Source organism: Pezoporus wallicus, unplaced genomic scaffold, assembly GCF_028554395.1.
Source record: "Pezoporus wallicus isolate ANWC-B61680 ecotype Strahan unplaced genomic scaffold, APGP_CSIRO_Pwel_v1 contig_3017, whole genome shotgun sequence".
NCBI lineage: Eukaryota > Metazoa > Chordata > Aves > Psittaciformes > Psittacidae > Pezoporus > Pezoporus wallicus.
This window is the reverse complement of record NW_026638957.1, coordinates 3,292,919-3,552,232: the sequence shown is the minus strand read 5'-3', so window position 1 is coordinate 3,552,232 and position 259,314 is coordinate 3,292,919. Positions and strand designations below refer to the sequence as shown.

The 259,314-nt window shown below is 41.0% G+C and overlaps 2 protein-coding genes and 1 long non-coding RNA gene across 5 annotated transcripts; 2 read left to right on the top strand and 1 right to left on the bottom strand.

Moving 5' to 3' along the window:
* The first annotated feature begins 3,822 nt into the window (after window positions 1–3,822).
* Window positions 3,823–24,600, top strand: LGMN (legumain). The gene is made up of 13 exons (XM_057413453.1): window positions 3,823–4,023; window positions 11,736–11,833; window positions 12,667–12,748; window positions 13,267–13,352; window positions 15,840–15,915; window positions 16,388–16,450; window positions 17,362–17,428; window positions 19,252–19,370; window positions 20,038–20,127; window positions 20,857–21,054; window positions 21,698–21,868; window positions 22,967–23,034; window positions 23,789–24,600. Exons 1-13 carry the CDS (start codon window positions 3,883–3,885, stop codon window positions 23,826–23,828), a joined length of 1,299 nt encoding a protein of 432 aa, XP_057269436.1. The 5' UTR covers window positions 3,823–3,882; the 3' UTR covers window positions 23,829–24,600.
* A 7,453-nt stretch (window positions 24,601–32,053) lies between these two features.
* LOC130601367 (ras and Rab interactor 3-like) lies at window positions 32,054–191,271 on the bottom strand. Its single transcript, XM_057413387.1, has 26 exons — window positions 190,907–191,271; window positions 188,382–188,492; window positions 136,059–136,135; window positions 135,047–135,121; window positions 132,955–133,039; window positions 131,806–131,909; window positions 130,717–130,791; window positions 129,692–129,717; window positions 128,957–129,010; window positions 128,611–128,753; window positions 125,381–125,550; window positions 123,090–123,234; window positions 112,735–112,901; window positions 110,613–110,727; window positions 108,550–108,662; window positions 107,878–107,943; window positions 105,971–106,119; window positions 79,727–79,913; window positions 76,031–76,145; window positions 58,960–59,032; window positions 55,907–55,998; window positions 49,946–51,421; window positions 46,668–46,976; window positions 37,782–37,913; window positions 34,407–34,570; window positions 32,054–32,463 (listed from the first exon to the last, which is right to left on the bottom strand). Exons 1-26 carry the CDS (start codon window positions 191,061–191,063, stop codon window positions 32,155–32,157), a joined length of 4,689 nt encoding a protein of 1,562 aa, XP_057269370.1. The 5' UTR covers window positions 191,064–191,271; the 3' UTR covers window positions 32,054–32,154.
* Window positions 191,272–191,642: 371 nt separating this feature from the next.
* On the top strand, window positions 191,643–235,263 carry LOC130601396 (uncharacterized). 3 transcript variants are annotated; one of them, XR_008972660.1, is made up of 5 exons: window positions 191,643–191,834; window positions 202,601–202,777; window positions 218,060–218,217; window positions 222,939–223,043; window positions 234,657–235,263. It is a non-coding gene; the product is annotated as an uncharacterized LOC130601396 (long non-coding RNA). The 3 variants fall into 3 exon arrangements; XR_008972659.1 differs by lacking the exon at window positions 218,060–218,217; XR_008972658.1 differs by lacking the exons at window positions 218,060–218,217; window positions 222,939–223,043.
* Window positions 235,264–259,314: the final 24,051 nt, after the last annotated feature.

Here is a 259,314-nt window from a genome sequence, read left to right as displayed (position 1 = left end):
AAAGACTAGGCAGAGTTGATCAGATCCTCTCGTATTTTTTTGGAAGTAGCCAAAACTCTAAGACGACCTTGTGGTGGATTTTCAGTTCTTCCATTACTCTTGCATTTAGGATTGCAAGTGTCAGATCTTTGATTCCTTGATTTCAGAAAAAGGCTTTTTATGTACCTGTGGTTTCTGGTCAGCTGAGCTGGTTTCTTTTCTAATATGAGCTGAAGGCATAGCATGTGACAGGAACTTTATTTTCACCGTTGTAGGTAAAGAACTCATTTAGTACAACCCAGAACAGTCTTTTAAATTACCTGCCTGAGTACTTGCGCACTCAAAGACTTTCTTTAAAACAAGCAGAAGTATAGGTTAGTGTTTTTTGGGGGTGGTTTTTTTTTTTTTTTTTCAGTAGTTGGAAACAAGGAGTAAAAGGGCTGTTTCTGCCGTACGTGTTTAATGGTTAAACCTATTTTAAATGCTTCTCAGAGAACCTTGGGGAGCTGAGCATTTATTAATCATGGTTTATTACTTATTAGTGCACTGTGGTATGTCTAGGGTTTTTTCCCCTTTTTTTCTGGCGTTAATTTGATTTAATTGTAGTATAGGAAAAGACATATAAGTAGTATTGTATGTCATTACTTAGTATAAAAGAGGAGGGTTTTTCTTTCTATTCTAAATAATGCATGACAGAAGATATGTGGTTTTCTAATACAATACAGAGAATAAGTGTTTCTTGGTCCTTGTTTTGTGTTTTGTGTTTTTTTTACTTGGTTTGTTGTTGTTTTTCTTTTGGTTGGTTGGTTGTTTTTTTTCTCCCCTGAGCCTTCTGCATCATTCACAACTATGGCTTAGCAGAGGTGAGAAACCTGAGGATCTGGATATCCACATGCCACATGGGAGACTGTTGAATCCCTCATGGAGGGACTGCCTGAGGAGCTTCGTAGCTTTAGTCTTTGTTCCTTGATCCGGCGCTGGGTTTTTCTGTCATGGGCCTGTTTGCTGGAAGAGCACAGGTCTGGTATCTGGTACACCTGCATCCTGCACAGCATGGCCCCTTGCAGGCTGGTGTCCCGAGAGCTATAAATCTGTGCTAGTATAGTCTAGAGTGTGAACTCATCAGGAAAGACAGTCCTTTCAAACTGTTTCCATATTGAGACTTGGCACTCCATGGCGTGTTTTTTCCTGAAGCTACTTCAGTCTCTGTTGTGTGGGGTACCAGTAACTGACAGCTGGTGGCGGTGACAGATCCCATGTGATGGATGCCTGTCTGCTGGGAACTGCCTTGAAATTAGTCATCATGTTATATAGCCCACTGAACAGCTGGCAGAAGTCCAGCTTCTGTTGATATGTCCTGGATTTGATTTAATGATCGACATCTTTAAGAGCTAAGCATCATGTGAAAGGCTTTCCTGCACTTCAGCAATCATCTGAACCATTTATTTTGTCTTTGTACTTGTCTTGTAAATATGCATGATGATTTTAGTTAGAGAAATGAAAAGTTAGGATTTTGTGACTGTGGAAAAGGTTTCTTCTCATGAAACAGATACTGAGCTCTGAGGGATCTGTTTGCATGAAATTCAGTTCCACGTTCCAGTAAGTCAAACTCAGTTAAGGATTCTAAGCAGATCATCTAAAATACTTTTTTTTTTTTTAGGTGTTTTTTTGTTGTTTTTTTTTTTCTTCTTGTCTAATATTTCAGGAGTTAAGCTATACCTGAAACTGACCATTGGGAATGAATAGGTTTGTTGGCTCATGGTATTTTGGCACTTTACAAACATTTTAATAACTTGATCTAAATCTTAGCAGTGTTATAGGCAACAGGGTAAGCAGCTTTTGCGGATGTTGTAAACTCAGTATATCTTCAGCATAGCTGTTAGCATATTATTTGTCTAAATCATCTGAAGAAGTGACAAGATAGACAAAGCAGAGTTCCCATACAAAGCCACTTGCCACTGTTTGGCAACAATGACAAGAATTTGCAATTCCAGCTCAACATGGGAGGTTATAACTGTCTATCAAACTGCAGAAAAAAATCACTTATTCCTCCATATCTGCTTAACTGCTGAAGTAGCTAATAATTCAACAAACCCTAAATTGTTAAATTGTGTACTGTTCTTGGTCCCAAATCTCATGCTTGCAGGCAGTGACCGGAGTGGCTCATTCTTGAAAGATAAGTTTATAGATTCACATGAATTTTTAGAAGAAGCGGTGTCAATAGCACTAAACATTTGGTTCTGTCTTTTCCATTCAGTTCTGGAGCTTTTCTCTATGGTAACAGCTGTTCCTATAGAAGCTGATATGCTAACATGAATTCCTTTATGATAGCTCCATTAAAAATAAAATAAAAAAGAACCCCAAACCACCTTCCAAATCTATATATAAAACATACTTTTCATACTGCTGCTTTGCAAGACTTAACATTGGTGACCAACAGATCCAGTCTTGGAAGGACTCATACTAGATGTTACATTAGCAGTATTCATTGCACGCATCAGTTTTGGAGGTGAGCTGCCTACTGCTGTTTCAGCCTCATTTGAGTGGCTGCAGATGGATGCTTTTGACTGTGGGGAAGTGAGGCTGGTTTAGATACTGTTTAGTTATTTGGTTTAGTGGTAGCTTTGACATTGTGTCTTGTGACTATGTTGTATGGGTTGGGAGTTTCCAGGTTTTACCCCAGAGAAAACCATGCTAAAGTAGGCTATTCTGCCTCACGGTACAACACCTCTTCCATATCAACCTCCAGAATCTCTTTTTTTGTGAGTAAGCCAGAGTAAAATTCCATCTCTTAGAGCATGAGGAAATACGTAATCTTTGTGCCTGTGCTAAGAGCAGATGCAGACCTGAGACTGTGACCAATATACATAACCTTACTCCCCCCTCAAAAAGAACAAAAAGTCTTGGATTAGATGTGGCCAGATTGTTTGCTTTTAGAGCAAACATTTTAACAGACAGTGAAGGTGCTCAGGAAGTTCACTAGTGGGGACACCACTTCTAATCCTCTCAAGATAGCAGAAAGAGCCGTTTCTGCCTGTGCTCAGACCTATTTTAGCTCTTCTAGACCTCTTCTCTAGCTCTGCTTCTCTGAATTTGACGTCCACAGGCTCAGAGCTGATTCTCTTACTGTGCACCTTGTGCAAACACTTAACCATTGTGCAAATGAGATGAAAATGCTACTCTTTCATGTGGTACCAGTTCACATTTGCTCTCCACTAGTGTAACAGATTGCATAAATAGCATGAGGCTCTTGGAGTCTGTGCTCCCCCACCCCAGGCCACAGCAGTGAGGGCTGTATCTTGTGCAGAACAGCAGCACTCTTCACCCTCTCCGACTTTGTAGGCACAGAGAGCTTTTGTAACACTCTGACCTTCCAAGTCCCAAGCAACTCTCCATGTCTAAGGATCCTTGTGCCTCCATCACCCAGGATTTGACTCAATAATAACGGGCAAATTGCCAGTGACTGGAAAACAACAAACTGCATAAGCAGACACCAAGACAATTATATGAATCTGAAAAGAAGTTTGTGTGAAATACTTGATAGGCTTACTCTGTATTTGAGGCTAATTCATTGCCAGCTATTATAGAACAAAACAACCAGAGGGAGCTGAAAGACTTGGTTGTCTTATTCAGAATCACTTTCAGTCAGATTTGATAGCTGACAGAAAACTTCTGTAACTAGTAGCAGCTTGGTACTAAAGGAAGACATGACCAGAAATTGTACTGTGGGTTGAATGGTCTGTAACACTCAAAGAAAACCCACAAGCAACAAAAGCTTGCAGCTATGTTACTGTGAATGTTTGTTTTGCATTTATTTTTGACAGGTGTCCTCTGATCTACTTCTCTCAATCTTCTTCATTAGGGATTTTTTTTTTTCCTCTTCCATCTGTGGAGTAAATAAAGATGCTGATATTGAAAGCACTTGTGCTGCTGGGCTGTGCACTGGGCATCAGCACGTTCCCCATGGAAGAACCTGAAGATGGAGGCAAGCACTGGGTGGTGATTGTTGCAGGTTCGAATGGCTGGTACAACTATCGACACCAGGTAAGGACTGCCAGTCCCACATGCTGATGCTGGCCACACTCCAGGAAATGCCTGCTCTGAGACTTGCAGGGAGATAACAGCTGCCTAAACTAACTCAGGCCTTCTGTCATATGGGCAAGTGCTTCTACTTGTAGGGTTCCAGAAATGTGTGAACTTTTCAAAACACACAGCAATGAGATTTGCTCAGAGCCTGGTTATAATCCTTGTTATTTTTGCCCAAGATTTCTCTTCCACTGCTTCTTTTTGTGTTGGACTTTTTTTTTTTTTTTTTTTTTGCTTACAACTTTGACCAGTCTTGCATCTTTTTAAAAGCTGTCATCAGCAGGAGGAGCAATATTCTCCATCTATGTTTCTGCATCCTAGGGATCCTGTGTCATTTAGGTTAAATATTCTAGTAGTAGTCTAGAGGATCCGATGCCAACTTGCAGGTGAACAAATGATGTCTAGATTTAAACCTTATTTTTGAAACACATGCATGTTTCCTTCCATTTGTTTTTCTCTTATGTTCCTTATATTCCTCCTGTCCAGTTAAAAAAAATCTGCGAAGGCTGCAAGTGCACAGTATGTTTTTGTGGGGTGGAGGACATGCAGGAGGGTGCTCTTTTTAATTTGAATCAGTTTGCTTACTGTATTTGACAGCATGGCTTCAGCGTTGTGTTGGCACAAGAAAGATACGATGCACCAAGGTGCAGGGATCAGAGTGAATGACAGAAAGAGAAGAAAAGTGAACAGGAACTCTTGAGCTTGACACTGCTGTCAAAGCCAGTGTGTTGTAAAATAGTGGTCTGAGTGTGAGTGTCAGCATGCACAGGATTAAACCCAAGTGACTTAACTCTGATTAAGTTCAATCAGCAGCCAGGAAACTACAGCAGTTTTTTTTCCCTTTGGGGAATTCTTGGACCATCCCTTAAACAGATTAATTACACTTAAATGCAGTCTTTGCTCTAAACTTGGAACTACCTCTTGCTTTCCTGGAGAACAGGGTCCATTTACTTCTGGTTTATGTATACATTTGCATATTTCTAAATGTTAGGAAATAGTTACTCAGCTCTTGTTGGTTAAGGTGAACTTGAACAGAGATTGAAACACCAGTGTACACAACCAGCATTTTAAAAGTTAAACTCTATTAAATGCATTGGGTACAGCTGATTTGCTGAACACTGAAACTTTAAAAATATTTATTATTTTTGATGTAACTGCCTCTAAAATCTAGAGAGGCTTCATCCTCTCTATTTGTGTTGGTTGTGGAAGAAATGAGCCTTCATGTGTTGGGCACACTGCATTTTATGTTTACATTTTTCTCCCTCTCAGCCCACATTTGTAACTTCTGGTGCGGTGATGAGCTTAGAACTAAATGAACCAGGCTGACAGCCTTGCTGCATCTGGAGAAGAACCTGTTATTGGCAAATGCTAGCTCAGCACCTTGACAAACTTGTTTTAGAGATTTTGCCAGCTCCTTGCATTATAGGTATATAACCTGATGTAGTTGGAATATCATAGCTCTAGTATAAACTATTCCTATTTCAAATTAAATCTTAAAAAAACAAAACAAACAGATATTTTTTAAGTTTAAATTGGAAAACAATTATAGAAATACTAGTTGTTTTGAGTTGTACTCAATCACTGCCTGCTCTGTGGTGTCTAAATACATAATTAATGAGTTGTGCTCTGGCTGTTGCTGTATAACCAGTCTTGCTGGCTCCCTTCCACTTTAGGAGGAGTTAATTCCATAACATTAAGTCTTTAAATAAAACTACATTTTTGAAGCTGTGGCTCATGAAAATGCCTCTTCTGCAGTTACCCAAGAATAAAGCTTTTTTAACCTTTCTGTCAGTAAACCTTCAATGGCAAGTATATCTGTCAGGTATAAAGTTATGAAGAACACAGAACGCACACTTGCATATTTGTGTTCAACAGTAAGTGTTTTAAACATGCCAGTTTCACAGAAGCAAATTAACTTCTGAATGTGATCATGCTTTGCAGAGTTATTAAGTAAATACTTTTCAAGGTTAGAAAATCGAGAATGGATTATTATTTTTTTTTTAAACACTTTTATTTTGGAGATAACATCTCCAAACAGTGCAAAATATCTGCAATGTCAGATTGTTCAGAATTTCAATCCTAGAAATTTCTCTGTTTTAACCTCTGCCGCTTGCTTTAGGTACAGTATTAGCATTTGGGGAAGAAGGAGAATTGGAACACCACTAATAGTCTCACCAAAGTTATGAAACCAGTGTCATAATTCAAGGGAGTCTGTGTGACAGATCCTTCAGAATGGGGCTTAGCTCTTGCTTACCTCTCTTGGGCAAGATACTGTGCCTCTAACTTGTTATGAAAAGAATCAAGTCACAGAAGACACCAGTGTATCAGCAGCCTGTGTTGTCTTGCCTAGTGGCCTTTCGTGGCCAACCTTAAGGGCCTGGCAGGAGTGAGCACCTGTAGTGCGAGGGCAGACCCAGCAAATAGTTGTGGAAAGTCCATGGGGTGTGTGCCATGAAGTGTAACCCAGAGATGGGTGCCTTGGGTATCAAAAAATTGGGGAAATTTGTTCCCAGCAAAACCAGCTGAACCATAGATTTTTAGGAGAGTTATACAGAAGAGGAAAGGTACTACAGAAATCTTGGGAGTTATAACAGGTTTCTTGGAAACATTATGCAGACTGATCCCCATGTCTTTGTGTGTGTTAGTGCTCCCCACCTTCCACCGGTGGGAGCAAAAGAACTGTAAAAATTACCTGCTCAAGTCACTTGCAGTGGAACCAGGAACAGGACTTGGACTTCCAGTTCTGTGCTTCGTCCATTAAGGAAGTAATTCCATAGTGAACACATGCAGAAATGCTTGTTAGTTTTCAGTAGAATAATACCTGTACTCTCAGAAAGCAGAGCAGGGCTCCAGGATTGCAGATTTGTTAATTCTTTGCCTTCCAAGGGAGAAACGGCAGAAAAAAATGTTTTGACTCCAATTCACTTTCCTTCTGCCATCATCTTTTGTCCTCAGAATTCCTCTGACCTAGCCTGTGTACAAGTGGATTTGTAGATGTGAATGTTCCTGTAAGTAGTTACTCAATGCGACTTTTTTTTATTACTGGAGTGGTTGCTATTCTCTACATGCAACTAAGCACTCATCCCATTGCAACTTGAGACCTCAGGAGACTCAGTTCAGCTATTAAGGGTATAGTTAATAAATGATGTATGTTTGTATTACAGTTATATTTTGTGAACTCCAGTTGTTTTGCATGCTGTCTGCACATGACGCAATCAAAAAAACCCCTTTTGCCTTCTGCAGTAGTTACCTGGTGGGAATACATGTCCATTGGACTAAACAGCCATGAAAGGAGAAGTTTATACCTTCAAAAATTTCTCCAATTTCATATATGAAAAATTGTGGGAAAAGCAGCCCATCATTGTATGTACTGTATGAACAGTAAATTTGTAAAGAATATGCAGACCCTGGAAACTCCAAGTTTGCACCTGTAACCTCAAGGAATCTGAAATTGCTTCTAAGGCTCGTAATTCAGCTGTCAGTGGTCAGGATCCAGTATGAGTGATGCAAACCTCAAATGTAGACAAGATCAGGAAAAAACCACCATTTGCGCTTATCTGCGAATGAGACTCGCAACTTGCAGGCACTTGTTTCCTCTGTAATGGTGGAACTGTGACGGTTTCCTAATCAGGATGATCTAAACTTGTCTTACACGTTTATCTCATCAAGTCCCGGAAATAAATTTGAAGTGTTCTGAATAGTATACAGCCCAATGTGGTAGGCTTACTGTCATTGCAAAGCTAGCTTGTGTAGTGCCTTATGCACTACACGATCTCAGTTCTTTGTTGTTTTTATACGTATCTTAGTTGGTTTGATTAGAGTTGCTTGGGCATCAATAGTGGAAGGACTATTGATGTGCATTTCTCTGCTCTTCGGTAGTTACGCTGAGTTCTCTGTAGCAGCCTTTTTATTATCAGACTGGCTGCTATGCCCTAAATGCAGCTAAGCACTCATAATGCATATGAGAAAGAGTACTCCCACCATTCCCTGGAAAAGTGACTTGGCTCTCTAGTATGAAGAGATAGATGATAGATCTCTGGAAAGCTTAGCAGCATACATGAGCAAATATAGCACTAAATGCTTACTGGTAGATTTAAAGACTGAGTCAACAAACTAGTTCTCCTTAAGCGAAGTAGAATTTCATGTATACTTCTGCCTGTCCTTGGAGGTAATTGTGTCAGCTAACTCAAACCTAAAGCTGTCTTCACAAACAGATCAGGGAGAGACAGACCAATACTTCCTGGATACTGCAAAACACACAGTGGGAGAGCTGGATGTGAAACGCAGCCTTACTAAAGGTGGAGAACACACTTGAGGAGAAAAATAGCTGAAAAAGTCTGGCAAAATTAAAATGCTGAAAATAAAAACATTTGAATTTGCATATGTGGGTGTGTTTTCAGTTGTTGCTTTTAGTCTTACTGAGCATTATGAGTCAGGGACTCTGTTTATTCAGGGTTTTGGACACTACCAGCCAAAGTAGTATCTTATTCCAGGATAGTCCTAAATTCTCCAATCTTGCAGGTAACAGACATTAAGGGTCCCTTGGGTACTTGACTTCACTAACATTTCCTCATTGTGTTTACAAAATTGTGACTGAAGCTATGGGAAAACCTTCCTTAAGTTCTAAATTATAGTTACTGCTTTGGCTGATGTATGTCTAAGCAGAGGAATGAAACATGGCTGGCACTTCAGACATTCTACTATATATATATTACAGTTCATTCTTTTTAGGGCCATGGAATTTCAGTGTACCTGTAATGGGAACAGTGCCACTTTTCAATTAAGCTGACACTTCATTACACATACCTTTTGGCCATGAATCTAGCAGTCATAAGACCAGAAGTAACCAATTTCACAGAAGTCCAAGCTTTTCCCTTCAGGAACTATTTATGCTTGAATGTGTCATGAAACAAATGCATTTTTCCAGCTTCCCACCTCCCCCCCCCCTCCAAGCAGTCTACTTTTTTTTTTTCTTCTTCCCCTTTTCAGACTTTGTCCCAAATGTACATTTTGGGAAACAAAATGCCCACTCCAGGAGACAAGGTAAATTCCCCCTTTGATCCTCATGCTTTCAAAATATAGGCGTTTATGTATTTATGCAGATTTAACTATAAACCTTCCATAGAAATTTGCTGATGTAGCAACAGGTTGAGGCTAACCTGGGGATGAAAGCTCTGAACCATGCCATTAACAGAGTGCATTTTGGAGCTGGCACGTGAGGTCAGTTGTGCAGTAGCAGGTGTACAGGTACATCTTCTCCTCTATTCTATGCAGGGCAGCTGCTACCCACACCAAATCATGGCCGCAAAGCGTGATTTGCATTTAGTGACAATTTATCCAGTAAATATTCATAGCATCCATTTCACTTACTAAACCACCAGCAGTAATACCAATAAGAGATCTAGAACAGTATTAGCTGTCTCTTTTAGTGTGGTTTCAGCAGTGTTTGAGAGGCAGTTCCAAATCAACAGCAAGTACTCTAGGTTCACATACGCCTCCCTGCTCTAGCCGCAGACTGTATTCTGGCTTTATAGAGGTGGGTTGTTTATTTTAACGTGTATGAAAGGAACAGGAGGAGCATATGATTGACATCAAAGGTGGCTAGTCAGGTCAGCTAATTCTATGCAAAACCCCCCAGTTGTTTACTCAGAACTGTCCTACTTTAGCAACAAAACATGGTTTTGCTGTTCTAGCTTATGTGGTGGTATCAGTATGCTACCAGCAGGTACAGGTCCCTTAGCAAAAGGTTGAGGCAATCCTTGAAGCGTAAGTTAAAGTTGAGGGAAGTTGTTATGTTGATGCCACACTAGGGAATTTAACCCATTTAAATTTATCACCAGTGTTGACTTTACAAAGACAGGACATAGTGAGCAAACAGTCAGTGAATCACAAGGAAAGAGAGACAAAAAAAACCATTTACAAAGTGTGACTGATTTTGGGTACTGTGGTATTGATTAAAAACACCTCTGAAGTTCCTACTGGCTGTGGGAGCACAGACACTTGCTGCTTGAATATGTTAATATAATATCATGATAGTATGTCTAAGCATTTCTGTGTGTTGCCAGCCTATAACTGGTTCTGTCAGCATAACAGAAGTGTATTATATCTTGAGAGTGAGAGGGGATCTGTGATTTACTCACTAACCAGTGCAGAGAAGCCCTGATTATTGTTCTGCTTGGGTTGCTCGTGAAAATGAAATACATGTTTAGTCAAACCTGCACACTGCTGTTTCACATTATAGGTCGTGCCTTTATATATCTGTTTAACCTCTACCTTTTGACTTGTTGAGGCAGCAGACAGTATAATGTTATACAAGGAAATGCAGAACTATAAATGGTGGAGATTGTCTGAGGTGGGTGAAAGAGAACATAGGCTGACCTGCATAGTAGGAGGTGGAACTGCTTTAGTAAGGACAGTTTAGCATTCAGGGTTAGTCATGTGGAGAGATTTTGCTATGGGAGAATTCATTAGTATTGAATGTGCCTCACCCTTCCCAGAATCTTGCACTACTACTCTCTTTTCTCAGCTTCAACTGTACTTCGAAAACCAAGGATTATAAAGTGACAGGATTTTACAGTGTCCTTTCCAGTCAAAATCACTAATACTTCTAAGTCATCTGAACTTAACGTAGGTCCACTTAAACCACTTCAGTTTGGTTTATGAAAAAGGAAATTCGATTAGTTCAACAGAAGTAAGCTTTAAAGCTTGGTTTCTTGCTTGCATTTGGAGTGCCTTTGTTAGATGAGATTTCCTCTATTAAATCTGCACAGCTTTTTCTAGCATGTGGTAGGTTGTTGTTCTCCAGGTTAGGAATAATTGTTAATATCCTATTAGGTCGTTCACAGACTGCAATTCTAAAGTTAATTATTTGGGCTGGGGTTACTAAGAATTTAGCATTCTGAGAGAGACTTGCATTTACTATAATATCATTTTGATGACTATTGTTATTTCCGCGTTATAGGAAGATGGTTTTGTAAAGAAAATCTGCTTATTCGTATCCTGTATGAGTCAGGAAAAAAGCCTGAATTCTGCAATTCTGTTTTCCACTGAATTCTGTTTTCTTGCCACAAAGCTGCTTCAGTTGTTACTGTACAAGAAATACATAAGTAAAAAGGAAATCTTCCTTAATCAAAATTCTCATCTAGTAAAACAAAATTTAATAAAATCTTTGCAGAGATAGATTGGTAAACCACACTTGATTGAGCCAGTGATAGTCTTTGCTGCTTAGTCATGCAGGCTTGGTGCAGAGCTAATTGAAATTGGTGGAACTCCAACTCTTTACTTCTGCTTCTTGGCATATTTTGGATTTGTCTGGCAATGCAGAAGGGTTTCATTTAGATTTTCTCACAGAACACTGCTGAGAACCTTTTGTTAAATGTTGTCATCTGTACCAAGTCTGAAGTAACTTCTGGTTTTGATTTAAATGAGAAACCAAAATATGTAAATAAAGGAGAGATTTTAATCAATTAATGCGTCTACTCCTAGTTAGGGAAAGACATCGAGTTTTGGTTTAAGTTGTGCATTTCACCCCTCTAGCAACACTGAATATCTTGTGTTTGAATGCGATTGGTTACTTTTGGACAAGTGCCTGCTCTTAGACCTGCAAAATTATTTTTCTTTTGGTCTTTAATCTCTGTTAAAGCTAATAATGAAAATTTGCTTAATTCCAGGCAGACGTGTGCCATGCATACCAGATTGTACACCGAAATGGAATTCCAGATGAGCAGATCATTGTCATGATGTATGATGATATTGCTGATAATGATGAGTAAGTGATGAATGTGCACTGGTCACAAGCTATATGGTTACTAGAAGCACACCATAGTCACCAATGTGTTTTCAGTTTTTAGTAGTTTTTTAAGAAAAGCCTTTAAAACCGCTTGTGATGCACAAGGAGATACTTTATCCTTGAGCACAATAATTCTCTTTTGAAATGTGCTCCTGAGCTTCCTAAGCCTTACTTCCACAACTCAGCATCAATTGTGGCACTGAGGACTGCAGAGCTTCATTGTTATGACACCAAGTGACCTTAACTCCCAGGTGTAACAGTGTACAGGAGCTCTGTGTATGACTTGCAAGACTTTTTGAAAGGATGTTATATCAGTTTAATCCCCAGAATGTACATTCAGCAGTGTACATGTCTCATTCTTGATGACTGCCTAGAGCGTATCACTGCTGTCAATATGAAATAGTTCAGTGATACAGCTTGTAATTCTGAAACGGCTTCAGCAGAAAAATCAGTGGACTTCATATGCACAGCCGTACTGGGAGCAAAGAGTAAAGGGGACTTAAGGGAACACTGAAAGAGAGATGATAGTATAAGAGACCACCTGCCTACGTTTTAAAGTAGTCAGCATGATCTAAGGTGGGAAACATGAAGGTACTCTGAGGGTAAGGACACATGAAGCAAGCATATGTAACTGGCCGAAGTGAAAAGGTGTTTATATTCTGGGATCACTTAACGATACATGGTGCAGGTATCCATACTCTCTCCCAGGCACGCTGGCCAGTCAAAACAGTTTAAATGGTTTCCTAGTTGTTATGTGGTTGTTGTATGGCACATGGCTAGTCATTCATATTTATGTTCTGTTCAACTTTCAGAAACCCTACAAAAGGCATTGTCATCAATAGGCCTAATGGCACAGATGTGTATGCTGGAGTGCCCAAGGACTACACAAAGGAGGTAAGAATAAAACACAGGGAAAGTGTAGCATTAGCCAGTGTTCTGAATAAATCCTTCCAGCCTGTAGCTTACACTCCAAAATGCACATAGTATAAAGCCTCCAGCTTATTTGCCTGCATGGTATGGATGACATTTGGTGTTCATAAGACGAATATAAACAATAAATGCTTTGAAGTGAAGCAGTGGTCATATAAGTAAACCTTTACAGTGTTTTTGTGCTGGAACATGAAATAAAAGGAGGAAAGGTCTTGCATTCAAAAATGTTGTAACTCATTCTGAAGAACAGCTGTGTAAGACTAATTGTTTCATTAAATCAGAACAGTAATCCAGTAACTTGGTGATTTAAGGATTCAGTGAGTCATCATGGCTCATACATTATGTAATGAGTGATTGAAAGGGATGGCCAGCTAAACTTGCCATCCACGCATGCACTCTTATTTTCAGAAACCATCTTTCTAGATGAAGATTTTGTTGTTGTTTTATGATCAGATTTAACTTTAATCCTCTTAAATCCTTAGGATGTTACTCCAAAGAACTTCCTTGCTGTTCTCAGAGGAGATGCAGAAGCAATGAAGGGGGTGGGATCAGGAAAAGTATTGAAAAGGTAGGAGAAGTTCAGTTTGGAAAATAATTGCATGTGTAGTTGTACATTGGCACTGATTTCAACAAAAGAATAGGGTAAATTAGAGCAACTTGAGAATCCAGCAATACTATTAAAGGCAATTCCAGATCATTCACGTTAAAAATTCAGTGGTTCTTGTTTCTTAAACTATCTTAAACTGTTCTTAAACACCAAAAAGCAGCTGCTGATATTCAACTTGTATGGAGTCCAGTATAAAATCTCTGGATTACAGTATCAACTGTATTAAGGTATTTGTTATTTAGACAGCTGTCTTTTGCAAAAGTGGTTATTCAAAGAGAGTTTTGTTAAGGTTTTTGTTTTAGGGGTTTGCTAAGACTTCGTTTAATGTACATAAACAGTTGTACTGGGCACCTGAAGTGGTGAGACTTAGCAGTCTGTGGCAGAGGGACAAAGATAACTTAAATAGCTCATCAGCTGAAAGAGTTGCATGTCTAATCCCAGCCTTGGTCTTTGTGGCAGAGGTAAGGTTATTGAGGCTCTGAATGTAATGAAATGGAATTATAGTTTATATTTAATACAAAAAAGTCTTTGTGATTAAAAAGGTAGTATAAGCAATTAACCTTGGATGTATTAATGCCTAAGGTATTTGTAAATCAAGTTAAAGAAATGATTGTAAGTTTGGCAGTATTCTAATATATGAACAATAATAAATTGTCAACTGGCTAAGTAGAACGTAAGATCTGTTATTCAAGAATAAAAGCAATATATTTGAGGGCCTAATTAGAAGACCTCTTGGAAAGATACCTGATGTCAGTTACTTATCATGCTTCTGCAGAGTTTGAGATATGAAATTATGATGCCTATTTTGTAAAGTGTGTTCTATTTCTGACTCAGTACTGTTTATATTATGGTATACTTTTTATGTATGGTATTTGCTGTAAAAGAATTTAAATCTGACCATTTGGAAGGACTAACATAGTTTAAGAAAAATTGTCTAAGTGCCTATCTTCATCTGACGGATTAATTTTAGAGTCAAAGCAATGAAACAGAAGAATCCTGCCCTGGCACTGGGAAGAAGGAGCAGGACAGCAGTCAAATAAACTATTGCTCTCAGTTCTTTAAACTTCATCTTGAAAAGCTGAAATAGAAAATGATATATGCAAGGCATCTAGACAAAAAGTTAATGAATGCCTGCATGTTTACGAGATTGTCCTTTCGTAGTAGCTGGAATGAGCCCGGAAGTGACTATAAAGCATTTTTTCTTCAGAAACACACCTCCCATGGGAAAGCTTCATGTTGCAAGTCAAATAAGGGAGTGGCTACACAGGGGGCCAAGGTCTCTTCAGCTGCACAGGAGGACATCTTAAACCCACATATAAAAGTCCTTGTTATTTACATTTCAGCTTTCTTGTATTTGACTTAGGGTCAAGAGTGGGAGCCAGAAAAATAGCACCCAGCCTTTCTTTGTTAGGCTCTCTTATGTGAATTTCCAAGTGGCTTGACTTCTTCTATTTGGTGGGACAAGAACTCAGTTATCCTCTGCCGAGAAAGCCCCTCGATTGTCTTCCAGTTTGTTCCGTAACCAGCAGGTTATCAGCCAGGCAGATGCTTGAGCTGCTGCAGTTGTACCTTTTTGCAGTCAGGAAAGAGCAAAAGCAAATACAGATTTCTGGACCACTGATGCAGAGGAAAAGAGGAGGTCTTGGGGGCTCCTTCCAGTCTTTTCACATATTTTGTACTTAATTGTCCCTGAATACAGTTTAAAAGCAAAATCCGTTTGCAGATCTGGCTGTTAGGGCAAGACCTTAACATCACCCAAATGTGATCTGTTTGATTTAGAGTGCAATAAAAATCTATGGCAAACTGTGTACTACACAGATGTTGGGAAATCAAAGCTGGTGAACGTGCAGTGCTCAGCTGACGTAGTGCAAATGCCAATCTAGCCTAATGTGTGAGATTGTATACACATCAGTTCTTCATGGAGATACGGGCTGACACTGATTTGGCTAAGTATGGCTATGCAGATAACAAGGAAGTACATAAACATACCTAAGGATCTTACAAAGAAGTTTTTGTGGTTTATCTCTTTATAATTGGAGCCTCGGTATAATTTAGTGATAGAAACATTCCTTTTTAAGCAGACTGCTACGGTATAACAGATTTTTCAGATAGACGTGAAAAACCAATTGTGCTCCCACCATACTTGATGTGCCAGCCCTTGCCTTACCAGCAATCAGTTTACAGTTTGAAACATAAAGTGTTATTGCTGTATTCCCCATGCTTGAAGGACTAGCTTATACCCCTGTTTTCATTCCTTTTGCAGACACTCACCTCTTCTCATAAGCACCCAAAGTAGTATGCTTTGAGAGGAAAAAGGTAGTACCAGCTTCAGCTGTATTGTTTTCAAATATTGACGTGTCTTAGCATTGAGAAGCAGATGATAGTTGTTGTGATGAAGATCAGGTTGGAGTGGTTAGGAGAAACTTGTTTGCAATTTTTTCATTACAGTGGTCCCAAGGATCATGTGTTTGTTTATTTCACTGACCATGGAGCTCCAGGACTTCTGGCTTTTCCTGATGATGATGTAAGTATTTTGGGAGATTTCTTTGTCATAAGAACCATCCTTTTAGTGACATACTAAAATAGTAACTAATAAATGTAAAACACAAGAATGTTTGATGCTTTGCCATATTGAGGGGGGAGGCAGAAAAAGAGCAATATGCTTCTCATCAGCACAGTTTGGTTTTTTTCCAGTTTGAATTTAAGCCCTTGGGTGAAATTATGTCATTTAGTATTTCACTGGACTTTGATGGTCCAAGCAGACTATTTCACACAGGTACGACTCGACTTTCTGATGCCCTATACTTATCATGTGAGACCATTACTTACCTTTTTCGGAGGGGTAAATACGAGAATGTTGTATTTTGGGCAAAGCACCAGATATATTTGATGGGAAACAGTATACATATCCACAACAGTTAGTATTTATCCCTATTAAGTGAATTGTGTATCTCTTGAACATAAGTGGTTTTAATACAAGGCTTCTTATTTTACAGCTTCACGTGAAGGACTTGAATAAGACTATTTGGTACATGTATCATCACAAAAAATACCAGAAGGTAAACAAGCATTATCAGAAATTGTGAGATTAAAAGAGCAGCTGGCACAGAAGAGAGACATTTGTCTTCATCTTGAGAGTTATTTAAAACAGGAGGAAGCTGTTGCTGTGCAGTGGAATTTGGATTAGGATTTTGTATTTGAAAGTATTGATCCTATCCAAATTTTCTCTTTCCATTTTTAGTTTACTCGATATCTGCAATAGATGTTGAGATGTAGTGTACTGCCTTCTGATAAAGGTATATATTCTGACCAACGGTGGAGAAACACCATCTGTAACTACTACACTCTCATATGTACCTGTACTTTGCTTCAGGCTGCACTGTTACTACAGGTAGCCTGTATATACCATGTTTCTCATACAGTTACTAATATAGCTTAAGAGACTGTACCTCTTGTTAGAAAATTATGTGCATTTATTTCATCACATGTAGTCTTAAGCAAAAAAATTAATATTTAAAACATTTTAGCAGCTTGCCTTTTTTTAAAGCAACTTTCTGCAGTAATCTGTCTACTATGGCTGGCTGTATTTAGGAACACAGAAATAGCCATTGGTTCCAGCAATACCACATTCAGGAGTGGTGCATTACTGTGCACACTGTGTCTGTGTATGTTGTGTCACTCTTTAGTGACTGTCTATTTGATTTGTTCTTTGTACATTAGTCAGTAGTTCCGTGTGGATTCTGTAGAGATTAATGACATCTTTTCAATGTGATTGTTTCCCCTTTCCACATACTTTAGTTCCCCAAAAATGAAAAATTGAACTACTTACTTTTGTTTTATTTTAGAGCATTATGGATATCTCTTGTTTCAGGTACGGCAGTACAGGCCATCTAGCTACCACTGAAAAGCATTGCAGGACTTTTGTCCATGTCCTCATGGAATTTCTTAAGGACTCTGGTTTATCTTACAGATGGTGTTTTACATTGAAGCGTGTGAGTCTGGATCTATGATGAATCATTTGGCTGATAATATCAATGGTGAGCAATCAGTTAACTTACTGGAGTTAAATGTCACAACTTGTAACAGACCTAAACAGATACCATGTCAAGGGTAGGTTCAAGGCAGTAGAAGTCTTAATAGAGTACAAGAATTAGAGAAAGTAATATTTTCCATTTATGGGAAATTCCTTTTAAGGAATTAATGGAGTCTTACAAACGCTCCTGGGGCTTGCTTTTTCTTGCAACTGAGAAGTTGAAAAACCATTTGTTTTCAGGAGCTATGGGGTTGCCCTTAACTGGTAGTAAGTTATACTGACCTTTCTCAGCCTCCCTCAGCACTGCTAACAGTGGGTGTGAAGTTCCTGCTGTCAGTTTCATTGAGTAGCAAAGGTACTCAGGAGACACCAGGCCAGTCAATTTTGCTATACTTATTTGCATAATAACCCAGGAAACGGAACTCAGATTTTTCAGGGTTTCTAAGCTCTCTGCTGCAGAGCTGGGAGCTCAGCCTTGGTTAGACAAGAAGTCCTTTTCAGACTCCTGCTCCATGGCAGGGAGACTTGAATGATCTGGCTATCTTGTAGGTTTGAAGCTGTGACTGCAGGGAAGACCAGCCATGTGCCTATCCATGGCTTCCTGTCTCTTTGGCCCTAGAGTGTGCTGCCTGGCACCCACCTAGATTTTTTAGAGCCCTGTCAAAGGCTTACAGAAAGTTCACACAATGTTTCATATTGATGATTGTTCAACATAAATCTTCAGAGAATCTGCATTCTTCAAAGTTTGTTCTGTTCGGAATTTCCAGTCCAAGGACTCTCTGGTTTCACCACCATCTCTGCCATGGACTTACAAAGGCAGAAAATTGATAATTTATAGTAGGAAGCTGTCTTTGGCAGCTTTCAGTAGCAAAGTACAAAGCTTAACAGGTTACTTGGTAAATATTTTAAAGGGTGCTAAGAGGAGCACTTGCTACATGGACAAGATTTAAGACGTTTTTTGGCTTTTGAACTTTAGGTACATTCTGAGTAGAAACAACACTATAGCTCTATAAAAGCATACCTAACACTTTCTCAGTTTGAAACTTGGAACTTTCATGAAGTTACACAAGTATGCTATGAGTTGACTTTGGTAAAAAGCCAAAATAGGTTTTGTCTTAATGCCTGTAAGATGTGTTTACAGGCATTGTGTATATGTATATATAAGAGATGACTTACTGGAACACTGTGCTTGGGGCAGATGTTCTAGAGGCCTGTTTTGCTTTTCTCTCAGTGTAGGGTGTTATAGAAGATGGCATTTCAGGGGTGATGAGGCACTGGCACAGGTTACCCAGAGAAGTTGTGGCTGCCTCATCCCTGGGGTTCAAGGCCAGGTTGGATGGGACTTTGAGCAACTGGGGGATGTCCCTGCCCATGGCAGTGGTGTTAGAACTGGATGAGCTTTAAGGTCCCTTCCAACCCAAACCTTTCTATGGTTTTCTAGAAGAAAAGATGATTTAGAGGGTTTACTTCAAGTTTGGGGAAAAGGCATCATTGCTAAAGAAAATGAACGTATAGATGTTGTCAGTGCACAGGTATTCTCAGGCAGTTCTTCAACAGTAGATTTTCTCCATAGAAGTGTATATTCTTCTTTAAACATCCCAGACCACACATTTGGCAGCAAGGAAAGGAGCTCTCTTAACAGTATTCTGAAAGTATTCTAACAGCACTGAGGTCGACTGAACAGAATGATTAGCAGGTTTCTTTCCTTCCTGCTATTTAGAAGGAAGTGATTGAAAACCAAAATACTTAGACAAATATATCATGTGCAGCTCAGTACTAAATCATATGGAGGGGGTTAAAAAAAATTACTTTCTATTTGTCTTACAGTTTATGCCACAACAGCTGCCAATCCCAGAGAGTCATCGTATGCATGTTACTATGATGATGAAAGGCAGACTTATCTTGGGGACTGGTACAGTGTGAATTGGATGGAAGATTCAGATATGGTAAGTTACTTAGATGGGGTTTCTGCATTTCCATGCATGAAAAATTACTTGGCTTTTTAAAAATAGCTCCTTTACAGGATTTGTGAAAATGCTTGTTTTTATGTGAGACTGAAATCAACAGATTGATTTGGTAAAAGTATTTATCTACTATTCAGAACCATCTATAATCTTTATTTGTTTGGGTCACTAAATTTCTTTCTGAAACTAACTTTTGGAAACATTGTCTTCTTTTGTTATTTCTAAGATTAGAAACTGTCTAGCTTCTAATAATTCAATAATCTGGATTTGCTTTTCTGAGCAAATTTGTTAAACAAGTTGGGTACTTCAGTAGGTTCTTCCTCTGCTTCAGGGATCCTTAGTGAACTGTGGCTAACTCATTTGTTAGCATAATAGGAAACAGTATTAGTGAAACAAATCTGGGATTTGTATGCTAGCCCATTCCCTTCTTGCCCATTTGCTGGGAGATGAGGAGATCATTAAAAGCAATTTGAGAATATGCTGTCAAATCTTTGTTTCAATATTTACTTTTATGTCTTTCAAAGGTTGTGTAGCTCTTGCACTATACCTCCTTTACGTACTGACAGCTAAGACCCTTTCCAGGTTTCCTTGCATTTTTAGAATAGCTGAATTTAAGTATCTGTGACCACATGGAATTTTCTTCATACAGGAGGATCTAAGAAAAGAAACACTCCACAAGCAGTTTCAGCTGGTGAAGAAACGAACCAACACCAGCCATGTGATGCAGTATGGAAACAGAGTATGTATAGGAGTGGGCTTCTTGGTCAGATATATCTTAAAATCTTTCGTGCTCTATACTTTTACACCTTAACAAAAACCCCCCAAAACCCCAAACAAAACAAATAAAACCCCAAAACAACACACACACCCACCGCTCCCCAAAGCTCTGCTGTAAATTGGCAGGTTTGATTTGGAAAATGAAACTGTTCATCTCAGAAGACCACTGAGCATTTAAGAGATGATGCTAAAAGAAGTACAGCCTGGTATTGTGTTTTAATCTAGGGAGTCAGGATGTGAGTTGTCTTCCAAGCTCCTCCAGAGATGTAACACTTCAGACAAGTATAAGAAGGGTATTTGTCACTTCCAGCCATATTATGAATATTAATGAAATGTTAATAAGTACACTGATCCTTCACATGGGAAGAGCTAAGAGGTGATACATCATTTATAGTAGTCCCATTATTCAACAGATTAAATATTTGTTAATTAAAAAAAAAAGTCACGTTACTGAACCTGATGGATCTTTTTTCCCACAGTGAGTTTTGGAAATAAAAGTTCCCAAATTCTTGGCAGCCTTGCCCTTTTATAAAAAAAAACCAAGACATGCAGACCTGCACACAACTCTATCATCTCCTTTATTTTCTCTAATATAGCAAGTTTAGAGAGTTAGGTTTGCATGGCAAAGCAGGGACAGGCTACCCACTGAAGGGGATTGACATTTTCCATTTGTTTACTTTCTAACCCTCAGACCATCTCCTCCATGAAAGTGATGCAGTTTCAGGGCATGGGGAAGAAAGCTGTTCCCATCTCTCTGCCATCTGTGGAACACTATGACCTAACGCCTAGTCCTGATGTGCCTCTTGCAATCATGAAGCGAAAGCTGATGGTTACCAATGACATTTATGAGGCTAAGAAGATTGCTGCAGAAATGAAAGCACACCTGGAGGTAAGCACCAAAAAAAAAAAATAATTGAACTACACCAGGTCAGATTTGTTTCCATCATAAGCAATAGTGGAAGGAACACCCCTGCAGCCAATGGGATTATTTGGAGTTTTTGCAAGTTGCAGCAGAATCCCTTTTCAAACTGGTAACCTCTGGCTGATGGTTTACTCTTCGTTTAAAATTCAGGGATGTGTTCACAAGGCACGTTCAGTAGTGATTATCTAGGAAAATGTTAGCAAATGCAAAATTCAGTTTCAGCTTTTATTGCCATGAAATTCCTCATCTGCATCCATAGGGAGTCTTGCTGGGAGGACTTACTCGGTGGTAATAGAGAAATTCGTGTTTCAGTAGAACTGAAGTCTCCCAAATCAAACAGCTCTTGCAGAATGGTAGTCAGTATTGTTCTTGGTGGTGTTTTCTGTCTTCTGCTGGAACGATAGACAGTGTATGATTTTGGGAGCCAGGAGTCTGGGTTTCTCTCTCCCTAGTTTTCATTTGTGTCTTAAGGTTCAAAAAGCTGTGCTAAAAAGAAATGGCAAAATCAGGTTCCTCAGGAGTTGACGGAGGTTTAAAGAAAAGAAACATTTCAGTCTTCAGATTAGGTTTAGAAAAAACATGGTTTAGGTTCTTATTGTTTTATGTGCAGGTGAGAGAATTTATCCAAGAATCCATGCGAAAGATAATCACCTTAGTAACAGGATCAGAAGAAGAGACCAAGCAAATTCTGTCAGACAGACTGACCATCAGCAATTATGACTGCTACCAGTCAGCAGTGAACCACTTCAAAACTCGTTGCTTCAACTGGCACTTAGCCATGGTAAGTCAAGTATTAGATGTAACCCAATAAACCTTCTGGTAAAAACAAGCACAGAAGTTATTAGCATGTCTGCAAAATCAGCTTTTATTTAAAAAGGTAGCTTGGGGGCAGTCATACAGCTTAGTTGTGCAGAAAGGGTAAGTAATATTTTTGAAAACAGGAAACGACTTCCAGTACACCTGTAGATAAGCAAGAAGATTACTAATAACAAACCCCAAAATAATCCCTAAGTTTTACTAATGAGTGCTGTCCTCTCATCAACTCCCTCTGCAGAAATCCCAGTATTAGATAAGTCTGCTTGAGGCATCTTTACTGGAAAACAGAAACATGAGCACCACCACTGTGAATTCCTAATTCCAGTATATTAGATTTCTGTATATGATTGTGGCTTGCATAGTTCATTGCAATAGCCTAGCTGCTACTTCCATGGTCTTGTTGAATTCCTGAGAGCCACCTTTTAGTTTAGGGGTTTTATTACTGTCTGCTCTTCCCGGGATCCCAATTGAAGGTCAAATCCTGTTGTGCTGAGCGCTGTTTAGACAAGAATGAGAAGTCAGTTCCTATTCCAGAAAACCCAGTCCTGATGTCAGGCAAGATAACCCAAGTGGGCAGTGGCATGTGATAAAATGAGTCAACAGCAAATTAATTGATTTTAGCAGAAAGCTGTGGGATCACCTGGCAGTTGGCCAAGATCCAAGTACTGTGTACAGATGAAAAGCAGTCCTTCAGTTGGACCTTCTAATTAACCAGGCTGTTAGGCAGCTTCATTGCTCTAAAATTTTAGTTCCCCCTTAGCTTTGTTTGTTTTGTTTTGTTTTTTTTTTATTTGGGGTTGGGTTTTTTATTATTGTTGTTGTTTATGTGAGGGGTTTTTGAATGAAATTGGTTAGATGGGTGAGCCTTGCCTGAGGGACCAGTGTGTAGCCTTTACCTAATGAAGTTCAAAGAGCAAAGTGAACAGAAGAAAGATCCATTTAGCCTAGTGCTATATAGGCAATTAAACATCTTGAATATTAATAATCACTTCCACGATTTCTTTTGGAGAAACAATACCTGCTGTTTGTCACTGAAATGATTACCGGTATTTGTTTATTTCAGTATGAGTATGCACTGAGACAGCTGTATGCCTTGGTCAACCTTTGTGAAGGAGGATACCCCATTGACAGGTAAGGAGGCTTCCAGATACACTGTGTGGTTTTATCTATGGCTAAAAAAGCAGAAGCTAATAGGCAGAGGAAGGTTAATGCTAAAAGTGTTCTGCTCTGTTGACCATTTAGTCAGTTAAAGTTCTCCCTCTAAAGTTATGAGTACTTATTTTGGACAACATATTATTTGTAGTTCTCTCCCACTCATAATGATCCGTTTCCCCAGTAACCCTTTAATTTCCTTGTTGAAGACCCTCGGGGAAGTGACAGCCAGTCAGAGGATCCCAGTGTACCGCATAACAAAATAGCACAACTGGTGCAAGGGTGTTGCCCTGTAACTCTTGTATGATCTTACCCAGAGGCAAGGTTGAGTCCTGCTTATTTTCTCTACTGCCCCCTCAGCTGCTGGCTAAACAGATACAGCATTGCTCCGTTCTGTTGAGGAAAGGGCCCGCATTTATGAACCTGTGTTAGGAAAGCAGGGAAAATAATGGTCTGGAGGTGAGAGCCGAGGGGTGGTGGAATTCTGTCTTGGGAGTTTGTAGCAGAGAATGAGATCCTAGCTTGTGAGTCACGTGAGAGGAAGAAACTTGACAGGAAAGCAGAGGAGTAGGGAAGGGGAGGGCAGACTTGTAATTTAGTCAGCGTTCAGATGCAACCCAGAAGGTGGAGAACTGCTGCCCCCACTCCTGGTGGCATCCTGCTCCAGTCAGTTTGGGAGGTTTGAGAGCACAGGACCTAAAAAGTTTCTTATCATTATTGTTCTCTATTGCAGAATATGCCTGGCCATGGATAAAGTGTGCCTTGGGTATTAATGGAAACAGCAGTCCCTAATATAACCCTTAGTACAAGTGATAACGTCTCGTAACTGTAACAATCCAGACTTTACATGCATGCAACATGAAAGAGTCAACCACTGTACTGGAACTGTGCTGGGAGCTGAAGTACCTGACCGTGAGCAATACATGTGCCCTCCACTGCGTCCCCAGCTGCTGCCAGCCTGCTGGCTTGACAGACCACCTGAAACTTTCAAATGGACGATTTGCTTCAAATACAATGCTCTTCAGAATCTCTGGATGAACACTACAGGCCACCTATCAGAGACTGTTAAATCTGTGCTAAATTTAAACATTGCTGTTAATTCAGGATTTTATTTTTGTTTTATACTATTGCTAACTATAAGCTTTTTAAGAAATGTTAATGAATTCTATTGCGGTGACTAATTTGCAGACTGGTAAAGAATGAAGAAACCAAAGCTTATTCTTTAAGCTTTAACTTCTTAAGAGTTTAAAGAAATTAGTTGCTTTTGGGAACTACTGGATGTGAACAGCACAGTTAAACTGTGAACAGTGAAAGGCTTTGTGGGTAGAAAGCACTGTTTCCCAAAGAAAAACACAAATACCTAATGCTGTAAATTTAGCAACTGTATATTATAATTAAATGTATATACATGCAAACCTGTGGGAAGTCACAGAGTATGGGAACTGCCTGTGAATAAAAATGAAGTTGACAATGTCATCAACTTACAGGGCAATACAGTGTTAGACATCTTGTGTCTTGAAAATAAATGAGACCTAATTAATTTTATGATATTGCATTAAAATTCTGTCCCTTGTAAGCCTTTTATAAGGCAGGTCATCTCAAAAAAAGAAAATCAACCCCAAAATCCCCCAACAAATCAAACCTCAACCCAAAATCAACAACAACAAAAGTATCAAAAGCCTAAAGTCACATTTGAAGGTACCATTCCTTAGAGGTGACTGAGAAAATGAGAAATGGAGAAGATTGTAGGCTATGAGGTGACTCAAAGGAGTTTCAGGTTGTCCATGCCTTTTTACATGTGGAGATAGGATATAAAAAATACTTAAGGGCTCTTTCCAGAATATGTTATGTGCAAAATTACCTCTCCATGGGAAAAGTACAAAGTATAATTAAAAACTAAACCAGCATCCTCAAGAGAGAGAGAGTTCTGGCTAGCTCTGCTCAGAGAACAGGGGTTATAGGGGATGTAAGTGAAGCTACTTCTATATAAAGAAGAGCCAGATAAAGCCAGGGTCATTAGCACTTTCAGCTGTGTGGTGAGTGAAAGGAGAGAAAGCCTAGAACACAGCTGTATCAAGATGGATGGCAAAAGGTGAAAGTAGGTGGATGGCAAAAGGTGAAAGTAGGTGGACCTAGGCTTTACTGAATTAAGAAATGAAAGTTTGCACCTTGGGGTTTGTTGAAGATTCAGGTATGTGCTGGTTTGGGGTTGCTTCTTGTTTCTTTTCAGCTGTAAAGCTGGTTGTTTTTTTTTAAGCAGAAGTCTAAAGCGAGTATGAAACTCCTGACTGCCTGAATGTGTTGCATGTGTTTCCCTGATGGCAGGAGGGAGGGTTGGCCACACGGAACAGCTTTTAGGCAGTCTGGCTTCAGTCATAAAATAGTGCAACCAAGAGCCCCCAGTCATGTGGAAAGAACAGGAATGTCTTCTTCACTGCCCTGTTTGAATGTATACATTAAATCTGCTAAGTTCTACACTTCTCTGCTTTTAGAGTTGTTCTGTGCCCTAGAAATCCAGGCTGCCTCTGAAGCACTTGGCATCATTGCCTCACAGCTTTTAACAATTTTCTCCACCCTCCAGAAATGCCCATTTTCTTTCAAGTATTTAGAAGAGGCTTTTGGTCTTTTGGATTTTCATATCTAGAATGCAGAGGGGAGGAAAAAAAAAACCCAAAACCATAAAGTCCTCCAGGTTCTTCACACATAACCTCACTTCAAGAGTCTCCAGCCATCGTAAGTAGGCTTCAAAAAAGTAATTATCAGATGAACAGGAAGCTGCTAGCACACATCCAAGGCCAGGCTGGCCAGGGCTTTGAGCAACCTGGTTTAGTGGAAGGTGTCCCTGCCCATGGCAGGAGGGTTGGAACTGGATCTGTAAGATCACTTCAGACCCAAACCATTTTGATTTTTATTTTCACACATTAGTGACACCGAGGTGGCACTTGTACCTTGCGGCCCTTCTGCAGGCCTGTGTAGCTTTGAGGATGCAAAGCTGAAACATGACTGTCTGTCTTCCTCCTGCAAGAGTGATTTCCAGAGCTTCTCCATCTGAAATGATAGCCATGGAGTCGTTACCCCTTCCCTCAGGGATGTGCTGAAATGAAACAGGGAGGCAGTCCGCTGAAGATGTCACTGCACCCACAATACCATCTGAGATGCAGCAGGTTCTTATTCCTGCCCCACAAAAATTAGTGTGCTATTGAATTTCCAGTTTGTATCCAGACCCATTACCTTGGCAGTCACTGAGGACACAGAAGGAAAAAAAAACACCTCTGATCAATACATTTGTTTTAAGGCCTCCAAATAGCACTGCACAGGCTTTGTGCATGGTAGGCTGTTTATTTTGGGATGGTAATAGAACCGTATGAGAAGGAAAATAGTTTTAGGATTGTGCAAGGTTGGTCTTACGCCAGAGTATCTTGTGGTGGTGTATTGGGTAAGTGCAGGCACCCTCACTCTCCCTTTGGGCACGCAGCTGCTTCAGGCTGTCATTCCTAGAGTGCTGTGATGCAGAAATGACTTCTGCAAAACATGGAAAACTATCAGGTTCTCCAGAAAACCATCATCACCAGGCAGGGCAGGGCACAGCTGGGGCTGTGCTATTTACAAAAGCCCTTCCTAAGCAGAGTAGTAACCCACAGAAGAGTGTCATTGACACCAGCCAGGGCTTCCTGTCCTCCTTATTGATAGAGTTCAAGGCCCTTTCCCCAGCCCTTCTGTGCCAAATATGCTGAACACAGCAGTTCACTGCTTTCCTTTGAGAGGACCTGGAGGGCAGGAGGCATGATCAGCCTCCATAGCACACTGTGTGCTGTTTCTACACAATGCAAGCTTACATGGACACAGCTTTGTTCAGAGTGCATGTAACTGCTGTCCCTTCTCTACTGGCAATAAAGCAGAAAGTAGTTCACCTAGAGGTGGAGATAATGCACTTTAATTTTATAGATTCCTGTATTATTTTAGCTCTGCCCAAACCAAATTGCATCTTCTCCTACCATAACAGCTTAAGGTTAGAGCTGAGCAGCCATGCCCATTGCAGGATAGGAGGCTTAAGGCTTCTTCTGAGCTCAGCCTCTGCCCCGTGAGAATAGGGATGGAGGAGCAGCAGAGGGAAAGGGCACTTAAGCTGAAGTCCTGACTGAGCAGCATTTCATGCCAAGAACTTGGGCAATTCTGAATCAGAGGCTGCTTCCGTCCTAGAGACATGAGCCCCTGAAAGAGGCAGGAGACAACAGAACTCTCACAAGTCTGTAACCCCATGCCCTGCAGGCAGAGCTGGCCAATGTCTCACAGCAGCAGCACGCATCCAAGGAGCGACTCCAGTGGGACTCGGGCTTGGCACCAGCTGGGTAGGAGGAAATTTTCAAATCCAGCCTCCAACATACTGGACCAGGGCCCAGTGAGGCTGTATGATCTCCAGCCTGGGAGACCTGCAGCACCAAGAGGATGAGGCCCTGGGGCAGCTTTGAGAGGCAGGGCCACTTGAGCAGGGATTGGACTGGTGGCCTCCAGTGGTCCCTGCCTGCCTGCATCCCTGTGCAGGCCTGCGGAAAAAAGCCAGTCTTGTGCTGGGTTTCAAAGTACAGTTCATGACTGATGCATAATGAGCCCCAAAAGCAGAATTCATCAGGAAAAGTGCCTTTGATTTCAATGGTTTTTATTTTAGGTTATACATGACCTGTTGGTGTAATTATTTCAGTGAATAATTGAGAGATGTTATCACTGGGTGCAAAGTGGCCTTAAGTAAGATCTGTGCTTGAAGCAGCCGCGAGGACTTTTCTCTTTGCAGAAGCTGTTGGGTTCAGCAGGTCTCCCTCTTCCTCCCTCTCACACTGGGATCCTTTCCTTGTGAGTAAATGAGTGATTGTTGCACAACGTTTCCCTGCAAATGAGTGTTTGAGGAGGCCTTGACTGGATTGCACAACCTTACTTGGTCACAGTCTCCCAAAACACTCCTGTCTGCTGATGGCTCATGTGAGGGCCAAAGCACGAGTCACGGCGTGACCATCTTGACTAACCAGGGGTGGCCACAGATCACCGGACTGGACTGCTTCCTCCTTGCCTGGGCTGCAGCATGAGGAAGCCCCATGGCAAAGCAAATGAATAAAACCGTATGGAGCATTTAAAAATGCCCATTTCATTCCCACATTTGACCTTTTGTTTTTTTTTTTGTCACTGCCCAAAATGTCAGGTATCAGTGCAGTACCCTGGGCACCCGGGTCCAGAGGGAGGCATGTGATGAACCACTCTGGTAGCCTCCACGCTGGGGACTCAGACCTTTCCCAGAGCCACCAGAACAACAGCACATTTGCTCCAGACAGGCTATTTCTGCATGGCCCTAGTGCATGCTGAGCTTGGAAGAGGCATCAGCCATCTCTGTCCTGGGATGCTCCAGGATCCCATCATACAGGTCACCTCCCAGTTTCTGTTCCCTGACAAGGCAGGGCTGTGGTCGGGCTCTGGAGGAGCCGTGTCACCCCTGTATCCCAAAGATGTATGTTTCATGAAGCTGTTGCTGGTGGTTTATAAAATGTGACCAAACAGGCCAGGTGCCCCATGGGCTCCCCACTCTGCACCGAGCCCTAGCACAGGGATTTTCTTCCAGGCAGCTCGCAGGCAGGCTCAGTTCCTTGCATTACTGTCAATAATCTCTGAGCTGGGGACAGCCCTGGCAACCTTAGCAAATCAAATCAGAGCTTTGCAGTTGTTATGCCAGAGGAAAACATGGCATGTGCAACATGCGAGCCTTTGTGAAAGCCCACAGAAATTCAGCTGGCACTCTTGCATTTTGAAAACTGGGATCTGCAGGTCTGATTTAGGGACTAGGCTTTGATTTGAGCCAATTTGGACTGCAATGCTTTAGCACTGTTGTGGTTTCCATGGGCTCCACTTATCAGTTGTATAATTCAGTTCCCTCTTGCCCTGAGGTCCAGCTGCTGACTCAGACATCCCAGGACACTGCAAGGTGCTAGAACACTTTGCTTCATCAATCTTTTGTTCAACCCTGGCCAGTGCAAAGTCCGGTTGCTCTCCGGAAATACCCAGAAGATCAGTCCTAACTTCTTTCCTTGCATGTTTCTACTTTAGCCTCATCCCCATCAGATTACTTCAAGCTCATTAACTGTATAAAGATAACCGGATGAGCCCAGGGACTTCAGTAACATATACACCTTTGCTTCTGGGGCTGACAATAACTTGCAGCAGCCACGACAGAACTAAGCTGCTGGTCAGACCCCGCATCTCTGGGTCTGGCACTGGGGACCCACAGTCCTGCTGTACATGAACCCCATGTAGTGTGATACCTGTGCACAGGCGACAGGAGGTGAGGTGGGTGTTTTGCTTGGAGTCCTACCGATGGGAGTGAGGAGGCCAGTGGGAGGTGGGCCAGAGACCTAGTCTGGGCCCATGGTTTGTGTGGGGAATGGGCGTGAGAGGTGTGTGGGGTCTCCTTTGAGAGAGTCAGTGCAAACCAGACAATTTGGGGAGTGTTTCTGGGGGGGGGGAGGGTTGAGAAAAAAGGAAAGTTGGTAAGTGATGCTGCATAGAGGTTGGACCCTCCTGCTGCCACAGCCCTAGGGTGACAGTAAAGATTGTCCTCAGTGTGGCCAACATGGAGCAGGTCAGACTTTGGGACATAGGCACATTAGTGACAATACCTATGTTGGAAGTAGGACAACAGGCCTCTCGGTGTGCAGGGACTTACTGGCAGTGCTTTCACCACTGGGGAAACTGCCATGAGTTCACCCAACATGCAGGGATGGTGGTGGGCTGAGGAGCTGGGCAGGGTGAGGACACATTACCTCACAGCCAGAGTGCTCAGGGGACCCTGTACCACCTCCCCAGTGAGGGCCTGACACTGATCCATCAACACACAGCATCCGGGGAAGCAGAAGGATGAGAGCTGACACCCTTGCCACAGCCTTCAGGATGGATGTGGGGAAGCTGCTGTTGGGGCTGAGAGGTCCCAGAGCCATGAAGGTTCCCTGGGAGCCTGCGCCACTGCTAAAGCCGGGAGTGGGACAGTGGGTAGCATCAGGGGCAGCCCCAGTCTGGGGCCTGAGCAGCTCCCTGGGGATGGGGACTAGCAGAGGTCAGGCTGGGAAAGAGCTGTGGGGAGCTGGAGACCAGCACTGCTACCGTATCAGCAGTATTGGGGTGGCACTGGAAGCAGCAATGCCTGTGTGTGCCCTCAGAGCCCTGAGAGCAGCATCTCCTTCGTCAGACAGTACTGAGAGGCTGTGTGTCAGGTTTAGCCATGCCATCCAGAGTGCCACCCAGAATGCAGCCCAGGCTCCCAGCAGGAGCACGCTGCCCTGCAGAAGACTAACGGCAGTACAAGGGAGGGGTTCAGCTCCAGCATTCTTACCAGAGGCAAGGTGGAGGTGCCGACAGCTGCACGTGAGCAGAAATAACCATGACTTTGGAGTCAGCTCAGTACGGGTGTCACACACTGCAGAGTCTGCACATGATGTCCTCGAAACCAAGATTACTGTTATTCACCGTTCCTTATTCTTTGTTGTTCTCCCTTCCCCACCAAGATGTGCAGCAGCCCAAGCTGGCAGATGCACAGCACTGGTTTGCTATCTGTATGCAGATTTGGCCAGCGTACGCTACGGCTGAGGCATGCAGACACAGACATTTCAAGGCCCAGAGACTTAGTAACCAGCTACGTGTGACACCACTTTACCTTTGGAGCTCCAGGAGTCAGGCAGGCAGCTCTAGAAACTTGGCCCAGTGTGTCCCAATTTTTTTTTTTTTAATGGAGGAAACAATAGCAGTTTTGTGCAAAACCCACAGTAACACACTTTCATTCCAGTCAGAGCTTTGCTAGGCTTGATCCAAAGGTTGCGTAGCTGCAGTGGAGGTTACGTGCCTCTTGCATCCAGACTATCCAGTATCTAATGCTCACAGTGGGAATCTTGTCTGAATGAAGGCACTCGGAAGACATGGATCTGTCTTGCAATTAAGGCTCCTGCTTCCATTATCCAAGCCTGAAATACTGTTTTCAAATTTCAGAAAATGCATTTCTACATTGGTTCAATTTATTGTGAATTCAGGTTTGCAGGGAAACTTAAGTCTGCAATGACTGAAAGCACAGGTAGAAAGGAGAATTAGCAAGTTCTGTCTGCAACAGCCTGAATTTATTAATGTAAGAAACTGGTGGGACTTAGAGTCACAAAAACACTAGAGAAAATGACATCTAGGTAAAAAGGGACAGGTATTTAATTCTAGCTCATTTTGATTTCCAAATTTTCATCTGGTTTGCTATACTGGGAAAAATATTAAGTTTCTTTACAAGCACTTATTTAAAAATAATTGCACCATACCACACATGGAAATAAATACACAATTACCCAATGACACTATTATACAATCAATGTGACTAAACTGCTGTACACTTAAAACTGATGGTGAAGACTTTCAATCTTTTAAAAAAAAAATAAATGCATTGATGAAAATGCCTATGCTACCTGATTTCAGTGAGAAATAGACGGCAGAAAATGTACTCTTAGGATCATCTTGCATGGTCTGTAATTCTGTGGATTGCAAAGGCAATGACATTTTGTAGACAACAAGCCAGAGATAGAGTTCTGCTACAGATGGTAACCCTATGCCTCTGAATACATCAGACAAGACTCAGTTTATTCAAACTGTGTGAACAGATACTGTAAGGTGTTAAAGACAGCATTGTGGTGTGTGTGCACACCTTTCACAGGCCTTGTGCACGGAAGTGATTCACACCTGCCATAGTTTACTATGAAGTAAATGTCAAGTTTTCTGGAAGATCTCTGGGTTTTCTCCACTGTGCATTCATGTTCTGCGATGTCGGCTGGCTGCCAGCAAGATGTTCTGAGGTTTGATACTTCAAGTTTTCCAGAAGATGAATGTTCTCCTGAATGATCTTTTTATTTCTGCAAATGAACTCTGCTGAGAAATGCTCTGTATTTGGACAGCATCTACAATTAGCATATCTGCCCTGTGTCAAAAGCCATGCTCCAGAGACCTTCTGAGGTCTGCAGATATCAGAGGATCTCACGAGATAAACTATCCAGCCCTTCCAGGATGACAACAAACACTACAAGAAAAGCAGCACAGCCCTTAGGGAAAGTCTAACTCTTTGACAATTGGAACTGGTGGGGTTTTATGGTCTATTGGTTTATAAATAAAATGGAAATCTTTCTTGGTTTCGCACTTCAGGAGGGATGCTTTTATATGGTGAGGAAGGGCATCTTTGTCCAGCTGCAGCCACTGGTCATCAACGTAAACAAAGAGTCTATAGTCCTTGGGATGGGAGACTTCAAACTTCTCGGCACACTGCTGGCTCAGCTGCTCAACTGTGGTGTCTTTTCGGGAAGCAAGTGTCCTTGACTGAGCACCAATTTCCAGAAAGGAGATAGAGATGAAATCCTGAAGAGAAACATGAGGATAGATCTTAAAGTTGAGACTGACTTAGGACAGAAGGGGGTAGCATTCAGCCCCAAAGCACTACCTGCCTAGAGCTCCTAAATGCCCTCAAATATCCTCCAATCATTCTCCAATGCCCCGGTTATTCTCTCCTTTCTCACTTCTGAAGGACAAGCTCTGAATCAGCAAATGCTTAAACTAACAAACACTTAACCGAAGACTTAGCCCTTTAAAGACACGTAAGTGAAAGCTTTTTTCTGATTTTGGTGAATATCCTTAGTGAGCAGTCTGAAACAGTTCCTTCTCCTACTTTTCTACAACTCCTGAAGAAATAGGATGCAAAGAAGTAACAGAACAGAATAACAATCCCAAAACCTCAGAGATCTGGCCTGAAAATCCCCTGTCTCATAGAAACAGGAAAGGGTTGGCAGTGTGGTGACCCTTGCAACTTCCCTGCCACACAAACAGCACCTTGAGAGTGTGTCCTGCAAACTTCCTTCCATCAGTAATGAAAGAGCAGAAGGAGTTATGCTGAGAAAGCTGTTTTCTTTCTATCCTGTTTCAGGCTTTAATTGCTGCTGAGATGTTTTTGCCAGACTCATGAGGAACAGAATCTAGAGGGCTTTCAGTCACAGTGGAACCTGAATGTTTAATTTGTATCTGTGAAGTTTAAAAAAATTCCCAACCATTTTAGTCAAAAAATACTCAGGTTCATCAGAAGTGAGTTTTGTCAAATACGTGGACTATGGGTTTTCAAACTGTACTTATGGAGTGTCACTGCAGATGACTAAGGCAGCCAGAGGGACGTGCAGGAGCCTGCTGAACACATCAGTAAGCTGTTTACATATGCCAGGATGTGCTTGTATGTCTCTGATTCATTCTAAAGAATGTAAAATGGTGCTTATGCTTCGGGGGGAGGGGGTGGGGGTGGGGAATCTTCTGAGGAAATGCAGCATTTGCTCATTCAGCTATTATGCTCCATGTTAGGTACTTGCCATGAGCTACTGCCAGAGCAACACTTGGGGCTGGATGGCTGTTTGGTGTATCCCATCCATCATTCTCGCGTTCTGAGATCATCAGGGACTGCTTTGACCACACTATGGGAAACATAATCAACTCAGCGCTTTCACAGGGCTATATGGTCTGCGTCTCCCGCTCGGGAGACTTTCCCCTGGCTTTCCCCTTGGCTTCACAATTTTGTTTCGCACTGTGAAGGCTTTACAGAACCGAGACGTGGCCTTTGCTGCCTCCCTGTGGCTGACAATTTGATCACAGCACATCGGGCTGGCGCGGCACCACCATTGCTTGGTCCTGCACCCACCCTCACCATGGCTGGAGGCCCAAAGCACCCATCCCTCCTGGGACCGTCTCCCGCTGTGCATGGGGAGGTCTTCATTGGGCTATATACAGCATGGGATTCAAAGCTAACCAGATACTGTTAGGTCTTTCCTGCTGCCAGGTGAGAGAGGCTAGGCTCTGGAAGATGCTCCTCTGACTAGTCCTTGGGATGTCTCAGGTCCTCCTACAGCTTTATGCCATCTAGGAACTGTTCCTGCATAGCCTGCTCACATCTCCTCAGCTTAGCCCATGATTCCCCAGGCCCTAAGAGTGATGAAGGGGCTCCCTGCTTCCCCAGCACAGCTCTCCACATGTGACTACTCTTAGCATGCCTCCTTTGAGAAGGAACGAAATCACTCTGCAGCTGTATTTAAAATTATATTGTTATGAGGGTACTTCAAGACTTCAAAATTAATTTTTTAAGTGATACATATTTCAAATGAGGTTTTTTTTAAAGATTTTGAAATCTTGCACATATGCACTCTTGTTTTTCACTAGTGACTTGGGTTAACTTTGTTTTAAAATAATTATCAAATTAAAAATCAGTAAGAATGTAAGAGAGCATGGTCATCTTTCAGGCTCTGTCCACAGCAAACAATGCCAGCTACCTGCACTGATGAGCGGGAAGCCCGGGCCTTGTTCAGTGTCCTCCGTCGCTCCCAGCGGTGAATGGAGTCCTGCACCTCCATGCTCAGCTGCCGTGTGACAGTGATTTTGTCATAGTTCTTGATGTGCTCCAGGGCCCCATAGGTGGTAGTTAAATAGTAGGAGCCTGCAAAAGGATAAGGTCTTGTATGAATATCGCACCAGCGCAGTCCATCCATTTCCACTTCCATCCTGCCTGCTGGCAGATGCCTAACACTTGCACTGTCTGTGCCTCTCTGCAGGGAATGCAGGCATGTCTGATATTAACCCAAGAGAAAGGAGACCTAATGGACAGTGTCCTCCACCCCCTTCTGCTTCACAGCAGCATCACTGTCCAGACTCAAGGTAAACTACTACAAAAGCTGCTTTCACAAACAAACCCAAGCAATGTCTTTGACCACAGATGGTTTATTCTTTGGGGCATGGCCATCTCTTTGCTGTGTTTAATAGGGCCAGTTCAACAGGTCTGCAATCTGGACTCCTGAGCAGTCCGCATAATACAAGGAAATTAGTAACAACTGTAGTTACTCTGTAAGAAAATGACAAGGCTGGATGCAGCCCCCTCCAACTCTAGCTACGTTGCTAAAGTGTTTAGAGCTCGGGTCCGCTTGTGGGCTCAGCACTGTTAAGGATGTCTCAGACCTGCAAGGACAAGTTACCCTCTACTGCCTCCATCTCTGTCATCTAGACTTGGAGCCCAGGTGTCGGCTGAGAGTAACTCCTGGATTGTTCAGAGATGAGGGATAAATCTTGGTAAAGCAGAGAGATGGGATAAAGCAGTAAAAGCCTGCAGCCACCCTTTCCCCCTCAGAAACTCCAAGACTACTATGGTGTTGGCTGTAGCAGGTAATAAATAATGAACTGCAGCAGCCAAGAAAGCAGTTGGACCATGATAAGAAGAGGGTTTATCAACATAGGTGAAAATAAGCCCTGATAAGACGGCAGAGTTGGATATTGGGAAGCTGCTGCTTTGGTTGTGAGGCAGACCCATGCCAAGGAATGGCTCCAGTGCCGAGTTGAGAGCGCTCATTTTCCCAGCTGCACCAGGGTCTCCTCTGAACAGAAGGAAGGAGTCAGCCTGCAGAGCTGCCCGAGCAGGAGCACACCTGGCCTGAGGCAGGGTGAGAGGCCAGTCCTCGGTGGGGCCGAGGCCCGGCTTCTGGGAGATTCCCCTCTTCTGCTCCGCTCACCGCGGTGCCAGGGAAACGGAGAAATAAAAACAGCCTGTCAGCTGGGAGGGGCTCCCTGCTTTTAGTAAGTTTCGTAATAACTGCAGTTGCCTCTAGATGGCACTTCCACATCACCCAAACCTCGCACCAGCCCGCCTGGGGTTTCGTAACCCTTCCTCAGGCTCTGATCAGCTCCACAGTCATTGCGGCTGGTTGCTTAAGTGGTAGGTAAGACAACATTTTATATAAGAGAAGTATTTTTGGAGCAACTCTAAAGTCTGGTGTAAGAGAGGAGAGACCAGCATTGCCATTTGACTTTCTGTACTTGGTGGGTCTGATGAGGAATGTCCCATAGCTACCTAAGTCTGCTTACACCAAACCCCCTCTTTTTTTTACCATCTCTCACACAGTGCTGCTGAGAGCAGGCTAACAAGCCTACAAGTGCCACTTTTCCTCTCTTAAATAGAGTTACTAACTTCCCTTGTCTGTCATTCAGCATTTCTCTCTCACTGGCATAGTCAGGGGTGCCTGTGGTGGGACTCACAACCTGGTGTATCCTTTCCCTCAGAATCCAAGGAGAAAGATCTCCCAGTCCTCCATGACAGGAATTCATTATATCTTTAAGAATTGTTTTTTCTTACACTCAGTTTCCAGTATCTTCCTTTCCACACAGTCATTTCCCATTGTCTGTCCCTGCCTTTGGCCCAGTAGTCAACATCACTGTTACTATAAAATTCATTCAAAGTAAATTTTTAATTTGAAGGCCAGATTTAAATGAGTTTATGTATTACCTGATGTAATTTCACAGTTTTCTCCCTTTTGCTTTTAGTGTGTTCTTTTTCATTTCTGTGCCTGAATCACTTTTTGCCATTTAACTTTGAAAGGCCTAACTCAACTGAATTTTTTGCCATTTTAGCCCTGTTCTTCATGGTCTCAGAGCTGTCATCACTGAGACCTTTTCATTCCATTCCCTGTATCAGCAGTTGTTCCCAGTGTCCTTTCTGATGTGATTCTTCAGCCAGTTTGGTCTGGAACTCCCTCACAAAATTTTCCCCCTTTGACTGGCATGCACATTTCACAGTCTTTGCATCTTTGACTGAAGAGAGCCTCCAGCCTGCTTTGCCTTTAATACCCTGAGCCCAACCCAGATGTCCTCAGTAACCAGCCTGGTAGTATGCCCTTTTGAAACGAAGAACCTGTGGGCAACACAGTTACCAAAACCAGCTTAATTATGTCAGCAGAATGCTGTGCTTAGACTAATGTTTTTTTCTGCTAACAGTTCTTTCCAGTGGGATAATTAGCCTATACAGAAACCCCTCACTAGTACGATCACACTATCACTGCTCATTCTTTTAGTACTTCCTTTTCCCCGCCTCTGCACTGTGCTGGGATGACATGCTCTTAGTTACAGACTTGGTTTTAACATGAATAGAAGTAGCCTGCTGTTATTCACTCAGGACCTCTTTATAGAACCTCAGTACTTTTCAAAACAAAATCTGAAGTAAAACCCATTTTACTTCTTTAGTGACTACGTGGTCACAAATTATCTGTGTTCGTAACTCAGAATGCATAACCCTGTCACTGTTAGTAGCATTTGCTTCCCAATCTACATTTAAGAAATGAAAGGCCCACAGTTCCCTAGGGTATTTACCCCTCTAGTAGCAGAAGTCTTTATTCACATCCAAACATAATATTCCACTCTAACCTAACTTTCTTTTCTCTGCCTCACTTTGATGAGAACATTGTTTAAAGGGGTCACTCAAATGTAAGAGTAGAGTCACCATAAGAATGATATATGGCCCCCGGCATACAATACAGTTTATGAAATGTGCTCTTTTCTCATTGGAATAAAAGTCTTTGCACAGACCTTTCAATTTTTCAGCCTTAGGGCCAAGGAACACTAGATAACTCTGTTTAGGTTACTAATGCAGCAACTCAGATCTCATTTATGCTAGGTCCCTGCCTTTCTAGCTGATGTCTAGGGCACCACATTGCCAAAATCAGCTAAAGTGTTTGACAATAATTTTAGAGACTCATATTTGAAAAGTCTGGCCAAAGCTTATCCACAAAGCCTAGCCACAGCCTTGATGCCCCGCTTTCACAAACACTAAAGCGAGGTAAAGAATGATTTCCAGAGTGAATATCCCAGGAGCAAACACTGTACTCTACCTTCCCCTAGCTGCAAAGCAGGGTCCATGAGCTCCATCATATACTCCACATTCAGAAGGACTTCAGTCAAGTTGCTGCGAGCCAACACATACATGAGCACAGGGAGGAAGTCATCTGCACCATACGGCTTCCCTGAGCAAAGAGAAACACAGAGTGGTCACAATAAACTCACCACAAAGATACATTCCCCCACAGCAGTGACAGCTTCTCACCCAGCTTGTCCTTTGCAGACTTCTGCTCGCATTATGTGAAGAGTTAAAGCTCAAAAGAAAAAAAACTGCTGAAAAAGGGAAAGTTAGTACACTCAAAAAGTAAGTAGACTTGCTTCAAGCCCAAAATATGAGAATGAAAATTTTTATTGTGCTCCATTTCTGATATTCTTTATTAACTGGAGAAAGAGAAGCTTAAGCTTCGTGGATCTCAGGCAAATGACAATCCTTGAAGAGTGCAAAGTCTGCCAGTTCAGCCCTCTGATTTGACAGTGCCATCAAGACTGAAATTCATGTTTGCAATACTAGCAGTGAAGTTGTCTATATGCATTAGGGGTGTTTATGCTCTTAGATTCGTATATGTGTGAGACCAAAGAGGAGAAAATAGATTTTGAGATGGGTTTTAGGACTGAGGACTTCATTGTTGTGTTTCTTCAGAAGGCAAAACATAGATCTACATGTTCCTAATTATAACAGTCTCCCAAAGAGCTCAAATCTAAGGGGAAGCATCTTCCCAGCCAGTGGTCCCTAGCTAAGAAAATAAAAAGTCTTTCACATTGGACTTAGATTAGTATATGGAATTGATGGAATTGGCGGAATTGGTGTGCAGCAGGTGCTACAGGAACATATCCTCACAGGCTCAAGATTTCCTATGCTTAAAAATATTGATATAAACAAAGTCAACAAAGTGATCTTACATGTAATCCATAGCAGCTCTTTGGGATCTCTGAGGACAAAAAAGCATACATGTTAACAGTCACCATTATAAAGAATTACTGCTTAAAATAGAATCCAAAATGAAGCTTTGACACATAAACGGTGAAGAACACAAAGACAATTTTTCTTATTTGAAAGAAGCTTTCACTTTTCACCAACATGTCATAAATTCATCATGGACAACCCAAATGACAAGCTGCTTAGCAGGCCTATCTTCCCGACATTTAAAGTTGACCATTACAGTTAACCTAAGCCCAGACTGCTTTCACTCTGAATGTCCTTCCTCAGGCAATGGCAGGTTTTCTCAGCTGAGCACTTGGATGTGTTGTTTTCATGGGCCATGTGTGTCTTACTTGAGAACCTTTAGCCTCACCTCAAAGAATCAAAGCTACCCTTGATGTACCTTCAGTGAAATTATGCCCTAGCCATTTTTGGTTCATAGTCCACATGCTCTTCCATGGTGGGGCATAAATTCCTGTTTCTCAAATGTTCCCACTGACTTATTTCAAATTTTTGCCATGAGTCAGCCTTCTTTTTTTTTTTTTTAATTCATAAGTGATGCAGGCTCTCTACTGCAAACAAAGATGTTCTTCTGAAGCCTCAAATAGCTACAAGCTTAGCCCCTGGTGAAAAAAAAACAAAAAATAAAAAAAATATAGTGTGGCTTAAAAATAAACCCAGGAATGAAACTAGTGATCAGAGAGCTGATCCAGTTAAAGTGTTGGAGGATGGGAGATTGTCAGGGCTGTAATTCAGCCTGTTTCTAAGACTGAGTCCACACATGTCATATACATATACAATTTGTTCAATGAAAGCTGGATTAGCCCTTTCAGTTCTATTTGCTTTATTACGGCTGCCTTTAGTTAAATGACACAGCCTTAGGTCTTCAACCAAACTATAAAAGATCATTAATGTTTCATTAACATCTGGATGAATGTGAATTGTTTAAGACCAGGTTGGTTGGGGCTTTGAGCAACCTGGTCTAGTGGAATGTGTCCCTGCCCATGGCCTGGGGTTGGAACTAGATGGTTTTTAAAGAAGTTCCTTCCAATCCAAACCATTCTAATGATTCTGTGATTCTATGATATTTTATTTGTCTGTTGTTACTTTGGCTTCTGTCTCTGTAAAAGCTTCAGCTCTGGAAAGGGTCCAGTTCATTGCTGTCATATATATTACTTTAACACAAGCAGCTTAGTACTAGAACTATTTAATATTGTCTAGCAAAAAAAAAAAAAAGATACAACTGAGACATGAAAATGTATTAGAAAGACTGCACAGAAAAAACTGCTCCTTTTGACTTGAGTAAATCAGATGCCAACAGAATTTGTTCTGTACAAAACTAGTGTAAAGGGAGATGAAGTACCAAAGAGTTTTCTAGGCTCACTTTTTTTCCCCCCTTCCTTAAAAACTTACTTACACTTTATGATGTAGTAGTTACTGACCAGTGGCATGGATTGAGTGCTTATGGTTTCCTGAAGGCCAAGGGACCTTTGGCAGAATTTTCTCTTCCCTATCACTTCTTTTCATGACTAATCCATGTTTTGCCTGTTTTTTGTTTTAATAAAATGTCACAGAAATGGATCACCAGCCAGACAATGGACAACCAATCAATGCAGATTGGAAACAGCAACTTGGAACTAAACAATTCCATATCCCCAGCCATCAACTTCTAGTGTCAATTGAAATGAAAGTTAGAGGACACTTTTCAAAAACACCTACAGAATCTTTCCATTTCTTTTTTATTGGCTGAGAAGTACTTGTATGCACAAGCAGGCACTGAGTCAATTATTTTACATTGCTGTCTGTCTCATTTCTATAAACTGATTTAGCTGCTTTCCCCAGCAGACCTTGTTATAAACCTTTCACAACTTTAAGAGTTTATAGAAATATTATTGGACCCCCAGCTGTTTCTATGGCTTAAATATGAAAATCTAATAAACAGTTTCTTTTTCATTAATAAACTCAGAGAAGGGATGTCTGACTGCGGTAATGGAAGGAGCAGTCGCTCTCCATATGCTCTATGCTCATAACCTGCATAAATTACTACACATAATTTTAGTCCACTTGTGGGACTATGAAGCCTGATTCTTAAATACCCACATCTGTAGCTAAAGCTGAGGTCAGCAAGAGCTGTAGGTGTCAACAAGAGAAAAGAAAAGCTAATTGTCAAATATCTAGCTCTGAATCCATGTGTTGCCACAAACTGTCAGTGTTGCCTAGGACAGGTCAGGCATGGTATATTGTGCCTGCTCCTTGTAGGCATTGTAATAGCTTCTCTAAACTGACTGCACATGAAGCCAAGGATAAGTGCCTGAGAGGGTAGGGTTCTGAACCTTTCCTTGTTCCCATGGCCTTGGATGTCACAGTAGGCAGAGGTACTAGCTTAGACATGTACAGTCATCAGACTAAGTATGGTTCTGAGGTGCCCTGTATCTCAGTCCATCAATGGGGATAATAGGTGCCTGTCAGCAACACAAATATGACCAGAAGTAGGAGACACAAAGATACACAAAACAATACCTGTGAACCAAGACACCTAAGAAGTTTGGTGCTGCTCAGCATTGTGCAACCTACCTGCTCCCTGTGCCACGAAAGGCACCAGGGCACAACCCAGCATCCATCCAGGAGCTGCAGCAGGGGTGTTCTCTGCAGGCTGCTGCCTCCTCAGCTCCACTTTCAATCTGGGCCAGAGCCAAGTTCCCAGACCTACATGTCTGACTCCATCTGTGGTCTCTCACAGAGAGGTATGCTTGCAGCTGACAGTCAAATCTAGCTCTGACCCTGACAGGGGTCTCGGTGACACTGGGACTGAGCTTGCTTGTTCAAGGTGGTGTTGTCCTACTCCAGATATAACTTATTTGCTTTATTTTCCCTTCTTCCCTGCATGATCAGGAAATATTTATTTCATAAATATCTATAAGAAGCTTAAAATAAGCCTTCTTTTCTGCCACAAACTCATCCTATTCTGTTTATAGCAAAGCAGTTCCTGGCTGGGATGCAGCACTTGAATAGACGAGTATTAATTAAATACATGATTTAAAGCAACTGGAATTCTGCCCAAGCCTCCATAAAGAAATTACAGTCTGTTTTAACACACTCATGCATTTCTTTTCCCTCCATGTATATTCTGACAACCAGCAGACACTGATGATGCTCTGCACTTTGCTCTAATATTTTACAAATACTGGCATGATGTCTTGCAGCAGCTCTCCAGGAAATATATTAATTTTAGCCTCAGTTTATAGCTGAGAAACCTGAGTACAAAAAGGTTAACTGAGATTTGTTCAAGACTGTCATGGAAACCGGGACAAAGATCATAAGAAAAGATTGTGAACATCTTTTCACTCACTAGCATTTTGTTATCTCCTGTCTATCCCATACTACTTCAGCAAGGTTTGATTTATGATAGTTAAATTAACAGAGCTAATACATGCAGGCAGCATGAATCCACTTCAAAAACATGTTTTACAGATCAGAGGAATTCATCGCCCTTGAAAAAATTTAACTTGCTCTTTAATTCAAATATAGAAATTGTGATAGCCAGAAGAAAGATACAATCTCTAGTCTACCAGCCTTCATTAACAGTAACTTAAATATAAACCTCTTCCAAAAGATACAAAGTAAACCTGTTATGTATAGCTTTATTTTCCTTCTCAGAAGTGAGAACTGATATTGAGCAGTGTAATGGCATTGCTCTGATGTAGTTTTCAGAGCTCCTAGCATTGGTTCTACACTGGTTGCTTAAGTATTTGAAGCCAATTTCCTTTCCACAAACTTAAGACACACTGCTTCAGGTTCATGCCTTTATCAGCTACAGAGCTAAGTAGGAGTGCATCAGCACAACTAGTATCTGGCTGCTCAATTCTACAGTGGGTGACAAACTTAATTGTAAAAGCTAAGGAAGAGAAATGTTTCAATGGAATGTTTGTCCTATCTACCCTCTTTTTTTTCTGAAAGCAGACTTTGTATTAGCCATGCAAAATGATGCAATAGAAATTACTAAATCACATGTTTTAGGGCCAGTTACCTTGCAAACTCCATCATTAGTACAGATCTGGTTTTGAGCTATATACTCCAACTCCTTGTGTAGTTCAAAGAAACTCCAAAAACAGAGCTTCATAATGTTAGGTAGTCTACAAGTTAAAAATGTTGCTGTAAGAAAATTGTTCCTCTGTTAACTCTTCTTAAATCTCCTTAGAAAACAGTCTTCAGATCTTTCAAACTTCCAGCTTAAGCTTAGAGCCTTTCCATGCTTGATCTTCCTCTCTCTTAGACTGACCAAGTTTGGCCTGATTGTCTCACACAGTATTTCTTCATAAACCAGTGCCTACTGTGCCTCTGTTTTTGCTTTTCCATTGGTTCTTTTCTACAGATTGGCAGCTGTCAGGTAGCTCAGGGCTGGGTGCTCCAGGCTCATCCCATAAATCACATATATTGCAGATTTGCATCTTGTTTATCACTCCACAAGGGTCACTTGTGGTGTTGATGGAGTGAAAAGCAGAGATCCTACCACAAAATATGTCTTTGACATTTTGTCTGAGTAAAGGTCTTTCTGAAAGGTAAATAATTAACTGATTTTCTACATGAGATTACAATTCATCTATATAAATCAGCTATGCACACAACTTTCCCTGAGGGTAGTGGGGCATGCCTTTCAAATGCAGAACAGTCAGAGATCTGGGAGCTTACAGTTCCCCATGAGTCCTACCTCTTACTTTTTCTAGTGTACAGGTTAAAAGAAGCCACCAAAAATGCCAGCCAGTTTGTGGGGATGAGGTGAGTTTCCAAACTCTTTTGGGTTTTTTATTCTTTTAATGCATATTATGCTTACTAACTGCTCCTAGAATTTTTAGCAGGCAGGTTACATATTTTTAGATTGTAGGCTATTCTTGGAGGCATGTTGCTGTCATTTAAGTTTGCACAGAACTTGGAAAAGCTCAGTGAGGCACCACAATGCTGTCTGTATTGTCCCACTGGGGAGGATTCAATTACTAATGCCACTGCCTACTCTGTACGTGTGAATATCTGAACTTGTACCCGTAAGCTCTTTTTATAGCCAGGGATGAATTCATCAATATCGTCAGTGAAGTTTGTCGTGAGTCATCTCAACCTAAAACAGACACCCACATCTAGCCAGATTAATGAGCTGTGTCAACTAAGTCCCCGTTGTGTATAATGAAAGCTAGACATGAGGCCCATCTGTGGCTACGGCTAGATGTAGCTGTAGATGCATCCTACTTAAACATAGATCTGTTCTCAGATATCTGTGGGAGACAGGTGCATTGACAAAGACTGTGAATTTGCCTTCTTGATTCTTTCTGATAAATTAGGAATTCTGATGCCTTCCTCAGCAATCAGATCCACAAGTTGATTGCTTTCAACTTGAAGGAGAAATGTTAGTTTAAAACACCTGTAGATCTAACCCATTCAGTTCATAGTCTGAGTATCAAGGATTTCAACCACAGCCAATTTTTCAGGCAGAATTTGTCATGTACTACAAATTGCAACCAAACTACAGAACTCCATCCTTAAAATGGCTTGATATACATGGAGTCAATCAAGGCTGACTTCAGTGCACCATGACTCTTTCAGCAGTGCCAAGATGGGCACTACCGCAGACACAGGTGCTCCTGAGCAATCCTATCCCTAGTTTTAAAGAAAACTTGGGACCTATTGGGAAACATGGCCAAACTTGGACTGGTATACATGGGTCTTAGAATGTTAAAAAAATTGTTTTTTCATATGGGTCTGAAAAAAAATTTAGTGCTATTTGCACTTTGCTTTGAGATATGAAACCATGTTCTCAGATCACCTCATCCTACCATCAACCTAAAGTGAATAAAAACCTGCCATGAGCTGCCAATTTGCAAATTAAACCAGGCAACATAAGTTATAGTACTGAACTGATTTTTTTTTCTGACAGAAGTAGACTGATTTGTCCTGCATCAGAGGGAATGATTAATTTTGCATTCCATCCGCTCTGATCTTGGAAGAGAAGAAAACTTTCTAATTCAGCAGTGAGTAAAAGGAGCTAAAAGAAGAACAGACTATTGCACAGGAAGTTGAACATGGCCCCTGTTCTTCCTGTGCAAAGAGAACTGAGCTGCCTTAGGGCTGGCTGAAAGCAAAAGGGCCTCTGTGCCACTGCTTTCAAGTTGGGCAGAGAGCAGATTTCCTACCCACTGAAATCCGGTCTGAGCAGCCCACAGCACTCTCTTCAGCACACCACCAGCTGGGAATTTCCTGTCAGAAAAATATTTCAGTTTGCTGGATGTTTGTCTTTGACTGGTGGAAAATCAAAGTGATCTTGGGTCAGTTAATTCTGTTGAAGAGTTTTCACACGTTTCACTTCTAAGTGAGTCTACAGGACATTTCATTCAATTTCTCTTCGAGTCCACTATTGTCCAGGAGTTAGACTATAGTATTCTCCATCCCTTAACCTCTTTTTCTGGTTGGAATTAATTGAGTACACTTCCTTAATGTCAGGCCAGTTTTCTTGTGACCACACCCTGGTATGCATGGCTGATCATATATACTGGAGAGGGAACCGAATGCATAGGGCTGAAGTTGGCTTCTGACATACACCGTGCTTGCAGGAGTACTAAACATGAGAAAGCAGCTGAGCTGCCTGAAATGAAGCACCTTGGTTAGCACAGAAAACCACAATGAAATCCTCTGATTTCACGAATGCCAGTTTTTTAAAAAATGTAAGGTTTTTTAATCGCTTCCCTGACCCCTACTTTCTGACATGGAATGACACAAAGGCATTTCCTACAGCAGGGAAATTCCAGTCCTGAACTAACTGAGGTGTAACAAATATGTAACATACAGCACCGGAAGGAGACCATGTCTCCTATGTGGGTTTTAATGAGGTGTATCAGTCTTCGATTTATAACAAATTTACTCCAAAACATAACACAACTGATTTAACAAAGTTACAGCAAATTCCCCAAATGTTTCCAAATCTTCTCATAATATCTAAAGGCAGTGAGAGGTCCTATTCACCCTGCAGCTTTGGCTCAGCCCTGGGGTGGCTTCTTGCCCTGCTGTTAGTATGTCTAGATCTGTCACTAAATCTTACTGTGTACTGTCTAAGGGATGACCCTCAGGTGAGGCCCAAAAGGGACACAACTCCTGCATGAGTGTTCCAAGGCTGTTGTAAGTGCAAAATAAAGCAGAACAGCTAAAAGCACCTTTGGAGATTGTGAATTCTTGAACGATTGCCCGTTGTAGCAAAGTAATATCTTTCTTCTCTCCAAATCTATGCATGGCTGGTAATCAGCTCACCAGTAGAAAAAGAAAGCTCTTAAACTGGCAAAGCAGATTCCTGGAGGAAGGAGCTTCCTGGTCTATCTGCAAAAGTGCATCCTGTCTGCAGGCCAAAGGCTTAACGTGTGCATTTAGTGGCTGGCCTGAGGCCCAAGTTATATTTATACTCAGAGCACATACTTCCTCACACCGAAGAAGCATAGTAGTGCCTTTTGGAATTTATGGGAGCGTCAGGAGTTTGTAACACAGTACCAGCATTCTGCATTTCCTCCTCAGTTTAGGCAAAACTTTATATAGAAGAAACTAAAACACTTTTCCCAAAGACCCATTCCTAGGAATTACCATTAAGCTGCTACAAGCTGGGGTAGACCTCTGAGGATTTATGGAGAGCTGTGATAAGATCTCTGCAAAAAGGACATTACACATAAAACACATACTTACATCTGTTTTTGGGGGGTTATGCAGCTTAAAGTTAACCAGGTAACATCTTATACCTGTTATTAGTGCAGAGAGCTTCCCAGTCACTAAGCAGCCCATTCTGAACATGACCTGTGGACAGCTGATACCAAACACACCATCCATCGCTGTTACCTCCAATGTGAATATTACCACATCAACTGTATCATAAACCCTGTTCCTGATACATGGGGAAGGACCAGTGAGGGAGAGCATTTCAGTAGGAGTGCTGTACCTGGGTTTCCCTGAGCCATGGAGTCATAGATGAGTTTGCAGGACTTCAGCAATATGGCAATCTTCTTTTCTGGGGAGTAGGCCTTGTGCATGGTTGTGAACTTTTGAAGGATCTTTTCAAGCACAATGGTTTCAGGCACGCTGGTCGTGATGCCTAGGTCAGTGGTAGTTGTGTTTTGTATCACAACTTGGTTCTCTTTTAGCTGCTGTAAGGATCCGTCTTTGTTGTGGATTTCTTTTAAGTAAGAATCAATGGCTTCTTTTAAAGGTTTCAGAACACATTTGTATAATGCCGTTTCAGCAATCACTTCTGCAGAGAAGGGAGAACACAAAGTCAGTGATAAGTAATCAATACAACAGTGCAGGTGCAGGTAAAACTCCTAAGAAAACATGTGCTTGATTATTCGTGCACTATTGCCTAGCTGTGAGCAGGGAGCAGAAATTACATCCCAGAAAGTAAATGTTTCATTACCAGTGCCCTCCAGAAGTTCTGGTAAGGGTTGAGGTGAACACCAGGGCACAGTTTCTGTGTGAGAGCTCCTGCTACAAGCAGCTGTCTTTGCCTTACACCCTGGCTGACCAGCACAGCACTGTCAGGCAGCAGAAAAAGCAACTCTGGGAGATGAGGAACCTCATCTTACTGTGCTGCTTTTCACAGCCCTGCCCTTACAAATGCCCAGGTGGGATACATTTTGTGTCCCCCTGACATCTCCCTCTGATCTGTTTGAGATAATCATTTTGGGGTGAAAACAACTTCATCCTCAAAGTGCCCCTTTCTCTGCAGTGAATGAAAAGCAGCTGTAGCCACCCACTCAGAGGCAGACACCAACAGCTAGTAAGAAGTTTATCGTCCTTACTGTTCAAGTGTCTTTTACTGATATTTATGTCACCTCTTAAGCCTCCTGTGGATGAGGAAATAGTCTGTGTGGGTCGAGTGTTTGCTTCATATTCAGCAGGAGACAAAAGCAAGCATGAGAGACAGTGAGAAAGTCTGTTGTCTGACTCCTAGAAACCAGAGCTAGGAGGATTGCAGGGAACCCTCTTTTAACCCCAGACTCAGGTGAAAAGGTCACTGGGAAGAGAGTTCATCCACTCAGTCAGTGAGGAATGAAACAGAGGGCGGTAACATTTATGTATATAAAATGCAACTATTTTAAAGGATCCGGAGAAACAGTTGGCTTGAAGCACCACAAATTTGAATTGTAGGAATGGCTGTCCTCCACAGGGAAAGGTAGTCCCCCTAGGCTGACTGGGCCATATCATCCTTTTAAGGAACCACTAGTAAACAGAGCTAGAGGTAACCAGGCATGTCTGTGTGAAGGTGGGAGGGATCCTTGCACACACGTAGCTCTACCAAGCAGAACAAGGACACTTCTTTCTGCCTCCTCTCCACATTCCCTAATCAAGATTGAAGACTGACTTCTCTGTGCTGACAGCCCCTTTGCTTTGAAGAGAAGGTTACTAGGACAAAAAGTGCAGGTATTACACGAGGTGCATGAGAACTGAAACTGTACCTCCCTTCTCCTAGGTATGGCAATGGGCTGGCAGCAGGTCTCTTCTGCTGGGGAGACTGCAGGATCATGTGAAGCCTTAGTTGTATGAGAAAGAAGTCAGCAGGTCCTGCTGAGACTGGGAGCCTCTGGGTCCTGGCTCACCCAGGGTAGCTGGGTCCCACCTAATACTGGAACTGCAGGATCCCCTGGAATCCCTGGTCACTTCTGTGGTTGGCCATGTTCTGTGTTGGGGGTCTTCCAGCTCCCAGCTTGTCTTAAGCCTGCTTAGGGATCTCATAAATAGCTCTGTTTCTCAGGTCCTCAGGAAACAATTTTAAATCAAAAGAGCATATAAGTGCATGCATGCATGCTTTTTCTGGCTGTACGGCTTTGACTGTCTCATTTTTTGCTCTCGTGAGACCACACTTGGAGTATTGTGTGCTGTTCTGGTGTCCTCAACATAAAAAGGACATGGAACTGTTGGAACAAGTCCAGAGGAGGGCCACGAGGATGATCAGGGGACTGGAGCACCTCCCATATGAAGATAGGCTGAGAAAGTTGGGGCTGTTAGGCTGGAGAACACAAGGCTGCGTGGAGACCTCATAGCAGCCTTCCAATATCTGAAAGGGGCTATGGGGGTGCTGAGGATGGATTCTTCATTAGGGACTATAGTGATAGGACAAGGGGTAATGGGTTAAAACTTGAACAGGGGAAGTTTAGATTGGATATAAGGAAGAAGTTCTTTACTGTAAGGGTGGTGAGGCACTGGAATGGGTTGCCCAGGGAAGTTGTGAATGCTCCATCCCTGGTGGTGTTCAAGGCCAGGTTGAACAGAGCCTTGGGTGACATGGTTTAGTGTGAGGTGTCCCTGCCCATGGCAGGGGGCTTGGAACTTGATAATCTTAAGGTCCTTTCCAACCCTAATTATTCTATGATTCTATGATTCGATGACTGGGATAAAGAATCTGTATATTCCTTCATGAATGTACATTAAACTGGACAGTCCACTTCTTAGAAAGGAGGGCAGTAGCACATTACTCCCTCACAGAATATTGAATGAAAAGCATCAAAACACTCCCAAACAGCCAAAAATATTAATTTTCCTCCCCAAAGGCAAATTATGTCTGTGGCAAAGAGAGGCAAATGCTGTATTTTGGAGCCAGCAGTGGTCTTGCAGCAGGCAGGTTTTTGTGCCTTTGAGCTCTGAGGAGCACAAAGTGGGATCAAGTGATTCCTTCAATCTGCCACTCAAAACCATTGTAGACTTGTCCCTTCTTGTGAGACAGTGATTGACCCCAGATCTGGCTGCCACACACAAGGAGTTCTCCATCCTCACTGCAGAGCGTGAGGCAGTGGACATGGAAGGACATGTGGAACACAGCTGTGCAGGGGGACATTGACCTTTTGTGTTTCCAGTGAACACAGTTCTCAGTGTGTGTGCCTGTGCGTACAGGTATATACACAAACACAGAGACTCATATTTATATGTGTGTATATATGCATATATACATACATCTATGTCTCACACACAAACATAAACCTCTTCTTAAACTCTTCCCTTGAAAATATTAATTTTTTATGAGGGATTTTCCCCCCTTACTGGTCTCCCAGTTTTTAGAGCTGCTCCTCCAAGTGCTAGCAACCACAGAGTAGACTTCTTTTCACACCCCTCAGCTTTAAGAGATGGTTTATAATTCTGTAAAGCAGAACCCGTGTTTGCGTAATTCTGTCTTCTTCCTCACCTTCCCAAATTCTGCTCAAGGATGGGTAAAGCGCAGTCACCTACCTAACTGTTCCTCAGTGTGGGAGCCTGGGTCTATCAGAGATTTCAACTCAGTGCTCTGCACTAAGTAACTCTTCAGCTGTGTCATCATCATCCGGATTTCTTGTAGCATCTCTGTGCTGGAGCTCTGCTTTGCCATCATCTCTAAACTGTACACTCTGTAGTCCTGCACCAGGTTGCCAAAGTACGAGTCCTTGTCCTGTGCTAGCTCCACAATCTTCTTCTGCAGCTTCCTGTCACTAGACAAAAAGACTGTGAAGACATTAGACAGGCTGACAAAGGACAGCCTGTTCTTGGCCTTGTCCAAGATCATGGAGCGTGTCTTTTTACCAGATGAACTACTCGGCATCTCCAGGTCATCCTCTGTGCTGCTGGTGGAGTAGGAGTCTGGTTCAGATGCTGACATCTGAGCCACAGTGCTGTCTCCTGGGCCTTCCAGGGAGGAGTGAGCATCTTTCAGTTCAGCTGAGTTGACGGATTTGCGGCTATGTCCCAGCTCAGTCTTGATGTGTGTGCAAGTGGCACCACCTGACACTGTAGCAGAGCTGCTCTTGCACAAATCCTGCACAATGGCCATGGTTGTGGCTATCTCTGCCACTGTTCTTTGCTTTAACTGGCAGGAGCTGGGGACCCTCGGTACCTGGGAAAGCCTCTTCCTTCTTGGTGGTGGGATAGGCGGTGACTTTCCTATGGCATTGCTTTGAATCCCAGGCATGTCCTTCATCTCTGCAGGTTCAGGCTTTGCCTCCTGAAATTGTGATACAGCCGCCTCAGGAACTTCCCCAGGCATTTCTACAGCCTTTTTGCACAGTGACCTTTTATCTCTGCTCTCTGTACTCGCATGTGGTTTTTCTTCTGTCCATTCCCCTTTCAGTGTTTCACAACTTCCAGGGATTCCCACACAGCTCTCCTCTGAGGTCCTCTCAGACAGCTGCTTCCATGGGGGGACAGAGAGCTGGGAGCCCTTCTTGGGGCTCGCTGCCAAAGGTTCACTGACTGAGCAGCTCTGCTTCTCTTCTTCTTTATTGTCACCGCCTTCAATTCTCATTTCCTTCGTGGTCTTTTCTAGTGGCTGAAGGAGCAGCTCGTTTTCTTCACAGGCAGTGGTGGGATCCTGCAGGGGCTTCAGAGATTTCTGAATGAGAGCATGAGAAGGTGGAGGCGGAGGGGGGCGGCGGGGAGACCTCCTTTCAGTGAGCATGGTGGCAGGGGGGAGATCAGCACTCACAGCACGGCTTTTAGGAGAAGGTACATCTGGTGAAAAAGGATTACTGTACTCTTCTATAAAAATAGGATTCACGAACCACAGCCTGTCATTTCCTATTGACAGCTCAATTTCACATGAGCAGTGGTTTGTGCTGCTTGCAAAACACTGGGTAGATTTTAAACTGTCTGTCTGAGCAGTGCTGAAAGCAGAGTGTTTTGCAGGGTGGGATAACTCCTCTCTTCTTCTGTGGTTTAAGGAGGAATCCCAGAAATCTGTCAAAAAAAAAAAAATGCTCTGAGAGAATTTTAGCTGCTAAAAGCATGTGTAAGTCCTACTTTTTGTTAAAAGAAATGGTACAAAAGCTTTCACACCTCTGCACAGAACAATGTGAAGAAAGGGTTGCCTGTTTTATGTGTGTGAGATCCTTCAAATGAGGGGACAAGCTCAGAAGCTTCACCAGAAACCTCTTTTTTGCCAGTTTTAGGATATTCACCTAGTGAGAACTGTTAATGCTATGCAGCCTATGCAGTGTGAGCAGGAAGGTGCAAGTAACAAATGCAAATGACTGTAAAAGAGGGTCTATGGCTTGTTCAGTGATCACTGTCCTCTAAATGCAAATAGCTCTGGATACCTGAGATGAGGGTGTGAAGCCCCCAGGTGACCTCCTGTCCCCCTATTTCTGACTGTGGGAAGGTGCAGGGCTGAGATATATAGCCTGGATCCAATGTACACCAGGGGCACGAGAGACATCAGATGAAGATGACACAGCAAGCTCATGTGTCAGTTTGTCTATAAAGAGGTCTGCTACTGTTTTGCAGTACAACCAGTCCAGAAACATATGATTTTAAATATTTTCCACAGGTTAAAATTATCATTAAAGTCTGTAGCTCTGGATGGCAATTATCCATAGCCATGACACTGCCTGCCTGCAGGTGTAAGAGAGGAAAGATGGTGCAAAAGACTGTGTACACAGGAATGTTGTGTACACAGGAATGTTGTATGCTGAAGGATTAAAGAATAGTTAAGCACTCCAGTGCCATCAGCTGTGACTGGAAAAAGAAGATGCAAGTAGTCATTTCTGTATGTCACAAACCTCTCACTAGAATATCTTTGAATACCTCATTTAAAAATTTACAAAGCACTTGTTTATATTTTGAATAGATTCAGCATCAAATATGAACTTCTTCCCTTTCCCTGAGATGAGTTTTTAAACCTGCTTGCCTTACCAGCGTGATTGCTTTCTATCACTTTTAGATCTGCTAATCCAGGGTCCACTACTCGAAGTGTCAGGAAACAGGATCCTGCAAACTCCGTATGTTCTGACCAAGGAAAAGGGTATAAACCTCTAAGGGTATTCCCTGGGTGAGGACTGATGCCCACAGATTTAGGGACAAGGGGAAGATGGGAAATCCTGGAAATACAAGGATGCAGGTAACTAAATAACTCTTTCAGCATGCTTGGTCCCTGGACACAAAGATGACACTGATGGCACATTCTTCTGGGTGGACACAGGATGCAAATAGGGCTGCCACACACCACATGAACCATGCTCTGTGCTTGGTTCCAAACCTGTCTCACTGCAAAAATACTACTTGCTGGGTCAAGAGGGGATGGATCGGGCTGCACATGTGTGGGATGATCCTCAGTGATGAGCCCATGGTGCAGATCTCAGGAGAGTGCCTTTAGCTGCCAGGACTCCATTCTCCTGTTGCTGCACAGTGTAGCCCCAGACCATCACAGGGAAGGCGGACAGGGCTGAGCTGGCCAGAGCTCTAGGTAGTGCCTGCCTGTGCTTTTTCCTAAAAACTAGCATCCCAGAAAAGCTCAAAGGGTCTTCCAGTTAAGGAGGTCATAGCCGAACTCAGAGAAAAAGAACTCTCGGTTAAAGCCAATGCAGAACTCAGGGGTGAAATACATCAGATAAAATCTCTCCCTTGCCTACTGCATCTCCAAAGGCAGGCCACTTCTTCCTGTTTTGCTCCCCGGTGCAGTTGTGATTTTTGGTGACTTCCTGCCTGCAGCCAGCTCCCCACCATTGCTGGAAAAGCCATCTTTTTTCAGCTGCTGCCATGACTTGCTCTCTGCAGGACTCTGCCTTGCCCCCTTGGTGCCCTGAGTCCATTGCTGGCCTTGCCTCCCTCTGCCAGCAATGTGGTCCCCAGGGTCACAGCCAGCTGTCCCAGGGAGAGGGACTATTCCCTTCCCTGCAGTGGGTGCACATACTGCAGGCAGGGCAGGACAGGCAGGGTAACTCCTCACTGCCCTCCTGCTCCCTCTAACCAAGCATTTCCATAACACAGACACAGAGTAAGCCATGCACAGGTGAACTAAAAGAATGTTCATTCCCATTAGGTTAAAATTGCCAATTTAGCTTTCTGTAGCCTAGGCTAGTGTCCATGGCTAATTCAGCTTTATAAGCATGTCAGCAGGTGTTCGTTTTTTTTTCAGGGAGGCTAAGGTTAGAACAGGTTTATTCCCTAATTTCCTACTATGAGAGGGAAGAGAACAAAGAAGCTTAAAATAAAACTGTTGCCAGGAACAACAGCACTCTTGACAACAGAATTCTGGTGTAGACATGCAGTTGCAACTGCACATAATAGCATCACACTGCTAACCCCCTCATGTCTGAGACTGTGTGGGGTAAAATTTCCTTTAAAAAGGAAACTGTAGTCCAACTCTACTGGGTATCAGAACTCCAATTCTACTGTCCTGTATGCAGGACTGTAGAAGTTGCTTGTTTAAGTCTGAAAATAGTCTGTGGAGCTTCGTGGGCTGAGGAAATTGTGAGTAAACCAATCTACAAAAGGGAAGTTGGTTATTTTTCTCAGTAGTGATCAGGATAAGACACTGTGGTGAAAATGTAATGCTCCACTCAGACTGTGGAGGTCATACGACATGAGGTGGTCATACCAAGGGTTACATAGCTGCTTCAGAAAGGGTGTTTCTCAATGCAGCCACACTGTTTCATACAGCAGGAAAGGCAGTTTGGTCATCTCCCATTGCTATCCTGGCTCTTCCCTTAGCTTATACTCTGGGAGGGATAATTAAGCAGTTCTTTGAGACTTGGTATGTGTTCTTTGTGCAATAGTAATTCTTCTGCTAAAATGCCTTCTATACCAGCAAGGTCAGGACCAGAGGGCTTGCAGTACATCCTCTTTGACAATACACATAACAGCCAGATAATTTGTGGGACAAGCCAGCTTGTTGGTAGACATCTTACTTCTATCCCCTCAAAAAAACATATCACTTTGAAATAAATAAAAGCAACCTACCAATTTCAAACAATGCTAGCTTTCCTTTGGGAGTGCCACTTCAGGCAGCACTTACTGTTTGTCTACTCATTCGTACCCATGAAATTTTGTTCCAGGAAGCAGTAAACAGTATCACACATTACTTCAGCCTGTTTGACTTTACTGAGACAGGGTGGGACTCCAAGAAACTAGCATCAGTTCCCAGGAAACCTTTACAGAACAGCATGTTTTCTTCTGTTGTCAGAAATTTTCCTGGCATGCAATGTACTGTGATAAGCAAACCTCCAAGCATCACCAGTGTACAGGAGGAAAGAAAGAAGACTACAACCAACATTACTTTGGTTCTTGTGCTTTAGTTAATCCTTCCATTCAAAAGCTGTTGGAGACTGTTACCTGAGTTAGGATCAATTCTGATGGCTTAAATTAGGGTGACGGATGGAGAATTATGACACACTTCTTACATTTTAATCCAAATTTTTACACTTTTAACTGAAATTAATAGTAAGTTTGTATCTTGCTATCTCAACTTGCAAAATACTTTTCTTTAAGCAGTAAGTTCTGGCTAGACACCCGTACTCAAGGACGCTTTGACAAACAGGAACATATTCAAAATAGAGGATGCTGAAAGTGTTAGAGGTAAATTGTTAGTCAAATTTAACAAAGCTTCTTGAACTGAAACCAGCAGGGTTTTCCCATGGCTTCTGGGAGGTATAATGCAAAAGATCCAAAAATAGATCCTTAAATCCTCATGGTGCTTTAGTGAGTATCTCTAAGTGAGCTAAATTCAGCTTTCACCATTGTTTGGCTGTTTTCAACAGCTGAGAAAAGACTGAAAAGCAAACTAGTGTGAGAGTGGCTAACCGTAATACCTGTCTCAAGCAGAGTGTGTTAAATAGGAAGGAACAGGAAGGTGACCTCCTTTAGTTAAAAGAGCTGCATTTCCAACTCTGTAACTTTACACAACTGAGCTAAAATTTGCTCGTTTGGTGTTGTCACTAAAAATAACATTCCTTTTTTATCTAATTAGTGTGAGGCGAGAGAACATGCTGGGACACTACAGAGTCCTCTACCAATTAGAAATCCTGCAAGAGAAAATAGAAATATCAAAATTCAAAAATGTCACTTCCATCAGCATTGCCCCCACACATCAGAAGGGGAAATTGCAAAGCTGTTTTTCTTTTTTCTTATACTTAGGTGCCAACTACTTCCAGTTTATGTAAGTTATCATGGGAGGCTGTGCTGTGCTTCAGTTGCTGAAAGCCCCAGCTTACACAGTGAAACTATAGGTCCCACCCATGCACAAAAGTCCCAGTGGAAGTTTTTGTCCAAAGGGGCAAGCGGCAGTTTTCAGTGTGCTTCTATAAACATAAAGATCGTGAACATCTTCTCTCTTGCATTCAGGCCTCCTCATCTATTCTGAAGACAGCAGTTCATCTATCCTCCAGTTATGAAGCACCATGGTTCTCACAAGTCTGAGTGAAACTCTGGTTGCTTTGAGGGACTTACCTATCCCCAGACTAGAGATAATTTCAAGGTCTTGAAAGCTACTGGCTTCTAATATTGCTTGTGGTAGCTTCAGGGTGAAGGGCAGCAAATCTCTGTAAAAAGAAACACAGTGAAAAAAACAATGAAAGAATAAACCACACAATTGCTAGGAACCCCAGATTTTACTGTTGGTTCTAGTGATTGAACCACAATTTCAGCCTTCCCTGCAAAGTCCTGGATATTGTCATGGGAAGATCTCATGGCCTGTAAGGCATCATGGACGTTGTGCCAGCCTGGGTTGCTCTGATTTCACTAGATATCACCAGCTCCTGTGGTGATGCTTCATGCCATGCCACTGGCTTAATGATGGGGTCTTGGCTTCCTCCTCTGAAAACAGCAGGAACACCTCTCACCTCAGAGGAAGCCACAAGGGTTGAAATACCTTCCCATGAAAACTGAGGTGTGAAAATGGTAATTACTGTAATAAGAAAAGCCATTCTTTCTGGTGTGGAGGGGCTCTGCAGTCCTTTTTTTTTCTGTTTACCCCTCTCTCCCTGCCCTGCTTCCTCTTTTAAAAATGAGTGTAAGTATAAAGCATGAGGACATGGCAAGACACAGTGAGGTTATGAAAGGGAGATCCCTCCTGGGGAAAGGTAGCCCCTGTGTGAAGTGACAGACAATGATGAAATCCTGCATGACACTGAGAAAATACATACACTCTTCTACTCTTCACTCTCAGATTTTTGACTGCTTGGTTTATGGAAAGATTCTGTATTTTTACTGGAAAAAAAAAAAGAAAAAAGATGCAGTTTCTCAGAGGTCATTAGCTGGGTTTCACACACCCTAAGTTTCAAATAATTAATCGGAGCTCTTGGGCTGACATTGAATTGTTCATGTTTGCCTCTTGCCTAATGACAGTCTGCTAAAGCTGTTCCTATGTCAATTCCCATTCTAACGATGACTAGAAAAAACAAACCAATAGTCCCTAAAAGGCAGCAAGTAATAGTGCAGGATCATTTTACACATTAAGAAGTTTAACAAAATGCTCTGCAAGATGCAGGAAATTGTTTTAGAAATATCTGGCCTTGTGAGTAGGTGTTATCTGCTACACAAACAAGCATCCCAAACATGCGCATGACTGCAGACCTGAGGAGGACCAATTTATGACAGATAAATGCACGGCTGCTACTTTTGCTCTTATTAACAGATCCATGTCTTACTGATGTACTGTGTAGTCCATGAGTTCTCTGTGCACCACTGAGCACCCTGTTGTCACATTGTTTGACATAAACTGATGTGATCAGTTATCACATCAGTAGTATTACTTTGTCATGGCAAATATGGGGTTTAAAAGAGGAAGAGAGTCCAGGGACATTCTGCTTTCTTTGTTTGTTACTGTTCTTACTGTTATATTTGCTATATGCACCAGTAGTTCCTTTTTTTTCTTTCTTTTTTTTTTTTTCAGTAGAAAAATACATCTAAAAATCAGGAAACACTGAGACATTAGCTTAATAGAAAAAAATCTGGTTTTATTCATAGGGCAGCAGCCTACAGGCAAGCCACAAAGTCACCTGTTATCTACAGGTGTTATTTTGGTGATCTAAGGTAATCAAGCCAGGCCAGACTTTCTTTTGAGAAGAGCCTGTCAGCCCTGATAAGCTGTTTCCAGCTCTCTATAAATGACTGTTTATTACAGCCCTGAGAACAGGCCTTTCCACACAACATCACGGAGACCTCCTACAAGCTGCCAGTAAATGATAGGTGAGTGCTTAAACAGCTTTTTTATTTCCTGCTTCTCTCAGAAAATGATTCCCTATTTTCCTTGTTTTTGACAGAGACCTGAAAAATCATATGAACCACCTGCGGGAAAGCAGAAGTGAGCATATTTTCCCTCCCACTGGCCATTGACTTGAAATGCTCTATTCTTGTTTGCATTTGGGCTCTTCTTCGCTTTGGTAACACAGAAACCTTTATATGGGTCCAAGGGTTCATTTAAGCCCATTCTGTAGGGTCTATACACATCTAGATGGCTGTCTTGTCATTGAAGAGGGTGAAACAGAGTCCCTTGTGTTTGTGTAGGAGTCCTGGCCCAGCAGCACTGAACTCAGTTGGCTGCAGCAGCAGCCCTCAATATAGTGCAAATAGTACTGTCTGGGTAAGCTGTGGCACACTGGATCATACCATAGATAGACTGTTCCTGCTATGTGACCTAACTGAGTCACTAACAAGGCTGCCTGGTAAACATATCCCGAATCTGCTTTTACCTCTTAAATGGAAGCAACTACTTTAAGTCATCTAAGTTTATACAGGGGAGGCCAAAAGTTTACATCCAACTCAAAACCAGGCCTACTGCGGCAGAAGTAGGATAAGGAGGTTGCGGAAGTATTGCTGCAATGTGCTTGGCACAAACACAGATGAGAGGAGACTGCAGACAGAGGAGACACAAGGGTTTAATTACACAGAGGGACTCATCAGCTGCTGATCAGACTTTGCTCTAATGAAAATGAAGGTCTGTCCTGCATCTGTGGCCGTTAGGTTCGGTATTTCTGCACTGAACAAACAAGCAAGGTCTCTTCCTTACTGCTTTGTTGTATTTTAAAATTTTGGCTAAAGAAATAAATCGTTTCAGGAGTACCCTCCTTGACATATTCCTCACAGGTGACTAAGTGCTCTGAGCCTCCCACAGCCAACAGTCCATTAGTAGATACACTAATGAGCTGCCAAGTATGCGTGGATGCTAAAGCTGCTTTAAGTAAGAGTTAATCCAGGCCCTGTTTTCCTCCCTGCCCTCCTAGCCCCAGTCCTGTGCCTCAGTCCTTTGTGGGTGCAGCACTATAGACCTTCCTCAGACAAAGACTGCAGCTTCAGGGACATCATGATTATGATGTGCCTGGCTAGAAACTGAGTGATCTGTCCCTGTTGTAGATAGCAGCACCTGAAATACCTCCTCATCTGGCAGGTTAGAGGAGATAGGAAGAAACAAAGGGGGCTCTGCTGTGGCTGGATACTGGGGAAAGGCACTCCAGAGGGCAGAATGAAGCTACCTTTCCATGGAAGCAATGAATCCAACTCACCTACTGACACAGTAGAAGGCAACCAGTTTGAAGAGGTCCTCAAATACAAGGACAGATCCTTCCAGGTACAGGACTGATAAAAAATAAAAGAAGATAGTCAGCAACTCTTTTCTTTGAGCTATACAGTAAAAAAGGTGGTGGGTTTGGCTCGCATACCTTGTATTCTGTGATTGTCCAGTATTTGCATGGACTAATATGAAGAAGCATAAAGAATTGGCTTCTGAAGGCCACAGTGAGAATCTCTGGGGAAACACTGGAGGAGAAATGTCTTAGCCTAGCTCTCTGAATGGTTAGCTCAAGATATCAGACTGTTGTGACAGTAACGGATACAATAGGAAGAAAAAAAAACAGGTCACAGCTAAAGAGTTCTTCATAACAAGCCCATCTGTCTCTAAGGGTGTGCATATCTGTAATACATATGGGGCTGACCTTGTGACTCTCCATGCTGGAATCTGGTTTGGTCTGGGTGGACAAAGTGCTTTGAAGAAAAAGAAAAAAATAGAAATCGCTGTCTTATTACTATGTGTGTGGGCTCTGACCTGGGTCCCACAGGCAGCATGAACACAGCCTATTTGTATCTCCCCTGTCTTCTCCCTTCATTGTGTTATATAGCAACAGCACTTTCCTTTAAGTGGCAAAATACAATCTACACCACATTGCAGAGTTCTTCAAGATGACCTCCTTTATAACAGCATGTTATGGTATTATGTAGCCCAAACCTCACATGTTATTATAAAGGTTTTGGTTGGTAAGCTAGAAAAAAATTCACTAGCTGGTGGAGAAAATTTCACATTGATCAGTAACCCAAGGCAGAGAGAAAGAGATGGTTCTGCAGGAGAAAAGTGTCCATCTTTGCTTTAGCTTTATAGTCTCACAAATTGTCTGTGCCTTTATGTACAGAACACACCATCACAGAGATGACAAGTTTAAGGAAATCTGCAGTGGGTTCTGGTGGTGGAAAACTGGATTCCCCAGAGCTGCCTGTTCCTGCCAGAGGAGCCCACTGGAAGTTCTCAAGGAGCAGCACTGGCTCACACCACATAGCTGTGCCTGCAGCTGCTCTGTATCTTCCTTCACTCTGTTTTCTAGGCCACACACAGTTCAGAGCTGTGGACATGAAGCTCAGCTACTGTGATTCAGCTTCGTGGTCTGCCATGATTCACCCACAGCTCTGTGAAATGTGTCCAGCTCCTTGCCTTGCCTGCCTGGTTGTTAGCTCCCCTACAAAGAAGGGCCTCCAGCACCTGTGGGATGAAGACATCCTCCTGGCTCTCCTCTCTCTTGGCTACATGTACTGGCTCTTGCTCTCAAGCCAGCAGAGAATCCCACTGGAAGGAAATGTTCAAGCTTGTCTATGGTTCATCTTCACAGTTCAGTCCCCAAACAAGGCATTTCCTCCTTTTACTTCTTGCTTTGTCCTAGCCCAGGCAGTCAGGTTGCTGTTTTGGCCTGAGCACACCAATATAAGCATTTTTTAAAGAGGCAAAGGACATGTAATTCTCAGAAGTCATTCCTAACATTAGTTTGTGTTGGATAAGCACAAACAGATCAACCATAGTGTGCGTGCTGATACCAGACTGCAACATGGAATTTAAAACATATTTGAAGCAAAACAATTCCTTTCTCTTACTTTTCTTCCACAGCTGGAAAAATACATGCTTGGCAAGTTTTTTCTTTTGCCATAATATGAATCATGCTTCAGTCAGGGATTTTCATTAAACATCTACAATGACCAATTTCTATAGTTTGAAATCAATCTGCTTTGCAGCTCTGACACAGGAAACCAAAATAAAGACAAAACCCAGTGCTGTTCCACAGAATGAATCAAATGCCAAGAGTCTGAACTTGCTTGAATCTCCAATAATTAACTAAAGCCCTTTGCGCAGACAACAGTTTTAAGGACTTCTTTTCTGTTAGGAGCCACATGTGGCATTCCGGGTTGCAGGTGTGCATAAGAGCAGGCTGCACCTGCACATGTTTGCATACATGAGCAGATCACTTGGATTGGGAGTAATGATTGTTTCTGTGCCAGGAAGCTCTGTCATTTGGGAGGCTGAATTTTAGAAAAAAGGACATGAGTTCAAGCCCATTAGTGTCAGGAGTGTCCACATAGAAGTGCCTTTTCACCCTATAGCTACTTCTCCCGTATAAATAGTTAACTAGCATAAACTACCACAAATCAACAGCAAGGATATAGCTAAAGCAGTCTAGGTACAAAACCTGCTGGAGCTTAAGGACAGGAGTTTCCAGCAGGTGGTGTATGGAAACTGGACTGCCCCTGGTCTGCTCTGAGAGGTCACAGTAGGTAACAAAATCAAGCATATTTGTCAGCAAGCTGGGATTCATCCTTGGCAGTGTTCAAGGCGAGGTAGAATGGTGCTTTGAGCAACCTGGTCTAGTTTGAGGTGTCCCTGCCCATGGCAGGGGGTTGGAACTGGATGATCTTAAGGTCTTTTCCAACCCTAACTATTCTGTGATTCTTTAAAGAGACCCACAGCTGTGCTGGGACATTTTTAGGTGGCCTGAAAGCAAGAATAGAAAAACACTGGCTTAGATGGATCATTACTGAAGGTACTAGCAGCACTGGGACCAATACTCTGCCCAAAATTTATTTTGAACAGTGACAGTGTCAAGCAGCCCGTGTAGGGCTACAACAGCCACTTGGATCTGCTCCCAGCACAGCACCCATGGGGAAAGCCTTGCAATATCCTGTGGGTAATGTCTTCCTTGGGAGAAACTGCAACACTTTTTCCTTAACCTGTTTTTAGCTAGTCACCTGCTGACTGCCAGTAAGCATCACTGACAAGCAGTGCTTCCTGGCTGCCTTGTTCTTGGGTGGGATATTTCTGATTCTTGGGAGGATGCAGCAAAGAGCAAGTTTGTACAGCTAAAAGAGTTCTGCTGAGTGCTGGGGACAATATATCCCTTCCCCAGTGCCAATATTGCTCCCAAAGCACCCTGCTCTAAGGAGAGAGCCAGGAAGAGTTGCTTTTCTCTGGCTGTGGAGGCACTGTGGGTAGCTGGGGACATTTCACTGACATGAGCACTGCTGCTCAGGGAGGGATCATGATGTTGCCATTTATAAGAACTTATGACTTGTGCAAAAGCTACAAGCAGGCACTTTTCTGCCAGACTACTGTAATCCTGCTGAAAACTGCAGAGACAAAATTCACCTTTTCCGGGCTCATAAAACTACACCCAGGGCACCTGAAGAGCAAGGAGTGTCTATAAATATATAAAGGGGGAGTGTCACGAGGATGGAGCCAGGCTCTACTCAGTGGCAAACAATGATAGGACAAGGGGTAATGGGTACAAACTGGAACACAAGAGGTTCCACTTAAACTTGAGAAGAAACTTCTTCTCAGTGAGGGTGACGGGACACTGGAACAGGCTGCCCAGGGAGGTTGTGGAGTCTCCTTCCCTGGAGACATTCAAAACCTGCCTGGATGCATTCCTGTGTAACATTATCTAGGTGTTCCTGCTCCGGCAGGGGGATTGGACTAGATGATCTTTCGAGGTCCCTTCCAATCTCTAGCATACTGTGATACTGTGATACTGTGAAATCTCTACATCTCACCAGAACAGTGGCAGGATGTTAAGAATATTATCAAAAGCAATATCAAAATCTATCAAAATGTATCAGGCTGGGCTCTGAGAGCCAAACATATTGCCACAGCATACTGAGTTTTACTTGGTATTTATAAGCCCACAAAAAAAAATCACCTTCAGGAAAAAAAAGAAGAAATGTGTAGAGCAATGGGCAGTTTTGAACAGTCTGAAACAAAGATATCAGAAGTAATTGAAAAGATGTTCTGGGTGATGGGAGTGTTAGTAACACAAATCAGTGGTTCATTGTGGACCATACTCTGTATTGTGTCCTTCGTGCAACTCCATAAAGGAAGAAGACACAGACAAGTTATAAAATACATATAATTTTCCTTTTACTATGCCAATGTGCTCTGAAGAGTATCATCTTTAGGCACTGACTACAATCTGTCTTCATATTTACTTTACTCTTTAGATCTCCCCATCATTTCTCCACCCAGATGCTGATGTTGTTGAGTTACACTGTCCCTGAGTATTCTGATTCTTCCCACAGAATTGTGTTTTCTAGTCCCATTGTTCTGGTCACATGGACAAACCACCCCAGTTTCCATCTTCTTACTGCTTACATAGGCTCATGGGACCAATTACTTCAGCTTCTTCTTCTCTGATGGTGCTGTTGGTCTTATTCACTGTTTTTGATATCTGTGTAATCCTTCAGAGACATCTGAATTCAAAGATATGAACCCCTTATTCTGCAGCAGTTGTGTTGACAGAGGACTACTGAGAGCACAACTGTCCTCTGAAGTTCTGCTTGGATGTGCCTGAGATGCTCTTAATCTTTCCAGATTCTGGCAAACTGTGAGATTTGTCACCATGGGTGCATTAATTCCACTTTTCTATTTCTATTTTAAGATTTAAGATTATAACTCCACATTCTCCTAAGCAGATCTCTTATTGGCATTTCCATCCTTTGATGTAAGTCCTTGCACTGACCTTTGCAGTAAGCACCACTAGCCAGCTTTGTTGCTGTTCTGCTAACCTCAGTCCTTTACTTGCTATGAAAGTGGGATCACTCCAAAGCAGAGATTATTGACTTTCCTGGTTCTGGATGCTGACATTCCTAGCTGTTGCACAGCAGGTTAGCAGTCTTCTGCCCCTGCAGAATGAGGCCCAGGTATTGTAATAGAGGACTGCATTGACTACTGTACCCCTGGTGTGGAGGCTGTTGAGTTTATCATGACACACTTGACAAACCCGCCATACTTTGCAGAGATGTGTGAAAGCGTGATGTAATTCCTTCAGGTTATTGCTTCAGTTCCCTGAGCACATGCAAATCTCCTTTGGGCCCTTATTCATGCCCTAGGCTGGTGGCGGTATTAAAAGAAAGAGCTGGCTAGAAGGAAATTTAGATTACATTGCCAGAAGTCCTTAGGGTGTTTTACAGTGTCTTTCAGCAACAGAAAGAGCAACAGCTCTGTTTATTTGGAAGTTCCTATTACCTGTCCTAATGTTTCATATATTACTTTTTTTATGACCTTCTGGATGGTAACGTAGGATTTTCAAGTGCCTTGTTTTTGTCAAATACTGTCACTGTTTATCTGTTTTCTCAAGGCCTTTTTATTTCTCCTGTAATCTGATGCCTCTGCTTCTTCCATCTGATGTCCAAGCTGCAGTTGCCTTTCAGTTGCACAATTTTAGACCATCTTGGGTAACGCAGGTCTGTTTTGTCTTTTCTTTCCTAGCGATTCTTTAATGAAACTGTCAGTTGTTTCTGTTTTTTATCCTTCAGCAAGGGCAAAAACTTCCCTAGTTTAGACTTCTGCCAAAGACTTCTGTTGAGCATCCAGCTCATGCTTTCTCACAGGATTTCAATTTTATGGCTTCCTATGGAGTTTAATCTTTCTGGCAATGATGAAAAAATCACTGCTGGTGGCAGTTCCTGGGAAATTGAAACTAATGAATTACAAAAGTGACAAGGTGTTAATGAGCTTGGTTCTAGAGTGTAAGAGAAATCTATTTTTAAATGGTGTTTTCCACAATATTTAATTATATTGTGCAGAACAAAATTAATGTCATTAAAGAACATGCAAAACATGGGCTTTTGCACTCTTCTCAGCCTAGGTTTGATTGGAGGGGACACTCAGTAGACTTAACTGTTCCCCTGGGCATCCTGCATATCTCCTGGTACCAAGAAAAAGGCCATCCTCACATCTAACAGTCTCAGGAGTCTTGGCTGTTCCACTGTACTTTGGCTTATCCATATTCACCCAAGCAGATGGGCAGCACCTTGCTGTTCACTTAGATTTTATGCCTTTAGTTCAGTGTGAAATCCTGCTGCCACCTGGTCTCACTGCCTCTGCTGCAGGATGCTTGAGCAGAAGTGTGTTAGTCATTTTGCTTCTGTTTCCTCTTTACTGAAATTAGTGTTTCAGCAGGGACTGAGAGGGTGGCTCTCAAGGGTACTTGATGCCCAGCTAACTCAGCTGAAAGAGAAGTGTCACAGCTCCTCAGTGCTTTCCTTACAGGTATCCATGTGAACAGTCATGGGAGGCCTGTCGCCACTCAGTCATTTCAGGGAATAAGAGCAGACGACAGTCTGGAGAATGGCTGCTCAGTTTCAAAGCGCTTGCCTTCCTTGTTGGATCCTCACTCTGCAATCTCCTTTTCACTGCTCGAATAAACACCTTAAAGCCTGTAGAAATTCCATACCTGGTTTGCACAGAAGCTGGAAGATCCAGGACTTCTTCCCAGGACTAGATGGCAACATGAGGTTTAGCTGGAGTTTTAGATGTTTCCACACAGGGTCTGTTTTTTTTTTTCTCTCACACAGTAGGAATGAGGGAGAAAACATGGCTTTTCTGAAATACTGAGGACAAAGAGGTCTCACAAAGGACACCAAGAGAGTAGGGTGACATGTTCAATTGGTGTGGTCGCTGATGTAAGCAGTTGAGCACTGTGGGATCCTCACTGGAGAACTCACTTTCACAGGTAATTTGGCATCTACCCATACATTACAATGGCAGTACAAGATTGATTCTGCCCAGCAGAGTGATTCAAACTGTCAGGTCTGACAAGACAAACTAAATATCTTTGCAAGTTGCTCTCAGAAGGCAAATTTCTCTGTCAAAAGTTTATGAAGTATTCAATGCTTTCAGATATATAAAGGGTCTCCCCTGTGCCTCACGTAACACAAAATTATACTATGATTTGAAATTCTGGGGGTTTAGCTCTTAGCAACAATTTCCAGATCATATAGATAACTCGAAGAATCAATCCTTATGTGAAAAATAATATGTGCTAGTACATATGTGCTATATATAAATATATAATATATGCCAATATATGATTGATGGCCTGGCTTCGTGAGTGAAGATTTGGGAAGGGCTTTAACCACACTTACTACAAGCACGATGACCAAGGCATGTGGGATAGGCAAATCTGGTTGGAAAAAAGGCTGCTTAGGCAATCAGGAAGTTTCCGACCAGGACTGTCAAACTCCTGGGGCAATCTCAAGGGACCCATGCCCTGATCCACCCGCATGCAAGGTTGGATCTGCAGCTTCCAATGCACCTTGTCACCTGCCATTTCAACCCTCACCTGTCCATACAGACAAGTGAGAGTAAGCCCTTCCAGCCTGTGCAGTGGATTTTTTAGGTGAGGCACAGCTTTTGCAGAACTGGCCCCACCCTTTACACCTGAGATTTAACTACCACAGCCTAACGAGCTAGGACGGTGACAGCAAAGTCCTCATGATCTTTCTGGATTTTGGGGTTTTAAGCAGGAGGTGTCAGAAAAGTTACCACAGGGATAACTGGCTTGTGGCAGCCAAGCATTCATAGCAACATCATTTTTTGATCCTTTGATGTCGGCTCTTCCTACCATTGTGAAGCAGAATTCACCAAGCATTGGATTGTTCACCCACTAATAGGGAACGATGCCAATATATAAATATATGCTATCATCCTGATGTTTTTTATCAAGAGCATTTTTTTTCCATTTACTTTGAAAAGTTTATGTCTCTGGCTATGAGATACATCATGAAATACCAGAGAATCAAGGTTAATCATATAGAAAAAGGAAGCTTTCTGAGCATTTTAAGGGAAGACCTTTGGTACCCAGAACCACATTCTGTGTGGGAGACTTCCAGGAAGAAAGATGACACTTTCCAAAGGTGAGTGATGAAAAGGACTAACCCACTTGGAAATGGCAGATGTCAATAGGGTGGGCAATAGAAACTAAAAATGATATTTCTTCTTCCAAGAGACTGTAATCCCACCTAGTTGCCAACCTGGTGGAAGGTGTTCTGATTCCCACTCTTCAGCATGGGGTAGATTGCACTCTCACTGCCTTTGAGGGTCCTACTCAAGGGTCAAAGTGTGAGGTTCTTGCTGCCCTCATTTTACTTTGAGCAGTAGCTTATTTATCTCATTTACAAATCTAAACTCTTGTTTATTAAGCTCTTTAAAATCTTCAGATATCAAACACTGTCCAAAGGCAATAATAATAATTTGTCCTAGTTTAGCCACTGAGACAAAGGCACTGGTATTATGGGTACTGATTTAGAATAGCCATTTTAAAACCGGTAAGCTTTTTGGGTTATGTTGAAGGTACTAAGCAGAGTAGGGTAAGACAATATTATCCCAGAACAGCATGCATAGTCTCTAGCTCTGATTACATACAGATTTTGCATTATGCCTCTTGAGACTGAAAAATAAGGCCAAAAAAAAAAAAAAAAAAGCCAAAGTGAGGATTAACAAAGCTGACAAGACCTTGAGGGCTTCCTTTCAAAAAGCTTTCTCTACAATCCCATCAGTTTAGAGCCTAAAGTAAAAATTAAAACATTTGCATGGAGAGAGGGCAGTAATTCTTCAGGATGAGTGTTTAAAAAAAGAAAAAGAAGAAAACCTCACCCGCTATAAGCAACCAGAATGTTTCCAAAACAACTTGTAAACCACACACAAACGCAGCACCGTTACCTCTTGAAAAAGCAGCCGTACAGCTGCCTCACGTTTTGGAAGTGGTTTATGTTTTAAAATAAGCAGTGTGCCAAAGTGATGTGGAACTCACTCAAATGAGCAGGACTTGGTGAGGCTTTCTGCTTTCCTTGGGTTTGTCTACATGTAGAAGAGAAATTATGAACTTGCACAACAGGTTACAAAATATCCCCTAAGCCCTCTTGCCAAACAGAGACCTTGGGCTCCTATTTCAGAGTAGTCACCTGAATGGGAACTCCTTGATACTAACTCAATTTTCAGGGTTAATGACAATGGGGATAATGGAGAACTCATCCTTGGCAGGCAGACTGAGCTTAGGAAGATGTCCCCATCCTCTGGGGGCTAAAAATCATTTAGTCTCTATCTCCAATCAAACCAGACACTAGACCAGACAATGATAACATCTCCTGTGCCCTTATAACAGCCTACACAGAGCTGGCCTTTGGTCTTGCGCTGCCTGTGAAGGCAGATGAGATCCAGCAGAAAACTGCAGCAAAACAGCACTCCTTGGGCTGGAGGCCAGGAATGGGGCAGAGATGCCTGATTATCCTATGCCATGGGGCAGACTTGCTCAGTGGTAGGTTTTTCATGCCAAGAAGGCGTGTAGGTGATGGTAGACATGTCTCACTAATGAGAAACATACATAAACAGGGAAAATTAGCCCATGCTGAGCAGGGAAATTGTTATCTGTGTCTGAGCGAGGCTTATCTGATGATAACCAGGGTAGCTCTACATCTTCAGAGCAGTCGCAGAGACACACCATCAGTGGCAACAGGAACCGCATGAAAAGTTAACATTCATCAGTCTACTCTCCTTAATAGTACGGTGTCTGTTGCACTGAACAGGAGTAATTTACTACATGAAAACAGGATACTAGCCTGCATGCCCAGAGGCCTCCTTATAAGCAATTAAACAGCTTAAAATTTGAACCTCAAGGTTAACTATATATTCACTTTTTCCAGCCTCTTCTGCTAAAAATACACAAAGTTTTATTCATTGGCTGGTTAATCCTTACAAGAAGTAGTCTTGGACAAGTTCTGCTCCTGAAATGTCTGATTTGCTTGATTGAGATGGAATCAACCGGTTTTGGTGAAAGAGGGATCTTCTCTCCCAGGGGTTTTGATAACTCTGTTACTTTTTTTCCAGCACATTTATGCTTTTTTTTTTTCAGGCTAGTCAGACCCAGAGCTGACAACAGTTTCTTACTTTGCCTCAATCACACACTCCATCACACAAGGAGAAAGGAAAATATTCCTCTGAAGTAAATGGGGAAAACTGGCTTCCCTCACAGTATGACAGCAGAGTTGCCTGTCAGGCTATATAGAAAGCATACAAAAAAGTCTGAATAGCAGTGTTGGTACCTCAGTACTGAACAAAGTCAAATGCTTGGCAGGCAAAGGGTCTCTCTGCAGCCCAGTGAATACAGTGCTGGTTGGAAGCTGGGCTTGTTGAGAGCTGGTATGCAACTGACTGAGCCCCTCCAGCAACCTGTGCCTCAGCTCTCAGTCTACAAAATGGGTGCAACAACACCGACTTCTTTGGGAAAATTCATTTGAATTCAGCTTAGCAGGGAGGGGAAGGGGCAGCTCACAATGCTCTGCCTTGAGGAGGTTGATTGCAGCTTCCTCTCATCACACACAAGGCAGCTCTGCTGGGCTCTGGGCAGCCTCCTTTCGGCTTGGCCCAGAGCATCTTGGAGTCTCATGCAGTCATCCAGCACTACATGATGTGACCCCATCCTTGGCTGCCTACTGACCATCTCCACCCAATTTCCAGACCTCTGTCTCCAGTTTGCCACCCACCCTTCCCAAAGTCACCAGCTGCCCCTCCACCCCCACGTCAATTTCTTTTCTTTTCCAGACTTAATTTCACACAACCCGGCACAGGGTAGCACCTCTAAAGAAGCATTCCCACACCACACTGTCCTGCTTTCACATCCCCATGACCGCACTAATCACTTCTTCCCAACCACAACCTGCATGAGGAAGAGGAAGACAAGGACCAGAGGGCATAAGGTCATGGACACATGTGGACAGCAGATGACGGATGGCGAGAGCACTTCTCATGACATCAGTGTCAGCATGAAGTTACAACCTGAGCTCACCTAAAATCTGGCTCCAGCCTCTCCTGGGGACACTGCCCACACCCTTTTCCATCTACTTGTGCTCATGAGGCAGCAGTACCTAACTACTAGTTACTGATAGTTTTGCCTTATATATATATATATATGTGTGTGTGTGTGTGTGTGTGTATATATATATATATATATATATATATATATATATATATTCAGCAAAACCATATTCTATAGTGAACCTGAAGCTGAAGATGCCTAGTGACCTTCCTGTCTGGTAGACTTTCAGGGCAGTTCATTAGGTGGTTGCCAAGGCAGTCCCATCTTTGTTTGCTTTACTGCTGAATAGTAGCATAGGGTATAAAAAAACAAACCAACAAACAAAACTTGATCTTTTCACTCTGTAATGTCAGGTTTAGCCTCACATCTATTCAGAGGAAATCAGAACTATAGCACTACCCTGCTTTTCATGCTGGGTTTCCACTCAAGGAAGCCAACCATTTCAGTTAAAGTGACCATTTTAAAAAGAACTATGCTACCATTACAGTGATAATAGAAGTAAACAAATGTACTTTCTGATGGGCCCTCTGATGAGCCAGATGTTTTCTCGAGAGGTTTGACTTGGGAAGGATGGGATGTACATTTACTCCAGGAAGTCCTTTTAGCACCTGTGCAAAACCAGGCCAGGAGCCTTGCAGTGCTATTAACTCTACATGATGAAGTCTACCTTAGCCTGCAGCAAGCTCAGCTCTGCAATATGCCAAGGGGGCATATAATTGCATCTATAGGGCATCTATCAGGATGTCTTCTCTAGCCCAAACCCCTGCTCAAAGCAGGGTCACCCATCAGGTCAAACCAACTTGCTCAAGGCTTCACCCAGCCTTGTCTTGAAAACCTCCTGTGAAAATCAGCAAGTGATACACAAAAATAAATGGCTTCATCTTAGAAGTCAGCATCATGAATACCAGCACGTGCTTCAGTTCATTCACTTTAGCTATGAAATGAAAGATTCCATGTTTCTGACATCAGTCAGGATCACAGATTTCCACCGTTTCTATCTCCATTCCAGTTTAGAAGTAATCCAAAATAAATGCAATTAATATTAATTTTAGGAATGGGAGATTGTCTTCCTATAGGTTGTTTTCTGAGTCTTTAAAAAATGTTAAAGATTTTCAGATTTTTCTCTGCAATTGTGAGGGTTATTTCTTTTTCTAGGGAAAAAAAAAAAAAAAAAATTCAAAAATTCTATCCTCACTCTGCTTCCTGGTTCCAGCAGGCAGGGTGTTAGCGAAAACACTCGCAAAACCCAGGAAGTTTTGCAAGAGCTGCCAACACTCCCACAAAAATATTCATACCCAAAGATCATCTGCTCAACTGGTCATTCTCCTTAAAGGAGCTAAATTGTGAGTAGGCTGAAGTAACTGAACTATTCTTCCATTTTTTCCCATGACCTCATCCGTGAAATACTTCAGTGCAGTTCATGTGGGAATATACCACTTGACCATCCATGTTAGCGCTGAGGACTCTGTTCTCCAATTTGTTAATCCAGCCTCAGCAACACATATCAAAAGAAATGTTAACAAAGTAAACCAGAGAAATGTGCCATAATGGACCATATCTGGCCATAATGCCCAAGGTGCCAGCAGATCACAATAGACAAGTCCATTACCAGGGCAGGGGGGTTGGAACTAGATGATCTTAAGGTCCTTTCCAACCCTAACCATTCTATGATTCTATGATTATCAGCATCTAAAGGTTCAGGAAGTCCATTATCAGCATCTACTGAGATGTTTCTAGTCAATCTGCTTCCTTTTCCCTACCTTGTGCTCACCTGGGGGGTGCTCTCACATAGAGCTCGGACCTACTGACCAATGCAGGGAAACAGGCAGGAATTTGTATCCCTTGCATCTCAGCTCTGCCATCCTGCCAGTAGTGTTCACAGCCCTCATCACAGACTGGCTGGGCTGTAAAGACCAGGGCTTTCAGCAGCTTTGCTTAGAGTTAAGCCTGCAAGCATGAACAAAGTCCATCCCCATGTTACTCTAATGCCCTCTGTAAATATGCTGCAGCCTGATTACTGTTGTTTAATTACCATCTGTTACTGCTACAGGACAGTCAGAATGACTGCACATGCCCTTTTCATCCTGTGCAAATGGCATTAGTCTAGAATAAAAAACTCTTTTTTTTTTTTTGTTTCTTTTTTTCCCCATATGTGATTGGGAAAGAGGAATGGAAGTGTATAAGTGGCTGAAGTAACTTGGTAATGATGGACAGAGCTAGGTTAAGCTTTCTTTTACATCATTAGACTGCACCTATTTAGGATTATTAAGGCAAGAAAGCAGACTGTGAAATCTTAGCCCTTAAGTAATCTCTTCCTTTATCTGACTGATTTCATCCTTCCTAAATTCCAGAGCAGGCAAAGTTTTAGTTTAGATCTCAGAATTTTCCTATAATAAAAAACCATAACCAAGCCACAGACAAGGCTTCACTACAAACCCCTCTTTCAGCGATGCTCTCATTGATTTTGGGGGTTTAACTCAGGCTATGCCCGGCACATTGGAAGAGATTTTTCTGAACATCTATGCCTGGTGGCAGGTTATCCCATGTGGGTACAGTTTAAATAAGGAACAGGGACAGCAACTCCACAACGTGGGCTCGTGTGGACTGCCTCAGGAAAATAAACCTCCAAGTGAGCAAAGGCAGCCACAGCAACAGGGGTGACAGGAGGCAGAAGCATGATTACTAGAGTGGGTATCTGTGGCAGGATCAGGCCAGCCTCAAAACCCTTAGGACATGAGCGTGAGGATTTCCTGATTTGACAATCAATTCCATAGTTATTTCTGTGAAGATTTCTAGTAATATGAGTATGTTCTTTATTCTGCACAATTGCAGATGCTTCTCCTGTTCAGCATCATTCTAAATATTCTGAAAGGAATCACATCCTCTTTTTTTGGTACAGAAGAGTTTGGAAAACAACTACTACACATTCTGCATGAAAGCATATGTGCAAGACTTCTGAGAAGTATATGGTCAACTCATGTCTCATAAAATCATAGCATGGTTTCATAAAATCAAATTATTTCCAGCTACAATTCAAAAGACTTCTAATGTGTAAGAGGAAGCATAACACTCAGTATATGGCGCTAAATCATTCTTCTATTAAAGGACTTCATACTGTGACATGCATCTTCATAACCCTTTCTAAAAGTACAAGCATAAGTGATGCACCAAGTGGTCTATCATACTCAGATGCTTCTTTCAAGCTCTCAGTATGTGTTACTTCAAACATGCACATTTATTTTAAACATCTGATCCTTTTCTTTTTAATACTGCTGCAATGTCCCTAATGCTACTGGAATGCTTTCTGACTGTATACAAACAAAGGGGAAGGAGAATCGGGTCCTGAGGTTACAACTGGTTTGCTGAGAAGAGCCAAGGGTAGGAGTCAGCTGAGGAAATGGTGCTCAGTTCTTGAGATATGTGAGGCTAGGGCTCCATTTCTGGATGAAACAGAAGCAAAGGACAACTCTTTAAACTGAAAGCGCACAAAGTAGTTGAGATTTCAGCAGAGCTTGAGAGGTATCTCCCGACACTACATCTCTAAATAGACAAAATCCTGTAACAAGCCTTCACTCTACATTTCCACTGTTCTGAGAAAGAAGGGACCCTTCAGGCTGAGAAGCAAACCCACAACGATCCAGGGCTTTGACAGTTGCCAGGTTTCTCAACTTCCTAATCAGCTGTGTGGTATCTGACTGTCAGGTCTCAACCATACCTGCTGCTGCAGCCGGGGTTTAGCCTTCCTGTCTCTGGAGGAATTACAACCAAAGATACAGAAGTAGAAGAAAATGTTTGAAATCCAGTCTCTTCATTCTCCTGTTTTATGATTCTAAGGGCTACTTCACAGAACAAGTGGAAATTCCCCTGAAAACATGGAAAGAGGTTTCATTTCTTGACCCACTTACTTAGTGGGTCCTTGGGGGATTTCCACTTAAAAAAAAAATCATAATTAAATCTGGTATTCCCTTCAGAAAACTGTACTTCCCTAAATGTTTCATCACACGTCAGCAAGCAGATCTGATACAGGAAAAGAAAAAGAGAAACAATGATCCACCATTATTTGGTAATGCTAGGAAGCTTCTGCTTTTTTGTACTTCATTGAATGGCCATCTATATATGGATCTCAGAGGCGGGGCAGCAACTTCCATACTGTCATTATGATACTGGGGAGAAGCTCCTCAGATACTATCTGAAAAGTAGGATGGGATGAGAATGGCTTTTACAAAGAGCTGAGCAGTAAAACTTGCTATTTAAAGCTGCAGATGGTAGAAATAAGAGATGGACATCACTGTAGAGATCGAACAGAGCCATTATGTCACTTCCACGGATAGCACATCCTACTTTGTATCACTTGTGAAGCTGAGATTTCACCGAGTCCTCATGAGAAGGACGAGAAAAAGCTGTGAAGGTGCTCCAAAATAGTAAGCTAGGATGGATTGCAACCTAAATTTTAACTGGAAGAAAGGATCTCTGTAAAATCTGAACTCTATGTGTCACAGCAAATTCAGCTTTCAGTTTGCATTTGAATGCATCAAGTCTGTGGAGACTAATGAGCTGAACCAAGGTAAAAGGGAAAAGAACTTGTTTCCGCTTCCTCAAACTCCTTACAAGGAGTCAGCTCTCAGAAAGGGACAGACAGTTCTCCATGGGGCACATTAGACAGATCATTTCTTATGTGTCAGCTCAGAAAGGAAATACTAAGAGCAGGCCAGCAAAACCAAAGCTGCTTGTCCCCGATAGAGCTGGAAAAGGGGATTCTTAAATGGCAGGTGACTTATAGCTGCTCCTTTTGAGGGACACTGGGTCTACTCCACTTCATGCAGATGACATAGCTATCAGGAGGGTTTCTGTTCCTACCAGAAAGCTGTGTCTCTCAACACATCCTTTGCACTGAGTTAGCGGTAAGTTAGAAATAGCAAGCAAGTAGGTTTGAAAAACACAGCAGAAAAGTCTTTCTAGCTAGGCTAGCTCACAGTGAAATTTTTGTACTACATTTTACTTTGCCTGCCCTCAAAGAAATAGGACGGGACACAAATCGAGAAGTAACTCTTCTATAAATGACATTTTTAGGTAGGATTCATTTTTTAAACTTTTATCCAAGGGAAAATTTTAATCATCAAAACCCAATTCCCCACCATGCAAAACCTAAGCCTTAGGTCAACTTCAAATAAGTAAAGAAAAAAGCTTCCCTACCCTGCAGCTAACCTTTACCCTTTTATTCTTAATCTGGACACCAGAAGTTGTGGCAAAAGGTTTGCTATTCCTGCCCTCATGCAGGAATACTGAACACGTGTGCCACCTCTGCAATTGTGTGCTTCAAGGTGTGCGCAGATGAGAGAGAAAAGCTTTCCTGGGGGTATGCAGCAGCCAGGCAGGGAGCTGCGCTCTGTGCAGGAGCAACACTGTGGCAGCCTGTGGTCTGTGCTTGAGATCAGAGCAGAATAAGAGAGTCACTTTTCCCTCTGGCTTTAAAGTCTGTTTATGATGCAAAGAAACATATGAAAAGGTAAAAAATTCATTTGAGCAACTATCAAGGGGGAGAAATAAGTCACAGTATTGTCAGTGGAAACACAAGTGTTTTAGCAGAGAGTAAAATGTATACCCCAGGGAGCTGGTTTTGGGGCAGAGCTCAGTGTCAGAGGGTTTGAATGTGTTTTTATGAATAAATAGTATGTAATTATTTTGATGAACTCTTTCAAATGCATGTTTGTATGAATATCCTAAAGATCTCATGTTTGCATATATGTTTTGGAAAGTGGAAATCATACACTTTACATACCCACTTACACTGAGGGCTGCATCAGAAATGGCTGACTATGAGCTTGGTTGATTTTTGCTTGCTTGTGACAGATGGCTGTCTGATCAGGAACAGCATTGATACCACCAACAGGAAGACCCAGGTGCTTCCCAGGAACAGTGGTACACTGAAAACAGTCAGACGGTTTAGGAGTAACCGTTTGTTCCATATGACTGTATGAGGTGCATGAAAAGGGAATGCAGCAGATGTCAGATGCCTGGTGGGTCTCAAATTCAGTGGCAGAAATAGACAGTTTTGAGTTAACAGGGCTTAGTCTGTCAGGGCCCTGGGCTTTCCTCAGGACTTCCACCTGGTGAAAGGCAGTCCCATGCCCTTGATCAAAGCCCCAGCCTGCTCATCTGGGGGTAATTTATTTTCCTGTTGCAAGTCTGTAAATGATACCACAAGGTGCAGAACCACAGGGGAGCTGAGGTAAAGGAGCTGCAGGAAATACTAACTGAACTACACTGTAAAAACAAGATCTGCTGTCAGTCACAAGAGGAACCTGCTCATTGCAAGTAAGATTACATAAATACTGGTGATCACAAGAGGATTCAGTACAATATCCAGAACGAGACCAAAAGAAGGTAAAGAACTTACTTGATTTTTCTTCTTTAATGTTGTACTCCAGCACACCGGGAACCTCATTCTGCACTGGTAGGCGGACTGCAAGGACCATGTTGTTCACATTACCCTCTTTCCTAACCAAAAATATCTGAAAAAGGAGAAAAGAATTAAGAGCTTAGCTACACTATGTGAACTTCTGAACTTTATTTTCGATTATTGGCAGTGAAGGTTTTTATCAGTACAATCCACCTTTAAATGATGTTACTTCAGCTTCATTCCACTTGGTTGAACTTTACATGACAAAAATAATGAATAAAGGGGCATTTCATCTGTGAAATTCAGATCCGCAAAGGAGCCAGCAAAATTTCTATGCATTACCGATGTCCCACTTAAGCCTAAGGCAAACTATTTCACTAACTGAAGAGTATAAAGCTACACCCACAATTTGTCAAGTGATGCTCCTTACATATATGCTCTAAATCACAAACAATTCACCTTAGAATGTCCCAGTCCAGGTCTAAAGCAAGAAATTCCTTGTACTATGAGACAGAATGGATTCAAATGTCCATGAGTGGAACATAAGGCCAAAGGCCCTGTTGGCCATGTGTCTCATGGCAAAGTTCTGTCATGGGACCAGATCATTCAGGCTGGCAGGGACCCCAAGATGGCTCTTGTCCAACACCTGGCTGAAGACAGGAGGCCAGAGTGGGTTGCTCAGGGCTTTGTCCAGACAGGTCTGGAGAACCTGCAGGAGGGGAGACCACACAGCCTCTCCAGACATATCCCACCTCTTACTGTCTTCAGAGGGAGAAAGTGTTTCCCTGTACTCAATCTGAACCCCTCTGGTTTCAATGTCACCTCTTGTCCACCCACCATGCAGTGCTGAGCAGAGCTTGGCTCCATCTTCTCCATGACCTCCCTGCAGGTACCAGGGTGCTGCTGTGCAAACCCTGGTCCCACAGCCTCTCCTCAGTCGGTCTGTGCCCAGCTCACTGCCCACCACCCCTGCAGGGCCTTTCCCACAGCGCTGCACAGGCAGGCAGTGCCAGCCCAGGTCACTGCCAGGGGTCTGTCTCCCTGGGGCAGAGCTGTGCCTTTGCCCTGTTGAATTTTGGAAGGTTTCTGCCAGCCTTGTCTCCCCAGCTTGTCGAAGATCCCTCTGGGTGGCAGCACTGACTTCAGTGTATTGGCTGGTCCCAAAATCACAGAGCAGATGTGGCTGGAAGAAACTCTGGATATCATCCAGGCCAACCACCATGCTCAAAGATGAATCAACTACAGCAAGTCACTCAGGGCTGTGTCTTGACAGACTTTTAATATCTCCAAGGATGGAGACTCTACAGCCTCTTGGACAACCTGTTCCAGTGTTCGATCACCCTGACAGTAAAAAAAGCTTTTCTTAGTATTTAAAAAGATTTTTGTGTGTTTCAAGTTGGGCCCACTGCACCTCATCCTTTCACTGCATACCACCGAGAACGGTCTGGCTCAGTCTTCTGTGTGCCCTCCCTTCATGTGTTCATACACATCGTTAAGAAGAAGCCCCTGAGACTTTAATTGGAACCAGTAGAAGCACTGTACCTATTGGTTCCCACCAAAAAGGAAAAGGAGAAAGAGAAAAAGGAAAAAAGAAGGAGGAGGAAAGAATAAAGAAATTAGAACAAAATGAGAAATGAGGAAGAAAGAAGAAAAGACAGAAGGCAAAAGAAAACGAAAGAAAGGAAAAAAAGAAGACAAAAATATAAAGGAAGAAATAAAAAAAAAAAATCTCATTCTTTATATTGTATGAGCTCCTGAGTGGGTTCCTAATTAAAGCTCATTGTCAAGGATATTTTTAGCTTGTACCTTGAAACCACAGATATAAAGACAAAGTAATCTTCACTTTTATCTGGTCTTTGATAGCAGATTTTGGCAGGAGAAAGTCAAGGCACTCTTATAAAAAACTGAATTTAAAATTTGGGCTAATTCTGGACTCTGGATATTAAAACTAGACAGAAAAACTGTGAGTTGGTAAAATCATTTATCAATTACAATGCAGTGGAAATCTATCAAGGAAACATTAATTTCTTGGACAGAGGAATTAAAAGTGTTGTCTAGAAGCCAGAACCGTTCTTTGCACGAGCCCCACTCATAAGGGCATCTCCTGTCACTCTGAAGCACCCATGCTAACCATGTGGTTTTAAAGCAGCTTCACAATCTCTCACAGTGCCATCATCTTGGCCTCTGCCATTTATGAGAAATGGATGCCCATGGGCTCAGGTCCACCAGCACTGCAGAGAAAATGCAAATACATACATGGCAAACAAGCACATGCCTGAAGCTGGCCTACATCTAAAGCAGGGCACCCCCCACCTGCATCATGGAAAATACTGCAGGTAGGAAAAAGCTGTAGAGGCTCCCTCTTCACCAGGTCCTACCACCCATGTGTTAGCATTGTCCCTCTAACACCCCTCAAGAGGCTACCATGACCCTGGGTCTCAGTCCGCGCTATCTCACATAGCACTGGTCAAGTGCTTCATCTGAAATTAAAGGTAAGCAATGAAAGAAGTGAAACCTGGAAATGAATCACTTCTATTTTCCTGATGGTCACGACTGGTTGCCATGGCTCCAAAGGGCTAGAATTGGACCATGGCTGTTCAGATGGGAGGGAGGTGGGTTTTCTGAGCTGTACCTAACCCTACCGCCTGGGCCAGGGCTGGTACACAAACCAGTCTCTTCCATTTTCGTCAGTGGCGGGAAAGCTGCAGTGCTGATTCAGCTTCAGGATTGCTCAGAGTGGGCAGGAGAGCCTGCGTTTGCCATGGCACACCTCTGATACATCAGCTCTTCTGCCTGTTTCAAGCCACAGCTGGAGACCATGCCTGAGGAAGGCGCGAGCAGGGGGAAGAGAGGCAAGGTTTATCCCCAGAGCTATTCCAGAAGTGTGGAATAGCCCTGCCTGCAGGACTGAGAAGGCCCTGACCGAGGAGGCTTGGGGCCATACACTGCTACATCAGAGACAGTCACCCAGGTCTCCCTTTACAGTCAGTGCAGGAAAACAAAGAGGACAATTCGCTCAACTTGTCTGAGAATTTCAGGGTAAGGTGCACTGTACAGTCTAGGTTGATCAGGCAAGTCCCATGGAGGTTAGCACTTGGCTGTGCCAGCTTTTAGCCCTTGGATAGACTGACTCAGCTGAGCTACAGGTCCAAACCTCCTCAAGGAGCAGGAATGAGTGAATTCCCCTTGTGCTTCGGCATCAGCTCAGGTCATTTGCACCTGCCATCCACAGACCTGACCAGGATACCCACTCCCTGCCATGGCTTACCTCCAAGACCCCAGGAATGGGAAGCTCCCTTTCCTACGGAGCTGTTTTCCTTAAGCAAGCTCTGAGCTTTGCATGAGTCTGCCATTTTCTAGCACTCAGCTTATGAGGGCCAGATTGCAGTAAGAATGACTCCCAGCAGTTCCCAGAATTTAGGGGCCTTTTCTTCAGGGAATCTAATTTTTATTACTCTAAATTAGTGTAGCCAAGAGCATGATGGGGAATGGGAAGGCATCTCCATGAATGGCAAGACATGCCATTGTATGTCTTGCGCTATTGTGAGTGGCTAAAGCATCAAAAGCTAATGGAATCAGAGAACAGTCTGCTGAGTATTTTTGCTTCCACATGAAAAAAAGTGCTGCTCTCCTAACCAGCTCCACCAAAGACAGGAAACGTGATTGTCTGAACTGAAACCGCTTTGGACTTACCCCGGCTGTTTCTTTGCCAAGTATCACCCCAGCCCTTTCCTGGTTCATATTCAGCTGAAGCCAGACAGAACAGGTCTTGATGAGTTTGTCAAGGATGCTGATCCCTGTAAGTGGGAGGCAGTTTTGCAGGGCAGCGGCCTGACAGAGATGTGTCTCTTTTCCATCCTTGCTGGAATCTGTGATACAGCTGAAACACAGCAAGGGAGTCCTTTGTAAGCAGAACTGCAAATGGAAAACCTGGGGGGAGTAAGGACTGTAAATGCAAACACACAGGCACACACAGAGGCACTTACACACCAGGAGAATTCCTCGAGGGGCATCAGACCACAGACACCTTGCAACAACAGAGGCAAACTACGTGCGCAGGCCTTGATGCAGATACACCCCATCCTAAGGACTATAGCCTCATGGTGATGATGCACACTTGGGTTTCAGGCCACAGGCTTGCAGGGTGCTCTGTGCTGAGGTCTGCTTGTTTCAGCTCATCTATCTACATTGCCAAAGCACAGGTACCCAGAGACAGAGGTAAGGGATGTACAGGGACAGCCAGCACTGTAGAAGACAGAGCATGCTTGTCCCCTGGACCCTATCCTCCAGCTAGAGGGTCAAAGCAGTGTTTCATGGCTTCAAAGGGAGTGATGCAGCAGAGGAAAAAGGCCAAAGACCTTGCCATCCGCTGGGAATACACACATCCCCCCCTGCCACAGCATCTGTCTGAGGTGTGCAGGGGCCAGGCAGCCTGCAGCTCACCTTGTGCCCCTGCCACTATCAGTGCTTTTCTGATCACACAGGAGCTGTGATGGGCTCCCTGCATGATGGTCACCAGTGTGGTATCTTTCCCCACTTCCTCTCAGAGCCTCTCAGAGGAAGCCTGCAGAGTAGCTAGAGGCACCATCAGCTGCTTTTGCATTTTGGCAGCCACCCCTGTGTCCAGCTTATGTAGTCTACAAAAAGGCAGACCTAGACATCTCATTGTTTAAAAATAACACTGAGAACTCCCCATCTCCACTGGTGATTCTGTGCTGATGCTGATGATTGCAGAGGGGGATGCTCCTCCAGCCCTCCACAGGGAGCCAGCTGTGCCCTCTCATGGTGGTGGGCAAAATCCTCCATCTCCATTGTGAATCACAGAGTACAGAAGGAAGAGGGAGAATGTGTTACGATGCATTCAGCAGCAAGTTATCCACTGCAGAATAGCTATCCTTGCCGATTCCCAAAGGCTGATCTGCAGCAGAAGAATAATTCAGGGTGCATCACTGCAAACAGCCGTAGGTTGCTTACAATGACACAGCGTGTCTTGCCAGGCAAGACTCAAAGGACGCAGACATAGAAAACCCTTTCCCTGAACCAAGGGTGGGGAATGGAAGGGAGCAGAGTAAATGCAGAGAAACACCAGAGGGACCTTCAGGAGGCAGGAAATGAAGACTTGATTTTGCTTTTTCCTGCCACATTTGTAATTTTGGCCAGTTCTAAAGCAACAATTGTAAGCTCCAAAAAGATGCATGGGAGGTGTTGAGTGACAAGAGAAGGGCTATCCTGCAGCACCGCATGTTAGCAATGCCCAGTCACACCTTATGTCTCAGAGCTTATTCTCAGCTTTACAAGACATAAGAATACAGAAACTATGCTGTTGAGAACATTAAAGATCTGGGACACTCCTTTAGATTCCTGCTCTGATCAGAGACACAAAGAACTGATTCTATTTATTTTTAGTTCCTGCAGTCTGTTGGCAGACTGGTATTAAAAGCTGGTTTATAGCTACGCCACTGATTCAACAAAGTATTTATGTACATGCTTACCACTGTCAGTGGAAATATTTGTGCTGAAAGGTCTGGTCAAAAGAATGCTACTGGATAAGGCTACATCTCATGGATGTGGGCTTCTCATTTGATTAGTTGATCTTAAAAGTCAAGAAAATGAAGAACTTACACAAAACATGTTTTTTTCTGCACCAGTTTTACTGCTTAGGTATCAGAGCTGAAAAGGGGAGGACTCACTTTTTATGGGGTCTTACTTCAAGACTTTGCCTTTTCCCTTGTAAAGATACAGATCTTAAAGCTGTACATTTCAAATAAGATCAGACTTAAACTACTAAAACAGAGTGCTTTCAAAGGCCTTGCCTAACGCAATATGCTTATCCCAAAAGTTATTTTTGATAAAAACAGACTTTCAAATCCCCAAACCAACAGTGAAATTTTATTTTTAGTAGTTTTTTTTTTTTTTTGCAACCCTACAGAGACAGCTTCCTTAGAAAATACATGTTCCTTTTCCTTTGCAATCCCAGTTGCTGACTCAGTGTATCAGTCCAGAGAAGCTTGATTTTAATCAACTCATTTTCAAGATTATAGCCAAGACAGTGAGAATGAGAGAGCTATGCTTAAAAAAGCAAACAGAAATAAGTGACACACTCTCTTTGCTTGTGATAAAAGCCCAGCTTGTCACACAGGTGAGGAAATTTCTTTCTGATGCAACAGCATATGATTTTAATTGGTATCATCTGGCCATATAGAGTAAAGCAGCAAAGGAAGTTAACCTGATTCATCTCTCCGCTTCTTTCTTTACAGAAGAAACCAAAAGAAATGCTTAGTAACCATGTGAAAGGAAAACCTGTGTTGGATGACAACGTTCATACTTGGGAAAGAAGTAACAAGCTGAAGAAAAAGAAAGGTGAGTTATAATGAAATGTTTCATAACACTAAAAGCAAAGTAGCAAAAGCTACTCCCGAAATTACACAAGCATGAATCTGATCTTGCCAATGATGTGTGAAGCCCAGATCAAAATCAAATTAATGCTGATAACGTCTTACTGCAGAACCAGAAGGTGATATGCACTGCAAGAGCTCCAGTGATGCTGAATTGAATTGATACCCATCAGTTATGTAAGGTGAAAAGGGCCAGCAAAGCACTGATGCTCAGGAATCCCATTTTCTGGAGGGAAATGAGGGATATCAACAAAGATAAGGAAATAATACAAAGCAGCTTGGACCTGGTGAGCACCGGGCATGTAGTGACACTGGTATGGTATTCCTCATGGGGGAGCCCAGGTTTGATGCAGGCAGAGAGGTGCTCAGCCCAGTCACCTTGTCTGGAGTCCTGTTCACAGCAGCAATGCAGGTTTGGCAACAACAGACTGGTGAAGAAAAATAACAGAGCTGCCCTTCCAACACATATGACTGCACACAGGGCCCATTGTCTAAGTTTTGGAGAACAGATAAAACATAGAAAATAATTCCAAATATAGACGTACAAGATAAAAAAAATAAGAACCTGAGAATATTTGTCTTAATGGAAACATCTCATGATTTGAGTGTGTGGGGTCTTTCAGTGCAGATAATTAAGGGCAGTGGATGAGGCTTTTTGGCAGAACAGGAACCCAGCCTTTTGGGGACCCTCAGAAATGAGAGTCCTGGTGCAGGGTATCCTCCTCTCAAAAGCCAGCCCAGAAGAAAGCCTGCAGGCTATTGTTCCAGTCCAAAGGAAGGAAAGGACTGCTCAGTGAAGGGGAAGGCCTTGGTAGACAGGAAAGGCATGAAGAGTCATTAACGGGATCATGTTAAAACAGGGGAATGGTAGACTAGCCGCTTCCTGGCAGCAATTTAGATGATGTAGTTCCCAAGAGAAGGGGAGAAGGATTGCATTGCCCAGATCTCTTAAAATACTGTGTTAAGAGCAGTAGCAAACACTTTGAGTCAAATCCTGCACTGGCTAAGAATGGGAGTGAATGACTTAACAGATCTTTTCTAGCTGTAACGCTGTGACCCATGACATGCCAGTTGACGCAGTTATAGCACCAATACTTGACTTCTTTCCTAGGCACAGCTGTCACAAAGGTCCAGATGCTGGGCTGTGGGACTGCTTAATCCAGCAATTTAATCTGGCTCTGCTGTAGCTCTGTATCTGCACAGAGAGGAGGGAGCCCAGGCAGCTCCCAGGTTCTTGCTGTGCTGCCAGTGGAAGGGATTTGTGGGGCACTGAGGTGAGCAGCTGGCCTTTGCTGTTTCACTCACTCAGAATTCATGCATCAGATGATTTCTAAACTCATGGTTTTCAGAAATAACATGCAACTCTATCCTCCTTCTCCCACAGTCCTGGAAAACCCTTGGACTGATACAGGCAGGTGCTCGTTTTTGTCAGGCGTGATGTGAAGCTGAAAAGCTGGCCCTAGAGCTGCCTGGCTTTCATTTCTTATTTGATTGCGTTCTTACTGCAAAGTACTTTTAAATTCTGCATCCGCTCTGCTAAACTTAACTCGTCTGGGATGCAGGGAGCTGTGTGTTGCATACTGACTGGAATGCAGGTTAATTAATTGCACAGTGATTACATTCACACACCTGCTCCAGTTTGGCAGAAAGTATTAGGTTGATGGTTGGAAGTAGTAATAATGACAATGGCGATTTGAATTATTGCACAGTGACTGTACACTGAAGTAATGGCACCACCATAACTGATTGCTTTAGAAATTAAGAGCCACACTTGGCAGCTGCATATTCCCAGAAATCATCAGAACTGCAAGGGGATATAAACCACTGAATTTCATGCAGGTTCAGATCTGGGCATACCTTTGCAAGGGACTTCAGAAGTACTGCCACAAACTTGCTGACACTTCCTGGCTCTGCTGATCACCCCGAGGCAGCTGAGACACACAGAAACCGTGTGCAACAGCAACAGGCACTGTCAGATGAATTCTTCACTTCTGCCTATTTGCAGCTTCTGCCTCTCACCAGATCAGAGAAGATGCATCGGGGTTATTAAATCAAATCAGAAACCAAATGCTCTGTAGTACAATGGTAAGTGAAGGCTGAGGGCCTTAGCGTTGTTTAAATAAACCAGGTGTAAGAACTAGAAGCTAGTTTTCTATTTTTATGTTTTATTGCTTTTTTGTTTCCCCTCCCCCTGAATATTAGACGACATCAAGTCAGAGCAAGAGCAAGGACTTGGTGTGCTATCCTCAATACTCTGGTATCTGGTATAGTTATAGCAGAGCAGGCACAACAGATCTTCAAATGTGTGCCACCTAGCTTGCTGCTGAGGGAGAAAGATGGACAAATGGCCATAAATTCCATGTTCTAAGTGAAAAGCAACTTTTTGCTCCAAAGCCACCTGGTATCTGAAATTATATCGTTCAGGGCAAGCCACTTGTGTCTGAAGTACTTTATGCACAGCAAAATAGTTTACGAGGAGCATGTGAAGCAGGAGGAAAAGATAGAAGCTCCTGAAGCTGACACACCAGTCCTGGTGGAAGTAGACGGACAATGCTGGTATTTTTTGTGGATAAAGGAGGGAGTTGGCAGTACAGGGCTTCATGGAGATGGGTCAGATGATGGTGCTGAGATTAAAAAACTGACAGAAAACTCACAGCCCTGTTTTACATCCCATGTCACAACCAACCCAGTTGGACTTGGCTGCAGGGCTCTGTGTCACTGGTGACAGAGGCAGACCCCTGTATCCCTTTTGTTTCATAGCCACCTTCCTGCTGAAAAGAGCATGAAGTTCTGATGCCAGCACACTGGAGAAGGAAGAGAGTCACATGCAGAAAAAGAAATGCAATAAGGTTCTATCAGTTAGACCCTGGCTACATACATAGCTACCCATGCTTTCCTTGGTTTGAAATAACTTCTGATTAGACTCATTAAAAATCTTTGTTCAGACACATGTGAATTCATATGCTGTTACTTTCAGTTCACTGGGCGGGAAGTTATGCAATGCCCCAGCTAGAGCACATTAAGCTTCATTTTGCTTCCATCTCAGATGTGGTCACTTCTTGATGCCTTCTCATTATTCTCATAAGCCAGCCCGTCTTTGCTCACTTGATCAGTTCAGTTTAAATTAATCCAAGATGGAGGAGAAGGATTCATTTACCTCTAGCACCTGTCTTGGGTCACCTTCCTGGATTCTCATTTCTTTCTTCCAGCAGGTGGTGGAATTGAGACACTGCACACAACCTAGCTATAGGGAGAGGGCCATCATCTTCAAACTTCTGGTGTCATTCCATCATAAAACAGGAAGATGGGACAGCAGCAAGGTGGGACATGGAAAAGCTCACAGCATAACAGGTAATTTAGTGTACCAAATATTTGTTCGTATACCACTTCTTCGTATTATTCTTTGTATAATACTTCTACGTGTACCACTGCTTCACAGAACATTCAGGCTTCAATACTTTTTCATAATAGAGCCAAGAGAGCTGACAAAAGTCAAACCAACAAACAGGAAAAAAAAACACAACGAAAACCCCAAAAAGCAGAAAGAGAAGAAAGTTCTTGAGGTCTCCATAGATGACCCCCAACTGATTGCCACCCTTTAGTCGGAAACAACACACAAGTTTCTTGTTGCCTGATAAGCAAACGGAAAGGGAAAAGATGTAGGGTGTTAAGCAAGCCACAGGAAAATTTGATAATGGAAGTGACATGACAGGCTCAGTATGTCCCATGAGGCAGGCTTGCCTGTTTCAGTAGCCCTTCCTACCATGCAGAACGCTTGTGTTAGTGGTCCATACTGGTGACAAATACTTAGCTCAGGAAGCTGTGCATCTCAAACTGTGGTCTGTGGACAACCTGTGGTTGGCAGAGCACTTCCTCTTGCTCACTGCTCTCCTTGTTTCCACTCTACTTTTATGTCCACCCTTTGTCTGTTTGATCTTCAACCTGTAGTTGATGCTCTGCATGTCCAGATTTCCTGCTCAGCCTGGAAAGCATCAAGCCTAACAGCCAAGGAAGCAGCTGTTCCAGCTGCCAAAAGGTAAGGTAAACCTGCCTGTTTTCCACTTTGTTACAGGCATCCTCAATTTCAGCAGCAAAGTTCTGCATCACTTCTGTGAGCTTTTCTGTACCTGCCAGGCATTTTCAAGCTGTTTGCTTCTGTGAAGGCACACACAGACTGCAGGCATCCACCTCTCCCCAGCTGGACCCTGCCTGCCCATGTTCACATCAAAGTGGGGCAAGCACCCTGTCTGGCAGGTCCACTAATGGGCATAGGGGGATCAGGTGTGGACAGCTCATGTACCCTTAAATCACTCACCAGCTTACTAAGATCTCACCTCCCTGGTCACAGAAACTAACAAGGGAAATCACATAAATGAACAAGTGCTATTACAGTCCTTGGGGAAAAGGGTGCAATGGCCACAATTTTCTGCTCACACGACACCAGATTGCTGTCTTATGCAGTACAGGACTCTGTTTGAAGGTCTGATAGACCAGCATCACACTGAAGTAACTGTGTGGACTTGCACTGCTGCCCGCAGAGCACAGCAAGGATAGCTGAGCTAGCTTTAAGAATGTTAGCTGATCCACAGGAGTAGGCTCTACACAAAAATGCGGAGCTTGCTGCCCGAATAACTTAGCTTGTGCTAAGCTCTGGTGCCCTGGCTGCTGCTGTTACCAGGTTTAAAAGTTAACAAACATATTTTCTTTCACCACTGCCATCATGCAGTCACAGGACACAATCTCAGCTTACCTGGATTTTGAACTGAGCAGGATCTTGCCTCCTTTCAAAGGTCAGGAGTCAAGTCAGCTCTGAAGAAGCCTTGCGGGATGGGAACACCTGATGCTCTTCATAGTGCCCCATAGGTGATCCCTACCACAATTTCCTGCCTCAGAGGACCTGTCCCTGTGGGGAGGGTAACATAGTCATCACTTTCCCTTTTGGCTGAAAAGGTTACCAATGAAATAACGAGACCCAGTATAAAAACAACTAACTCCCAATCCTTAGAAAGGATTACAATGGGAGTTCAGAATGGATTTACAGCAAAACGTCCTATTTTACATCTTTGTCCTCTGGGCAGAACGGAAAGACATCCAAAGCCAGGCTCTTTCCTGTTGCTGATTCAGCAGGAGAAGTTCTGAGCTTTGCCTGGTTTCTGTATTTGTGTTGGGTATCAGGAGTGACAAATTCCCTGGGGAAAACTCAAGAGAGGGGAAAAAAAAAAAAGGAGAGGAGAGAGGGGAGAGAGAAAAATTCTTGGCAGCAAGATGAAAGCTTGGACCAGGTCCCAGGCTGTCATTTAGCCAAATATGTGGGACAACCTTCTTCAGCCTAGAAGCCTGCTAGCAATTTGCAGAGCAGTGTTGCAGGTAGCCATCAGTGCTGACAGTCTCCAAACTCTGCTATTTTTGGTCTGTTTCCTTGGTGAATTTTCCCAAGCAGCTCAAAATTGAATACAGTTCACAAGGGGCTGCAGCTGCTTCTAGCTCTGCTCAACAACTGCTTTTACAAGACAGAGGCTTCAAAAGACTAGCTTTCTTCAGAGAGTCACAAGAGGGGTGAACCTGAGCTTGGTGTTTTCCCTACATCTGGCAAGGTTTTCCCAGCATGCAAAAGGTTGTGTGTATTCATATTCAGTTAGTTTCCACAAAGCACTTGAAATCCCTCAACAAGCCTTGCAAAAACAAATAGAAAGTACTAATTAACATGGTCAGGAGATAATTTGAAGCAGCAAGACAGGTCTTTCAACCCTCCCAGGAACAGCGTTGAGCCACAGATCCCAACGAGTCACCTACAGCGCAGCCACAGCCCTTGCAGGACCATTATGTGAGCCAGAATTGCAGCCCTGCCTCAGAGAACAACTCTCAGCATGTGGATTCAACGCTCTTCCTAACCCAGGGCAATGGCAGGATACTGCAAGAAGGGAGTCCTCTGACCCCACTTGCATATACTCTGAAGACTTCATTTTTGCTGCTTTTCTTGCTTCAGCTGTAGAGTCTGTGTAAACACTGAGGAAGCTAGTTCAGCTCTGTAATCCAGCAGGAATTCATCCACCAGAAAGGAAAGCCTTTCTGAGAACTGGATTCTGTTCCTGGCATCACCCCAAACCTAAAGGATGCTCTGGGGTAAGACCAGGATTTAAATGCTTAACAAAGACTCAGGGGGTTGGGCTACAAAAGTGACTATAATCAAATCAGCTTCATGAGCTTGTGCCTCAGTTTCCCATCCTACAGTGACAGTAGTAGATGTCTGTCTTCAGCTCATTGTTGGGAGGCCTAGTATTCATGAAACACCCAGAGATCCTCTCATATATACAGGGGGTTTATTTTAATCATACAATGCCATTACGATTAGTGAAAACACCTTGTCCCTTTTAAAGGTACCAGCAATGCACAAAGTAGAAATCCTTTACTCAGACATAAATATATTCCCTGTTTAGCAAAAAGGGGACAGAAAGTCTGGGAAAGGCACACAGATAGGCATGTATATATTCATGTATTTGAAAAGAGCTGCCTTCCGTAGCACTCCCTGGCTTGCGTGCATCTAGTATCTATTTAGGAAAATGTGACTAGCATAACCAGCTATGCAATGCTCACATCTGCTAATCCTTTGCTGCTCAAGTAATCATCTTCACTTTATACTATTTTGGGTACAGGCAGAGGAGCTAAGTGCTCCAAACCTCTTGCAGCTGGTATTTTGAGGGAAGCATTGCCTTAATATTCATTCCCGCTCCAGCAGGGTATACTGATGCAGGGGTCTCATTTCCGAAGGTGGTCAGAATTACTTTAGATAGCTCAGAGAGGTACAAAATGGGCAGAGGAAAGGCTTGCAGCTACAATATTTACCATATTGAGTGATGTTTGTAGCTTTTAGCACAGCTTAAATAGTGCTGCTTGCTTGACAGTACTGTTTTATCAGGTACTTTCACACATACACACACACTAAACTTCACGTTTAAAAAACACCAGCTGAAAGGTTGCCTTTCCTCTCTGGGAAGCAAGCACTGGCCAGCCTGGAATGGATTCCAAACTCAGCCCCTCTCCAGCTCCAGAGAGTTACTCCAGACTGCCATCCACACCTGGCTCCAACTCAGCCATGTGCATATTTGTGTCTTAAGGATTCCCTCCATCGGCAGAGGATGGGGCTGGCACGTGTTCCTACATTGTAAGGGCAGATCATGGATGCCAAAAAGAGTGCTGGAGGGAGAGTGGGGTGCTGAGGGTCTTTGCAGGAAATACAGCAAACACACAACTTTGTGGAACAGCCCCCCTCTGCTCCACCACAGCAGATGCCGTTCAACCATCACACAAGGACAGCACCTCTCTACCCTGCATACCACAGGCAGGGAAGCATAGGAATAGCTCAACAGCTAGGTTTTAACCCCTGCTGATGCTGTCCATCCTTTCTGGCAGGTAGCTCCTATGGATGCCTGCCCGCCTGTTCAGCTGTCTTCTCACTCCTGCTTCTTCTCTTTCTGCAGCTAGACCAATACCAGAGCTTGGGTGTGCCCAGCACCTTTACATCTCCCATCTCCCAGTATAGATGCGCCCTGCCTCTGTAATCATAAATTTCAGAGTACTCCATTGCTGGCTGGCTCTCCTAGAAGAGCTGCACATCTTCATTTAAATGGTGTGCACGCAGGACAGGATTCTCAAGTACTTTGCTTTTCAAATTTGTGGGCAGCCCCTACTGATTTCACCCCACAATTGCAGTACTATGTCCCCTGCTGCCCACAGCTAGTAATTCTAGTAAACTGACCTAAGAAGTCCTATAGCTCTGATAACATAGTCAGTAACACAAGCTATGTCCACCAGAGCTGTAAGGGAATTGCCTCTTCTCAGCAAATTACAGAGAAGAAAGCACCTTCGTTAAGTCTCTGATGTATCAGCTATGCCTAAACCTTAACAATGAAATTTTCTCATACAGGCAGACAGGCTGGAATGACATTAGAATATTGATGTTTGAAGGTTTTTAGCATTATGAAATACCTCACAAGCACTCCAGACAGAGATAATACTCAACAAATACTCAAAGTGGCAAAAAAAAATCACTCACCTGCCCACAAACACACCCCTAAAAGTTTGCAGAGATGTAACTGGAGAAACAAGAGACAGGCAGAATTTGATCTCTTCATCTTAAAACTAAACATTCCACAGGAGCAAATTATTTCTCTTAAAACAGACAAAACTGACCCTTAGAATTTCTGCTATAGATCCTGCAACTCTGAGCAGCTGATGTACGTACTTCCCCTGAACAGAACAGTGGGTTTTGAGCCCTTCTCTTCTAAACATCAGTATCATCTTTCCTTTTCCACCTCAAAAACTCTTAACAGATTTCAGTTAATCAATTCTTATGTTGCTCTGGTGATTGTAGTTCTGCTACTCAGTAATTATTCATACCTGTGACAGCTGTGGTGCAGGCAGGATAAGATCAACAAGCCCAAGGTCTTGACTCTTCAGATGGTTTTTGAAAATAAGTACCTTTTATTTAGGGATCTACTTATTTCCATATCTGTATTGCAGTAGCATACCCAATCCTCTCCCTAAGGACAAGGGCATGCTTATTCCTGGAGAGGGCACTTAACTCAAACTAGTTCAGTACTCTGGTGTGTAGCTGTTGGCAAATGGATGTGGCTGCAGCATCTTTGAGGAAATTCATTCACAATCCCACTGCCTTGAGGCCAGCTCCAGTATGAATTGCCAGTCAGAACACCACGGATGAAGAAATTGGAGGAGAAGGTGTGTGGATTATGTGCTTGGTTATCAGAAAAGTATCTTGTACATGTGTGGGGGTAGGTGGACTTGCACAATATTACGCTGCTTTTTTTTTTTTTTTCAAATGACCAAACATCTCAGGTTTGTAACTATTCCTGCTTTAATTCCTCAGAAGTCCCTTCCATGTAAGGCCCTAGATCAGCACAGTGATCTATGATCTAGTTGCTGCTCAGGACTGCCAAGATCATGTCCATCCTAGCACATCTCACTCCCTTTGACTGTAGAGCACACTGTACTGACGATAATATGGCAAGAGCTATTACAACCTTTCCCTGGTCATCTAGAGAACATGTGCTAAACCTACTTTCCCCTGGTTCTCTCTAATTCTAAATCTAATCTAATAATGACATCTTAAATGTCTACATTAATTGTCATTTATTTGTAATTCCTCACAAAGGGCAAACCTAAACACTCACAAGCATACATACACCCTTCCCTACACAGGAACACAGCTGGAAAAGTGCGGTAGTCTTCCAGAGCATGACAGGGCTTTTAATGACCACACCTACCCCCTACTCACAGATCCATCTGCACTAGAATTTGATCAGTCATTCCAAACAGCTGCCTTTTCTTTCTAATTACCTTTCCAAAGAGCCATTTCTTACTATTCCCAAATGGAAAACCCCTCCTCCCTTCCAAAATTATGTCTGTGATGGACAATATTTTTTCTTAGTTTTGCTAAGACACTTTGGTTTCTGTGCTCTTCAGCAATCAAAGCAGGCAAGGATTTAAAAATTTGGGAAAGAATCTTCCTGCAGTTTCATTCTCTAATGGATTGGGGTTTGGTATTGGCTTTTATGCTTGTTTTTCAGGTTGTCTTAGAGATCTCTGTGAGACTCACAAACCTATATTGTTGATCTCAGAGAAGCAACCTATATTTACTAGTGGATGAGTTAAAATGTAGTCCTACTGTCATTTGGAAAAATGCTATAAAATAGATAATATCTGAGATATCTGGACTATGTACACATGGTTTAATAAAGCATGGAGTCAGCTCAAATCTGCAGCAAGCAACCCTCATAGCTCTCTCCAGGACACACTATTCCACATGTATACCTGCACACGCAGAGCAAGAAAGATCCATGTACACATACGTGTACATTTTTTTCAGCCTATGCTGCCTCTAGGTTGGTAAGTCAACAATAAAAACCAGCATGTCACCATTTAGGACAGGAAGTGAAAACTATATTTAGCTGAAACTGTAGTAGAAAGGAGGTGAGCAGAATATTGCTTACATTTGTGCCCCCATTCCTGTGAACACCGGAATGAGACTATCTACAATAATGATGAGTTCACTACTCAGCAATACTCCTGGTGTGGTCTTCTCTCTAGCAAACAAATGGGTAGTTCTGTCTGGCCTACCACCATTATCACGGCACAATACGCTCTGCTAAGCTTGGCAAGTACTCACTGAAAAGCACTGGAAAGATCACATGACAAGTCACTGTGGTTGCAAACACGTTCTTGTTAAACAAATTCCAGGACATTTGACGCCTTCTCTCTGGATGCACCAAACTCAGGTACCTTTGGAGAACACCTCATTTGTATCTTTACAGTAATATCCCAATCTTAGTGCAAAGCATCTTGATCACAGACATTTCCTTCCTGAGAAGCACCATCCCCCAGACCTGGAAAGTGTAACCCTTCTCTGAGCTTGACAGACAGCAGAGATTTAATGACACTGATTTGTTTCCAGTTGCCTGAAATGTCCCCTCCCTACTTAAACAATGCAACTCACATATCCTTGGTTGAAGTTTTTTTCTTTGAGCAATACTTTGCATTGGGTCCAGGACCTCCTGAGGCCAATAGGACTTGTTCCACTGGTTCAAATAAGCATAGATTCAGTCCTTTACAAAGAATGGTTCTTGAGGAGCTTTTAAAATCAGTTCTTTTGTTTAAAACCTGTAAATGTTTGTTATTCACCCCACTGCAGAGACAGATGCGTAGCCTGGGTAGAAGAGCCATTTAATAAGAAAGCTTTTGTGGCCAACAAGTATGTAAAAGCTCCCATTCTAGCAGAAGTCATGGGTTTGATAGGGTGCTTACCAAAGTGGTTTTCTGATCTGCTTTACATGGAAGGTCAGACTAGACAATCAAAACAGCACCCTTTGAAGCTGAAATCTGTGAACTTACGAGAGTCGTTCCGTTTCCAGATTCCTCCAGCGCTTGACCTCTTTTCATCTTTTCATTTATCACATGAAATCTGTCAACTGTGATGGTGGTTTTTGTGCCAAAAAGAAGCGTCATCAAGAAGATGCACAATCATTAGTTCATGAGGCAGTCTGGTGCCCCAGCAGTGAGAATCACCGTAACCCTCCCAGCTACCTGAACCAGCCATTATCTCCAAGGACTATTTAATATTTGCATATTATGTCTCTGTCTCAGATCCTGTCTGCTCTCCTCATCATCTCTTCTATACATTTGCCAGATGTGGGAATGAAGGCATACATCTTTTCATGAAACTGTGGTCACCAGGCTCAATCAGCTCACACATCTCCAGATGTTTTGTGATCTCACCACTTACTAACGTTCCTAGGAGTTAGCCTGGCTCTAGGTCAGAATTACTGGTGAAATTTCCCTGTTTCTCTCCCAACCCATTTTGCAAGAATTCTATTAGGTTTATTTCTACGTGGCCTCTAGCTACACTTCTCTCCACACTCCTTCTCTGAGGAGCTACTATTTCTGGAGGCAGATTTCTCCCCAGTGTCTGTCTGTCATTACAGAAGTGTAAGTCAGCAAAATCTCTGTATAGATTTCCTACATGCAGAGTAAACTTTTCAATCATTACTAGGAATGGATACACGGATACTTTCCAAGCCGATAGGGCACTTTTATGCTAATTTGCATTGTTACAGTTTCTGTGCATGTGAGTAAGCTTTCCTATTTAATTAATAACCTGAAGACTCTGATGAATGGAAATGAAATCTTGGCAATTTCTCATGCAATTTTTTTGTGCACGTTTTTAAAAATCAGGTCCAAATTCTCCACTGGCAGCTTGCCTTGTGTTACCATCCCTTTTGGAAGCTACCAATTTTATGTAAACATACTCTGTGAAAGTGGCACCTAATTGAATGTGAACATAACAGGACATTAACTAAACATTATTTAGACACATTTCTATTTCTGTAATGTGCTGGAGGCCACAAGGTATGCATGCTGAAGAGTAATTTTGAGGATCTTCAGCAATACCGTGGCATGTAAACAGAAAGAGTTAAAAGGGATTTTTTAATACCTAAGTTCCTTGCTGTGAGTGGGAGACAGATTGAAAATAAAGACAACCAGTTAATTAAATAAAAAGCCATTCTGTTAAATTGCTCAGATACTCATATTAAGAATGCATGCATCATGCGCATTCATGCTTCAGCATTCCTGCAACCACTTGACCTACAGCCCAAATCTAGGGTCTGAGGCTTGTTTACTTTCTCCTGCAACCCTAAACTGAAAGCATACCTTTGCAAGCACGTGGCTCCTTTCAGACAAGCTGAGAAAGAGGTAAACTGTATAAATCTTACAGTTGCTCAGTACTTGGCAGTTTAACTATCACACATGTAGGTAATAGTTGCAAAGTGCAAATTCTTTGGATTACCATCTAAGTTCCTCTTGCCAGTCTACAGGGATTGGATTTTTTCATTTTTTCCGTCTGTGTGATCTTTGTCCTTCAGTGTTTAACATTAAGTGGAACTGAGGAATTGTACCTCAGAACAGGAGTGTCATTGTTCCACTTATGTAAACAACTGAACAAGGAAAATGTAGTGACAGTTTTAACACAGGGTTCTCCCTCCATCCCACACACTCCATGTGTCTACCTGGGAACAGTGCATGGTGAAATTACAGCACACTAGCCTGTCAGCAGCAATTTTATCCCCTTTTTGACTGTGTGTGTTCTAAGCCAAAGGGGAGTGACTTGCAGCACACTTAGGGACTGAAAATGCAAGGATCCCGTATCTAGCCAAGTTCTATACAGCTTCTTCCACTGCACCCATCACAAACACATCTGGCAGCTTTTATTTGTGGGAAACAGGCTAAGTGTGTCAGAGAGATAAGAAACACTCTTAATAGCTAGTATTATGTTTTTCCAGGGGGGTGACAGAGCCGCTATGTAACTTTCCCAATTGTTTCCAACAGGAAAAAGAAACGCCCAACTTCAGTATGGGCTTTATGGTACAACTGAGCCTTAGGGAGATTCCAGCCTGATCCTGGAATCCCAGCAGCTGATTGTCTCCCCAGTAAAAAACCCATTTTCTCTCCCACTATGTTTTCTTGGGGCTCAGTCCTGCAAGGTGCAGTGTCTGCTGGCCAGGAGCAAGGAAAACCTGGAATATCTTCCTAACAGAAAGCCTACCTGAAGTCTCTGGGGATTCTGCGGACAGGGTTTGTGTATACTTTAGCAGCTGGAGATGGAGTGACTATCAGCTCATAGGGATGCACCCTTACCCACTTCTCAGCATTTCAGTAGAAACAAAGCAAGTCTCCCAGACAAGATTTGCCACGCTTCCAAAAGCAAAGAACTCCCTTATTCTGTCCTGTGCCCTAAACTGCAATTGGAATTGATCCTCTTCCCTAAATAGCTAATATTCAAGCTAAATAAAGGAACTGCAGTTTGTTTTCAGCTGGAATATGTTAGCTAAAGGAAATACTGTAAATCACAGTACAGTCATGCCACACCATTGTGATTGTGTAGCTGGTAACTCGGCAGCCAGCTCATAAATGCAGCTGAGAACTCTTTATGAAATAGGAAAAGGAAAGCGACAGTTATTAAAAATGAGCAGTCACTAAAAATTCAGGACTTACCCTGAGTCATCCCTGGCTCCCTTGTCTCTTGCTGATGTTTTCATCATTACAGCAAACTTTAAGACACTTTCTCTTTCACAGTGGCTTTAGAGTTCCTTGGTAAAGAAAGCAATTCCTTTCCATCGCTGAGCAGAACCTCCACATCCTTAGTTTTTGTACTGAAGATGATATTTCAAGGAGCGACAGGGGGAGGATGTTTAAAACCAGCTTCAGGCTCAGTAGTATCAGAGGGCAGGGGACTAACAAACACACAAATGAAAGCAAACTACCAAGAAGATCTCATTTTAGCCTCTCTTATTTCTACTTCCTGTATTTATATGAACGGGGGATTTCAGGAAGAGGCAGTCTTTGGTGGTCAGGGGGGTGTGTGTGTGTGTGTGTGCGTGTGTGTATTTTATAAAGCCATATTTAGTAGTGAAGGCAGGTTAACCTTATTAGACAGAGGGGCCTGAGATTGCTTATTTGTTTCTCTAACTAAGGAAGTTTCGAGGAAATTGTTTTACAGACTACAGGTACATAAGGAGGCAACAGAGCATGGTGAACTTTGTAAAGGATTTTATAAGGCAGCAAAGCAGTAAGTCTCCGTCTGCAAATTCCTAAAGCATGTGTATTTCTATTGCTTGAGTAACTGGAACCAGATGGAGCTTGGAAACCTTTATATTTACATAGGACCTGAGAAAATGAGATGTCTAACACTGGCAGAGGAGTGCTTTGCAAAATATTCCCAGTTAAAGCAAAAGCAAATGATAAGGCTGTAAGACTGCTAGTAAATCAGCAGCTATCCATGCTGTGATGCTCCAGTCAGTCTCAGAGCACATTTGACATGCAGTTACTTAAGTGGTCAAGTAGTGCTTGCTGTACTGGAAACCCAACTGAATACAGACCAGCTGTGGAGGCTGAGGACTGACAGATCCACTCAGGGCTGGTGGCACTCCTATTTGGCAGCCCTATCATTCCAGAAATACTTGATGCTAGCAGAATACATAATGGAAAAAATGAGGCAGAAGTATGAAGCAGAGGCAGAGAAAAGCAATTGCATGGAACAGCGAGGGAGACAAAGGTAACTTTTTGCCCCTTTTATCTTTAGAAGGAATTTCCCAGCTTTCTAAAAGTACATAGTCTGTGCCATACAGCCCACAGCAGAAATGCAAATACCAGGCAGCTGCCAGTGTACTGACACGAGGGAAACAAGATCTTCTATTATAGAACATGGAACCAGTTCTGCTGGCGCTAACCTACAGAGATTCAGGGGAACCTTTATGATCGCCAGTTCACACCTTCTGTGCAATACAAGACAAGCTTTTCTCTGGGATTTTTGATCAAGCCTGTAACTTCTTTGACATTAGAAAAGTTATTTTCTAGATTTTGGAAGGATTTCTCTTAGAAAGTCAAAAAGCCTCACTGAAAAGCTGCATGATGGGAAACTTACCACCCTTCTACATAAGGTGTCTTAGTAGTTAACTGTTGATATTTAAATTCACATCTGGTACTTTGCCTTGACTTGTCTAGTTTTAAATTTCCACCTACTGTATCTCAAAATGTTCTTTTCTACTAAATTAAGGAGCTCCTTGCTCCAACTCATGTAGTTATTTTCAGCCAATGACGAACTCATTCAGTAAGCCTTCTTAAACAAACTGGTTGTCTAAGAGTTACTCACCCCTCACTGCAAGCTTGTCAGATCTTAGTTCTGAATCCTTCTATTGGTTCTGGGCACAGAGGTCCAAGAAAAAAATATGCTCGAGATTTGTTCACCAGCCCGGCACCTTTGAAATGTACCGTGGGTACTGGCATAAGAGCCATCTCCTAGATGCATCACACAAATTCAACTCCACCCCAGGCTTCCGTTTCCCTCCACTGCAATTCAGCAGGGACCAGGCCCACTCAGAATTTACCACTGCTTTGCTGGCAAATAAGTTTGCTGAGCCGAAAAACTGTAAAGTGTGCTGCTCTGCATGGACCTGCCCATATGGGGGAATCTGTGTGCAGTGAGCATTAGGCATTTCCAAAGATGTTGTTAGGGAAGAAGACACAAAAGGACTTAGAAATAAAAATACCCAGCAAAAAAAATGAGGAATACAAAAATTCAGTATTGTGCTGCTATGTCAGTTTCACCTGATTAGAGAAGCTGTGTATTTTATTTTCTTTGTGAAATCTTTCACACTATTTGTAATCTAAAGAATGTAGTTTCAGAAATCTGAAGTTTTGAAATTAGTTTCTTTAAAGATACTGACCAAACTTAATGAAAATACCCTCATTTATATTTAGTTTTTCTGTAGCACAGTTTTTTGTAAACTACTTAAAATGAAGTCAACATAATAAATTTTGCCCAAGCTTTGCTGGGTATTTTTTTTAAGCCAGAGATTTGGCAGGTTTGGAATGCGACACTGTGTTCTAGTAACAGGCTTTGTAAGTAAACAATTACAAAAAACCTAAATGGCAAAATAATATCCAGTCACTGTAAAATGCCACTTCTTGATAAATCTTGTCTTTCTTAGGACTTACCTTTTCCGTATTAAGCTACACCATGCTGCAGCCCCTATTTGTGTTTTTATGCAGCTGAGTTGGAAAGATTTAAAATGACTTATGGAGGCAGCGCGTAAGTACAATGAGCACTTTGGCTATAATAGTGCTTTCAGCATATGCACAGATTATATGACAGTTCTGCTTTCCATACAGTAGGAAGCAGCTGCATCAATAATACGGCATATGATAAGGGCCCGTAGGAATTGTCATGCCTATTGTGTCACTAATCTGTAGATTATGTGCCTTTTATAGAGCCTATTACATAATAGATCGTGATGGGTCATCATGTCAAACCTATGGGGATTAAAAGAAGGGGAACTTCCCAAATTTTAAAAGTTACTTCTGTGTGTAAAAAGGAATATTCTCCCTTTCCCAGCTTATAAACATTTAGCCTAGCATACACCAAAGAATGAGCCCTTATGCAAAAGTCAAAGAATGCAGGATATCCCTTTTCTCCACTTCACTAGGACACTTTGTAGATGCACAAAAGCCACAGTGGCTAATGACAAGTTTATACAGCAACAGCGATTTCAAAAGCATGAATTGTGGTTAATAAGGTCAATGTTTGTTTTAACTTGCATGTCCTAGTCACTATTCTTGACAATGAAACCGTTAATACACCAGCACATTAGATGAAGTTAACTCTTACCTTCTCTTTTTCCCCAGAACTGCATTTAAAAGCTTCTTGTCAGCCCTGAACAGATTGTGCCAGAGACAATGAACATATACCAGAAATCATCACAGACCCTGAGATGGATTGCAGGGATGTTGAAAGCCGGCAATCAAGGGCAAGAGGGATTATTCCTTTATTTCACAGTATCTCCAGAGCCTAGGTAAGCCTTCCAAGGAAAGGAAGGTAGTGCTGTGCAGCTTTTGGACCTTGCTTCTATCTCGTCTAGTCAGTATCCAGTACTCAGTGTGAACCTGCTGAATGCCACTATACCATGGGACAAAGCAGCCAAAATGCTCTTGATCGAGGTGTTTCTGAGACTCCCACCATTGCTTCTGGATCAGTGTCTCAGTACAGCAAACTGTCTCCTCAGCAAATCACGTATTTCTAGTCCCAAAAGAGCAAATTGTGTGTTTTGGCACTGGTACAAATCAGATAACGTACATTTAACTCACCTCAAATAATGGCTTGATCCAGGTGATACTCCCTGGAATAGATGACAATGCGCGCTTTCTGTTATTCTGTTCAGCAGGGTCCAGATTTTATGAAGAATTTCATGAATTTCATTTCTTCATATCCTAACTGGGTCCTGAAATTTTAGATTTTCAACAATAAATATGAGAATATTTTACATGCTATCATCTGAGGAAAAAAAAAACAAACATCCAGCCAACACTCTAGTTGTTTAAATAATTTATTGATAGTGTACATGTTTTTATATAGTGCATTATAATACTGACTGCTATAATCTTTTATAAATGCTGAATTAACTATTTTTTTAAATTTTCACAACAAAAATAATCAAATATCATGCCAACATTTTGTAACAAATTATCACATTAAATTCATTTGGATTTCATGACACATTTATCTGTACAAAGGACCCCATATCACAGAGCATTCACAGTGCATAAGGTCACAGTCATTGAAAAAATAAATAACATGATAGATTTCTGTTACTTACAGTTTACAAACCCATCCCTTTCTGTTTTCAAAGTAAGCAGTTCTAGAAACTTTTAATAATATTTAAAGAGGTATTGCACCTCCTAAGGGTGCACTGCAAATTCCTGCAAGTATGAAACACAGGGAATTTTAAAAGGTTCAGAAGTTATTTCAGCGATCATAAATGATTTTGAATACTTTCTTGCAATGGAGGAGACAGTGGGAGCCAAATTCTACTCTCAGTTCAACTGATATGAATTTGTGCCAACTACAAGGACATTAATGAGCACTGGCACCACTCCCAAGAACATGAAGGCAAGAATTTGGTCACAACTTTGCTGCAGTTTCAGCCATTTGAAATATAAATGCTGCTGGGGAAGCAGATTTACAAGTGTTCTTTGAACACAACTAGTATATGAATGAAGACCATGATCTTGCTGTAAAAAACCTCTGAAATGAAGCATCTCAGTTGGTGTTAGTCCTTCTAGAGATTATATCTCTGATATTGATATATTCTGATACCTTTAGACTTTTTTCACAATTCCATATTGCTGTAAATCAACCTCTGTATTTGTTTTTCAAGTTTACTAAGATCATTTTGGTCATAAGATGGCAATGATCACTTAAATTCTTTGTGCAAGTAAAAAGGAAAAATAAATGGAATTAAATTCAAACTGGTAATTCTTGTAAGAAAATATCCAAAGGGCACTGGTTTCCCTTAGTCATTGATTTCTTCCAGACAGTGCACTGTATGTCAGAAGTATGGTAGCAAGCAGAACAACATGATGTATAAATCACCACAATCACTACACATCTCAGCCTGTGGAGAAGGACCTCACATTTCAGGGCAAAGATATATAGGATTTCACAGCATTCTTTGGGGAGAAAATATCAGGATCCCACACAGAGGGAAATGTGAGAAAAGTGTACGTTCAAGTTACTCAAAAGGAGGCTCTTAACATGTACAAGGTAGGTCAGAAACTGGAATGCACATGTCAGTTGAACATTTTTCTCTTCAGCAGAACATTTATCACTTGCATACAGACTTTTCAAAAGAGGTCAAGGGAATAATAAAGGGTTTGGTACAGAACTGCTGGAACTAAATGCTGTCATCATATAAATCTCACCACCCAGCAAAATAAAAACTCTGGAGTTCATACTCAAAGAAATAGAAAGCAAATTGTGCAGTAAATGCACGACCTGTAGAGATTTTCTTCTGAGTGCTTAAACACAAATAACTGAGAGATATGAGGCTTTAAATGACAGAACATTATGCTCAAAGGTGATTTGTTTTAATTAGGAAGATTCTTTGGTTTCACCTGGCTATCAGTGTTATTCTAGTGTCTGTTTCATATTATGTTAGGGCTGATCCTTCCTTGGCATGAATAATCAGGCAGTATTTACACAGCTTAAAGCATTCTACCAAAATTATCTAACTGTAGGATGCAAATGAATGGTGTTATAATTGCAAGAAATCCAAGAAAGGAACACAGCAAAACTCATGAGGGATTTGTGCAACTAGAGCAAACACGTAATAGAAACAAGTGTGTGTAATTAAAGCACAGTCACAAAGGAAATAAAAGACTAAGCTCTTCTTTATAATTGCTAAGGTGAAGACCTTTTCCATTTGTTTACACGTTGACAGAAATATAATCTTAAACTATAAATTAATTCTATGTTTGTTACAGCTGCAGCAAGCATATAAAAATAAAATAAACTTGGCACACCAAGGACTGAGCCAGAGAAAGATGGCTGACTATGCTATACCTGCTGGGAAGACTAAACGTGTTCTTCCAGGCTAGACATCAGCCCAGACAGCAGCCCTCAGGTAATGAAATAGTCATTAAGATAGTCATAACTGTAGCTTTTTAGATTTAGACATGTAGATCCTGAGACTGAAATCTTTACTCAGGCTATACTTTATAAAGCAGTACCTTTGTTATGGGAAATGCGTGCAATCAAACACTGCTGAACTGAAAAGAAACACTCCCATTTGCTCACTACAAACAGGATTGCACCCTTGTGGGTCTACGTGGGACTGGACTACTCCAGTGGAACTGTAGCAGAAGAGCTGCTAAAAGCTCTCCTTGGTTAGCTGTAATTCAGTTTTGATCCTGCTCCTACACCTGGGCAGGTGGACAGTTTTGAAGTCTGAAATGAGGAACCAGCTCTCATTGACATGAGTGGAAATCCAAAGTGGTATTGGCAGAGCAGAAGTCCACAGATTCTTCCAATTTCAAAAACAAATAAAATCTTTAGACTACAAAACTAAGAAATATTTAAAGATTTAGATATGACAGAAAACCCAGAAACCCATGCTCCGCTGTCATCTTAGGGCACAATCCAGCAAGGCACTTTGATGTATATGCTTAGCTTTAAGCATGGAATCAATCCTACTGAAGTTAAGCTTTGCTGGATATGGGATATCTTTTTCTGAGTTGTATTACTTTTCAGTGTTAGTATGCTGGCAATTTCCAGATCACAGTGACAGTTTTCCCTCTCACATCCTCCACCAGCTTTCTTTTCACTCCTGAGCTGAACATTAACTTACACAACATTGTGGCATACATTAAAGACTCAACCAGCTAACTTTTGCAATGGTTAGCACAACAAAATGACTACCAAATTTTGCAGACACTATCTGAACAGCTGCATCACAGAACTGTACTAATTGCAGAGAGCCAAGTACAAATCGCTCCTTTTCTTGACTGGAAAATGGCAAAATTTGTAGTGTTTTTTCTTGAGCAAATTTTTTCTTGTATAGATGTGAAAGGCACTAGTCCGCTATTACTCAGCAACAGCCTCCTGAACTACTGGGTTTATCTGACATACAACTTGTCAATCAGGTCTTTCTTGGGCCATGCAGCTTATCTGCATAGGTTGGTCTATAACTGCCATCTTTATTTATTTTAGCATATGGATAATGACTACATAGGGACTCTTTAAACTACTTCATATGATTATGTATCATCAAGGCCTTTATACAGCATCTAATAATTCTTTGGCAAACAATACATCCCTGGTCATGCAGTGGTGTCAGGGGAAAATCCAACTAATGTTATAACATGGCATGATCCCTGTCTCATAGCAGAAGATGCATATGAGACCACCTCACAAAATGCAGCATTTGAACTTGAAGTGGGTCTATGTTTTAGGGAGGGCTATAGATGACAGGAACAGCCATGTGATTTAAGGTCAGTATTACCTTCTGAGGCTGTTTCTTGTTACAACAGAATACACTGTTTTTCTAAAGCAGGTGATACTCAGCTTAGGCAGAATAATTCTAAACGTTGTCTAAAGGATTAATGGTATTAGCAAACACAATTTCATGGATATTTGACCTGGGGATCAGCTCCTCCTGAACAAATTGGCGCCCACAGTCTTCTAAAGTTGTCTGGCTCAGAAATAGGAAGGTACAGTACAGTTTTCTAGGCTGGCACTGTAAACATCAATGCCAACATTACTGTAAATTCAGCTGATCATTAGGCATTCAAAACTAAATTTTGGGACTACCCTTCTGTTGTGACATCTGAGCTGCCAGTACTATGCAGAGAGGAGCAAATGTTTGCTTGGAGATAGCTAGCTCTCCAAGCCCGCTCAACAACAGAACATGGGAAAAAAGCATTTACTCAGCCTCTCTGCTCCTTTCAGCTTCGTATCTAAACCACCATCAGATTTTTCAGCAGGCAACTGTCCTCCTGAAAGACAGCGGGGAAAAGAACAAGAATGGAGAGGGGTGCAGTGGCACAGCAGTATGCTGCACCTTCACAGCCTTTCTGCAAAGGAAGACTCAAACGTGAACATGAATTCCATCTCCTAGGCTTTACACTGCAGCAAAAATATGTCTTGAATGCCTGGAAATGGGGTCACTGTCATACTTGAGATCAAATGTGTTTACTGTCATGCTTGACTATTCAAGAAAGCATTTTAGTAATGCTGTATTTGTTGTCATCCTTAAGACTGACTAGTTTAACTACGTAACTACTTAACTAAGGTGAAAACCCCTAAATGGATACTAATACTGATCTTTGTGACAAGGTGTAAAGCAAATAAATATGTTGCTCTTTTTCCTTTAGGATTACACTGAAAGGATCCCATTCATTTAAAAAAAAATAAAAAAATCAACAGCAGAATACACTCTTTAATTTGTACCAAAATAATTTTAAAATGGCCTTAATTGTAAACACATTACCTGGTTTAAACAGTATTCTGCATGTTAAACATAATTATTTCTTATACATGTCAAAATAAGGAACTTTGAGAAAGTGCTTATTTGCTAAGATTTTATAGTATGCTCTCATTGACCCAATAATGGGATTTTATACATAATCTTAAGTGGAAAATATTAATGTTTTTAAAAATGCATCAACGGTTAGTTGATAGATTTGTTTTGGTTTATAAACATCAAAAAATTAAAAATCTATGTATAAAGTTAACTTGTGCTTCTTTAGAAACTTTATGTGATAATTCACATACAGCTTTAAAATATTTTTAAAGTTTAGTAGCAATTTAAAATATGCTGTCTCAGTGCAATCATATGACTGCTACAATGTGGAATGTCACCCATCATTTTCAATACTCTGGGACATATCTTGCTGTCAATTATATCCAGAGTCATTCTTTAGATCAGATTTATGCTGGTGGCAAGGATATCTAAACCTGGCTTTTACTGGGGGTTAAAAAGTATATCATGCTTTAAAACTTGCATACAATCAAAACAAAGACCATATTCTCTTGACAGACTTGCTTTTGTGTAGGAGTTTCTCATCTGCACTGCACGGTGTCAGACACTCATCTTCATTAAGCTTCTGGGAATAAGTGTAAAATGGAGAAGAATACACCAGCTTCTTGACTGACGAAATAAGCTTCTTCCACCAATCAAATTAAATCATAATCAGGGTGGGTTTTTTCTGACAGAAAGTCCGTATTATGTTTAGATATTACACTCAGCTGATAACAATCACTGATAGTTACTGAGCACCCAGTTATATTTTACTTGTTTAGTTTCTTCTAAATTTACACAATGGGCTTACAAGGGCCAATGCAAAGTTCTTCTTGTGGTGTAATATTCCACAAATGTTCATTTACATTTATATATACAGCATTCCTCATTAATAGTGAAACATATATTTCAAGTATGAATTTCTGCATGTAATTTTCTTCTTCAGTATGCAGATATTCTTTTAGTGTGCATCATCACAAATGATACAACATAGAACCATTTCCTCTTCTTTCTCTGCCACATTTTCGTGTTCATTGAAAAGAGTCATAAATACTCAACACTGCCATCCAAAGCTGCCAGTGCAGATTCTCTACAAGCAGAGCACCTGAAGGGGGAAATGATGTCCTCAACAGTGCATGCCATGATATGTGCCTCGAACTTTCTAGTCCTGTAGTTGAGATATTTTAACTGAGCTAAGAAAAGTTCTAAATTTGCCTCTTATCCTTCCATGGAAAGTAAATGTCAAAACCAAAAAAACTATAAAGTTTTTTTTCTCCTGTCCTCCTGTGAACCATGGTGGTTGATTGTCTGCAAAAGGAGAATGAAAACCACAACAGAATGTCCCAGGAATGGATCATTTTAGAGTTCTGCATAAGATCCACCCAGCTTTATGACTGAGCAGCAATATCCAAAGAGAAGGAAAATGCTTTGGTTGCCATGAGCTAGCATGTTAAAAGAAAGGTATGCTTTCCTTCCACACAGGTAGAAGTGCTTGATAGCTGATGAAGCAGGAACGACACTCAAATTACTGATGGAAAGAAGGTAGAAAGGTGAAATGCCTCCTGTCATTTACAGCACATGTAATCAGAAGAACTTCAATCTGTCTCCTTGTTGTAGTTTAAAGTTCTTCTCGGCACATAGGTAAGTTGACAAAGGTGAAGACATTAAACTCTATCAATATAGAAAAACAAAGGAAAACAGCATAAAGAAACAACACGTAGATGCCCAATTTCCTGTCAAGTTTCCACTTATTTACATGGATTCCAAGCACCTGCAAGCAAACAAAGTATTAGTTAATAAAGCCTCAAAGGAGACTTTGGAAACAACCATTACAAGGTAAAAAATAGATTGTTTTGATTTGGATAAAAATATATTCTCGGTATTTTATAGAACAAAAGGCAACATATGTTTTTCTGATCAAGAAAAGGAATGTAAAAGCCCAAACTGAGAACTTGAACTCTGGTCTGACTCTCAGTTGCTCTAAATACTTTTACAAAATATTAAATGAACACACTTTAAGGCCCCTTCACAAGTTCTTTGTGTAACTGAGAAATAGTCCCCTAGGTGCTCAGTTTCAGTCTGTGGTGCATTTTCAGCACACAGGGCACATTCTAGTCAGGCAGCCCTTTCATTGATTCAGTATGAACAAATGCACCGAGCTACATGAATGCCTCTCCCCGCAGTGTTCCCCTGAAGATCCTTTATGTCCCAATAGTACACCAGCACCTAACGTTCACTCTCTCAAGAGCTTCGGAAGAGGTGCTTTCTTTGATGTCTTGCTGAGGTCTAGAACTAAGGGGAGTTACAAGTTACAGGTAGTAAAGCAATGAAGTTCTCACGAAGGCATCTATTTTCAAGGGTGTTAAGTGCCTCTGAATTATCATTTGTTTTGCTCAAAACTCTCCACTGAGTTTTGCTGGGAGAGTCTGTGTGAATCAGGGCATCCAGCAGAACAAATGAGGCAATAATAGATGCTTCAAACTCAGGTGATACGGCTTCCACTATGAAAAGACTCTTTACAGAAAAGCATGAACAGCTAGCATAGCAACACATCTGCATAATCATTCCATTTTTTCCCAAGGTGCTGATTACCAATATGCATGCTGCATCAGCAGATACAAATGTCTACGGAACACCTTTGTTGTTTCACAGGCACTGTACAGTATAGCAGAACTGGGGATGTGAAAAGAAACAGGCCCCCACAGCTTATGTATCAGATGCATTGGGAAGTTAGTGGCAGAGTGAACAGACCTCATCATTCTATCACTTAAGTTGTGCACAGATGACGTGGAGTTTTGTAAGACCTAGTCATGCAACAGCGTGAAATCTCCAGTGATGATCCCCATCTCTACAGAGCCTCTACAGAACCTCCACAGGCAATCAGTGAAAGACATTAGTATAAGTGGATATTTTTATACCTTTGGGATTTGATTCTTCCCACAGAAGATTCCCTGGGAGTCAGCAGCATCAGACCTTAAGTACCAGCAAAATTGACTTTTGAAACAGAATTATTACTTGTTTCACCTTAACAAGTCATGTGTTACAAATTAAGTGCCTTATGCTGAGTGACATTTAGCAGGCCTATTCTAAAGTCCTATTCTGTGAAGCCCTAAGGTTCACAGTCCTCACAGCCTAGTCTTCATTAAGGGTTTTGGCTACAGCACATGATTAGTCCAGTCTGGTTTTGGAAATCAAGAGACAAGGGCAAAGAGTGATGAAGCACACCTGGGTCTTGTCCCAGTATAAAGCAGAGACAGGCCTGAGGTATGCAGCTGGACACAGGAGCACAGAAGTATTATTGGATCCTACAATTTCAACACTGCCACTGAAATCAGTGGGACCAACACTAAATGTCAGATTTCACCGAGGACAATGGTACTTCTTCCACTCATGGTATTGCTAGAAGAATGATACTTGACAAGAATCAATGCTTCAGGGATAATAACTATTTCCAATTTATCCTTCTATAACATGTAAATACCTAAGAAGTATTTTGCAATTGAAATATTAGAGACAGTCAAATACTTACAGTAAGTGCCACTGATCCTAGCAAAAGTGCAACTGAATAGACCAGTCCTTTGCTGTTTATCTTAACCTGTGGGAAACAGGACAGATGTTTGAAATGCTCAGCATATAACTGTGCTATGGAGATCAGAAATCAATGTATAGATTTATGATCCACCTTCTGTTTTGAATAGTGACTTACACATTTTAAACTATGCAAATCCATAAGAGATTTATCATAATGAAGAATGGGAAGATTAAGGAATCTAAACCAATGTATAAGTAAGCCCACCTCCGTTAAAAAGAAAAAAAAAATTAGCACTTATAAAAGATTTTATGTTAAAAGATCACCAGGAGAGAGATATATGCTGTTATTCTCATTTTACAGACAAAAATACTAAGGTACAGGGAGACAGGAGTGCTTGAAGCTGTGTAGTGAAAAAATGACAGAGCATGAACAGATATCCATGGTACTATGTTTCTGCTATACAGTATATGTGCTCCAATTGACAAACTGGGAATTAACTGCAGCTTGTTGAAGGAGAATTGCTTCCTTAACTCCTGGTTCCTCCTGCTCAGCAGGTGGTTGTTTGGCTGTAAGGGTTTTTTTTTAAATTTCATTTGCATGCTTTCTTAAAAAAGACTTTTTTTTTAAGACATAAAAGGAACATATTAAAGATTTGCCAAGTATACATACAGTTGATCCCCAATCAATAGCCATGGTCTGCAAACCCCATGGAACGCCAAGTCCCACCAGAATGTCAAAGACATTGCTCCCTACTGTGTTGGATACTGCCATGTCACCAAGGCCTGCAGAGAAAAAAACAACTCTTTGGTAAAAACAAAGTATAGGACCATTGCTCTGTGTACTAGAGGAAACAAAAGGGGAATTATCTGCATTGATCCAAGCCCCCTTGGACTGGCCAGAGTATCTGGGATAGGGAGACAATTTCCATAATCTCTGTACAACTTCTGAAAGAAGAATGCAAAAACTGCTCACTCTAACTACAACCTCCTTGTGTTTTGGATACCACACACCCAGTGAACCCGAGTTTAAAGCCAGTTAAAAAACCAAGCCTTGTTCTAGGTAGCCTGCAATCACAGGGAACCTGGAGATTATGTACTGGATTTAGTATGTGGATACGTGGCCTTTATCTCATATGAATGATGCAAGGTGATCCTGAAAAGAAAATCAGATGGTAGTCAAAGATACTAAGCACTTCTGTGGGGCTTAACCATCAATGATTTCACTTCAGGAACAATAAAAAGCTACAGAAAAGGGGAAAAAAAAAAATTAGTGAATAGTGGTCAAGTCCAGAGGCATTACTCAAAATTTACTCCCAATGTTCATCACTGGCTGCCATCTCATTCTGAACCAGCGTCAATGGATGTGAGGAGGGCAGAATTCTTCTCTGCCCTTGTTAATTTCCCTTAGGCACAGAGTGGAGACAGACACTATCACAGCAAGTACCGTAATCCTCCTACAGGAAGCTGCTGACAGGAAGGTTATACTTTGGATCCATATTATGGTGTGTTCATCTCTAGTTTTGAGATATTTGTCTGCAATCTGTCAGCAAACATCTCTCTTGAACACAAGTAGTGCAAAGTCCCTATACTGTCTTAAAGAGAACATGGCTGCTTTTTGCCAAGGTAGTGTTTACCTTCATTTTCTGAGGAAAGAATCCCTACACCAGTTTTGCCTAATACTATAGAACAACTAATCTAAAGAAGCAGTTTGTTCATTTAAAACTGTAACATTTTTCCTTCTGTTCCTGCAAAAATATGTTCACTTTAATACTACATATGGAAAACTAATTTAGTAGGACGGCAGTTCCACAAGAATACTTCTTTGTACTATTTTTTTGTGAGATTTTAACCTGGAAAATGAAGTATTTAAAACATAGAATTCTTTTCAAATCGGGCAACATTTAACAGCACTACTCCTATCTCAAACTACAAAGGGTACTCAATTTGTCACTTCAGAACCTTTCTTGTCTGCCCAATGCTGTGTGCTGGAAATCTCATTACCTGGGGGAAAAAAAAAGCAAAAAAATGACTATGGAAACTGAAATAGTGGAAAAGAATACAGTTAGGGCCTTTCCTTATTCTGCTGCAGTGCAAGAGATCACACTGTCAGGCTTAATGTTTTTCTCAAGTAAAAAAGGATCTGCAAATAACCTTAATCAAAAGGATGCATGAGGAAGCCTTCAACAATTTCAATTGCAAAGCTGATGAGGACGAAGCTGACATTTAGCTAAAACCCTTTTCAACTACTCATATGTTCCAATGGCAAAGAGGCCTGCAAATGGATGAGAAGCATGTCTGAAGCAACATCGCTTCTGCCAGACCCTCTTAAACAATTCACTTCTCTGGGTTTGAGAAGTCTTCTAGAAAGTTTTACACAGACAAGTGCATGTCAGCATGTACTCTTCAATGTTGTTTTTAATAGCTGATATGCCTGTTTTGTCTACTATTTTTATTTTTTTACCCTGACTGATATATACCATGCATGGGATATCTGAGTTTTGAATGATCTTCTAGAATGCTAGGGTGTGCCTAGACCCAGTAAGCAAAAGATAACAGGACAGGGATTATTTTTTTAGTTCACGTTAAAGGCCAAAACCCTTTGCTAATTATCAAGGCCCTGAAACAGTAAAAATAAAAAAAAAAAATAAAATAGCATTGAGAAATTGTGTGTACAGAGGAAGCAAATCACAGAGCATGCACGTAAGATTACAGTTAGGCTACAACAGACAGTACCTTGTCTTGCTACTATTAAGCTGGCCATACAGTCTGGGACACTTGTTCCTGCAGCTAGGAAAGTAATGCCCATGATCACATCTGGTATCCCAAGGGTGTATCCAATCACAGTCACCTGAACAGTAAGGAAAAGAGATTAACCTATTGTATTTGGACAGTATCCTCATTCCAATACAGCTGTGGCACACTTTTTAACTTTGACTTCTGGTGTGGACCTTAACAGGATTAGACTCAGGATACTTATCCACTTCTGCAAATTAAATAATTATGGGATAACCAGGAAAAGTACACTGAAAAGGATAAGTATGTTGGGTCATATTATTCAACATTTTATGAGCAAACAAAAAAGCTCCATTTTGTGTACTTATAATGGGACATACTGATCTTTTAAGGAGGTTCTATTTTCTCAAAAGGACTTCAACCAATTTATTTTGTGATACAGGGGCAAGGATATAAAGAACTTATTTTATCCCAAAGCACAAAGAAGGAACCAGTTTCTTGCATGACTTCCGATACAATCCCAAAGCGAGCAAGTCTGGTTATATTGTTCCCTGAGAGTCCAGATGCAGCTTTAAAAGAGCTTAAGGAATAGCTGAAGCATGTAGCAGAGTTCTTGGAAAGGACAGGGAATTGTATTTAGCTGGAACATCTCAAGAAGGCTGAAAAAACATTAAGAAAAAAGGCAGAACAGGCAGCTGAAAAGGAAAGAGCCTTGTGAGAATGAGAAGACTGAATAAGGGACAGTCAGCTGCTTCCCTGCTGAGACTGCTAAGAGTGGAACTCTTTAAGGCTCTGTTAGTTTGCCATTCTCTTACATGAGGAAAACTGAACCCTTCACCAAAGAAAAGGAGTATTTTAGGAATGTTCTCACAAATCTTGTTCTCAGGAGCAAGTTGTAACTCAAAAACAGGAGTCAGCATGATTCCCCTGCTGCAAGTGGCAATGGGTATTGAGGCCTGGTTGCTACTTAAAATAAGCTGTGCTGCGGCTGAGCATCTCTCTCATCTGTGAAGGGGACCTCTAAACTGGAGCCAAGGTAAAGAGCATGGCCCTGCAAATGATATATGGTATGAAAAAAATGTGTGGCTTTGGCACAATTACGCCAGGCAGAATGAGGGCTGGCATACAACTTTCTCTAACAGTCTATGTTAAGAGAAAAGAGGATTAATTTACAATGCAAAACTTACATGGAAAGTTGCAAAAAGCATACTGAAAACACAGTCTTCCATGAGAGGAAACATAAATATAAAGCAGTCTGCAAATGCCTGATGAAGGTAGAGATGTTCTCTATCCAAAATGATTGTGCAGGTAAGAAGCTCAGGAACAAAAACTCTTCCATATTCACGACTAGAAGAGTATGCGTGCGTGTGTGTGTGTGTGTATATATATATATATATATATATATATATATATATATGACCATGGGTGTATGTATAGGAGACCGCATTTTCTGATATGAAACCAGAGGAAGGTTTCTTTACTATATTTTCATTTAAAAGGAAAATGGGCATATAAATTCTTCAGCAGCACATCTGACCAATCTTCTCATTACAGGTATATAGAACTTTTTGGTTTTCGATCTTTTAGCATAGAAAATGGTAACTTCCTATACTTCAAAAGTATCTATTTTCTTTTCAACACAAAAACTATTTGAGGAGCTTTCCTATTCATGCCTCTTCTCTGAATGAAAATGGAAACCTGAGAAACTGAAAGAGGGTAAGGTAAACAAAAACTCCAAAACCAAACTTACTCATATCTTCAAGTAAGTGTGCTCCTGAACTGACAACAATTTACAGATCTACCCTGATACACCACCAAATTTCTAAAGACGTCTCAAGCTACTGAGATTTAAACATTTTCATTTAAACTCCCTTTTACTAGTAGGATGTGGATATCCACATTCTCTTGAAAATCATACTGGCACCTTTCTGTGCTGTAATGGGCCAATTACTTGTGCGGAAAAGAGCAGCAGAAAACTAGAATTATAATAAGTACAGTATGAGCTGAAGACACTGCATTACAATTACATGCCTTTCTTTCAAAATAAATACACAAAAAATCTATAACCTATTTCAAGATGCACATTTCACTCAGTATGGGAAGTCCTGCTGTATGCACTTACCATCCACACCATGAAGTATGAGAACACGGCGATCCACAGAGTAGATAAGATGAATGTCACCATAAAACACCTCTCCCAGCGTGGTTTGCTGCAGTTTGGAATGGTGCAAAAGAGCACGAATATCAACGGCCATGTCACAATCCATTTAACTTTGTTCATCTTTCCATCTGCAGGACAAAGAAAGAACCAGTTTAGCTTTCCCATCATTATCCCACACCCAGTTACATATCTCTGAACACAGCAGATGATCCCGGAAGGATGTTTACAACTGTACATGTCAGCTCATTTTCCAGTATATCTTTCATCTGTACTTGGTCTTGTCACTCTTAGACAAGCTCTGCATGCACATTCAGAATCTTACTGTTAAGCCCGCCAAGGTCTATGTAAATCCATGAAAGAATTACAATGATTTAAAAGCATTAAAAAAATATTTAAAAGCACTGGATGATTTGAAACCCAAAAGTAACAGTCAGGTTTGTTGCTCTTTTAAATACCCATATTAATATTAGTTCAACAACAACAATAACCCAACAAAACCCTCACAACAACAATAAACCAAAACTTAACTCCCTCCCCCCACAAAGGCAACAAAACCCCCCACCTCCCTCACCTTTTAAAAAGGAAGATAGAAATCTTATCATGAAAATAACCTGTATCTTTTGTGCAGCAACAGAAAACACTTTCACAGAAAACAGAAGTATAGACCCAGCCTATGAATACAACAAACTTGTTTTACATGCCTCACTGTGATCACTTGTGCAGAACTTTAAACTGGTACTTAGGAGATCTATACTTGCTAAGTCTCTCCAATTGCATATAGCCCCACTTTGAGATGGTCTCTTATCCTCTATGAAAGGAAATGAAAGATATGACTTCCTTCATAAATCAACCGGTGAGAAATATCAGAGAACTGTCATTACTGAAGACAAGTACACTCCTCACTTTAAAAAAAAAAAAAGTAATGTATTGTAAATGTGCAGATAAATCTCAATACATAAAAGAGAACTATTTTATAATTGGGCCATAAATAAACAGTGCACTTACATTTATATGCTTCATCAGGTATCCTGCAAGTAGGATAACAAATTTGTCAGGCTAAACCAGAGTATCACAGCCAACAGCATGGTGGTTTTTGTTTGGAGTTTTTTTATGTTGTTTAAGAATTATGCTAGTAAGGATTTCCACTGATAATGATGTGCATGCGATTAATAAAATATGCCATTTTGAATAAAATGTTGATCGCATTGAAGAAAACTATCAGGTACATCTTCCAGTGAAGTTATTTAGCTAAAGGGCAGGTAATAATCAGTGACAGCTCCTACCAGTTTCAACAGGAATTTTCTTTCAGCAGAGATACTGGGATTTAGGATTTGGTTAACAAAAGGTTTTGTCAGTGAATTTGACTGAAATCTGTCCTCTGGACCAGTGTGCACCAGATGCAATGAAATAAAATATTAAACATTTAAAAATTAGTAATATTTTTGTGATTTATGAAGCTCCTTACTAGTCTAATATAAGTTGGTGAGTCTAAATGCAAGTCTTTATCATTCACTTCGGTACGCTAGTACTAAATTGTCTTGCTTAAGCTATGTATCAGCTTCGTAACTTGAGATTTCCTTATGAATTATAAGATGCCATCAACTCACCAGGAAATCTTAGCCTAAATTTGGCTCTTTATTCCCATTTACATTGTGGCTGTGGAACTTCTAACACAGAAAACTGCTGAAGTCTCTTTGGGTCAATTCTAATTCTAGGATTTGACATGTCACTGGGGATCTCTTACAGATTTTACAGGGAAGTCCTTTTATCCCTCTGGTTACATATACTGCTATACATACTCTTAAAACAGTTATCTTTCATACTTTCTGTCCAGAAAATGACATTTCTTAGCTCACATCTCACTTTAGTTCTGTTAACAAGGCTATAAATATCCTATGGTAACTTATACACCCTCCTGTTTAATTTGTTACAGTTTGGATCATTAAGAGACTCCTAGCTAGTTTATTTGTACTCTTTGTCTACCCAAGTTGTTAAACTTGATTCATAGTCAAACAAGTCAGCATGACCTAGGCTAGTAATTTCCTCAGTGTGCAATTCCAAATACAGGGAGGATGTGCGACTGTTTGACAGGAAGAAATTATGGATCTGATTCTGATCTGATGAGGGTGTAATCTGACTTCAGTGCTGCTACAGATGGGAGATTCGATTCCATTTCTCTTTTCCATAACATGAATAAACATGCTGGGGAATATGTCTCTTGTCAAGCATCCTGTCTAGTGCCCTGAATTACTTAAACAAACGTTTAACTGTGAGAATTCGCAGTGCCTCACCACTAGCATTGCTTGCTCATTTCCAGGAAAATCAAAGTATTAGTGGAGGAGGGCTTGCCTTTCCCTTATCTCTGCTCAGTTTGAATGGATGCTGTCAGATTATAATTCCTGGCTCTATTAGTGGTGATACTAACAGACACACTACGTCATGAATTAGAATCAGTTTTTACAGCTAGATTTGTGGAGTGACATTTTCATTTGCTACATGGCAGCCAGGCTTGAGACTTCAGGTAACAACTGTAATTCTGGGGTTTGCTGGATTAAGAGAGAAGCTGCCTGACCAATGAAACCACCATGAAATTAGCCAATGAACCACCATGGCCAAAACAGCCTGCTTGGCACACTTTACATTGGCTTCTATTTTGTGTCAGGGTTTGCTAGCTTTTACAAACTAACTTTTAATAAAGTCTTAAGTACATCTGGCCTTAGCTCTGCCTCAGGCCATTTTCTTCAGCTCCCACTTGTGCAGCATTCAGTGCTGAAGAAGCCTACCCTTCTGCTGTACCTTGCTAGTTCTGTAACAATTTAGTAAGTTTAGCAGCAGCCTCAACAAAGGGAGGAAACAGATGACTTCATTCATTTCACCTGCCTTAGATGAATGTACAAACAATAGAAACCTTGAGAGTTTTATTATTTTTCCTTTTTTTGGTCTTTTGAAACTACTTGTGTTGCTGTCGTTTTGGTTTTGACCACCCACTCTAAAATAACCATTAAAATGATTTAGTGACAAATTCATTAAATTGGAATATGCTTTTAGTTCATGACAAATTATTTTATGATTGTTGCTCAGCTCCCTAGTACATCTGCAAGGAAGAAAATTATCATCCTCATTAAGGCTATTATCCAATAAATAGCTGTTCTGCAAAAACAAACAGTCCCATTACAAGACTTTAGCTTAGTTGTTTTAATAGCAGTGTCAGCCACTCCTGTGAGCCCTGGGTCTGAAAGCTCCTGCAGCAAACCCACATAGCTGAGGAAAGGTATATTTTATTTGTTGTACCCCCCATAACAATAATGAAAGAACACTGCTTTATTACAGAAAGCAATGTGGGTCTATATTCTGTTCACCCTGCTATAAAACAGAAAGATAAGGGGTCTTGCATGAAATTGTTCCACTTTAGCAATCTATTTTTCTGTTTTGCCAGGTATTTGTTAGCCAAGCATGCCAAGCATTTCAAAGAGGTTTCATTACAGGAAAGCCCAATTACAGTATTTCTGTATGCAGAAATGAAGCAGCAGCCCTACAACAAGGAACCCTTTGCTAATCTCCAATACATTTCTGGGCTTGTCATCTTTCCAGATGTTATGCTCACAATAATTACTTTCACATACAAATAGTGTCCTGGTGAACAAAGTCAACAACAGACACCAGGCCATGGAAAGGAAACAAGTATTTCTTTAAGGCACCAAAGAAAGTAACTTTGACAGGAAAAACAATCACTGTCCTTTCTGCAACATTCACACAGAGTTGAGAGGAGCTCAGTATGAAAGTATGAAACTAAGAAACTAAATTTATGTTCTCGTTCAGATCAGGAGCATACCCTTGAAGTAAAACTGACTGTCCCCATTAACTGTATTTTCATTTGCAATTTACTGTATTTCAGTATGCAAAACGGAGCAGCCTTGCTTGTATCACACCAATAAGATTCCCTTGGTATAAAGCTGAACCAGAAGCACAAACTTAGAAGTGCTCCAAATAATGATCATTTAGGCCATGGGGCCAAGCTAGTGCTAGTCTAAAACAGACCTTCCAAATGCATGGACTGCATATACAGCCTACATGTCCTAGTCAGTAAGTGTCGTGGTTTAAGTGCAATCAATAACCCACGCAGCCCACTCACTCACTCCCCCACTTTCTCTCTGCCCCGCTCCCGGAGGAACAGGGAGGAGAATCGGAAGCATGTAAATCCCACGGGTTGAGATAAGAACAGTCCAGTAACTAAGGTATAACAAAACCCACTACTGCTACCACCAATAATAATAAAGGAAATAACAAGGGAAGAGAATACAATACCACCTGTCAATACCCAGCCCAACCAAGCAGTGATATAGCCCTTCCAGGTAACTCTCAGTTACATCCTGGGCATGACATGCTGTGGTATGGAATACCTCTTTGGCTAGTTTGGGTCAGGTGTCCTGTCTCTGCTTCCTCCTGGCTTCTCCTCCTCCCTGGCAGAGCATGAGGCTCACAAAGTCCTTGGTCAGATTAAAATATTTGAGCGGTAACTAAAAACACCGGTGTTATCAGCGCTGTTCCCAGGCTGAAAGTCAAAAACACAGCACTGCACCAGCTACTAAAAAGGAGAAAAAAAATGACTGCTACTGCTGAACCCAGGACAGTAAGCTGCATAGAAAACACTTTATGTGAGTTCAAACAGACTGCAACTACGCTGGTCAGGAGTCAGACCCAAGTTACTGTAGTTAAATTTGACAGCTTTTCCATTTAGCTTTCCTTTCCCTTCCTGACACTCCCTTAAAGACAACCTCTCCACACATTAGCTACTTCAGAACATGCCTAAATCTTCTCACATGAAAAAAAGCATCTCCTTACATGAAACAATTAGTAGCTGACTGATCTAAAAACTATACGATCCTGAAAAGCATGAATCTAATTAGCACACAGGGTTTTCATTACTGTACTGTTATGAATTCATACAAATCTCTAAGGTAACTTGAAAAATAGGAAAGTTTTTCTCTAATTTAAGTCTATCTGCAAAATGAGAAGGACTTCCTGGAGTTCACTGTTGATTTCTATTTTTCTTGGGTTTTTTTACTTTTGACAATGGTAAACTTTGAAGAAAAATTAGGCATACCCAGGCTGGCCTAGGAAGATCACTGCTGCTGCAGATTTTTTTTGTGCTCCACCTTATAATTTTTAATTTCCTTTCTTGTATTTTTAAATCTCTCACCATTTTGCATTTAAAAACAGAACAAACCACACTAAACCCAAAAGAGAACAAATCCACAAAAAAAAAACCACAAACAAGAAAACAAAACAGAAAAAAAACAAACAAAAAACCCAAGCCTCCTGTTTTTCTCCCAGTGAAAAATTATTTTTTAAATCACCTGTCCCCTTGGTCCTAATGAGGCTCTGTATTTACAAACATGTATTTACACCCACATATGATTACCAATATTAATTCAAATTTCAACCTGAAAATGTGTAACAGTAACATAAAAGCCTCCACACTGGGAGCTCTGTAATAACCCAGACAGCAAGTAAATTTCTGATAGAAAGTGCTGCTGTTTGTCAGAGTGGAGACTGACTAGAAAACTTAACGTATGTATATTAGCCAATCTGAAAGCCTAATTTCTGAGCATGTGCAGTATCCAAAACACAACAGAGGAATATAGGTTTTTGTTCCAAGTATGGGACGCAACATAGAAACAACCAAAATAAGTAGAACAAATAAGGTTAACTGTGCATTTTCCATTAGAATTATTTTTCATTTCCAGTGCCTTCGTTGCAAAATGTAAAAATTATGCAAAAATGGTATCAATTTGCTGTTAGGAAAATTAACATAGCAGCTGCCCCTCTACTTCCTGAAAAATACTTACTGACTTAAGCTCTGCAGCTTTCCTTAGGAACTGTGGAGGCAAGAGATTCTCTTGTGTTACCACACTAGAGACAGGCTACACAGGGTGTAAAGGGTTATCCAAGATGGGCCAACCTTTGTCAGCCTTCCAATTGGCAGCTGACATTAAAACATTTTTATTGCAATTCTCCTGCAACAGAGCTTTGAAAACAATTCTTGTTTTCTGTGGAAAACACCGATATTTTGCTTCTCATTCTCATCCAAACCAGACTATTTTCCAACCTACTGACACTTTTCTTGGAAGTTCAATTTTCCAGAATGCAAGATCCAAATTCTAGACCCTGAGATCCATCCAAAACAACTTAGACGTCTATTTTCAGCCTGAACCTTTACCACACTTTGCATATTTGGATTCATGCCAATAATTTTCTTTTAAAGACACATTTTTGGTACAGCAGGAACTGGTCCAGAAAAAATAATTTGCTCCACTATGCAGATAAACCTTTTCTCTCAGAGTTATTATAGGTTTAGGACACAACAATATTCAACAAAAATAAAATGTAACTGAGCAGAGGTACTCCCCATATATTATTTGACTTGGTTGGATTTTGGCATGGTTCTGAAACTTTGGCAAAAGTACCATAAAGCAGGCCAAAAAGAGTCTGAAGAACAACTATGAGGAACAAAACCTCACAATAAATCTTACGTCAAATACATTAGAGGCAGGAAGTCTGCTGGGTCCACTAGTGATCAGAATATAAAGGAGCTCTGGCAGAAAACAGGGCCATTGCAGAGAAACTAGAACTCTCTGCATTAGTGTTTGCAGAGACAGAAACTGTAGAGGATTCAACATGGAACATTCTTCTGTCTCTAGCTCAGCCTTGAAGACAAACAACTGCATAGGGGATATAACAAGAAGCTATAGCATCCTGAGTGGTCAAATGAGGTGCATGGGGTTTGCTTTGTTCACTGTGTTTTCCAATAAAAGACATCAAATGAAGGTAGTAGGAGCCAGGTTCAAAGCAAGTAAAAGGAGACAGCTCTTCACACAAACATGAAACAAATTCCCAAAGGATGCTGTGGGTGTTAGATTTTCCAAATATTCAACAAGAATTAGGTTAAGGAAGAAGAACTATTTTAAGGATTTTTAAATACTGACATTATGTCCAGTCCAGCAAATTTCTTGAGCTGAAAATAGCTGAAGACTAGCTTGTCCTGTCTCATTTTCCCCTGGCTTCTTCATCAGTCATAGCTGGAGTCAGAATATTGGGCAAGACATTTGATTTGACCAAGCACAAACATTTTTATGTTTTTAGTAAATACTGTCAATTCCTTTTTGTTTCCATCCTACATGTTGTCTTTGTATTTTTTATCCATTAAAAAATGGGCATTACTGCTAATCTCCTTTATTGCCATCTCATTTTAGCTCTGGGAATTCTTATTTGTATTTTAGCTACCACCATCATGACTTATATAAAGCATCTATGGCCTGATACTGTAAGAGAGGGAGTTCTTCATTTCCATGAAACCCGCAGGAGTTGAGAACAATGACTATTTTAAAGGCTCTTGAACACGTGACAGTAAATGGAATTTAAGCATCCAGTAAGAAGAGCTGCACAGAAGTGCTTTCCTGAGTTTGGGCTCTAAAAGACTACTGAGCTATGGAAGGGCTTTTACACATCATGGTGTTTGCCAGCATATGCCTGCTCACTTTCATGCTGTTTTATTCTGATCTCTGTTTTTTTTTTAAGTTTAAGCTCTGTTTCCAAAAAAACTGTAGAGTAATTGAATTGTAAAGCATCAAATAAGCCTTTCTCTTGGAAGATAATAATCATAGCCTAAAGGTTAGGTCAAGAAAGAAATTCCTCTTTTAAAGGGTATGTTTCTTACCACACAGAAACCAAAGGCAAAGGCTGGTTTGTATGATTCTGTATGCAGTTTCCATAAAAACCATGTGTTGTCTCTCGTTTCAAGACGGGCCAGAACCACACCCTGGAGGTGAATCTCTCTGGATGGCTGACATATGGGATCTAGGTTGGATGGTGTAGTTTAAGACTGTTTTCATGCAACAATTTTATCTTCTATTTCTGTGTGCTAAAGCCCTACATTTACTGCTGAGCACTGCTGCTGATAGATGATAAAAGAAAACAATAAGCAAAACATACAGATGGCAAATGATTGCTGGGAATCATTCAGAGATGATGCAGTGCTTAAAACTTCACTTACATTTATTTCTGTTTCAGAAAAAATTCATTCCTGCAAAAGGGTCTAGAATATGCAATTTGGAGGCAAGTCGAACCCCAAAGTAGGCTAAAAAAAAAAAATAAAAATAAAGGTTACTACAGGACAGCACAAAAAAAAGGTCTGGACCAATTCATAGCCATTTCTGTTGCAGCTCTTAAAATACTGTAGTGAGTTTTCTACCTCACCCACTGCAAGCAGTTGACTTGGAAAGTCATATCGGAAAGTGAAAGCCTATTCTCTGTAGAACTCTGTATAGTACTGAAAGAATAAACGAACTTCTGATCTTTAGAAAATGTATGTGCCTTATTCCTGGCCTGAAAATATACCAAAAGAAAACAGAGGGGATTCTGGGAAAATGTCTGCAACACTTTTCCCCTAAAGCCAGTTTTAAATGTCAGGGTTTTTTTAGGCTACTGATTGTGCCACAGTACTTAAACAACAAGACATGATGCTGGTTCTTTGCATTTTCTCCAAAGTTATTGAAGTGGTACTTCCGAAAGCAAAAAATAAAAGAATTCTCCCTCAGAATACATGAGTTGAGCAACGAGAATCCAACCAGTAGATAATCATCTCCAGACAACAGAGGTAACAAAACCTGAATATAATTATGAGGATTTTAAACAACCACATTACCACTTTTACGCAACTTGTTGAGTTCATGTTGAACTTTTGTTCCATTCCAGTATGAACTGTATCATCACTGGTTCCAATTTGGACAGTTACACCTCAATTATCCTTCAGGACTTTCTCAAAAATGCAGAAAAAAACACATTTAAAAAAGGCCAATGGACTAACTAATAACTCCTTCATTTGTCCAAAGCATTTTGCCCATTGTGAATATCACACACTTCGGAAGCTCTACTCTGAAATCTATTTCTCATTCACCAAGAAGTTGTCTGAGTCTTGAAAAAATCCAAGTATGGTCTCCAGATAATGTTTGACACATGTTAAGATTTCTGTACTGTCCTGGAATGTAAGAAAAAAATATATGATTGCACTGCCCTAATTAAAACTTGAATCCAAAAACTTGTTAAAAACAACTCAGTTAAAAAAAAAAAATCTTTGCCAACATGTGCACAGCATTTTTAAGATGGCTTGAGCAGAAGTTTTTGGCTTTTAGAAGATGTTTGTTACTGTTACTGTTATTATCATCAACATGTTCATGTGCACAGGCATACTGCTGTCTTGCATTCATCTATGTCACCATAAAATAAAAACATTTTTTTCATTATTACATATATTATCAGGAGCCCATCTAATGTAATGGGTCTATCTTCAGTGAATCAGTTCATTTCCGTTCTTCACCCCCCATGAAAGTCCATAACTGCTGACTGCAAGAAGCTCCTGTAAAAGCACAGTAACACATGAAAGCATGACTTTATCTAGTCTTTGAATAGTATGCTTTTATGTTTGTTCAGTCACCAACATCTCTTCTAAAAGGACAGCAACTGAAGTAATGAGATTTCAAAGAAATTTGAACTATATACAACATGGAAAACTATTCCTTCTTTTTCACTGTATGCGATATTCATTTATGCCAAACAACATCTCTGTTAGTAGTAACTGTGTGACAGACAACCACTAACTACATGTCTGTAGGGGGGATCTAATCTCTGCTGTCTAATCTCCAAAGCATTTGGAGGAGAGTCAACCTGCAATGTGTTAAGGTTGGTTATATATAGCCCTTCACACCACAGAGTTTCCCAAAAAATTTCAGAAGGTGAATATTATTACCTACCTTGCTAGTCTAAGAATTCTGAACACTGTCAAAGATATTAAACACTCTTTCTCTCCCTAAACCTTTCTTCTTTTTCATCCAAGAAGCCTCCCCTACAGTCACTAAATCAAATTATTATATATTTGTACACCTAGCCTCCGGCCTAGCAATCTCCAGAAGGTCATTATTAACTGTTGACTTCAAAATTACTAACAGTGCAGTGCTCAATGGGTTGGTCCAACATGTTTTTTAATATAAATCTGCCTCACCTGCTCTCCCTTTGCCTCTGGCAAGCCACCACTTCTACTGTTACTGTGCACAATAGCTGGAAAACACTTTCCTAATAATGGCTTTTAGCCATGTAGCCTCCAGTTCAGTTTTACTGCCATCAAATCCAGCGTTCGGAGAGTTAAATCAATCCCCCTCCTCCTCTCCGCCCGTATACGTCATCTTTTCTTACAACCCAGTGTTTGGCATTTTAATTATCTTCTGCTTCCTTACTATAAACAGCTGTAAAGTAAGCCTTACCTGGCAATGAAAAGGGAGATAGATTGTCCTGTTCATTTTCCTCCTCTTGGTTCACCACAGGGATGTTCCCATTTTCAATATTCTCATGTCTCCTATTCTGAAGTGGTTTGCTTGAGCCATTGGCAGACTGGATTAACCGCTGACGCTGCACAGTGTCAAACACAAAACTGCCATAGTTTGGAAAATAGTGACTTTGTTAAATCTGGGTTTTGCTGTCTGTCCAGCTCCAGTCACGTGAGCTGTGATGCTTCTCCTTCCAAGCAGCAACAAACAAATCTGTCTGTGGCCTACCTGTCTTCATCAGGCCAGTGTTGACCACCCACCTCAAAATTACTGGCAGAAGTTTTTTAGGCCGTGATGGAGAAAGTTGTGATATCCATCCTTCCAACACCATGTTTTAATGAGCATGGTTATTCTGAAATGCTTCTCACTCAACAGTTCTCACTCAAATTAGCAAACAGCACTATGGCTTGGCTTGGCTTCACGAGCGAAGATTTGGGAAGGGCTTTAACCACGCTTACTACAAGCATGATGACCAAGGGCATGTGGGATAGGCAAATCTGGTTGGAAAAGGGTGCTTAGGCAATCAGGGAGTGTCCAACCAGGACTGTCATCTCCTGAGTAATCTCAAGCTACTAGTGGTAACACTCAAGACATTCCCGCACTATTAGAGTTGGTTTAGGAATGACTCATTACCCAGGATCTCTCCTGCTCAGATCCAACTGTCCTCCCTCCTTCTCATCCCCATTCGTTTAGGTTAATATATAGGTCTTACTAACAATTCCAAAAGCAACCCTGTTGCCCTTGTCTGAGCATACACTTTCATGAAGCTCTTAACTATCCCCGGAGATTTGTGGAAGACTGCTACAGTTTCAATAAACAGTACAACAATTACAGGGACAGGTTTAAGTGCCTGTATATTTTCCCAATAATACACTGGAGAACGTGAAATGGGAGAGTAATTTCCTACTTTTATTTAAAAAATGTATTTTTAGTTTGTCAGATGAAATAATGCAGGGTTGAAAAGCATTCTCTTTTTCATGAGAAATTGTTGTAGCTTCCTAAAAGTGTTCTGAAATGCCTTGAAAAATAAAGTTAGTGCACAACATATAAAAAAATCTGAATCTAGTATTAACACACTGTAGTTTATTTAAAAATAGAGAAAACTCATATCTGAATACTTTGCAACACTTTGGCAGTGAGATAAGAACATACATCCAAATGGTCTGGTTTAAAGATGTTGAACTAGGAAGTATCAGTGCACATATCCGTTAAAAAAGAATTTTTTGCTGACCAGTGAATTGCCTTCAAAGCAGCGCTTTTACAGAGCCAAATGCTGCTATATGCCCTTTCTGATCTTTTGCTCTTGACTGTACGCCACCAAGCTGACTTCCTAATAAACATTTCACTGGTTTGCTGTTAAACTGGACTTTTGTTATAAATAAATTAGCGCTGCTTTCTTTCACTGGGCTATTCGCAATGCTGGAAAGACACATAAACTGTGTTAAGACATCCAAATTCCAGAAACTTCCTAAAGCTTGTATTTCCTAAACTGCTGAAATTATTTTATATGTGACAGTAAAAACCTCTCGTATTTGACATTGTAGGGAGCAAAGGATAAATTCCTGCTTTCATAGAAGTTAAGGTTGGAAGGTCAAAAAATTTCACCCCAGTATTTCATACATGCTCAGGACAGTGTCACAGGGCCAGTCCCATCACTTAAACTGCAGGATATGAAACAAACAATAACAGTAAAGGTGGTGACAGTACACCAAAGTTAGAGTTCGAGATAACTGAAACTGTCTAGCGCAAATTCCCCTCATAAAAATATTTTGGTTCATTTTAATTTTGAGCTGAAGACTACAGATAAGACCAAGAAGGTAGGCAAATACCTGACGTGATCCTGAGGTGCTGCTAATAAAAGAGCAGTTCTTAAGAAATTTTTGCTTGTCCATTATTCCTGTCTTAGCCTGACAGCTTTTGTAATGATCAAACCCAGTTCTTTTGCTGCAGATAAACCACAAATGTGTTCACATACAGACACACAAATGCTGAAATAAACATCTTCTGGATGGGAAATAAGAAAGTCCCTTCTTGGTGACTGCCTTCCCATTAAGACAGGCAGCGTTGCCAATTAGGAATCCTCTTCAAATCTGCTGTGACACAGTTGTTAGAGAAAGACATAACTCTAGCCCATCCCTAGGAACATGGGAGAATCAAAATAACTATAAACACGGCTGTTTAGCAACTCCTTTGCTCATAGCAACTAATTCTTTTCTTAAAGAACCTACCTCATTAATGATAAGACGGCTTGCCATCCGCATTCTGGTGCGTGGTCCAAATTTATTCGTAATCATAATCCGTAATCCAGCTTCAGGGAACCGATATTTGGGGGGACTGGAACAGATGATCTCATCCACCATCACAACACTGTTTTTGCCATATTGCTGTATCCCCTTCACTAATGGTCACAATGGACAAAGTTAGTTGTGAATTGATCTTACCATGCTTCCCATCACCCAAAGTCATTCTGTTTAGACTCAAAGGGAGTAATATTCAGTATCTCTAACATGACCAGATTTGAAACAATGAAAAAAACCCAATTGTCAAGAACAAATGTATTAAGTAAGCCTTTGTTAATATAAAGGAACTTGTACAAAGGTTACAAGTTTTGTTCTACTGTGTTAAGAACACAGAGAAACAAACTTATATTGCGAATCAACACAAGTACAGGTAAGGACTTTCAGAGTTTAAAAACAAGCCAACATTCTCACAAATGCGACAGACTACACACAGCAAGAAGAGCAAGGCTCAGCAGACAGGAGGCATACCCATGTGGTGTTAGAAAGCAGTGTAGGAAATATGCATATGACTTTAATAAATATTAATTACTACATGGAAAAAAAACAACCAAAGTTCTTTGATGCTTGTTTTCTGTTTGCTAAGCTTCACCCCCCCACTCCCCTTTTGTGTTAAGTTACTTACATTAAGAAGAAGAAGAGAATTTAGGAGGTAGAAGTGCAAGATAATTATTAGCGCATGGTTCCAGTCAGGAAGCAAAGGAAATCTAAGAAAACATTCAACTCAAAGGAATTAAAATGGACCTATTCCAAACACACAGAAATCTATATTGTTAGTTTTTTGCATTCTTACAGTGTTGAATTATTTTTGTTTTTCTGGAAGAAGACTGGATCCATGCATGCAAGTAAATCATATCATGCAATAAAGGCTCTGCTGTCTCCAGCATTTTCTAACATTTGGAGTTGAAAAAGTATATCCTTTCATTATCATTCAACAAGAAAAATCAAACCTATAAATCACCAGTAGACAGCTATAGATTTTACCCTTTGGCACTGGAGTGTCTTCCTTTGTTTCACTACAATGAATTTTCAATGAGTACACTGGAGTCACCTGAAGTGTCATAAAGAGATCTTTGGTTTCATAAAGAAATATGTCCTACTCAAAAAATCCACTCTGTGGTTTTGTCTTACAGGAGAATAGAACTAGTAGTAATTTTGCCTTTGGTAAACATAAAGGAGCAGCTATCCTCCCTCCACCCCAGTATCTAAAACAAATTAACCTTGCTGAGTACTATAGCTGATGATGCAAATAAGGAGCACATCCATTCCAATGACTCTTAAGAGCGTAGCAGAATATCTGTGAAGGAATATATAGCCAGACAATCTTCCTAGGAACCAGTCCTCATAGAAGAGGTCCTCAACCACAGTAGCTTAACATTTGCTTTAGTCTGACAGCAATCCTGGTAAGGCAAAAAAGGCCAGGTATCTTTTCAACAGTTTAATCAGATTAACTGCTCTCAAATGAGTTTCTCCAGCAAAGTCTCAAAATGCTTCTTTATCTTACAGTATCATGAAAAAACATCAAAGCACGGCAGTTACTCTGGAATTATTTCTTACAGCACTAAGGAGACAGTGACCAAATATACTGCGCTTTGATGAAATACCAAGATAAAAAAATAAACAACCACACCTCAGCAGTGGTGTAGAATACATCACTATAAAAAAAAAAAAAAACAAAAAAAACCCAGAACAGCTGGTTTGAGTTACTGCAGCACATTGCTCTTATATTTTCACAACAGTTCTTCTGTCTCACTCCCTATGCCCATAAACATACACACCTTGGCCCTATATGGTACAAACAGGCTCCACCTAAAAATCACAAAAGTAGTTTTCACAAATGTGAGAGAGAAAAGCCTTTTTGGCTTCTCCTTTGTGATAGTCCTTAGAAAAATACCTTCTGAGAACAGCTTTTCCTCTCAACAAACTACCTAAACTTCCTGCTCACCATGAAGTGTCATCACTAACAACCCTGTCCCTGTCAAAATCAACAGAAAACTTCTTGCTGAGTTAGAGCTGACTCCTGCTCAGGCCCTCAGAAACCCACTTTTTTCAGGAGCTGCTGGGTTAAGGCAGGAATCGAACCATGCCACCTGGTGGAAATCTGGGTCAACACAATAAAAGCCATGGGCAGTGAGCCACATGCTTGTACTTCTAAAATAGGAGTGTTATTTATAAAGTATAAACATTTTGCCTTTACCTGTTTTCGCCCTTGAAACTGAATTTATCCTATGGTAAAAAGCTCTCCTTTTTCTTCTCAAACTTGAGTAATGGAAGCTATTATATAGTACCACTGGATGCTCTTGAAAATAGTAAAACTTAGGAGCACAGAAGAGAGCTGTGCAGCATGTAAACCCCCCTTTTATCTGCACCTTGAGCAACTGACTAAGCATTCTTGGTAGGAACAAAGGTCCTCACCCAAATCAAACGACCATTTTTTGGGAAGTAATCACTTTTGTCCTGTGAAAATCAGACTAAGATTAAACCTACACCTTGGTGAAATCATGGGAGGCTTTTTGGCGGATCCCAAAGCTTGCTATCCACTGATTGGAGGTAAGGCAGACACCAGCTGTAGTCTCCTCAGGGCTACTAGCAGTGCTCCTGTTTCTGAAAGCTGCTGCTGGGAAGGTGCAGCTCAGCTTGTGAAGCCAGCCAAGTGTCAATTAACCCAACAAATACCTTAGAAATAAAACTCACTAACATCTGTGTTCTTTCACTGAATCACCCTTACCCTGTATCCCCACTTGAATACGTAACTACTGCCCTAGGAGGTATCCTCTGAATCTCATATGTAAATATCTCCACATCCAAAGACTTGACTGTATCATAGTCAACATTCACAGCAACTCATTGCAAAATGAGATTAAAGTATTTCAAAGATTTCTTTCAGTGTTGTAGCTCATCAATGAACAGGAGACAAAAAGGAAGCAAAACTGCCACCGTGCAAAGCAGCTTGTTTTCAGAATATAGATATAAAACAATAAATTGATTTGGCTTTGGGTTTTCTTTTTCCATCTGGCAATCTGACTGCTGAATTATCATATTAACCCAATGAAAATTCCTGCTTCTGACTGAAGAGTAACACTGTTCAGATACACATTAAAGAAATAAAAAGGGCACCTTGTGAACTACTCTTTTTCAAAGTCCTGTCTGCTCAGCCTTACCTTTCCATAGTAATGGAATGGATGGGTCATCACAACTATAGGCATAATATTTATTACCATCTTCAAGCTCATTGTTGACTGTGTCACCATTTCCAACATTCTTGCTTTTAATGCTGAAGAAATTTTGCATCCTCACATTGTATCTGAAAGTGCAAATGAAAAAGGTCTGAAAAAGTTGGATTGTTGAATATCCTTGTCCAACTTCTAAGCATCTGAGAACAACTTATGCAAGCAAGCAGTAAAGCCTAGATGCACATTCTCAGCAGGAAGACCAAGGACAGAACCACACAAAAAGAATGATGGTTAATTAAGACCTAAAGGGCCTACACAGGAGAAAAGCACTTACTTCATGATAAGTATGTAGAATGAATACATAATGATGAGTACAAGGCTTTCCCACCTCAGAGAGACAAAAAAAAAAAAAGTGTTATAAGGCCATTAAACAGCTGTATGCTCTTCAAGTTTTATGCAGGGTGAATCAAACACCTAGTATAAGTCACATTCGTATACACAGGATTCACGTCATTAAGATTAGATGGTGTCTCAACATAATGGGGGGGGGAGGGGAAGCAGACTCTCAAGTTCCAATAAGCATGCGAATACATAACGCATGTATTTCAGAAATGTGTTATGCAGACTGAAACCACAGCTACCCTCCGAGGATAATGCCAAGGCCTTTTGTCATTTCAGCACTGAAGCACAGGCTAGGCACTCAAGAGGACTCTTCTAGAAGATGCTTATGCTCTCCCACTAGGATCACACATTAGACTGTTCTCTGGGACACCTAGCACTCCATAAATATTAACAGCCAGAATCAGCAGACCTTCACTTTTCCTCTCTGCACACGTGAATTTTCAGGCTTTAAATACAGCCTACTTACTTTGTTAATGTCTCCAGGTTCTTACATTTTCTTTTAGTTTTCCCTGATCATCATAAAAAATATAACCAAAGAAAACACATGATTTTCTAGGTGTCAAATCCAGCTCATATTCCCAGCATGTATGAATGAAAGCTAATTACACTGCAACTCTATTGAGTGATCAGTCCCATGGTACTGTAAGGAATAATTTACACAACTTACCATTCTATTTTCTCATCATATATAAACTAGAAGAAGGGGGAAAAAAATAAAGACATAAATTGGCCACTTTTCTGATCTATCTTGAAAATCAGTCAAATTTATTTAATAAACATCAGTCATATCTAACCAGAAGCTGCTTGAGTTTTGACTCTTTCTAACCAGAACTTTCACTATACGGACTGTGCCCCTCATAAAGCAGAAACCTTGTGAACAAGGCTTGGATCCCTCTCAGTGACTGTTACAAACACTACTGAGTAAGACAGTGTGAGCATGTGAAAGAGACAGATACGTACAAATGTACACAATGCTGTCCTGTGTAAATAACAGCAAAGTCATATTTCTGAAGAGACCTAGCTCTGAGTCCTCTTAACAGCTAGACTAGTTTTGGTAGAAAAGACAGCCATTTTACTTCTGCTTTTAGGCCAAGTGATTATACACATTTTACTCCTCCCTATGTAATTCCTGTAACTAAATGGCCAGCTAGTGATCCATATTTATTACAAATCAAACTAAGTGGATTCTTCCCCTTCTTTCCACCAAACCCAGTAAATAGGTGTGTTTGGTAATTACTATGCTGCTCTAGATAAACAAAGTGGTATCCCATCTGTGCTCCATTTAGAAAAATTTACCCAGAATCTGCGAAATAAAATTACTGCATAGAAGCAACAAACAGCCATCTTCCCTATTCAAAAGAGAGATGCAGCTCAAAATTTTTCACCTCCACAACAGGAAGTCCCCTAGGTCAGAAGAGAGTGCTCATTGCAGTGAGCAACACTACCCTGCTAGCTTGCAAGAACTTCACAGATTGTAGGTACAAAATGAATGGACATTGATGGACATGTATTCTGTGGGGTCGTATGAAGTATTCATACTTGGACCACATTGTGGAGCTGAGCTATCACTTCCAGATGTCACTAGAATTAGATATGAAAATCATGGTTTACTAGTGTTTATCTATGGTTGGCTGGCTGGATCTCCAAAACTTCAAGCAATGAATCACATTAATTGGTAAGAGAGCTACTTACAAGTATAAGTACAATCACAGATATTGTGTAGTACACAGAGTCCCGGAACACAGCCCACTGCGTGAGACAAACCACCTGAAAAATATCATAAAATTATAGAATGATTTGGATTGGAAGGGACCTTAAAGACCACCTAGTTCCAACCTCCCTGCCATGGGCAGGGACACCTTCCACTAGACCAGGTTGCTTAAAGCCCCATCCAGCCCGGCCCTGAACACTGCCAGGGATGGGGCAGCCTTGTATCATAACTTCAGCCAATAAAATATGCAATTTTAAAGACAAAACAAAGGCCTCTATCTTGCAACCACTTAGGCATGTGAGCAGAATTATTGTTAGCAGTGATTCTGGAACCAATCACAGCTCATGCTAACAGAAGACATATCAGTCTGTTAAGACAATAGAACTATAATAATCACTAGTAATAAAAATCACAGAGAACCTTCTATTAATGAAATTCATTTCTTACTAATGATATTTTAATTGGTCATAATTTTAATTGTAAAATACAATTCACTGTACTGAAGTAAATCAATGGCTCCCACTTCATTATATTTGTGGCTATATTGGACTTAATTCCTGAAAAAATATGATACACAGTCTAATCACCTACTGAGTAGATGGAGCAAATCTTGTGTCCTAGAATCTTTGACCCCATCAGTACCAGGAAGGATCAGGAGATGCCACTGATCAGTTGACTGTGAACACAGTATTGTACAAGGAGGAGCCAGTTTCCTATGTGTGCTACATGTTCAGAGTGCTGAAACTACAGCTGAACTGTTTGGAAACATGTGCTACTTGTAACATTTGACAGTTTTCACAATGCCAGTTCATTTTTGCCTTTGACTAACACTCGTTTTTTTGGTTGGTTGTTTTTTTGTTTGCTTGTTTGTTGGGTTGTGGATTTTGGTTCTTGTTTGGTTTTGTTTTGTTGTTGCTGTTTGGGGGTTACTGTTATTGTTCTTATTTTTGGGGGTGCTGGTTTTTTGTTTGTTTGTGGGGTTTGGTTTGGTTTGTTTGCTTAAATATTTGCTCATGGAAACCCCTAAAGTGTAAGCAACTGAACTCCATAGAAGGAATTGTCTTACTAACCTGTCCTGCAAACATTCCACACACACCAACAATGCAGAGGATGTTGAAAACTGCTGAACCAACAATGGTCCCTACTCCTACATCTCCGTGAGTGATAAACACACCTGCAGAGGGAGCAAAACATGCATTATTACACAAGGTTCAATGAGGCCAAGTGCAAGGTCCTGCACCTGGGTCAAGGCAAACCCCAGTATCAATACAGTCTGGGAGATGGAGGTATTGAGAGCAGCCCTGCAGAGAGAGACTTGGGGGTACTAGTGGATGAAAAACTATATATGAGTTGGACAATATCCAACCATATCCTGGGCTGCATCAAAAGAAGTGCAGCCAGCAGTTAGAGCGAGATGATTCTGCCCCTGTACTCTGCTCAGGGGAGGCTCCACTTGGAGTACTCCAACCAGCTCTGGAGTCCTCAGTACAGGAAAGACATGGACCTGTTGAGGCAGCTCCAGAAGATGGCCACAAAAGTGATTAGAGGGATAGAATACCTCTCCTATGAAGAAAAGCTGAGAGAGCTGGGGTTGTTCAGCCTTGAGAAGACAGGAGACCTTATAGCAGCGCTTCCAGTACTTAAAGGAAGTCTACAAGAAAGCTGGAGAGCGACTTTTTACCAGGGTCTGTAGTGACAAGACAAGGGCTAATGGCTTTAAACTAAAAGTGGTAGATTTAGATTAGATATAAGGAAGAAATTATCCACTATAAGAGTGGTGAGGCACTGCAACAGGTTGCCTAAGTTGTGAAAGGCTTCTTTTGATGCAGTCCAGAATACACTTAGCCTTCTGGGATGCAAACTCACACTGCTGGGTCAAACTGAGCTTCTCATTAACCAACACCCCCAAAACTTTCTCTTCAGGGCTGCTCTTAATCCATTCTCATATATCTCAACTTCCCTCTCAGGGGCCTGCAATAAGTTTCTTCTTTTACTTCCTATGCCCAGAAACAGCTATTCATCACTGTGTTTTGAGAGGAGCCTCAGAGTTTTATGAGATATTTTGAGTAGTTAATTGTACCATGAACTGCAGACTAGTTGACAGCTGCAATTGCTGATTATAAATTGACAGAATGAAAGCACTTTTGGATACCTCTGCTTGATCTGCTGCTGCTGTTTTAACAGCAGATCTCATAAGAGCTAGTGTGCGGGCTCCATACCTATAACAGACGCAAACAGTTCTGGAGTGGAGCTCCCTGCTGCCATGAATGTGGCTCCAGCAACATCTTCACTCAAATGTAGTTTCTGTAAGAAAAGCACTGGTAATTTCAGCACTGCTACTGTATTTACACTGCACAGTTCTGGAGCTGCAAAGACAGAAGCTCTTCATTTTCTGGCCACAGTGCTGTTAAAGGATCAACAGTCACTATGATACAAATTAAGACATTGCCTTTGAGAAGGCAAATATACTTTTGGCAAATAAAATGTTTATAACCTAACCCAGTGAAGTGTCAGACAACATTACTTATATATAACTCAATAGCTAATTATGGCTTACATGTAGCTTAGAGAAAAGCATCTCTGCAGATTCAAAAAAATTATAAACATCTCAAATTGGTCTCATTAACACTTGGAACTCTAAACACAATCATTCGAGAATTAAGGGCTTCTAGAATTTGCAAATAAAAATCCGTAAGAGAAAAATATACCCCCAGAGTATGAATCTTGAAACAGCAGGCCTGATTCTGGCTTCACTTTGCAACTGCGTTAATCAAAAGTGAGTCTGCTGACACAGACAAAATTAGTATAATCATACACAGAGAGGCCTGTGTACTGCAGATAGATCTACTTTTATGACAGCATCTCTTAAGCTCTAATAGGATAGAAATAAGAGCTCTCAGACCAGCAGAACCCATGTAGCTCTCTACAAGTGGGCTGTATGAATTTAATACTGTCTGAAGAGCTTTCCCTTGAACTATAGAGAAGGTGTTATGGAGGAGCTTTTTCCTTTTCTATAGTCTCTAGACTCATCTCTCGTATTTCATTTTTCTTCCAAGGATCGAAAAGTGATTAGTGACAAAAAGAATGATAGAAAAAGCATGTGTTTTTCAAGCAGTATGCAACATTTTGAGCTGATGAAAATGTCATCCTACAGAACATGACAAAACAAACAAAAGCCCTTACTGCACCATTTGACCTACTACCAGTCATACTGTTGCAGGAGCTGAAACCTATGTGTGCTATCTGAATTCTTCTTAGCTGTTACAATGTTCAGCAGAACATTAGAGACAAGGATTTTATGAAGGATCAGTGACAACTTAATTGGTACAACCAACTGGTACAACTTAAATATGGTGTATAAGGTGAATGCTGAAGACAGGAGATCTGAAAAGGATAGAAAAGATCCCTCTTGAGTATTTTACTGTAACTGGCTGTCTCCCTTATTCTTCTACTTGTTTTTCTACCAATAAGTACATAGCTCTGAGTAATACTAACAGGAATTTAGTACATATATCCATAGCAAAATAGGCTTTTTAATTAGCTACAGGAGTTTTTCAGAAAACCGTCACACGCATTTCAAAAGGAGAAGAGATTTTTATTTTGCCCTCAAAAGGGAATTAAAATCTGCTTTGCATTTTGTAGTAGCTCACCAAAGCCTTACCTAACATAACATTTACAGGCCCACTATAAATTCTACACTGTCCCAATCAACTCACTTGATTAGAATATTGCTCTTAATTTTGCAAAGTCTTCTCAGCAGTTAGTAAAGGAATTATATTTGTTTACTATTCTTTCCATATAAAATATGCACTCTCGTCCCATATCAAAACAAGGTACATACTTTTCCCATGCCTTTTCCCTTTTCTCTACTTTATGTTAGGACCACATACGCTTGCTTTCTCCTTGCTGATAGGGTGGTAAAAGTGCAATATAAAATTTGCATAGCCAACACATTAATTTGTCTATGTATGATTTATTTACACAAGTGACTTGTAAAACTAAGAGTACATTAATAAACCCAACTCATCCATATGCGATATCCACCCTAGCTACATGCTTCAGGTGTTTAATAGTGGGTTTTGCCATCTGATCTCATGAAATCTTTCATTTTTTATTCCTTGAGTGTGGCCAGGGGGACCAATGTTCCCAGACCAAAGGATAATTTTTTGATGGAAAGCTCAAATAATTTTAAAAGTACCAAGGCCAAAAAGTTGACAGGAATGAACTCTAAACAACAATGGCACAAAATGTTTGATTCTATAATATTGTCTAAATGAATTTCCAAAAGATGAATAAAGTTCTTTAACATACCTCACAAATTTTCTCTAAAGATGGAACAAAGAAGTCATCACATACTATAGCCAAAGCATAAAACATATAAAGAGCCTGTAAAAAAAAAAGAAAAATAAATTCAGGAAATACTTCAAATTTTTCCTGTACATGAAAAGAGGAAAGAAGGCAATGCTGTATTTATTCACACTAGTAGAAATATGTAGCTTCACTTTTTATTCCATTCCAAATAAAAATCCCTCTGCTGATCAATTTATGCCATAAAACCAGATTCTTGAATGTAAGATTAAGTTTAGAACAAGAATGTTTGCCAGACCCTTACAAAGGCTTACAAAGTTATGTAGTCACCATCTGTATTTTCCATGAATTATCAGACCATGTAATTACATAGAAAGTAACACCATGTTGATTAACAATACCCAAGAAATAATCACACCTGGAAATAAGTGGACCTTGACCATGGCTCACTGCACCAGATCTCCCAGGAATGATCCTGGTTCTCTGCACACGACTGCCCACTCTCTTCTGTGTCTTTATGTGCTGTGCTCAAGAAGTGGGCCCAATCCTACTGTTGTCTAGCAAACACAACTCCTTTTTACTTTTCCTTCCCTGAGCAGGTAATGAAAAACCAGAGCTTGCAGGCCTTGTTTTGTTTTTGTTTTTTTTTTTTCTACAATAAAATATAAAACGCCACACAACATTTTCTGTATTTCTTCAGAGGTTTTATATTCTAATTGCAATTGCAGAGGCACAACAGGAAAGAAAGACCTGCATCATTTTCTTAAATAAATCACAGAATCATTTAGGTTGGAAAAGACCCCGAATATCACCAAGTCAAACCATTAACCTAACACTAACAAGCGCACCATTAAACCATGTCCCCAAAACGTATGTACAGACATATCAGAAATAATTAAATCAAAGTATTACAAACATGCTGATATATACAGAGCTCTATTTAGTTAGGTCACTAAAATAATTAACACCTTATTAACAAAACAAAAAACAATAAGCACAGTAGAGGAAGACTTACGGCAATAATATGAAGCAGAACTCCTCCTTGCTGCCGTTCTTTATTTGTAAATATATCTTCAGGAAATTCATTAATGGCTGAAAGAGAAATAAACTTTTTTTTTTAAATGTTAGATCATCTATAAACAAGAAACTGAAAAATAAGGATGCATCTGTAGAAATATATGACCAAACATGAGTGCATTTTTCAATTTATTACGTTATAGCTTGACACCTCAGAATCTCTTTTCTGCTCTGCCAAAAAAACAGAGAACTGATACTTCATTGATTATTAATGACGTAATTCATAGAATCATACAATGGTTTGGTTTGGAAGGGACCTTTAAAGGTTACCTATTCCACACCCCTTCAAACAAAGAGCAGGGTCATCTTCAACTAGATCAGGTTGCTCAGAGCCCTGTCCAAACAATGTTTCCAGGGGTGATGCACCTACAGCCTCTCTGGGCAGCCTGTTCCATTATTTCACCACCCTCATCATAAAAAATGTCTTCCTTATATCTACTCTAAATCTACCTTCTTTTAGTTTAAAACCATTATCTCTTGTCATACTGCTACAGGTCCCATTAGAATACCAAGTTGGAAGGAACCTCAAGGATTATCTGGTCCAACCTGTCTTGGTAAAGCATGACCTGGAGACTACATGTCCCAGCACCCTGTCCATCTGAATCTTAAAAGTGTCCAGCTTTGGGGCATCCACCACTTCCCTGGGGAGATTATTCCAATGGCTGACTGCTCTCATTGTGAAAAACTTTCTTCTTGTGCCCAGTAAGTATCTCCCCAGCAGTAACTTGTGCCTATCACCCCTTCTCTTTTCCATGTGAAAAAAGCCTGTCCCCATCTTTCTTACAGGCTCCCTTTAAATACTGAAAGGCCACAAGAAGGTCTTGCCAGAGCCTTCTCTTCTCCAGACTGCACCACTCCAACTCTCTCAGCCTGTCTTTGCAGCAGAGGTGCTGCAGCCCTCTGATCATCTTCCCGTCTCTCCTCTTGACCCACTCCAACAGGACCGTGTCCTTCTTATGTTGGGAGCCTCAGAGTTGAACGCAGCACTGCAGGTGGGGTCTCAACAAAACAGACAGGCAGGATAACCTCTCTCAACCTGCTGGTTATGCAGCGACCTAAACCCACCTCTACTATACTGCATTTCATATTCTTAACAACTTGGTTTTACTATCATCTCCTCTGTGTCTCCTCTAAATACACTTCCAAAGTAATAGGCACAGGAACAAAAAATCATCCTGAAATAATATTCCTGGCTTTAAGTGTGCCTTGCCTGAAAAATTACACAACGGTTGTAATCTTCCAGCAGGTTCTTCACTACAAACTTTCATAGGGCTCCCCAGTCTTGCAAATTAGAGTCCAAGTACTTCCTCCAAAAAGTCTACTATCTAAATCTGGTGAAAGAGGAATGAAACAGAAATTGTAGGTGTATGATAGGGATGTGCAAAGACATGAGTCTTGACTCTGAAGTCGTGTGGACCTCAGTTAGAGGATCTGTGTTCTACACAAAGGCAACAGAGTGAAAAAGAGGATTCCAGGTGGTGGAGACAAAGACAGCTACTAAAACAAAGGCCTAAAGACATATATGAGATAAAAGACATCTGGATTGGCAAAACAGGCAGGGATAGAGATCTACAGCCTCAGACAGATGTCTGGGAAGTTTAAGGGTGAAAATTATTTCAGCCACTGGAATCCAAATGCATTCAAGTCATTAAATTATTATTCAGAAAGAGATGTTCCTGTCTGCAAGGACTTGTAGACGTAAGTTGACAACATAAGAAGCACCACAAGGTTCTTGTGAATTTACCATAATTCACTGAAACTTGGGGAAGGAAACAGAGGAAATATATGATCGCCTTTCCCATATTAAAATCTGCCAGCTTAAAGAAATGCTTAACATATGATAATTATGCTTAACATATGATAATTATGCTGCTCCATTTTCATTTCAATGGCATATTTCCTCAATTTCTCAATATAATTTTGCAAACAATAACTATGAACACAGAAACCAATAATCTGAGGTATTGTTGATGGTTTTTGCAGACTAGACTTCAAACACCCTAAACCAGCCTTATTTTAGGAAATGTTGCACTATAACTCTTTGAAGATAACACTTTCTGTAGTATCTTAAATTTGAGTTACCTGTAATGACCAAATACACTTGAAAATCTTAGCTGCGGTGAAAGGATCATCTAGTTTCAAAGATGTGAAAGACTTAGCATCTCCTCAATCTTTGAGTTTTACATAAATACAAAACCACCCCTTCTCATCTCTACTACACACACCTACATATGACGCATATGTCTAGCTTGACAAAGACTTGAACAGCCTCTCCATGCAAAGCTGAAGATCCCATAGCTGTTTTTTTCCTTATTTCCCGCTACCATAAATGTTTTATTATATTTATGATATGAATTACTAAGCCAGCAGCACATAGTGTTTAAAACCTCATACTACATAAATCACACCTTCTTTCCAAAAGCCAAAGTAACCATTCTTTCCGTTAACAATTAACTAAAATTATTAATAACTAAAAACGCATCAAGGAGACTTCTCCTTTGGGAGAAAATACCCAGAGCTACAGCTGCTGGCATCTTACACAATACGGGCATTCTCGCATCACTGGCTAAAATACCATGCTCATACGGATATGTTCAGGACATGCATACTATTTTCTTACCATACTACCCATTTGCCCTCTGTCTTCTCCATTCAAGCCATGGCTGTGAGAATTCCAACAATGCACTAGGAAAGCAGAGACCAGAGCCTGACCCGAGTCTCTAGCAATGATAATGTGACTCTGCACATGGGGCACACATCCCTTCACGCAGCCTGATGCAAGGGTTTGAAGCTCTGATCACAGGTGCTTGCACCAGGAGCACCATCACCCTTACTGCCACCACACAGCAGAGGGAATATGTCCCTGTCCCGTAACTTGGCAAAACAGGTGTCATCTGGCATGCTATTGCCTACCCAGTAATCTCATCCAGTTGACCGTAAAACATGTCAAAGTATAATATTAAAAATGGTTCAGTCAGTATAAACTGAGATTTCAAGAAGCATGAATAAAAATCACTCTTTCTAGTGGGACTTCACTTGCTTGAAGTTAATATCAACTAGGAAATCAAAAGATGTCAAAGGTAAGAGCCAGAAGATAAAATGAGCCCAGGCATCTGATCACAAACTAAATGCTAACCAGATTCACCGCAAACCATCTTGCTTCATGTGTAGTCTGGTGATGTAGTATTTATAATAAATAACTACTTGTAATAAATATCTGCTCGCCTCACAGAGGTAATTTTAAATTAACAGGAAAATAACTTTACTTGAAGATAATGTTCCTCTTTACACAGAACCCATGGTATACAACTGTTCTCACAAAGAGACACTACAAAATCTTCTTTAAAACTCAGTGAAATGAAGCAAGGGTCTGGAGTAGGCAAGTAAAATTTCTTCCTTAATGAAATGGCCACCTGCCAGTGAGTTCTAACGTAAAGTTTGGAGGTTTTCAGTGCAAACATTTGCTGTCTTTACGGCTTTATTACCCAGATAATCACAGGTTTTGTATAACTGTCATCTATAAATTCTGTATACCTTATGTACATGCACTGTTCTTTATTTACTTGCTGTATCATGGTTTTAATATATTAAAGATTTGGTTTTCTTACCTACTGTTATGATAACCTGGTTGCTCAGGAACAGGTTGTCTGGATTATCTTGGCTCCTAGCTTCAGCTTGGGAATCAACATCACTGAACTGAGGGGGGGGGGGGGGGGGGGGGGGGGCAGTGGTATTCCCTCATCTGTATGAGCTGACAGAGGGGAAATAACATTATCAGAGTTTCAGAGAGCCTCTGGTCTGCCCTCATGGTACAATCTGATGTGGGAGAGCAGCAGGGCACCACTCCACACACAGATGTCTTCTCCTGTATGGGAGACAGAGCTATCCAGCAGCCCGTGTGGGAGCTACATCTGCTTGGTTTCTACTGAAGAGAGACAGAACAGATGGGAGAAGAAGATGAAATGAAGAGCAGTACATCTAAGGGGGCTAACCTTTGCCAAAAAAGGGAGGGGAACACACACCAATCATCTTAAAATCAGCTAGAAATACAGAAATATTTATCCTGCTGGCACTGTTACAAATGCTCCTGCAGCTTATCTTATCGAGCACAGATTTACTGAGGGGGAAAGGAGGGCACTGAGAAAGTCAAGTCTATATTGGACCTGGATCATTCTGCAGCTCGTTCCCTTTCTCCAATCATGAAATGAGTGGGGAAACAAAAGCAGCTTATCCAGCCAAGACTTGGAGGGGACAGCATCACCTTTTTCTCTGAGTCATGGAAGCAAAAAATCCTTCATTATGGTGTGACAGAAAGGATGATTCACCTCTGGTAAAAAGCTCTGAGGCTGAGCTGTCTGTGGTAAAATAGCTACAAGGCATGTAAATAGCATGCCTCAGAACAGAATATAATGGCAGCTGCACAGCTTAAGCTGTCTGCATGGCTCTGGAGAGAAGATCCGGTGCGCAGCAGCCAGGGTAACCCAGGCATGCCAGTGACACCTGCCCAGATTTAGGCTGTTGCCAGATTAATTCGGGGTACCATTAGAGCATTGTTCCCATATGCCCTATCAATACTGTGACAGGCAGTCTGCCAATGAACTTAAGGTTCAAAAATCTCCTAAGCCTGACAGACCATCTCAACAACCACGTGGATCTGTGGTTTTATAACCTGCCTCAACATGTGATTTCTTCACCTTATCAGCAGTTGATTTACACATAGAGGCAACTCTTAATACCTGCTAAGGGTTCAAGCCTGTTACAACTCTTGAATTTCTTCTCATAAGGAGAAGGGAGCTCTAGCTGTTTGAAAGGCCACATGCAATTGGTTCCACTCTGCCTTTGCAAGAAGGAGGTTAGGCAAACAACATGCTCAGAAACCCACTTCTTTTAATGTTTGCATCTTCTTCCTCTGCCCATGCTCCTCTGTTCGTTCAGGACATGTTATGTCTACAGATTGCAATACCTACTCCTTTTGCCCTGACATTCAGGGGTTGTTGATTATCAGACTCACTGAAGGCAGAAGGGGATGAAAACCAGGCAAAAGACAATTATATATTTCCACTTTTACCTCTTCTATAATCATATTTACATGCCAGCTTGAATATTTTAAATTTGTATATTTGTTTAAATACTGCAAGCAACTTTAGGCACCTTTACACTTAAGTGTTTTTCTCATTATGTGCAATTCTCTTTCCACATCTTCCCAAGGCCTGGTGTTCATGCACATATATTTTGTGCCTGAGTGATAGCAAAGAAGCTCTTCCCTGTGTGCAGAAATGAGCTTCTTTATACCTGTCAAGCAAATACGTGCATCGTTACCAAGTGCCAGCAGCAAAATGTCAACAGTTTGTGCACCAAGACTTGAACTTTCAACAGCCTTCATGATACTGCAACTTCCACTAAATTCTAATTCTGTACTAATATAATCTGTTCAAAGATTTGAGTGAACGCCAAAAAAGCATCACTTTTTCTAACTACACCACCCTGAATGCAGGGGTCCCATGTGAGCTAAGCTGCAATCAATGTGTGAGTATGCCTTAGAATCACCCTTGCTTTCAAAACATTTGTGGCTTTGACCCATGCTGTTACTCAAAAATCAGTGCACTGGGAAGACTTTTACAGAAAGCAGAATCCTGATGGCAACCGGAGAAATTCCTCCCATATTCTCTTTACCACCAATATCAAGACAGCTAGTCCCCTGTCATGTTTCACATCTTAGCTTCAGTACAGAAGTGGTAACAATCTCACAAATGATGGTGAGATGAGCTCAGTACAGCCAAAACAGACATGTAGGTAGTCTCAGGGAACAGCATAATACACTGAGCAAATTTTATCTCTGTGGTACATTAATTCAATTTTCATTGCTCAACCAAAAGAGGACTGCCAAATGCGATTATCTGTGCAATGGTAAGTGGCAGCTTAGAAAGACAATAACTGACTCAACTCTAAACTATTAAATCCATTTAATATCTGTAAAGGATGACATATTAATGAAATAGCCTTTAAAACTCTCCTATCAGTATGAAATCATGAAAATACCTGTACAAGATTGGATTTGGTACAAGAGAAAGTAACATTAACACTTTATCAAACTCTGGACTTAACATTTAGTTTCTTTTCTCTTTTATAAAGAACAAAAGTATTTGCACTCATTAGGGTAATGTCAAACAATCAAATAAACACACATTAAGAATTATCTGCCAACAGAAAGAAAATTGAAAGGCATGAGGAAATCCCATCTCCCTATCTAGGGAGCCAATGATGACACATGCATGCACAAGTACTGCAACATGGGGATGCATCAGCCTATCAGAGTACAGCATTTCATGTGTACTGGGCTTTATATTAATGGTTTAAATGCCCTCAAGATAACTCTAAAAGGACCCCAAGTTTTGGGATCATGGATTTTTTTCTTCTCTGGGCTCCACCTGATAGTGAAGCCTCTAGAAACTTCCTTTAAAGAGCTAGAGATCAAGAACCTCATGATGAGCATTCATTCTCACAAAAGTTAGGCATTTCACACTGTTTTCTCATATGTTTAATGCCTGATACCTTCACACAGCTGCATCTCAACCTTATTAACCATAGAAAACTGCTGGAACCTGCTTGGAATACCTCTACCATGACCCAAGATTTCAGTACAACTATCAAATTGTGAAGTCCGTTCAAATTAACTGAGAATGAGGACACTTAACGTTTCTAAATCAATACTGAACAGAGATGAAATTCACAACACGTATTTTTATTACAGCCTAAGAACAGCCTACCTTAAAAGACCTTAATTCAGTGTAGAGCAGTGCTCTGAATTCTGTTAACATCTTCCATGATTATGGTACTGGTTTTCCACAAAGCACACACGAATTCTTCAAAACCCCACCTAAGGACACCAGCCATTTTATTTTACACCTCGGATTCCTAAACCAGGTTACTAAAACCTTCTTCATCTTCTTCCCTTTTTCACTTACTGTCTCATACTTGTTTACACTACTCTGAGTCAAAGTCGCCAAAGCAGTACCTAAAGATTTTCATGGGAATTAACTACTGACATCAGTCACCAGTAAAAACTGGTGTCTTTTACATGGAATTTCCCTCGTTTTTCTTTCACTTTGAGCTTCATACATTCAACTTCCCCTCTCCCCTTCATCCTTCCTCATATTTTGGTTCCTGAAAGTTGGCGGTTTCTATGGTCAACAGCCTCTTGTTCCTCTTGAGGGAGGGAGTTCTCTGGCTATGCAGGGTTTTGGACTCAGCTTGGCTGTCCACTTCTTAAATACAGGCAGAAAGCCATGATCACCACTTGATAGCAAAAGGGATAATGACTGGATTAACTATCAAGACTGGGACTCATAAGAAATCACAGTTATCAAAAGGTTGGGCAATTTTTCACGCCAAGAGAAAAAGAAGCATTCCTTACATTTTTTTTTCACAGGAAAGCCTTCCAGCTGCGAAACAGGCTGGAGAATCAAACACCATAAGGTTTTGGCATTATCATCTCAAGCTCAATGAAGACTTGTTTTGGGCTTTCTAATCATCAGTAGAACAGACAGACACACTCAAACTGCAAAATGACTGCAAAATTTTGACCTGATCAAAATCAGACCACATAGCAAGTTTGAACTGCTGGTAGCTAGAAAAGCTACCGGATTACTTGAAAACCGAACAGATTACATGTAGAAAACATGGAAAAGGAAAAAACAAGGAACCACAAGGGCTGCCAGAGCAGCTATCTTCCAGTGCACTTTAAATGAAACAGTGTTATTGTGCCTTCAGCAGAGTTAATTCAAAATAATAGGCTTCTGAATCCCTTCTATTTCATCAATAGCTACAGCATGGCTCATTTAAAAACAGCTGTATTGGCACATTCTTTTTTCCCAAATGCATGGGAAAGGAAATCACATATTTAAAATATACACATTTTAACTATTTTTCTGATACTCAATTCAAGTAGGAATTTTAAACATCCAGGAAAATTGTGTTATTCTCCAAGTTGAAACAGCACAAGAACTACAGATTAATCTTCTACCAGGCTAAGATTAAGCTAAATAAACTAGTTTTCTAGAAACAAATAGGCACAAGGTAGCAGAGCAACAGTAGACTAGCTGAGGCCTACAGGAACCAAACAGAGAAAGGCAAAAAATAAAGTCGGCACAGATATTGTTTGAATTTCCTTTACTTAGAAGTTTTTCTTTCTGAATATAGAAGGAAAATGCTGGAAGGCAGCAGTAAAAAGACCTACTCAAACATTTACTCCACCCCTGCCATTCAGAATTGTTTTCAACAGTGAGTTTTCTTGCGCTTTGTCCAAAAAGCTCCATCGATCAAGAGGGAACAGGTAGAATACAAAGACATAGTAATGAAGCAGAGGAAGCCCCTCAAGGCTGTTCATTAGGTGACCCCGATTCCCAAGAGAATTCAGCACAGGCAAGCCAAGATTTTCACAGAACTCAGCTCAGCACAGACACTATGCTCAGCCCTTACAAAAATCAGGCTGTTGATGCCACAAGCCAAGATCTGCTCACTAATTCTCTGAATTTCTCTTTCATTTCAGAAGGAAAATGAATTTTGAAATATTGTTTGAAGTTGCACATATTGAGCTCTCAAAAGAAAAAAAACCAACCACCTAGGGTTAAGAAATGCTGGCTCTATAATGAAGTCAGGTTTTGGAGTCAAGTATTTAGGGTAATTTTTTGTTCCATGTACCCCCTGGTGCTTTGAAAAACTCATTTTCATGGGGACAAACAGAACCACAACAGTTTCTCCCTGTGAGCCATGCTCATGTGGTGCAGCCAGCTCTCATTACTTTGTTGTAAAGCATGTGATATTTGGTTTTTTACTTTTCCTGAAGCCATGGTTCTGGAATCCTGCAATTATGCAAGAACATTAGCTTTCACTTAAAACAGAAAATCTTAATCTAGCCTTTGTACTTGTGGAAGGGGCCCAAACCCAAAAATCTGAAAGACTTACAAAACTCAGAAGACAAACTAAACAGAGATTCAGAATTGTTACTTATCTTTCAAACAAACTTCATAGTTTTGCAGGCTTACATTTACACTTTCTGAGCACACAGGATTACTAGCATTACTCCTCAGTTCATATGCTTCAGCTTAAAGTCACAAATACATGCACATTCCAACGTGTGGTTTCTTGCCTGATGATGTAAAATGATGCCAACATGTCTCCTACACCTACAGCCTACTTCAACCTTTTCCACACAAGTAATCCCATCTCAGGCATCCAAGATTCATCTTTTACATGAATAATTTTTCAAATGACAGATGTGCACTGTTCTATTTTTCCCCAAACAATACCACTTGGGGCATTTTCTCCTTACTCTAAGAAATTCAGTAAGGAGCTGTAAACAATACTGAAGTACTTCAAGAATGATCTCTTTTCAGTCCTAGTTCCTACTATATACTTCTGGAGCCTCACATTTGATATGAAATCTGGTAAGTAAAAAGCAGCTTAAAAGATCTGCAGACTTCTACATATTTAGCAGCATCTTAAGTGGCACTTAAAATTTTAGGGAGGGATAGTGATTTTTTCCTAAATACTTGGTAATTATTCCAAAATAAAAGCTATCTGAATCCATATGGCACACAGCAGTCGAGTCCACTACTGGAAGGTAAAAAAAAAATAAACATCACAATAATTTCACAATCCGAATTTACAGTCCTCCTCACACTGTCTTTGTCCATGTGAAATCCTGTTTCATGATTACTTACTGTCTGTAAGTGAATGCTGCAATGAAGCTGTCATGGCTTAAGTCCAGCCACACAGTCTCTCTCTCACTCCTCTCCCTGCCTCCCCCCGCTGCCAGAGGAATGGGGAGGAGAATCAAAAGAATGTAACTCCCACAGGTTGAGATAAGAACAGCCCAGTAACTAAGGTATAACACAAACCACTACTGCTACCACCAATAATAATGATTAGGGAAATAACAAGGGAAGAGAATACAACCGCTCACCACCTGCCGACTGATACCCAGCCCGACCGAGCAGTGATCTAACCCTTATGGGTAACTGCCCCCAGTTTATATAGTGGGCATGATGTGCTGTGGTATGGAATACCCCTTTGGCTAGTTTGGGTCAGGTGTCCCGTCTCTGCTTCCTCCTGGTTTCCCCTCCTCCCTGGCAGAGCATGAGACTCACAAAGTCCTTGGTCAGACTAAATATTACTATGCAGCAACTAAACACATTGGTGTTATCAGGGCTGTTCCCAGGCTGAAAGTCAAAAACGCAGCACTGCACCAGCCACTAAGAAGGAGAAAAATGACCGCTACTGCTGAACCCAGGACAGAAGCTCGTACCAATTTACATAACAAAGGAGACATGAAGCTGAGTACAAGGATGAAGACCACAGAATTAAAATTAGCAAAAGCAAAGAAAGAGGGGGGAAAAAAGGTACATTGATTTAGTGATGTGCCAGCACAATCATGAAAGATTAGTACACAAGGGTTTTTTAGTTCACTTCAGAAGTTAAGTGTAGAAGAAAAGAGACTTCTAATACAACACATGTCTTTAATTTAGCCAGGTCGTAATAGGAACAACTGTCACACAAGCTTCACCACATATGGTGCAAGCCTGACTGGAAGGCTGGATGTGCAGGTTACAGCTGGAGCTTCTGCTTCACTGCTGATGAACTAGCTGCTTCACAGCTAGTTCATTTAAACTTAGGTATTTCTCCATTACTGCAAAAATACTCCAGCTGTAAGCTTAGCATGTTGCTTTCCAAAAAGAAGCACCAGTACCACACTGTCACAGTCATGCATGCGTGTACGCTGTCTGAAACCAGGTCAGAGAACAGCACTTCTCATGCCAAAGCAGCCATCAGAAATGCAAACATTTTAAGGACTGCTAGCAGATTTTCATTTATTTTCAAACTTCACTGGCTGATGATGAAAGTGGTAGCTAGATTTCTCTCCAGGTTACTCTGCACTGGTTTACTACACAGCATGAATACAGATTGTGGGGTAACCCTCAGCAGAAAACCCCAAATCAGCAAATCATAAATGTGTTTGCACTAAATGGACACTTGCACTTGGTTCAACAGTTTGAGAAACTGAACATGAGCTGGCTTCAGTGCGCACTCGCAGCCCAGAAAGCCAACCGTATCCTGGGCTGCATCAAAAGGAGCGTGACCAGCAGGTTGAAGGAGGTGATCCTGCCCCTCTACTCTGCTCTTGTGAGACCTCACTTGGAGTATTGTGTGCAGTTCTGGTGTCCTCAACATAAAAAGGACATGGAATTGTTGGAACAAGTCCAGAGAAGGGCCACGAGGATGATCAGGGGACTGGAGCACCTCGTGCATGAAGACAGGCAGAGAAAGTTGGGGCTGTTCAGCCTGGAGAACAGAAGGCTGTGTGGAGACCTCATAGCAGCCTTCCAGTATCTGAAAGGGGCCTACAAGGATGCTGGAGAGGGGCTCCTCATCGGGGACTGTAGTGCTAGGACAAGAGGTAATGGGTTTAAACTGAAACAGGGGAAGTTTAGATTGGATATAAGGAGAAGTTATTTACTGTGAGAGTGGTGAGGCACTGGAATGGGTTGCCCAAAAAAGTGGTGAATGCTCCATCCCTGGCGGTGTTCAAAGCCAGGCTGGACAGAGTCTTGGGTGACATGGTTTAGTGTGAGGTGCCCCTGCCCATGGCAGAGAGGTTGGAACTAGATGATCTTAAGGTCCTTTCCAACCCTAACTATTCTATGACTCTAACAGGCACCAAACTATACTGTATGGCCTTGAGAGGCACAAAAGGTATGTTTATCTGGAGTCTCAGAAAGACACATATGGGAAACAATTACTTTCTATAAATATCACTGTGGTAACTATATAAATAAAGACAGGGAGTAAGAGAGAGTCTCAGAACATGGTAGGAAAAGAATCAATATCTGAAAGCTAAGAAAGAAAAAAAGTTAAATACATGCATTAAATTTTTAACAAGAGGAGAAATAGGAAACTGACATACTCACATAAGCCTACCAAACAACAGCAGGTATTTAAGAGAGATATATAATAAAGCACTTTAAGATCATATACAGCAAATTAAAACCAAAAATCTCTAAGAGCAACATCTAAAATATGCTCAAGAAGCATCACACCCAGACAATGCCAACAAAACACACATAGTTAGAAACAGCTGATTCAAAGGATATATTTAGGTTTGCCTCAAAATGTTAGGCAAAAAAAAAACAACAAACAAAATAACCCTGCCATTCAGAATTAAGGTGGTTGCTTGTATTACTGCTCTGTGCCAGAAACCAGAGCCAGATCATAGGAAGAAATCTGATGGAATATGGCTGCAGGAACAGAAGGGTGCTGAAAGACCAGCATGGTCACACAAAGAGTAAATGTGGACTAAGACAGCAAATACAGACAGCAGAGCCTCACCACAAACTTCATCTGCTTTCAGCTGATGTAACGAGAACAGAACAGGATTAGTGGCTTTAAAATGCTGATCTGATTGATCATATCTCACCTGCCTAGAGAGCCACACCTAACCAACCTAACATTTCAAAAGTTACTTATATGCCCATTTTGGATTACTGAATCTACTAGTGTAACTTCCAGTGTCACTCTATCATGTAATATCAATCTCTTTCACAAAGGAAAGACTAAATGTATGAAAATGCCTCATAATCTTTGTACTTCAAAAGCCTGAGTGTAGTTGATGAATGCAGCAAGCTGACTGACCTGTCTGTGTATTTCAATTTACCTGGATTCAAGAATTTGCAAACCAGTTACAAACACCAAGGATATTACCAGATGAGCACCATTTTTCTAGCCTTTAGTTGTGTGAAAATGCCTCTTCTGTTACGCAGCCACCATCAAATACTGGGCATATAATGTTGCACCTGGTTTGTGAAACAGTAAGGTCTGGTAAATCTTTCTTAATAATGGATTACACCTTTTAAAAACCTTAACTTGAGCATGGCAGCGCTTCGATTTAAGTTGGCTAGCCCATGAGAAAGCACTAGTTACACCTTACATTAGCACATCTCATCATCAGACACTAACACAATCATTCTGCAGTAGTTCAATCATTGTGTAAAGCTCTTGAGTTATTTTCCAGTGCAGTTGCTCTCATCTGTGCTAAGCTAATCTGAGATAAATCATTCAAGTTAATTTTGCAGTGAAGACACAAGCTGAATGAGAAAACACGATTTTCTCAACTCCATGGTACAGTTAATGCCACCATTGGGAATGATGTGTATCAGTTTGGTTTCCAGCAGTTGTTACATCCACTAAACAAACCTCTTCCAATTCTTATTGTGAAAGGATATATTGTGGTTTAATACAAGACTAGGCAGTTGACCAAGACACAGCTTGGATTTTTTTAGTTCTGTGTTGGCTTGTTGTTTTGTTTTTTTTTCTGCTAAATTTAACAGTTCAGAGATTTTGAGATGTGACAGCAGATGAATCAACAGCTTAAATGGTTCAGTGAGCAAAATAATTGTATGGATTTCTTTTTTTTTGTCAGCATGGGGATTTTAACATATTTGCACTTGGCAGACGTAACAGATTTGAGTAAAACTCATTTCAGTTCAATTTCTGTTCTTTTTAACTCTCATTTTTCTTGACCATATTTCTGCTGAAAGGCTAATATTAAAATTAAGCAGCATAGCTCTACAAAAGTTAATGGAGCTTTGCTGATGTATATGAGCTTGAGATTCCAGCCCACATATTTTTCTTTAATTAGAAAGGTTAAGTGTCATAAACAGTGCAAATGCCTTAAGTGCACGATGTTGTTCTCGAGTATGAGAACTAGACAAAAGAATGCTGAAGCAGAAAAAACATGCAGATGGTCCATTTCAATAAAGTCAGAAACAAAGTTTTTGTGGCTTTTTTTAACAACTACAAGGCACAGATCAAGGACCTAGATTCCACAGTGGGCTATGAGTGCTGAGTCCCTGTACTGTCACGTAAGCACAGATCCAGCCCACCGATAACAGAAGTCACTATTAATACTGATTCCATTTCAATTAAACTTCTTGGGTTTTGAGGCAGGCACCTATTTAAGTACTCTGATAAAGCTCCTGTGATGATCTTATCTAAAAAGAGGTAACTGTGAAAAGCCGCATTTGCCTTTGCAGTCTATTTCACTGAAGAAAGCTGTAACTAAACCGCAAAGACACATTCTACTAGACTACAGTACTACTTATACTGAGGAATACTATAAAGAATTATCACTGGTAGGCAAAACAAAATTCTATGTGTCGAGAAACATATGATGATATTTTAGCCATTACTTATAATAAATGGCACTGATACCCTCTTCTAATAGATTCACACAAGTAAGGTTAACAGAAGTCCAGTTCACGCAGCTACTAAAAAACAGCACAAAATAAGGCTAACTTAGTTCACAGGCTCTGCTAAATGTTTGGAACCACCAGGTACTGCTTTCTACACAACAGGTGGGAAAAGTACTGACACGTCTATGTCAGACCGGGCTCCTTATCCTGGATTGTAATCTAAGAGTTGTGGGCGCTATGCTCCACTAACTGCATGGTAAACCAGTGGTAGCCCTAGATAGACATGATCTGAATTACTCAGGCACTCTTAAAATGTGGTATCAAAAGAGCTGCCACACTTCAGAGGAATTCCCTGTAGAAAGCAATCAGAATATAACCCCTTTTAAGAAACAAGGATAAGGTGTAATAGAATATTAGAGAATTCCATCCATATACAGTAACATATACTGATAATGTCACAAGCTAAGCTTTACCACTTTTACTCAAGGGATGCTGTGGCAGTTAGGAATGTGACTGCCAGCCTGAAACAAACTCACTTATTTGTGGAAATAGTTGGAACACAGGAGATCAGAGACACAAATGGTGTTTCACACTGGAAGAGGCCTGCCCTGGTTTTCAAATGAAGCACACCATACTTAAAATGGGCTGTGAATGTGAAAATGTAAGGAAATGACAGTTTCTGACATATACATTAATAACTGTAGATCTTAAAAAATACCAGCAATATATAGCAATGACAGAGAAGGCCACAGCCAAGGAAGAGTGATGAGGTACTGTCCACAGGGTTCCACTGTGGTCACATCAATTGGGAAGAAATTTGTTTGAAAACCAAAAGCAGGCACAGCTTCTGAGAAGAAGATGGTTCAGCTGCGCGAGCAGGCAGAGGAGGTTATCAGTGGCAGCAGGAAGAAGCTGAGGAGGGGTGGTTATTGTCCAAAATCAAAATTTAAAGAACAGTGTACCCATGAATAACTGTCATGAACAATCACAAAATGAGCTGAATCTTTTCTGTGCAGCCACAGAAAGGCACCAGAATGCTGACTAAAATTCAGTGAATAAAGCACCTCTAAAAGTAGTGACTGCCAAAAACACTGTAGGAAAACTAGATATAGGATACAAAACACTATTAATGCCTACAGAAAAAAAAACAAACAACCCATACACAGACTTTAAAAAGCCACATTTCACCACACATTTGATATGCAATCAAGTATTTCATTAAAAAACAAAACCAAAAACCACTCACACAAAATGACCCTCCAAAACCCCTAAAAATCATCCCACCTCCCACCACCGGACATAGCTCTGGATTAAGGGATACAGACTGCAGGAATGAAACATTTGGAGTAAATTCCACAAAGCCAGTTTACATGCATTTGACTTAAATGTCAGCTGTATTACTAAGCCGTTAAATGCTACAGTACTGACATCCCAGAGACATGAAAGCGAGACCACAGGTCTCTTTATATATTAAAAAGAATCAAAGTAATAGCCTAATTTTGCAAGCAATTTCCTACAAATCAAATGCACTGAAACAGAACTGCAAATCAGTTCACACACAAGTCGTCATTATGGCATGTTCTCCCTGCTAGGAGAAGCTGAAGTAGTAGATTACCTTCACAGCATTCTTAAAATTCATTATTACACATAGACTATTTGTGTAAGGTCATCATCATGGCTTGACTTCGCAAATGAAGATTTGGGAAGGGCTTTACCCACGCTTACTACAAGTGTGCTGATGACTGAAAAGGCCAATGTGGAATAGGCAAATCCAGTTGCAAAAAGTAGTGAAAGGCCTCCTTGGGTGGTATAGGTGGGGCGCTATTCTTTCTACGTTGTCTTTTCTCCTCGAGACTAGTTCTGCGTGTGTTCTCAAAGGAGACATATAGACAATTTGTGTAAGATATGTACATAATAAAACAAGTAAGCACAATAGCTAATGTTATATAACCAAAAAGACATCATAGACTACACAAGCTACATAGGATCAGGAGATTACTGATACAGAAATTGCTATGGAAGTAAAATATTTTAAGGGAAAAATAGCATGTAACAGGAAAGAAATCAAAGACTTTTTATGAAGACACAAAGAGCTAAGAAAAAGATGACTGAAGTGAAGATCATACAGAATTACAGAAAATAAAATGAGAAGTGGGAAATTACACAAAACATGCACAGTAAGCCATATACTGAGAGGCAAAATGATGTACTATGTTTGAGTAAACATTCAGAGATCTGCTAATGAGACACAAGGACATCCAGGAAGAAATATCTGAAGGTTCAAGAGCTGAGAACAGGAAAACGTGTGAGAAGCAGGCACAGATACACATACTTGGAAACTACCACGAGAGACGTTATGATTGAACCTACCAGAGCAGAGCTGAAGATGTTATAATGAAGAAAAGGCAACAGAAGGAAGAAAGCTAAAATTAATTATACCAAAGCAAAAAGTAAAAGGAGGCCAAGGAAACTACAAGCAAAGCAGAAGATACCCAACAGAGGACAACACCAAAGGCAACAAGCACAGGGAAGAAACAGAAGTAGGCAACAGTAGTACGAGAGGAAGTGTACAGAGAGATCAAGAGATGTCCCAGTGATCTTCCTAAAGAGATGGGCACACAAACAAATGGCAATTGCCTCGCATATTTCATTAGGAGTGAACCTGTGAGAACCACATGTTCAAAACATTTTAAGCAACACAGTCAAACTGGAATTCCCAAAGAGCCCACAAAAAAAAAAACCCACAAACAAAACAACATATAAAAAGCCTGATCAAACACCTTCAGTAAGGTAAAACTTGTAGTTCAGGGCAGGTAATCTGCAAGACTTTAATAATTTGCAATACTGAATTCTAAACCAAAGTGAAATAAACCCAGCAGTATTTACTACAGCCCAATTATTTTCATGGTAGCTTTCCCCTGAAAAAAAATAACTACACATTTTGGTCCAACTCAACATAATTTTTTCTTTACATTTGAGAATCTTTCCTCTGCCAAAATCTAAATTACTTTTTGGCTGACGTTTGAAAAATATTAATTAATAAATTGTAACAATTGGGCTACTACTCTGTTCTCAACTCAGACAGTACCCTGACACATGATTTTGAATAAACCAATTAGATTCAACTCATCTGTTTCCCTTCTCACCATTTTGTCTCTTCTGATGACTGGGATAAAAGAGGTTTTACAACAGAAGATTTTGTAAATAATAGTATCTACATTAAACAGCAAGCTAAAAATCTACTTTCCTTGTTACCATGCATAAACATACCAGTAAAAACAAAGAATATATTTTCAAGACATCTACTGAGAAGTAGGAGACCTGGATCATCTAGTTATTTGTTAGTTGGACTTGCTATTACTTTAATCTTTGTATCTGTAAAAGCTTTCTTAACAGTAACACACATGAGTTACCTCTGTTTTTCTACGTTTGATATATGTGTCTATAAATGCTTGTGTGTGTGTATTATTTTGCAGATTTTGCTGGAAATATTTCACACTTTAGTGATACAAAACATAATGGTCTCAAGATTTTCCCTCTTTCATAAATAGAAATTCAGCAAAGGAAAAAAATACTCTGTAATGTGAGTACATCAGTGCAGAGGCACAAATAGCCATTGTGGACTCAGAGAAAATGATTTTGGACAACAGTACCCTTCACACTTTGAAGTGTTAAACTCTACAAACTCCGAGACCATCTGATCCTGTTAGCATTTGCCTTTCTATTAGCAAAGATTCTCACTGAATTACAGCAGCAAAACCAATACTGCCTTTTACCAGGTGAGTTGAAGACAACTCTGACCACACTGAGCAAAAAACGGAGTTGAATGAACTGGAAGCATCCTCTTCTGCTTGGATTTTCCTGAATTGCATAACCAAGTCAAACAGCATGTGAGCTCAGGTTTGAAACACCTGCACTACCAGGTACAAGTAAACCCTGTACAAGTGCAATTCACTTAACTGAATCCACTAATACAGCTTCCCTCTCCCATTCAACCATTTAAGTTATATAACCCTCCTGAAGAAGGAAAAATAGAAAGAGAAGAATTTCATCAGCTGAGATCAAATTCAGTTCAGTGTAAAATAACATGCATTCTAATGGGTTACCAGATACACATTAGAAGGCAGTGGCTTGCTCAACACCCATACTTAAAAGCAACTCCATACCAAAATAAGAAAGGACCCAGCATTAGGGGAAGGGTATAAATTTTTAATGACCATCAAATATCAGTTTCAAAGTTCTAACAGAAGTCCTGCAATTATGTTTACAAAGAAGCAGCCCCTAAATTCCATTATAACAGTGATTCAAATAAAGCTGGGGGTAGGAGGGGAGGGTATGTGTGAGGGGTGGTGTAGAGGAGGGAGAAGGTAGGTATTCAGAGTGGGAGTTAAGACCTGAACCTGCTGTACGAGTGCTTATTTCAGTTTTGTATCAAAAGAGAATGAAACTAGATGACCCCAAATTTTTCTTCCATTCCTATGTTTGTTTCTTTGACTGGAGGTGCGGAAGCTCATTCTGGTTGATTTATTCAAATGTAGGTGCCCCAAACGAATTCTGAGCATCATGATCATAGATGCCTGTATCTGAGTAATTGCCCAACCTGATGATATACTGTCACTTCTCCAGCCTTTGGCTTCACTTTTTCACCTTGTCACCCATGATTACCTCAGCCTCCCACTCTTTGCACCAAATTTGCTCTCAACCCTTTCTAAATTGCACTTCTAACCCATAGCCTTCCTGTCTCAGGTCCAGCACTGGCAGGACCTTGCTGCATCTCTGTCACTTTCCTACATTTTATTTTAGGCCTGATCTAGTGAGCCACCTTAAAACATGGGTACACATGCTTTCTCAAATAAAGATTGTCATTAACATATGCTATACTAAGCCAAGATCTGGGGCGGTTCTTCCCCTTGAAAGCTAAAGGGGGGGATGGGATTTGGTGGTGATAAGTATCTTTCCAGGTATCCTGTTTGGCATCTTGTAAACATACAGCCCCCAGAGAAAAAGAAGAAAAATAGGAGGGAAGAATGTTCCAGTTTCTTTTTCATTTACTGAGTTAGAACATATTTGACACTGGTTTTAAAGCACAGCTGTAAGGAAACAAAGACTGTACTGGGTTTTGGTTTGGGGCTTTTTACTTCTAGAGACATGGCCAGAGCAATGGCTTCCTATATAGTCTTTCTACTCTTTTCAATATACAGTCCTCTTCCATATTACAATACAGCCCTAAAAAGCTAATAATTAGCCCTTCCGTTTCCATCTTCCAAAAATTCTTAGAATCAGTTAAGGTAACTTTGGTCACAACAGGATATTGATTTTATCCACTCAATGAAAGGAAGAAACTTTATTAAGTCTTTACTTTGAATCTTTCCAAGTAAAATAAATCTCAATTGCAAAAGTTACTTAATACAGCATAATTATCTCAAGATGAAAAGCTGTCATACTGACAATCTATGAGATGACTCCTAGCACTGTATGTAAAGAATACAAAATTTCTAAAGGTTGATCCACTTCTTCCTCAAAAAACAAAAAAAGGAAAAATTAATTATACAAAATATGAGAAGAAAGTGATAAAAAAGGGTAAAGAAAGAAAGAAAGAAGATGAAGATAAAGTAAACAATGCTGGAGGAGTTTTCCAGCCATGACAGGTGTGATTAGTACTACTTGGCTGTATATGTTTCTATGATTATTTGATACAAGGCCAAAGTCAGACCTGCCAGCATTTTCTAGGTGCTTAAAAGAGGAGAAGAAATAATTTCTATTAATAGCGAATAGATGCAAAATTTAAAATACGTATTCAAACCAAATACATTGCTTGCAAAATGAGGTAGTCAAACTGAATGTTAAGAAAGCTATTGTTTCAGAAATTTCAGCCCAGTAACTATACTTCAAGAATAATCTCTAATGTAAGATCGAGGCTCAGGATGAGTCCCTTACTGCTTGTACTTTTTCAGTTTGGGAGAATCTGGAATAAAAAATAAAATAAAATAAAAAGTGCCAATACACAGTTTATATTCCCTAGAAAGCATTAGCTTGCTAGAACTAAGAATCGCAAAGCTCATGTATTACAGCACCACCTGGTGTGACTTGCCATGGATACAAAGTGTAAGTGGACAAAATCTACTAGGTCATCTAATTTACCTGTCAACCAGTGCAGAATTCATCACTGTAACATACCTTTGGTGCTTTTCATTTTCTCTTTCATTTTAAATTATTTTTTGGAAGAATTTTATAATTCATATCTTATCAGATTTCTGAACAATATTTGATGCAGAAGGGGCTCATAAAACTGAACTGATAGTTCAGTTTTAATTAACAAATACACTGTTGGTAAACCCCATGACTTCCCACATCATGATGACTGTCAAGCAAACAAGAAAACATGTCACTGTCTTCCCAGAAATTTAACTTTATTAAGTGATTCAAGCAGAAACAGAAAAATGGGAAATCTCAATGTGAAAATATAAGATGGGTTAGCAAACATCAAGATACAAAGCAGCATTACCCCTCAATTCCTACCAGACAAGGTCTTTCTATCAGGTGATGAAGGGGCATTCTGCTGAGATTACACAGAAGACTACACAGCACATTTAATTGCATTGTGCTTAGCTGTTTATATGCTTGGCAAATTATAACACAGAAATTAATTATTATTCTATCAATATTAGAATAGACTGCCTTAGCAAACCACGCCTGGAATACTGCAAAATATCTATCTATCTGCATCACAGACACCCTATATGCATTGCTTTATGAAGTCTTCCATTTCCCCTCACTTTCCTCTGCTAAAAAAGTTATTATATTACACATACAAGGCAAAGAGCACGAAACACCTTATTTACCTCTTGGTGCTGTCATAAATGAAGAATAATTGCATAAAATCCAACAGAATGTGAACTGGTATAGACAGCAAAAAATCTGCCCTAAAAGCCTCTACTCTAGACTTTTCTTTTGCCAGAGACAAGAAATGAGTCAGTGTTCTCAGCCACACCAATTTGCTTTAACATGCAGATATTAGAGTGCTTGTGTTTATTTTTTGTCCCAGGCTACTGGTAGGGAGATGCATCTCTGGCTAGGTACAGAGCAAGCTAGCAGCTGTCTAGTCATACAAAAGTACTGACATTTAGAATAGAACACAGAAATTTTGAATCTGCCAAATTCTGGTGTCTAAATAAATTTCTGTAAAGCTGATTTTTTGTGTGCACGGTAATCCACTGTTCTTCATTCTGCAAAGAGAAGAGCATTCTTGACAATAAAACGCAACACACTTTCCATGAATAAACTGGCTTATCTCATTATAAATGTGTACAAAAGAAAAGGTGAAACTAATACTGGAGGATGGACTCAACTGCTTTCTAAACCACTCAGTGGTAATACTACCTACATTCTTGCTATGTTATTGTCATGAGTTTGGATAAAGGCCAAGCAACTTGCAGGCATGCCTTTCTTTAAAATCAAAAGCTTGCTAAGTTTCTAATTACCTCTCAAATTCTGCCAGTCACTTTTGGCAATATTTTAAAAGATTTTTTGTAATTGCAATGCCATTACAGAAAGGCATCTGATAAGCTAAATCAATTCCGTAAGTTCTGAATCTGTACGCAAAGAGCTTGTGCACACGAATTTCCCATTATCCCGTAAGATAACCCCCCCAAAACCAGACTAAGTATTAACACTGTCACTCAAGCTGAAATAGCCTAAAGGAACAAGCAGATTTCCCTTATTAGACTTTAAATTTTGTTACGCAAAAGACACCACCTGCCAAGTTCTTCTGAAATAGAGAGGGGTATGTTTCAGTGGAAGAAAAAGCATGAATGTTCAGTCACAAATACATACTATACTCAAGTGTTAACTGAAAATTCATCTTGCTATTTGCTTATCCCCTTCATTTCTCATTTTATGTGTATAAAAGTCATTAAAGTTTCCCTTAGGAACAGTCTACACTTATGTTTTTAGCTTTTTTTTTTTTTTGAGGTTGAAAGTATGCATCACCAGAACATCCTCAACTGCCAGCAATTAAATTAGGTAAAACAGTATCAGGCAAATTTGAAAATCATTTTCAAATAAACTACTCCCTCTGCAAGAAAATTGAGCAAAATATCTGTAACTCCTTGTCAGTATCCCAAAACACTAATTAGGTCTTTGCTTTTGATAAAGTAAGCTGACAAGAACCTTTCACCTCTTCTGTAAGATCCAATTTGCCTTGGAAATTTCTATTTCTCTTTTAGTGCATCCCATGCGATTCATCCAAATACAAAGCAAAACAGAAAAAAAAAAACAAAAACCCAAACACAGAGAAAAGGGAAGATCAAGTGCTTTTGCACTTGTATTAATGAATAATGTGCATCATTATTCCAATCATAGTATAAATATTTTAAATCTAAACTTTCAGGCCTAACAGTTTATCAAATATACCTCCATAGTTACCATACATATGACTAACTCAAGGTTGCTTTTTTACCAAAAATAGTGCAAACTGACAGAAAATTGGCTTATGTGCCCACACCATGACCTCCATTCTACTTAGGTATCACCAGAACCTAAACATTAACCTAATAACACCAAATATGTGCAAAAATAGGTTTATTGAACCTCATGGCCCTTGGGAACTGCTGGAATGCCTTCCAGCTTGGCCACCACTACTTCTGATGTTAGAAGGGAGAAAGCAAACTAATAATTCTATTTTTAGAGTTACTTTCTTCATTTGTCCTGCTTCATGGAAATATTTAAACAAAAAGACTCAACTGGGGTTAGTCATATTTCAAAAAATCTGAACAGCTGCAGACCCCCAAAATGAGGAGGCAGGGTGCCCATTTTCTCAGTTACTCTTATTTTTAATTTCAGTGTATTTTTCCATTTCCTAAGAGCCAAGTAAAAAGGATAAAGATGAAACATCAAGCAGAGACCATCTTTTACACACTGGGCAAGAAATTTTTTACCATCCAATTTCTACATGCTAACTATTATTCTTCCAAAAAGCAACTGGCATGGTTTCTTTCAAAACTCCTTTATAGGGATTAATTTTTTCACTGCTCTTCTAATATTAAAATCAGAAATGCAATATTGTTTGTCCTCCGAATATTTTGTATCAAGTTCTCAAACACAAGCAAAAATCAGTGAAGTGACATCCTGGCATAAATTTCTACCACCGCAAATCCTTCTTCCTCTTTTCCAATCAGTTTTCATAGATTCACACATTTTGAAGCTAGAAAGAACCTTTCGGATTGCGTATCTTAATCTTCTCTTCAACCTGCTACAGGGTAGGTTATGCCAAGAAACCCCACATAATCATTTGTTTATTAATCCACTGTGGATTTACAGACAATACATTACGTGGCTAAGTAATCTTTTCTGAAGTTGGATTATGCTCATTGTTAAAATATTCATTTGCTTTTTACTGTAAAATTATCATAGACTTGCTTGTGATTTCCATTTCCTGCTGGATAAAAGTGCCAGTTTTTCAAAGACTGCAGGACAATTACACTCATTTATATCAGGTAAGAATCTCATATCCCAGAGCACAGTTTCACATCATTATTGCTTAAGACATAAGATATAAAATGGAAAGACTTTAAACAACTTATCTAAAAAATTGTTTCAAATTGCTGATAAGCACATGGGCATTGAGGCATTCAGTTCTGCAACAAGACAAAATATGATGAGCTATTTTGATCAGACACAGGCATTCTTGTGTCCCAGAGTCACAGGGGCAGACACCAGCTTATCTCCATAAACGTCTGTAAAAAACAAGTTCCAGTCCTGATAGGAGCTCTTGGTGCTTAATGTAGTATATATCAGCTTAATGTAGTATATATATGGACACAAACAGTATTTTATTTTAGTGCTATAAAAACCTATTATCCTAGAATATCTTAGTTGCAATCCCATACTTAAACATTACCGTACAAACATAAAGCAATTACGAAACACAGCAAATTAATTCACTTTTATTTAGGCAAAACAACAGTTACCCAGGTCTTATATACATGAAGCAGGTAACTTACTTTACATTTTTCTTCACTGTTTCACAAGGGAAATCGTTAGGCTTATGTGCCCACACCAGTGCTATTAAAGCACAAAGCAATCACAAGTAAGACTGATGCTACTCCTTCGTATTCTACCCAGAGGTAAACACTTGCTGCAGCCTGTTTAGTGAAAGCAACATCCCACACCACATCTTTTCAGAACACCCTGAAAACCCTCCCTTAGCTGGACGACCATCTCTGATTAGCAGTTCAGATATGGAGGCTAACCATAGTGGAACGGTTGGAGTGACTAAGGCTGGAAACAGACCATGGCTTGCAGCTTCCCTAGAAATGAAGGGCTGATGATAACCATATATATGATCCTTGTTAGGCTGCTGGTGAGGTGTTAAACCCTAGCTGTGTTGCTCAAGTGTCAGAATTCCAGAACAGATTATACTGCTGTGAATCCATATTGTGAAAAAAAGAAGACAGCTGAATCCAAAGAATCCGTATGTATACTCAGAGTCATCTCAGCCTGGTGTGTGAAAATGGCACATTTTAACAGCTGGGGGGTTTAATTGAAAAAAAAAAATAAGGTTAAGATCTACCAAATGGTACACTCAAATTATTTTAATACAGAAAATGAAGCCATAGGCTACATTATAAATCATTTGCAAACTTCTCTGTATTGAGAAAAAGAACATTTCAAAAGTGAGGATTTCAATGTCAAGAGGAAGCAAATCTACACCTGAATTAGCATTTATTCATTATTGATATGCATATGAATCAAAAAGATGCACATACAACAGATGACTGTTGTGTTTACACATTTCAGCTGTTTTCCATATCTGAAAACAACAGTACTGAAGTTGCATGCATGACTGGTATCAAACTCGGGAAGAATGCATGCTGGGAATGAAAGGAAGGATAAATTCTAGAGATAACAGATTCAGCACACTCAGCACTAGTATCTCCATTGAGGGGGAAAGAGTGAAGAAAAGACTGGAAGAGTAGGGAAAAAGAACCACCACAGATTTGCTGAGGAACAAATCTTTCCAAACACCTTTGGTGGCATGTATACCTACACACACTCTTTATTCTTACATAATAAGAATGTTTAAAAGAAAATGTGTTTGGCCACAAGCCATAAGCTAGCTCCTAAGGTCTCACCAAAGCTGATAGCCTGTGTTTGGAACAGACAGTAGGAGCAGCTTGGTTTTGGTGACAGTCAGAAGGCAGCTCAAAAAGAAATGTATGACAGTCACTGCCACAAAGATGGCAGTGAAAGAGCATGGAGAAAAAAGAATACTAATGACAGACAGCTGCGGAATCCTAAAGGACAACAGCAGTGACAAATGACTTTTGAAAATTAAAAAGAAGAATTAACAGCTCTTCAAAATGAAAAAACACCACCATGCTATTTACATCTTGTGGGAAGGTCCTTTAAATGAGTGTACCGAAAAGAGCATAGGTGTAAAGGTCCTGCTCCTCATTCATCATGCACTAACATTCTTTCTGGTCTCTTCAGCTGAATGTACAGGAATTCTCATTTAATTAATTCCTGAGCATTCAGTGAGAGCTAGGCACCACACTGAGTAGTACTTATGGACTAGAGAGAGAAATACACACAGCTGAACAGTTACTAGAACGTCTAAACTAGATACTCATGGATTTAAACAAGAATTATGCTTTTAAGTAGGAGCTGAGCCTACAGTACTGATACCTACAGCACTGAAGACCAGGTTATTCTAGAGATTAAAAATTCTTCTAATTGGAAAGAGAACATACATCAAATAAAACAGCATTACTCCTTATAACACTCCTGGCATTTTACTAATAATAAAAATCAAGCTCCCTCCTTGCACAAAATACTTATGTGCCTCAATTAGTACACAGAATCAAATAAGGGAGAGCCACAGTGTGGCCAACAGCGCTCTAGCTAGTAATAAGGCAAAATAAATCTGATGTTCCTTAGCTACAAACTGAGTTTCATCTTAAAACCTCAACAGCACCACCACCTTTGTACTAAGCTTCAAGTCATGAAATAGAAGTCCATACTAGTCTGGCTGTAGCCAAACACAGCTTGGATTCTAGGACAAAACAGACCAAATTTCATAGACAATCAACTCCAAGTTCTTTCTAATAGGCATGAAAGAAACAAGTGCAGACAGACACCAGCTAATACAGAAGGCACTGTATATAACTGTAACACTGGGACATGTGGAGAGCAGCAAGAAGACTTCTGTCTCAGCTTTAATTCTCTGGTTCTAGTGGCTTGGTACACTCAATGTCATGGAAAGTTTGATTTATGAAACTGAGGAGATTTTAAAAATTCTGTTAGATGGAGAAATCACTGACCACTGCACTGGAAGAGCCAACACTGCACACATAATGTGGCCAACAAAAGAAAGGAAAATAAGTGGTCCTCAGATGTAGTACAATAATTTTAGTATTTTCTAAATACTAAAGGAGAGTCTCCAAAGTGTACTGTCATTCCCCAGAAGACAAACATGTTATACCCAGGGAACCATCCTACAGCAAAAACGAAGAGTTGCATTTGACTGACTTTGTTTCAAGCTACACAGGATTTTGAGCTGAATGGACAGGACAAACAAATAACCTAATGGTAGTTTTCAGTGACAGAAAGTTAAGTATAAACACCTACTTGTAACTTTCATGCTTGCATTTCTTTATTACACCATTTCAAAGCAGTACTTAAATTTGCAGGTCAGTAGCTTAAATAATACCTAGAAGCTTTTTTGAATTGGGCCCTAAGGCAGTCCCGATGAGAAGGCCTGTACCTAGAATCAAAGCGCAATTACATAGAATACTTCCCACACCAACCTAAGTCTTAAGCTCATTCTCAAAATAGCCGCAATGGCCTCAACTAAATCATACACCTGCCTGTTACACATCTACAGACTTTTTGCTTTTTAATATTCAGAGCTTCTTCATACTGTCATGAACTATTTCAAATGGAAAATTTTCATGCCTGGGTCATCAGAAAGAAATCATCTGCAAGATCACTAATTTTTTTTTTTTTTTTAATCTGGCACAGAAAGTAATTAGTCATTATTATTTATGCCTCTATAAATTGCTGATTTCTGCAAGACAAGAACAACCTTCCAAAGCTCTTGATCCTACAGAAAAGTAAACACTGTTTGTAAACTCTATTCACTAAAAGGGAAAAAAAAAAAAAAAAAAAACAACACAAAAAAAAACCACAACAAAAAGAGAGAGAAGAAAATATCATAGTAACAAGGGACACAGAAACAGCTTTGGTCTATTACCTACCTGGTCATTTGACATACCTGCATTATTGTGTTTATCACAGCTGTTGAAAGAATGTTTCATTTTAAAAAACACATCCCAAGAAAGGGAGAGTTCATATTTGCATTGCCCAAGATTAAGTTCGAAATCAGAGGATCATAACCATCATCCTGGCCTGCACATGTATCCTCAGATACGAAAATACAGTACTTATCAGATCAACACTCAGTACCTACTCTCCCTCTAGAAAGCTGAAGTCATCCTGATTTTCTTTTTTCAATGTCTCTAGATTCACAGCTCCGAGCAGAAGGCATCCCTCAGCCCCTAGTTTATCTGGAGAGGGAGGAAAGGTATTTTCTTGCTAGAGGAAGAATCTCATACAGATTCAGATATTTCTGGAAGTCCCAGAATCAGCAAAGCACTTTAGTGGGCACATTACAGCATTTTGGTACTGCACAATACAGGGCTGTGCAGGCTAGAGAAGCAGAATAGCCTTCTTAGGTGGTGCTACACAGAGGCCGTAACTCCACAGGTAATTAAAAAAAAAACAATTCTCAGGTGGTGGCAAAGCCGATGTAAGCAGCTATGTGTTGCATCTGCCCTGCCACACAATTTTTTCCTGCTTTTGTTCTCCCCATAATCCAGACTGTGCACATACATCTATTCCAAAATGCCTTCAAATTAGGGCAGTTCTTTACCTAGAGCTTTACCTGAGCTGCTTTACAACACAACAAAGCTAACTGGAAATGGGACTAATGAGTCAGAAACAAGAGGTCAAAGGTTAGGTCTTTTTACATCAGTTTTATCATCATAACTAACATATCATAGAAGGAGCTTTAAGGTTCCAGATTCTTCCAGACAAATCTCACCAAGCTGCACATCACCAGAAGCAGCAGCCTAGAAGTACTACTTCTGCCTAAGGCCAGGTTCTGACGGATTGCTTGTACTGGCATATGGGAAGCTGTATACATCCCTTTATTCACCCATACAGACACAAATGCTATCAAAAAAAGGAAGGTCTGCTACAGATCCCCATATCTTTCTTTATGAGGTTAGTTGGATTTTCTTCTCTCATTTTATTGAGTCATTTATTGTGTGGGAGGCATTATTGTGCAATGCATGTATGACATCCATGCCTATGCATGCTTAAATAATTATGTATGAACATCTTGCACTCCATTTTCTTAGGCTATGAGCACTTCTTACACATAAATGACCAGAAAGCACAATATGAAGAGAATCAAAATACTTGCTTTATAAGCTGAAAAATACTATGTTGGGAACAAAATTTCAGCTAGATGCTTTAACACTGTAAAACAGCACACCTAGTAATCTGTAGCAGGAACAAACAGCAGACATTATCTTGCTTACAGTACAGCAGGTATGCTGTTTCAAGAGATTTGGAAAAGCTTTTGATGGTTCACAACTGCAACACTTTTTAGGTCAGAGTGTACTTCGCAATTTCTTCTGGTTTAGCTTGTGTTCACTGATGACTCAATTTTCTGACAAATACTTCTTTAATACTTTTCCTTAATAGAAAAGTCAATGAGAAAAAAAAAAATACGGATGGGCGATCCATATTAAGAGTAAGGTGCATACTCTTTCAACTGTTTTCTTTGCTAGCTCCAAATCTTTGATTTATTTGCTGCCCATTTCACAGTATCACAGTATGTTAGAGATTGGAAGGGACCTCGAAAGATCATCTAGTCCAATCCCCCTGCCGGAGCAGGAACACCTAGATAATGTTACACAGGAATGTGTCCAGGCGGGTTTTGAATGTCTCCAGGGAAGGAGACTCCACAACCTCCCTGGGCAGCCTGTTCCAGTGCTCTGTCACCCTCATAGAGAAGAAGTTTCTTCTCAAGTTTAAGTGGAACCTCTTGTGTTCCAGTTTGTACCCATTACCCCTTGTCCTATCATTGTTTGCCACTGAGTAGAGCCTGGCTCCATCCTCGTGACACTCCCCCTTTATATATTTATAGACACAAATAAGGTCACCCCTCAGTCTCCTCTTCTCCAAACTATAGAGACCCAGCTCCCTCAGTCTTTCCTCATAAGGGAGATGCTCCACTCCCTTAATCATCTTCGTTGCCCTGCGCTGGACTCTCTCCAGCAGGTCCCTGTCCTTCTTGAACTGAGGGGCCCAGAACAATCGTATCACAGGTGTTTTGGGCAAGTGTAATTCCTATCTATTTTTAATAAACTAGGAATTTAAAACATATATTTAAAAGGGTTACATACCTACAAAAATAATGTCTTGGCAAAAAACTCTTTTAGTTTTGCCAAGTGGAATGCTTTGAAGACACTTCAAAAAAGAAGTCATGGGAAAGTAGTACCTCCTGTATTTGAACCACCCATAAAGCACATGAAATGATTTCACATTGCTTAAAATGTAGCCTGCTAATCTTTAGGTACCAGCCCTAGGAGCAAGAATAGTGAAGTAATGGTATGCCAAAGGGGACCAGTAAAATAATCATCCCTCTTTCTTGAGTTTTATAGTCTGTCTCCGATCTGGATGCACATGTTGAAAAACAGCTGGCACTGATAGCATCTAGGATACATGCAAATAACTCCCTTTCTACCTATCTCATCCAGCTTGCTAGCTGGATTGAGAGTCTATAGAGCAATGCACCCCTTTCTCAATCACAGATTAATCTGTCAGTTCCAGAAAAGACAAGAAGTGGTAAACTGCATTATACAAAGTAGAAATTAATAAACAACTTTGACCTACATTTACCCTTAGGCCACTTTTCTGCCAGAAAGGTGGACCATATTCTCAGCCAGACTACTTGACATCCTTGTCATGAGAGCATACTCCTGGGAAATGTGGCGTTGAATACACTTCGGCTGCAATGGAAACAAACTGACTCACTACTAATTCCCCAAGCAAGCTTCTCAGCTCCTAGGCTGCTACCCAAAACACAAGGGCACTCCTTCAACCACAGTTTTCCCATTTTGGGCCAAACTCGGTGAAATTATATGCTCCAAGCACACCATTACACCACACCTGCAGGGGAAGCTCAGCTTTGCAAATAGCATTGGCACCTGGATACTGAACACAGACAATGTCCAAGGTGCACACCAGAACTCTGATGTAAATTTTGGTGCGTCTTTCTCATTGTGCTTTGCAGATCACAAGATCATGAAAAAAATTAGGCTGGAAGGGACCTTAGGGGGTCTTCAGTCCAACCCACTGCCCAAAGGAGGGTGCACTGTGAAATCAGACCAAATCACTTTGTAGTTCTACATTAGAAATCTCCAGGCCTGGACACTGTATAACCTCTCTGGGCAACCCAGTCCAACGACTGGCTTCCCTGAAAAAAATCTGCCTTGTATCATCTCTGAACTTTTCTAGTTTCAACTTGTGCATAGCCTTAGTCCTTAACGTGCTTAAATTTGCTCCTGAGCTCAGTTCTCTGTGTGTAAAATGGACCTAATAATCATTCTCTGTCTCTAGGCAGAGAAGAGGTTGTAAGAATAAATCATAGAATGGTTTAGGTTGGAAAGGACCATTACTTATTATCACTCATTATTGTCAGCACTATAATGCAAAGGGCTCACATATGAGAACTTTGTAGACCACCTATGTAAAAAAGGTACTTTAACACATCATTTATTTCATTGAGCTCCCAATTTGGAGAAATGTCATCTGAATCGTTCTGTATGATCTGTAGAAGGACTTGTGGGAGAGTGGGAGAAATAACTGGAAGAAGATCAATAGTTCATGCAAGAAGAAACCTCCAGCTTTGATTGTAAATTCAGAAGAAATGAAGGGATGATATGACATTCACTCCTTAAGATTCAAAGCACTGCTCTATGTTAATCTCGAGCATAATCCAATGTATGCATGGACCAGGTAATAATGAGAAGATAGCTTTTGTTTGTTTTTATATAATCAATCTCTCTTCTCAACAGTATTGTTTCACCATTTGTGAAAAGGCACAATAAGTTCAAAAATAAGAAATTAAATTCTCTTAAAGGTCTCTGTTTAAGAAGACTCAAAACTTCTACTTTCAGCAGAGCCAGTCAACAATGTGCTTAAGCGCTCTCCTGGATTAGGGCCAAAATTTGATAATGTATTGCTGAGATCAAGCTGGCTGTTGATTTAAAAATATTTCCTTGAAACATCCACAGATGCAGAATTATATAATTACACTATTTTACATCGTTTAATGAGGTTGCAAAAATGTATTAATACTTGGAAGCTCATGCTGTTGGACTTATGGTTACTAAGGCAGCCTGCCTTAGTAGAGCAGGAGGACATAAAAAAACATTTTAGTAAAAAAAAATAAAAATACAACCTTCTAAACATTATACTTAGGAGCAATTTTGCGTTAGTATCTAGAGTAAACAAAACCAGAGTAGGCTATGGTATACTATCCAGGTTTTATTATTACTCACTTGAGATTACCTTTATTACTCACTAGCATATTCAAATACTGGAAACACTAACAAAACGTTGACCTGACAAAATGCAACCGTGTATTCTGCTCCTACTTCAGCCACTCAGCACACATGCACACATCAAGGATAGCAGCCATATGACATGCATCACAGGATCTTTCAGTTGGGCATCTTAGTCCTCTGGTTTTTAGATAATTATGCCAGAGTAACATGATTTGCTCTTGTAGTCTTGTCCCTCAGAGTTTAAAATTCAGAGTTCTTCCACAAAGAAATCTGTATTTAGTAAGTGCTCCAGAACATACAGTTTACATACAAGTGTTCAGAATCATAAAATAATGCTGACCACAGAGTACCTGAAAATGACAGGTTGCTGTTTCAAAGGTAACAGGACATAATGGAAATGCTCTGCTACAGCAGAGGAACATGACTATGAGCACTTCTTGAGTGTGTCTACGCAGATGCTGTATATTTCCTTTTATTTTTATGAGTTGGGCTGGTCAGCCTAATTTCTATTTCCTGTGCTACACTGCATCCATCTGACTGATACGAGGTGGACTTGCTTTCCACAAAGAGGGGAGAACTCACAACATGATACGAGTAAAAAGAAACAGACCAAAAGATCTTGCTTTCATGTTTTCAGCAAACATGAATACTTACTTACAGAAAAAAAATATAATCTCTGTTTTCCAATGAAATACACTCAATCAGAACATACATATTACTGAACAGATGGAACCATGTCAGTATTCATACACGGAACTGGGAAGGTATGGGTATTCCCCCAAAAAGGGATAAGTACGTGAACACGAGGGGGAGCTGTAAGCGCAGAGGGAGAGGCACAAACGGCACCACATCAGTCTCTTGCGATGGCCGAAATTCTTCACGATCTCCATGAAATACACTCTCTCAGTTCAACTCCTCTAGTTAAACAGAGATCCACACTACAATAAGTGTGCCCACTTTATTACTGTTTGTGTTCTTTGGATGGAATTAGCATTGCTAGGCATACCCCAAAATTATGAAAACTAATTACCACCTCAGCTATTCAACATACCGTTACATACTTTGCAAGAGAGATCAGTAAGCTGCGAGACATGTCCATCCACATTTTACTGACATTCCACAAAGGAGTTAGTAAGAATATACAGAGAGGATATAAAGACTGGGAATTGTTTAAATACTGGATTTAAAAAAAATATAGAATGAACAAGGCACACAATGCTGCTAATGACAGATTATGCGTATGTGCATGAGGAACAAAGAAATCAAAAAAAAGTGCTCAAAGGTACACTGTAGAAGATAACAGCCAGTACAATGACATATGATGCAGTGCGTGAGGAACAGCCTTGGCTTCTGTAGACTTGTGCTTCTGAAGAAGTGAATCCTCCAGTGCAGGTTTCAGTCACAAGCTAAGAGCACTGAGCAGGCTGCCTCGGGAAGTAAGTGACAGCAGCAGTGGTGCTGGGCTTCCTGACTGAAGGAATACACGTGACAAATATGGCAGTGAACAGCATTTGAGGAGCAAATCAGCAATGCCTACGTGGTGGGAAAAGTAGATTTGAAGCACTCTGTATTAACATCTAGGGTGTAAATTGTGAGTCCCAGAAAAGCAAGGAAAGGACAGATGTCCTAAAATGCTCCTAGCGTCCAATATGAGAGCCAGACCCTGGGAAAGAGAATCAGCTGGCATTTTGAAATCACATCCTCTGTATGTAGACGGTGACAGTAAGCACAATATCCTGATTTTTACTTTCTAAACTTCCTTCCTCTACTACATGTAATCAATAAGAAATAAACAATGGAAAGGTTCAGTTACACTACACACCTCTTGTTACTTGTACTGTGAGACAGAGCAGTAATGCCTGCAGCACCGCAAGTGAGACAACTAAATGTCCTTCAAAGTCACATGTACACAAGTTCTTCCAAAATCATATTTGTCACAGACAAGTCTCTTAATGAAAGCAATTCACAAAATCCCAAAACAAAGCAAAGCAAAATGAAAAGTCACAGTCCAAATGTAAAGAAATACAAAGCAAATACAAGCAAATTAAGAAAGAAATACCAGCAAATTAACAAAGAAGTTGGTAATCTTTCTACCATCTTAGCTGGGCCTTTACCAAAATATACTTAGACCTGCGACTCTGGAGATCAAACCTCTCTCATGTAACACTGAATATGAAGGATGCTTGGCTTAGAACAGAAAAGTAAGATACACCAAATTTAGCTTGCAAGGTATTTGGGATGCCTGTCTACAATTAACGATAAACACTGTCTATATGACTAACAGTCTGAATTTTAAATGGCTAATGTCACATGGAATTTACTCTCATCATAAACAATCAACACGATATGCATTACAGGGAGAAAAACTTTTAATGTTAAGTGCTCACTACTGTTTAAAGAACCAAATATTCAACAGTTAAAAACAAAAAAAAAACACCGAACACCCACTGACATCATGGTTTTTGAGTAGATGAGTATTATTTTACATTTGCAGATACAATAGCTACAGCAGAAGATTTGATACGTCATCTGACAGGTCTGTAATTTTGTCATTAAATATTTTCAGGAAGGAGTTATTTCAAATGTAATATTCAGTTTGAGAAACAATCTAAGTGTATCTTAGGTATACATAACTGCCTAGCATTGAGTATGGTTATGACTGGTTTTGTAGTATTCTGCAGCTTCCATTACTGTAACATAGCATCTCAGTGTAATGCATGCAACTTCACTGTACTTCTGTGAGACAAAAGTGGTTTTAAGTCAAACTCCATAAATGAGGCCTGAAACATGGAGGATTTGATCAGAACCACCAAACATAGAGCTAAAACAGTACTAATACAGCTCTTGAGGAGATATGCCTAAAGAAATGATCCAGATAGTCTGCACTAGTGGTTAGCTATCCCTGGAAGAAGCAGGAATTCATCACCTCCCTGTTTATCTGGCAAGTTCCCTAGGCAATTTTATCTGCTCAGAGAAACCTTCATCTGGGGAAAGAGGCAACTAGCTTTTACCAGAGCAACGCTGCTCTCCAGTAGCAGGGTAAACTAGCATAAAATCTGGCAAAGCCCCATGACAGCCTAGATCAATTAGGTATGCTCAAAGTACTTCTCACACATCTCAGTAAGAATGAGTTCAGCACAAGCCACAGTCACTGTGGCCATTTTCATTAAAAGAAGTTAAACCTAAATTCTTCAATTTCCAGACTAGCACCCTCACATCTCTCTCATCACTCATGCAAGAGAGTACCTAAAAAGATACCAATTATAACTATCTCAATTACAGACCTGAAGTTGATTCATATAGCATAACAGTTCTGCATCTTTGTGCATTTACTAATAGGTCAGTCCAAAATTGATGATGCAATGTTCCTAGCAAGGCAAAACATCTCCACAGTTCCCAGCCTGCTCCACAAGAACTGCTAACTTCTGAACATGAGTTTTCTCCTACAGTCAGCAACTTTGGCTCTCTGCTGCTTCACTTGCTCCTTACCTCAACAGCTCCTTGTGTTCAGTATGAAAGACTGCAGTGAGGGCAACTTACCCAATCGTACCTGAGCTATTTGTCAAAAACTCATTTTGTGTTCAGAAGCTTTCACCAACTTCACTGGAAGCGCTGCAGGTATGATTGGAGGTTAGAGACCTACAACACTCCAGAGAGATAAATCCACTTCTAAAACACGGCAAAAAGTTTTCTTTAACTTTTCCCCTGCTGTTGAAGTGCCAAGATGTCCAGGTACCTAAGGATGCACTTAGTGAGATTCCCAAAGACATCTAATTCCAACTGAGATCCAGAGAACTGAGAAACTACTACAAAGATTTCACAAAAAAAACATATGTCTATATCTACGTGTTGAGACCCTGAAAATCCCACCCTACACTTCATTTCCCTCTCCTGACTCCAATGAGACTGGAACCAATTAATTTTTAGTAATACATCCAGTTATTTCACTGTCAGAGAAACAATTTCTATGGTGAGGAGTACAAGTTATATTACATCAATATTTTGCTTTATTAAACTGCCAATATCAGTTCCCTAGATTTGGAGGTGCACACATAGGCAAAGAAATTAATTTTTAAGGAGGACACAACACGTGCTAACATTACCTGGCGCTCTGCCACAGGTTAAGGACAACAGCCTCAAGCGTGGCAATTTACAGTTTCTGATTTACCACTCAAAGTTACCTACCTTGATTCAAGGTGCTTTTATGGAAAAGATAGCACAAGAAGATTGCCTGGAAGTAATTCATTTTCATCATCTCCCTCTCCAACAAGGAAACACTCAAGCAATGGCTACTTTGCCTTCCACCAGGCAGATTAGTTTCACTGTGATCTTTTTCAGATGTATAACCCATGAATTTTAAATTGGTTGTGAAAGTCCACAGAAACACATTTTAGCATCTTCCATCTGTACAGATTTAAACACTCCTCTTGAACAGCAACAATAATAGATTTGAAATGTCCTTTCCCTTGGCTCCCCTCCTTCTTCCTGCTTATCTATAAGCTTTCTAATAATTTTGATGACACAGGGATATTTCAGTACTTTAACGACAAAATTGAGCACATCAGTATTTTCAGTATGTAATCAGTGAAGGAAATACAAACACCTGACAGCAACTCTGTGATTCTGTATAATTTAATATCACAAGTTTCACTGTTTAAAATCATGAATAAGCTTCACAGACTGTGACGTAGTCTTGATGTGAAAGGAAAATAGTTCCACAATGAATTAAGAGAAAACTTTAAATTCTTTCTCATTTATAAGATGCATTAGTAACACAAATTAAAAATAATGTCTCTGAAAATACCAAAATAAAGGATATTTCTCTCAGTGGAATTAAGATTTTAATACTTTGCTTTGATCTGCATTACACAGTATTCTTTAAATCCAAGAGCACAAAATTCCAGACTTCTGTGAATAACCTGGAGCCTGCTAGCACAAATCTGTCAACTAACAAATCCCTCTTCATCTCTCCAAAGGCTGCATTTTTAAAGGTCATTAGATGGTCAGCTCACACACTAGCTTTACAGATCATGTAAATATAACAAAGACATATAAAAACTCCATTACCCACTTTAAGCAGCAGTGCTTCTTAAGCTTATCATCCCTGGTGTAAATCAGAGAACTTCCATACAGGTAACATCTGCAGGTAATAATAGCAAGATCTTAGCTCCTACTAGATGAAGCAGTCCAATGATGCATTTGCTATGTATTGAGGAGTCCTACTTATGTAAACTGTGGCTCTGAAGGGCCAGTGGGGCCACAATACTAAAATACTCCTTTGAAAAAAGGGTGAAAAAAAAAAGCAACCCACAAAAAAAACACGCATATGCAAAAACCCAACCAACCAACAACAAAAACAGATTTGTTTTTTTCTGCACAAGTCTAAATCCTCATTTTGCCTGAACACGTACTGAAATATGCATGGTCCTTCCTGATGGATTCTCAAGGCACTGAAAATGTCTCAGTTCAAGACAGGGTCAACAACTTCAGGTTAATTACATGTTTAATTTTAAAGTGCATAAATCCTGTACAAAATCAAAATGTTTGCTTGAGCGAACAACATGAAATCATTAATTAGATCCACTGTGAGTATACTTAAAAGTCTGCTCTTCAGAGTGAAGTGAATGCACTGTAGTATGCGATATTGTGACTTCCGGTTCTAGACAGCTTTGTCCCGAGTCAAAAACATCCTTCCAGGGACCGCTGTTTATGTGCTAGTACTTCAACTGCAGAACTCCATTCCATAGTCTCAATTTCCAGAAAGTGGACCAAAAAGAATGTCAATTAAATGAAAAATTAACCCAGACACCAAAAGTAAACCTCTAATATAGGCATACATTTAGACTAATAGTTGAGAGATGGGAATACTTCTGTAATACTGAAGTGCAACCATGTTTGTGTGGGTCACTTCAGCTGTCACTCCAGCCTGTCCTCAGTGTTATGTGGGAGGTTTAAACTAATCAGCTTTTTCTGAAGTTTAAATTCTAGCATCACATCAATAGCTGTCACACAACATCAAGAAATAGCAGTGCTGATGTATGAAAGCCAACCTGGTCCTATTTTCAAGCATCTGAATTGACAGATATTTCCCCCCGTAAAATTATTTTACATCATAAAGTTAAATGTTTTAGTCAAGAACTAGTGAATACAATAATGCATCATACTCTAGAGCTTTTGGTGATCTGGTGGGGGGGATGGGATGGACAGGACATGATTCTGAAAACCTAACCAAAAATATTTGAGAGATTTTTATAACCAAGACAACATTACTTGCTTCTACTTTCATATACCAGAGAGTGAATGTTTTCCCAGAAAAAAAAAACCACACTCCATTCCCGAGTTTGTTTCAAAATAAATCAAATCACCTGAATTATTTTCTCATAAAACATATACCAAACAGCTCAACAGCCAGTTAAGCTAAATTTCTATTCCTGTTTGTTGTTATTTTTCATGGGTAAAGCTGCCTTGCACTCAAAGCAGCATCTGAGGGAATACCCATGGAATTTATGGAATTTAAGCCTTTTAAATTCTTCAACAATTTTTCACCTAACAGACCTTTTCTCTAAAAAAAAAAAAAAAAAAAAAAGGAATAAGGCAAAACAACTGAAACACACATCCAGTCAAAGCATACATGCATTTAGGTATCAGACTTCAGAAAGAATCAAAACATAGTGTAACTCTGGCTAATCTCGTAATTGCCAAGAGGCTTTTATTCATGGCTGTTAAATAATACGATCCAAGTTGCCTCTCCAAGATTAAGTGTATAAAGTCACTGTGCAACTAGTGACTGAAGGATATGCTACACTATTTACATAAAGAACCCTTGTGAAAGAATCACTGTTGTTGCCTTTACACACAAATATATTTGCTAGCAGAATATATATGCATTCATTGGGAACACAGTGACTGTAAAACTTTGAATTTTTAGTTCTGTAAATGCCTAATCTGATACACTATTTTAAAACAAGCAATACATTTGGTTTTCCCACATTAAAAGATGGATTTTACAGGCAGAAAAGGAGAAAAGGTATTTTTGCAGAGAAAAAAGAACTGGAGCAATGCAATGAATAATCTGAGGGTAAGAAACAGGTGCCTCACTGACAAGCTACCCCACATTTATACTCGCTCTAAATCAGAAGTTATACTGTAGCACCTAAGTAGGTGCAAATCTACCACTGGGAAAGGCAGTCATCTCCATTCTCTGCTGAGAAACAAGACTTACTATTATAAAGATGCTTTTCATGTTCTGCATCCAATCTATCTGGCTAATACGCATAGAACAGATAAAGGAATCTAGGTTCCCCAATGGCATTCAATCTATTTTTTGCTCCCTGGGGAAAAAAAAAAAAAAAAAAATTCTGTGGAGTGAAGGAATATAGGGGAAAATCACAAGGGGCAGTCACTGCTTCAGCCAGCGCTAGAATTGGGGATTTTCTAGTCCCCATGCCAAGCTGAAACACTGGATATGAGTCTCTTGCAGTAAGGCCAGTGTGTAAGGATAATATGCTGCCCTGTATGTTTCACGTCAATGCACAGAACTACTGAACACAAACTTCAGCTACTACATCAAAATAGTCATTAAAAGAAATGACATATTGTAACTTACAAAAAGGCAAGATATTGTTGCAAAACTTCCAAACACAATGAACAAGAAACTCTCTCCACTTCATACAGTGACTGAACTTAGTTTTATATTCAAAACAGATGATAATCTTTAATAACAACAATCAATGTCAGTTTTGGATTATGTCTGTAGACAGTCCAGAACCATGAGATATCACTCCATGCTACAGCTTGAGCACAGTTAAATGTCACACGGCTAAGTGCCTTAGCACACACAGGCACACCATCAGTGTCGTCTACCACGGCCATTTTCCACCCTCTTTAGATACAGGAGGTCCTCATCTCTCTCATAAGTTATCAGATGTGCTGCCTCTTACAGCTGAAAACCCTCTGGAAAAAGACAAGAGTTGGTCCAGAGACCATAGCTGGGCGCCTGTCAAAAACATGGCAGAAGTGTATCTCTCCTCCTCATATCCTCACAGCGGAGGACACAGAGAGTCCAGTCTGGAGTCAGCAATGTGGTAGGACAGAAATACCTGGAATCAGTTACCAGATGGAAGGGAAGAATTCTAGTAGTTAAGATGATAATTCCATTCATTAAGCAGCCTATAGTACATGCATCACTATTCCCATCCCATTGGCAATCTCCTCCCAAAAGAATAGTAATGCTAGTTGCATTTGTTATAGTATTCAATCCTGCAGGGGCTAGACTGTGGGAGAAAACATCAAATTTTGAAAGATTCTGAAATAATTTCATGCATTCCACCAAAACTGACCAATTTCAAAAGCTACTGATCTTATAGAAACACAGTACTTTTAAAGACCCTGAAGTGCTGGTATGATCACAGCAACTTTCAGTTTTTTAGTGTAATGTCTCTTAAGTGCGCAAACTGGTCTTGCACCTACTTGTATGGGTACAAACTGGTGAAACAGTTAAGAGAATTTCACAAGTACTTATTTAGCAGAGACTTATTTACTCTTTAGCCAGTCTGCTTTTTTTTTTTCATTTAAAGCAAATTTGAGACCAGAGTGCAAAATGGATATTGTAGTTGTTTCATAGAGTTACAAGTACTCTTTTCTGCATAAGCAATTTGTGTTAGTTTTGCTACCTCCAGGACTACATGAAGACTAATACTATTTCTACTGTCAAAAGCCCATAGCTGATTAGAAAAATCAAACTGAGTTGAGTGATACCAGACTCTGTGCTATGCATAAGACAACACTGAATCAAGTTGACTAACTTCCCTTTACCAGTCTGTTGTCTTGCAGAGAAAGCAGCCCAGCTCCAACCTTTAATTACCTAAGTAGTCCTTACTAAACTTAGTTGCCCTGAATATCCACAGATTAAAGCAGTTCTGGAGATGATCCCAGACAGCCTTTCCAATTAAGAACTCTCCCATCAGGTGCTGTTCCTAATAAATCCCGAACAATCAAATAACTACAGTAAACCCATGCAGAATTAAAAAACATAATTGAGTTACTTCAAATCTCAAGTACTTATTCTGCACTCAAAAGTCAGTTATGGCCCAGACAAAGCCTCCCCTCACCATCTTGTACCCCAGTCAAACTAAAAAAAAAAACCAAATACTCAAAAACCTCTGAGGCACAAGCACAGGACTGCTCACACAAAATACCTCTGAACTTACTTTCTTCCTTTCTCAGACTGCAAGCAACAAGAGTTGCTCATTTTATCCCTGGTATGGCAAAGGAGTGTTGGTGTTTTATACAGTGGTCCCAAAACCCATTCCCTGGTGGTAGAACCATCACAACAGCACAGGCCAGCAATTTTCCTAGTGACAATTTTTCAATTTCTCTGTGAATAGCAGCTGGCCATAAATTGGCCTGGCAGGTACCTCCTCACCCCCTTGTGGAGCAATTGAAAAGATCTGTATGTTCTAAGATTCCTCCATCAGTCCTCCTCCCTCTATGCAGAGGAGAAGAAATGACTGCTGTTTAATGTATAATTCAGCTGCCTCGTGTAACTGGCTGGGAAGTGGTAACCACTTCACTTCCTAGAGGCAAGCTGGTTACTTCCCTTGACAACCTTTACGTATCACTGTAAATCAAAAGCATTCAGCACACTGAAGCAGTTCTGGGCATATCCTTGCCCCATTTATACCAGTAACTAGTCTTGGTGCCCCTTGTTAGGCTTTGTAAAAACATACAGGAGGGGGGAAAATTATCTTTATTGTTACTTCTCTCATAAAAAAAAAAAAAGCGCAAAAAGAGAGTCAAGTCAAGATCAGGAAGGAGAGCAGAGAGGTGATGATGGTAGCGGCAACAGTTCCAGCCTCTATAAACTTAGTAAGGCTGCAATTTATGATTAAGGGCAGGAAAAATGCAGTTTAGCTACTGACTCTTTCTTCAGGCTGTGGGCAAGTTTCTTTGCCTTCTTCAGTAGTCTTTTTGTCCATTTCCAGTAGGCACTTTCAGGGATTGCCACTGCAACTCGCAAAAAGGACAGACAACACTACAGCTCTGCAGGGACCCTCCTCCCTCCACCCTCAGTTAGCCTCTATGCATGACTGAAACAGGACTAATTAATATGCTAGCTTTGACTTCTTCTGTCTAGCCAATCCTGGATGGATGATCTCCTGAGAGCACCATGATACTCATAGTTCACAAAGCGAGAGTCAAAAAAGATTACAATATTCCTGATGGTTTCTTTCACATACGAATCTGCAAGGGGTGACATAAACACAACAAGAAAAGGCAAATGGACACTAGAAACTCATCTCAAAATTTTGGAGCAGGTAAAGCAAGCAGACAAAGTCAAGCAGCAAGAGGGAAGAGGAAGGCTTGTGAAAAGGCTAAAGAAGGTAAAAAAAGCTTTACAATTTTAGACAACAGTAGCCAAAGATCCTGTGGAGGGTTTTAAAGAAGAGTGAAATAATCAGGCAAAGAATGCAACCTTTACAAAGGCATGAAAAGTATTTAAAGAGAAGATTCCCACCAAGGAGCTAAACCAGAAACAGCATCTCACCATCCAGCAGTCAATCTGTATGGGAGAAAGAACCTCAGCTACTGTAAACTGCCATGGCTGGAGACAAAGTGGAATTAAGGCGGTGTACACCAGTGCAGATATGCTTGCAGAAGCCCTGAAGAATAAATGCCTCTCTCTTCAAAAGTCTGTCTTTTGGGCTAGGAATTCACAAAATTCAAAGCACATGCTGATTCACAGTCAGCGGGAAGGCGGCGGGGAGGGGGAGAGGCGAGGATGGCAGAGTATAAATAATCTATTTTCTTCATTTCAGTCTCTTTAAGCTTCTAAACATAAATTTCATCCATTTTAACTTTACCATTCCCAAAGTTTAAATGTTTCCCACCATCTGTGAATATTTATATCTTGCTATTCAAAGGTTTAAATACCCCTGTGCGATAGATTCAGTCATATTACCCTCAGCCCACTGAACAAGTGAGTACATCATATGCAGGAGAAAAATAATTCATCAGGTTCTGGCAATCTATGAGGATATGGAAACCAAGCAGGCGGAGTCTAAATTATCTTCCTGCTCGCAGGAAGACACATTTGCCAGTGTTCCTCACTACAGGTAGAGAATGTCACTCTCAAGATCGTTAAAGCAGTACCTGTCATTAACAGTAAACTGTTAATTCCATGTTCAAAATAGGAAACAAGCGAATGAGCACATACATATGTGGCCTGTGTTCTACCTGAGATGTCTGCTCTGCTACACTTCAGCCTATCAGTAGAGTTCCAGCAGGAATAGATTTGACTCAGTTTCTAAAGCTATTACATTTTCTACTATAGTATCTTTAACACCTGTTAACTTTAAAGACTAAAGGAAACCATTACTCTTTACTGCCTGAAGGTCTTGTCTTCCTGTAGAACAGGAGTGATGCAGTTTAACTGTCAGCAAGTTCATGGAGTGTTTTTCCACCTGCTAGGTGGATAACCACATCTATACTGCAAAATGTCATTGGCATTAATGAGCACATAATAGATATGTATAATAAAAACCTGTAACTTCTGAAAAAATAATTCAATTATGAGGGTTCTTACCAGAAATATTAGCAGAACAAAGTTTAAAAATAATTCACTGTAATGAAATTGCACATGGTCCTTCAGAGTATTTTTAAATCAGCCATTCTGACCCTCTAACACTGAGATTCAGAGACAGGGTTGAGGCTCAGGAGAGTCTGGTTTTGGTGAAGCTTTCTAAATTACTTTATATTTAGATGGTGCCATTAGTACAAGCTCTGAAAATGTTCTTTGTTGATACCCAAACCATTAAAAAACAAACAAAAAACAAAACAAACAAACAAAAAGAACAAAAAACAAAAAAACACTAAACCACACAAAAACCCCCACAAACCCTAAAAAATAAATTAAAAATTCGATATAAATTGTCAATGCTTCCAATGTTATGTGCCAAAGACAAGGCTACAATGTAGCCCCTTTTTAACTTAAGCCTTTTTTAGAGATTCCCATTGCTTTTCATTCTAGATTATTTGCAACTAAAACCAAACTTCTCACTGCATATTGATTTTTCATACTTTTTATCACTTTCTCTACTACTTCCCAGGGCCTGCCTCCTTACCCTGCTATTCCTAGGATTCCCCCATGGTTCATTATCCAAATTCAGCCTTCCTTTACCCATATCTTTATGTCACTTTCACCTCTCCTTCAACTCCATGCTCCATGACTAAACAATCTAAGTGTTTCCACCACCCAATTCCAAACCCAAGTTTTCTCTATCCTTCTTGCAGCTTCTGGTGGCCATTTTCTAGCTCCAGGTGCTTCTCACAATCTACTTCCCTGCAGCCCAGTTACATACTTGTCCATTTTTGCCCAAATACTCCACATTGGTGGTCCAAGTTACAGACTGACAAGATACCGGCAGCACAGAGACAAAGTAATGAATGCAGTGTTTTAACATCTTCAGAACAATCCAGTACCTCATAAAGACTCTGTCCTAGGCTGACCTTAAAAGTATGTATTATTGCTCACAGAATGATTTACAATACCTTTTCAACCCACTTCCTACAACAGTAAAGTGAGGTGTGGTAACAATTGTTCATGATACAAAGCAAGACAGCAGCATTTTCTGTCTCAACTGCAGCACATGGTAACACATCACAGACAATAAAGTAGAAACCAAGGAGTGAAAATGAAATTGCCATGGATAAGGATGGCAGTTTCATTTTATATCAACAGCACAATTTTCTGAGTGGAAAATGGAGCAGCTTTCCACACAAAAAGGTCTATCTGCATGGTCATACTAGTGAATAACAGATCTAAACACACACATCCCACATTAAAGGCAAGACAGTCAGCAATACCACCAAGACCTGCATGCCCAAGTCTCATTAACTTTGATTTTGAAATCTTTGATTCGGGATTTCAGGTATGTCCAAAGTAAAATGTAATTCATTGAGTTTCCATACCAGATCACAGCAAAACTCAGGTTGAATGGAGACTCAGAAAGTCATATTAGTATAAACTTCTGGTCAAACACTGCCTTTGCAGGAGCCTAGGTCAAGACTCAAGTATCTGGATTTGATTCTTTGAACTGGCGGTGTTTAGCCTGGAGAAGAGGAGGCTGAGGGGAGACCTTATCACTCTCTACAACTACCTGAATGGAGGTTGTAGTGAGGTGGTGGGGTTGGTCACTTCTCCCAAGTAACAAGTAATAGGACAAGAAGAAATGGCCTCAAGTTGTGCCAGGGGAGGTTTAGACTGGATATTAGGAAAAATTTCTTCACAGAGACAGCGATTGGGCATTGGAACAGGCTGCCCAGGGAAGTGGTGGAATCACGATCCCCGGAAATGCTCAAAAACTGAGCAGATCAGGCTCTCAGCAATATGGTTTAGTGGTGTTCTTGGCAGACCTGGATAATGGTTGGAGTTGATGATTTTGAATGTCTTTTCCAGCCTGGTTGATTCTATGACTCTACCACATACTTCCCTTTTGACCTCAGATCACTAATTCACACAGCTGCTGTCTCCCTGACTTCTCTGCAGTCACAGAAAAAGAAATGTTGTACTGTTAGTAAATTAACATTTGAGAAATGCTTAGGTAATATGGTTTGAAATATAGGCAATCAGGCAACTAAATACTGGAGCTGGGCTAATATGGGAAACTAGCACTCCAGGGCATTCAACCTGAGTGTTTTGCTTCATTCAGAGAAAGTAACTGCCTTTTTCCACAGATGTTAAATTCAGTTCTGAGACTGCTACATTTCAGAAATTCTGGTTATTGTTTCAAGCCTGCTTCTTGGTTTCACAGCAAAGACTTGGCTCACAAAAGTCCTTATCCGCTGTGTGCTTCAAGTGGACCAAAACAGACTGTAAATAAATTTGAGTCATATGAAATACAGATTATATCAAACAACATTTTGTTACATTTAAAATTATACAGGAATATATTAAACAGGATTTTTGTTTCCTTTGCCCTTTTGACTATATCTCTAAATCACATTTTAGTCAGGCACTTGTTTACTGTGTGTTACTTCCTGCAAACTTGGTACCCAGACCTGAGGAAATGGATAAATTACCCTGGAGTTCATTTTCTCTTCTCAGGTCTCCATGGGATGACACTGGCATGATGAGCCTAAGCCAAGAGAGACGTTTGTCTCATTTCTTTCTATTTTAGATGCCAGCATTCATATGGTGCTAGAAAGCGAACAACTCAGAGAGAAGAAGGTTAGTTATTTTTTAAATCCTAGCTTCAGACAAAGCACATTTCCTAAAGGGGTTATTAAAAAAAAAAAAAAAACAAACAACAAAAACCAAACACCACAACAAAAAATTGGAGAGAAAAAAAAAAAAAAAACAAACAAAAAAAGCCCACATTTCCCAGTTATCCTCAATGACATCTATCTGCCAACTCTTTTAATACCCACATCAATAAGCCAGGCAAAGAGTGCCAGAAGTTCAAGCTAAATCTAGGTGAAAATTCTGTTTAGGAGACCTTGGGAGGCACACAACTAACTCTTGCCATTGAAAGTCTGCCATTTGCCCTCAACTAGTCCACTAGAAGTGATTTCAAAGTGTCACACATCTGTCTCCCCCTGGAAACAGAAACCATCCAAGTGAGATCACAATCAATAAAGTTTACCATTCAGCAGCATCTACAGATAAGAGCAAGTCCAGAGACACCAGTGCTGGGGGGACACACAGACAGGGATACAAGACACACATTGTTTTGGAACAACCACCCAAAACAGATAAAACCCCACAAGCATATGACAAGTGGCTGTGGAAATAAGGTACATGCTAGTTGGTTAATAAGTCTTTCCATTAAATAAATACATGCATCTGTGCATACACAAAAACATGTCCTCTCACTGGACACTGCACCTACATATTAAAACAATTGGAAAATTTTTTCTTAAACCTTTCCTTTTTTTCATTTCCTTTTAGGCCAACAGAAGAATAGGATATTTAAGGCTGGCAAATACCCTAGTCTTTGAGGGAATGAGAAATTGGAGTAAAGAAATATTTTAAATCAAAATGTACACACTATCAATAAGTAAATCATACTGCAACAGTTGCACATTTTATGTGCATCGCATCAAGGCGAAGAGTAAATCTAACTACAAGTCTAGTGAGGAGTATTTGAAAATAATACACTTCTTTTCTGTATTACCTCAATAAGACCATGGCCTTTCTGTGCTAGCTGCTGTACAAGTGCATAGAAAGAGAACCTGCAGGTCACATTGCGCTCACAAATTTAGACTGTTCCTAAAATAAAGGGTAAAAGTAACATTATTAATACCACCTTCTTAAAAGTGGGGATCTAGAGCATTTATCCTTGCTACAAAATTGAAGTTTGATCTCATAAGCTCACTGTTTAGAAGAAATACATAGGATCACACTGTTTAAAGAGGATTTACATCAGCACAAAATGACATTACACCAGCAACAGAAATATTTTTAAATTAACATTTATTACACAAAGTTTATGATCTTATACACTGAGGTGTCTGTAAGGATTAAGGAAAAAAAAAAGGATATGTCAATGCAACATGCTGAGAAAGAAGCATTTAACTAAGCACTGCATTTGTTCAATAACACTGATGGAAATCAATGCTTCCTACAGTATAGGATTCCTATAGTTCTTGTACAAACATACAAGAAATAGCTTTTTCTATCCTTTTGGAAAATTACTTTGAAGAGTTAGTCCTGATTTCCTTAGTCAGCGAGAACACCATCGATTTCTGTAGGAAAAGTAACAGGCTTTTGTACTCTCCATGGTAGGTTAACAAAACTGTCCAAGGCTTTTGCAGTTTCTCTACAATGCATCACATCCCACATTGAGTCCCCAAGGTTATAACTAACAGTTTAAAAGATACACAAATTTAATGATTTCTGATCCTGACTCAGAACTCAGTTATACACATGCTGCTGGGAAACACACTTTATTTCACCATAGAGGACTGAAATTTTTTTTCTCTCACTGCAAAACAAAGTGTTGCTACAATGTACCTTTTAATTCTAAAGGGAAAAGGCAGCATGGCTCAGAAAGAAATGCTAACCACTGCCCTTTTCCCAACCCACAACAGATCCTTACCCACCAATAACAATGGACAAAGTACACTTGAACCAAATTTAAAGCTATTTAAAAATCAATGTAGCTTATCAACTATCCACGGTTGACAAACCACTGGACAGAAAACTCCACCAACTCCTTCAGTCTCAAGGCAGGTCAATGACTAGTGTCAGAGGATTACCAGAAATATATTCCAACACACTTCTAATTCACAGCAAGTAGTTTAAATATTCTCTGCACTGCATATAGGGATTACTTCACAATATTCGCAACAGAAAGGATTCCAGATCAGTTGCTTTAACAGCCTAACACAACCCAGAATCACATGGTTAGGAACATCACACCACCCAGTCACCCTAGCTTGTAATTGCTCTGGAAATGTTAGTCAGGAGGATATGGAGTCATGGGAACATTCTGAAACAAGAGGCAAGCCATTGGAGCAGAGAAGCTATAAATCAGACTTGCTGGGCAGATGGCACTGCAAGCTAGTGAGCTGGTGGCAGATGGAACTGAGAGCTTGAATAAGGCAAAAAAAGTTGGTTGCAAACTAATGAGATATGTTAGCTAGAGACAGCTACTCTCCCTTTCTGACTGCTCTGCTTTAAGTGAGGGTCAGATCAACCTCTCCGCCACAGAATTTAACCCAGGAAAAGTATCAGACCCACAAAGAAAAGGTAGTCTGGTTTTCCTCAGAGGAACATCCACAGCAGCCATCCAGAGAAATACTCAATACAAAAGAAGCAGATGATTCACAATTCATAAATCCCAGGGTGTCATGAAATTTTTGAAGTCCAGAGCCTACTACATACAACCTGCAAGTCCTCCAGCCTGGCTCTGTAACAATATAAAGGCGTATCTTTTCATGGCAGAGGAGCTTCCAACAAAGGGGAAGTTTCAAGCCAGGAAGGATCTTTAACAGAAAAATGCTACATAACATGTTAACTCAGTGAGGATTTTGTCTCAGTCCAGGCTAGAACTGAGGCTGACTTGATGCTCACAAATGTTCCACCACCTCCTTCCTGCAGCTGACCTACAGTTCCTTTGCTGCTGTTATGAGATAGATAGAAACTGTAATTCCTTAGGACTGCAGAATAGTTGATATAAAAAAAAAACATGTAGCACCTTTTAAGATATGCATGAATATCATTCACTCTAACCTCCAAGTGTAGAAAGCCTTTTTCCCCCTAGCTTTTTAGATATACACACACACATACATATACACACACACTCATATATATTCCTTTCCTTTGTCAGAGCCTCAGGGTTCTTTTTTAAAGAGGCATTGCCAAGTGTTCAAAGCTTTTTCTGTTCTGATACAATGGCCCCAGAAGCATTAATAATGTTTCCAGAAGAACACAATACAAAATGATCTATTCTGTAAATGAGAATCTCGGACAGTATAGGCTACATGAGCTTCTAATACACAGAGCTTCCACAAGCTTTTAATATTACTTCTAGAAGCCTATGGAATCTTTTTCCCCAAAATATATGACCAACGCTAAGCCTTTCTTGCAAGGTCATGAACTGCAAGGTTCTCATGGTTTTGCAAACTTCTGTAGCTGCAGTTCCTGACAACTGGGAATATTTTTTTATTTGCATGCAAGTAGGAAAAAGGAGGTGAAGTGGTAAATTAACTTTGGTGAAAGCCTTTGGGAAAAGGGAAGTAAAGCTGCAGACTTGTGTAGGAAGCTAATAAAGAATGAGCACAGCAATAGCACTGCAATGACAGAAAGGATTAATAGGCTCTCAGTAAGAACTTGCATTTCCCAAGGTACTCGGAAGTTCTTGTATCCTAAACATACATAGGAAAACATCCACATAACATAAGAAAACTGCTATATACTATATACACACCCATGCATTTGCAGGGCCCCTAGTGCTTAAGGAAGATACTGAATTACATAGGTAAGAATTAATACATCTGAAAGGCACCTACAGAGACCACTGTATTCATACAACATCTATACATATTAACTATCTGTTCTGAAGATGTAAAAGAAAGACCAGAAATAATCCAGCCATTTAAAGTGTTTGACAGCACATTCCTGAGGTTTTCAGTACATTGGGATAAGCACATGATTGAAAGCTTTCCAGCTGGAAATCCACACTCACCAATTTTCTATGCTATCTTTATCAAGTCTCTTGACCTTTTCTGGGACTACTTTCTCCAGATGCAGTCATGGGGTTACACAAGCCATATTCCCATAGAGATGAACTATGCTACTTGCTTCTTTTTGATAGTTTTTAGGTCATTACAGGGTAAATCTCAACCTCTCACTACCAGATAATTGGTTTGGGAAGCAAACTGACCCTCACCCCCCAAAAACCCCAAATCTACAGAAATTTTTATGAGCAGTAACAATTATAGCTTCTCACAGACCCATTTTTGTCCAATAAACATCAATTTCAGACATTTCAGATGCTCCCTTTAGTTGCAGCTATCTTACATCTAGCCAATCTTGTGGCATCTAAGTCACTCCTTCAGCTGCACAAGATACACATCGATAAGCTGTACATAACTGTAGAATAACAGGAAGTTACTAAAAAAATGCTACAGTTGCATCCTGTGGCATATTTGATTTATAAAATCGTGTTCTAACAGAAGAAACACCCTTAAAAACAAAGGTTAATTCCAGCACCGTGAACGAGCATCATTAATTCAACGTAAATCTCGTATTTTTCTTAAGACCTCAGCATCCTGAGGCATATTTGGGCTACTCATGTCCACTGCTCGTGGTTACAGACAAAACTGCACAACAACCTGAATTTCAGAACACATATGAAAATGATCCAACTGGATTTATTTCACTGTTCTTCAATTATTCTTACAATTCTGTAGAATAGAGGGAAGTGAGCTATTTGTTCTAAACATCTGGAGAAGTTAGCACTGCTCCTGGTATTCCAGTTTACACATAAGCATATCTTTTCCCTTGGCAGTTTTATCAAATAATTGCTATAAAGTTCTCGTTCATCCTAAATGGAAATACCTATCAAGAACTTTGACAGGCATATTTCTGATGAAGCTTCTACAATTCTGTGGCCTTTGTTGGCGTGTGCTGCAAAGTATGTGTTCAGAATGATCACAATGACACATCCAATCATATTTTCTCCATGTATGTGGAGAAAAATGGAAGAGGAGTGGGAAAGAATAGTGTTTTCTGACTATTAATCAGGAATAGTTATATGTTTCCAAAATGCCATTTTTGTCTTCTTTCTTGTCTGTGAACAACTCCAACAGACAAATCAAGAGCATCATAAGGTTACAGATGCAGACGAGAGCAAGCTAACCCACAAAGTTCTTAACAGAAGCACAGAGAAGCTCTTTGATGATGCAGTTAAAGCTTTTGGACCTACTTTGTGCAATCATGTTCAGGCCTCCCCCAGAAACACTTAAGCACACTAGTGATCCTCAGTCTACACAACACATATCTGAGGGGGGCATACTGATCTAAACTCTTCTAGCGCCTGGGGCGGACAGTATCCCAGAATGCATGCTGTCATTGTTTGCAAGATGGCACAGACTCTGCTGTCATCAGAAGTCGATCAAAAAGTCACATTAAAAAAAAAATTATCTGAACTTTAAATTATTTGGCTAGTCCCACTGGCAAAACGTCTCATCTCCCACACACCGTAAACCACAGAGAGGCATGAAGAGAGAGGAAATACACACTGGAAAGACAGATGGGAAGATGAAAGCATTATGGGCTAACACTGATATTAAAATGCGTCATCTATCCCTGGCCTCAATCAATTACTATTGCCTGGCCAGGATAGATTTCCTGAAGTAAAATGATTTCCAATGTTTACATATTACTTACCTCATCATTCCCCCTCCATACAATATAAATTTCTACTCTCAATACATAGTTTATCATTAAAATAGCAAAATACGCTTAAATGTATAATGGTAATGAACACAAATTCCTGTGCTCAGATGGTATCTCAAATACTGCATGTTCAGCTATGCAGTTTCAAGAAGAGTACACCTCTCATTACCTGTGCAATATAAACAGCAATAAACATCTTTCTTGCAAAAGAAACAAAATTAGAAAAATCAAATTGGCAGCACAAGTCTCACTGACCCCAAAACATTCTTGTATCCATACATTAATTTTTACCTTTGATAAAGTCATGGCATTATATAGCACAATAAATCTTAGTTCTACACAGAACAGTCCTGTCTTTTTTTAAATTCTCTACTTTCATGTTTACCCTAACAGATCTCCGCAGCTGAGTCATGGCAGCACTACACAATACATTTCAAGAGCTTCTATGACATCGCAAAGTCTTCCTGTCTTACCAGGTTCTGTACAGTTCTTTTCTTCTTGTGTCCCATTAGGAGATGCCATCAACCTTCTATTCCTCCATATTTCTGACAAAACACGTCTGTCTGCAGTAGTTGATTCTCGACCTACATTAAACAGAAGGAGGTTATGCACACCATCACTAATTTTTTCCTGGACTATATGCTCCCACTAGCAAGGGCAGAGCATCCATATGTTAGTGCAGCAACATCAAAGTGCAACCGGGGCAAATGCTAACACATGTACGCAAGGTGCTCCTAGCTCCAAAGGGTGAAACTAGCTATGCAGGTGCAGTATCAGAGCTGTTATCATGTTCTGGTTATCAGAATACTTAGCTGTGACCCACAACAGGAACACACTCTGGAGCAAGAAAATGCTGAAACCAGCACCTGTGACACTCAACACACAGCAGCTCCTATAGATGAAACCAGCCCAGCTATGCTGACATGAGCAACAGTCACGCCTCCATTTAGTCATCTGCACTTGCACATATTAAATTAAATTACTGATTTCTCAAAAAATAAAAATGAAGATGGACATGTTCCAGATACATTTTGCTTTATTCTGAGTTCTAGGGGCTGATCTTTTCCGTGTTGGGTATACCTGATAATATCAGTCCCTGCATAACTTGTCAAAGAAAACTGAAAATAAACCCCCTCAAGTCTTAAGAAATACAGACTTCTTTGGTAGTCAATGGAGCTTTTGCCTTAACTTGTATTCCAGAAGCATTCTCAGTGGAACTTGCTGAATAGAGTACAGAAGCACTTGTGATAATGCAGGGTATACAATTATAATAATCAAAGGAAGAATAGAACCTCTTAATTAAATCACTTCCAACTCAACCTTATCCATTTCAAATGAACATATTGTAGTAATAAAAATTCTTCCACAGCTGATCTTAATGTTTATATTCAATGTCTGTATTAAGAGTGACTCTTAAAATTAAAAAAAAAAAAAAATCAAATCTAGCTTGGAAGTTAGCTTGACTGGAGTATTCACTAAAATATGCCAAGCCACAATTATAAGAAACAGAGAGAACAGATGGTCAGTGTTTATGGATACAATATACTGTAAATTAGCCAGATGAAAAAAAAAAAAACAAACTACCTGATGCAGCATACCATCAGAAATTAGGTTATGAGGGATTTAGCTGATAACCCAGAAGATTAAAAACTTTCATTAGTCATGACATTTTTCATGTAAACCTAGAGAAGTTCTGGAAAACTGTTATCTGCTACCAAAAAAAAAAACCAAAAAAACACCAAAACCAAATCCCTTCAAACTACATAAACATAATCATGCCCCAAGTGCTTGCTTTCAAGAAACAGTAAGTTTATGAAAATAAATAGCTTGTGCAAGAAGAAGGGAAAAAATAAAAGAGGCACAGGCATGACAAACAGTTCTAAATAAAGAAAGCAACAGTATACTATAAAACCACAACTAAAAAGTTCTAAGATGAGCAATATGCTAATATGGTCTAACACACTGAGTTCTTACATGGATGGCTTGTTGCCATCCTAGATATAACTCAAACAACCCAAGCAACAATTTGAGCACAAGAGCATGAGAAAGTATGAGAAGTTCCATCAGATTTTTCTTCCCTAAAGCACACGTTTTAACCTCAGCTCTATTTTAAGCAGATGACCTATCCTAATTCTGCTAAAAATGTTGACTTCTTTACATTAAATGTGGACACTGGATCTGGGCTTAGTTCAACTTTGTTCTCAAACCCTCAGGGACTGCTGGCAGCCCTACCTAGAGACCCATCCATGTGCTGTCCCAGCAACCTTGGAGTCTGTATTTGAGGGATGCAGGAAGAGGGCCTGAAGCTGCACACTTTGAGCCCAAACTGCTACAGCAGGCAGGAAAAACAATAACAACAATAAAAGAATGGCAATGATTTAGTCAGTTATAAATGCATCAGTTTACCAACAAGGCAATTTGCACAAAGGATGCAACAGACTTTCCCTATAAAACATAAGATTAACACTGTTCCTTGCCTAAAAATACCTAATTTTCTGTCAAATTCACACTGTAATTTTGGGGAGAAGGGAAGAGGCGTTAGAGGGAAAAGATGGTGAAAAGAGGCAGTTGTAGCTGATGAAGGTTTACAACCTAAAAATGAAAAGCGGCTTGAAGTTGCAGGGGGGGCCACAACCGGCTGAAGAGGATCCAGTTCTGATACAGCGGTGAAACTGCTTGAGGGCCGCTCCCAGACACTCAGCTGCCCCGCGATTCCCCTCAGCTTCCAGTTCCAAAGCCCCCTGAGCGTGACGGGGGACTCCTGGCTCGGTAGCTCTCGGCCACCATGCACTGCCTCTTGTCGCCGGGACCGCGGCCACGCACCTGCCCGGCACGGGGGTCTCTCCCGAGGAACCCGCGCTGCTCCCCGGCCTCGCCCGCCCCACCACGGGGCTATGTCCACTTAGAAACTCAAAGTGGGAACAGCCGCGCCGCCTGTCCCCGCCAAGCCCCCGGAACCCTGCCGGGGTCCGCTGCTCCCGCCGCCACAGCCACTCACCCAATCTAGAGAGCAGGCTGGACATGCACCAGGCGAAGAAGAGGATGGCGCAGATGAAGCCCAGCTGCTGCAGCAACATCTCCCGCCTCTTGCGAACTTTCCTCAGCATAAGCAGCATGGTCTTCGGGGGAGCGAGCGGCGTCTCGTCCAGCTCCATGGGAGCAAGCGCGGGCGCCGAGGGGACGGCCAGCAGGTCGGTCGCAGAGCGGAGATCACTCTCGGCGGCTTCGTGCGGACGGCTCCATATCGGGCGGGCTACAGCGCGGGGAGAAGCCGATGCCCGACGCCTCAGGTCGGCAGCAGTGAAGCAGAGGCAGGTGGCGGCGGAAGGGGGTGCGGGGGGGCCGGCGGCGCCACAGCGGAGAGGGGGGAGGGCGAGTCGTCCTTCTCAAGGACCGGGCCGAGCCCTGCGCCCCACGCGCGCCATGGCCGGCGGCGGAGGAAACGGCGCGGCAGACCCCCGCACTCCTGTTGCCGCCCCACCGCGTGCCGCGGGCTGCGAGTCAGCGCTGAGGGACGGCGGCATCCATGCGGCTCCCTGCCCGCCCGCCCGCCCGCCCAAATACGAAGTTTATCCCTTTCCCTCCTCCCTCCTGCCGCCAGCCGCTGGTGGGCGTAACAGCCGCCGCCGCCGCGGTAGTAACCAGTCCCGAGGTACTCAGCTCGCCGCCGGGTGGCCGCTCAGCCCCGGAGAGCAGCCGTACCCCATAGCGCCCGGCCCGGCCCGGCCCGGCCCTCTTCTCCCCGCCTCTCGCCCGCAACTTTCAGGGTGCTCCTCCGGCACCCATGGCAACGCGCACGTACCCCTCCCCCACCGCTGGGGGAGCGGAATTAGCTGGCCAAATTAATTCTTTCCCCCAAACGGAATGGAAGTACCTGCTGTCGGTGTCGCGTTTGACGGGGAGCGGCAGGTGCTGTGGCGCTTGAGGTGCGGGCCGCGGTGCGTTGGAGCGCCTGGCGTCGCGGAGGGACGGGCCAGGTCGAGTGTCGGTGGCACCTGGGTTCTTCTACCTGCCCTTAGGAGATGGGTGTCAGGTGGACTTCATGGCCGGGGGGAAACGGCACTGCCCTGGTCTCCGCTGTACGTAGCTTACACCGTAACGAACTTACGGTGTTTAGAGCGGCAAGGGAATGACCGCTTTTGTTAAAAAGTGGTTAGTTCCAGACTGTCCCAAAACAGCTTTATTTTTATTTTTATATCTAAAATTTATATTTATGTTAATTAAGTGATTACTTAATTAATGAGAGAACAGTTCTGGGGATTTTCCCAACAGCACTGGTTCTGTATTCCTTTCAGGTATCCAGAAATGCCATGTGTGTCAGGGAGCCTGTGTAGGGAAAACAAGTTTAACTCATCTGATTTTTTGATACAGCATTTGATTTACAGTGAAAGGCCTTTCAGGCAATTTCCTCTGGATCTCTGTCCTTATACTTAAGAGCATACAGCACTTTGTACCTGGCATTGTTTCTAATGGTATCCCACTCTACAAAAGCAACTATTCAGAAATAAAATACCACTAATCCTCAGTGTTATCCCATCTTTGTGCAAATATGGGGAGTTTGTTACGTGTCCCTTCCAACCCTAACTATTCTGTGATTCTATGAGTTATATCTGCTATAGTGAGATGTGGCAGCACAGTGCTCAGGGTGTTTTGGTATACACTGTGTGTGGAATTGGTCTAGATTATTCATGCTGGAAGCTGCCGGATTGTCCCAACTACAAAAGGGAGTACAAATCTGGAGAACCAAAGAGAAGCAGTCATGTTAACCTTGTTGCTTGCTTGTATGCACGTAGCTACAGGAATCTGTGTGCCTTAACTGTGCAAGCTCCAGGGGCATCTAGGCTCAGATGGGCCTTTGACATTCTGATTTAAGTTAAAGCAGGAAAATAACTACGTATTAGAAGAATGGCACTAAGACATGCCCCAGTCTCCTTTCTTATTCCTTTTATAGCTATTAAGAGAGGAAAAGTAACTTTGAAATCTCTTGCCTACTACAAAAAAAAAAAAAAAAAAGTAGTTGAGAAGATTACAAGTCAGTTTATGTATGTCCCTTTATTTCTCTCCATGGCCATGTAGGAAATCTCACACAGAATGATGGAAGCCATCCCTGACCAAAAGAACTTACAGGCTAATTAGATGCAGAGGCATGGGAGACTGGATAAAGGTAGCTGAAGCTCTTTAGATCAGGCCCATTATTTATAGCAGACTGCATTTTTTCATTGAAGACCTTTAAGCTCCAGTGAAGTGGTTGGTTGGCTATGTCAGTAGAGATGCCACTGCACGGTTAGATGTCATGCATACCATGTCAGCCTTCATAATGCCTGGGAGCTAATTCTTCATGTGGCTTTTTATCACCTCTTCTCTGGGGCTGCAGCCTCCCCTTCCACTCAGAGGGCAATGTGAAGATCCTTGTTCTGTGTTTAACAAGAGTTGTGGTGCTGACAGACTGTAGTTATCTGTATGAAGAATTTATCTAGCAATTATGACACTAGGAGGGATTGCAGAGATTTGTTGGGTATTTTTCAATATCCACTTGCCACGTGTTTATAATTTTCTTCCAATAAGTCAGATCAGAGCCATGGTTTCAGAGAGTCTTTCCTGGTGGTTGCATCTCTCCCAACAGCTGATGGGGGTTGCTTGTGATTTGTGTATTTACCACATTTATTCTCTTACTTGCTCTTCACATTGAAGATATTTTTAAAGCCATGGCATTCCTGATCTGAAGAGTTACTGATATTAAGACATGCAATGCAGGTTTGTCTGGAATTGAGGTAAAATTGGGTCTGGAGATGAGGCTGTGATTCACAGATGTTCCATATTGGTGTCTATAGGTTGTTTGAACAGAGACAGTGGAATTGAAGCATTGTTACAGGTCCAGAGGTTCACATATGAGAGATTTTCATTAATTCTTTCAGGTCCTATGAACATCACATGGATCAAACCAAAGCACATGGTTAGTTGCAGGAATGCAAATATAATATTGCCCTTTTTTTGACATACTTTTTTTTGCTTTTTTGGGCTGTTCAAACGTTATCTGTTTTAGAGGTAACAGTGACTATAGAAACCCTGGAGCCATCCCTGTGAGGAACTGAAAGCCAGAAAATAAAACCGAAAAAGTGGAGATCTTTTGTGAATCCCTTACACAGAAGAAATCTGCTACCCGTGAAAGCAGTTCTCAGCAATTCTCAGATTGTGTCTTTCCCCCTGTGTAATGAGGCACAAATGAGGCAGATCAAAGTTCAAAGAGCACTAATCTCCTAATCATACGAGCTTCTGATTATCATTTTTGATCATGTTGGTGATCACAGGGTAGCCTCAAAATTGTTCTTAAATACTAAATTTCCAGAACAGAATTCAAAACCACTTTTATTTCGGTATTTCCTGTGAAATGTGTCAGGTAACTGTGTAGGATGCCTCAAAGGGGAGTGGTGGCGCTGCAGAATTCAGCTCCAGTTTCATCTCCCCCACCAGCTTGCAAGACCTGCATCTGGAGGATCTGTTGGAATAGATGCAATACATTACATGGGGGTCGCTGCTGGGAATGATGTCCCAAAACTTTTTTCTGATTTGAGACATCCATGCTGTGCATGAAAGAGTGGTGATATAATGTCAGAGGAAAAAAAAAAAAAAAATTGCTTTCTGCATAAGGCAGCATTACATTAATTTACATTCATTTTTTGAATCTGAAATTATTGCTGTATCTTACTGCAACCAAAACAGCTGTATATAAATTCAATGGATCTTTCCTTAATAGTCAAAAAAAAAACAAAAAAAAAAAAAAGACACACAGTTTTTTGAGTGATGCCTTCACAGTGAGCGGTCTGGTGACGCTCCACATATTCTCTGTTTTCATTATCATCATAAAATGTTTTCCGATTTAGTTCTAGGAATCCTCCTGGAAGAATTACGTTTTAGAAATTAGAGGTATTTGGGAAATATCATCAAAACAAGAGTTTTGCGTCGAGGAAGAAAATATTAAACAGTACTTCTCTTAAAACCAGACACAAGAAACAATCCTTCTTTTGTATCACTGTGCTTATCATTGTGATAATTTAACTTTTTTGTATATCCCATGCTAAAATGTCTCACCAGGAGCACCAACTAATGCTAGCTTCAGCTAGCATTGCCAAATTTGCTTGTTTTTCATCTCAAGCACAGTTAATATCTTGAACTGAGTAACAGCCAAAAGGCTTTGAATTAGGGAAGTGTCTCACAGGAGATCCATGAAAGCAGCTCATCTGAGAAGAAAATATTGACACTTCTGAGAGACAAAGGAGAAGTATAATGTTTGGATTAATTCTCTATGGCAACCCCTGAAAGGAACAGGAAAAGCAGCAGCAGCACAGCAGGATAACTGGAAACTGAGACCCTGTTAGTTGGCCATAAGAACTGTTCCAGCACAGAAGAGCTGAGTGTGCATCAGCTGAGAAGCCCAGAGGATTAAGAGGTGATCCTTCGTGACAGTCACCCAACCAGACCTAGGAGCCTGGTCAAGTCCAGCTTTTCCAATTGATATACCCTGCATCCTAGTATCAGTCCTACTGTCTGCAAGGTCAAGAGATGGTATCAAAGAAAAGCCAACGATATTCCTTCAGAAAAGACCAGAAAATCTCCCATGAGCCATAAAAGCTCAACTGAGAGGAAGGGTGTTGGCAAGGGAAGAGACTAGGATCCTGCTTGTGCTATTTGGCCAAGGGGGTTCATATGAGGGAGCCGGGGGAGAGCCTTAGATTGGTGCTGTCCTGCTTATCAAGAAGGGGGCAATGCTGTTCTTAGTTAGGACCTGGTCCCTGGGAAAGGGGCTCTCATAAATACTGCTTGACAATATAAGTTTGCAGAAAGCATGTCAATACTTGAGTGTTGAGCTGTAATTCAGGCCACCATATGTCCTTAGGTATATACCCAGGTGGCTCTTTACGCATTGATGAAAGGCGCTTTGTGGAACCATACCTGAAATTTAGAAAGCAGATCCACTGTTGGCATCGGCATTGAGGTTTTCATCAGAGTCTCTGTGATGTGTAAACTATGAACTTGGAGCAGTAGATTTACAGAGAAACTCCAGTTGTAGGACCTGTCAAAGGTCTTACCCTTGTGCCAAGATCCTCAATTTCTTTCTGCTCATTTTCAGATTTTTGTCTCCCATCCATTTGCCAGTTCTAGTGGACAGTTGCCAGCTGTGTTATCATATTGTATTTTTGTATGCTTCAAAGGGAGAAGTTTGCCTTTATTTGAGTTATTTTTGTAGTTTATATCAGACCTTTGCTTTGCTTCCAACACTATAAACAACCCTGAACCGGAATTTAAATGCTAAGAAGTCAGTCTTGCACTGTAATATGGAACCACATCTTCCTTCAGCTTAACCAGCTCTCCCCTTGTGTTTTATATCTTGCAGTCTTCCTACAGCTGATTTCTCTTTGACAGTCTTGGGTGATGCTGCTTTCTATTTCTGATGAGTATCTGTGATACACACTACATTCAACACCTAGCTAGCAGCCACACACTCACCCAGACCCTACTTGGGAGTTTAACAATAGTCATTTAACAATAATGCGATCCTCCCACAGTATGCAGGAATGCTACAAGCAAGAGTTTCTCGTATCCTCGTGGTGTAAACAACCTCACATAAGCCCAAGGAGAGGGTCAGCCTGCTACATATCATTTTCTTGCTGTACAATAAGAATAAAATGTACCAGCCAGATCTTGACTCTAGGTGTGATCTACTTTAAGCAACAAGAAAATAAGATCATTTGACTCCTGGTGTCCCACATGTGCTGTTAGCACATTTTAATTTAGGTGCATTGGCTCTATTCATTCTGTAAGTCCACTAAAATATCTTCCTGATGGACAGAATGAGAGACATTGTATCAGTAGGATTCAGTGTGTTCTTCTGCCCATAAGGTTTCAATCAATATCTACCTAAAAAAAAAAGGGAGTCTGTTAGAAAAACCTCAGTATTTGTCTCCTTGAATCAGTATTGTCTAAGCCCTCCAAATTCATAACAGCATCTATGTTTAACACCTACTAGATTTCTCAGGGATATAGGCATCTGTTTAAATGCTTGCCAGATTTGAAGAACTCATGCACATGCATTAAGCCACACTGAAATGGGGGTTAAATTACAGGGTCTCTGTTGCACAGCATATCCTCCCCTACACATGTACCATTTCTGTCTTTCTCAGTTTCTCAAGCTTGCTGTCACTTTCGCTTCTGCTTACTTCTCTGCTTCTGCTATTCTTTGAGTTCCACATGACTTTGTTCCCCACTTCTTGATCTTCTAGGCCCAGTGTAAACGTTTCATTTGTTCCACTCTCTGTAAACAGAATTGCTTCCTCCTCTTCAAATCTCCCTTTAAATCTACACATGGGTTTGAGCTTAGTATTGACTCTAAGCCCTATTCCCAGAGGCTTGGGGATATTTGACTGTGCTTACCCATAACAGTGAGGAATGAGGTTAGCTGACATGACTCTGAACGTGAGGGGTTCTGGCTGGTCAAGCTCAGCAGGTTAACTGCAGCACTCTCTTCCATCACTATACAGCAACCTTTCTTTGTTCTCCATAATCTTGTTCCTCTCCCAAGTAAAGAAACTAAATTCAGTTCTCTAAAATGCTCTCCATCTGTTTTCTTCTGGAAAGTTTTTGTATGTCTGTGAAAGAAGTGAAATTCAAAACAGCTACTGAGGAGACATCTTCACACACCTCAATCAACCTCACTTCTGTTCAGCATTCATACCTACTGGGATCTTTTTCTAAAACCCTTTGCTAGTCCCTCAGAATGAGAAGGATCATTAACTAAGCAAAAATTGATTCATTACAATGAGAAAGTTTTTCAACAGCCATGTGTTGTTAGCCCAAACCACAGGCTGCTGTGATCTTTTGAATACACAGGAGGGAACTGTAAAGAATTCTCATGCACAAAAAGCCTCAGATGATGTCAGTGCTTGAAAGCCTGAAGGCCAAAGAGGGTTAGTGAAAGTCCTGTCAGGGTAGCAGAGGGAGCATTCAACAGGGCAGCTCCTTTCCTTCATTAGATTAGTCCATCGAAATCATTAAGAAAAGAACAGGCATTCATCCTTTGTGACTGTGGAAAAAAACAAACTGCAGACTCCAAACACTATGTAAACAAGTTCAGGAATGTATGTCCTGGCAACTGATGTCCTTGAAACAACAATATTGAAAAGGTGAGAACTGTCTTTATTCAGAGACTTGTAGAACATATGCTTGAGGGAACCCGTAGAGGCCATCCTGTTCACTCCCCTTTTCTAAGGCAATATTAGCTCTCCCTAATGTTGAGTGGGCTTGCTCTAAAACTTAATAACCCTCTTGATGCTGAAATTGCTGTTTGACTGCCTATCAGAGCTTTTAAAATAAAATGATGGTGAATAACATTAAGAAAATTTACACCTCCTACTTTGGCTGGCATCTTTTTTTAACACCACGAGTGAGAGGAGCTTGGAGAATTCTGGGAATTTTCCCCCTCATCTGACCACAGATTTTTCAAACCAAAAATTTGTTCTATTGAAAACCTATCATATTAAGCTAAAAGGAATCATAGCTATCAATCAGAGATTGGAAAGAATATTCTTACCATTTATTTCTGTGAAGTTAATAGAAATCGTGTTCCTATATTGACAGTAAGAAAGAGAGCAGCCTTGGCCTAGGAAGATATATTCAGTGTATAAAATCATGTAAGATGATAGTCTAGAGGGAATGGCAATCAGGGAAATCAAGTGAGCAGGAAAAGTGCTCAATGGAGTGTTTTGTATGAGGAAGTCAGGTCATTTATTTCATTGCTGTTTCATGTTGTCCCCTGTAGAACGGATGAGAAAGGAGGGTTAATTGCTCCCCATTATGATCAGATAAAAGAGGGGAGAACAGATGGTTGGTTCAGAGTCCAGGTTCAGAACAGCAAAGGAAAAAGTGTTTTTCTAAGGAGGCATTTAAGGGAAGGGCGAGCTTTGGTACACAAGAGCAGGGAGATGGTTCTGAGCAAGTGGGCTAGGCACAGCCACCTCTGGGAGTTGTCAAAAGGGAACCTTAATCAAAGTGGATCAGAAAGGTGAGTGTAACAAGCTAAAATGAGGAAATGAGCACCACTACATTCACTTTGAACACCAGCTCATGTACTGCAATTTTGAAAAGGGTCAGTGTAGCAGGAGTGAGAGACATCACTGTAGCTGCAGTACTTTAAGAAGAACATTCTCCATAAAAGCTCCCTTTAAGTTTACAAAAACTGCCACTTCCACAGCAAAGCCTCCTCCAAACCCAGATAAACTGATGTTCATTACTGTTAATGAAAGGCCACGGTCAGTGCAAACCTTGGTGTATTTTCAGGAACACTTTCTATGGTTATTTCCATGTTAACTTCCTAACAGACTTCACAGTAAAATACAAAGACAATTAGTAATTATTGCCAGTTTTAACAAGGAATGTTATCACTGGCAAATAATAAATACAGCACTCCTGCAAATTAACTTGTTTGCTATTCTTAACTCCTTGCAGAGGTTCGCAGCAGGCTACTTCAGCTAACCTTGGTCATAAGCATGCTCAGCTGCCTCTAGGCATCAGGATAGCCCAGGTTCAGCACAGCTCCTCTGAGGTGGCTGCTCTTTTCAGCTTGCAGTAGGAGAACAGCAAAGGTAATGCTACCCCACAGTCAAATTTAATAGCAGCTATTGTGGGTGTCACCTACCTGTCATGTTTGACTCACCCCACCATCTTTTTGTTGTTTTCATTTAAATATTTAAACACTGAAATATTCCAGAGACTTTACATTTCACCTCCTCAGAAAGAAGCAATGTTTCAAAGGTGTTACCATGGAAACAATGGAGTGAGGAGGCAGCTAAACATGAAAGAAAGTCGTCCAACAGTAAATCCAGAGACATGCTTTAGGGTAACTTAAAATTAAAAAAAATGTATAATTAATTGGGCTGCTGCTGAGCATGTGTTTGTGCTTACTGCTTTCTTATAAGTGACAAGAGGCCACCTTTTTGTCTGTGACAAGAAAATCAGAATTTTCAGTACCTAAAGTCTTTTTTGTCACAAGAGGTTTGATGACCACCTTTGGAGCAGACCACCAGCATTGGTTATCAACAGTGGCAGCCAACTGAAATGGCATTGTTAAGGGTCAGTGACACCAACTTCCTCAAACAAATCAATCCCTACTGACTGCAGTGGGCTGTGAGCCCTGGAGAGTTGTGATCCAAGACATTTGCAAAGTTTAATCAGAGTACAGGAAAAAGATTAGCATGAGTGGAAGTAAAAGTGCTGCTAGGTGTGGCGAGCCCCTTCCAATTATGCAAATGAATACACAGAGCCATTCTGCTCAGAAATGGGTATTAAATTATAATGGATATCCATATAAATCCATATAAATATAAAAGCATACCTTTGTCAGTCTGTCACCATATATCCTGAAATACCATAATTACCTCTCTCAACCATCGGAAGGAACAACTCGTGGCTTTTGCTTATGCTCACATCATGATTTCCTGCAACTTTACATAGCCTTAGCTTTACTGAAGTATGTGTTGCTGTAGTGAAGGTAGCAAAGGAAAATCCAATGCTTTAACTATGTGTCAGGAAGGAAAGCTCCAAATAAATCCCTTTAATGAAGATCATATTCACTTAATGCATTGGCAAATTGACCACAGAAACAATACATTTGAATATGCCATACAGAATGTTCTGTTCAGAACAGAGTCAGAAACAGAACATTAGAGACTTGAGCTTTAGTTGCGCTTTATAACTCTTTAGATAATGCTTAAAATCATAATACTTTCACTTGTGGGCAAAGGAAGGGTCCTGAGTGATGTCTAAAACCTCTCCCTAATGTTGGAAATCATCTCAATGATTAAAAGAAGAATCATTCCTACCATCAGTGGCCACTAGAAAACTTCTGTCATTGTTGAGTGGCAGAGTGGGATACATCTTCAGCAAACTGACAGCTCTGGTGTGACTTGTGAGCACCTGGCTGTTGGTGCCGTGGGTAGCCGACAGTACCCACTCCACCGCTGCCCTCCTCAGGAAGGGTGCCCAACGCCTGATCAAAGGGTCATGCTTGGGAACAACTGAGTTTTTTACTGACTCAGTTTCTCAGGAGTCTTTCTCCTTGGAAAAATGTTTTTCTTCTTGGATTCACAAGGAGATGAAAGCATTACAGGTGGAGCTTCTAGTTCGGAGTCTTGACCATCTACTCCGCAGCTAAACAGCTACCATTGCATATTAGAAGCACCTTGAGGAGACAGAGGGCAACCCAGATCCTACAAGCCTGAAGCACTGATTTAACCATGCACTGTTGGGAGTACCTTCCTCCTGGAGGGATGGGCAGAGAGTCGCATAGTAAATGATATCCACATAGCCTGCAATTTACTATGAGGGAGCATGAGGGGACTGGTCTACTGAGGCTTGAGACACTGGTGGGACCTTGCTACCAGCAAACACCAGTGAGCAGATCCTACCCTGGCTTGGGAGCACATGGAAGAGAACAGCCAGGCCAATTCACAATTCAGCCAATTCAGCATCAGGGCATCAGACAGGTTGTAATTGGTCATCACAAAATATAGTTAGTCCACAGCTTTTGATAAAAGATAGTTTATATAATTCTCTACACACACACACACAAATTATATCAAATCTCTTTGAATTAACATGACAGTACAGCTAAATAAATGTTTATCTGGAGCAAACTGATCTGCTGTCCATTTCACAATCATTTAAAAAAAGTACCAAGTTGCATTTAGCCCTGTGACTGATGAATCTCACAGAATTCATTATGCTGTTGGCCCTGACTGTGCAAAGTAAAAGAAGAGATGGGCTGTGTTTTTATGCAATTTGTTTTTCTCACTGTTGGAAATCTATCATACTTTTCCTGCCCAAGTTATCAAGATGGTTGATAAGCTGGAAATAAATCAGATCATTGAGGTGAATGTTAACATAGCAAGCTATTGTGTCACTGAGATGTATTTCCTATCTTAGCCTTCCAAACTCTACCAAATAAAGTAAATAAATAATTAATAAAGGACAAGTATTCTGGAAGATTTAACTAGCCTTAAAATTTGATTTTTCAGCTTTAAAATTAACCCTAATTAATTAATTTTTAGTTACATGTGAAGCAAAACCACAAAATCTCCACAGGCTTAGCTGTGACTTTGCCGTGAAAATCGAGCGAAAGGGCACAGCTTTGGCTTTGTTGGTTTTGTCCCCCCAGAACAGAAGCTTCCAGAGCAAGGCTGCCTCCTGCTTTCCTTCTGCTCAGTGCTTGGCACAGCTACCCCTCCATGTGCTGCAGCTGCGGTAACTACCATGGCAGATGTCCTGTCATGCCACTTGCTTGAGGTGGGAATGCAGCAACCCCCAGTCTTTGGGATTTGCACTGCTGTGCAGTTTGTGGCAGATAGGAAGCAAACAAGCACATACACTACTCTTTCTTGAATGTTTATGTCAAGTACCCTTCTTGAATGAAGACCCATTTCATCTCTTGTCTGAAAAATCTCTTTACCCTTCTGTTTTCTGTGTTTCTCTCTGAGTTGCTGCTCACTGACTCCAGTGGACCCTGGAACATGTCCTAAGAGAAGAAAAATCTTTTAGCTCATTGTCAAGCTGATCATCCACAAAGAAAAACCAACACTTAAAGTCACTCACAGAATAATAATTATGCCCAGGCTCTGATACTTTTTTTCCCTCGTTTTAACAGGCAGATGAACTAATTTATGTGAATTGACTTATGGGAAACCCAGACTGGGTTTTGCTGTCACTGACACAGTGCTCCTGGCTCAGAGCTTTGTGGAGGGGATTACACTGAGTTACTTGTGACCAACAGACTGAGCATTGATACGCTCACCAGTGATTTTCAAATGCCAGCTTACTACAGGTAAGTATCCTAGCTGCTATTTTTCTTATTTACAGGCTGTTAAAAAAGCAGTAAGAAGAAAATCATTACTACATAATCCAAAACACTGAAAAACTTTTCTTTGCCTTGGTAAAATATCTGGCTAGTATGAATGCTTATGACTTCTGGTGAACTCAAAAGTGCTAAAGCATCATGAGACTTTTAAAAAAATAGTTCTATTTAGCAAGTAAAACATTTTACAGTCTCAGACTTTACTGAGAAGCAGGCTGAGAGGGCAGGGAGATAAAATGTTTTAGCTCTAGCTCAGCTGTACTTTTGAACTTCTCAGTCATATCTGTTTTGATACCTGAGGGATTTTAAGGAAGTGAAATCAAATGTCTGATTTTAGGTGATGTGCGATATTTATTCTGAAGGCTCATGCATCTTCTTTCACTCTTGAATTATTTACAACATGCACACACTCTCATGGCTCAAGAGATCACTCTATAACTCCATCAAGTAAAATGAAAGTAATTTGTACATTGTAAATATATATGTGTGTGTGCATGTGGAGGCTTAGTAAGAATTAGTATCAATTGACCATCCATCCATGCTAAGGACTGAAAAATGTAATTTATTAAAAATAGGGAGAGATTTTGCAGGTGGAAACAAATAAAAAATCCAGCTAGTCCAGGATGTATTTTGAGCACCAGTTAGTACTGGAGGTTGAAAAAGAAGATTGATGAAATTGATTTTCATCAGGAAGGATTGTTCTTAATGCCAGATAGCTGGAGATTAGTTTAAGTCCTGAAACTTGGAGGAGTTTGATCCTTCAGTAGGGCTTTTTTCTTGTTCCTTTAGGATAACAAAGGTATGAACATCTTATTTACAACATCTTATTTCACCTTGCTGGCCTAGGCCAGCTCTATTAAAAAAAAAAAAAAAAATAAAACCAAACAGTAGCCGTAAGCAAATGCATGAGTTTTGGCATCAGTATCAGTTCTCTGCTTCTCCAAAAGTGACTTTACAGTGTGAATTCCAGTAGGAACTAAAGAAAACTGTCCTAAGAAAGATACAAAGAGAATAAAAGCTGTATTGTGCAGAGTACACATGGGAGTCAGAGTAGCTGACAAGGCTGGTACTTTCTGTTGGTCCATATCATCACATACACAGAGCCACATACCATAAAAAGCTCTCATAAACCAGCAAAACACTGGAACTCTGAATGGTTCCCAATCCCATATTACAATTTTTTTGAAGAACATAAAAACTGAGAATTCATCAGTTCATCAGCTGTTCCAGCTCTCAGACTCTGAATGCTATTCATATTGTTCAATGCACCAGTAGTTGTGATCAGGACCCTGACAAGGTTATGAGTAAAATAAGGCACAGACCCTGAACCAGCACCTAGAGAAATCAATAGGATTTTTTTTTCTTAAGAAGAACCAGATCTTTTCCTTACACCATAGCAAGACGTAGCAAAGAACAGTGCAGAAAAGAATATGAGTAATAAATGAATTATGTTCAATCATCATTATTCAATGATTCGTCATAGTAATTCCACGAAGAAGAGCTGCTTTGTATCAATTTGGAAACTGCTGTCTGCAGAGAAGCTGAAAGAGATGAAAGGAAAAACTCAGCAAACCACAGTTGATATTAACAACTGCGATGGATCCAGGCTTCTGAAATAACCATCTGATTAGATAAACTTGTACACAGGGCAGCATAAAAAATCAAAGATAATTTGCCTCACCAAGTCTTCCCAGTGCTCTGTTTGAGCGTTTTTGAGGCTTGTGCAACTAAGTCTATTTCAGGGAAGTGGAAATTAAGGAAAACAACTGTAAAGCCCTAGCAACACATTTCTGGGTAATAACGTGGTATTAAAATTTGATTTTTTTATTTGAAGAAAGCCCAGCAAAACCAATACAGTGTGTGTGGAAAGAAGCTGCAGAGTTTCAGTCCCTTTGTATATCTGAGAAATTCCCTAAATAAAGAGGTTTTCCGTATCTGCAGAAAAAGATACTGCTTATTTATACAATAGATTTCCCTATGCACAACTGCAATGCTGTTTTGTATTTTATCTAAGAAAGCAAAAGTTTACTAAAGGTAGTGTTTCAGAAATAAAGAAATTGAAATCACATTGAGATAAGCTTAGCTACAAATACAGAGCCCAAAACAGCTGCTACAGAGCTTACATGATTGGGATAGAAAGTCATATAATCCTGGCAAAGTTAGAGGGAAAAATGTGCTTAAACCAAGCAGTGGTATCCCTGTAGCCACTATTGAGAATGACTTACAAAATGGATTGAATCTTTTCATGCAAAAGGAGTAACAAAGAACTAACTAGGACACTTACAACACGTGTGTGTGTTAGAAGAAGCCTCAAAGGAAAGGTAACAATTCCCCTGAAAACTGGACCTCATTTATAGGATATGCCACTAATTAACTCAGCAACTACAATGTATGAGTGGAACATGACTTTCCAAGTCACATCTATATAAACAGGCAGAAGATCCTGCCCCTTTACTCTGCTCTTGTCAGACCTCACCTGGAGTATTGTGTGCAGTTCAGGTGTCCTCAACATAAAAAGGACATGGAACTGTTGGAACAAGTCCAGAGGAGAGCCACGAGGATGATCAGGGGACTGGAGCACCTCCCATATGAAGATAGGCTGATAAAGTTGGGGCTGTTCAGCCAGGAAAAGAGAAGGCTGCGTGGAGACCTCATAGCAGCCTTCCAGTATCTGAAGGGGGCCTATAGGGATGCTGGGGAGGGACTCTTCATTAGGGCTGTAGTGATAGGACAAGGGGTAACGGGTTAAAACTTAAACAGGGGAAGTTTAGATTGGATATAAGGAGGAAATTCTTTTCTGCTAGGGTGGTGAGGCACTGGAATGGGTTGCCCAGGGAGGTTGTGAATGCTCCATCCCTGGCAGTGTTCAAGACCAGGTTGGACGAAGCCTTGGGTGATATTTAATATTTTCATCAACAACCTGGATGAGGGAACTGAATGTACCCTCAGCAAGTTTGCTGATGATACTAAACTGGGAGGAGTGGCTGACACACCAGAGGGCTGTGTTGCCATTCAGCGAGACCTGGACAGGCTGGAGAGTTGGGCAGAGAGGAACTTGATGAAATTCAACAAGGGCAAGTGTAGAGTCTTGCATCTGGGGAAGAACAACCCCATGTACCAGTACAGGTTGGGGGCTGACCTCCTGGACAGTAGTGAAGGGGAAAGGGACCTGGGGGTCCTGGTGGATAGGAGGGTGACCATGAGCCAGCAATGTGCCCTTGTGGCCAAGAAGGCCAATGGCATCCTAGGGTGCATTAGAAAGGGTGTGGTTAGTAGGTCAAGAGAGGTTCTCCTCCCCCTCTACTCTGCCTTGGTGAGGCCGCATCTGGAATATTGTGTCCAGTTCTGGGCCCCTCAGTTCAAGAAGGACAGGGAATTGCTTGAAAGAGTCCAGCACAGAGCTACAAAGATGATTAAGGGAATGGAACATCTCTCCTATGAGGAGAGGCTGAGGGAGCTGGGACTCTTTAGCTTGGAGAAGAGGAGACTGAGGGGTGACCTCATCAATGTTTACAAATATGTAAAGGGTGAGTGTCAGGATGATGGAGCTAGGTTTTTTTCCGTGATGTCCAGTGATAGGACAAGGGGCAATGGGTGTAAACTGGAGCACAGGAGGTTCCATGTGAACATCAGGAAAAATTTCGTTACTGTGAGAGTGACAGAGCACTGGAACAGGTTGCCCAGGGGGGTTGTGGAGTCTCCTACGTTGGAGATATTCAAGGCCTGCCTGGATAAGTTCCTGTGTGATGTACTCTAGGTTACCCTGCTCTTGCAGGAGGTTTGGACTAGATGATCTTTTGAGGTCCCTTCCAACCCTTAGGATTCTGTGATTCTGTGATATGGTTTAGTGTGAGGTGTCCCTGCCCATGGCAGGGTGGTTGGAACTTGATGATCTTAAGATCCTTTCCAATCCTAACTATTCTATGGTTCTATGATTCTATAAGAAAATCCATTTTGCATGCACATCAATTCCTGTTACATTTCTCCATTCCAGCAGGAATTATTAAAAGAACAGAAAGAGAAAGGTATATTTTAAGACCCCTAGAAAATCATCAGCATGCACCAAAGTGCTCAGTAGTGCAGAAAAACATGTAACAATCCTCTAATTACCATGGCACACCACGCAAGTTAACCTTTTGTATTCACATGCTGACTACCAGGCAGTAGGTGATACGTGTTTGTCTACGTAGGTTCATGGAAATATGAGTTGTATGATTACAAAGTGAGAACAGTGTACCATCTGTCTATCTAATAGTATCCATGTGGCAAGCACATCACTATTTTAAGCCTCGAACTCCTCGGTACCAAGAAGGCAGAAGACAAGTGGTGCCATCATATCGTAGTTATATTTGTGGTGTGTGTACATTTTGCCTGGGAGTGAAAATCCAAAACTAGTAGACAAAAATATTAGGAGAGTTATTGCCGTACTGGTGCTTTGGACTTTTCACTACACCAGACGATACTTCATTATCCCAGAAAGAGCTAAATTGTTACCTAAAACTGGCATATTTGCAAAATGCAAAATGCAGAAGAATTCTTGTCTGTCTCTCTGAAGATTGAGTTAAAGAAGGCAGATCAGTAAGAATACCAGCCCAGGGGCTAAATGTCACATGTATAAAAACCTAGGCAAATACCCAGATCAGCTGGCACCAAACCATATGCTGGGTTGCTAAGAGCAGCCAGTGCCCAGAGGTAGCAATGGAACATCTCCATGCACTGTAGTCAGGAATGGTAGTTACTAGAATGTAAATGGCAAAACTAAACATGAAGATCATGTCTATGGAACAAGTTATATATGAAAGGGGTTAATAAATTCATGTAGAAATCATTCCATGAATGTGTATCAGGAGGCACATTCTGTATCCATATATATGTGTATCTGATATGAAAAAGTGATGAGTTAACTAAGCTCTGACTTCCCTTAGCAACAGAGAATATTTTCCTCTCTGTTTAGAGCAGTAGCTCGTTCATGCTTTATTACCATACAGTTTTCCAAAGAAGTTACTTGTTGCAAGAGTGCATCTCCAGTAGCTGCAGGAAATCCCTTGCGCCTCATCCTCCCTCTTCAGTTCTGATTTGAGTGCTCCCTCCAAGGCTGTTTGGCCTTGTGTCTTTTCTAAGAGCCAATGTACAAATTTCAAAACATGCATCATCATGTTTTTGCCTTGTGTCTGTAGTGACTATACATATTAATGTCCCCCATGAAATCTAAGTCTGTCCTTTAGCCCAAAACAGTTAGATCCTTACATGACCTCACAGTTCGCAGAGTGCTTAAGTTTATTAATTGGTGTCTCTCTCCAGGCATTGCAAGCTGAACTAGTGCTGGTACTGCAGTCCCAGCTACAGCATCAGCTACTGTGCCAGGTTTCTTTTACCAAGAACTATTCAAAATGCTCCTTATTGCAGCTTATTGCCAATTTTCTTTGCTTTTTGTGGCACTTTTTAAAGATCTGAGCAATTTTATCTGCCTGTTTAGCTTTGCTGATTCTTGAGTCAACATCATTGCTCTGGAAATGGGGTGTATTTTTGCTGCTTAACCTTTTGCAGTTAAAAAGACCGTAATATTTTGCCAGATATCCATACCCTATTTCATTAGGTGTCTGCTGTCTTTGCTCATCTTGCTCCAGTAAAGCACTTTTCTTATTTTCCAGGTACTATTGTACCAATGTACCTAGAAAACTGATAGCTCATTTCCCAAATGTCAATGTTTGAATGATTCAGAGGGATACTTGAAAGAATAATCTGGGTATGAAGAGTCAGTTGGGTTTGTACAGATATTGTATTAATCTCACTGACTCACTGATATTTCACAAGAAAGTGGAGGCTGTACTGTTTGCTGTCCTGGTTTAAGCCCAGCCTGTCACTCAGAAACCACGCAGCTGTTCGCTCACTCCCCCTTCTTCCTCCCCCTGCTCCCAGAGAGATGGGGAGGAGAATCGAAAGAATGTAACTCCCATGGGTTGAGATAAAAACAGTCCAATAGCTAAGGTATAACACAAATCACTACTGCTACCACCAATAATAATAACAAGGGAAATAACAAGGGAAGAGAAAACAACAGCTCACCACCTGCCAACTGATACCCAGCCTCGCCCGAGCAGTGATCTACCCCTTCTGGGTAACTGCCCCAGTTTACATCCTGGGCATGACATGCTGTGGTATGGAATACCTCTGTGGCTAGTTTGGGTCAGGTGTCCTGTCTCTGCTTCCTCCTGGCTTCCTCTCCTCCCTGGCAGAGCATGAGACTCACAAAGTCCTTGGTCAGAGGAGCAGCAACTAAATTACTGAGCAGCAACTAAAAACATCGGTGTTATCGGCGCTGTTCCCAGGCTGAAAGTCAAAATCACAGCACTGCACCAGCTACTCAGAAGGAGAAAAAATGACTGCTACTGCTGAACCCAGGACATTTGCATAGATTACTTTCTGTTACTGTCTTTTCATACTAGAAGGCTGCTTTAGATAAGAAAGCAGTTGTCAGTCTGTCCCCCTGTCATTCCCTTTCTTGTAATATAGAGCAACATTGCAGATCCAGTAGCATTCACCATTTTGAGTTCCTCATGGCAACACTAAAGTGCTTTGAACTGCTGCCTGTCCTTAGATTTGTGAGTCTAAGTTCTAACATGGAAATACAGGATATTGTATTTTATTGCAGGATACCCTCTATCACGTCAAGGGTACTTTTGCTCTGTTAGCAACGCTGAACTTGATGTCTACAGCTCCTTGCTGAGTTGAGAAAATTTTTCTGAGCATTCCTAATAGATAGCTTTTACTTGACTTTGGTGTGAAAGCTACCCATGTTCTCTGTGGTCCAATATCTGTCTCACTCTGTTCTCTTCCTTACATGACTCATTTTTTCTGGGTGACCATTTCTCCTCTTGTTCTTAAAGAACTTGTTTACTCTCTTTTGATGTTGCGCTACTTTTGTTTATGTATCACTGCCTGCCCTTTGCTGTCAAGACTAGTCAGACATTTGCAAATTATTTACCTTCCATCACCATATACATATCAAACCTCACATTTGGACTTGCTGCTTTTTCTTATTACAGTGCTTTTTTATTGTTCGTTTTATTTATTTGTAAACCCTGCAACAGTTATTGCATATGACCCAATATGCAAGACATTTTCCACTAGCATTTGCCACTGTCCACCATAGAATCATGTTTTCTTTTATATTCAGATTGTTTTCTCTGCTTTTTGCATTTGAACAAATATTGGTGTATTTTTCTTGTTTTTCCATGAGCAAACTAATTACCTCAGTCTCTTCACTGTGTATGTTCTGTATTTGCAGATGAATGCATCCATGTTTAGATGCCTATGTCTCTTAGTAAAGTTAATGTGAACTCCCTGAACAGCCTTAGTCAAGCACATTTCTCTTGTCCCTATCATTTCTAACACATTCACCTTTTTTGAAGTGATAATCCAGGAGCTGACTGTTTTGTGATATGCTGGTCTTTTGTTTCTCCAGATCTTTTCTCACAAAGAAACCTTTTATTTATGCCATTCTTTGAAAGATTAAATGGTTTTTAAAGTCATTTTACAGTTTGTCTTAGTTCAGTGCTCCAACTAACGTATGTAGCAGTTTTTGCCAATTGCAGCTGATGGTGTGACTGAGCTTCCTCTCATTTACATTCTGTCTACATTCTAGTGCTAAAGGATCTAAAGGATCTAAACTGATCCTCCCTTAAGGGTTGGAAAGGTTGGAAAATGTACAGTGTTGCTGTAAGCAGGTTTATTTGGTTTGGGGTTTTTTTTCCTGCTTTTCCTTTATGCTATTCAATATTAAGAAAGACAGACATCCCATGCCATGCAACAAGCTCATCCTTTCTCCAATTATTTTATCAATTCATGTCACACTTCCTGAAAGGAGAATTCCTGAACTCTGAGATATAGTCATTCAACAGCTTCTCCTATATGGAATATGTCACTGTCCTATTGACAACCGTAGGTCAGTGCCCTGCTCAGCTCTATACTTCCTGCATGACCTTTGACGAGTCACTCATCCTGTGTGTACCAAGATGACTAAATATTTAACTGTGGTATTTATACCTGAAGGGACTGCTCCACAGTGATACAGATGCACAGGGACCATCATGAAATCAAGAAAGTTTGCAGCAAAGGATTCACCAGTATCTTGCCCCTCAAGCTGAATCAGATCCATTACAGGACAGAAAAAAATCTTCCCATTGCTTCCCTTCCTTCTCAAAGCTGCATAGAGATCAAGCCAGTTTTGCTCTCTACTATGTTAAAGATATTTTCAAAATAGCTTTTAATAAAACTTCCACCAGGCTTAGATGCAGTCCCTGTGTGGAAATATGTGAGAATCCTCCATACAGGTGGGATTCCATGGGCACATTGACTGAAGATGCTAACAGAAACATTGCAGCCCTTTCCTTCCCCTTCAGTAAAACCACTTTCTAACTGTAATCACTGTGAAGCAATTACATAAAAAAAACTTCTCTGCGAAAAAGGAATGGGCTCCCATCTTAGCAAGATCAATGAAGAATGACCAAGAGAAGTGATGCTGCAAAGGTCTGATCCAGAATGTGGGTCTATACATGAACTGCCCTCCCAAAACGCAATGAAGAGGATGCTCATAGGGTCACTTATAGGCTCAAGTACCAGACAGTATTTGTGGGATGAGACAGTTTTCACTGTCACAGGCTTACTTTTATGTGAAAATCTGATTGGCCACTTTCAAGGCATTTTCCCTTGCTGCTATGCAAGGTATTTTTGCGGTTTATGCTTGTGCAACACACAGAGAACTTGAGTAAAACCATGCACTAATTTGCCTTTCTAGTCATTTCAAGTACCAGCACGGATAAACAATGTACAAGAATTTCCCAAGTAACCAAATGAACAAGGAGCACGCTTTTCCCTAGCAGCTTTACGTATCTTTAGGCTAACTTAAATCTAATAATAAAACTTAGAGTTTAGGGGCAGGCTGGGAGGGGGAGTTGCCCTTTATGTTAGGAATAGGCTGGAGAGTACGGAACTCCATCTGAGGACAGGTGATCAATTACCAGAGAGTTTGTGGGTCAGGCTTAAAGGGAGAACAGCGATGGGGGACATCACTGTGGGGATCTGCTACAGACCGCCTGATCAAGAGGATTCTGTGGATGAAGCACTCTGCAGACAGATAGGAAAAGCCTCACGATCACAGGCCCTTGTTCTCATGGGGGACTTCAACCACCCTGGCATCCTTTGGAAGGATGGTATGGCCCGGCACAAGCAATCCAGGAGGTTCCTCGATTGTGTAGAAGACAACTTCCTTCTGCAAGTAATAGAGGAGCTGGCAAGGAGAGGTGCCATGCTTGACCTTGTGCTCACCAACAGGGAAGGGCTCGTTGGAAATGTGACGCTCCAGGGCAGCCTTGGATGCAGTGATCATGAGATGCTCGAATTTGAGATCCTCAGGACAGTGAGAAGAGCATGCAGCAAGCTCACTGCCCTGGACTTCAGGAGAGCAGACTTTGGCCTCTTCAGGAACCTGCTTAGTAAAGTTCCATGGGATATAGCCCTAGAGGGCAGGGGGGGCCCAAGACTGTTGGTTGATATTCAAGGATCACCTGCTACAAGCTCAGGAGTGTTGCATCCCAACTAGAAGGAAGTGCAGCAGGAGGGCCAGGAGACCTCCTTGGATGGATCAGGAGCTCCTGAGGAAAATTCAAATGAAAAATGAGGCTTATAAAAAATAGAAGCAAGGACAGGAGGCCTGGGAAGAATACAGGGATGTTGTCCAGGAAGCTAGGGACCAGGTAAGGAAAGCTAAGGCCCAGTTAGAATTAAACTTGGCTAGGGATTGAAAGATAACAGGGAGGGATTCTACAGGTACATAGCAAATAAAAAACAGACTAGGGAGAATGTAGCCCCCCTCCAGAAGCTATCAGGAGAACTGGCTACACAGGATTTGGAGAAGACTGAGGTTCTCAATGACTTCTTTGCCTCGGTCTTCACTGGCAAAGGCTCTGACTGCACCACCCAAGTCTTGGAAGGCAGATGCAGGGACTGTGAGAATGAAGACCTTGGGCCCACTGTAGGAGAGGAACTGGTTCGAGACCAAGGTCCTACACCTGGGTTGGAGCAATCCCAGGCACAGCTACAGGTTGGGCAGAGAAGAGATTAAGAGCAGCCCTGTGGAGAAGGATTTGGGGTGTTGGACAATGAGAAAATTAACATGAGCTGGCTTGAGTGTGCGCTCGCAGCCCAGAAAGCCAATCGTATCCTGGGCTGCATCAAAAGGAACGTGAACAGCAGGTCGAAGGAGGTGATCCTGCCTCTCTACTCTGCTCTTGTGGGACCTCACCTGGAGTATTGTGTGCAGTTCTGGTGTCCTCAACACAAAAAGAACATGGAACTGTTGGAACAAGTCCAGAGGAGGGCCACGAGGATGATCAGGGGACTGGAGCACCTCCCGTATGAAGACAGGCTGAGAAAGTTGGGGCTGCTCAGCCAGGAGAAGAGAAGGCTGCGTGGAGACCTCATAGCAGCCTTCCAGTATCTGAAGGGGCCTATAAGGATGCTGGGGAGGGACTCTTCATTAGGGACTGTAGTGACAGGACAAGGGGTAACAGGTTAAAACTTAAACAGGGGAAGTTTAGATTGGATATAAGGAGGAAGTTCTTTCCTGTTAGGGTGGTGAGGCACTGGAATGGGTTGCCCAGGGAGGTTGTGAATGCTTCATTGCTGGCAGTGTTCAAGGCCAGGTTGGACAGAGCCTTGGGTGACATGGTTTAGTGTAAGGTGTCCCTGCCCATGGCAGGGGGCTTGGAACTTGATGATCTTAAGGTCCTTTCCGTCGCTAACTATTCTACAATTCTATGACTTTAATGGCAATTATAGAAGAATCACAGCCTGATGGGATGAGTAATCATAGAATCATAGAATAGTTAGGGTTGGAAAGGACCTTAAGATCATCTACTTCCAACCCCCCCACCCAGCCACATAATTCTGACCCATATGGAAAGTCATTTCATCAACCAGCCAAGTAGAACTCAGCAGAAATTACAATTATTTTCTTTTTCTTGGAATGAAAAGCAAGACTGTTTTATATGATATTTTCTTCAATGTGCAAGAGAGGACAAAAGAAACTGAAAGTGTAGTAGCTTTTGGTGACATCTAGCTTGTATGTCCCATTTCTTCTAAGCTGAGTAGCCAACATGACCCCATCTGAAAATGATGTCAATGCTGTTAACCAGCCCTATACTTCTTTATCTTGCTACTATTAATTTTCCTGAATTCAGTCAGGATCTGTGCTCTAATTCACACTCCCATCCAATCTGATTTACCATACAGGAGTTAAAGTACCTCCAAGTCAATGTCCAAGGTCTTTGGCTCTTATCCGTTAGACAGATAAAGCTACCACCCAAATGAATGTTCAAGTTAACAAGAGAAGTACCTTGCACAGGTGAAGAGTACATGACACTTGTTTGCTCAGTGACACACAATGACATTAACTGTCATGGTTTAAGCCCAGCCTGTCACTCAGAAACCATGCAGCCGTTCGCTGACTCCTCCCCTCCTTCCTCCCCCCTACTCCCGGAGGGATGGGGAGGAGAATCGAAAGAATGTAACTCCCATGGGTTGAGATAAGAACAGTCCAGTAACTAAGGTATAACACAGATCACTACTGCTACCACCAATAATAATAATGATAAGGGAAATAAGGGAAGAGAATAAAACCGCTCACCACCCGCCAACCTATACCCAGCCTGATCCAAGCAGTGATCTACCCCTTCCGGGTAACTACCCCCAGTTTACATCCTGGGCATGACGTGCTGTGGTATGGAATACCTCTTTGGCTAGTTTGGGTCAGGTGTCCTGTCTCTGCTTCCCCCTGGTTTCCCCTCCTCCCTGGCAGAGCATGAGACTCACAAAGTCCTTGGTCAGACTAAAAATTACTGAGCAGCAACTAAAAACATCAGTGTTATCAGCGCTGTTCCCAGGCTGCACCAGATACTAAGAAGGAGAAAAATGACTGCTACAGCTGAATCCAGGACATTAGCATTGCTTAAAATGCTGGCATTAGATCTGGGTGCTTGGCTCAGGGATCATATGAGTCATGACACAGTTAAATAGGACTGAGAACAGGAGTTTTTAGAAAGAAGAATAAGCCTCAGGAGGCGGGTTAACAGGACTCCACCAGAACTGCAGAATGATGAGACACTGGACTGTACAGATGCCCACCAAAAAGTCTGATGGGAGTATCCATGAGGATACTCCTGATATCCATCTCCCTGATGGGAGTATCTCCATCAGGGAGATACTGCACATGGACCATAAGGCCACTGTTAGAACACGAGCCACAAAATAAAGAGCATGTCACCTTTTGTGGGAGTTATATATTCATGTGGCTCTCTGTAATGGTAATTTGCTACTGACAATAGCTTTTTCTTACGTTTCAGACAGTTGTTTCACTGAAACCATCAGAGGTAAAGAATCTTTGTCCTTCATTAGCTTCTCATGCAAGCATTAAGTAGCCCACAGATTCTGGTAATAATGGGCTTAAGGAAATGATGTCTGAATGTACCAATAACCTTTCCAGTGAGCTGTGCAATCCATCAACAAATCCAGAAAAGTAGCTGGGGAAGGAATATACTCCTGGACGGTTTCTACCAGGATCCTTCTTCTCCTTCACAGAACAGTTGGAAAAGGTATTGAGGAGGCCTGTTTTCATCTTTTCCTTCAGTAGCTTTAAATTGCTATGAAGTACAGTTATTAATGTCTCTAAAGCCAGACTCTGACTGTATAGTGCATATTGTTATGCAGTTCTTTTGAAACAGTATCAAGTACCAAAAGTGCACTGCCCACTCCTGCCTCTTTCTGTTACTGTTATTGCTCTGTGGTAATACTGTGCTGGAGCCCATGGTGTTGGGCAGTATTAAACACTGACCATGAGAGCTGCATGCCCCTAGGAGTTAGTACAAGACATCTGGTGAGATACACCCAGGGAGGGAAGTACAGGAACCAAGGAATCAGCACTAGTTTGTATGACAGCACAGATACTAGCAGGTGAGCTGTTGCAGCTCCTAGACTCATAATTTATGACGCTGGTCCTTAAAAGATGCTCTATGTGCCTGGATCATTGCGTCTGCAAGGTAACCACTGAAGCTGCTGAAGCTCCTTGCGGACGCTGTGATATACCCACAAGAACGTTTCCTCTGAATGCACAAAAATGCAAAAAATCTCCCCAGTCTCCCCATGACCATTAAATGGCACATTGTGTGTCATGTAGCTGAAAGAGATATTTCCTTGGAGTGGGGTGGGGGAGTGCTAAGAGTGTTTATTTTCTGTGACCACGCACTTGGGTAGGTGTCTTAGCTCCCAGTGCCTCAAGGCATCCCTCCTGTAGTCAGAAAACCTGCCAGCATGCCATGTTCTAGAAAGAGAAGTCCAGCACAGTGTTCAGCAAACTAATCCTCCCCACCCACGGGTATCATTTATGTTACAGTTGCTGTTAGATGCCATAAACTTGGAAGATCACCACCTTATGCTCTGAACTGTGGATTTACGTGTGATGCTTTATGCCAGCTCCCCTATTTCTAAACCTCTCATCAGATCACAAGTTAAAAATACTTGAAGTACCACAGCCTGTCTAATCATCTGCATGAGAGGCGAGTTCTCTGTTAGCACTATGCAACAATGAAATCTGCGGTGTCCTTATTTTAGTGTGCTTCCTGGTTCTCTGTGATGCAGACACTAATGAACTGTAACCTGGGAAACCACTGAAAGTCTGTTGGCTTAATGCATATGAGAATTTTGGCTAAATTAAGTTGTCTTTCAGAAAGGAAACTGAAGAAATCTTCATCCCCCACAACCTCATGGTCTTCAGACTGTTCCTGTAGACTAGCAAAGTTTCCTGAAAATTATGAAGCTAGTTTTAGTCTTCTTGTCTAGCTGCAGTGAAACAAGAGGTGTCTGGAAGTGGAAGAATCTCTAGTTCCCAAAAATCTTGTGAAAAATGCGAAGAACATATTTGCAAGATTGGGGTAAATAATATTTTGCACCTTGAGAACAGGATCATGCAGTGGTTTGTAAGTACTGCATGTGTATCAGTTAAACCCCATACCATCCAGTTAACACTACCCTTACCTTATACAGGTAACTGAATGACAGGGAGGGCAGAGGGGGGTAGGATGTTCACTCAAACTCACACCATGAACAGGACTTGGACTAAAACCAAAAGTCCCCAAACTTTCCTTCTGGCCTTCTGTCCATTAAAATGCTGACCTCCTTCTGTAGCACTTCAGTAGCACTTCTCCACAAACACTTCTGCCCACTAAGTCCTCTCCCACCTTGGTCCTACTCAACACAGACGCTTTATGTGGGCAAACTTGCAAGGAAGCAGCTCTGCTTTGGGCTGACCTTGTCTCTGATCTCTCTCTTTTTCCACTGGCTCATTCCAGCAGTCAGCTGGAGAAGAAAGGGATAACAGGTGCTGGTGGTGACAGAAAATTGCAAGGACTTCACTGTGGTTAACTCCCACAAAGCATCTGCTGCCTACTGAGGCTGGCCGAGCTCATGCTCTTAGGACAGCGCCTCCTCGCGGCATGAAAAAAGGCCTCACTAGGTGCCTGTTCTTGCTAAAACACTCCCAGCAGAACTTGGTGTGCCAGGAAAGATGAACATTTAGATGTCTGCATCCTACTGGATTGTATCTTATTCTTAGATGGAAACTTGGTGTTGGAGGCAGAAATTGCCTTTTTGTTCTGTGTTTGCAGAGTACCAACCACACTGAGAACCGATTCCATCATTTGTCACAGGGGGAGCAAGTGGCAGCACTGAAAACAGAGCAGTGGGATCCTGCTTCCCATCTTGCTGTTCATCTCTCACTATTCATTTCAGTACCTCTGTGATTCTTCACCTACACGCATGCAGCCAGTGCAATAGTAGAAGTCATCACCTTTGACTTTTAAGAGTCTTTCTGCCAGCCAAATAGTTGTAAGCTCTTAATATACAAGAAGGTTTCACTTGAACTTAGCTGCCACAATCCAATTTGGTCGATTTCAGTAAGGTTTAGATTGCTGTTCCTGCTCTTTCTACACTAACAGCCTCAGAACAGTATGTTAAGATGATGTAGACAACATGTATGAGAGAGATTTTCAATTGGACGTGTTAAAATCTTCCCTTTTTGCCTCTAAAAATGTCCCAGCAAGAGAAAATTACTAGTTGCAGACACGTGTTTCTGTCATATCTATCAGCAACCAAGCTAAGCTGATTTACAGCCTTGGACACTAACCATCACTCTACTTTCAGGTTGCTGAGGACTTGATGTATAAGGATGCCAAAAGCTAGGATGCTCCCAGAATAGAATTATGTTTTAGGATTCAGCATAGTTAAAGTGGAACATTAAGGTGAAAAAGCAAAAAGTTGAGCATACTTACAGTGGAGTGCAACAACACACTGCAAGGAAAGTAAGTCACCTAAATGTTACATAAGAGAAGATCTCTTGTATTTATTGAAGATGGGGGGGCAGAACAAAAGACAGGACTGAGAGTTAACCAGCTGTGTAGAGGACAGGAAAAAGAAGTGCATTTTTCCCCAGCTTGAAAGCTCTGTTATATGTGTTCAATGGCTGCCCAAACCGAAACAAGCTTTCTGTGTAATGAATGCTTTCCTTTGATGTTTCTTAAGAACAACTAGTCTAGGGCACTGACCACCGTAAACCTCTTAAATTTCGAGTGCTATTTTTATGGCCTCTTTATGATTGGAGTAACCTCAACTTAAGGGATTACAGGGGTTACTTCATGTCTTTGTAGCCAAATGCATTCTGGTAAAGATCAGATTGATCTGAAGTCAACTGTTATCTTTAGCTTTGATTGTTAATCATTCCCAGGACCTTTGTTCTTTGATTGAACACTAGGGAATCTTAAATGCAGGGTATGTTAATTAGTACCTGGCTTATCAGCAAGATGTGCATTATCAAATACAAGAAATATATCCCTGATATTGTTAGGAAAATTACCTGAAAGTAAATTTAAAATAATAGGATTCATCTGATGATTCCCACAATGTGTTCTGGTTTGGCTTTTAGTGTTTGCAATTGTTTTTTTTGTGGATGTATTTAAAAAGGAAGCAAGTAGGGTGCTCTATTTCAGAAAGAATGAATGTTCTCTAAGTAAAAGAATTCACAGCCTAGACTGAAGCATTTAGACAAATTAAAGTCAAATGAACAGGTTAATAATATATTTTCCAGGTTATTCAGTATCAGTCTATAGTAGAAATGATGCAGGTAGATGCTGCTTTCATAGAAAATAGCATGTCACAGCTGATCATTAGCAAACATCAGAAAACACAGTAGTGATTGCTTACTTTTGTACTAAACCTCTACACAGCTTTGCAATGAAAAATATGATTATGCAGAGTGTACCTTGAAGAGAATTAAGTGCCATGTCATGAGAACTTTAATAGCGTTAATAACTACTTAGTGCCTGTGTACAGCTCTGCCCAATGTCAGACTGTCTCACGGTATCCTGGTGTACCTGGGCCTGCCCAGTTATCAGCTGTCTGAGATTCACCTTTTCCTGAATTGCTTCACACCTTTTACTTCTGAAGAAGAAGGATGCAAGATCCCCAGTGCTGTTCTTACGCTGCCCAAGCCTAGGTGTGTGCCCAGAAGAAGTCGTGGGTGGCAAAGGATGAGCATGATTAGGTAACAAGTCATCTGGCCCCCAGAAAAGCTCATATTAATCTGACATATATATTTTTAAGTGTTCTTCTTCCTGTGGGAATCCTTCAGTCAAAAAGGTCTCAGATAATTTTTTTCTTTAATACTCTCCAGTTCAAAGTGTTTGGTCTGGGAAAAGATCTACACCAAGAAATTGTCCTGATATATTAAGTTACCTAAAGCAAAAATGTTAAATATTAAATTTGAATCATATGATAAGTTCATCCTCTGCCTTCACAGTCTGTTACAGGAAAGATCACACAATCACAGAACAACTGAGGTTGAAAAGACTTCTGGAAGTCATGTGGTCCAACCCACTGACCAGGCAGGGCCACCTAGAGCCAGTTGCCCAGGAACGTGTCTAGATGGGGTTTGAATATGTCCAAAGATGGAGATTCCACAACCTCTCCGGTCACCATCACATCAAAAAAGTGTTTTCTGATGTTCAGAGAGAACCTCCTATGTTTTGGTTTGTGCCCATTGCCTCTGGTCCTGTCACTAGACACCACTGAAAAGAGCCTGGCTCCATTCTCTGTAGGTATCTACATACACTGATAAGACCTGCTCCTCCTAAGCCTTTTCTTCTCCAGACTGAACAGTCCCAGCTCTCTCAGTCTTTCTTTGTAGGAGATATGCTCCAATCCATTAATCAACTTAACGCCCATTGCTGGACTCTCCAGTGTTTCCATATCTCTCTTCTACTGGGGAGCCCAGATCTGGACACAGCACTCCAGGTGTGGCCTTATGAGTACTGAGTAGAGGGGAAGGGTCACCTCCCATGACCTGATGGCAATGCTTTGCCTAATGCAGCACAGGATACCATTCACTCTTCTTTGCTGGCTCCTGTTCAGCTTGGTGTCAACCAGGCCCCCCAGATGCTTTTTTCCAAGCTGCTCTTCAGCTAGGTGTCCCCCAGCTAGTGCCTTGGAACTTCGCACTTACCCTTATTGAACTTGAGGTTCCTATGAGCCTATTTCTCCAGCCTGTCAGGGTCCCTCTGAATGACAGCAATATCAGCCACTCTTCCAGTTTTGCTGAGGGTATATTCTGCCCCATCCGCCAGATCATTAATGAAGAGTTAAATGGGATTGGACCCAATAGTGACCCCTTGGGTAAACAACTAATTACTGGTGGTTTACCAGTAATTAGTAAATTGCAGAGTACAGACCACACTGGGAACTTAGTCCATCATTTCTGAGTCTTTGGCATTAGGGTGATGAATGAGAGTGAAAATTTCAGTAACAGAATTGTCACAGGGGGAGCAAATGGCAGCACTGACAACAGAGCAGTGACATCCTACCTTCCCATCTTGCTGTTCATTACTCACTATGTTCCACAGATGACCACACTCTGGGCCTAGCCATTTAGCTGATTTTCAGTCCACTTCACTGTTTACTTACTCAGCCCATACTTCATCAGCTTTTCTGTGTGGATCTTCTGGGAGAAAGTGCCAACTGAAGTCAAAGTAGACAATATCACTGCCTCAACAATCATCTACCAAGACAGTCATTTAATCATAGAGGGTTATCAGGTTGCTCAAGCATGACTTCTCTTGGTGAAGCCATGCTGACTGGTCCTGATCACATTCCATCAGCAACTTGTCAAATCTTACCCAGGCTCAATTCAATTTTCTTTCAAAAGCGTTGGTAAAACCCCTTCCTTCACTAAGTATAGCTGGATCAGGCCCTTTACTAAAGACATTTAATTTTCTTGCGTTCAGTTATGTTGTCAAATCTTCTGTGCCATTGCTCTGTTCTCCACAAGACCCCTGTGAGTTATTCTAGTCTCAATGGCAAATATCCAGTGAGAAAATTTCTAAGCTGCCTTTCATTTACTTAAGAGACTCTATCTTGGGTCACTATGTATTTTAGGCAGTTTTGTCACCCAAGAGATGGAAGGGTTCCAACCTCACAGTTTCATATGTAATTAGGCAACTCTTAAAACTTGGTTACCCCCAGTTCACCTGGGGAGTAAAGAATAGTTCTTAACTAAGAAGTGTTTTGAAGTCCATAGTATTATGACCAAGAGGTAGGAATAGGATCTATACAACCTATACCTTCAATGGGATTGAATTCTGTGGGTTATTTATATACTTTTTTGAAAGAGGAACTCTATGTAATGAACAAAAATCTCATTTTACAAGGCCCTTGCTTCTTGTGTGGGTCTAAGATCTGTGTGATGGAAACATACACAGGTCATGATAAGCTTTTCAGAAATTCCTGTTAGTAACAGAAGCAGATGGGACTTCTACCTCACTGCCAAAGCAATCCGCAGACTGTATTAACATTCACTTTCTGAGAGCTAACCCTATTGGCAGCTCACCACAGAGAGATTATTAGATCAGATAAGTCTAGGTGAGTGTAAACTCTTAACAGTTTACTTCTGACAAATGGACTTAGTCTGTCCTTGACCTAACTACAGCTGTTACAGTGGTAGCTACTACTGCCACTCCACTTTGTGGTTTTATCTTGCTGCTCATCCCTTCAGTAATATCTGAATGTCTTACAAAATATGCAAACACTAACAAAGGCCTGAGTGGATTTAAAACTCCCACTGACAGCATTTAAAATACTTCTCTGGCATTACAGTTTTGGCTGCTTACTGCTCAAGAACCAAAATCATTTATTGCCTTTGAGTACAAGCTCCATAGATCATTATAATCATTCTCAAGTGTTCCAGCAAGACCATGTGAGAATACATAATAAGGACATTTTCTACCAGGTTTGGGGGGGATTTTGTCACTTAAAAACTATTAAAATAGAGCCTTTTAACCAAAGGTACCTGAGGCCCGATAAATAGTGTTCTAATTTAAAAGAAGCTAAAATAAAAGTTTTCTTCCGGTCTTTTAACTCATAGCTGAGGTCAATCCGATTTGAGACCTGAAGAAGTCTTGAGGATGCTTTTCTGTAGGGAATTCTGAGGCCATGATAAAAATGCTCATTTTTATGTGTTTTTTTAACCTGTGTAACCAAAATGTATACACTGGTGCAATATTTGCATTGGCTATGGCAAAGAGTGCACCTCTTTGCAGTGCTGCTAGGATGTCCTGCATGACTGGCTCATTTGAATTGTAGCTAGAGCAGGTGTTGGTTTTCTGATGCTTCTGCCTTTGTTGTGCATTTATTTTGCTCTTCCTTCTTTTTCTACCCTGCTCCTCTTTGCAGGTTTGTGCGTATCAAAAATAGGCATTGGGAAAGAAGAGCCAGAACCAGTCAGCAAAGGCTATTTCCCATCTTGAAGCTAATGCTAATGCAAGTGCCAGCCATTGCCTTCTTGCCCGGTATTGCAGATCAGCTGCACAATTTGAACAGTTAATTAAACTGTTGAACTGTGTTCTACCTTGCTACCAGCAGCCTCCTGTGGAGGAGCAATATCTTGTCCTAACTGGTCTGCAAAAACATAAAGTTTGGTGCCTGGAACATAGTTTAACCAGAAACTTGGAGATAACTGGAGCTTTATGTTCTAAAGAATAGGAAGAATTCCAGAAATGTGGCCCTGGTATGTGAAAGCCCCAGGAAGTAAATGACCTGAGCACATGCACCAACTTACCGCCTGGTTTTGGACTTGGCAGTGGTAAGTATAAATAAATAAATAAATAAATAAACTGAAATGTTCCTCACTGGTTACCAAGAGCAGTGTAAGTTCTGCTCAGATTAGAAATGAATAAAATTCCTCTTGCCTGCTGTTTACCCTCAGCTCCAGGAAAGTCTCCAAGGTGTAATTATTCAGGCCTTTCTTGTGTGAGCTGAATAGACTAAAGCTGCTTGCACTCCCAGAGTGGGAAGAGCATGCAGATACCTGCAGCGCTGTGAGGTAGGCCCTGTACTGACCAGAGACTGAACAGGGGCAGGGGCAAGGGAAGCTGAGAAACACAGCATAGAGCAATGCCAGCAAGCGCAGGCAGACAGTCACAGAGAGTTGGCTAACAGCTTTTCTTTTAGTCAAAGCAATTCCTTTGCTGCTTATTAAATTGATTAGAATTGATTGCTATTTAACAAAGTTATTGCTTTGATCTTAGGCTCAATAAAAAGGAAAAAAAATAGGGAAAGTTATTATGAGATAAAATGAAACACTGGAGCTCAATGAAAATGCAAAGGCTTCTTTTCTCCTAGTGCTTGCTTGATTTACACATAGACAGTTCATTGAGATTCAATGAGATAGCCACTGTGCCTATTTATTTAATTCATTATTTATAATGAATTTTAATCATCCTAGCTCTTCTCTATCCAGGTCCTCAAGCTGCGTTTACAAGGTGGCACTGAAGAGCAGAGAGTAAGGGCCAATGGTTTCCTCTGTTGCAAGCAGTATGAGAACCAACGATTCCCCACACCTCAATTCAAAACCCTTTAGCTCTGCTTGGGTAGATAGGACTCCAGAACAGCCATATGCCCATGTGGCCTTCCTCTGCCTCTTATCCACCAAATCCTCCCTGCTGGCGGCCATATCAGAGTTCTTCACCACAGGTTTCCCATCTGTACTTAGAGGTAAAAGCATTTCCTTGTGTGGTGAGAATTAAATCACTGACACCTAAAAGTAGAACTTAAGAGTTCCTGCTTAAATCAGAACAAGATTTAATACAAATGATGTTTTTAACATGGAAATAAAATTAGTGAAAAGCTGACGTATACATACGTAATTAGGGTTCATTAGAATGTGGACAGCATTGTCACAGGCTTCAGATTTTAAAGGAAATTCCAATTTCTAAAGGCTTCACTCAGCCATTTGATGCACAGAGTCGTAGAATCACAGAAAAGTTAGTGTTGGAAAGGACCTTAAGATCACCTAGTTCCAACCCCCTGCCATGGACAGGGATGCCTCACCCTAGACCGTGTCACCCAAGGCTTTGTCCAGCCTGGCCTTGAACACTGTTAGAGATGGAGCATTTACCACGTCTTTGGGGAACCTGTTCCAGTGCCTTACCACCATAATTACTGTTACAGCCTGAGGAGCAGTAAACATCATCCAGAAGCTTCATGTGGATGTGCCAAATAAATTTTCCATCAACTGGCACATGCAGAGCAATAATAGAAGTTCTCAACCAAGCAAGAGATGGAGAAGATGAAAGATAAATATTACTAGCATATGAATCAAATCTGTGTTTCCAATAGACAGCTGTAATTCTAACTCTGTGAGTATCAACTAAAGATGTAGTAGATCAAAGTTACCTTCAAGCAAGTTACAGCCCAACAAACTAGATACAAACAAAGTGTTTCAGCTGTGAGTTTCACCCTCAGCTTACATCTGCCTTTCAAGATAATTCAACTTTAAGGAAAAAAAAGTATTTGCCAAGTTAATGTCACAGAGATTTTAGTTTTCTCCCAAATTAGAAGAGAACAGACCACAGGTTTGATCAGAGTCAGACAAAAGGGCATGATGACCCCAGAACATGTACATATGCATCAGGAAAGTTTAGGATGTAGGAAATATGACTGGATTCTTTGGAAAAAAAATAGCTACATTGCTCAACTGCACATTCCCAGAGAGAGGGACTCAAGCCATACACAAAACTTGAGAACGAAGTTTTTAGTCATAGATTACTGCTGAAAGCAGAGATGGTCCAACTACTTGTGCTCATCTATCAGTCACCAAGTAATGTTGTTTGCAATGGTTTTCACCCAGTCTCTCAGGTTTTTATATACAGAGAGCCATTGCTGCTGAAAAAACAGAAAACTAACTTCATAATATACTTTATGGCTGTTGTTAGCATCTGAGTAATTGATGATTTCTAAAAAGACAACTTCAAAAATTAATCTGAAGAGGCTCTAAGTAGCAGCTGGGACTCCAGTTATTAGCTGCTTTACTGTCCAACTCTTCATGACTGTCCTGGGTTCAGGAGAAGGCTCAGGAGGGCACTCTGAGAATGTTCTTAGGTCTCTGCAAAAGTTTGTCTCAAATTTGTTTAGCTCAGAGGCTTGAGTCTCCATACTGCCCCTGTGTAATGTGCAGACTTAAAGGATACAGCACGCTAATGTTTCACCTTTCTAGAGACCTGTTTTTAGAAGTAGGATCAATCACAAAGAAGACAAATTTGAGACTTTGACCTGAGGGCTAAATCCAAAGGGGAACTGAACTAGAACCAGGGGGACCTCACAGTCCTAGGTAGGGTGTTTGAGGCTCCCCAGATAATGTCATGGAGCAGAAGAAAGTGGGACTGGCTTCACCAGAAACGTTCATACATTTCCTTCAGTGACTTGTCCACATGAAACACTTGGTCAGGACAGTAGCCAGCATCAACCTGACAAGTTCAGTGTACCACTTTCTCTTCTCTATTATCTCTGGTCTAGCCAACATTTAATCTTTTTAAAAAAATCACGACTTCAACAGGCAAGACAGAAAGCCAGAGTATTACTCAGCCAACAGGGCAGGGTGGTAAGAATTTGACCATTTTTCTGCAGAGGAGGGCTCAACTTCTCCACTCTAGACTCTTCCCCTCACCCTGAGTGGCATGGAGGAGTTCCTCTCTGCTACTTCTTCCTTGTCACACTTTTCTTTTGCTCTGGCTTGTGTCCTTCCTGAGCTGCAGTGGTTGGTATCTGCTATGCCACCATGGAGCACATCCTCCCTGCCTTCTCTGACCTTGATGTCACCTTTGCTGTTTCTAACTTTTTTGCTCCTTCTCTCTGTGGCATTTTCTTCCTTTCTTGGCTGCCACCAGCTTGGGTGACGGGCTCAGCTGCATCCTGCTGTGGGTCCATTGCGGAGTTGGTTGGCACCAACTGTGTCCAGCATAGGGTAACCCCAGCCTCTGCTCAGAGACCACACCTGCATCCCCACACCACACTCTCTAGTATCAAACCCTTGACATCTACAAACCAAGTGCAGCACCAGAGTGAGCCCCTGAGCAGCACCATACAGGCTGCTATGAAGAAAATTAACTCCATTCCAGCCAAACACAGTCTGTCACATAACCGAAACAGTTTTTCTCTTTGGTCCTAACAAAAGTAACTTTTGAAGGTATCTGCAGAACATCTTAGTAACAGGTGCAAATACCTATGGAGGTTAAAAACCCTGAAGGTTAGGAAGGAATTGGCAGGCAGAGGGAACAGAGATGAACCCCACTCTTGCAGACCCAGAACGAGGCACCAAAATTCAGCTTCAGTCCTTTCTGGGTCTTGGTCTGACATGACTCTGTAGATGGAGTGCTTAGTCATTAATGGATGCTATATACAATATAACCAACAAAACACAAGGCAGTGGTATTTGCCAGCCCAGCTGTCCTGGGTTCAGCAGTAGCAGTCATGTTTTTTCCTTTGTGTTAGCTGGTGCAGTGCTGTGTTTTGACTTCCAGCCTGGGAACAGTGTTGGTGAAGCCGATGTTTTAGGTTGTTGCTAAGTGATGTTTACCCTGACCAAGGACTCTGTGAGGCTCATGCTCTGCCAGGGAGGAGGGGAAGCTGTGAGGAAGCAGAGATGGGGTGCCTGACCTGGGCTAGCCAGGGAGGTATTCCATACCACAGCACGTCATGCCTGGGGTGGGGGGTAACTGGGAGTTACCCGGAAGGACACGGGCTTCCGGGTGGGACTCATTTTCTTGGCCGGTGGTATCGTATTCTCTTCCCTTGTTATTTTCCCTTATCATTGTTGTAATTGATAGTAGCGGTGGTGCTTTGTGTTGTACGTTGGTTGCTGGACTGTTCTTGTCTCAACCCGTAGGAGTTGCACTCTTTCGATCCTCCTCCCCGTTCCTCCGGGAGCGGGGAAGCGGAGAGCCCCGGTGGGGGGGGGACGGGGGACACGGACCTAGATTGTTGTCAGCTCGGCACCACTCACTGGGAGTGAGTGAACAAGTTACCTGACTGGGTTTAAACCACGACACCAGCAAAGGTTAGGGCAGAGGTTCTTGCAGGTAAGTCTCAAAAATGGTGGCAGAAATGAGGGGGGGAAAGTGAGTTCTGCTCAGCTTCATCTGGTGGATGCTGCATTGTTGGAAGGAAACCAGGGCACCCGCCTAACTCCCCAGGGCCTCTGCACTAGCAGGCTGCACTGCTGGAGTGGGAGGCTTTCGTACGTTTGAGCTACAGATGGACTGTGTCTGTGTTAGATGCACAATCCTGATGTCCTATGGAAACTTCTGCTTGTTACAGTCATTTCTGGCTTCTTTCCGGGAGCTTGAAAAGCTTTGTAGTTATTAGCAAAACAAGTTCCCTAGAGAGGAAGGATGCGAATGTGCAAAAGTCTAACTAAAAACGAAATGTCATTCTTCTTTGTGGGTAAAATGGAAAGTTATTACTCTCTGTGCTCCTGGAGGCTGCATTTCTGAAAAGATAATTTTCTGAATTGTCTTAAAGGCTTGCAAATAAATTGCTCAGTTTCAGGTTTTATTACAGTTCTGAGGTTCAGTAGGAAGCTGTTAAAACATTTGAGCAATGCTGATTACACATTTGAGTGAACCTAGTGGAATTCAGGTTCCAAATCAAACTCATATAAACATTACTCTTACTCAGCTTTCACGAAACAAGCAAAAGAAGGACACTAGCTTTTGCTTTGACATTATGGACCGTATTCAGAGGGAATGAACTGCTGTTCTCTAGAGACAATGAAGAGAGTAAGACCCATCCAAAGAGTGATTTGCTGAGCCTATCACTTGCTTTGTGGAAACTCTTCTAGACCCAGCTAACAGGTAATACTCAGCACAGGAATACAGCTGTGATTGAGGCTGGCTTGTATGGCCCTTCCTACTTGGTTCCCTTTAGAGGATGGCCAGATGCCAGGTGAAGGAAAGGACAATTAGTCCATTACAAAACAAGGACAAAGAAAAGGCTTGCTCAGCATGTGGGCAAACAACCATTCCCCTAAGTTGTCATTTAGTTCTCCTCATCAGTGGATGTTTTCTGCAAACATGATCACCCGCTCTCCTATTTTGCAGACAAGGAAGTGGAGTTACAAAGGTTAAATTAGTTGCAGAAGAACCTTCACACTGCAGAGCATTGCAATGGCAAAGCCAGAACAGTCTCCATAATTTCCAGCTGTTAGAGCCTAAGGCTGGTGGCTTACTCCTGAAAATTCCAAACTTATGCCTCATGGTGAGCCTTACGAAATGCAGCCGCTGGGTTTTGGTACAGGCTGTGATCTACAGATGTTATGTCTGGTTTATCTGCAAGACCTGTCACCTGAGATTTGCTGTTACCTCTCCACATTGCAGACATATACTCCCAACTCCTGCCAGTATTATCAGATATACCAGAGCTTGGTGCATGAGCCTCTTGACTTCCAACAGCTGGTTTCAAAATATTGCAAGTCTGACACACTACATTATTATTTCTCCTCTGCTTTCATATCTAGGTTCTAAAAATAACAGAAAACAGTAACCACTTGTTGCTAGTCAGTCACTACCAGTGCTAGAGCTCAGGGAAGTGTCAATTGTGCAGAAGTCCCCACTGGGCAGAACCTCTGCTGCATTTAACTCTAGTACCAAGGAGTGTGGGGGGTGTGGGTATGGGAAGACACGACAGATGGGGTTGAAAGCCAAGACAGGCTCTCAGGCTGCCAACTTTCCCAGAAATCCCAGCATAAAGGGGAGAGTCATTCATCCAAGTGTAATTGTCTACCCGATTTCAGGGTGTGCTTCCCTTTACTAAAGACCTTTCATATACATAGAACATACTGTGACTTTTGCCCTAAACTATGAGCTGGAGACCTGGACAACTAGCACAGATAAATCCCTAACAGGCAATAGCTGTTTCAACCTTCCCTTCAGAGTTTCCTTTATCACTTTTTGACTGCACCATCAGCTTACATTCCAAATCCCAAAGCATCACTGTTGGCCTGAAGAAGAGCCTTTTGGCAGTGCCTCTGTGCTGCAGATGGCTCTTCCACATTTGTTCTAAACATCAGGAGCTCCCTCAAACTCTAGGTCTTACAGTCAGCACTTCCATCTTTCCTCACAGAGGTATTTGGCGCCAAGGTTCCAGTCTCTGTGCTGTATCTATACTGCTAAATAATAATAGGACTAAAACTGAGGCCAAATGACCTCAGTCACAGTGGGTCACATCCACACTGCACAGACTTGACCCTGCATGTTCTCTGGGGCCATGTAATGCTTTGTGCTCTTATTACTAGGACAAGGGGATGGTGTTTATATCAAAATGCCTGAAAATCATGGGACTTAAACACATGATGTGATTTCATGAGAGTGATAATTTTATAGCAAGTGCATGTGAAATCCGTGTCATGCAGCATGGCATAGGGGCATACAGGAGTGTCTGAGGAAGCAAGGCTTGCTGGAGTGTGTCAAGGGACTGAGGAGGGAGTCAGACACTGCACAGTGTCTTCCATCCTGCCTGTGGGGGCTGGTCTCTGGAGCAACATCTTCCCTTAGCCACACAGACTGCCAACTGGCATAGCCTAGCCACAGCAGGGAGTAACCTGCCAACTGTTATGGCCAATTATTGTCCAGTGCTTAAGCTCACTACTGGATGTTGTTTTGTTTAGCTATATGCATGCAGTCTTATACCCAAACCCAGAAAAAAGAGCTGTGTCTCAGCAAGAGAGAGACTAGCCCTAGAAGTGCAGATAACCTTGCTACTCCAAGAGCCCAAATCTCATGGATATTTTTGCCCTTACATTCTCCCTTCCTCAATTTCCTACTAGCAAAAAGTTGATAATAGCAAATCAGGGATGGGGCAATCAGTTCACTGCAGTCCGCAGAGCCTGTCCAGAAAGCACCAGTTCTGCTTTCAGAGGGGACTCAAAGAGCACACAGGAAATACTACTGCAAACCCTACTGTGAATAGCAAGGGCACCTGAGTCTGGGCCCTGTCTCTGTGATGCTGTTATAAACTACAGATGCACAAAGGGCATGAGGCAGTAACCTGGATTCATCCCACCACACTTCAGGCATGTAACTTGAGTCAAACAAGTTACAACTTGAATCAAACAAGTTCCAAGCGTAGTCACCCCCGGCTTCTACTGCTAATGGAAAGAAATGAAAGAAGTTTGTAAGATCCACCTAAAACCTCAATTAAGTTAGTTATCTGCAGTGGAAAAGGATGAACCTAGAAGTGAAGTGTTGATTTTGCAATTGAAATTATCTTCTCAGGTTGTTTTTCTAAGAAGGGTGGTAGCTGAATGATGCAGAGCCAGCAGCATGCTGAACACAAATGTGCCAGTGTATATGGCCCTACAAAGGGAACTGGCAGCAGAGAGGCTATTTTAAAAAAATAAAGAAATAGATTAGATTTTTTTTCCAGCAAAATGTAAAAGGCAATCAAAGAAAAGCAAGTGAAAGTTTCCTACACAATCCCATTTTCCATAAATTAAAAAACTATTAGGAATTGCAGACAAGGAAGACATTTACAAAACCCAGTGCTGACCTTGTGAGAAAATAAATACATAAATAAATAAGTTACTGAATAACATTGGCATAAAAGTTTCTAGCCATCCTGTACTGAAGAAGAGGCCCACCTCAAAGCAGAGCTAAGTAGGTTGCTCTGCTTCAGGTTGTCACAGATTTCTTCACCTGGTGTCACTTATAAAAAGACCAAAAGAGGGTATTGGTATTAACAGTGAATAATATATATGGATGTTCCCTGTCATCTTCTTTTTGATACTGTTCTTCCAAAAAGGCTTCTGGGGAACAACAGAAACCTTTTCAGATGCCGTCTCCACTGAAGTGGGACGCCAAGCAGCAACCAGCTGTGAGAACCACCAGTGAGGCAGAGCAGCGTTTTGGGTGCAATGACTTTTTAGGTGTTTCTTTTTCTCCAAATGCTCTCAACAGATTTGTGATGGAATAAAGAAATGATTTACAACAAGATGATGAGGGAAGAATAATAAAAAACCTCCTTTAATAACCATAATAATAATTTGTTAGGAAAAATATCAAGTTACTCAGTTTGTTTCAGAATATATGGAAATGTCTTCAGGGTGTCTGTTAAAGAATCTGCTTATCTATTCAAAGATTAGCTGCAGAAAAATATCCTTGTTTGAGATCAGTAGTGCAAGACCTCCATCACCAATGACATCACAACTCAACAAGGGCAGGATTGTGTTTCTAGACACCATAAGCTAAATGTGCCCTTTTTACTCTTAGTCATATATTGAGTGAAAATACAAACATTAATATAAATTCCTCTCTAAAGAAAGAATCTGACCTCATGGCTCTCTTACCGTCTAGATCCTGGCTATCAAAACAGTACCTGTGCACAGACCCAGGAACAAAAAGAAGCTGTAAACCTATTCCAGGAAGCAGGTACACACTGCAAAGTGAAATCTCCAGGTAGTGTTGAGTAGACAAAATAAATTGTGTGCTGTTAATGCCATGGGTACATGCCCTATAGGGAGAGAGTGCTTGGAGAAGGGCTCTGGGGAGATCTAACCAGCATAAGAGTGCTGCTGGGAGCGATCATAAGCCAGGCCAAGTCAGAGCAGCACTGAGGCTACTTTCATGCTTGCTAGGAGAACATCAACACCCTGGTAATCATAGAAGCTGTGCTCTTTATGCATGTTAGGTTCCTCTACCGAGTACAACTTGGCCTGATACCCAGGCCTTAGGTTTTCATCTTCCTAGGCAGCTTGCTTTCTTACCTTTAGGGACACAGCACTTGCAGTGCTACCTATATACAGCACAGGAAGGATGCTTTGGTAATGCACAAAGCTGCCACATACCAGGAACTAACTACCAAGACAAAAATATTCAGTTACAAACCAGCAACCTTCAGAAATGCTGGAGGAAGGTCATTTGCAGCATGACTGTGTTCAGTCTGATTCCAGGCCTCAGACCAGCTGCAGTTCTGGGTACAAAGACTGAAGCTGGCCAGAAATTCTATTTCAGAACTTTTTTTTCAACAGACAGTATGCAATTTATGTGAAAGATTTGTGTGACCTGAAGGAAAACCAGAGTGTGCTGTGGCAAAATAATTCCTGAGTAAAGCTCTTAAAAAAAAATAATATTTTTTCTTTGGAAAGCCAAACTAAAGATGAACTTGGCTAAGGTGAAAAACTGACAGTTCCCTGGAGTTCAGTCACTGTGAATGAAAAACACCTACTGAATTTTATCAATTTTATTTCCTAGTAGCATTTCCCATGGAGGGAAAAGAAATTCTTACCATGTCTTAGTTGGCATTCATGTACCCAGCAGTCTTCTGGTCCTGTTCTCCCCACTGTAGCCCCTTTTTCTCTTCTCTTTTTACATCTAAGATTGCCACATAAACCTGAAGTAAGAGACTTAAGTGGGGGCTTTCCTCTGAGAAGCCATGTGTGACCAAAAGTAATACTGAAAACAGCATTAAAAATGAAGAAAAGTATTTGCTTTGGTCCACATTTGTTACATGGTGCTTCTCTGTTATCAATAGTCACCCTGCTAAACTGTCCTAAGCTATGTTATCTAATTGCATCTAGAAACATTGCAGCTCCCCAGGTTCCTGGTGCATACATGTAACTGCCATTTCTGGAATTACCATTTTCAGGATCTGTGAAGGCATTCTGGCACAGCTTCGTTTCTCAAAAGTGTAAGTACAGGGAACTACAAGTTTTTTTTCAAGGATTCAAACAGCAAAAGCTAGCTGAAATAGGAAGGATTTAAAGATCTCCAGCAGTTTAAAATATGCAAAAACTTTAAAAGTGCCAACAGGGCTAAATATTTTTAAGATGACAAAACACACGTAGAGCATCTTAAATAGTTTGGAAAACTACCTGAATTTGGAAGAGCAATGTAATAGAATACATGTCCCTTTTAACAATGTTTCCGTGGATGAACAAGTGGGTAACTTAATGAAACATTACACAAATCTCATGATCTTTCAAGTGGTCAGTCTCTTTTAGTAGCATCTGCAGTATCACATCCTGACTGAGGTCAGGTCCCCATGGGCATGCCCCTCCTTACTCTTTCCTCAGTAAAGCATCTACCATCTAATACCAAACTAAAAGTGAATGCTTTCTCAGTGGCATTAGTGAAAAGGATTTGCTCATGCCATGGGTCTTGAAAAGATCAAACTGGATCAATCCTACAAAGCCAAGACCCCTCCCTCAGGAGCAGGGTAAGAGACATGCAGGGGTAAAGCCTGTTCTTGTTGCAAGCAGTATGAGTTAGATCTACGGCATTGGAGACTACACCCCGACAGCAACACTGAGGAAGGATAAAGCTCTAGAGCATAGCATCGGAGCAGTAACACTTGGTATCACCTTCCCCCACAGAATTCCTTATGCAAGGTCCAAGACAAAGCTTAGCCTTAAACATATTAATAATCATTTTTTCAACAAGATTTTATCATCCTGATTTTCCAATTTTTTTTTTTTCCCCCTCAGTTGTGATTTTCTCTATCAAGGAGTGAATAGAGCAAAAACCAAGACATTAATTTTCTGTTACTCAGGAGAGAACTATGTCTCTAAATGTGCTTTCATTTAATTCTAATACCAAGCACTACCAGAAGAATTACCTAGCTTAGTACTGGGAAGGTGCTGCATCAGATAGCAAAATGTTAGTAAATCCACGCAATAGAAACAAGTGGGATGAATCTCATCAGTTCCCAGTGGCAGAATGTCAAATGGAAACAAGCCAGCAAAGATCAAAGCACATTTAGGGTGATGAGGTTTTAGTTAAAGGATGTTGAAGCTCTGTGATGATGTGCCCTGAAAAGGTTTGTGCAGCCACTCAGAACATACCTGAAAAAGATACATAGCAAGCAGGGACTAGCAGAGGCTTTGGGGCACTAAAGTAAATTTCCTTTAAATGATCATGTGAGAATCAGAAGACTATCCTGTGACTTGTAACTGCACCACCCATCACTGAAAAACAGTGAAAAATAATTCAGAGCAACAAAAATCTGACTGAATCTGTATGTTTGAAAGTAATTGCTCACATGTCAGAGGGGACACACACAGAGGACAGGCTTGGAATAGCAGAGGTGAAAACCAAAACTGCAAATTGCTTTTTAGCCCCTAGACTACAACGTTCTCAGTTACCAACATTATTGATAAATATTTTGACAGCTCTACAGTATGATTGATAGATTTCAAAGGGGAGATAGCAAGCCCCTATCATTAGATGAGCCAGAGCTCACAAACAAGGCAGCAGTCAGCAAATCATGCTGTAAGAAGCTCACCAACCAACTTCTGCACTTTGTGACAGCCATGGCAGAGCTGAGAAATTCAAGTGACTGATTTCACAGGCACAAGAGGAGCGGTCCCTGGGGAGGTTTGTATTGGGAACACTGCTCTAACCCTTTTTTCCTTTCTCTCTTTTTCTAGTGGAGGAGAAAAGATGGAAAGAAGTAAAAAAAAACAACTCAGGCAGCTATAACCAACTCCATAGTGGAGGCTGGTGATGAGAACCTGCCGACAGCAAAGCGTTTGAAGACATCTATTGAAACGGAGAGGAGGAGGCTAACAGAGAAGTAAAAGGAAGTTTGAGGTGTGAAAATTTGCATGTCTGTGTATTTATACAGATGATATTAGTGAGATCTAAAAAGAAAGAGCGGAAGCTGGAAATTCCTGCACACTGTTCAGAATATCGCACATTCCCAAACATCATTCTGTGTGTGAGGTTTTGACACCTTCAGCATCTCCAGCAGGCAAGCAATGTGCCATAAGTATTGGAAACTGCTAAAGATCTTGTCAACTAAGAGAAAATGACAGCTGTTTTTTTTTTTATTAAACATTATGTAAAACACTAACACATAGGCCTGCCATGTTAAATCCTCCCTCGGGGTACTTGGCCTCACATGTGTAAGCCTAAAGCAGCTTTTGCTGGAAGCAAATGAAGCTGCAAATCTATCCTGCAACTACGTCTGAAAGCTAAAATACTAATGAGGCTCTAGCAGATGCTGCAAACAGCTACAGCAATCATCTGGCTGCTTGGCCCCTCTTCCATTCAGGATATGTTTTGGATGTTATGAATTTATGCAATTGGGAAAAGGTGTCAGGAAAAGCTCAGGGGACTTGCCTGCAGTAGGGCAAATTTTCTGAAGAAAGGGTCCTGATGCACTGGTGATACAGCAAGAGGGGTGGTATTGGAATGCCTCCAATCACTCACAGGTTTGGAGCTAGCAGAGGGGGAAGAGGAAAAGGGGTAGGGATCTCAGGCACTCAGGTAGTGAAAATGGCACTAGGAGACCCACTGCAGTAGAGGGGAAGAAGGTAGGAGGAATACCATAGCTCATTCTTTAGAGTAGAAGGACAATACAGAGAGGTTAAAGCCAGACATGAAGGGAAGGAACAGCAACAAAGTTTCCCACACATTCACAGAGAAACTGTGATCCCAGTCACCTACAGAGGTGTTGGGGGAAAGGGCACAGGCCCCTTCTGGGAAACACCCATGAATGGTCAGGACAACCTGCCCCAGACAACTTACCAGAAGTCTGCAGGATCTCCAGGCATTCCTTTGATAAGAAAGGGGGAGTCTTACCCCTATTCCTTATTTGCCACAACAGTGTTTATGCAGGGCCACAAACAGCAGCAACAGAGGTAGAATAAAATCTCACTCTCCCCCTTTAAAATCCCCATCTTGAGCCATAACAGTAAGAGTAGTAACATGTATTTTTCATCAACAGCTCTCAAAATATTTTATGGAAGGAAAATAACCACTTACTCTCAGTTCACAGAACCAGGCATGAATAGTAACAGACTTTCCTAAAGCCAGAGAAGAAATGAGGGAACTGCAGAAGGGCTGTGTTTGGGAACTACCAGGTCTCCTTCCTCTTCAACCAGGGAAGAGGCTAGGACTCAAGAAAAGACCCCCTCTCTTCCACTTGTTTTCATGCCAGTTTGCATATCAGAAATGACCAAATGTGGCAAAAGCAAAGCCAAACTAAATACATATTGGGTTTGATATCAAGGATGCAACTTTTGCAGAGGACTTATACTACTGCTTTGCTGAGAAAATATTTGAATGGAGTGGAACCAATTGGCAATTGTCATGTGTTATTTGCAAGTGAATACACCAGATCTTTTACTGCACTGAGAAAACAAATAATCAGACCCCCAAATTCATGTACTTTCCCTTTAGAAAAAGCCACATTGTGTTGTTACATCAGCAATTGAAATATGACAGGGTGCTTGTGTTTATACTCAGAGAAGTCATATACAGATTCCATCTGTTCAACATTTGGAGCAAATTTGCAGTGATTACTCAGGCTGAAAATTGCTTTGGAGCTTTGTCTGCTGTTGCTTCATTTGAAATAAACCACCGATGTGGTGCCTCACTTCTGAACACAGACATGCAAGTCAAAATGAGAAGACAGCAGCAGAACTTTGGCTATTCTGACTTGCAAGACATTCAGGTGTTGTTGACAGTTGCAGGGTGGTTTTCGCATAGGCTTTGAAGAAACCCAAGAAGAGCTGAAGCTGCTGCTGAATGAATTTTCTGGAGCTTTGTCTTTGCAAACTAAGACTCATTCCTCTTTGGACAAAGTCCATCCCATGACATGGGCTCTGAGACAGAGCCATCAGTAGCGAATGCCACATGACAGAGTTGCAGCTACTTTGTTGTGACTTCCCCGTAGTCTGATAGAGGTATTAGTTAAACTGAGGCACAAATAATTGCCAGCCATTCCAGCTCATCCACCTCAGACTTACATCCAAGCTTTGAAGTAGCAACCTCTCTCGAAACAGGACAAAGCCAAGACTCTAGACTCAACCATAATAAAGAGAATTAAGAAACTTTGGAGTTTGCTCCAGCTTTGCTGATTGGGCTCTAAATCAGAGCAATAGAGATAAATTCCAGACCCCATCCTTGATACGGCCAAAGAGGAAACCAGAAAGCAGAAATATTAATTTCAGTCATTCAAATACAGTTGAATATACTCAGCTGCAACTTCAGGGAGAAATTAGAGAGGAAGAATTTAGCTGATTGGATTTTGAGCCAGAAACAACTCCTATTAAAGTGCCAGATGTTCAACAGTAGTCACAAATAAGAAGGGTTAAGCCCTACATCACCATTATCCAATCCTTCAAAATCCGTGACTCATGGGAGGCTTTTTATGTGAAGGTAGGCTATTCTTCCAATACTCTGCCTAGCTTGAGAGATCAAGTGGAGTAAGCAAGATGGCTAGCTACCCCAGCTAACAAATTAGTAGGATGAGAGAGTGAAAGCATGTGTTCCTCTGAGAATGAGGCTAACTATGTGGGTGGCAAAGAGATGGGAAACGGGTTGGAGGGAGTCAGTATGCATTACCAGCCCCTGATCCGCTGCAAAACTTGTTGACAATGGTACTGCAGCCAGGCAGCTTTGGAAGATAAACAGCTTGGCTGGTGGAAAAACCTGTTCTCTGGCCACCCACGCTATAGAAACCAGCAAGCAGTTGGCTTTGGATGGATAAAAGGTTATTTCTATGGATAAAACACACTCAACAATTAAGGGTAAAGTGGCACAGTTAGGCATCGACTGAGCCCTAGCTAACACCCAGTGACTGCAGCGTGACTTGTGAGACACTGACACCATGACACCATCTGTTTATGATTTATGCTGAACAGACTGCATATAGAAACAGATGGGAGGTATCAGCTTTGATCAGAATTGTTATGCTGGTGATTCCGCAGCACATTATATAGCTGGGTGCCTTGCTTTCCCACATACTTCTATAAAGAGGAAGGTGTTTGTATTCATAGGAGCTCCATATTATTCAGGGAATTCTTGCCGAATCCCACTGGACAGAGTCCTAAGGGGGTTGTATGCAGCCGAGACAGATCTTTACTATTGTAACAGATATGTTCAAGAAAGACACTTTGTCAAGTCCAGTGTTCCTAAAATAAGGTCCCAAAGCATCTTTTTTTAGCCAGCTCTTAAGATCAAGTTGGAAGCTAGCTGAGACCGTTCAAGTTTGTGATGAAGTGAATCTCATGTATCACTATCCTTCAGCACTGCCAGACTTATTATTTCACGTCTCAACATTAGAAGGTTTCCCTTATGCTTTCATGACTTAGTGTAATTGTAAAAGTTAATTTTAAGTTTTCATGACTGTGGAAAAAGCTCATAAATATAATTCAGAATAACAGAAATGCCTGCTGGAAGGGGCCCCCGGACAGCTTTTGTCTAATCTCTCACTTGAAGGAGGATCATTTCCAACAGTGTAACAGGTCAGCTTTGTCTAGCTGGGGCTTCAAAGCCTCCAAGTTTGGAGAATGCACAACCTCCTTAAGCAATATGTTCAGAAGCCAAGATGCAGATTTAAAGAACCCAAACCATGTATTTGCCAAGCCCAGTTTACGATTTTTAATACAAATACCTGGCATGAATACCTTCAAGAAGAGAGTTTTCTAGTATAGATAATAGAACACAAGGCCAATTTTCTCCATTATCACTGCCTAGGGACCTTCCTTAGGCCACACAGTTATTAGGAGACTCAAGTCAACAAATACTAGATTAAAATTGCCGAAGAGAATGCTACGTATGTAGACAACTGTTGAAAACTAAACTAATTCAAAACTTGAGTATCATTTCTGTAGGAGTACAGAGGCGTTCTAGTATTTACAAGAAAGTAGTATTCTACTATTAAACAGGAAAGCCACTGTTATGAGAGACTTTCAGTCAGTCCTCAGAAAACTAACATCTGATTATCCAGAGGTATACTCCAAGCAGCAAGTACGTGCACAATTAATCGCACATCAACAGTTAGTTATGTCCTGAAATGAAAAGCACATAAAACTGCTGAAGAAACCACACCCATGGGCAGTACAGTGCAATGGTCTGCCATTGCTTTCCCAGTTTCTGAGTAGGATTTAAATGGGTGAAAGTAAGGGACAAATGTCACTGAGTGATGCAGGGCAGAACAGAAGCCCCCATGTCTGCTCACACACACTTAGAAATTGGGGGTAGTCCTACCACAACCAGTGGCCCTGAGTTTAGGTAAAATGAGCACAAGAGTGGGACAAGGCTTCTCACTCCCACTGATAACCAAGAAGGTAAAAAGCCCGTGGCTAGCAGCGTCTTAAAAGCTACTCACCTTTTTGCCCGGCAGTGTAAACCAGCTTTCTTGACTGCCAAGGGACTCAAGCGTGTTTATATCAGCAGGGTGCTGAGGCCCACTGTATGTTTAAGGGTCAACAGATGTGCCATACCCTCACAGTACAGGTGAGTAAAATGACACAGGTATGGATCATGTAGCAAGAAAAAATCTATCCACCTTTCCCAAGACGCAAGGGAATCCTGCAGTGCTACTCTAGGACACAGGCCTCAGGACCACCGGCGTGTAGCTACAGGTCATTACTGTTACTGAGAAAGCAAGCACCTGTGTTGTTGATCAGCCACGTGGCACCTGCCAGGTTCAAGAATACAAAGCAGCAGATAGCACAGCAAGAGTCATTATAGAAACCGAACAAAAAACTTTTCACTTTTTCCTGAAACAAATAAGGTTTCCTGAAACTCCTGAAGTAACAAAATGGAGCATTGTACCATCCTGCATCTTTCCTGGATGCTGTGCCTCAGGGCTGTGCTGCAGCGGGAGGCACCTGCACTGCTTGGACCTATAGACACAGGGGCCACATGCCAGCCATTGCACCTGTTGGTGCACCAGCAGCTGTGGGGACCACTTGGTTTAGGTTTAGGGATTGTTTATGCTTACTACACAGACAAGAAAGTGTGGATTAAGCAGCCACCAGGTTTAGGCTAAAAGGGTTTTTTCAGAAGTTTCCCTACACCCTAGAGAAAAAAAAAAACAAACAACAAAACAACACTGTAATTCCCAATACTAATTCCCAACACTACTGTTTCCAGTACTGAAGCAGAATCTGCACTGCCACACCTACCTGGTGTTATCAGAACTGATCCTGAAAAATCACCTGCCAGAGCAGTCACATTAATTTGCCAGGGCAAGATCCAATTTTGCACAGTAAAGATGCAGAGCCCAGGCTGGCCTGAAAGGATGCAGGTACAGTAGGGGCATGGGGGCTGGTGGGGAAGACACTTTGTGAAACAGGCTAGGAGCTGCTTCCTCAGTAGTCAGCATAATGAATGGTTTGCAACTAGGGAGAGCACCATGGGAAGCAGCTGCTGGCAGAGAAAGTTTCCCCATGTGTTTAGGGCAGAGGAGAGAGACTGGGGACTCTGGGCAGGTGCCCTCCCTTTCTGCTGCTTCTGTGCTTGGTGCTGCTGCCAGATTGCTTCCTCTCTGTTCACTGGGCAGACACAGCACATTCCCCAGACACCTAACAAGGATGGCCAGCATTAGATGGTGAGAACTTTTACCAGCCTCATGTGCACGTGTCAGGCATCTTGCTGCCAGGTCAGCAGAGAAGGAACCCAACAACAAGGGTTTCAGACTTGGCGAAATGTTCAAGGAGAGAGGAAACATTTTCCCATCTTAACTTTCCCTTAAAATAATGTGCACGATCTGTTCTGGGAACACCCACCCAGTGAAAATCCCTCCGGAGGCTGCCTGCCAAAGCCTGTGAAAATCCCTTCTGGGAGCCGTGTCCGCTATTTCAGACACAGCCTGTTCATAGGAACATAAATCTGCTGTCCTCACTGATGAAGATTATTGGAGCTGGATTTAATGTGCCTAGGCACATCTTTCTTAACTTGGCTCAGACAACAACCTGCTACTTCACATGCATTTGTTGCTCAGTACAGATCTCTTAATAGAGTCACCCATCCTGTTGACAGCAGCTGCAGAGGGCTGCACACTTACCTTTTCCCCACTAGCACAGTCCATGCATGCAACTGGTGCTAGAGAACAAGCCATTGCTCTCTGCTCTGCCCAAGTATTTGAGATTGTCTCCAGTTGCAGCATTATTCCAACACAGCGTCAAATCTGGGGCAGAGGATACCTGATGTTTACTCAAGAAAGTAATAGAGTATGGCTGAACTCCCTAAAAACATTAATAGAGATATTACTTATGGAAACTTAACAACATCAGTAGAAAGTTACATGAACATCTGTAAAATTTACAAGAGAGTGGGTTTCTTTTGCTGCAACCTCTGGAAGTCCAGAAGTCCATACCAGCGACAGTATCTCCTCTATGTCATTACGGGGTCAAAAGTATTGGAGGAGATTTCTGAATTCTACAGGACAACTCTCTCCATTACTGTAATTCCTATAGTAAAGAAAGGAGGCAGGGGGAGTAGGAATAAAGCCCGTACTTTAGCACTTCTGCTGGCAACTGGCTGAACTGTTTAAAACCAAAGGAATCCCCACATTTTTGGGGATGTCAGAACATTGGCATACACAGATCTCTAAGATTTGGCATAAAGACGACACTGTTTTCACCCATACCCAAAGCATACTGCATACTGTCAGGCACTCCAGCACATTGCCATTCCAGCATCCTTCTGGCACCAACTCCACCTGCTGGAAATAATCTAACACCCCAGCTGAACCCAAGCTTTCTGGATGCAATTGCTGTATTACAGAGCTTGACTCCACTAACTTCCTCAGTGAGTTCTCCATATTACCCCTCAGAATCAAGTTGTTCCTGGTGCTTCAAGGATTCATGTCCTCCACAATTAACTAATCAGAAGTCAATCCTTGCCCTAACCCAATGGTTTAACTCTGTGTTCTTTATAATTCACCCTTTTATCCATGTATCAGAATAATAAAATGCATGTCACAATTAGAAAGTTTATCCTATGCCCTCATTTTTTAAGGTAATTTTAGAAACAGAGTTATTTCAAACTGATTTAGTTTATCTAGTTTGATACAAAGTAAACAAAATAATCACAATGAATGATTATTTGTATCTCAGCCAAGGCTCCTGGAACACATTGCAAGCATTAGGCATAATAATTCATGTTCATAATTATTAAGGGGTCACCAGATACTCACATCCTCATACATACAAGTACTCAGCAGAGAGGATTTCAGATGGTTGGTCCAGTTCTGATCCACTATTTATCAGGTTCAGAGCTCTGAGTTAAGCAAGCCTTCACAAGATATTCAGCTTCAATATGAAATTCTACCTAGTGGGGAAACTACCCTGTCAACTCCTATTGCACTCAACTGTTAATTATCTTCACTGGTAATATTTTGCATCTTACCTCTAGTGTAATTCCATTTCCCAGAGATGATGGGTTATTATCATCACTTTGGCTGCCAAGCAAAGCACACTCTATTAGTAGAAGTGTTACAATGTGGATGGTTATCAGCTGAATAAATTATCACTTAACCTTCCCTTTCAGCTGGCCAGATTTTTACCACTCTTGTATTCCTATTTTCCAACTGATAAAGAAGAAAAAGGGCTGAATTCTGAACAAGGCAATAGCAGAGTCAAGGATGCCTTGCAAGATCTTGATACCCAAAACCCTCTGTACCTGATGCTACTTTTCTTCTAAGAAAAACCTGACATTTCTGCTTCTCTCCCAGTACTATTTAACAGCAACACAACAACCTGGTACACATGGAAATTCCGAGTACACAAAGTGCAAGGTGGTAGAATTCACAGCTAGGAAACTGCTCACTCAGATGACCCAATATGAAGATAGCTCATGAATCAAAGGATAAGAAATAGTCATCATTACTTTTATTGCATATTATGGTCAAATCAGAATTATTTATTTGCAGAACCAATTCTTTGATTCGTCTAATCTGAGAATCAGCAGTTACATCAGGGTATTTTAAATCACCTAGTGTCCCGAATTCAGAATTTTCTAGGTGTCCTAAAACGTTTGCTGAAATCAAGTATATTTAATCAGTGGAAGTATCTGGAAAATACCCAATTTCACTTTTTGTCTGAGCTTTTGAAAATAAACTAAATGAACACTCACTGCTCACACATAAAACCGTGCACAGGGAAGTTTGTGTAATACTCAGTTGCTTGGTTCACGAAATTGCTAAATTGCTGGCATTTTTCACAATAATTTGGTGATTTGATTTTCCCAGTATACTTTAGTGTAATAGACACATTAAACTCATCCTTTCTGAAGATACCATCCAAACACCTTCATTAGCATTCTTTATGACTCAAAATTTTTCTCATGGCTATATACCACTGCAGTAGCAATAATGGTCTAACATTACCAGAAGCAAGATTTGTCAGTAAAAGGCGAATCTTTTCTTAGAAAAAACTAAGTATGTATTTATGAAAAAAGTTCTGTATTTTCAGAAGATATCACTTAATCTGGAGTACAGATACTAGAGTAGCCTCTGCAGGTCTGCTGCTCAGCATATGTTTCCATCATGGATTACAAAACTCTTTTTCTCCTTTTATAGCAGCATTTGTTCTGATTCAGCTGCTCTGAAAAGTATTTTCTTATTGGCCACTCCAATACTGCCTTGTATGTACGTCAAAATCCTAACATCCTGTGGCACTGATCATTTTTTTCCTTAATGTTTTTTACCTCACAGTCATTCCCCTTCCCTGCAGTTCTCACCTTGTGACTTCCTTTTACAACTCCAGCACCAGCTCCTCCCTGTGAAAGAGGCCAAGATCTTGAGCACAATGAGCCACACTTCGTGCCCATGGAGATTTTGCCATCTTATTCACACCTTACCTAGTAAAATCAGCCTGCAGCACTGATGTCACACTATCCACTGTGTGTGAGGACACACAAACAGGAATTCATAGAAAAGACTTTAAAGTACTTATTTCTGCACCAAAATATCAGATCCAATTCTTTCATAAAGATAACCTTTTGTAGTCCTTTTTTAAGTTATGTTTATCAATGTTACCTGCTAGTTAAGTAGAAAAGGTCTGTGTAATTTGTCCAACAGCTGATTTTTGCCAAGCAATGCAATCAGTCGGATTTGAGTTTATTTATGGAACTATCATGAAAAATCCACTCACTTCAAAAAGTCCTTAAAAATCCCTCAATCAATAAAGAATAGAAAGCAGCAAATCTTCCCCCCCCCCCCCCCATTTTTCAGAGGTAACCTGCGTGATAATAAGCTTCCATTAAACATTAATAAAACAAAGGTTACATAATTCACTATCCAGCAAGTACTAAGCAGGATAAAACCAGATACTAATGATGGTTTGTTTGGGATTAACGGTAAGCGTTGGATTAGTTGAGGGCTTCTTGCTATCTCTATTTCCCATCTCTGAATAAAACCTCTAACTGCAAAAGACTAGTGCCACCTTTGGATGAAAAATAGTATTAGATCTGTCAAAGTGACCTGTTCCCTACCCACACTGTTTTATTATTAGATAATTTATCACACTTGCTGAAAGCTTAGTAAGATTTAATCAGAAAATACCTTTTTTCCTTCTCCCTCTCACCTTCTTTTCTCCTTTTGCCTCCTGTTCAATTTTTAAGCAATAAAGGGAGAAAGAGTCCTTCCCTCTTCTTAGTGTTCACATTTCCCCATCTCTTCAGAGCTTATCTTCAGAAATGTATCAAAAAGTCTCTTATTAATAATCACGATATTTGATTAAGGCTCATTTGTGAGCTATGTCCACAAAATCGTTAAGCATTGAGGGGAAAATGAAAAAAAAAAACCAACAAAACAAACAAACAATCTAAAACAAAAAATGAAACTTCTAAGTTTAGGTAAAGGTTTACCTAATTTTTTGGGGGTTTTTTTGGCACTTTACCCACTATCCTTATTTTACCTTGCTTTAGATAGCAAAAAATGCCAGACCTGCAGCACCTAATTGATCTTACAGGGAAAGACTGCTTCATTTTGAGAGGTGGTATTCAAACGTGGCATGCCAGGTCTGGTTGGAATGGAGTTCATGTTCTTCAGAGAGGAGCATGCCCCATGTTTTGGGAATTACTAAACCAGCATTGGTAACACACCAGTGGTTTTGGCTGTTGCTGAACAGTGCTTGCACAGCACCTGCACAGCATCACATCTTTGGTTTGTCACCCGATGGGCCAGGGGTTAGCAAGGATTTTGGGAGGTGACACAGCCAGGTCAGCTGACCCAAACCAGCCAAAGGGGTATTCCATAATGTGTGACATCATGCTGAGTGATGGCAGGGGGTGGAACACCTTCCAAGGAAGCCATTGCTCACAGACTAGCTGGGCATTGGCTTGACCATGACAGATGGTGAGTACACCTCTGCAGCACTTCCCTGCCCTACCCTCTTTCCTTCACTTTTAAACCATCTTTACCTTGATCCAGGCATTTTCTCGCCTTTGTTTTTCCCCACCCCACTGGGGAGGCAACGATCAAGCAGCTGTGTGGGTGCTTAACTGCTGGCCAGTGTCAACCCACCACACTAGGATGTGCAAAACCTGTCTCCAAACTAGGCTCACAGAAGCACACAGTGTCTTATTTCTTAAGGCAAAGCAGGATACCATTACTGTCAGCCAATTCTACATTCATGTTTGGTATTAGCAAAGAGTGAAGACTGAAAGCTAAAAATCCCAGAGAGAAACAAATGATACCACTTGCTAATTGGCATTGATTTTCCATCTCTGTGTGGGTTTATAATTACATGGAAGCTTCACTTTATTTCAAGGGCTCTGCTTTTATTTCTAACAGTAGCACTTTCCAGTTTTTATTGGATGATCCCCTGGAGACCTTGCACTAGGAAAAAAATAAATGTGCTCAAAAACACACTTCACATGTTCAGGCATACTTCTACAGCACAACGAAACAGATGCCATTTAATCTACCACACACACAGAAGTGAGAACTTGATAAAGACAGTCTGGAGCTAGTCCAATCAAAAGAAGTGAATTTTCTTTATGATTTCCCAGCGCAACCAATTAAGTCCACTCCCTGCACACTGCAAGGCCTTGTTTGTTTCAAATTTCCATTATTTCTTTTTTCTGACAACTTCCCTTATCCCCTTGGAGGTGAACAGACAAGTGTTCAGTTTCTGCTGAGGAAGTGCTCTGACATCAATGCCCCTGTGTGGCCATCCTAGTTTAAAAGCACCAGGGAAGTTTGGCCAGATGACTTTTTCTGCTCTCTACAAGTATCTCCTAACACTTCAAAGAAGATTCAGGCTCACCTGTAAAATAATTGTTTCACACATCAACAACTACGAGAATTGGTGTTATTATCCTGCCCTTCCACTCTGCTCTTGTGAGACCCCACCTGGAGTACTGTGTGCAGTTCTGGTGTCCTCAACACAAAAAGGACATGGAACTGTTGGGACAAGTCCAGAGGAGGGCCATGAGGATGATCAGGGGACTGGAGCACCTCCCGTATGAAGACGGGCTGAGGAAGTTGGGGCTGTTCAGCCTGGAGAAGAGAAGGCTGCGTGGAGACCTCACAGCAACCTTCCAGTATCGGAAGGGGGCCTATAGGGATGCTGGGGAGGGACTCTTCATTAGGGACTGTAGTGAAAGGACAAGGGGTAACGGGTTAAAACTTAAACAGGGGAAGTTTAGATTGGATATAAGGAGGAAGTTGTTTCCTGTTAGGGCGGTGAGGCACTGGAATGGGTTGCCCAAAGAAGTGATATATGCCCCATCCCTGGCAGTGTTCAAGGCCAGGTTGGACAGAGCCTTGGGCAACATGGGTCTAAGGAGAGGCATCCCTGCCCTTGGCAGGGGAGTTGGAACTAGATGATCTTAAGGTTCTTTTCAACCCAAACCATTCTATGATTAATATATGAGCCACCATCACCTGGCAATTTACTGGGGAAAGGGCTCACATTCCCAGTTCTTACAACTATTCTTCATCTTGTCTACGTGTTTGGCTCTAGCCATAAGTTGCAGTGAGATGTCCGCTTTGTCAGAGGCTGTCCCTTAGAACTTACTTATCAAACCTAATTTTAATCCCCTCCAATGACAGGAGGAATCAGGTACAACAGTAATACTCAAACCTTACTGGAACTCATCCATCACTGGGTCCCCAGTGAATTATTTGCTACATAGCCACTGTAATGAGGTTTGATAACTTGCTCCATCAGAATGGATATCTGATTTTAAAGTCTTGTGGAAAGAAAAGTAAGCAAAGAAACAGAGAAAACAGTCCATTTACAAGCTAAAAAAAGAATCCCAGCAAAAATGCTTGTATCCCATTACTATAATCAGTTTGGTCAGGCTAATTTTCATCATCTAGTATTTTTTCTGAGAACATTATAAGCAGTTATATTTATGCTGCACGATCAAATCGCTGATTTATGAAGGCCATTTACAAAGGCCATAGCTACACAACTCAACATACTCTAAAAATTCAGAGTTTCTCTATATGCCCTACCCTAACGCACAAGTGACTGTAACTCATTCTCGGAGTAACATGTAACTCGGAGTCCAAGTCAGGTAAATATTAGAGCAGTGTATGTCGGAAGAGTCCTGGAAGTCTCGATATGCTAGTAAGATTTAAAGAGTAGCTTTACACAAGATGTGATTCCTAGCATCTCTTATTCGTGTGAAAGTCAGCCAAAGAAGTAAATTGTATATGCAACTGTTCTAGTAACTTATTTTCCTTATTTCTATCCAAGCAAATTCAGAACATATCCCAGAAGGGACTCTGGGGCTGCAAGCATGTCCATGGACACTTAATAAAATGAAAGAAAACCAAAAATAGATAAAAACCACCACATCAAACAGAAAATGCTGCTTTTTCCTCAGTCCAGACCCTGTTTCTTGGCCTTTCTGGCACTTACAGTCACCTTTACACTTCCACAAACCTGGGCCATATAAGCCCTGATTATACCCCAAAATAAAAATGAAGTTGAACAGCTCCAGACTGTGAAAGCTAGATTAAACCCTTTGACATGTACTGTCCTGCCAACATAAACTGCAGCAGCAAGTAGGCCCTTTCTGCCAATACAACCTATTTTAATCACAAACACACTAAAAGCCTGCAGTGCCTGTCCAGCCTGCTTACATTAAAGCTGACATTCACTCATAGATGTTGATCATACCCATCTTTAGTGTCATAGTGACACATACTATGTGACTGACAGCTGACCACATTCACAGCAGCATGGACCATCACTAGCTCTTACCTTAATGACTGCAGCCAACTATTCTTAAAAGCAGTTGCCTTTCACCCAAGTCAAAATTTTAATGCAGAACACAACTCGGAGGTTTGAAAATTAATCCAAAAGGGTGGACAAACATTGGGCTAGAGGATCCAGCCCTGGCCTCCCAGATCAACTAGTTTAAAACATCAGCTGCAGCAACAGAGAAGAACGTCTGTGAATTCTCATCAGGTTATTCATAGGATCATAGAATAGTTTGGGTTGGAAGGGACCTTCAAAGGTCATCTAGTCCAACCTGCCTGCAATGAGCTGGGACATCTTCAACTAGATCAGGCTGTCTAGAACCACGTCTAGCCTGGCCTTCAGTGTCTCCAGGGATGGCACATCCACCACCTCTCTGGGCAACCTTTGCCAGTATTTTACCATCTTCATTGTAAAGAAACTTTTCCTCGTACTGAGTCTGAATCTCCCCTCCTTTAGTTTAAACCATTACTCCTCATCGCAACAGGTCCTGCTAAGAAGTCTCTCCCTATCTTCCTTATAGGTCCCTTTTAAGAACTGAAAGGCTGGAGTAAGGCCTCCCCAGCCTTCTCCAGGCTGAAGAACTCCAGCTGCGTCTGTCATTCCTCAAAGCAGAGGTGCTCCATCCCTCTAGTAATTTTTGTGGCCCTCCTCTGGACCCTCTCCAACAGGTCTATATCTTAACTCACAACCAATAGGCAGTACTCTACTAGACTTACAATACCTCAAGCCTAAGCATACACAGTACCAAAATGATGAGCTTGTGATGATACCACAGTATCTAAATTTGTGTTACCTTGCCCAAGAAGTCTGACACCCTTCCCCTAGCTAGGATGCCAGTGTAGGCAGAAATTAGTAGCCTGACAGTGAGCCTTATCCCTCTTTTCTCTCCCTAATTAGATGGGATTCTTCCCTTTCTTCAGCAAAATGCTAAAATGGATGTGACTGCTCTGAGAAAATGTAAAGGAGGAGTTTTGTTCAGACCAGAGATGGGGTAGAAGGAGGGATTCCGTCACAGGCGGCAGCAGCAGTCTCTCCAAGACAGGCTTTAGCTTTCCAGCAGCCAGATTAACATTTCCCACCCCATGCTGACATACTCTTCTCCCTATTTACCAACCCAGGAAACCATTAGGCCTTTGCCCAACAGGTTTAATAGTAGCGCAACTGGTTTAAAACCAGTCAGGTAACGCATTCACTCACTGCCCCCCTTCTTTCCCTCCCCCTACTCCCGGAGGGACGGAGAGGAGAATCGAAAAGAATGCAACTCCCACGGGTTGAGATAAGAACAGTTTAGTAACTAAGGTATAACACAAATCACTACTGCTACCACCAGTAATGATAAGGGAAATAACAAGGGAAGAGAATACAACACCTCAGCACCAGCCTACCGATAACTCACCCCACCCCACCCAACCGAGCACCAACCGATACCTCTGATACCTCATCCAACCCCGTAGTGAACTAGCTCTTCCGGCTAACTCCCAGTTACATCCTGGGCATGACGTGCTGTGGTATGGAATACCTCTTTGGTCAGTTTGGGTCAGGTGTCCTGTCTCTTATTTTCTCCCGGCTTCCCCTCCTCCCTGGCAGAGCATGAGGCTCACAAAGTCCTTGGCCAGACCAAACATTTGAGCAGTAACTAAAAGCATCGGTGCTATCAGCACCTTTCCCAGGCCAAAAGTCAAAACCACAGCACTGCACCAGCTACCAAGAAGGAGAAAAAATGACTGCTACTGCTGAACCCAGGACAGGTACAATAATACCAAAGAGGTGCGTCAGTATCACAAAAGATACAAAAGATGTTTAGCTAAATGTATTCAAATGTTTAGCAGTGTGTTAGGCAATGCCATTCTAAAAATTCGTAAGACATACTATAATACAAATTTAGGCACACAGAGATGCAAGTGGACCCCTTATGCCTGACGCTAAGTACCAGCTGAAACAAAAAGGTCTTTTACTTGTAACTCTATCAGAAATCCTGTATCTCCCCAAATTTCAGCACTGTCAAACTTTCAGTGCCTTGTTCTAACCACTTACCCCAGCTAGGACCTCTCCATTTGCATCCTCCAGAGCACGCGATGCACCACAGTACTCAGCTTGACAAGAGCAAAGAGAGAGTCACGACTGATACTGTAAAGATGTTTGTTTCACATATGGCTGCAGCTCACACTTTGTGTGTGTCTGTTCTTAAATGACAGGTTTATCTGCTGCTTTAATGCTAGCTGGCTAATGCCTGCCTAACCGTACTGCAAGCAACATGACTAACCCAAAAGCAGTATGGTTCCAGAAGATTCCATAGTCCATGTGATTTACTTATCTTGTGGAAAAACATACACTACATAAGACTTTTAAAAGTGTCCATAGCAAATGGGATGTTTGATGGGATGGGATGTAGCATTGCTAATCAGCCACTAATGGCTGAGGGTTTCCATTTGTTTTAGCACATATACCAAAACTGGGCTGCTATTGCTATGCAAATTGTTTTATTCAGATGTCTTTATAGTTGCTTTTGTTTCAAAGACCTGCAGAACTCACTAAGGAACTCATGCTTTAAAAATATACGTACTGAAAATAAATTGGCATTTTCTGCAGGAGGTTTCAAGTATCTGTACAAAGGAAAGTTAAAAAAGGAAAAAAACCCACCCTTTTAAGTGGGGTATCAGAAGTGATGCTTTTTAAGTTACTTGAAGATTTGAATGGAGGAATTCATTCAGACACAGAGTGCTATTTCAAACACAAAAGTATCTTTGGTTCCAATTATATACTTTCCCCAAAAGAGACCTTACTTTTGGCACAGAGACACATACATCCTGCTTTTCCGAAGAAGCTCCTTTATGAACACACTGAGCTGCACCATCAAAGCCCTGCTTTGGCCCTCAAAGCTGAAGACTCAGGCCACTGCTGTGATACAACACATGCCCCAAGGATGCAAGGACAGGCTTTGCACTAGGATGCTCCATGTACCCAAAACTGGGAGATGAACAGGGCAGGCAAAGACATAACACCCAGACATGGCATATATTGGGTTTGTATGACAAAGGATTGGTCTTCACTAACACTGGCCACATGAGTTTACTTCTGGCCAACTACAGAGTTGGTATCACACCTGCCCCTGCCCACCCCTTCCTTTGGGTTGCTTTTTTCAGATCAAGATGACTTGCACTTGCAGTCATTTACAGTGGGATTTCTTTCAAGCACAGGAATAGCACAGAGGAGGTGTTTGCACTCAAATTCTTCAGTTACTTTCATTTGACTGTAGCAAGAGAATGTACTTTTAATCTCTGCAGAAATTCAAGTATGCTGCTTTAACATACTTCCTCTTCTAAAAAAAAAAATAACAAAGAACCTAAACCCAAAACATTTACACCCACTGTATCCACAAATGAATAGAGAGTCCTAAAGGGAAGAAATGCACAAAACTCGGGAGAACTGGTGCGGAAGCCCAGCCAATACCAACCGAAGATCTCAGGTTCTCATGTTCTGAATCACATCCTCCAGTTTCCATACGCAGCATGGGAAGTGCAGGCTCCTACTCACCTAAATGACATACCTGGTGTTAGCAGATTAACTGCTTTTCTGCCAACATGCTTTAGCAGATCAAATAGTGGAGTATTTCCACAGATTCAGTTTGGAAAAGAGAAAAATTCCCTGTCCTTAAGGAGATAATATTCCGCTTTAGCGTTAACTACAAACATAAACCACAAAATAAGGTGAAGTTGAGGATACAGAAAGTAACTCTTGGGGATATTCTACAGAAGTATAATTGGACAACCAAGTAGGAATCTGCTGTCTCCACCACTTCCATCTTTTCTCCCTTGTCTTCCCAGAAACATATAATTTTATCAGCATAGACAGACATCCAATGAGACTAGACATTTGAAGTGCCTTGCTAGCTGAATCTCAGCTGCTTGCATAGAGCCATTAGCTAGTTGCCAACTCCAGGGCTACAAATCTGCTAGACAATGAAAAGGAGACCTTGGAATCAAAGCCAAGCAGTGGACTTGAGTTTTCAAAATAATGCTGTACTTCAGCAGCTCTCATCAGTCACATGAAGGAAGTCAAAGCCCTGTGAATAAAGCAGTGTTCTGCCTTGCTGAAAGAAGAGAGATTTTATACTTGTACTTACAGACTTTCAAAGTGCAATACTGTTCAAAAACTTCCACGCATCTGCCCTTTCATAGCCACAATCCATATAAGTGTGGCAGAGCATCTGCAATAAGAAATCAAGGCTTGCAGAAGTACATCTTTAAGAAATTAGTATTGTTTCAAACATGATTTTAGAAAGCTCGAGGAGTAAAAAGGTCAATATCATAATGAAAACCCACTGAATACTAGGAAGACCTTGCAACATTTAGAAGCCCAACTACAAAAATCCCTTTAATTCTGGATTTCATAGAATTACATTGCATATGACTGAACCATCTTATGAATTATTAAGCATCAGAATGATATTATCAATACAATGAAAAAAAACTCATTCTAGCTTCTCTCACTATGAGACTCAAAACAAATTTAGATTTGTAACTCTAGTGCCCCTAATCCTGTTCTTAAGCCATTATCTAAACTATAGATGAAGTCATTCAAACCACCCATCAGAAAATATTTCATAAACCACTTGTAAATCTACACACATTGCTGTGTGATCAATGAGTAAGTGTAACTCTCTGATGCTATTCAGAATTCTAACCTAATTTTATCCTGTAGAAAAACATACTGTTCTTCTCACATGACAGGCTTACAGACACCAAAAGATCTGCAAGTAAAACTCTCCCAAATCTTAAACTATATGCCTAATTCTAGAGGGAGCAGTTGACGAGACTCTTGAGCAAAGCAGAACATGTCTAAAGCTCTTTCTTCACCCATACTTTATTTCCAAACCAAGAATACCATGGCAGATATCCTTTCCCAGTCTCAAGGGGATGATTAGTTTCTTTAGGCAGCTCAACTTTAAAGACTACATATTTCCCCCCCCCCCCATTAGAGGGTTCCATTAGAACAATTTCTGAACTGTTAGAGCACATGTTCAGACAAGCAAAAGAAAATTCCACTCACAGATGAAAAAAATAACTCCATACTTTGGAAGCTATTTCTTTCTTACAAACTCAATAGTCCTTCAAATGTATGAGTAAAATTACCAGAACCATGAAGCACTCAAACTCTCGTATATAAGCTCAAATATACAGCTCATGCAATGCAGCCTCTAGTAGCTGGTTTTGAGATCTTCAACACATGCATTAGAAAAAATAAGCTTCCATGTCATATTAAAAAAGTGTAAATTACACATTTCTGTACATCAGCTTAAAGGCACTCATTTGTACATATAAATAGCAGCAAGACTAGCAGTCAAATATTCAATCTTTCCCACGTTCCTTGAACACAAAGCCAATGACTTCTTTCACTATGTATTTTAATACCTCAATTACCAGTGCAGTCTTTATTTTCATTCAAAGCAGATTATTTTACAGCAAGCTGTCTGCTATAACACAGAACTTGTGAGCATGCGAAATTAAGACCATGCATCTTGACTGACCAAAGGCAATGCACAATATTGCAAGAAATGAAGTCATTAATATATGATGGCACGGCTTTATGGCTTTTTCATAATAATTACGTTAACATAGTCAGAACAGGCTACACAGAATGATGATTGCAGGATGAGGCCATCATGCAGGTATCTTAGAGCTGTTCAGTTTAGAAGGTGTGGACACCTCTGGAAGCAAAATCAGAACTATGAAAAGTCACTACTGAATGTCTATGGTAAACACAATGTTAACTATTCAAGTCAGTGCACAGAAACACAAAAGCTGGGCTGAAGAACTGCTGCCATCGACTCCACAAGAAAGCAGATTAGGATCACAGCTTGCAATACCAGTGTGGTTTTTGACTGCAACAGAAACTAAATTTAGACCCAGTTATATAAAAAAAAAAAATACTAATAGCCTTAACACTTTTAATCAGCATAAGAGGTTTAAAGATGCACAAATGATTTAGTCTGTCGACTAGTTTTATACTGCTTTTGCAGTATTGTGCATTAGTAAAATCAGGGAGATTATGAAAGAAATGCTGAACCATAATAAAATTACATAAAACATGAAAAGCAGAGTGACTTCAAACTTGGATACTAATAGAAATTTTAGCAGAATATATCTGGAAGGTAGTTCCTCTATAGACTCCTGCAGCACAGGGGCTAACCTACCCAGGAAACACAGCACAAGTACCTGGTAGATTCAGAAAACAGACTGGACTCTCCATAAATGCAGTGTTAACTCATCTGATCCTACAAAGAGCAAAAAACTAAAACATTTACTATCTTCATACTCTTGCAAATCACTGACCCACGGCTAGCGCAACAGCGCAATCTGGCAGGCTTTCAAATGCCAAGTCCAGCGTGGTGATGGGCAATATGCTCTGCCAGCTGTGCAACTCCTTCAGGAACTGCAAAATGGCAAAAAATAATTCCCTGATGATTTTCAAGGATAGTTCATCATTATGGCCTGCAGAGCACCTGTCACTAATTTATGAAGTATTGATCACATCGTGCTCAGGGGTTTTTATCCATAGTGGCTAAACAAGTTCCCAGAAGACAACAGAAGACACAACAATATTGTCCTAATATATGTAATTACTTGGATAAGCTACAACTGTTGCCCCAGGCATGTGGTAAAATTGCACACTAGGTGGCAATATTATCATACACCCATCACTCTTTGCTGTTTACACCATGAAAACATGCTTAGGTTCACATTTTGAAGCATAAGCAACAGGCCAGTTGGGGGGGGGGAAGTTACGTTTAGCTAACTTGAACTTCACTGCACAATGGCATCACAAAGTACCCCTCAAAAGCAAGTTTCTGTCACCATGCACTAGCTAACACAGAAATGAAACAGCTGACAGTCCTACTGAATTTTAGTGATGACCAAGTTCTATTTTTTTATTGTCAAAGATCTTTCAAAGTCCTCAAAACCCCATACAATTCTATGCAATTTAAGTGTTGCTACTGATAAAGACCTATTACCTATCCACTTCAGAACTATTTCTAAGAAATGCTGGTAGTAACAGCTAAACTGCGGGTACCATAAAACTTACCCAGATAGATCTAAAAAGATGGAAAAAAACACCAACCAAACCAAACCAAAAAACACAGTTAACTTTGCAGCAATTACTGTAAAATATAAGCTCAGGCAAGTATTACCACTGATACCTGGCTAATCACTGCTGAAGCCAGTTGTTCTTTTTCTACAAAAATATAAAAATCGGGGGAGAAAGCAGTAGTTTCTCCAGATTAGAATAACTGCAATGGTTTTACATAAAACTGCAACCTTAAACAAATCCCAGTACAATGTTAGCTTTCAACTTCTAAGCTATTAATCTTTTTTTCTTTGCAGGAACTAATTCTCAGTGATCTAAGCTGGCTCACTCTAGATTAGAGTTCTTGTTCCAATTTCCATAGCTGTAAAGCAGTCTAGAAAATGACTGTGCTTTGTGTCACAACATTATGGTTTACAACTGGCGAGACAACTAAACCAGGCTCCTTGCAGACAAGGCAACAGAGTTAAATGACAACTCTAAGGCGGCACTGATGAAGCCACCATCTTGAGAAACTGATCACTCCCAAGTACTGCTGCTTAAGAGTTCTGTTGCTAAGAGTTTGTTCTTCATAACTGACACCTAAATATTCCTATAAACTGATTAGGCATAAACAAAGTAAAACAATCTGGTTTTATCTAAGAAAATCCTGTAACACACAAGAGATAGAACGGTTACTTAGCTGCAGAATTTCTGACATTGTTACTTGTTATTAATTGTACTTTATTTTCTACACCTTAAATACTAGCAAAGGCACCACAGTTACTACCACATGACGAAGTCTTTCCATGGGATTTCCAAACTTTTTCAAAGTCAATTTTGCAAAAACTGGTATCAACCTTGGGCTGAGATGTATAGAAGGTTTGTGGTTTGCATTTTTTTCTTTTTAACCAAAATCACCATCATTATGAATTTCTTTAGAACCATTCATCAAAAATACATTCTAAAGAAGTTCTTAGCGCTTCAGAAAAACTACACTGAAAATAAAAAAATATTTACACAACTGAAACTGTGTACTTCCTCATTATCAAAATTTGAGATTACCAGATTAGAAACTATACTTTTTGGCAGATGCTTAACTCATTATCATTCAGCTGTTGAACCACAGATCCAGCTTGCACCAACTAAGAGGCTTATGCAACAACAGGCAGGTTATTACCGCTTAAAACTCAATATACCAAACTTGCTTCTTCATGACGTTTTGAGTTTCTATGGATACTTCGTTACCTGAAAAACTGCCCCATGGGTTACTGAATTTCTACTAAAAAAAAAAAAAAAGTTTTTTATTTACTTCCTATCACAGTGGTAATATATATCAAGAAGAGTAAAACGTAAGGTGCACTGCACAGAACAATTTAGTTCTCCCATATTTTAATTATCTCCCATATTTATTCAACCTCCACACTCCCACTACACATAAGAAAACATACTTGTCAGCTAATAGATTTTTAATTACTACTTCTGTGTTCCTCTTCTACCATGGTGAGCAAGCATTAGGGAGCTGAAAGGAGCGATCAATTCACTTACCAGTGAACTGCAACCACTCCTTAGAATTTCTCTGTCAGAAACAGTAAGATACCTTTTAGGACAAGAAATTAAGAATTTTACTAGTGTAAATAATTTAGAAATCCTAAAACAATGTGCTCTTTCATCCCTGATTAATACTGGTCAAGCAGTTAATAGTTCACAATATACACTGCTTATCATGCAGTGAGGATACAGTTTCAGACCATTTAAAATATTCAGTGAAATATTTGCCTTGCTGGCAAACTTCCTGGAAGATGATTTTCTGTAAAAGATTGTGTTATTGTAATGGAAGCTTTCAACTCCATGGGAAGAAAAAAAAAGTACTCTTTTTTCTTATGATGGCTACTGCTCACATAAACTTTGGCTATCTGCTCTATTCTGTACTTGCAGGAAACAAGCCACGCTATGGACTCTCATTTACAAAATAAATCCTAGTGATGTAAATTGTGATCTTTGTGTCATACCCATATCAGGGTATCACAGAAGACTTAAGACTATTTAAAGCATTTTTAAAAATAAATTTCACCAGGCAGTTTTAAAGACTACTAGATCTAGACTCATCAACATTAACCCATTTTGAACTACCATCAGTTCCTTACATAGTTTTCAGATCAAGGCCTAAAATTGTTTACTAGATACTGCATTCAAATCTGATGAAGTATCTTCCCCAGCACCCTTTTTAAAACTATGAAAATATCTGTAAAAGCTATCAAACAGAATATTGTACCATGTTCAGATCCTGACAGTAAGATTTCTTTTGCTAAAGTCTCAAAAATTTTAGTGGTTTAAGTGTTGTCCCCAGGCAACACACTGCCTTCTCCTAACCAAAACATTAATACATGTCATATGCCTTATCAATGAAATATGTACTATTTAAGTGTTTTAGGGTACAAGCATCTATAACAATTATTTGGGGGGGGGGGGGGGGTGTGAGTGTGTGTGTTGGTAGGGTATCTTTTTGCTTGTTTATTCCAGATTAATAGTGGTTTACTGCAGTTAAAAGCCAGTACACACACAGGAGAACTCCTACATTTCCAAGGAAATTCTACCAAATGTATCTCAAATGCTTTTATGAAACTGATTGAGTCTCTGACTGAATGCAGGGCATACCACCTTTCCATTATTTTGAAAGGTGGATCTGGTTAAGTCTAAACACTGCTCAGGGAAGGAGAAGACGACAGATTTTCAGCTCCGGTACATACTGTCAAAGTAAAATGATTAAAAATGAGACTGTCGCCCACAAAGCCATTTAGCTTCAGGTTAAAGCTATGTGTAGACAACGGGAACAGCTTAACAATCCTAGAATTTTTTCTTTTATTATTAGAGAGTTCTGCCTCTACATTCCCTTAATCTTTCGGAATACATCTTCATGTTCTACTATATAGGCACAGGAAGAAGAAAATACAGATAGCTGGGATTTACCCACAACTACTTGAAGAAGCCAAGTTTCTGCCTTTCCAGTCTCTTTACATGCCCTCTGGCTCTTCTTAGTTGTGGAATCCACATTATCCGAGGCCCTTGGACTGAAATACTTTTGAATGGTCAAAGTAAGTACCAAACTAGGGTTCGTTTTTTTTAAACTTCATGTTAATATTCTTGACCTCAAAAGCAACACAGCAAAAAGTGATACACTGTATCAAATTTTTAGTGCTAGCAAAGAAATGGGAGAAGTCAGAAAATACAGCTTACAGTCCATGGCAGCACTGACATTTTGTGGAGGTAAGGGGAAAAGAATCTTTTAGATACAAACAAGAATCAGATTAGAAACTCTGAAAATTACAGAGAAGTTCAATTATTGTTTAAAGTTAATCACAGTTAAGGAAAAAAATAGAACAATAATAATCTGAGAGCTAACAGAGGACTGCAAAATTTATGAGAAAGTCCTTCAGTTCCACAAGTAATGAATACACAGCCAAGGAGCACACCTGCCCCACAGTGCAGATGCGGCAGGTCATGTGTTTACTGCAGACATCCTGTATTCCCCTTCACCCCTCTCACCACCAGCATTGTTCACAAAAAAACCTCAGCTTTCCCTAGTCCCAGTCCTCAGATGACTAAAAAGCCTTGAGTATCAGCTTTCTAGGTCTGATTTCAAGCCACACTTACACGGAATAGACTAAAAAAAGAACAGTTAGCTGGTTTGCTCATACCAAGGCTTGAACCTCTTCCATAGTGATGGCACTAATTTGGGGTTCTCCTCTAACAGAACACAGGAATTTAGTGAACAGTAACCTAAACTTTTGTTTAACTGTGCAGAATTTGAATCAATAGGTTAAAAAAACAAAACTGACAGATATATGATCAGACTGTCCTGTCTTTATCCTTTAAGGACAGCACTATTTTTAGTTTGATTTCCTAAGGGATTTTTTCTTTATTAGCATATTGCATGCAGGCATGTGTGATCTCTGCCCATACTAAGCCCTCAAGTCCTAAGGCCAAAATCATCATGTACAAAGAAACTCACTTTATGAAAGTTCATTAGTATCAGCAACAATACAACAGTATTAACCAACAA

Coding starts and splice junctions, on each gene's coding strand:
- LOC130601367 (XM_057413387.1), bottom strand. CDS start 191,063: ATGGAGCTGGACGAGACGCCGCTCGCTCCCCCGAAGACCATGCTGCTT. Junction 129,718..130,716: donor CTGTGATTGTACTTATACTT/GTAAGTAGCTCT, acceptor CCCTTCTTCTAG/TTTATATATGATGAGAAAAT. Junction 55,999..58,959: donor GCCTTCTACTGTGTCAGTAG/GTGAGTTGGATT, acceptor TTCTTTTTACAG/AGATTTGCTGCCCTTCACCC.
- LGMN (XM_057413453.1), top strand. CDS start 3,883: ATGCTGATATTGAAAGCACTTGTGCTGCTGGGCTGTGCACTGGGCATC. Junction 11,834..12,666: donor GATATTGCTGATAATGATGA/GTAAGTGATGAA, acceptor TTCAACTTTCAG/AAACCCTACAAAAGGCATTG. Junction 21,055..21,697: donor AAATGAAAGCACACCTGGAG/GTAAGCACCAAA, acceptor TTTTATGTGCAG/GTGAGAGAATTTATCCAAGA.